The sequence below is a fragment of the Mustela nigripes genome, chromosome 10, assembly GCF_022355385.1.
Source record: "Mustela nigripes isolate SB6536 chromosome 10, MUSNIG.SB6536, whole genome shotgun sequence".
NCBI lineage: Eukaryota > Metazoa > Chordata > Mammalia > Carnivora > Mustelidae > Mustela > Mustela nigripes.
This window is the reverse complement of record NC_081566.1, coordinates 16,299,818-16,588,175: the sequence shown is the minus strand read 5'-3', so window position 1 is coordinate 16,588,175 and position 288,358 is coordinate 16,299,818. Positions and strand designations below refer to the sequence as shown.

The following is a 288,358-nucleotide window of genomic DNA, read 5'->3' as shown; positions in this document are numbered from 1 at the left end:
ACACTGAAGGCCAACGTTAAAGCCTAGTCCAGAAGAAGCCTTAAGAGACTGACTAGAGTTTGGTCAAGGAGACAGTCTACACATGCACATTTCTGACTTTTCCCTGGGGAACCTGACCTGGACACCAACAAAGAATCATCAATCAACTCTATTTTTCTGGGCAAAGACATGAACACACACACACACACACACACACACTCTTCTATTTATTCTCATCACTATCATTTTATTCTTTTTAAAAAGATAATTTAATTCCAACAAAGAAAGAAGCACAACCTCAGAATTAAAAATGTTTTGAATTAAGTTCAGTTTAATTAAGAAACAAAACCCCTAGTCAGACAAAGATTTCTTAGGACACAAAAAGCATGAACCATAAAAGAAAAAAAATCAGAGGATTAGACTTCACCAAAATTTGAAAACTCCACTCTTTACATGCCACTAAAAGACACGAACAGATTAGGAGAAAATATTTGCCAAAAACATATCTGTAAAGGACTTATTTCCAGAAACTCTCTCAAAGCAATAGAGCACAAACAACTCAATTTTTAATATGAGCAAAATCTCCCTTCATTAAAAGAGAGAGAGAGAGAGAGAGAGAGAGAGATGGCAAATAAGCCCATGAAAAGATACTCAGCATCATTATCAGGAAAATGTAAAGTAAAATCACAGTGAAATATCACTATACACCCATTAGAATGGCAGGAGCAAACAAACAAACAAACAAACAAACCCTAATAATACTAGGTACAGACAAGAACGTTGAGTAACTTGAACTCTCATCCCTTGTTGGTAAGAATGCAAAATGGTGTAGCCTTTTTGGAAAACAGTGTGGCAGTTTTTCATCAAGTTAAACATACATTTACCATACGACCCAGCAATCCTATTCCTAGATACCTACCCAAGAAAAATAAAACCACATGTTCCCACAAAGACCTGTATACAGATGTTTATAGCAGCTTATTCCTAATTATCAAAAATGGAAAACAATCTCTGTACCTATCAACTGAGAAATGGGTAAACAAATTATAGTGCCACCATTTAATGGCATACTACTCAGCTATTAAAAGGATGATCTGGGGCGCCTGGGTGGCTCAGTGGGTTAAGCTGCTGCCTTCAGCTCAGGTCATGATCTCAGAGTCCTGGGACCGAGTCCCGCATCGGGCTCTCTGCTCAGCAGAGAGCCTGCTTCCTCCTCTCTCTCTGCCTGCCTCTCTGCCTACTTGTGATCTCTCTCTGTCAAATAAATAAATAAAATCTTTAAAAAAAAAAAAAAAAGGATGATCTGATGAAACACACAATAACACGAATGTGAATCTCAAAATAATTGTACTCAAAATAATTAAACACACAATAACATGAATGAATACTCAAAAATAATTACCCCTCAAAATACAGTATAAATCTCAAAATAATCTACAAAATAATTCACTAAGTGAAAGAAGACAGACACAAAAATCTACATATGTGTGATTCCATTTATATAATATTCTGGAAAAGAAAATCACAGAGATAGAAGTTAGATCAGTGTTTGCCAAGTCCTAGGGGGAAGTTCTGGGGTTGATAAATAAATACTGTGTTTTGACAATCGTGGTAGCTTCACAACTATTTATATTACTCAATATTCGTAGAACAGTGTATGTGAAAAGGGTGAGTTTTGCTGTATTAAGTTTTACCTCAAGAGGCTCATAGGTGGCTCAGTTTGTTAAGTGGTGACTCTTGACTTTGGCTCAGGTCATGATCCCAGAGTCCTGGGATTGAGCCCCAAGTTAGGCTCCCTGCTCGGAGGAGAGTCTGCTTCTCCCTCTGCCTCTGCCCCTTCCCCTGCTTGCATTCTGCGTTCTCTCTCTTGCTCTCTCTAAAATGAATAAATCTTTAAAATCATACCTCCGTAAACCTAACAACACAAACGCTCACTGAATTATTCTTACTGTCACTACTGTTTTTGTTTGCTTTGCCACCAACAAGTGAAAACTCGGGCACCCACCAACACTGACCCGTGGGTATGAAGGGAAGCAGGGACAGCAGGCAATGGCTATAGAATCAAAAAAGAGTTTTTCTAGACATTTGGAGCATGTATATAGGTTGAGGGAAAGAGTTAGCTTTGAGAGGAGAGACCAAAGTTACTGGAGACAGGAGCAAGCTGATGGATGGAGTAAGAAGACTAATCAGAATTCTTAATGGCAAAAAAACAGCAACCCAATTCAAACAACCTTAAGCAAAAGGAAAAGATTTGGCTCACATAACTGAAAAAAAATCCAAAAATTTTTAAAACAATATTGCCAGTACTTATCTTAGCTTAGGCTGCTATAACAAAATACCATAATCTGGGTGGTTTAAACAACAGACACTTAGTTCTCACTGTTCTGGAGGCTGAGAAGTCTGAAATCGGGATACCAGCCTGGTCACGTTCTGGTGAGAACTCTCTTCCTGGCTTGCAGATGGTCCCCTTCTTGCTATAACCTTACACCGCAGGGACAGAGAGCAGGCTCTCTGGTCTCTTCTTACAACACATTAATCCCATCACGAAGACCTTGCCTTCAAGAGCTCATCTCAACTTAATTACCTCCCTCATGTCCCACCTCCAATTACTATCATCACATAGGGGTTAGGCTTTCAACATATGAATTTGGGGGTGGGGGTGGTGACACAAACATTCAGTCCATACAGTAAGCAAGTTCTGTATTTCTTGGCCACTTTTGCCTGTCCTCAGCCTTGTTCTTCAGCATGGCCAGGCTTAAGCCGGTCTTATAATGGGCAATCCCAGGATAAAGAATGCAACTAACTCTCCTCCAGGGCCCCTATCCAACCTTGAAACAGACTCCAAAAGCCTTATTGGGGTCACAAGCCCACCTTGTGCCAGGGAAAGCCAGAGTCCCCTTATTGACAGTCTAAGGCACATGGAAAGAGAAGGGGAGTTAGAGAAGGAAGGAATGCAGGGCAGACAGAAAAACACCACGGAAGATGGTTATCATAGACTCACATACTTGGGAGTGGATAGAATTCATAAGACAAATGAGGCAGTCATTCCGCCAGGGGATTCCTTCCTTTGGGACAGATGGAAATGAAGGTGTGGATGAATGTAGAAAAGCTGTGTGGTTTTTACTGGGGAGAGGGAAATGAGGTCAGGAAAATAAAGACGTATCTGTCAGTCCCTCTTTGGAGCCCACCTGAAAAAAAGGCTAAGCAGAGGCAAACAATGGCAGGAAATACAAAGCTGGACTACTGTCATGGTTTGACTATTTGAACGCCTCCCGCACCAAGCCCTGAACGCCAATGTGATAGTATTTAGAGATGGGGCCTTTGAGAGGTGATTAAGTGGAGACGAGACCCTGAGGGTAGGTCCTTATGATGGTGATAGTGACCACATAGGAAAAGAGGAGAGAGCTTACTCATTCTCTCTTTCTCTCTCTTACTGTATGAACTAAGAAGTGAGGCCCTTTGCTGAGAAGGGATGAGTGAGGGAGAGGAGTAGGGGACTTGAGAAGAGTGGTAAAAGCTTTGGAAGGACTGCTAGGGGTACTGGGGGCCATGTAAGGACAAATATGGGATTGCCAGATGGCACTGAAGTTGAAAAGAAACAGTCCTACCCATCCCACAAGGCTGGGTTAAAATATGTTCTCCATGAAATCGTGCCCCTTGGAAGGTATCTCACACTCGTCCAAGCTTCATGGCATCCAGGGCCATTCCTGGAGTCCTTATCTTGTTTACACAGTGATAAGTCTTCTGCCAGCCACCTCCATCAGGCTTCTGAGTCTGGAGACGGACGGTCTGGATGCTGATTTCAGATACCGATGACCTGAGGCTCTTGAGTTTGGGTAAGTGAGTAGCAAAAGTTTGGATGGGGTGAGTTTATTTAAAAGCGTATCTGAATCTATTAAGTTTCTGAATTTGGGTAGCAAAAGTTCCAAAACAAAAAAGTTTGAATAGTGAGGCTAATCCAGTTTGCGCATGCGTGTGTGCGTGCACGCGTGAGTGCGCGTGTGCATGTGTGCGCGCTTGCGTACGTGTTTGTGCATTCTCGTAACTCGCCTGCCATAGTGCACTCTCCTTGAAGGCAGAACTTCTGTGTGAGTAATCTTCATGTTTCTGCAGGTCCTCAGGTGACGGGTGCTCAATATTAGTTGTTAATAAATAAAAACTCCCAGCTTTCCTCGCGTTCCTTTGTTCCTAGGAAAGTTTACTGCTCCATTAAGATAATTTAAGGTGAATCCAAACGAACAACTTTAAAGAACTGCTCTTGGGATTGGGACCGGTTCCAACTGCAATTAGAAGCACGTGCCTTTCTTTTTCTTTAACCCTGCCCTCATCAGACAAAACCTAAATCAATTTCAGGAGATGGATTTTTCCTGCTTGTGTGAAATGTTCTGGCTTCTAGTCAAATGGACCTTGCAGGAGTATGCAAAAATGGCTTTGTTCTCCGCACTAAATGAATTCATTTAAGTGGCACACAGTTTCGATTTCTTATTACCTTTCGGAAGGGTCAAGCATTAGGGAATTTTAAGGTATCATTATTGTCTGAAACCGCTGAATAAGGAGTACCTGCCTGGTAAACAACTCGCTGAACCGCCTTAATGCTTCCGAGATAAGGGAGCACATTGTTTATTGTGCCTGAAACCTGTTTCCAATACAAGGATCTTACAAGCCTTGGTTAAGGAGGAACAATAATAACGAGTAACCTTGAACATGGAGTGCTGCCCTGCTGCTTGTTCTTCATTTGTAACTGTATCCTTAGATAAGGCTGAATCTCGGAGCCTCCCAACACAGAGATGGAAAGATTCTGATAATAACTGAAACGTCTTTGTTTCTGCATGTTCGTCTAGCATCAACACAGAGTTGGCGTCTAATAAATATTCATCGAAGGAGGGGATGAGTGAAGAAACACAGACTCCATTGCTAGAGATCAAAGCTTTAGAAAGGCATTTCCCCAGGAGAAGACAAAAGAAACAAAGCACCTAGCCTGTGTTTTGTAAGTATCCTAGAATCGTGTGTAGGGACCTGGGAATGCAAGGAGAGAGAAGTACACGTTTCTGATGGTGGGCTCAGGATAGAGCTTAACCAACCCCAGAGTGGGTGCATGTTTTAATTCATAACAGCCACAAATGCTGTTTGTCTGATCAGGAGTGAACAGGGAGGCACAGTGTTGGATTTTATTTCCATCTGCACTTCTAACTAACACGGTGGCCTTTGACATGTCATACAGTTCTCCTAAGCCTCAGTTTCCCTATTTATAAAATGGATACAGCTCGTGAGGGTCTATGGGAATCAAATACTACACATAAACATGTGTAAGATTGAGTCTGGCATATTTATTCACTCAACAAATATTTGTGTGCCAGGCACTAGGAACACACAGGCAAAAAAGATCTCTTCCCTTGAAGAGCTTTTAGTCTTGTGGGCAAGATAAACAAATAAACAAGTGTTGAGATCATGACGGATGGTGCACTGTGGGAGCAAGAAGAAGAATGTCTAAATCAGATCAGGGAATGTAGGAACACCTCCTGGGGCGGCCGTGCTACAGCTGAGTTTTCAAGAAGTAGGAGGTACACAGACAAAAATGAGAAGGTCATTCCACACTGAGTGGGTAGCGTTTGCAAGAGCCGAGTGCCATGAAACTCCTGAAAGTTTAGAGAACTACAGATAGTTCAGTACAACTAGGGCAAAGGGGGTGGGGTGGGGGGAGGCAGCAGATGGCGTGAGAGAGGCGGGCCGAGCCCGGGTCACAAAGAGCCGTGGGTGTCATGCTTAAGGAGAGTGAACTTTGCCACCGAAAATACGGTCAACCGCAGCAAAATTTTATGGAGAAGTGAATCAAAACCTAGGTTTGTTTTTAGAAAGAGCACTCTGGGTATAATGTGAGGGAAGAATCGTAGAGACACAGCCTGAAGGCAGTGGGTTCCATCTGAGATCCCTATAGTAATCCAGACCAGAGAAAAATGAGCGTCTAAGCTAAAGTAATGGAATGAGGAAGGGGAGGAGGGGGATCTTAGAGCCATTTAGGGGGTAGAGCTTGTAGGGTGGGAGTAAAGGGTAGGCAGTAAAGGAAATGAAACATCCTAAGATGATTCCCATCCAACTAGGTAAATGACATTGCCTTTCATTGGGATGGAGAACAGGAGAAGATGCAGACTGTAAATGGAGCTGAGTGGGTAAACATGATGCCTTTCGTGTAGGATATGTCAAGTCTTACATTGTTTGTGATTCATCTCAGTAGAGACATTCAGGAGACACTTGAGTATATGGATCTGGATTTTAAGTATGGATTGGAAAGAATGACCAAGACTACTAGTTGTTCTCCGATATTTATTGCGTCTTATTCTTTGGTCCTAGAATTCCCTCCCCTCCTCCCTTTTGGCTGAGTAGGTGGACACCTAGAATAAAAGCTACATTTCACAGCTTCTTTCGCAACTTGGTATGGTCATAAGACTAAGATCTTGACGAAGAAATGTAAGTGAAATGTCATGTGAGAAGTTCTGAAAACCGTAGAGTCCACCCATATATACCCTGTGCCCCTTCTTTTGCACCTGTCCCTTCTTCATTTTTCCTGCCCAGAAGATGAATGTTGCCACCCTGGACAATAAGGTTGTGACCCCTTAAAAGAGAACAAGAGAGGAGGATTCTGGGTGGACGCATCACCTCGCACTACTCCAGAAGAGATCATTCACACTGTATATGCGAATAACACTTTTCTGGAGTTGCACCGTGCACAGCTGTGCAAATGGAGCCCTGGAGCCTGGGTCCCTGAATCATGGAGCTTCATAACAGCTCTAGACTATTTACTCATACTTTTATGCGAGAAGGAAAAAAAACCAGAACTTCTCTTCCGTTCAAGTGTTGAAACTAGCAGTATTTTCGTTTTCCCTCAGTTGCTGAAAAATCTAATCCTAAATCCCACAAGGGGTCACCAATCCGTGGGAGAGAGTTGAAGCCACAGATACGGACCCAGTCACCAGGGGGAATTGTGTATGGAGTGAGGAACAGGAGACAACCATAAAGCCTGGAAGGCAAGAGCTTGAGGCATCCCTTACACGCTTTCTTTCACTGTTTATTCTTTTCCCTCCCCCTGCCTCCAGGACGAGCACATGCCTTCTTCTCTATTCACCCGGCACCCTTCTGTCACAGGTGTCCTGCTCCAGCCACGTGGCGCGAAAAAAGCAGCGGCCGCGATTGTAACAGCTTTATTGAGATATAATTTACATCCCACACAATTCAGCCATTTAAAGTGTACAGTTGGATGGTTTTGTACTATTTTCACAGGGTTAGTCAGCCATCGCCATCATTTAATTTTAGGATGTTTTTCTGCCACAGAAAGAAATGGACGAGGTATCCATTAGCAGCTGTTCCCCATTCCATGGCCGTGATTGCTAACTGTGTCCGCGGTGGTCCCCTTTAAACCTGACACAAGCCATGTGGTGAAAGCAATGCCTCAGGCAGAGACAGGCAGAGAATGATAACGCCAGGGACACAGAGGGGCTGAGAGATTGTTAACCCGCGCAGGTGACACAGACAGTGGCAGAACGAGGTCTTCTGCTTTCCAGCCAAGGCCTTTTCACTTTTCTGGAAAATGCGGTAAGCCTTCCGTAGCGACTCTGAATCGAGTGATAACGTACCTTGAAAGAATAACGACCTTTCTTTTCTCTAGAAATCATTTCAAACTTAGAAAAAAATGTAAGAATACCACAAAGAGTTCCCACGTGCCCTTCACCCAGATTCTTCCGTTGCTAACATTTCCCACATGTGTCTTTCATTCTCTCTGCCTGTTTATAGGCTCTATTTTTTCTGAACAATATCAGAAGTTGCAGACCTTATGCCCCAACATCCCTTAATACCTTGTTATGCATTTCCTAAAAGCAAGGACATGCTCGGACATAACCACAGTGCAAATACTGATACATTGCTACCATCTAATCCTCAAAAATCTATCAAATTTTGGGGCGCCTGGGTGGCTCAGTGGGTTAAGCCGCTGCCTTCGGCTCAGGTCATGATCTCAGGGTCCCGCATCGGGCTCTCTGCTCGGCAGGGAGCCTGCTTCCCTCTCTCTCTCTCTGCCTGCCTCTCCATCTACTTGTGATTTCTCTCTGTCAAATAAATAAATAAAATCTTTTTAAAAAATCTATCAAATTTTACCATCTGTCCCAATGATACCATTTATGGGTCTCAAATCCAATGGAGGATTATGTGTTGCATTTCTTTGTCAGATCTCTCTGGTCTCCTTTAATTTGGACTAATTCCTGAGCCTTCCCTTGTCCTGCATGTCGTTGACATTTGCAGAGTACAGCCGGTTATTTTTTAGCCTGTTGCCAATTTGATTTTGTCTGATATTTTCTCCTGATTAACGTGAGGTCATGCTCCCTTGGCAGAGCTACCGCACAGTAGTGCTTTGTTCTCTTTGGTGTACGTGGTGTCTGCTTCCCCCCCCCCCCCCGCCCGTTACTGGCGCAGTTAAATCTGGTCAGTTTGTTAAGCTGGGTTTTGCCAAATTTCTCCATGGTAAAGTTAATTAGTAAGTATTTTGCACTAAAACAGACTCTTTTTTTTTTTTTTTAAAGATTTCGTTTATTTATTATGGCAGAAAGACAGAGAGACAGCGAGAGAGGGAACACAAACTGGGGGAGCTGGAGAAGCAGGCCTCCCGCTGACCAGAGAGCCCGATGCAGGACTCGATCCCAGGACTCTGGGATCATGACCTAAGCCATGCTAAGGCAGATGCTTGACGACTGAGCCACCTGGGCACCCCCTAAAACAGACTCTTAAATACAGAGAACAAACCGGTGGTTGCTGGGGGGTGGTGAGAGAGGTGAGGGGGATTAAGAATACACTTACCAAGATGAACAGAGACTAATGCACAGAATTGTTAAATCACTATATTGTACACCCGAAACTAATATAATAGTGCATTAATTATGCTTCAATTTTAAAATGTTTTCTCAAAAAAAAAAAGCATTTTGTACTTACTAGCAAGGGATTAATAAATATTTCATTGGAAGATCCTATGAGATGATGTAAATATTCTCTTTCTCATCAAATTTTCATTCACTAGTTTTATTTTTTTAGCTTTTTTTCATCCACTTCTTTTAGTATCCACTGGTGCCTACATCAATTTTTATTATGATGGTTGCCAAACGATGATTTTCTAATTCCATCATTCTTTCTATATTTATTAATTGGCGTTGCACTGTGAGGTACAGTTTTCTTTCTCTTATTTATGTACATAATTTTAGACTCCCAGACTCCTATGTGGTTTATAATGGATGGATATGTTTGTCTTGATATTTATTTTTATTCTTAATTTTGATTTATTTTGATTCATAGTCATCCTCGATTTGGTCAATACGAGACCCTTCCAACCGGGTCCTGGTTGATAGGTCCTCACCGTTCCTGAGCGTTACCTCACTTTTCAGCACAAAATGGTGTCTCGTTCATCTCCTACATTTACCGTCTTAGCCCCCATATTAGTTCCTGCGGCTGCTGTTATACACATATTTGTTACACAAATTATCTATCACAAATTAGGGCTTAAGGACCCTTGGGTGGCTCAGTCAGTTAAGCCACTGCCTTTGGCTCAGGTCATGATCCCAGCGTCCTAGGATTGAGCCCCTCACCGGGCTCCTTGATGAATGGGGATCCTCCGTCTCCCCTACCTGTCATTCCCCCTTTCTCCCTCTCACTTTCTTTCTCCCTCTCTCTTCTTCTCTCTCCCTCCCCTTCTCTCTCTGTTAAGTAAATAAATAAAAATCCTTAAAAAAAAAATAGGGCTTAAAACAATAGGAATTTGTTCTCTCACAAGTTTGGAAGCTGGAAGTCTGAAATCAGTATCACTGGGTTAAGATCTAAGCAGGCCCATGCTCCCTCAGAGGCTCTCTGAAAGAACCCATCCCTTGTCTCCTCGATACCTTTCAGTGGCTGCCAGCATCCGTTGACTTGTGGCCAGTCACTCCAGTCTCAACCTCTTTGATGACATCGTCTCCTCCTCTCCTGCCTGTAAGTTCTTTCTGCCTCTCTCTCACAAGGACACTTGTATTGGCATTTTGGGCCCGTCCAGGATAATCTCTTCATTTTGAGGAGAAACACAATTGCACCGGCAAAGATCCTTTTTCCAAATAAGATAACATTTACAGGCTCCAGGAATTAGGATATGAATGGGTAGTACTTGGTGGACAATTTTTTTAGGCTACCGTGCCCTGGAATCTGTCATTTCTTGAAGATGTGCTGGTTCCTTTGAACAGATCTGGTATTTTCTAGAGATACTTAGAAGCCAAGACGTGGGTGCTGGGTATGCTCATGTCTACTTGAATTTGTTTTTAAAGATTTTATTTATTTGACAGAGAGGGAGAGAGAGAGAGAGACCACAAGCAGGGAGAGCGGTACAGGGAGAGGGAGAAACAGGCTCCCCACTGAGCAGGGAGCCCGGTGCGGGGCTGGATCCCAGAGCCCTAGGATCAATGATATGAGAAGAAGGCAGATGCTTAACCAACTGAGCCACCCAGGTGCCCAACTACTTGGATGTTTTATTTCCAGACACTGTGCAGAGGGAGCTGGGAAATCACACAGACAAAAAAAAAAAAGAATAGACTCGAATAGAATGATAAGTGGGGATGTATGCCTGTATATGTGTATGCCTAGAAAGGTATTTCTCTGCATGTACACACACATAAATACACATAAATCTAATTATTTATTTAAATGAAAAACCAGGAGTTCACACAGATACCTGCAGTTTCAATCCAGCACTACAGAGTTTACTCTAGCCTTCTTCCTTTCTGTATTTGTCACCAGACCCTCAGCTGTCCAATGGTGAAGAGACCAGGCTCCCGTTATCTTCAATGTGCTGACTTATTGGCCCAGTTCCCCTGTAACCAGTCTCCTGACCATGCCAGCGACACGGCCACAGCCCTGCTGCGGCTGACCTCACGGACTCCGGAGGATGAATCCCATCAGCCCTAGAGAAGGGGATGGGTAGCTAGGACCCTCTAATGAGAAGAGGCAAGAGAAGTGGAATTGTCTGTGTCAAAGATAAATCTCCCACTGGGGTCAAAGCACCTTTATTTGTGACCTTGCATTTGTTACGCTCAGAGAGATGTCCTCAAGTTCCAGAAACGAGAGAATGATTTTTACAATCTAACACCCTCAAGAGCTCCATCCCACAAGCTTCCAGCTGACAGTGAGGGGTTCAGAAGTTCCCCGACACAGCATACATATTCACATTTTGTTCTGCATTTTCTCATCCTTTAAAAGAAAATGCGAATTGCCAGACATGCTGAATCTTAAATTGCTTACAGACATAATTTTTTTTTTCAGTTGGATGAACACCTTCATGTTTCAAAAACCCTAGAAGACCCTGGGGAAAACCATTTTAAAATCCACTCAGAGACACTAACAGATGATTTTGCCCCTCACTAACTCCCTTTCTGATGTTGTTAATGGGAGGAAGGGTGGCGTTCAGCAGGGCCATTTCAATTCCACACAAACATCGGATTTATAGTTCTATTGTGTAATATCATTGTCTAACACCTAGAGAGGCTTTCCTATCAGGAAATAGAAATTGGGTGGTGGTGGGTGGCAATCAGAATGCATTTGGATGATTCTTCCAAATTTCTTCAGGCACAATTTTGCTCTTTGCTCTCTGGATTTAGAGAAAAAGAAAGAAAGAAAGTGCATGCGTACGTGCGCATGTGTGTGCAAGCGTGTGTGACTATTTTAGTTGTCTCAATCCCTGGGCTGCTTATGCATTAATAACATTCCAAAAATGCAACAGATTTTGTTTTTTCTGCTATCCCGTATGCCAGGCATCTGGGGTGAGACAAGGAGAATGGAAACCTGAAAGCCTCCTGAAACTGTGGAATGGCAGTCCTGCTTGGGTCTAATTTTCCTGTGCAGTTACAAAGCTTCAGAAATTAAAGGGAGAACATTTTAAAAGCGGGGGGCGGGGCGGGCTCTGGTTACTACATACCCCAGTTCAAAAAAAAAGGAAGACGTATGTCAGGACATACAGGAAATGACAATGCAGATTTGCAATAATTAAGGCTTTTTTACAGGGTCTAGATATGTGGTGTGACTATAAAGCAAAGAGAATTTCTTTAACACCGTGTAACTTAGTCAGACTTTCAAAAGAGTTGTATCTGCTTCAAAACAACCACCCAGGGGGACTGCGCACAATTCTAAGGAGAATATATGGTCTTGCCAAACATTTTGGAAACATCTCTGGCAGTTGACTTCCGAGCCACTTAATGAGCAACATAAAATTTTAGACTCCTGACTATAATAGCAAAAATGTTTTTCCCACCAAAACTAGAATTTCTAGCCATTTATTGCTCTTTTATTCTTCTAATTTGACTTTAAAGACTAGGAATTTTCCAGAAAATCACCGCGAAGGATCTTTTAATGCAATTCAAAAGAACATGTCATTAGTGATAATTATTATATTAATAACTACTTACTGGGCTACATACATTTTTTGCACTCTTTTTCTCATCCTACCAGGGAGGAGACTGAGACTTAGAGAGAGGTTAAGCAACTAGATCAAGGTCATGGTTCAAAAGTGGCAGAACTTGATTTGCTGCCAAGTCACCTGCCTCCAAAGCTCCTGCTTTCTGCCCCGTGCTACACCCAAATTAGCACCCTACAGTTCTTCGGAACAATGGCATTAGCTCTAGAAACACATTGACCTCCAAAGTGGCTATTTCAAAAGCACAATGTTCATTGGGGTGTATACATTCCCATTTACTTGTTTAAAGCCTGTCTCATTATTTTATCAGTGACATCTCCTATTTTGTGTCACAGAGAAAGTGTACAACAGAACATGGTAATGGGACGTTCCCCTCAAATGAAGACGGCAAATGTTTTATTACCATTTAGAACAATGAGTCTTCGGCACGGTAGGGAGGAGGAGGGAGTTAAGACACCCACGTGCTGCCCACCCGAATCTGGAGGGGGCTTGGTTTGGAAACAAAGCAGTGCTTTGTTCTAGTGCTTTTGTTCCCCTTGAGATTTATGTCGAATTTCAGATAATGAAAGGAGGGCATGTGATGTTTTAAAGTTTATCAAAAGGGGTTTTAAAATGGAAGGGTTTGGGGGCATCTGGGTGGCTCAGTCGCTAAGCATCTGCCTTTGGCTCAGGTCATGATCCCCGGGTATTGGGATCGAGCCCTGCATAGAGCTCACTGCTAGGCGAGAAGCCTGCTTCTCCCTCTCCCTCTGCCTGCTGCTGCTCCCTCTGCTTGTGCTCTCTCTCTCCATCAAATAAACAAATAAAATTTAAAAATAAAATAAAAATAAAATGCAAGGGGGGCGCCTGGGTGGCTCAGTGGGTTAAAGCCTCTGCCTTCGGCTCAGGTCATGATCCCAGGGTCCTGGAATCAAGCCTCACATCGGGCTCTCTGCTCAGCGGGGAGCCTGCTTCCTCCTCTCTCTCTGCCTGCCTCTCTGTTTACTTGTGATCTCTGTCTGTCAAATAAATAAACAAAATCTTCAAAAAACAATGCAAGGATTTTTTAATAAGTATGGAAAATATCATAAAATGAGAACATAGTCGGCTTCCGTGTTGCACATATCTGCACCTCAGCACCAGCCAACGCTGCCTGGTAAAAAAGCCGAGATAAGGAGGTCAAAGAAAACACATCGTTGATGCGATGCCCATTCTTTAATAATTCATTGCCAACCCTCCTTATTATGCCTCTAAAATCATTATTGTTTCTCAGAAGGGAGCTGGGGAGATGAGCAGCAGCCTCTGGGCACAGAGGTAGACGGAGCCCGTCAAGTTCAAGGAGCGCAGCCATTCAGACCTGCTCCCTCCTCTTGACTGAAACGCTGGCGGTGAGAGAGAGAGAGGAAGGCTTTCGAGCATCTGTTGAGGAGACAGTTGTGAATGTCGGGGATTTTTGCTGCACAAATTTGCAGTTGCTGTGTAAACAGTTGGGTCTAAGAAACGGCTCCATTTGTACTTGCCTATTGTTTGATTAAGGAATTTGAGTGTGTGGCCTCGCACCCCCCAAAAGGTCAGGGCCGGCCAGTTTTCCCCTGTGGGAGGGGCCACATTGAAAGAGCACTGTGATTGTGTCACCGTCTTTCTGCTCCACTATTTCCATCCTAGTTTTCCTCCGTGCTCTTCAGACTTTAAGTATTTGTAACTAGACGGTGAGAGTCATAGGCTTTGGGGACCATATTGATTTTATTCACCAGTATACATTTGGCATATAGCGGAGTATTTGGCACACAGCAGGTACTCAATAAATAATCCAGAGCTCCTGCTATATCCTGCTCAGGACTCTGGGCCGGTCACTGCCCAAAGCTCATTTGACTTCATTGGGTCAAATTCCAAAGTGAGCAGGAGAGTCGATTTTCAGTGATGCCCCGGCAGAATGCACTGCCAGGCCCTTCCTGCTCTTGTTTGGAAAGCAAACCACTGCTTACCTGGCCAGCTTGTCAGAAGGAAATTGGCGCTTTGACACCTCATCCTCGCAGGGTCCACCAGTCCCTGTTCTGGAATGCGCAGTCCAGATTTTCTCTATGACTGAAGTCTGAGGGTTTCTACCGCGCCCCACCCCAGGAGGCAGAATCAGGGAGGGGCGGAACCCTGAACTCTCTCAGCTCTGCCTCCTGGCTTCCATCCCCAAACTCCCCGGACCTGCCCCTCCCTCCACTGCTCTCATCAGGGCCTGTAGACCAGCTGCAACCTGGGAACTGATGTGTCGTGAGCAGAGAAGAATGAGACAGTGGGCGCCAAAGCTGAAGAGAGGCAGGAGCAGGCAAGAGGCCTGAACAGACCCAGGAGTCAGCCCGAGACAGTGTCCTGCAGGGACAAGAAACCCTTCTGCTCAATCCCACCTGTGCCACCACTCTGACATGGAACACGGGTTCTAGTCACGTCTTCTGGCCTCCAAAATGACCCATACTGCCAAGACAGCATTCAAAGGAGGGTAATCCAGTTTTGGTTAAAACTGGGGGCCACAGGATTCAGAGTGAGGTCATAGGACAATGATTCTCGTTAGAATATTAAAATCACCTGGGGAGCTTTTGAAGTCCATGGAAGCCGGACCCCACACCTAGAGATGGGGACATGGTCGGAAGTGGGACGCAAACATTAATGGGTTTCTAAAGCTCTCAAGGTGATTCTAATGTACATGAGACTAGATAAAGCAACACTGAACAGAAAGCAGGGAGAACGTGCTTCTTGTCCCCCAGCTGAACACCCCACCTGCTGGCCCAGCTCACCCCAGGGAACTCGACCTGTTCCTGGTCCGGGAAAATGGAAGGAAGCTGATTGCATTAGTTCAGGTCATTGATTAACTGGGATGATACCCTCTACTTTCTTCTTTTGGCAACCAGGGGTTGACTTTGAATGTAAGCAGTACTGTGGAATTAGCATGTAATATAGTGGTTTAACTTTAGACTGGGGTTGCAGTAGCAAATAAAAAAACAGAACACCCAATTTAATTTCAAATAAACAATGAATGGTTTTAGGATAAGTATGCATCATACAACGTTTGGAAGTATATTTATAATTTTTAAAAACCGTGTTTATCAGAAATTTAAATTTAACAGGGCAACTTGTATTTTTACCTGGCAATTCCACTTTATTTATTTTTTTTGAAGATTTTTATTCATTTATTTGAGAAAGAGTGAGAGAAAGGATGGAGGGTCAGAGGGAGAGGCAGACTCCCGCTGAGCAGGGAGCCTGACATGGGGCTTGATTCCGTGACACCAGAATCATGACCTGAGCTGAAGGCAGCCGCTTAATGGGCTGAGCCACCCAGGCGCCTCGAACAACCCCACTTTAAACCCTAATGTTATGTTTGACGTCAAGAACATGACTAGCCTTTAACAGTAAAATTGAAAGGGCTGGGGCTTACATGTGCTGAGTACCTGTAGGCCTCGATAGCCGTAAAACTGCTTTTGTATTTACCTGTAATTGGTGTCTTTATCTGTCTTTAGAAACCACTTGTCTGGAGGAGAAAGAACACGTTCTCAAGTCCACCTGTGGAACTAGGAAATTAGTCTTTAACTGGATGAAAACAGCACTGAACTGACTGCTGTTTGTTCTGTTCTGTGCCTCCGTCTGTGTCCCTCTAAATATAGTGGCCTGACCTGACATCACGCTTCAGGCAGCTCCGCACAACCAGCCCTGGGCCATGGCCCTGACTCAGACACTTGTCAGCCTGCCTCTCTGTGCGCGCACCCCCATCTATTACTGACCAGCACGGGAGCCCGGAACGCCTCGGCTTCACCCCTAGGACCGGCGGTTAACCTCAGCTCTGCCTCCTGGCTTTGATCACCAAACTCCCCTCTTGGATTTATCAGACCTGCCTCTCCCTCCACCTGCCCCCCTGCTTGACTTAGGGCTTTACAGACCCCTGAGTTACAGCACTCTAAACGCTGGAAGATATGGGGGTGTCTGGGTGGCTCAGTCGGTTAAGCATCTGACTCGATTTCAGCTTGAGTCCTGACCTCAGGGTCTTGAGATCGAGCCCTGCATGGAGCCCCGTGAAGAGAGTGGAGCCTGCTTAGGATTCTCTTTCTCCAGGTCCCTCTTCCCCTTCCCTGCTTCTCTCTCTTCTCTCGCTCAAAACAAAGTGGGGAAGGGGGAGATGCATAAGAGACACACATCTTCCATCTTTGGTCTCATGGGACTCCTCGGGAGATTACACCTGAGTCCCTCAATAACCTATTCCCTACCTGTCTGGGTGACAGCATTCACAGCACAGACTCCCACTCTATGTCACAGACCTCACCAGCCTAGGGTGGCCACACACACAGTCATTTCTTCCCACCTGGAATAGCAACCAGCTTTATCTTTCTCCACTTCCTCTACCTCTCCCCAAATACTGCCAAGAACGCCGGGTTGCTTTCCAGCTGCATGCATTAACCTCCTTAGAGAAGAAGCCTCCTGGAAAGAAAGAAGGGTTCTGATGAGTCATTGCAAGCCAACCTCCACACCCACTGAACTGTAGACAGCTCAGACAGCGTTGCGGCGGTGGCTAACGTGGATGGCTGCTCTCCCTGCAGACATCTGGGCAGGCTCAGATGGCCAAAGGGGAGAAAAGAGCCCTGACTTAAAAGATCATTTTAATTGTCATGAGTCTACCTCGTTGCTGATCTTTGACCTGCTGAACCAAAGTGATGTGTTATTACCTCCCCCTGAGCTGTCGGGGCACCTACAGTTTCTCACAGATCAGGACGGACAATGACAGGGAAGGTCCTCCCAGACAGACCCCAGTCCAGGCTGAGTCCCCAGCTCTTTCCTATGGCCCATGCAAGGCACCTGCTCCGGGCTGCCAGACGACCCAGTTGCTGAGAGCGATCCGCCTGTCTCCAATCCGTGGATCTCATGTTCCCCAAATCCCTGCTGTGCACTCCATCCGCCTCCACAACGCAGCCTGTTAGCCCAGCCAGGTTGTCCTGACAGCCAACGCCCGGTCCCCTGTGCCCACCTCATCCTCTGTGGTCATGGAGATTGCCCTGCTTGGCCCTACTTCTTTCCATGCACGAAGCTTGGCCACCAATAAGCACCCGGTCACCACTGTGGTTTAGAGTTGGCCTTTCCAAATAACCGCCAGCCAAATGCCTTTACGCCAAGAGCATATGTGGGGGGCGGGGAGGCTGGTTAAAAAAAAGGCAGATGGGAAAGAGGAGACTGCTCAGCCAAGAGCAACCACTGAAAGGGGCCAGGGGAGGGCAGAGTACATAGATGAGATAACCCAGCTTCCTGATAATCTTTCTGTGCTTTTCCCCCATATCTTTAATTCACTGGGGCTGGAACATGCGACTCAAACCCCATGGTGGAACCGAAGATAGAAAGGCCAATACAGATGTTTCCCCACCCTAAGATGACTTGTAATATGAAGCCTTAAACGAATTGAAGCATCGTGTTCTTTGATATTCCTAAAGAATCAATCAGTTGGATTAAGCCAATATTTAAGACATAATTTAATTTACCCAAAGCTTTAGTTCATACACTTTTTTAAGAAGAGTTTGACTTCTGTGTAAGGCTGCATATTATCTAACTTGTTGGAGGGACAACTTACAACTTTTTTTATTTAAAGATTTATTTATTTATTTATTTGAGACAGAGAAAGAGAGAGAGAGAATGCAGGGAGGGAGGGGGGAAGGAGAGGGAGGGAGAAAGCTAAGCAGATTCCGTATCCAGCGTGGAGCCTGGCTCGGGGCTCCATCTCACGACCCTGAGATGACCTGAGCCAAAACCAAGAGCTGGACACCTAACCGACGGCGCCATCCAGGCCTCCCTCGCAATTCTTGTAAAGTAAGTAAATGCTGAGCACTTAGCCACACGAATGTTCTCTGTGCTAACTTAGCCAGCAAAGGCATAGGTCATTTCTGATGTATACCGACCATATAGAACTGTAAAATAAAACAGCTCAGTAGATGTTGGACCAAGAAGAAACATTTCTATACTTTTTAGGGAACTCTAGGGATCTCTAAGCCCCAAATGCCAGGTTTCTCTAAATGTAACTTTTAGTGTGTCTTTTGTTATTAAGACACCCTAGGAGGAACGTCTTCTCACATGAGCCATACAGTTCCAGTGCACTCTGGACTTTTCTAATACGGACGGGTTCTGTGACCTGTGACTTTAGATCCTACCTTAGCTCCTGTTCTGCACAGTGTTTGCCAGGAACCGCTCCTGTCTTGGTAAGACTCCTATGGCTCTTACCTGTCTAGTCTTGAGAACTCCATTTCCTGAGTCACCTGCTTCATCCCTCTACCCCATCCCATTCTTTTAGTCTGTTTTACGTCTATCTTGGCTGCCCTTATATTACCTTCAGCTCATCTCTTGGAAAGACAAAACAGCATTGGGATTCCAAGTCTTCCACTTACTAATTCTTGGCAACTTGTTCAACCCTAGCCTTGCATTTTTCATCTGTAAAATTATAATGAACTTTCTGATATGGTTACTATGAAGTTCAAAGGAGACAAAGCATGGAAAGTGCTTAGAAAAGTGCCTGTCACATAGTAAGAATTCAATAAATTTTTTTAAAGGATTTTATTTATTTGACAGAAAGAGAGAGGGAACATAGCAGAGAAGGGGGAGAAGCAGGCTTCCTCCTGAGCAGAGATCCTGATGCGGGCTCGACCCCGGGACACTGGGACCATGACCCGAGCTGAAGGCAGATGCTTAATGACTGAGCCACCCAGCCGCCCCAAGAATTCAATAAATGTTAATTATTCTTATTACATTTAACTTTCATGGAATGGCCATGGTCTCAGCCACTCATTACATCTTTTTTGTTTGGCTTGACACATTCATGGATTGCTTTGACAGAATCCTTCCAGGGCAACCCAGCAACTGCCACACCTTTTTATACCCTGTCTTGTCTTTGTAGGTGAGGCCAGACACATGGTTCCTTATAGTTACAGGAGCAACCAGGACATGTTCTTGTGAGTTCTCATCTACATGTGAAAGGAAAAAGTAGAGGGAAGTCTAACAAAATCACCTTTTTATCACAAATGCCAAATTTTATTAAAGCAAGAAGGAATTTTGAGGGGTGCCTGGTTGGCTCAGTCAGAAGAGCATGCAAGTTCTTGCTCTTGGGATTGTGAGTTCGAGTCCCATGTTGGGTGTAGAAATTACTTAAAGAAACAGAACCTTAAAAAAGAAAGAAAGAAAGAAGGAAGGAAGGAAGGAAGGAAGGAAGGAAGGAAGGAAGGAAGGAAAAGAAACACATTTTGAGAACTTTTTATCGTTAAGTGCCAAGCTCCAGATGATCTAACCTTGATCTTACCAACAATATCATCTAAGACATTCTCAAAATGGATGCATTGAAACACTTTCCTTTCTTTCTTTCTTTCTTTGTAAGAGAGGGATGGAGGGAGGGGCAGAGGGAAAGAATCTTAAGCATGCTCTACACCCAACACAGGGCTCGATCTCACAACCCTGAGATCATGACCTGAGTCAAAATCAAGTGTTGGACACTTAATTGAGCCACCCAGGTGCCCCTGAAACAGTTTTATGGGCAGTTATGTTCATTTCACTTATGAAATTTAAATCTGAATAGTAACCCATGGAATTGCAGAGAAGTATGCATTCTATAACCCTTCATGGTAAGTGGGAGAAACCTTATAATGACTTGGGTCTGGGCATCACAATAATTTCTCTTGGAAACTAACATACTTTCAGAGTCCATTTGTTCGTTGTGAAATAGAATGGAAGCCTCTTCATAGGCCACTTCCAGGCAAAATATTGACATTGATCATCTAAGTATCCATGTTAAGCTCAGGGTCTCTGTGGCAGTCTTAAAACATAGTACATTCTGCTACTTTCCCACCTGTCCCTTTTACTTGAATCTGCACAGGCTTCAACGATAGAGCATGGTGATCTGTGAGCAGGGTGGGGACTACAGTGAACCAAGAGAAGTGCCCATGGGTGCAACGTCACGGAGGCCCTCACTCTCAGTGTGGACATTAATGTGTGGTTCAAAAATCCACACACTTTGTGCACATACCTGCATCCATCTATGTGCCTTTATGCCTTTATTGCAGACCCCTTTGTCTCTGATCGTTCAGTTCTTTTCCTTCTAGGCTCTTGACCAGACACCACTGCCTAGGAATCTGAATCTATTTTCACCCTGGGTGCTCCTCCTTCCATATGAACTGGATGGCCAGGTATACTGCTCACTGCACCACTCATTGTGAAGATTTTCCCTTTCCACTGTCTTTCAAATATCCACAGACCAAACTAATCCATTCATAAACCAAGCTAGGACAGGTCTTCCAGCTTGTCATGTGGGATCTCTCATATGGCCATGGGTTCAACCCAGAGCAACTGTCTGGGGGGTGATATGGGATCTAGGCTATTTAGGCACACAGCTGCCTTATGCCTTCAAGTCCTGCATGGGCTTTGTTCTGGATAGTCCATGGTCAATTTACGATAAATTTTGCTGGGTCAGCCTGACTTTATGACTTGGCGAATGTGACAAAATCCAGTTCATTAGCAGCTCCAAAATCATGGTCACTTCATGCCACATGCCTCAGCATCAAGTGTCCCATTCCTACTAGGAATGTGGGCTACACACCGAGAGCTGTTTCACAAAGGACACATAATTCTCTGATGTAGCATAAATCTACTCCTGTGTCTTAGAGATCTGGACCTTGCCATCAACCCCTTACTGCACTGGGGAAAACCCACCAGTGCCACCCATGACATAAGATTTGATGAATCACGTGGCTGATTGCTAAATGGCTTAGATTTGCTGCAGAGCTCTTTCCTGCTCTGGGATCGATTAAGAAACTGGAAGCCTTTGGTGTCACCTAGTATATTAGCTGGAGTAACATTTCTAGGTGTGAAATATATTGCCTCCAGAATTCCAAGGGGCAGAATCAAAAGTCCTGCTTCCTTTTTTTTGGCAGGGGATGCAAGATGCAGCAATTTGTCTTTTACTTTAATTTCATTGACTTTAACTCTTCTTTTCCTGCTTCCTCCATAAGGGAAAAGGCCCAATGTAATGAATCTGCTAACAGATGGGCCCGGTGGCTGGAAGGTCCAGGTGGCTGGTGAGTCCAGGTGGCTGGTGGATACCCTGCATCCCAACCAGGAACTCTGTGTAGGCTTCCACTATTGGCAGGTTAGGCTCTCAACAGTGGCAGTAGCCACATCAACCTCAGTGGGAGGAAGTCTATATTGTTGATCCCATGAGTTGCTTCTATCCCGGTTGCCATGACTACTTTGGATATGAATTCATTAAGCACTGGAGTGTGTCTGGCTGAGATCCACAGACTAGGTCAACTTGTCATCTTGAGTTTTTGATAGCTTTCTATGCAGTGAGCATATACAAGCAAAACACACATCTTTTCTATGTGCCCACTGTAAGACATCCATCTTTATACCACTTCCAGTCCTCCTGTCACCGATTTTCCCTTCTTGTCCTTTCTAATTCCCTGACCATCCATCCACTATCCATTAATCAGTGCCTATTTTCACTCCTGACAGAGTGGATAATCCAATGTATTTCTTTCATTTTGCCCATTGGAAGGATTTCCCTTCACTACTGTCTTAACATGCATCTGACTTAGGTTCTTATGCTGTAGCTCGCCTCTGGTTAATACCACGTGGAACCACTTGTAAACCTGACCCGACTTGTCCCCCCTCAGCCGGCTGATCATAAGGAACTCTTGCTGACATCACAGGTATATACTGAGAAAGAGGCGGGACCGGACTAGGTGCTGTGGGAGTCTAAGGCGCTGCTTATGCAACTTACTTGTGTCTTTAGAATCTTCTTGAATGGGATCTCTCATATGGCCATGGGTTCAACCCACAGCTGAGTCTTTTTTTTTTTTTTAAAGATTTTATTTATTTATTTGACAGAGAGAAATCACAAGTAGATGGAGAGGCAGGCAGAGAGAGAGAGGGAGGGAAGCAGGCTCCCTGCCGAGCAGAGAGCCCGATGCGGGACTCGATCCCAGGACCCTGAGATCATGACCTGAGCCGAAGGCAGCAGCTTAACCCACTGAGCCACCCAGGCGCCCCCCACGGCTGAGTCTTAGGTCTTACGTAGTATTTTTACTTGATGATCATTTGCTGGTGAGTATACTCTCGACTTGTAAGTTGCCAGACCAGATATCACCTGGTTCATCATGAGCACCTCGATTTGTATTGTTACTTGATGTCCCAAATGTCTCTGTCAAGGCCCTATAGCCTTGTTTAAAAAAAAAAAAAAAGTTTATTATCTCAAGGAGAGAGCGTAACTTTGTCCCCAAACCCTAGGGGTCTGCATTGTGATTCTCCTACTAGAACTTGCCAGAAATAAGCATCCCCCTTTGCCACTGATCCTTTGAATACGGGTGGATCTGTTGGGTCATACAGCCCAAAATTGATGTAGAAATTTCTCTTGCTCAGGGTGTTATTCACAACCGGCAGCCTTTGGGTTATTTGGTAGATGGGCTGTAGTTGTGCATCAGAATTGGTGCCTATTGCTTCTAAAACCAAAAAAAGCCCCTGCATTTCCATGTGATTTCTCTCCTGCTCTGTGGCATGCGTGTGTGCAAGTCACGTATCCTTGGTGCTTGCCGCTTTCTGCTCCTCGGGTCCAATTAGCATGCCATCAATTAACGGAGCATCACAATTCACGTGACATGCTAAGATGACCTCGGATCTCTTTAGCCTAGATTATTGCAGAGAGCAGGAAAGTTGATGTAGCCCTGAGGCAAACCCTTGCCAGCTGAAAGTGAACGGCTGCTGGTGGGTCTTATATATTGATACAGAGAGAAAAGCTTTCATGGGATCGATGGCTGTAGATTAAAGTTGGTCTCTGAGCTGATTTGCTCCAATATATATACCAAATTGGAAAAATGACTTCAAAAAGTTCCTGACTGCTTAAGGATAATCTACAATCATTGTCCCAAGTTTACCCACCTTCCTCACTTTCCAAAAAGGTGTGTTAAATGACAGCGTGAAAGGAATCACTGCCTTGGGATCTTTCAAGTCTGTGCTGGTGTCACTAGAGTTGACAATTCCCCTGAGGATGCAATATTGGTTTTCATTTACTTTCTCATTAGGACAGGAAGCCCCAGGATGCTCTACTTACCTATTCCTGCTGTAAGGGCCTTCCCTCCACGAGTCCTGAAGGCGATGGAGTGGTTGTGTCTGTTGCCTAGTATGCCTATTCCAACTGCACACTCGGGCACTTGGCAAATAGCCATGTAATGGGTCCACAGAACTGTTGGGCTCATGATGGGGTGGACTTGGGGCAAAACCGTCATATTTCCTGTCCTCTCTATACCCCTGGTGGACTGGTGGACTACAGTGAGTTTGGGGGTTCTCAGGGATTGGCATCCAGTTAGAAGGCTGTATTGGTTTCCTACAGGTGCCATAATAAATTACAAATGTGGAGGTTTTTGTTTTTTTTTAAGATTTTTATTTATTTATTTGACAGACAGAGATCACAAGTAGGCAGAGAGAGAGGAGGAAGCAGGCTTCCCGCTGAGCACAGAGCCTGATGCGGGGCTCGATCCCAGCACCCTGGGATCACGACCCGAGCAGAAGGCAGACGCATTAACCCACTGAGCCGCCCAGGCACCCCCAAATGTGGAGGTTTTAACCCACAGAAACATATTCTGTCAGAGTTCTGGAGACCAGAAGTCAGGAATTAAGGTGTTGGCAAGGCTACTTTCCCTCTGAAGGCTCTAGGGGAGAATCTTTCTTTGCCTCTTCCAGCTTTCGGTGGCTTCCACTGGCTCTGCAGCTCCTTTGGCTTGTGGCTCATAACTCCTATCTCTGCCTCCATCTTCACATGACCTCCTTTCCCATGTCTCCCTCTCTTGTAAGATCATTTTAATTGGATTTAGAGCCCATTCAAGTCTAGTAGGATCTCTATAACTATATCTGCAAAGACACTATTTCCAAATAAGATCACATTCTGATGTTCCAGGTGAATGTGAATTTCGGGAGTCATTATTCAACCCACTACAGAGCCAGCATCCAGTAATTTCATGAAAGTACAGGTTTTTCCCTTTTCCCTGTACACAGTCAGTATAGCAGATGAATGCTGTACTAGATACACGAACTGGCTGATAGAGCATATCAAATTAATTCTGGGTGTACCAAACACTAAATTACTACTGGCTACATCTAAAGCCCCCTCCCTGAAGGAATTTTTTTAAAAACTAACATTAGGTTGCAGAATTTTCCAGTAGACTTAACAGTGGTCATATAACTGGTTATTTTAGTACTTAAAGGGTATGGTCAAAAAAAAAAATGAGAGCATAATAGTTAAACAGTGACAAAAGGCAATGCAAAACAACGGAAACAGAAAATAAAGCAATAGCTCATAGTCTACCAGGTTTTATCATACTCTCCCACCCTAATTACTTATTCTTTTATTCTGATCAAAATCTGGATTAAGAAGTGTGCCAGCTGAGTAGATGCTCAGGGCACCAATTAATAAGTAAGCAGTAAAAGAAAAAAAAAATCAATAGAATACATTGGCTAAATGGTGCAAATTAATGCAGATCTTCATGGGAGAATTTTTATAGAACTGGTGAAAATGTAATTTGGTCCTACTCTCACCAAACTAGACAGTAATCTCAAATGGAATTTTAAAAATATTTCTATCCGACTAAAGAAATATTGAACAAATACCCATATAGTATTGGCTTGAAGAAGGGCCAGATTACTAGACTTCCTGAGCGAGCCACATGTTATGGTCTATTTGCCTTTATATCTGTCTTTGTCCACAACACAGTCTTCTCCATGTATCAGCGGTGACCCAAACTCCTCTGATTTAATCTCTTTCCATTTGGTGTCTTTTCCAGTTCATAAATACTTTCAGAGAATTTAAAATTGCATCTCTTAAAATGTGGAATGGCTGAATTGAATTTGCTAGTTTCCCCTTGTTTCCAGGGGAAGGTGGCAACCCTTTCAGAAGGTCATCACACACTTGGTTAAATTATTTCCCATTGTCTTATGGGACTCAGACAATATGCCTACAAAGATGAGAAGGTTAGAGCACTTTATAAAAAGATATCAAGTGGAATTGTGGATATGGTGGCTTTCTTCTTTTTTTTTATGATTTTAATCGATTTATTTATTTGACACAGAGAGAGATCACAAGTAGGCAGAGAGGCAGGCAGAGAGATAGAGAGGAGGAAGCAGACTCCCTGCTGAGCTGAGAGTCTGATGTGGGGCTCAATGTGGGGCTTGATGTGGGCTCAAGCTCAGGACCCTGGGATCATGGCCTGAGCAGAAGGCAGAGGCCACTGAGCCACCCACGCATCCCAGGCTATGGTGGCTTTCTTGAAGCTTTCAGTAATGTCTTAAAAGAAGCAAGCTTCTTTATCTATACCATTGAATACTACTTAGCCATAAAACACTGAATACTAATACTAATCCTAGCCAACCATAAGAAATAAGTAAATCCTACAACACAGATGAAAACTGAGGCATTTGTTAAGTGAAAAAATTCAGGCAGAGAACGGTGAATACTGTATGATTTCACTTATGTGTGGAATCTAAAAAACAAACAAACAAACAAACAAAAAAACCCACAAAAAAAAAACTCATAGGATCAGATTTGTGGTTACCAGAGTAGGGGGTAAGGGAATTGGATAAAGGTGGTCAAAAGGTACAAACTTCCAGTTATAAGGTAAGTAAGAACTGGGGATGTAAGGTACACCACGATGAGTATCACTGATATGCTATACAGTATATTTGAAACTTACTGAGTGAGTAGATCTTAAAAGTTCTCATCACAAGGAAAAAAAATTTTTTTAACTATATAAGGTAATGGATGTTAGCTAAAACTTATTGTGCTAATCATTTACAGTACCTGTATGTCAAGTTATTGCATTGTATATCATAAACTTACACAGTGTTATATGCCAACTATATCTTAAAACTAAAAAGAATTTTTTTTTTTTCTATTTTACCTACCCCATCTGAAAAAAAGACAGGGAAGGGAAATAAAGCTTTATTAAAGAGAAGCTCTTTTTCTTTTTTTTTTTTTTTCTTGATTTTATTTATTTACTTGAGAGAGAGAGAGAGAGGAGCAGGAACAGGGGGAGAGGGAGAAGCAGACTCCCATGCTGAGCAGAAAGCTCGATGTAGGGCTCGATCCCAGAACCCTGGGATCATGACCTGAGCTGAAGGCAGACACTTAACCACTTGAGCCACCTGGTGCCCCAAATAGAGGTCTTTTCTGAAAGGCCAAAAAATCACGTACCTTGCAGAATCGTAAAAATGCAATTTTCTGATCCAATCTAGAGTTAATGGGAACTAAGTCAGGGATGCTAGGCACAGAGGAGTGGTAAGTCTAAGGCCTGGGTGGGGCCAGAATAATGAGAAGAGCACGATCCCCAAGCTACTGCTTGATAGACGTGAGTAACTATAGAACATAGTGTCCAGACTGTGATAAAACATATGGAAAGGTGGTGGAAGCAGCTCACCCCAGGGGCAGACAAGAAAGAGGTGCATTGTCTGTAGAGAATTTAAAACATTAATAAAATCTGTACTGGTTGGGCACCAGGAGCTCATTCCTGCTGAAGTTCACATTTTTAACCCTGTGGAACTACATGTCCCTGCCTTTATTTTATTTTTTTTTTTAAGATTTTATTTATTTATTTATTTGACAGGGATGACAAGTAGGCAGAGAAGCAGGCAGAGAGAGAGGAGGAAGCAGGTTCTCCACTGAGCAGAAAGCCCGATGCGGGGCTCGATCCCAGGACCCAGGGATCAGGACCCTGGGATCATGACCCAAGCCGAAAGCAGAGGCTTTAATCCACTGAGTCACCCAGGCGCCCCATGTTCCTGCCTTTAAAAAGTGGATTTGAAATGAACTAAATTAGTGTAGCCATTGTGCAAGTCAAAGAAAAAGAACTCGAGTTACTCCCAATTCAATTATTCTGTGTGAACTTTGGCAGTGTTTATTTATGCTGAAAATTGAAAATAGTGAAAGAGAGTCTGAACCGCAATGTGTAATATTATTGTTGGCAAGTAGATATTTTAGTTCATGCGTGAACCATTTTATTGATTTTTTTCATCTTACTGAATTCAAATAATATTTTTAAAACTGTAATTTATTTTCCTTCCTTGATTGTTAATTATTTTGAAACTGAAGAATGAATTGAGAAAATACAATATTACATTTGTGTTATGGTTTAATAGTTGCCTAAGTGAAGCCTTTTATAAACATTTCCATTTTGTTAATATTTACTTATTAGTTACTGGACAGTTATGTACATAAAATATTATTATATCAGACTGTATCCAAAGGATAGAAGCTCAGACTGCTAGGTAGATGTAAAGACTATGGAGCAAATATTATGCCTTTTCTTAGTACTGTATTATTATTTTATTTTTATTTTATCCTTTCTACTGCCTTGATTATGTATCTGAGGTTCAGTAAAATAAAATTCACTGCCTGCAATTCTATTCTGGTATTATTGTTATTTGTTTCATTTCATAAATATTATCAAAAGCAATTTTGTTGTTCAAAGGAGCTGGGTGCTTAAAATGATCTCTTCTGGACATCAAATGAGTTGATAATATGAAACTTAGTGATGACTACATGGGGTTTTAGTATACCATTCCCCTCTCTGTCTTTGTCTCTTTCTGTCTGTCTCTCTGTCTCTATCTATCTATATTAAATTTTCCATAATAAAAGTTAAAAAAACTATAGTGATCAAGTGCAAATTGTCAAGGGTCCATATGTGGAGGGATTAGAGGGTCAAGGTTATAAAGGTGGCCATTGTGGGCTGAAACAGTAAGTGGAAATTGGACCTGAGTAAGTTCCTGGCATCATTCAATGGGCCTACTTAAGTACAGTGAGTATAAAGGTAGCTACATTCAAAGGTTCAGGAAGGCAACAGAGTCAGGCAAATGCATAATCACTACTAACATGACAAAACTAATCTTTAAAAGGGGGGAGAGGAGCACCTGGGTGGCTCGGTCAGTTAAGTGCCGGCCTCTTGATTTTGGCTCAGGTCATGACCTTGGGATTGTGAGATGGAGACCCACATCCAGCTCTGTGCTCAGCACAGAATCTGCTTGAGATTCTCTCTCTCCTTCTGCCTCTCTCCTCACTCTCTCTCTTTCTCCAAAATAAAAAATAAATCTTTGGGTGCCTGGGTGGCTCAGTGGGTTAAGCTGCTGCCTTCGGCTCAGGTCATGATCCCAGGGTCCTGGGATCGAGTCCCACATTGGGCTCTCTGCTCAGCAGGGAGCCTGCTTCCTCCTCTCTCTCTCTCTCTGCCTGCCTCTCTGCCTACTTGTGATCTCTCTCTGTCAAATAAATAAAATCTTTAAAAAATAAAAAAATAAAAAATAAATCTTCAAAAAATAAAACAACATGACAAAAGTAGCTCTAAGATTTTTGTTACTATTATGCCTATCCCTTGGGATTCTGGGAACCCCAGAAATGAAAGACTCTAGGATAGATAACATATTCTGATTTTCCTTTATGGGCTATTCCCAAGAAGTAGCAAGAATTTGGGTACCCAAATTCAAGTCCTCAAGCATTTAGGACTTTAGGTAAATGCAGTAGCAAGAATTGAGGCCCACCAATAAAATAACATCAGGAACTAAAGAGATCTGGTGGAAAATGATAACACCTCTGGAGCCCACTTCTAGTAACAGATCCTTGATCATCACGGAGGCTACCAGATCCCAGTAAAGTAGTATTCTTGGAGGCCTAAAATGAAGAACAATAGACCCAGGGCTGTCAAGCCCAAAGTGGAGGCCCGCCTAAGCGACAGGGATGATTTCTGCTTCCGTTTCTCCTCCCCTCGCAGCCCTGCCCCGCGTCCTAACCTCCATGAACTTGCATGTGTAGGGCGGTCCGCTCATTCAGGGTTTCCCATTGAGACTTGCGCAAGTGCGTTGTTTCGTTGTGCTGAGAAAATGAGCTCTTTGTAAATGGAGTTCAGTTTGTTGGATTTCTGAACCAAATTTTAGAACCAAATTTTTAATATTACCTTTTTCCGTTGCGTTCATGACGTCATGGTAGTCTCTCCTCCCTATCACACCCCACCCCCCCGCCCTGTTTAGCATCACTTTGACTGAAAGTGAGGGTGATGATGGGAGAGAAGTGAAATCCCATCATAGCCCAGCAAACTCCTTTGGACAGAATGGCAGCTATTTGTGGGTTGGTTTTGTTTTTGTTTTGTTTTTTTTAATAATTTTTTTATAAACATATATTATTAGCCCTAGGGGTACAGGTCTGTGAATTGCCGGGTTTACACACTTCACGGCACTCACCATAGCACATACCCTCCCCAGTGTCCATAATCCACCACCCTCTCCCTCCCCCCTCCCCTGGCAACCCTCAGTTTGTTTTGTGAGATTAAGAGTCTCTTATGGGGGGCGCCTGGGTGGCTCAGTGGGTTAAAGCCTCTGCCTTTGACTCAGGTCATGATCCCAGGGTCCTGGGATCGAGCCCCACATCGGGCTCTCTGCTCTGCAGGGAGCCTGCTTCCTCCTCTCTCTCTCTCTCTCTGCCTGCCTCTCTGCCTACTTGTGATCTCTGTCTGTCAAATAAATAAAAATCTTTAAAAAACAAAAAAAAAAGAGTCTTTTATGGTTTGTCTCCCTCCCAATCCCATCTTGTTTCGCTTATTCTTTTCTTACCCCCTCCCCCAAGCCCCCACGTAGCATCTCCACTTCCTCATATCAGGGAGATCATATGATAGTTGTCTTTCTCCAATTGACTTATTTCGCTAAGCATAATATGTGGGTTGGTTTTTGTTGTGGTTGTTGTTTTAAAGATTTTATGTATTTATTTGTCAGAGAGAGAGCGCACGCACACAAGCTGAGGAAGGGTCAGGCAGAGGCAGAAGCGGCTCCCTGCTGAGCAAGGAGCCCCTTACCGGACTGGGGACCAGGACCCTAGGATCATGACATGAGCCAAAAGCAGACACTTAAGCGACTGAGCCACCAGGTGCCCCCAACTATTTATGTTCTGACAGTGGTTGGTCTGCCCCTCGCGTGAGGCTCTCGCCCTGGCCACCTTTTCTCTATAGGGCACTGGCTTCCACGGTACTGCCTGCACTTTGTCTTTTCCCTCCTTCCTATATCCCCCCCCCCCCCCCAACACTTAACACTTGGGCAGTCAATCACGGAGCTTCAGAGGCCAGCAGGGCTCCACGTTAATTGAATCCAACCATCTCATGGAACAGCCGAGAAACGGGAAGTCCCAGAGGTTGGGCCCCTGGCCTGGGACATCTCAGCCAGACTCGGGCAGAGCTTCGCCTAAAAAGGAGGTTTGCTTTCTCCTCTGGGACTCTTGCACCAAAACTACACCGTTGCCATGGTTGTGAAGCGAGCAAGTCAGGCGATGTGAGGTACTTATGGATGGATGAATGTGCAGCATCAAACAATAGCTCTCTCAATAAAAAGAAAACCTGACTGGTAATTGAAACCTCTGCACCACAAGCCGAGAAAGAATTAAAAGGCTCCCCCAGCCCGCTGCCCTGCCTGAGGGCGGGCGGGTGCTGGAGATGTGGAGAGTGGGTGGGCAGAGACTTGGGTGAGGCCCTGGCTCCGCTGGGCCCCCAGGATGGATCCTGCGAGGAAGCCCTCTGGTTACATGACACTGTTGCAGGCACCCCGCGGGTTTTACATCACCCAAAGCTATAAATGGTTTTGCATTAAAAAAAAAAAAATTACAGGTCTCCCGCAGCCCACAAAAATATGCTCCACCCAACCAGCAGCCCATAATTTGGCTGCATCCAGCTGGGTTAAACAAAATCGGAGCCAAGGTTGCTCTGCATTGTCCTGAGAGGTGGCCTAGCACGAGCAGGAATGAAAGAAATGTAAAATTACTCACAATGGGCTAGATTTTTCTCTATAGGAAAAGCTCTCATAGTTACTCAGTAAAGACCTTGGCGTCTGCCAGGTAAGGTCTACTAGCGGGATGAAAATCACTCCCAAGCTATTATTTATAATTTCATAGCATCTCACATTTGCAAATTGCCTAGCGATGAATTGAGGCAATTTCTTTTAACAATGCTGAGTGGGAGGTTGAGGATTTTAACTCTTCTTTGACTAAGACACAAAGATACTGAGACAAATATGTGCATCGGCATTTTGGCCATAACCTGTGGTCTGTGACTGGGTCCACTTTAGGGTGACCAGAGGTTGCAGTCTGCCTGGGATGGAGAGGTTTCCTGGGATATGGGACTTTCAGTGCTAAAACTGGGACAGCAGTGAGCAAACCAAGACAGTTGGTGACTCTGTCCCATTGAATGGTGCTGCCTGTGCATGGTGCAAATTACTGGCCATTTCAATCTGCATATTGTAAATGAATACGGTTCTATTTCTTTTTCATCCTAATCTGTTGTACTTGCTGTGTTTCAGAAAGCAAAGCCTGAACCCCGAGTTTCTGCTTCCTTCTCACATTAGAGTCCCTTCAAACAGTATTTACTAGCTGATCGCTCTGTGCTGCTCTGCTTAGGGAATTCACATGACTACCGCTGACCTCTGGAATGCTTCTGGTGTTGTGTGCAAAAGATGGCTTAAAGCAAAACGCAGTCAAGAGAATATAATTTTATGTTTAAACTAAACAATCTGGGGGCACCTGGGTGGCTCTGTTTGTTTAAGCCTCTGCCTTCGACTCAGGTCATGATCCCAGGGTCCTAGGATTGAGCTCCGCAGTCAGGATCCCTGCTTGGAGGGGAGTCTACTTCTCCCTCTTCCTTTGCCCTCCCCATGTTCGTGCTCTCTCTCTCTCTCTCTGCCTCTCAAATAAATAAAAATAAAATCTTTAAAAAAAAAAAAACAACTAAGTAATCTGACTTGGACACCATTTTCTGTCCCTCTACACAGAAAGGTCACACTTTCTACCCGGGATATTTTCTTTGACAGGAGAATATCTAAACTTGTACAATTCAGAGGGCCACTGGGATACATATAAAGGAACAGTTCACCTCTAGCTAAGGAATACTTGAGTCGAAATCAGTCCCAGCTAGAATCACACACTATTTCATCACTGGCCAAGAGGGTAAGGGCCATGCATGCCAACATTTTTATTAGTAGGATATCATAAATTAGATAAAGCTTCCATTAGCATTACAAGATTAAAAATCTAGAAAGTTCTAAGTGACACAGTATAACCACCGGGAGGGCCTATTGGAGTGAGGCCTCAGGAGACAGGTCAGAGGGGAAGCAGGCCTCGAACAAATTATAACAAAGAGTCACAACCGCAGAAGAGCTGAGCTGTGTTACTAATATGTCCCGCTGCCCCTCGCTGGGGGCTGGCACGACCTATTTAAAGAAGGTCAGGAAAGGGGCGCCTGGATGGCTCAGTGGGTTAAAGCCTCTGCCTGCCTTTGGCTCAGGTCATGATCCCAGGGTCCTGGGATCGAGCCCCGCGTCAGGTTCTCTGCTAAGTGGGGAGCCTGCTTCCCCCCCTCTCTCTATCTGCCTGCCTCTCTGCCTACTTCTGATCTCTGTCTGTCAAATAAATAAAATATTAAAAAAAAAAAAAAGAAGGTCAGGGAAGCACAGAAGGTGCCGAGAAGGACTCACAAAGATTCAGAACCGGATTGAGGGTCAGGCCAGACAGACGGCTGCCTTAGGTGCCAGTTTCTAAAGAGTACTTTCAAAAATAAAGTAGAGACGCGGTGCCAAGTAAGCTCGACACAAGACTCCACATATAACTGGTAAAATGTCAAAGTGGCCTCACGTCCGCTCAGTAGACCATGTCTTCCAGTGAAAATAAAATGGCACTCTTCCCTCACGTCACTCCCTCCCCATCACTGCATTTAAAAGACGCTTGATTCTTGGGGCGCCTGGGTGGCTCAGTGGGTTGGGCCACTGCTTTCGGCTCAGGTCATGATCTCAGGGTCCTGGGATCGAGCCCCGCATCGGGCTCTCTGCTCTACAGGGAGCCTGCTTCTCTCTCTCTCTCTCTCTCTGCCTGCCTCTCTGCCTACTTGTGATCTCTGTCTGTCAAATAAATAAATAAAATCTTAAAAAAAAAAAAAAAGACGCTTGATTCTTAACTCATCTGGAATTCCTATTTCTTGGTCTGCCCTCGAGAAGAGTATAGAGTATTTTTTGTGCCAGCTACCGCTGGGCCAGGTGGTTCCTGGAGAAACTCTTCTTCTCTGAAGCATGCGGGAGTAAATGGCAGCGATGAACACTGTGGAACTGGAGGTAGGTACTTTAAAAGGTGATGACAGCTTATCCTCTGCTCAGAGGTGAACTCAGGTCACCCTGAAGCATCCTCGGCTTTCTTGCATGGTTCCCGCCTAGGTAGCTAGGTGTAGTTGTGTGCGGGCGTCCATGACATTGGGGGACAGGATTAATTGGTTCTTTTTGTGACCTGCCAAAGCCCATCAAGATGCTACCTTACTTTGAGGATCTTTAGGTCTTGGCACAGAGCCCAGAACATCAGCCCCAAATCTTCCTTTTGTTTCAGTGAGTTTCCCTTTTTGGGACACCGTGTCTCTAGGTGAATTGGTTTATCTTTTACCTCAGCAGCTCCAAAAGTATCGCCTATGTCTTTCACACACTACAGGAGCTTCTATTACCTTGGTGCCTTGACTACGCTTTAGTCAGCTTGTGACCCGGGCAGGAAGGCCCTCCTGTTGTAGCTGCTCTGGCTGGGCACCCAGAGTGTGAGCTGTCCCCACAGCCAGGGATCCACTGTACCATCGATCCAAACTAGAAGGACTTCCATGCAGAGTAGACCAGCTCTGTTGCACTGCTGGCAGCCCTCTTTGACCCACTTGGGTTATTTGCCTACTTCTGAGTTAATGACAATGGTTAGTTAGAATGACGATGTACCTGGACTGGTCGACTTGGGTAGGCATATTCTCCTGTGCAGCTGGAAGAGGGAGGGGGCTCCATGATGGACAGCCTCAGTAGGACTTCACAGGGTAAGGAGGCATAAGTCCCCCCAAAATGAAGAAGTATGTTATAAAGATAAAAGGAGAATGGCCATTTCTGGGTGGAGTTCTATTCCCCACCCCGCTCCAGTCCTCTCTCATGACCTACACAGAACCAGTGTTTTTCCAAAATTCCTACTTTTGGCAGGGAGTGGAAGACTGACGAAGAGGTGATCCACCTCCCCTTGCTCCAGGTAAAAGTTTAACATGATTTTACTGCGACCCACTTGAAACATTCTTAAACTGCTGGTGGGGATACAGCCTAGCTTTCTTTTAAAAATATAGTCCAGTCAGAAAATAATAGAAATAAAATAGAAAGGACACAAAATTCCTCTGCCTTTCCCCCCAGATCAGACAATGAATGGAAAAGATATCTGAACAAAATGGCAACATTCCCTCATGCCAAAGCTGTCTCTGGGGGGCCAGGTGCAGGCCTACGTCTTTAATTCTTATCAAACCTCAGGGTGGGAAGAGGCAAATACTAAGTATGGCATCGTCTCTCCCTCTCCCTGTCTTTCCATTTCAGAAATTCAAGAACTGAGACTTGAAAAGAAAAGGGATCCGGCCCGGGTGGGGTGGAAGGAGTGTTCTGGTGGCTAGGGATACGCTCAGCATCTGACCTCTTTTCTGAACAGAGCCTGGGAGGGAAGGGCCACCACAGATGCTCGCGTCATGAATGGAAACCAGGATCCCCTTGCACGGTCTCCTTTAGCCTCCCTCCAGGTGCTTTTCTGAAAGTGGGCCCAGCCGCACACTCTCCATCCACTTCCGTTTTTCCGGGAGATTTAGGCAAACGGTGCCCAGCAACATGGTAAAGCAGGCAGTTGAAGTTTGTCTTCATTCTGCCAGTGCCCGGGGCTGCTGCGGTCTGCTGGCTCTCACCAGCAAGGGAGGGAAGGATGCGACCTTGGTCCTTTTGCAGGACGGTAAATGAGCTGCAGTCGGATCCAAAGAACGTGAATGCTACAGACTTGACTCCAAATATGAAAGACCTTGCCCCTTTGAAATAGAATTTGAGGAAAAGGGAAACAGAGATAGTCCTTCCCCAGCCTCCCAGAATCATAGCGCGTCTGTTGCTGCAAGATTGTTAAGAGATTTTTGACATTTGGGGGCATGTGGGTGCTGGGGAAAGTGGTAATTTTTTTTTTTTTTCTGGCTCCTCACAAGTTTTCTGCGTCTAGTAGAAAAAATAGCCAGGCACCACTCTCATCTAGCTGTGTTGGAAATAGGTTGGCTTTTTCCAGGGAGGGGCTGGAGACAAACAGGCCTAGAAGCCACTGCACAGAGGTGGTGGCCCAGCAGTCATCCTGGTGGAACTCTTTCTTCTGTCCCCAGTCCTCGCCATGGCACACGTCTCAGCTTGCTGTGCTGCTCTCTCCCAAGGCTCCCAGGGCCCAGAATCAAGCTCACCCAAATCTCTGACCACCCCCGACCCCAGGACTTTCCCTTCTGGTACAGGTTTCAACCATCCCTCATTGTAGCCATTATGATAAGCTGTGTGATCAGTGGCTATTTGCCAAAGTACTTTTTCATTAAATTAGTTATTTTTAATTAATCTCTACACCCAAACATGGGGCTCAAACTCAGGACCCCAAGATCAAGAGTCACATACTCCACTGACTGAGCCAGCCAGGCGCCGCTGTTTGTCAAAGTACTTTAAAGCAAATACCAGACATCGTATCATTTCACCTCTGGATCTCTCAAAATATTGACTTAAAAAAAAAAAAAAAAAAACAACATCATAACCACAATGCCATTATCACACCTACCAAAATTAACAGCACTACTTTGGTATCAAGCATACCCAGTCTATAATTAAGCTTCCCTTATTGTCTCTAAAGTGTCATTTTGCAGCCGGTTTATTTGAATCAGGACCCAAATGAGGTCTCCATATGACATTTACTTATCATTTCAGGATTTAAGATTAATTTTCACGTCCCTGAGTAGTTTTGTTTTGAGCTTCTTTTTTAAAAAGCTGCCAAAATAGCACACGTTGGCCTGTCTAATTATAATGCTTAGAGTTGGGTTTTTTGTTATTATTGTTGTTTGGGTTTTTTTTGTTTTGTTTTCAGGGAGATGAGACCTGGTTGTGCCTGATGTGTGGTGGGGGCTGAGGGGACGGGGGTGTTTAGGTACCGGCGTCAGAAGAGGCAAACGGTGGGGCGCCTGGGTGGCTCAATGGGTTAAAACCTCTGCCTTCCACTTAGGTAGATCCCAGAGTCCTGGGATCGAGCCCCTCATCGGGCTCTCTGCTCAGCAAGGAGCCTGCTTCCTCCTCTCTCTCTCTCTGCCTGCCTTTCTGCCTACTTGTGATCTCTGTCTGTCAAATAAATAAATAAAATCTTAAAAAAAAAAAAAAAAGAAAAAAAAAAGAAGAGGCAAACGGTACTGCATGTATCTGAAGACCAGAGACAAAAATAATTACAGCGAGCACATAGTCAGTGCCTCCTCGGTGCCAGCCACTGTTGAAGCGCTTTGCGTGTAATGATCTCATTTCTAAAAGATAACTGCGTTGGGAGATTTTGAGGTGCTGATGACACAGGGAGAGAGCTCTGCCCTGTGTGGTGGGGGGAGGTTTTCTCGGCGCATCACGGAGCTTGTGAATGTGTCACGTGAGGGAGCAGAGGTGGGAGCAGAATGATCTGAAGATGGGCAGAACATTCTTCTCCATCTCCAAATATAAAATCATGCAAAGGGAACGTGTCTGTGGCCACCGACATCTTAGGGGGTCTCAGGAAGCGAGTAGACTACTAGTGACCCTTTCATCCCTTGTCCTTGGGTGGGTCTATTTCTTCCTCTCTCCCTTCCCCATCCCCTGTCTTAAGTCACGGCTCATGGTCACCAAATGTCACATCCCTGGCGGCAGGCTCGGTGACTCATCACCAGTCATGGTGGCAGAAGGCTGGCTGGAATTACTTAGCCTGGGGAGGCTTTCTCAATGCTCCTGTGAACGAGTGGGATTAGTATTCATTGACTATGACAATTTTGGTTCTTATTCCTGAAATGGGACCACAAGGCATATTGCAAAACCTGGGGGGCCCTGTGTTGTTAAACACTGCTTTCTGCACTTAAGGAGCTCCAGAGTCTGACCTTGAAAAAACGAGGCTACGGTGTAGCCAGAGCTGCTCCTAAGAACTCCAGATAGAAGCACCACGGGAGGGTCTCAATAGAGAGAAACCTCTGTGCTTGAGGTGAGTCAGGGTCAGGGAGTCACAAGGGGCACGACGAAGATGAAGTCAAGGGGAGGCCAAGTTTGGTGCTGGGGAAAGATGTAGCTGCACGCTAGAATCTGGTCCATGAAACCAAAATAGAGACGAGGCCATCCAAGCTCAGGTTCCTGCTTAAATGAGAATCCCAGGGTCTGTTTGAGAATGAAGGGGCAGATATTAAGGCCTAACACCAGGGTGGCACCCATCAGCCTAGGATAATTCTTCTGAGTAGAATTCTCTTCCATCTGGTTCTCAGTGGAAGACCAAAGGACCTAACGCGACAGCAGGCTACGTCTGCCATTCAAGGCACCACTCTCTGAATCTCGTGTTTTCCCCGTAGGACGGACGGCCTCATGGGCAGACAGTTCTGGCCCTCTCCTAGCCTACCACCTCTTGCCGGAAGTGTCCACACAGAGTTGAATATTGCTCTGTAGCAGGTGGGTAAAGTTGCTTCTCTTGGGCATTTCCTGGTCATTTTTATGAACAGAGAAATAAAACAAGGAATCATTTTGGCAAAATATTTGGGTGTAATTCCCACTGTGTATTGTAGCCCTTAGTCACTCTATCCATGTGAACCTTTGAGAAAATATTTATGTTTAAGACCCATGAATGTCAATATCTTATTTTCGGCCTTAGGGACACAAATCTATATAGAGATCCACAACCAAAATAAATAGGAATTTAAATCAAACGGGCTTGCACACCTAATGACCCCCTTCAGTGGTGAAAATGTTTAATGATAGTTTAGTTATGGAAACCCCAGCGACCAGGTTCCAAACAGTCTCAGCTGGGAAACCCAACTCTTTTTCTTCTGGAAATTCTCAATGATATGTTTTCAAAGCAGCTGATAAAACAGTTAATTATAGTGAGATGTTTGGCTCCTTTATAACATACACTTTCTCCTAGTCTATGATTGGAGCTTCTTGTCATGTACCCTGAGCTAATGCTACCATATATTTTTTTTTCCCTTGTGGGGGGAGAACCTCTCTAAATTACCACATAGGTAGGACTTCAGATAAAAAGGCAAAATCTAGCATGAGGATATTCCATTGATTTTCACCAAAAGTCCAGAGAGCTAAGCAACCCACTGCCTCCATTTCTCCAAACCCAGGAACTTCCTGTGGAGGAAGTCTCTGGAACTGAGTCTGGAAAGCTTTTAGCTGGTGGAGAAAAAAAGTGTCTCTTTTGGATATGTGGACTATAAAGAAATAAGTAGTAAAAAGTCTAAGAATGCTGACAACATCACTCTGGATCCGAAAGGAGCAGAATCAGTTCTCGATGGTATTGGTGACATTTGTTCTCAACTCAGCATGACGACTAGTTGATTCAATTCAATACAGGCTCATACAGCCAACTACTCACTCAACATCTCCATGTGGAGGTTGAATGGACAGTGCAGACATGTCCCAAACTGAATGTCCTCTTCCACCCTTCCTCTCATCACACACCTGCTTGACCTGCACCTTCCCCATCTCACTGATGGCAACTCAACTTTCCAGTGGCTCAGGCCAAAAACATCTTCAATATCTTTCCTTGTCTTTCATTCCTACATCTACTCTGTCAGGAGATCCCTTGACTCTGCCTTCAAAATGTGTTCAGACTCCCCTTCTTCTCTCCATCTTTACTACTACCTTCTTAATCCAAGTCACCATTTATTATTTTTTGCCTGCATTCCTGAAAAACAATTTTCTACATTTGCCCATCTACCATCTATTTTTTTAAGGTTTTATTTATTTTTTTGAGGGAGAGAGAGAAAGAGAGAGAGGGATCACAAGCAGGGGGAGTGGTAGAGGGAGAAGCAGGCCTCCCACTGAATGGCGAGCCCAATGCAGGGCTCGATCCCAGGACCCAGGATCATTACCTGAGCTGAAGTAGACATTTAACAGCTGAGCCACCCGGGGGCCCCTACAATCTTTTTTTTTTTTTTTTTTAAAGACTTTATTTACTTATTTGACACAGAGAGAGAGAGCCCAAGTAGAGGAAGCAGCAGCCAGAGGGAAAGGAAGAAGTAGTGGGGAGCGTGACGCAGGACTCAATCCCAGGATCCTGGGATCATGTTCGGAACAGAAGACAACCACTTAACGACCCAGGCACCCTCTATACAATCTATTCTTAACAGCAGCCAGAATGATATTTTCAAAGCACGTCGTGTCAGGGATAGTCACAGTCCTGAAATGTCTTCAGATTTCACTCAGAGTAAAAACCCAAGTCCTTACAATGGCTAACAAGACTTCACAGGCTCTCTCTTGTTCTTTCTCTCTTTCTTTATCTCTCTCTTTCTTTCTTTCTTTCTTTCTTTCTAGATTTCATTTATTTGAGAGAGAGAAAGAGCAGGAGAAGGGGGAGAGGCTGAAGGAGAGGGAGAAGGAGACTCCCCATTGAGCAGGGAGGCTCGATCCCAAAACTCTGAGATCATGACCTGAGCCAAAGGCAGCTGCTTAACCGACTGAGCCACCCAGGCGCCCCAGGATCTCTCCTGCTCTGACTCCCATCTCACCGTGCTGTTCTGTCTCCAGATGTCACCTCCTATTTCTCTCACTCTCTCTTGCACAAGACTGGCAGAAGTTAGCACAAGCCCACAGGACCTTGATGATACAGCTCAATGACTCTCAAATTTTAGGGAACCTCAGGGTCCCTGGAGGGTGGATTGCTTGGCCGCACCACAGTTACTGATGGGGCCTGCGAATGTGTGTTTTTAGTAAGTTTCCAGATATTATTACCATTTGTGACCTGGGTGGGGACCATGCTCTGAGAACCATTAACTGTTCCTTCTGCCCGAAGCTTTCCCTGGGAAGTCCTTGACTTACTCCACCTCCTTCAAGCCTGTGCTCAAGTGTTATCTTCTCTGTGATCCCTAGTCTGATCACTCTATTTTCTACTGCCACCCACAACCTCACCCCTGTCACTCTTGATCCCCCACCCTGCTCTGCTCTGGTTTTGCTGTCATGCTCATCAGTTAACATTCTATATAATATATTCACTTATTTTACTTATTCTGTCTTACCCACTAGAATATCAGCTCCTCAAGGGAGTTACCTTTTAATTTGTTCGCTGCTGTACCCCCCAACGCTTAGAATAGTGCCTGGCACATAATAGGTGCTCAATAAGTATTCGCTCCATTAATGATTTAATACTTAATATTCCTATAAATGACAAGGATCCTAATTTCTTCATAGGCTTCTTATTTTCATGCTATTTCCTTTATGTAAAGTGTCCCTTCTTTTCTCAATCTCTTCACCTTAAATTTATTATCTTTTAAGTCACATCATTCTCTTTTAACGACTTTCACCTGCAGTGGCAACTCAGCTGTTTCTGACTATTCTCATTAGTTCCTGGGGTGTTCTTTTGGTGTCCTTGGTTATAAAGCCACTGGGAACAGAGACCATGTTCTGAATCAATGACCAAATGATTGGATCTGAATAAACGCAGGTTGGGGGATTGAACATTATTATATAGAGTGTCTAATAAATCAATAGCTAGGATATTCCCATTTATATAAATATCAACAATTTGCAAATCTCTTTCACATTGAATTATTTTAATCTTCCTAATTATTTTTTGGATTGGGTAAAAAAAGATAGAATGTCTACTACACCTGGGGAATGTGAATTTAGGCTAAAATTCAGACAACAGGAACCACATCATCAGGATTACAGGATGAAGTCATGGAAGTTTCTGGCACAAAGCTGGAACACAAAATATGTTAGTTTTCCTTCCCTAAGAGATCTTAGAACAGCCATTTACATATACTAATATTTACTGAGTTTCTACCCTATGCCAAGAGCTTAATAAATCTTAAGCTTTATGGGGGCGCCTGGCTGGCTCAGTTGGGGTTGTGAGTTTGAGTTCCACATTGGGTGTAAAGATTACTTTAAAAAAACCTTGAACTTTATGTCCGTATATCTTAAACTACAATCTGGTGATATATTGTTTATTCCCATTTACTAATCAAGTAACAGACTCTGAAAGTTTAGGTAACTTGCACAAAGTTTCACAGCTAGCAAGTGATGGAGCTAGAATTTGAGCTCCCAAATCACGATTTTTTTTCCCCTTGGGTAAACCACAGTATCTCTTTGCTGGCTTGGAACTCAGGTCTTTCCACTCAGAGTTCAGGGCTCTTGTGTGTATACCAACCCCTAACAGTTATGCTGCCCTGAACTAATTGTCAATTAAACTGTTGATTTTAAATAAATTTTATAAACTTCTAGATAAAAATTAAAATAAATTCTACAAAAAGCATTTTTAAGTAAATATTAATACAGATTCTCTTGGTTCAGCTACAGGGCAGAGAATCTTAATGACCCCTGCCTAGTATTTCCTCCCCCTTTGACTTTTACATGGAAATTTAAGCTGGAAAGGACCTTCGAAATCATAGGTCTTCCTCTTTTGGTTTGCAAATATGAAAACCAAGTCTTGCCCCAAATCAAAGCTAGGGACAGGGTGAAAGCAAGGTGTGTTTTGCTCTGTGCAGACCTTTCTTTGGCAGACACCCTTTGTGGAGGCTTTGGTGACAAGCCGTAAGGCCAGTGGGTGCCAGCAATGCTGGTGTTGCCTTAAAGCAAGCAAGGCATTCTGGAGACACTTGTCTTTCCTCCTTTAGCGAAAAATGATGGCTAAAAAACAGGGAAGCATGCACTGGTGCGGCACCCCAAGTTCCTAGCTCAGAGGACCAAGAGGAACGGGGTGAACAGGTTAAACACGGCCTGAAGGCCTGCCCAGCTCCTGGTGTCCTACTGTTGGTGTGTGTGGAGTGTGAGATCACTGGCATAAGCCCTCGGTCTCCGAAAGACATTTTTATATAGAAGGGAGAGCCTAAGACCTTTTAAAATGTGCACGAAGGGTTTCTCCCCCATTCGCTGACGGTGGACAGGGCCAGGGAATCCACAACTACAGTGCTGAGATCGTTTCTGTGAAGCAGGTCACACCAGGCCGACTGTGGTTGAGGCTCTTATTTGTAAAGACATGGAAATGCAGGTGGAGGAGGGCCTCTCCGAGCAAGTGCTGGTTCTGGGAACAGGGCGGATGCCTTATTGGCCTAAAGTCTGAGATGTGAGTGTGCTCCTTCTGCCAGCTCCTTTAAAAAAAGTCCCGGAAAGGGGGGGTGGGAGGTTGGGGTACCAGGTGGTGGGTATTATAGAGGGCACGGATTGCATGGAGCACTGGGTGTGGTGAAAAAATAATGAATACTGTTTTTCTGAAAATAAATAAATAAATAAATAAAGTCCCGTAAAGGCTTCCAGCAAATTCTGCAAAATGTTTTCTAGCTGATTCAAATTTTAACATGGTCACAATCGTGGGGTAATTCTAAAAGCAGTCTTGTTCCTCACTTCTGTATAACATGGACCATGCCAATAAAATGGGCTCTAAAAGCTGGTTCTTTACATAGGAATGTATCAATATTTCAATTTGGAGTCTTGAAGCCTGTCAGATACCCCTACTGCACAGAGTAGGAACTCAATATATTCATTACATAACTTCTTCAAAAGCTATTTCCGCATCTGAACAGAGAGTTTATCAAAGGCATGGACTTTTTTTTTTTTTTAATATCCTTTAAAATTGGTCTTTTTTTTTTTTTAAGTTTGTTGAATCTCAGAATCTTTTTTTTTTTTTTTTTAAGATTTTATTTATTTATTTGACAGAGAGAGACACAGCCGGAGAGGGAACACAAGCAGGGAAAGTGGGAGAGGGAGAAGCAGGCTTCCAGCTGAGCAGGGAGCCCGATGTGGGGCTCAATCCCAGGACTCTAGGATCATGACCTGAACCACCCAGGCGCACCTAAGTTGGGCTCTTATGCTCCTTCTGCAAAACTCTTCACTCAGTGCTGAGCAAGTGGTAGATACTGAGTATACGTGGGATGGCTAAATGAACGGATTACAGCCTGGTCCTTTGGGTTTCTCTCTATTGCCTTGCTCTGTCTTCCCCTCCCCCACCCCCTCTGGACCTCGCACCATCACACACACAGTCAACGCCCACCCTCTGCCATCCACCATGGCCCTGGCACCAGAGAGGGCCACCTGAGCACTTTTCTATGTGGACCCGCCCAGGCTAGAGCCCTGCCAAGCAATTACTTTCCAGGAAACCATACGACTCTGTTCTGTTCCTGTCACGCGGCCAGAGTGGTATGCCAACAAGCTCCGTTCAAGGATGGATCGTTCATGCTACTCTCAGAAAAATCCACCATCGGGCTGTTTGCCCATTAATTAAATTGACTAGTATGCCTGGAAGGGTGGGGAAAGGATCTGGGCAAGCTGTCTATTCCGTGTTTAAATGGATTTATATTCAACTTTGAAAAGGGATTGAGATTTGTTTTTTTCCTTCTTGAGATTGAAATCATCTTACAAGTAAATACTGGAAATGTGATTCTATGATTTTCGTTTTCTATTGTATTATTCTTATTGCTGTTTATTGTTTTGATGTCTTCATGAAAAGATGATCTTCCTTCAAAATAAGGCTGGATCTCAGGTCAGGATTGCAGGAAGGAGCCCTGGCCAAGGAGAACCTGAGGCTTCAGAACCACTCAAGGTTTAACACAGAGTCCAGCTCCGCAAAGCCAACGTGCCTGTTCTAAAGGAACAGATAATATCTGCCCTGATTATCTGAGGAGATTCTTTTGAAGTCTAGTCCTCCTAAATGCTCCTTGAAAAACCACATAATGTGCTATTTTTCAATATATTAAGAATATGGCCCTTTGTTTCTTTTTAAGAAACTAGTGAGGTTGGTGATGACCGTTATGTTAGAAGAGGCCCCAGAAATAGGGTCAACCCTGTGGAGAGAAGGCTGTGGGGGTGGGAGTGGGGGGCGGACAATGGCCATGGGAAGGGAAGGAGGCGTTAGAGCGCCCCCACGTGGTTACTTGGGCGTGAGGGGAGGCGGTTGGAAGGGGCGGACCCTTCCAGTGGGACCGCTGGTGAAAAAGGAAAACAGTCCTAGAAGTCAGCCTCATCTCTCATAGGAGCATATAAATACCATAAATAAGAAGAAGAAGAAGGAGGAGGAGGGGGAGGGGGAGGAGGGGGAGGAGGGGGAGGAGGAGGAGGAGAAGAAGAAGAAGAAAAAAGAATGTATTTCATGCAAACTCCAAGTCATAGTCCTCCTTTTTAGGGTCTGCGGCCACTTTACATTCAATTCGCTGCTCTGGTGAACACAATGAAGTGTTTAGATTCCATTAAGAAACCTCAAAAAAAAAAAAAAAAAAAAAAGAATTCAACCTTGGGCCTTTTGAGTTAGCAGGAAAGCTCTTTAAAAGCTTCTCACAAGCTATTATTTGTGCATTCAGAAAACCATTAGGACTTCCTCCTTTGGAAATATGTGTGTGTGTGTGTGTGTGTGTGTGTGTGTGTGTTTTAGCTTCTGATTTTATACATCTTTATTTTCTTACCTTGACCCTTATCCTCAAGAACAAATTTCCCTGCCTCACCAGATAGTACAGTTTCTGAGCTTCTTGGACGTGGACTGGATTTGTAACAGTAAAGTGACATAAATGATGGGAAGAAGATTGGAACTTGGGGGAGCAGAAAAGTGGGTACATAAGCATTCTGAACACTTAGAAATGGTGTGAGATTCACGGGGGGGCCCTGGGCAAGCCTTCAGCTTGAGAAGGATATTTGCCAGTTGGTGATGGAGATACCAGGGGACCAGACTGAATCACAGTGGAAAACATCTCCTCTTCCCTCCTGATGCTCTCAAGGAATGAGGACTAAGACAGACACCCTGAGAGGCATCCTGCAGTGACTGGCAGAAGTGTGAAATCTCTGGGGCAAGTTCTTGGGCTGAACCTCCAGCTCTGGCACTCGCTGCTGAGCTTGGGCAATAGTCCTGAGAGTGACATCCCAAGTAATTCATATCAGATTCCACAATCTTCTATTTAATAGGACCTATATGCCTTCTCTACCCAGCAAACCCAATTTTACCAAATAATGAATTCCAGGATGGGCCTTCCCAGTTCTTGCAAAGGAGAAAGTAAGAATGTATTTGTAGGTATAAAGAGTATAGGTTTTGAAGCCACCTTGGCAGGATTCAAATGTTGGTTCCTCCACCGACTAGCCAGGTAGCCTCTTATTCTTTCAATCAGTCTCAGTTTCTTCATCTGTAAACTGGAAATAATAATAATTTTTTAAAAGATTTTATTTATTTATTGGACAGAGATCACAAACAAGAAGAGAGGCAGGCAGAGAGAGAGAGAGAGAGAGGGAAGCAGGCTCCCCTCCAAGCAGAGAGCCCGATGCGGGGCTCTATCCCAGGACCCTGAGATCATGACCTGAGCTGAAGGCAGAGGCTTTAACCCACTGAGCCACCCAGGTGCCCCGGAATAATAATAATTTCTATCTCAGAAGGTAGATGTGAGGACTAAATGCAACCATACATTTAAGTTTCTTAACACACTGCCGGACACAGAGTAAGCACTCGGTAAATAGGAACTACAGTAGAAATTTTTTCATCTTTGCTATTTGAGACATGATATTACAATGCCTAGTCAAGGAATTGGAACTGGAATGTCAAAGACATTGCCTGTGTAAAGGTTTAAAACCTTAAATACATCAGTGAACTAATATTTTTATTTTATCTGACCATAAAAGCTTTCTTCTCAGTAAGATTTTCCCATGTTCCTTCCATTGTGGTCTTGGTCAGATGACCTGGGGAGCAGAGGAATTAATTAACTTGTTTAAGAAACTAATTTTGGAAGAGGCAGTCAGTCAGCGTGCTCAGGTTATATTTATAGGAAGCAACCTTTGAACTTTCAATAAGCACCATTAATGAGCTCCTTCCTCCCCTTCGAGCTTTAAGGGAGGCTGGCTTGTCACATGCCGGGACCTCTGACTTTAGCGAGATGCAGGAATGGGTCATAATCTCACTCACATCTCACTGTTAGACAAAATCCCAGTCACATAAGAACTTCCTTCTCTACTTCTTCTTTTTTTTTTTTAAGATTTCATTTATTTATTTGACACAGCGAGAAAGAGAGATCACAAGTAGGCAGAGAGGCAGGCAGAGAGGGGGAAGCAGGCTTCCTGATGAACAGAGAGCCCAGAGATCATGACCAGAGCAGAAGGCAGAGGCTTAACCCACTGAGCCACCCAGGCACCCTCGGAGAATTTCTTTATGCTCTCGACTCCAGGGAACAACTCTCAAGTTGGCCACACAACCCCCAGGGAGCCCATTTGAAAAGCCTCCCCACCCCCACAACCTCGCAGGTAGTACCCTATGGCAGGAGGGTATTCAAGCTGAGAGTACCTCAAGCTGAGAAGTTTCCACTTGACCCAGAGATTGGTTGAACAATCTCCTTTTTAGATGTTAATGTGCAGACAAATCACCTGGGGACCTTGTTAAAATGCAGATTCAGTAGGTCTGGGGTAGGACCTGAGATTCTGCATTTCTGGTAAACCCCCAGCTGATACCCATGTTGCTGGTTTATAGACAGTACTTTGAGTCCGATGCAGGGGCTCGATTCCAGGACCCTAAGATCATGACCTGAGCCAAAGGCAGAGGCTTAACCTGCTGAGCCACTTGGGCACCCCCCCACCCACCCACTTCTTGATAGAAAGAATCCATCTCAGCTATCTCCGTGGTCACTAGTGGTGACGAAGAGCCAGGACTGGGGGCGTGTGGTGCACAGGAGACCCCAGTGGCCAGAGATGCGGGAGGATGATGGGTAGAGAAGGTGGCGCTTGGGTAAAACACTGCCTTCCTGTGTCTCCCTTGCCACATAGCATTTCCTTCACAAAACAGGGTGGGGAGGGAATTCCTGGGATTATAGTACCCAGGCCCATTAGGACAGCAGGGAATGGGTCCCCACCCCTCTGTGAGGAGGCACTGAGGGCTCCCAGAGACGGTTGGGGAGGCCTCCTTGAAACTATGTTTCCTGCAGGCAGTTCAAGGCAACTGTTCAGTGTAGAGGCCTCTTTTAGACAACGATACGCCCATGAGGTGACCCATCCCCAAATACCCATAGGCCCTAACTAACCAATACTTATGACCAGGCCCAGATACCGAAAAAGGGAAATTCCATATATTACCATACTTCCTTACTTCCCCTCTCTATTTTTTTTAAGAGTTTATTTTTTATTTGAAAGAGAGAGAGCAAGAGACAGCAAGAGACGAGTTGGGGGGTAGAGGGAGAGAGAGAAGCAGGCTCCCCATTGAGCAGGGAGCCCGATGCAGGGCTTGATCTCAGGACCAGGACCCAGGGATCGTGACCTGAGCTGAAGGCAAGATGCCCAGCTGACTGACCAGGCACCCCTCACCTTCCTCCTTTAAAAACAGCCTCCACCCCCTGTCTGGCCGTGGACAGCCTCTCTGCTGTCCAGCCTGCTGCTCCCTCTCAGTGTCCTTTGTTCTGCCCGAGGGGAATCCTTCCATGCCCGGGCCACCGGCTTCAAGCCGATCACTGCCCCCCACCCGACTGGACAGACACCACGTTAAGTAATAGTAGAAAATCTCTGAGGAAAGATGCACCGTTAGTAAGGGTGGGACCTTTGCCAGTGTATGAGGATCACGTCCCCTAATCATTTTGCCTCAAATAAAAGGGAGGGAGCAGTTAAGCTCTTTGGGAATAAGATCCAGGTGGGGACAGTGATCAGGCTTCAGGCAGCAAAATCAGGCTTTGGGGAATTGGTGTGTGACTTTGGCTGCACGGGTTCTCTCTTTCCTTAAACAACAGATCACGGAGCTCTTAGCAAAGTGCTCTGCCACATACTTGCTGATCAGCTTTCAGAAAGGAACAGAGCAGTGGGGAAGCCAGGAGGGGCCGGCTGAGGCCCAGACACCTTGACAGGCAGATGGGGACTTGCTCCCTTCACTCAGGAGTCGTCTTGTTTAACGAATTTCAATGCTGGAGATATCCGGATACGTCCCTTCAATATTCTCTTCTCTTCCCTCTTTTACACTTTCCCCTCAACACCTCCCTCCATGTGACTTGCTGGAACACCCTCCATTTCCTTACTTTATTTGAAAAAAGTGTATTATATTGTCAAATAAATCACGGTTCACCTGGTGTACTTGAGAATAGCGGAAAAAGCCTTTTGTCTCTGGACCGAAGACACTTAGAGAAATCGCACTCCATTATCCTCCAGGTAATAGAAGAAAATTACAAATGACAGTGAAAAAAAAAAAAAGAAATGGTTCATTTAGAAGACAGAGTGATAGTATAACAGTATTTTCTTAGGGTATTAATTAATGAATCTGTAATTGCTACATTTAAACCGCCTGAGATGGAAGATACTAAATCATTTTTGAAAAGAAGCTTTGCACATATCTCATTTTCCCCAAATAGCCACCTCTCTGATTCCTTTCAGTGTTGGAGGAAAACCCTGCCATTTACAAAATGCTTTTGCTCATATCTTCTCATTTTGGTCAATACATGTTATGGCACAGTGGGCAGTCTCCCTCATTTTCTGAATGCAGATACCCAGACAGGTTAAGTGACTTGTTCAAGGTCACCCAGCTCCCTGGGGCTCAGGGTGGCTCTCTGCTCCTTCTCTGGGCATTCCCAGCTCTGTGCTGTTGCCTTCTGTTGTTTAAAACAAAATGAAAAACAACGCATTACTCTTGGCACTATCTTGGCTAGGTTATACTTGGCTTAGCTTTGCACCTAGGCACCCTTTGAAATGTGATTCTGAGCTGGGAAAAGGGCTATTTTAATACCCCCGGGTGAGGCTTAGTTGAATTTTTCCTAGTATGTGCCTATGACTAAGAGAACACAATGTCTCAAGTGATTGTTCCTTCGGGCCTCTGGTAATATTTGTTTTGCTCAAATCATGAAGTGACAATTAATTTCCCTTTTAAATACACTGGAAATGGATAGTAACCGTTTCGGAAAGGCAGGTGGGTTACACACTATTTTTGTAAAGGATGATACATAAAGGAGAACTTCCCATAAGTTTCAAGTTAGAAGCAGCTGATATTCTCCAGTAGAAAACACTGGAAAAACAAAAACATCTTCAACAGAAAATACCAGAAAAGCAAAACATCTTCCTGCTTATGTCTTGGTGGGGGACTGGCCCACCATGCTTCATACACACCCGGAAATTCCAACACTCATCCCAAAGAGCATTCTAATCCTCAGGAAATGCACCTTAAAACACCACCACCCCCGCCCCCACAGCCACTACTGATGTAACATCACAAAGACATTCGTGTAGGTAATGTTACCAGGATTAGTTTCATCAGAGACATTTCCTGGCTCCAAATAGCTTTAGAGGGTTTTAAAACAGCAGGAAAGTTGGTGATCAATTCTGACAGCCAGCCTAACTGCTGACACTGTGCTTAGTAAGTCCGACCAGGTTATTTTCAGGATTTCCAAAGAACAGACTCCTGCACCGCAGCCTTAAATAAATGGAGTTTCCAGCAAACAGGGGTGAGAATTTTGTCAGGGTTCTGGTTCCTTTGGGGCTCAGGAATTCTCACCTCCTCAGGGTCGCCCGGCACTGGCATCACGGGCATGTTTTCTATCTTGAGAATTTGGGTCTCACTTTCTTTTTGCAGTTCTTTTCTTAAAGAAAAGAAAACGAAATAATAACCTGTTATGTGCCCACTATTATGTGGCAGCTGTAAAGAAAGCCGAGGGGATGACTCACTGTCCCTTGAACACATCATGCGTATCCCAGCCCCCGCACCTTTGCTCATGTCCTTCTCGCAATGCCCTTGCCCCTCCCGGCCTGCCAAGCGGGGGCTACGTGCCCGCGGGCCTCATCTCCGGCCTCGCCTCCTGTCTGCCATGCCCGGGTAGGTCGTGCTCTCTGCCTCCTCGGGGCTCCTGCAGCCCTCGCTGTCTGCACGACACAGACGCAGCACATCTTCTCTGATGGGGATGATTCTCTTTAAGTTCCTAGCTCTAGAAATAGGCTGTAAATTCCATCAGCGAGGTGTATGCTTCCTTTCTTTTCTTGGAGACACATTTCCCTGCGGGCACGCCTCATACCAAATAGGTCCTCAAAGTCGTCTTTTGTTTGGTTCAAGAATCCCATGAGTGCTTGGGGAAGGACTGTATATGAGTTTGGGCGGCAGAGCTGTTGTTTCTCCCCATTCCCTGGTTTAAGGTCTCTTCTGGACTGTGGGCTCATGTTGTTACAGTCTTGCAGAGCAAGGTCAGGGGCGGGGTGCACAGTGTTTACAGGAGAACTCCCCTGGAGGTGTGCTATGTCTCTCCCTCTCTCTCTTCTCTGTGGCTGTTATCCCAACCTGTGGCAAGGACATCATTGGGAATTATGAAGATTCAGGGGGAGCTGAGGGTCCTGGCTTAATGGAGCGCCAAGCTCAGCTCCAAGAAGGCCCAGGAGATAAGAGGAAGAAAATAGAGCTTCAGGTTAGGGAAAGTGCCTCCTTCTTTCCCACGGCCACCAGGGGAAAAAAGCTGAGAGATTCTGTGTAAGAGTTAAAGATTCTCTTGTTGCCCTTTCCGTGGGGCTGGATTCACATGTTGGAAGAAGGAAGTGGGGCAAATGGATCCTTGTTCCTGGTGTTAAATGAGGCTTTTCTGGAGAAGAGCTGACAAAGCAGAGACATTGGGAGGAGGGGAGCCGAGACAGCAGAAAGTTATCTGGGCGAGCCAGGCAGGAGGAACAGCTCAGTGGCGTGGAGATCAGAGTGGGTATGAAATTCCTCTCAGCGGAGGGAGCGTTGTGTTTGAGAGAGAGCTCTTGGGGGAAAGGATTTCATTGCATGAAACAAATGTTAGGGACATTTTTAACTGACTCTACAGAAAGCTTAACTGAGTTAAGGGGTGAGTAATAACCTGAATTCTGCTGACACAAGGATATGTGAACAGTCAGGCTATGCCAGGAGGCCGCAGGTGCAACAGTGAAGAGTGTGGGCTTGGGGGAGACGGGGCTGTGGTCAGATCTCGGCCAGGTTGTGCCCCTGGCCAAGTTATCGGTTCTGAGTTTCAATTTCTTCATCTGTAAAGTAAGTATGTCTACCACAGCGTTGTTGAGAGGATTAAATGAGATAATATAAGCTGTCAGTGAAGTCCCTGGCATTTAATAAATGGTAGTTCCATCTATATAAAGGATGGAACAGAAGGGTGGGTTATTTCTTGATCTCTTTTTTTAAAAAATATTTATTTATTCAAGAGAGAATGAACGAGACAGAGCGAGAGCACACGCACACAAGCAAGGGAAGGGGAAAAGGGAGAGGGAGAAGCAGACTCCCCGCTGAGCAGGGAGACACCCGGGCAATCCCAGGACCCCGAGATCATGACCTGAGCCGAAGGCAGATGCTCAACCAAATGAGCCACCAGGTGCCCCTCTTGATCTCTTTTTAAGCAACTCCAGCTTTGGGGCACGCTGAGCGTGCCAAGGAGGGACAGGGAGAGAAATCCCTTGTGGAGGGAATGGCTGAGGCGATTCTAGGAACACTGATGTCTAATGTGGACTTTGAAATGATTTCCTGCTCCGGAATCTAATAGCTCTGTCTGTCCTCATTAGCCACAACATCTTCGGGAAACTCTGTTATGTGCAACTGCTTTGTGTTAATGGTGTTTAGCAACAGAAAGGAGACAGATCATGTCTGTGCTGTGGATACCTCCAGCAGGAAGGTGGAGAGCGTCGAGGACGGAGCAAGAAGCCGGGTTTCAGAGCCAGAGGAGGTGGGTGCTGGAAGGAGCGCAATCAGTCCACACCGAGTGTCAAACTCAAGAGTGGCCAGCCTGCTCCGAAGGGAAGTGGGCTTAGTCACATCCAGGTAATGCTAACATGCCCATAACTGTCACTAGAAGGAATCGGGAAATACCTCTGGCTATTGAGGTAACCAAACTAGAGCCAAGAGTTAATAGGAAGGCTTCCTTGGGCCCTCTGCCCAGCAGCTGTTTATCACGTGCTGATTAAGTTGGTCAGTGACTCACCTGGAGTCACTCTCGCACCTTCTAATTGATCTGTACACACCGAGTTTACAAAGCCAGCATCTCTAAGTGTCCTTTGTGACTCCAGGCACTCATTCTTCTGCTCTGTGTGACAGGAAGGTTTCCCCAGGTCACCGGCCTCAGGGAGAGACAGGAGGCATATCAGTCATAGCAGAGAAATGATTTGGCTCCAAATGGGGATGGATTTCTGGGGCCCCTGGCTGCAGTGACGAGCTCCCTGATGGGCTGCTCCCGCACCCACCAGTGAATAATTGTGAAATAATTGTGGGGGGTCCCTTAGACAATGCACCAGCCCTGGGCGGCCACAGCCCTCACCACCACCTGCCTCTGGGGCAGTGAGTGCCCTTACACACACACGCACGCACGCACGCACGCACACGTGTCCTTCGCCTTGGACAGCCAGTGGCGCTCACTCTTCCATTCAGGCAGGAGCCAGGTTCCTGCTATTCTTAGGCTCTTACTCCTTCTCCCACTACTCTGGAACCTCCCCACGTTGCCCATGACGTCATCCTGACGTAAGCAGCCCTGTCGGGGGCAAGAGCCGAACCACCGCCATCCATCATTTCCTATCTCTTTAAATAAACCCTATTCACCCACACAAGTGGTGGACGGCCCTTTGCAAGCCTCTGCAGTAAGTTTCCAGAATTTCTCCAGACCATCCAGCCCCCCTTTTGCTCCCTCTGCTACTCATTTGTTATTCTTAGCTTTCCTATCAGCGGCCACACACTCTTTCTACCAGCTTCCTCGGCCCCAGACTGGGGCCGCGCAGCATTCCTCTACCTCAAAAACCTACAGCGTCACGAAAGCCTTGAAAACTCTAAGCCGTGGAAAAATTTATAAACTATGTTAGAATTATAAACCATAAAATAAGTATAAACTCTGACAAATTAGAGGACTATTAAAAAGGCTTTTTTGAACTGTCATAGGCTTCTCCTGCCGGAATGTTTTGGAGGCCTAATTGGCTGGTTCTGCCTGATGGGGAAGTGCACCTGTCCCCTGGCCTCCCCCCAACTCCCACCCCACAGCTGGTGGGCTCACCCCATACCTTGCTTCTAGCTTCTTCCCTCCCTAAAGTAGCCTCTTCTCTCCCCTCCCCGTCGGTCCCAGTGTGTCTATCTGTTTTGTCTCTTTAATTCATTTTCACTGAAAATGATTGTTACTTTGTTGTTTTTTCAACAAAGATGACTGAAATGCCAGTGATAAGCACCACACTAGACTCTCTGTGACAGTTACTCCCTCCTGCAGCCAAGCCCAGGAGGTGACAACAGGAATAGGGAGAACCATTTACGCAACAGGCTGTGGCAGTTGTGCTGACCCCAAGCAAATGGCCGTGGGTCACCAGAGCGTCCCTCATTTCTCACTGTGAGTGTTTTTTAATGCCAGTAGAGATGATTATTCATAATTTATTATCTAATTGACTTGACCAAAAGGCCATGAGGGAAATAACAAGCATATCCAGAAGGACCCCCCCTTCCCTCCCATCCCGCGTCTTCCTTCCTTCCTCCCTTCCTTTTTTTTTTTTTGTTTTTTATCAAAATGCATTCAAAATGGGTTTGCCCTTTATCTATAACTCCAAGTCCTTACCTCACGATCTCATTCTTTGTGGCGCAACCCTTCCCAAACTGCTTCTCCGATCTTGTCTGAGTCGAGGGGAGCTCCTGGGCCACAGATGGTTCTGCACAGTATTTATTTCAATTGCAAGCAGTTTCGTCAGCAAAGTATCATTAGTGAGGAGGAAGCCTCTTTGCCAGGGAACCTGGAGTGGTGTCTGTGCACCTAGACAGTGACACCTTTCCTGGGGCCTTCACGCTGCTTTCAAACTGTTGTGTGTACAAGCTTTCTGTATTCCTGCCCCTCCCCCACCCCCGCCATTTTCCTCCCAGGTCTCCACGACCGGTATCCTTTCCCCTGAATGTACTCTTTTGTTTCACTCATTGTACTTCTCCTCACCTTGATACTCTCAGAACTATCTCTTTAGAATCTTCTGGACGTTCCTCACCGTCAACTCCACAATAGGCACAGCTGTTCCAGGAGGTGAGAGGAGCCGTCCCATCTCATATTTTGGAGATAATTTCGAGATTTTACCCAAGAAGAGGTATTGAGGAAGGTCTTGAGATGGACCACGTGGTGAAGATGAGATGGAAGAGATAAAACATTTGGGCATGAGGAGCACCTTTGTGTCCTAGGACTGCTGTAACAAAGTGCCACAGACTGGGGGACTGAAAACAACAGAAATTTATGGCCTCAGCCCTGGAGGTTATAAGTCCAGAGTCTACTTAGTAGGGCCCTGCTCTCTTTCTGAAACCTGTAAGGGAGGATCTTCCTTGCCTCTTCCAGCTTGCGCTGGTTTGCAGGCCGTATTCAGCATTCCTGGGGGAGCCCTCCCATCTCTCCCATTCTCTGCCTTCCTTCGTTGTCACACCACATTCTATTTGTGTGTCTCTGTGTCCATGTGACTATCTTACAAGGACACCAGTCATATTGGAGTAAGGGTCGGCCCTACTCCAGTATGACCCCATCTTAACCAATGATATCTGCCATGACCCTAATTCTAAATTGGGTTACATTCTGAGATACTGGGGGCTAGGACCCCAACATATCTTTTGGGGCAGGGGACAAAAATTCAACAAGGAGCAGGACCATTTAGAAAAAAGTCGGTGGTTCAGTTTGGCTGAGAAGTTGACTTGATTAGGGAGTAATGGGAGATGAAGACAACCTAGCCACTAAAATCATTGGAGAGCAAAACTAGGGCTTGTTAGTTTCATTTAATAAGAGAAGTTTTCTCCATCTCTCATTCCAGTCCAGCTCCTTACAGTTTTTGCCATTGGTCAAAAGAATCATAGAGAACTACCGTGTAGGTAAGCCAATAATGTCTTCTCTATCTATTGGTCATTCCCTTGTTTATTAATCCAATAGTATTTTGGGGGCATCATGTGCCAGGAGCCATCCCAGGCAATGGGGATTCAGTGGCCACCAAGACAAACCTAACTTTTGCTCTTCTGGAAAAACAACTCAAAGTGGGATCTTACTAGTCTTCCCCTATGACACTTTTCCATCAACATGTAATCATGTTTCAAGGGAATTCCAAGGAGAGAAATTAAAAATGGACAGGCGGCAAAGTGCAAAACGAAATAGGAAATCAATTAAAAAATAGAAAATAAGTAAATATAGTTGAGATAGGTAACAAGCATGTGCAAAGCTCTTTCTACGCCAAGGCCAATGCCCTTAACATACTATAAGGTATCAGATAACTAATTCTTCCAAGCTGCTAAGGCATGCTTGTCACTGAAAACAGAGAACTTTCCACTGACCCTCCTGGATGGTGATGGCGTAACACATTGACCAGTACTTAGCCAACTATTGAAGTCTGAGAGGCACGGTGGAAAATATACAGCTATTTCTTCTATGCATTAGGGATAATTGGGCCGTGCCTTGACAAACACAATGAGTTGGAAGCAAGCCTTCAGTACTAATCTGGCAACACACTTGTTGATAAGTTGCAAAATGTCTCCCGGTTTCCATGGAAAAAAGGAAGATACTGCAGACATGTGATTCAGTGCAATTATGTTCACTACAGCTAATAGTTTCCATAAACTTACAGATGGTCTCTGAATTGGGCAGTATTTGCAGAAATTGTATTCTAATACTGTAAAATACTACATAGAATGTATTTTCAAAGGTATAATGTGCATGAGGTAGCAAATCTCTTATTCAGTGAGTGACCCTACACTAGCGGGGAGTTTTTCATTAAATAATATGTTGTCACAAAAGGTAGGGAAGAAGAAAGGAAAAAAAAAGAGTAAGGTGGTGAAAGTCATTGGGACATTCATGAATAGTCTAGCATTCATCTCTTTCCAAGAACATAGTAGGATTGTACCTCTGCCCCCTTTGAAGTTAGGTTATGACCACGTAACTTTGGCTGATGAAATGGGTTAGAAGTGATTTGTCACTCCTGAGTGAAACCTTTCAGAACCAGGGCACAATTTTGTAACTTTCTCCTTTATTGCTGCTTTAGAAATTGTGGAAGAAGCTGTCAAAATGGGTCCTGTCAGAATGGGTCTCTGATGACTCTGCTGAGCAGAGAAACAGAGTGTGGGTAGAATCACAGATTTATGGGATAAAGTCATTGAAGTTTAGGGGGTTTTGGTACTGCCATATAACCTATCCTGTTCTAATTGATATCAGCAGTAAGTTCTCCATGTCCAGTCCTACTAACAGACTAGCTAACACCTTTAGTGTTAATGGGGCAGAGTTCTCTGATGGATGAATGGTGCCCCCTAAGGGGAATTCTTTTGGGGGTGCACCTGCCAGGGTAGATCTGTCAGGAAGGCCAAGATTGGGCTCCAGATAGATTGTAAAGGCTTTCGTAGGAAGCTACTAAAATACATTTATTTTAATTACTCAGTTGTAATAGATGCTTTGGATAACTATGAAATACTTCAATATATTTTAGGTTAATATGATTTTATCCTAGTCAATAGTCAGCCGTGAAGTCCCAAGAATATTATGATGAACAAAAGGAAAAGAGAGGAAAAGGAGGGAAAACCATGGTCAGCAGAATGCCACGTCAATAAACGGGTTATAGCCATTGACTTAATTTCAACTTCATCCATTTCTCTCTACTCTCAACTCCCTTCATTAAGCCAATCTAACCACCCATTTTTGATTCAGAATTCCAGTCTTACATTTCTACAGTGATTGTCATATCTACCTAAGATTAGTTCTGGAACAAAGCAGGGTACAAATCGAAGAAGAGACCCTTTACCCTAGGGAACTATGAGGTTTGTTTTACCCCTCACTTTCTTTTTTTTTTTTTTTTTTTAAGATTTTTATTTATTTATTTGACAGACCGAGATCACAAGCAGGCAGAGAGGCAGGCAGAGAGAGAAAGAGGGGAAGCAGGCACCCTCCTGAGCAGAGAGCCCGAAGGTGCAGATGCGGGGCTCGATCCCAGGACCCTGGGATCATGACCTGAGCTGAAGGTAGAGCTTTAACCCATGAGCCACCCAGGCGCCCCACCCCTAACTTTCTTTCTCCCTCCCTGCTTCTCAATCAATTTCCTTTACCCAAACCACTGTCTTCCAAGTGTGCCATATGGCTTTCCTCACATGGTTTCACTCACCAGTAGAGCCCTTCTTGCTGTTTCCTATTCAAATCTGACCATCCCTTAAGGCTCAACTCCCATCTTCAGGAAGCTCTGGCAGCTTCTGATGTCTTTGCTGACCTTTCTCTTTTCTGAATTCCTCAGTATATTATTTAGTGCTCGATTATATAATGGTTCACCTCTCTTTTGTGTGCACCTTTCTTGTCCTCCAGTCCATGTTTGGGGTTGTGTGCAACTCAAGACTTCTCTCTCTCTCATCCCTTCTTTCTCTGTCTTGTGTCTATCCATAAACAACTCACCCTGTACCATGCACAGAAACACAAAATGAAACAGACCTTATTATTAAAAGCAAAAGAGCATGACAACTTAATGTAACCAAAATAATTCAAATATTATCTTTACTTATGACTGATAATATGCCCTTGCAAAAAAATTATGGTCTATGCAAGGTAACTATTACATGAAAGCTATTTTATGGTTTAGAAGTCAGAAAAGAACAAATTACATATTTAGGATAAAATATCACAAATAGACTTTATTTTTACCTTCTTGATATTTTATATGAAATTGAAGTTCTTTGAATCATTTACAAAGCCTGTCAATTAAAAAGAAAATTGCAGGAAACTTCTGCTGATATGTTATGCTTTTGCTTATACTCAGCACAAATATAGGCTCAACGCCTTTGATGCTTCTATATAGCCTTACACTCAGAAAATCAGAAATGGTAATTAGCATGTGATCAGTTGTCAATAAATTCTTGCTGATTGTTCACCTTCACTATAAAGTGCTCTGATTTTTTTTGACCGAACCTTTCGGACCTGAGCTCTGGATTTCATATGCCAATATACGTATAATACATATATATCCGTGTATTTTAGCTTTTTTTAAAAAGATTTTATTTATTTATTTGAGAGAGAGAGAGCATGGGTGGTGGGGGGAGGCAGAGGGAGAGGGAGAAGCAGACTCCCTGCTGAGCAAGGAGCCGGATGTAGGACTCAATCCCAGGACCCTGGCATCATGAGCTGGGCTGAAGGCCAATGTTTGACTGACTGAGACACCCAGGTGCCCCAGGTGTTTTAGTTTTAAGTAATTTGAGCATATGTGTGTTTAAAGCCTTTTTGGAAAAAAATGGGAAATTTTGAATACAAAGGACTACATGATTATTGATATTTCTTCATTTTCTTAACTATGATAGTGGCATTATGGTTTTATACTGGAATTTTCTTATTTTTACAAGATTCATACTATAATACTTAGGTTTTGAAGTACCACAATGTCTGTGACTTATTCTCAAATGGTTCATCAAAAAATCATAGATCATAAATAGATAAAGCAAATTTGGAAAACTTTTAATAATTGTTGAATCCAGGGGATAGAAAGTTCGGTGATTATTTACTATTCTTTCAATTTTCTGTACATTTCAAAATGTTAATAATAACAATTATTATAATTGTCAATAATAAACAATTGATTTAAACAATCAATAAACGATTGATTTAAAAAACTTTTGCCATCATGAAAAAAAAAATCAGAAGCAGGAACATCAATATTCAGACCAATTATAAGCTCCAGTGACATGTCTGTACATACACAAGTGTATGATGGAATCTTGTTAGTAAGGTTTACAGTGCTGCTATTTCTGAGCAACACGGATGCACTTTAATAAATAAAGATTGCGGGGTGCCTGGGTGGCTCAATGGGTTAAAGCCTCTGCCTTGGGCTTAGGTCATGGTCTCAGGGTCCTGGGAAGGAGTCCTGCATCGGGCTCTCTGCTCAGCAGGGAGTCGGCTTCCTCCTCTCTCCCTGCCTGCCTCTCTGCCTAGTTGTGATCTCTGTCAAATAAATACATAAAATCTTAAAAGTAAATAAATAAAGATTGTTATTTGCTTGACTCATTTTGGGGATCAGGAAGAGAGGTTTAATTCTATTGTCAGAATAATGGCCTAAAGGTATACATGGTCATTTGACATTTCAAGAGCTGGAAATTAAAAACTTACAATCTTGGAGCATCTGATGGCTCTGTCAGTTAAGCATGTGACTCAATTTTGGCTCAGACCCATGACCTCAGGGTAGTGGGACCAATGTCAAGGTAGAGAGCAGAGTCTGCTTGAGATTCCCCCTCTTCCTTAGTCCCTTCCCACCAACTTCCCACCACTCACAAATAAATAAATAAATTGTAAAAGAAAAGAAAAAAAGAGAACCTACTTGAATGTTATTCTCTATTTTAAGGTAATATAAACAAAACTGTTTAATGTGATTGTGTCTGCCTGACCAGATTTTCTTGATGATGAAACTCATTCTTGGTTTTTGATTACTAACGTCTTACCAACTCTTTCAAGCATAAATGGCATAGAATTCATCAAAGTCACAGTTTCTTTCAAAGTGATGCTCAGCTGTGAACACTAAGATCAGCAACAGTGGGATCTATTGATAAATGTAAATGTAAAGAAAATGTAGCGTATGAAAATTCTGATTTTGGTACATTTTCACTTCCTGAGTCTTTTAAACTGTAATAAACATATACTAAATATTTATCTTTTATTGTGTATTTTATTGTCAATTTTTTAAAAAAGATTTTATTTATTTATTTGACAGAGAGATCACAAGTAGGCAGAGAGGCAGGCAAAGAGAGAGGGAAGCAGACTCCCTGCGGGGCAGAGAGCCTGATGTGGGGCTCGATCCCAGGATCCTGGTGTCATGACCTGAGCTGAAGGCAGAGGCTTTAACCCACTGAGCCACCCAGTCACCCCAAGATTTTTAGAATGTCAATTTTTAAAGGTTCTATTTATTTATTTGACAGAGATTACAAGCAGACAGAGCTTATTTATTTGACAGAGATCACAAGCAGGCAGAGCAGCAGGCAGAGAGAGGAGGAAGCAGGCTCCCCACTGAGCAGAGAACCTGATGCGGGGCTCAATCCAAGACCCTGAGATCATGACCTGAGCCAAAGGCAGAGGAATTAACCCACTGAGCCACCCAGGCGCCCCATAGAATGTCAATTTTTAAAAGGAGTTTGGCCTCTCTTTTTTATTTTTTAAATTTTGAGAGAGAGAGAGAGAGAGAGGGAGAGAGAGAGCAGAAGGGAGGGGCCAGAGAGAGAGGGAGAGTGAGACTCTTAAGCCCGCTCCAAGGCGAGTCCAACAAGGGGTTCGAGCTCAGGATCCTGAGCTCATGACCTGAGCTGAAATCAAGAGTCTGATGCTGAACTGACTGAGCCACCCACGTGCCCTTAGAATGTCAATTTTAACCTTAAAGTTCCTCCAAATATTTGGAAGAACAGGGTGAGGTGCAAAAAATTTTTTCTTCAAGAAAAGAAAATTCAACAAAAGCAATAACAACAACCAACAACAATCAAGAGGGGGTAGTGACATAGATTCAGAGCTAAATTTATCTTGCTCTACACTCTATAACCTCTATTTCTTATTGTGACATTCAGAATAGCAAGTGTACTTGTTAGAACATTTTTTCTAACCAAGCACATCTTAACAAAGCCTGTTTTCCTCTTCACTCTCAGTTCTTGAGTTCTAAGTTCAAAGAAGAAACAAAATTAGGATTTAGCTTCTGTTTAAAATAAAGATATAATTATATAAACAGTTGTTTCATTCCTTGTGCAAGATGCATGTCTTTCCTAAACAGGAAGACCCAAAAGACAAAGGTAATCAGCAAATTTGTCACGCTGGCTGTAAAGAAACCTGGCTCTGTATTGCCATCATGTGGTCAATGTGTATATTACACCTCCACTCCACCGGTGCCCTGCAAGATGACTGCCACCTGGAATCTTACACCACCTACGGATTGGTCTAAGTAGTTCAAACCCACAGGCCACATCCATCCATCCATCCATTTCCTTCCTTCTTTTCTTCTTTCCTTCCTTGCCCCTCCCTCTCCCTCCCTCCCTTTCTTTCTGATATATTTATTTATTTTAGAGAGAGATCATGATGGGGGCGGGTGAGGAGCAGAGGGAAAGGAGAGAGAAACTTTTTTTTTTTTTTTAAGATTTTATTTATTTTAAAGAGAGAGAGATCACAAGTAGAGAGGCAGGCAGAGAGAGAAGGGGAAGCAGGCTCCCCGCCGAGCAGAGAGCCCAACGCGGGGCTCGATCCCAGGACCCTGAGATCATGACCTGAGCTGAAGGCAGCGACTTAACCCACTGAGCCACCCAGGCGCCCCGAAGAGAGAGAAACTTAAGCAGACTTTGCAGTGAGCTTGGAAACCGTCTTGGGTTCCATCCCATGACCCTGAACCGGAGCTAAGGCCCAAATCAAGAGTCAGAGGTTTTACCCACTGCGCCCCCAGGTCCCCCAGGCCTCAGTTTTCATATAAAGAAGTTACATTCTATGAAGGCACAATGTGTTATGTTTTTACTTTCTGGACCCTTTATTCTTCAACCCAGTAACTGCGCACAGGAAAAGATTATGGAGATGAATAAGAAAATTTCCAGTTTTTTAATTTCAAGTTCAGGGATCCTTTCCAAAAAACGATCTCACTCAAATAGTACAAATTAGTTTCTGCCAATTGACTAATAGCTCCCTTTTCATTTAAAGAATACTGAGCGCTGTGTGTTTTAGTAGATAGAAACGCCCCAGACTACAGCATTGTGTGTCAGTTAAACCTTAATAAAAATAAACAGGTGATACATACATCCGTATTGGGAGACCTGTGTGATGGAGCCACTTGGACACCCACCTGAATATACAAGGTTTCACACAAGTCATTCAGTGTTTAAAAGGCTCCTTCTGGAAAATAATAGAGCTCAACTAAAGACTTTTATGGAAAGGATATCTAGCTAAAAAAATCCCATTGTTATTGCGCACCACAAGATTTAGTACTTAATTTTCCTGTGTTATTTAATTTTCTAATTTTTCTCATGAGTCCTAATCCTATTTCTCCAACTAAAATTTAAATTATTTGATTGTAAGAATGATAGCAGACTCCCTGGCCTGTGGACTTTTTCTTGTATTACATGACCTAAAATGTTAATAAGTCAGCATTTAATAGTTCATTGTTGATTAATTTTCAGCAAGTCAAAATAACAATATGACTTTTAAAACTTCTTCGTATTTACTAATATATAATCTGCAGCACCATTAATGTATTTGCTAATAAGTTAACAAAAACAACAACCAAAATGTTTCACCTGTGGGGCAGAAGTGAGCCATTACTGCCTGCTTACTTGAGTCTGCTGATTTTTTATACTGGTCTTTGGTTCATTTTATCAAGCACAGTGGAATCTCTTCAGGACTAATAACTAAGAGTATACTAGGCTTTAATTATTTAATCCTATTTTGCTTTATGGCATGTGATTTGCCCTTGTATTTGAATCCGTATAATGATAAGCAGCATTACACAAGATTCTACCATTAAATCAATTTCTAAACCCACAAACACTTCCCCAGAAATCTGTTACTTAGATAAAGTTAAGTCCATACAAACAGCCTCTACAAAGGTGGGGGTGGGAGGTGTCTCAAAATTAATCACATCTTTCTTAATTTTTAGTTGGAAATATCTAACTTCTCAAGAACTTGAGGACGTGGGGCTTTTTTTCCATTAAATTTCATTCGTTATATAGATTTCATAAAGACTCCAAATTCAGGGTTCTGATTTCTCTGTCCTTCTTTTGGTGTGTGTGTTCAGTATAATTCTGCTAGTTATTGTATTTGAAGGTGGGCAAATGAACTTCAAGATTATGCAAATTAGATAATATAGTCTAATATCTCTCTCTACATGCTTATCTGCTTATGTGTCAGGATCCCACTAATGGGCTTAAGGAGTTGGATTAAAGACCATAGGTTGCCTAGAAGATTATGTCCTAGGTAAATACTACCAATTTGATTAGTGACATACAAATAAGCCGCTGAGCTATAAGAGCTCTCTTCTTTTAAATATTTGCAAAATAATGCAGTCTTTGTTAAGCAAGGTATTCCATTCAGGAGTGGGTTAACATATGTTCCAACTTTTAGCTTGTGTTGGTGAGAAAAAACAGCTAATTACCCTCTGGTGTTTGTTTATTGAACCTTACTTATTATCAAGTGAAAACAAGCAATATTGCTTGCTATTTTTATACCCCTGTGCCTTTACTCATGCTACTTCTTCTGTCTAGCATGACCTTTCCATATCACTCATCCATAGTAATGTATTATCGCCTTTATTCATTTACTCCCTAAGGCCTTAAAGAACAATGAATGGGTCTTTTATGCATTCACTAACTTATCTATTCAATAAAGATTTCACTACAAGCCAGCTCTGGGGAATACAGCAGTGATAAAAACACACAAAAATCCCTGCTTTCCTGGGACTTATATAGAAATGATATAACAAATGAGTAAAATATATTGCCAGTTAGCAATAAGTGCCAAAGAAGTGGGGTAGAGGGGTGCCTGGGTGGCTCAGTGAGTTAAAGCCTCTGCCTTCGGCTCAGGTCATGGTCCCAGGGTCCCACATCAGGATCTCTGCCTGGTGGGGAGGGATCAAGCCCCACATCAGGCTCTCTGCCTGGTGGGGAGCCTGCTTCTTCTTCTCTCTCTGCCTGCCTCCCTGCCTGCTTGTGATCTCTGTCTGTCAAATAAATAAATAAAATCTTCGGAAAAAAAAAAAATGAAGTGGGGTAGAGAGTGTTGGGAGGATGAAATTGTAATTTTTAATAAGGCTGCCAAGGAAAGTTCAGCTAATGCAGTGATTGAGCAAAGACCTAAAGGAGGTAAGGACAAACCGTATAGAAATCTGGGGATAGAGTGTTCCAGAAAGAAGGACTAGTAAGCACAAAGGTACTGAAGTGGGAGGGTGCTGGGTTGGAAGAAGAGCCGGAAGGGGGTCCACAAGGCTGGAGTAGAGGTAGAGGAATGATATTCTTGTTTATCCATAGGATTTATTCCTGTGTCTGAAACATATCAGGACTTCATATCTTTGATGAATTAATGAATATTTTGATGGTAATGTAAAAAAAGGCCAATATTTCACAAAACTTGATTTGTGCTAAATCCAGTTACTTTTTTAACAAAAATATTTTCTTTGCATGTCCTGACTTTAGCTTTGTCGTCGAAACAGGTATGACTTTCATTAATTCAGATTTTAGGTCTGTTCAGGATGTCGTGTTGCAGTATATTACAATCTTCTCTTTGCATTTTTTTTGTTAAAATCCTTACAAAGAACTGTAACCTGCAGTGAATATAAACACTGGAAAATACCAGCAAATACTGTTGGGTAGTATTTTCATAACCTTCAGATCTCTTAGCAAAGTCAGCAGCATTACTTAGAATCACTTAAAGAAATTGCCAGTTTAAGGACTTACTCTGCCTCCAAAACTTATTTCTCAGAACATCACTTGTAGAATTTGTGTAAAGTGTACTATGCATATAATCTTATTACTATTTATTTTTTAAAAATATTTTATTTATTTGAAAGACAGAGATCAGAAGTAGGCAGAGAGGCAGGCAGAGAGAGAGGAGGAAGCAGGCTCCCTGCGGAGCAGAGAGCCCTATGTGATGCGGTTCATGATCCAAGCTGAAGGCAAAGGCTTTAACCCACTGAGCCACCCAGGCGCCCCTACTATTTATTTATTTGCAAGAATGATTCATGGTTAGCAGCAGGTGGAGCCACGAGCACATGTACACCGAGGCAACCACCACCAGCAAGACTGATTAGTTCTTAACAATTTTCTCCTGACTGCTCCTTCCCTGCCTCACTTTGGAGTCCAGGTGTTAGCATTCCCAGTCTTGCTTTTGACTTGTCAGTGTATCCCTTTGAATCAGTAACCTCTCCATATTCGTTGTTAATCTTTAATACTGATTGTTATACTTTCATTCTAATATTTTCTCCTCTCTTCCTGATATCTTGGCTGATTTTTTTTCTTGAGATTCAGAAAAACATATCCAGTTCCCTACAGTACCCAAGATATGCTTGAATGGAAACACCCCTTGTAAAAGATTTATTCTCTCAAAGTTGCCATATCCTGGTAGTTTTGGAGTTTTGATAGAATCTTGGAGAAATCAAACCTTCTCAAGTATTAACCCCTTTAGCTAGAGACCTCCAAGAAGTCAGCTGTAGTCAACTCAGTTGTATTTAATTCTTGTTGCAGCAAGGAAAAATACCACATGGAACTATGGGCTTCCTCAGTAAGAAGGCGTTCAGAGAGACCTGTTACAGGATTTGGGCTTCGGTTGGTGGTTGGTGCTTGGTGCTTGAGGGAGAGTCTAAGGTAGCAGGGATCTGTTTTCAATTGGTTGCAGTCAGAAAGCCAGAGCAATTCCATGACTGGGCATCTCAATAAATCTTATCTATAGGGAGAGAAGACTAATAGGAGAATAAAGTTGTAATTTGTAAAGAAGTAGTAACCATTCATTTTGGCCAAGAGAAAGGGTGTTTAGTATTTTGTAGGCCAGAGTGATCTTGTTTTTGTCTGTGTTTAGACAAATTCATGAAGTGATTTGCCTTGTCTTGTCTTATCATGGTTTTACAACGACCTTGTCCGAGGTTGGGATTTCCTGAGATTATTTCTAACGGGACAATAATATGGCTTAGCTGTGAGTGCCAGGCCAGCTTCCCAATGTCGGGGGGCTCTTCTTGTTTTTCTTTTTCGTGTGTTTTTAATCCTTTCATCCAAGTATAATGTACATACAGAAAAGTATAATTTTTTAAAAAAATTTATTTGAGAGAGAAAGGGAGATAGTGCGAGAAAGCACAAGCAGGGTCATGGTGGGGAAGGGGGACGCAGGCTCCCTGATGAGCCCGCTAAGCCGAGAGGCCAACTCGGGGCTCCATCCCATGACCCAGGACATCCTAGAATCTCAAGGAAGGTTTCTTGAATCCCGACCCAAACTTTGACCCTTCTCGCCTTTCTTCTCTCCCCTGTCCACCCGGAGACAGGTCTAACCCCACAGGGTCAGGAACCGCTTCTGAGAACACTTTCTTTGCACCCATCTGATGGTGCTCGTTACTCTGCTTTGAGTACTAAATGAACACCGTGTATTTTGTCTACACCACCCGGGACATAATCATCGCTAAGTGCAACTTAATGGTTACAATCGCGCCGCAGTTCTCGGGTAGTTCGGGCAGAACTGTGTCAGACTTTTCGGCCTCACTTGTGTCGTCAACACACAGTGGCAGCGGCCCTGTCAGAGGAGAGTCGCGCTAAAGGCCGGGGCCCGGCGGCGGCCCCGCACAGCCCGGACGTGGGGGCTCCACAGGCGCCCAAAGCCAGACCCGGGCTGAAGCGGCTCGACCAATCACAGGGCTCGGGCGGTGCAGGCCCCACCTCCCAAACGTTCACCCCTTACTCAAGTTAAAGCAGGGATCCGGGGCCAGTCTGGGGGCGCCGCGGACACAGCATCCGCGGAGGGGGCGCAGCGGAACCTTCGTCCTCAGCTCGGTGTTTCCCGCGACTCCGCTCCTATCGCTACACTACCAAACCCACGGCCTCCTTTCCCGCCCCGAAGACCTATTCCGAGAACATGTTCCAGACTTAGGGATTGGTAATTCCAGCGAAACGATTCGTGGACATCCCAACGACTGAGTACAGTTTCTCCGTGCGACATCTCCCTAAAGGGACCCCGCGGGTTCTCCTAGAGGAGGGCGCCCCACGTACGGCCGCCCACGCTCGCCCGCCCACCGCGCAGCTTCCGCCCGGCCTCGCCTCGTGCGCGTGCTCGGACGCGTGCTCAGGCGCGTACGCCGCCCCGCCCCGCCCCGCCCCGCGAGCACGCCGCCTCCGCCCCGCCCCGCGCGCACACCGCCCCCTCCCCGTCCCGCCCCGGCCGCCCGCGCCGCCAGCCGCTCTCCCTTCCGGATCTCTCGGCTGCGCATCCCCGAGGACCGACCGCCGACCCACCGCCTCGCGGGTGGAGGAACCTGGGTCGGGCCCGAGCGCTCTGTTAGCCAGAGGCAGGCGGAGGAGACCGGCTCGGCCGGGGGCGAGCCGCCGCGGGTGCCCTGCGCGCCCGGGAGAGAGGAGGGAGGGAGGCACAGTTACGCGAGGCCGCGCGGAGTAAGTGAGCTTGGGTCCGACTCGAGGTCGGGCTCCCGATCGAGATTGGTGGGCCAGGCCCGGGAGCCGGCGGTACCCTCGCTCCGAGGAGCACTGAGCGGACACAAGAGGGACGGGCCGAGCGAGGACACATGGCCTCGCCATTCCTGCCCGCGGGGGCTACCACGGGCGACAGCGGCGGAGAGCTGAGCTCGGGGGACGACTCCGGTGATGTGGAATCCCTCCAGAGTCCCGAGACCGAGGCGTCCGGGAGTCTGACAGAGCTCTTTGAGAAGGCTGCGGCGCACCTCCAAGGCCTGGTGCAGGTGGCCAGCAGGGAGCAGCTCTTGTACCTGTATGCCAGGTACAAGCAGGTAAAATCCTGGGGAAGGGGTGGATGCGGGAGAGCGGCAGGAGACCTTCTGTGTCCTCCAGAATGGAATAGTTACCGTGCTGGGTTGATGGCTAGATGCAATGAAGTTTGCCTGTGTGTGTGTGTGTGTGTGTGTGTGTGTATAATCATCTGCTAAGAATTAGAATCCTGAATATGCAAAGGGCCTGTCTGCTATCCGGAGGTGATATTTGGCTGGACACCGAATGACAGCTTTCCATGTCTTCTTTGACTTGCACAGTGACCTTGCACTTATGGTTTTACCAGCTTCAGAACCTTTACAAAATGAGGATGATAAAATAGGGTTTTTCATTCAGTCTTGCTGAAGGGTCATATGGAGGTAATTATGGAAGTAATATGGTCATATGGAAGTAATGTTAAAGAAAATTGTGAGATCTGGGAGAATTATATGATCGTAATATAAAGGTGATGCAATGCAAAATAAGGTATTATAATTTTGTCATTGTATTTTTAAAATCCTAAATATGTTAGACTTATGTTTTGATTGGATGGGCTTCTGACTGTTAGATGCTATTATAAAGATGCTGCTTAGAGCTAGTAAACACCAGGTGAAATAATCCCCTTCTTTGGCTGGAAAGAAAAGGGAAACCCAAAGAGAGTAGATAACTTCCTAGGGTCATACAGACAAATCAGTCAGAACTGGAATTAGATTGTAACTCCTGACTCTAAAGCTCTGAATTTCATAATCGTAATGTCATTTAAGACATGTTTAATTTATCATTCAAAGAGTCGAAGGTACCAGAAGGAGAAATAATTGCTTTATTTTAATATACCAGTATTGTATAACATCTTTTCTGTGCAAAACACTTGGGTGTTATGCCTGCTGCGAGTGGAAAGAAGAAAAAGCATCATGGTATTTGCCTTCGAGAGTCTTGGAAAGTTTCTTGAGGAGTCTAGATTTAAACACGTGAAAAATTGCTAACAAGGGTTAAATAACATTTTAGGAAAACTCCAGCTCTTTGGAACACTGGAAACAAAGATGTTCTGGGGAATAGCCCATTTTATTTTACAAAAAAATTTTAACCTTTCTTTTGCTTCTTGGTATCTGTTAACTCCTGTATTCTTTTTTTTTTTTTTTTTTTTTTAAGATTTTATTTATTTGACAGAGAGAGATCACAGGTAGGCAGAGAGGCAGGCGGGGGTGTGGGGGGGAGAAGGAGGCTCCCCGCCGAGCAGAGAGCCTGATGTGGGGCTCGATCCCAGGATCCTGGGATCACGACCTGAGCTGAAGGCAGAGGCTTGACCCACTGAGCCACCCAGGCGCCCCTCCTCCTGAATTCTTTAAAAAAAAAAAAAAAGTTGTAGGGTCCCTCTGTATTCTTCAACTGAATATACTGAATAGAGATGAACCTTCTTTTGAAGACTGATGAATTTCAGTTATGAATACTGGTTAAAGTGACTTGAGAGACATAGCTATAGATATATAGGGTACAAATTACAGTGTTGAATGAAAACTGCCCCTAAATTGGCCTTGGAATTTACTTTCTTGCAGAAGTTCTGGATATCTTTTTTTCTCTTTGGTTATTTATCCTGTTCCCATAACATTAAAATGAAACTTTCAGTTATTTAACAAGAGTTTATTGAACATTGTGCTAGGACCTTTAACATGTCTGAGTAATAATTCTCTGGACAGCGCTAGACCGTTTGTCTCCCAAATTCCCTCGAGAACATTCTTTTTCTTTCGAGGACATAATTTTACTTACTGATAATAGTGTCATCATTATTAATATCTGATTTCTGAGTTATCAGTGAACTCTAGTCACTGTCAACTGGTAACCATTCTGTCTCATGAGGCCTCACTTCATCCAGATATTCTGGAAGAGGTATGTCCCTCATCCTTTCAAGAACTCGTTAAGGTATTTAGAAATAGTCTGTATCTGGAAATAAAATTCTTTGTTGTTACAGAATAAGATTATGCTTACTTAGATAAGATATTGGGACACAATTTTTATCAATCTCTTCTAATTTTTTCTTTTTCTTTTTCTTTTTTTTGAGAGTGAGAGAGAATCCTAATCAGGCTCTATGCCCGGTGTGGAGCCTAAGGCGGGGGCTCCATCTCATGGCCTCGCTGACCCTCATCATGACCTGAGCTGAAACTGAGTTGGATACTTAACTGATTGAGCCATCCAGGCCCTCCTCAATATTTTATTTATTTATTTTTTTAAAAAAGATTTTATTTATTCGTTTGACAGAGATCACAAGCAGTCAGAGAGGCAGGCAGAGAGAGGGGGAAACAGGCTCCCTGCCGAGCACAGGGCCCGATATGGGGCTCGATCCCAGGACCCTGAGATCATGACCGGAGCCGAAGGCAGAGGCTTAACCCTTTGAGCCACCCATGCACCCCTCGATATTTTATTTTTAGAAGAATTCTGAGGGACGCCTGGGTGGCTCAGTTGGTTAAGCAGCTGCCTTCGTCTCAGGTCATGATCCCAGCGTCCTGGGTTCGAGTCCCATATCGGGCTCCTTGCTCGGCAGGGAGCCTGCTTCTCCCTCTGTCTCTGCCTGCCATTCTGTCTGCCTGTGCTCGCTCTCGCTTCCTCTCTCTCTCTGACAAATAAATAAAATCTTAAAAAAAAAAAAAAGAAGAAGAAGAAGAAGAATTCTGAGATAGTGTTAAAAATAGCGTCTTTGGGGCACCTGGGTGGCTTAGTCCATTAAACATCTGCCTTCAGCTTGAGTCATGATCCCAGGGTCCTGGGATCGAGCCCTGCATTAGGCTTCCTGCATAGTGGGGATCCTGCTTCTCCTTCTCCTTCTGCCGCTCCCCCTGCTTGTACTTGCGCTCTCTCTCTGTCAAATACATAAATAAAATTTTAAAAAATAGCATCTTTGAGAGGATGATAAGGTTGAAATTCCAATATAATTGATGCATGGTAGACCAGAATTTCTCATGAAACAATCACATTTTGTATTCAGAGTAGCACTGTATTTTGGAGGCTGAATGAAATAAAGTTGTCCCCAGGAAGATAATAAAAATAAGGTGAGCTGTGGACTTTCTTTTCTTAGGCAGAGCCCTAAATTTACCTAACATCATAGCTCTTTCAGTCTCTGATAAGCCTATGGCTCCAAAATCATCTTTTAGTGAGGTTTCAAAAACATCACACCCGTGAACAGTTTTTTGGTCCTCTGCATTAACCTACACTTTCCCAGCAAAAGATAACTATTTGACACCTGTGAAAACTCTAGGACAATAAACATTTCAAGCCCGTTAGCTTCATTTTACAGGAGCCTTCAGCACCAGCACAGCAAGGATACCCAATATGTTCTCCTACTTTAACCTGGCCACACATGATTCACTGGCATTTGCCATTAGCCCTCTTTGCTAAAACATTCTGTTTGAAGGGCGTTGGCTATATCATATATATATGAGAACAGGGTTTAAGTGTTTTGTTAAAGTGGCACATTTTAGAACTCTGCTTTATAGCTTATGATTTGGAAACTATTACTCATCATGTCCTAAAGTCCTGTAGTTGTATTTATCCAGTCTTTGCTGATCCAGAACTATTGTTTGAATTTGGGAATGCAGAAGCTTCTGTGTCAGTTGGAATACAGGGTCAGCTGCTGAGCTTTTATTTTCATCACATATAATGGTCTGGAGGTAGGTGACCTAAGGCCGGTCCAGTGATTCTGCTTCATGAGATCATCCCGGGGCTCAGTCTTTTTCTGTCCTGTAGTTCGGCCATTCCCCAAAGGCAGCAGTTCTCAAACTGTGGTCTAGAGATCCCTGAGAATCCCTGAGACTTCCTTAGGAGATCTATAAGATCAAATAATAATACTAGACATAATAATACTGGGACAGTATTTGCCTTTTTTCTCTTTGATAAAACTGCTGATGCATCAGCATGAATCCAGACAGCGGCAAGCAAACTACTAGTCGTCATATATTTCACCACCATATACTCAGAGTAAAAAAAAAAAAAAAAACAATTTAACTTAAAAATGTCTTTGATAAAGTGGTAAAAATTACTGATTTCTACTAAATATTAACTCTTGAGTACAAGTCTTTTTAATATTGTGTGTGATGAAATGGGGAGTGCATACCAGGCCATTATCCACACTGAGTTATATTGGCTCTACTGAGGACAAGCACTTGTGTAATTTTTGAGTTGCAAACTGAGCTATTCACATTTTTCATGAAACATCATTTTTCCTTAATAAAACAACTCACAGATTAACTATGCTTATTCAAATTTGAGTATTTGGCAGATGGTCTCCTCAAAGTGAATGAAGTGAGCCTATATAAGAGATCTTTCCTTTAAGGAAACAGCTGACAGTACTTGTTTCCAGTGGTCACATTTGAGCCTTCAAGTGAAAATGAGAGGTTTGGAAAATCTGTGTCTGTCACATGAACCTGACAGCTGCCTAATATTTAAGAACTTTTTTGATGAGATTGGTGGTGGTTTTAATGATTGTAAACTTCAGCTCTTGTGTCAACATTTGGGAGGAATGCATAACTCAGTGAACCCTATTTTCCAAGTGTTGTGTGGAATGTTACAGATTATGTCTGAGTAAAAGAGCCATTCACATTGCAAGTCAGACCAATGGATTTTAGTGTAGCAGTAGGAAAAACTCATATGACATCAGAGTCCATATTGCATCCAGTGTTAAACTGCTACTTGTGGTATCAGAGAAGACTATCCACAGTTATCTGAAAAGGCTACTAAAATACCTCTTTCTTTTGTAATAGCACGTCTGTGTGAGCATTTTCTTCATATACTTCAACCAAAGCAACATATTGCAATAGATTGAATACAGAAGTAGATATGAGAATATAACTGCCTTCTGTTAAGGCAGACATTAAAGAGATCTGGAGAGTGTACAACAATGTCACTTTTCTCACTAAGTTTGTGCTTTAGAATATACATTTATTTTTATAAAATTGTTACTTATATTAACTTGATGAGTTATTGTTTTTATTTTACTTTTTATTGAGCGGTAGTGAACTTTATTGAGCGATAGTACAAAGCTCCGGAAGAGGGAGGGGACTGAGAGGGTTGCCCGAGTTTATTATTTTTAAATGAGTTAATACATATTTTAAAATGTCTTTTAATTTTTAATATGGTACATATTGATAGATATAATCCACATAAACAAAGCTCCTTGGGGGTCCTCATTTTTTAAGAATGTAAAGGGATCATGAGACCAGAAAGTTTGAGAACTGTTCCCTTCGGATCCTCTTTGTGTGCCCAGAGATGGCTGATCGTCACTGCATGCATGTGCTAGTCAGGGCTCAGGGAAAGGGAAATACAAGTCCCCCAATCCTCCCCCCCTTTTAAAAAAAGATTTTATTTATTAATATGAGAGCAAGAGAGAGCACAAGCAGGGTGAATGGCAGAGGGAGAAGTAGACTCCCCACTGAGCAGGGAGCCCCACGTGGGGTTTGATCCTGGGACTCTGGGATCATGACCTGAGTTGAAGGCAGACACATAACTTAGCCACCCACGTACCCCCCTTTTCTTTTTTTTTCTTTTTTAAAGATTTTATTTATTTGCCAGAGATAGAGAGAGAGAGTACACACAAGCAGGCAGAGAGGCAGGCAGAGGCAGCGAGAGAAGCAGGCTCCCCGCCGAGCAAGGAGCCCGATGTGGGACTCGATCCCAGGACCTTGGAATCGAGCCAAAGGCAGTGGCTTAACCAACCGAGCCACCCAGGCGTCCCCCCCCCCTTTTCTTTTTAAGGAAGATGTTTATACCACCTTCACACATATCCAGTCCCCTGAACCTGGGCGGAAGTTGCATAGTCACATATAAAGTTTAGCTGGAGGACCGTGTGTCTCGCTGAGACTTCCATTACTGTAGGAGAAATGGAGAATAGGTATTGGTATTTGTTTCTGCCACTGGCTGGTGTCTGGATAAAAAACAAAAATAGTAATGACTGCTGTTTTTATGATGTATCATGGTTTCATCTTTCTTTTTATTATTTTTTAATTTTTTTTAATTTTATTTTTTTTTAAAGATTTTATTTATTTGACAGAGAGAGAAAGATCACAAGTAGGCAGAGAGGCAGGCAGAGAGTGAGAAAGGAGGAAGCAGGCTCCCCGCAGAGCAGAGAGCCCGACTCAGGGCTCAATCCCAGAACCCTGGGATCATGACCTGAGCCGAGGGCAGAGGCTTTAACCCACTGAGCCACCCAGGCGCCCTTTTCCTTCTTTTTAAAGATTTTATTTATTTGAGAGAGAAAGAGCGAGAGCACAAGGGGGCAGGGAGAGGCAGAGGGAGAAACAGACTCCCTGATGAGCTGGGAACCCAACATGGTGCTCAGTCCCAGGACCCTGAGATCATGACCTGAGCCAAAAGCAGATGCTTAACTGACAACCACCCAGGCACCCTTTCTTTCATGTTTCTAGCAGTCTAGTAATTGAAGTGACTTTGGAGATGCCAGAACTGAAGCCTAGATTCAATGTGGCATGTAAAACAGTGCTATGGAAAAGGAATATTGGGCTTTGGAGTCAGATAGTCCTAAATTCACATCCTGACTATTAATTCGGGATATGCTAATGTGTGAGCTCAGGCAACCCTCCTCAGGTTCTCTGTACTCATTTGTAAAATAAGTTTGGAATGGCAGACCTGACAGGATTGTTGTGTGGCTCATTTGCCATAGCATATATGAAGCTTTTGGTTTATGTTGATCAAGAAATGCAATTTCTGCTCTTTCACTGTTTCTTCCCTTGGTCCCCTTATAATAGGGCTGCTCCTGTATAAGTGAACATTTTAATATTCATCAGAGGGCCATGTGATTAATAGCTAAGCAGTTGATGGAGATGATACTTGTAATGAATTCAGAGATGGATGAGATCATTGTAGATTGAAAGGATTTTTACAGTCTGAACCTTGAGTGAGACTGAAAGGTGTGAAAAGCTGAAGGAAGAGGAAAGGGCATTTCAGGCGAGGAGGGTAACAGAAGTGAAACTCAGGGTGAAAATCCTTAAAGCAGTGTGTAGATCAGTCTAGTTAGCAAGTAGATCATCAGTTTGATTTTAGCAAAATTCAAGTGTATGAAATGAGTAGATGGCGAGAGGGTCTCTGAGAAGTAGATGGGGCTTGGATTGTGGTATTAGGAAAAGTAAGTATTTGGTTGAACATATGCCTAACATATTCATTCCACATTCAAAAAACATTTCTACTGTAGGATAGGCACTATATAAGGTGCAGTGAGTGAGTTAAGAATGATTTCCTAGAGGCTGTGTTCTGATAGAAAGAAGAGACTTTACAAAAAACTTTGTAACACCCGGTAAAAGTGGAAAGTGCTGTCAGAGGTATAGGAGTAAATGCTGTGAGAGTTTATCAGAAAGAGATTATTTTTGGCATTGGGAATCGGGGGCTGTATAGTGAATTCTGCACTTATGTGAATTTCATTTATGTTTACTCACAATGAAAATATATAGCTTCACTACAAATGTTATTTGAGGGTTACAAATAAGTATTGACAAACAAGAAAAGATTATTGTGGAGTAGATAGAATTTATATTGTTGAAAAACCCTTGAAAGTTTTTTGCAAGGCTGTCAGCATCAATATTTATGTCAATTAGTTTCATAATAGGATACTTTACTAAGAGTATGCATTTTCCTGGAATTTGGGAGAGGTAAAATGCTGATAGTGTAATTAGAATGAGGCTAAATAAACAATATTATGAATTCTGATAAACTACATTAAAGCTTGTTTGTTGCATGTTTGAAAATTCTTTTATATGATAATTGGTAATAAGGATTACATAATTTATATTTATAATTTGCCTTTTATATATAATTTGCCTACTAGTTTAGGAGTGCAAGTGTTTTCACTCATATTTTTTTATGTATCACAGAATTAGAAACAGTGATTTTATACAGTAAGTTAAAGCAGCTTGTATTTAAAATTTGTTCTTTTGTTTGCTTTTGCAAAGAATGTTAAATTTTGTTATTCTATATAGATGCAAATATTTTCTAACCTGTAGTTACTGAGTATACATAATAAATTTGAAAAAAAAAAAAAGTTTCTCTGGCAATTCTTTGAAAAATAAGTTCTTGATGTATTTTTTCCCCTCCCTTCAATTAGGTCAAAGTTGGAAATTGCAATACTCCTAAACCAAGCTTCTTTGATTTTGAAGGAAAGCAAAAATGGTAAGAAATTCTTGGAATCTAATAAGGTTGTTGGAAATGGTTTAGGTGTTTAGGAATTAGAAAGTAGTGAGCAGATTAAAGAATTATTTTTATATTAATCTCTCTGCTGAAGACTGTGCTAACAATGTGCAGTTGGGAGAGAGATTAAAAGAATCCGCTTTCAGCTAAGTCTACTAAAGGATTCTCATGCCATGATGTTGGTATACACATAGTTCATGACAGACATACACTCCTTCCATATGACTAGCTTCTTAGAGAGTGATGGTAGGAGCTATTGCTTGAGATCTTCCTGTCCTGTCATTCAGCCCCTAATGGATCACCACTTCTGCCCTGCGGAGGAATCTTGAAAGGATAGGAGGATGGGAAGGGAGAAGAACAGGATCAATCCCGTTTCTATTCTGTGTGTCTCTGTGTGTATACATATGTGTACGTATGTGTGTGGATGTATATATATTTTATATATATTTTAAGATTTTATTTATTTACTTGACAGAGAGAGATCACAAGTAGGCAGAGAGGCAGGCAGAGAGAGAGAGGGAAGCAGGCTCCCCGCTGAGCTGAGTGAGATCCTGATGCAGGGCTTGATCCCAGGACCCTGAGATCATGACCTGAGCCAAAGGCAGAGGCTTAACCCACTGAGCCACCCAGTATTATTCTTCTCCCCTGCCCCAATTTTATCTTCTTATCTCTTGTGCTCTTCGGTACCTTGCCCCACCCACACCACAGTGAAGTGCTTATAATAACTGCTTGGGAAGAAAGGTGGGAGGGGGGAGATTCTGAGTCCTGCTTCTTTTCTGAATCCATAAAAAGATTATCCCCTTCCCAGTTTTTTTACTCTGAATTCAGAGGTTCGTCATCATGACAATTGGTAATTGGTCTTATTTACTCTTACCCTAAGTGAAAAAAAGAAAATGCATATAATAGAGACCCTTAGTTATAGGAGGAAGAACTTTGCAAGCATCAACCCTGAATTAAAAGTATAAAGGGTGGGGTTTAAAAAAAAATGAAATATGGTTGAAGAGAAGAGCACCAAAAATGGATTCTAACTTTACATTCTAAAGCAGTGCTACTCAAGGTGTAGTCCCCTGACAAGTTGCCTGTCTACAAACTGTTTGCTACCCAGCTGCAAAGAGATGCACATTTTAAACTTGAGTGTAAATCAGTTACGTCATTAAGCCCATGTTTAGTTCAGCCGCCTTTTTTTGTGTGTAGGACCTTCTCGGTGAAGGAAGCAGTGCTTTGAGTTCCGTTCTGGCAGAGCTCTCTGCTGATGATAACCAATAGGTCTCTGACACTTTATTACTGTTGTGGAGAACACCTGATGCAACTTTTATTGTGTTTTGTTTTGTTTTGTTTTAATTTCTGAAATTTCATAACTTCAGCATTACTTTTTCCACTGTGCTTGCCTGTTTTAACATTGTTTCTTAGCAATTTTGAAGTTTTGATTTTACAACCACTATAATAATTCAGGAATATATAATATATATATAATATATAATAATTCAGGAATGATTCAGGAATCATCAGGGGATGCTAAAACCATTAGATGAAAAACTACTGAGGAGCATATACACAATCTGATCCTCAGTTGACTTTTTAATTACAGGGAAGATGACAGGAGAAACTGCTTCTACCAAGTCCTTAATCTTATCTTTGGTGATGGGTGGGACAAAGTGATGTCCTGTGCTGCCAATGGGATACATTGTGAAGGACTTCTCACTTGTATATTGCTTTTTTTTTTTTCTCACTTGTATATTGCTTTTGCCAAAACCTTTAACCTGACTCTAATCATGATTATTCATTTTTGGGGAGGAACACCGTGTAGGTGAGGAAACAGTCAGACAAATCCAAATTGAGAGATATCTTATAAAACTGGTGTGGACTCTTAAAAAATATCAGTATCATGGAAGACAAAAAAGGCTAAAGATACACAAAACTCAACGCTATGTGTGAATCTTGATTGGCTCCTGGTCTGGGAGAAGAAATCTACAAAGGACATTAGTGGGAAATCAGGGAAACGTGAAGGTCATCTATGTTTATATAATAATATTAATGTTAAATTTCCCATTTGATATATGCTGATATATTTAGGTGTAGATGTTAGGATGTACACAGGTAACTCTCAAGAGGATCAGTAAAAATAAACTTGGAAAATTTCAAAAAGATGTTATATTCATTGTGGGAGCAGGATGGTAGTGAAAAACCTTGGCACTGAATTATATTTTACAGTGAATCAGTGGATCTACTTCCTGGGTGAAAGTAGAAAGAATTGGCAGGGCAAGACCAAGAAGGAGCCTATCTAGGCAGCTTGCAGAAAGAAGGAAAGGATGACTCCAAAGGGGCACAGGACTAGAATATTACTCTTGATATTTATCCTGCAGAGTAGTCCCTACCTTCTTACTAATTAGAATTCTTACCTCTGTCCTTAACACCCCTCACTTTTTGAAGTCCCTGTGTGGGACTTGAGAGAACAACAAGAGGGGAAGGCATATTTCTCCCAGCTTAAATTCGAAGTTCAAAGTATTTTCCCAAGGGATATTGATTTGTGTGATTCGTTCCCATGTTACCAAAATACTGTAGAAGGTGGAAACTACTTTTATTGGTCTGTAGATCAGTAGGGATGAAAGGTGGGTTTGGGGGAGTTATAAAATCTTGGATATTACAGTTGTTTGTGGTCTTCTAAAATTCATTCAATATGCAACATATCTGTGTTATAAAATTTCATGGGGGAGGGTGATTAGGGAAAAAAATGTCTAAAAAGTCTCCTTAGGTCGTGGAGTGTAATCTGTGTTGGTATAGGCCATTGTGAATGCAAAAAAAGAGCTACTCATCTATGGCTTCTTCTGTCTATATCTCACATCCTTAAAATGTGCATGCCAGTTTTTGCTTTTTGGATTTTTCAATTTTTTTAATAACATATAATGTACTATTAGTTCCAGGGGTACAGGTCTGTGAATCGCCAGGTTTACACACTTCACAGCATTCACCATAGCACATACCTTCCCCAGTGTCCATAACACCACCACCCTCCCTCTACCCTCTCACCCCTGGCAACCCTCAGTTTGTTTTGTGAGATTAAGAGTCTCTTATGGTTTATCTCCCTCCCGATCCCATCTTGTTTCATTTATTCCTTTCCTACCTCCCCAAACCCCCCACGTTGCCTCTCAACTTCCTTGTATCAGGGAGATCATATGGTAATTGTCTTTCTCTGATTGATTTATTTTGCTCAGCATAATACCTTCTAGTTCCATCCACGTTGTCACAAATGGCAAGATTTTATTTCTTTTGATGGCTGCATACTATTCTGTTGTGTGTGTATGTATGTATGTATATATATATACATACATATATCTCACATCTTCTTTATCCATTCATCTGTTGATGGACATCTAGGTTCTTTCCATAGTTTGGCTATTGTGGACATTTGCATGCCAGTTTTTGTTGTTGTTGTTGTTGTTGTTGTTGTTTTGCATGCTAGTTTTTAATACTAAAAAGGAATATGCCATTTATGTTACTTCCATAGATAATGATACATCATTTTGGATATTCTTTACTGTAGGGAAGCATGGAAAGCACTTGGTGATTCAAGCCCCAGTCAAGCAATGCGGGAGTATATTGCAGTAGTTAAGAAATTAGATCCAGGTTGGAATCCTCAGGTAAGATTTGATGATTGGTAAATAATATTTTCCAAAATCATAGCATCTTCCTCTCAAATAAAGGCTTAAAACTAAGCCTAAGCTTAAGTATCTTTTTTTTTTTTTTTTTTAAGATTTTATTTATTTGAGGAGAAAGCATGGCGGGGTGGAGAGTGGGGAGGGGCTGAGGGAGAGGGAGAGTTATTGTAATATTTATCTACCTCAAAATTTGCTTAAATATTGCTTAAATATTAGCCAGCTACAGATAGTGAGAACTTCTCTGAATTTTGTAAAAAAAAAAAGTTCATTTCAGATTTTGAAAGAGCTTAACTTGAGATCATCATTTTCTTGAGAAATGGTAGGTTTCTCTTGGATTTTTTTTTTTTAATGAGCACTTCTGTACAAGTACTAAATGCTTTTTGATGCGGATAAAATATAAAGATAGGCTTTCTGCCATTACATAATTTAAAGCATATTAGAGAAGATAAAATATACAAAATATGATTATAATATAAAATGGTGATGCAAGTGCTAGGGAATCCAGTGGAAAAGAGAGATTACTTTGGACCTTGCAGATACTGGGTATTGTTCACTTAAATGTACCTTCTTTTCCTAGTATACTTACTGGAGAACATCTAAAAGACTTTATTAAAGGTGGGATTGGTATTTTATTTCAAAAAACTTTTTTAAAACATTGGTGACAGGTATTTAAATGGGATAAAGTGTCAGTACCATGTCCAAAATGCAAATTAAGTATTAATTTTCATTAAAAATATTTAGGCCAAACATTTCAGGGATGAATGAATATAGCAATTTTCAGATGTTTTGGTAGTAATTAAATTATTTCATAGGTATGCATGTTTCACCAGCTGGAAGGAATTTTGTTTAATAATCGTGGTATCATAAAATGTCAGTTGTAAGGTACCTTAAAGATTATGTATTATGACGTATGAAAGTGTATCTGAATTGTGAGCACAAAGAGGGAGAGGTAACCCATTTAGGATATCTTTAAAGATAAAACTGCCTTTCTGAAGTCATTGAAACATTTCGTGATGTTTTTGAAGTGCATGAATATTTTCAGAAATAATCCATTTTGTTAGTATCTTTTATGAGACATCAAGTTTGCATTGTATCATAAAGGTCCTAAGGACTTTGTATCTGAAATTAAGTGGTGAAAACAGCCTGAACACATATGCCACAGTGTTTAAAAAACCAAACAAAACTTGAGTTTGAATGCGTTTTGGTGAGTACTTTGCTCTTCAGTCTCTGTGGGTCTTAGTTCTTCCTTACTGATTTTACGTGATTGTTTCTGATGCCTGGCCTATGTAGGCATTTGAGTTTATAAGTTCTGATAAATGACATAATTTATTATTCTCCTTCAGTATCTTAATTACTAAATAAAATTCCGTTAACCACCATTCTTTTTTTTTTTTAAAGATTTATTTATTTTTCCTAGAGAGAGAGAGAGAGAGAGAGAGAGAATGTGTGTGTGTGTGTGTGTGTGTACTTGTGTGTGCGTATGTAGGAGGAGGGGAGGGGCAGAGGGAGAGAATCTTCAAACAGACTCCTCGTCAAGCCTGGAGCCCAATTTTGGGCTCGATCTCACAACCGACACATGAGATCATGACCTGAGCTGAAACCAAGAGTGGATGCTCAACTGACTGAGACACCCAAGTGCCCCTGTTAACTGGAACTCTTACAAATGGTTGCAGAGTCCATGTGGTCAAGTAGTTCTCCCTTTTAGAAATTTAAACAGGTGGTAAGGATGCTTTTAAAAGAAATAGTTTTAAAAAAAAAAAAACCCTGTAAATCTCACCTATTGAATATAAATTTGAGTAAACTAAGCAGAATCAAAGGAACTTTCAAATAAAGATAATTTTCTCAGGGTTGTGAGATCAGCCCCCTGTGGGACTCCGTACTGGATGTGGAGTCTGCTTAAGATTCTCTCTCCTTCTGCTTTCCCCCCAACACCTGTGTCCTGCACATGCTCTCTTTCTTTCTCTTAAAAAAAAACGAAGATCATTCTTAATACATTGTTCTCAAAATGTTTTGACATCTGTAATCTAGTTGTAAAGAGGAATTTTATGTTTTGTTTAAATTTTTAATTTTTTATTATGTTTAATTTTTTATTTTTGTTTAAATTTTAATTTAAACACTCTGGTCTGGTCCCCTTTGACTCGGCTTTTTTTCCCCTTTCTTTCAGACTGGTATGAAGTAGTTTGTAACTGCAATCTCAAGCCATTTGGTATTTCATTAATTATCTTTTAGGTAGAGAATCATTTTCTTTTGGTACTAGTTTTGGAAACCAGTGAAATAATAATAACTCTCATTGCTGAATGTGCTAAGGTCTTTACATGTGTTGTCCTTTGAAATCTTCACACGAATTTTAAGATTTTTTTTTATTTTTAAGTAGTCTCTAAACCCAGTGTGGGGCTCAAACTCATGACCCCAAAATCAAGAGTTGCATGCCCTACTGACTGTGCCACCCAAGGGCCCCCATAAGAATCTTAGATTAGAAACATTATTGTCTACATTTTAAAGGGAATCTTTTAAAAAAAATTTTTTTTAGAATTATTTATTGAAAAGAAAGAGAGCACGAGGAGGGGGAAGGAAGGGAGGAAGGGCAGAGGGAGAAGCAGACTCTTAGCTGATCAGGAAGCCTGATGTGGGCTCCCTCCCAGGACCCCGAGATCATGACCTGAGCCGAGGGCAGATGCTTAACGAGCTGAGCCACTCAGGTGCCCCTATTGTCTGCATTTTAAAAATGAGGAGATTCAGGCACAGAGCGGTTTATTGTCTTGCCCAAGATTAGCCAGGTTATCAGTGATGGTACTGGGATTTAGACTTGCCTGTATAGGAGTTCAGAGCCCCACTCTTAATCTCTCTGTTTTTCTTTTCTATATCTGACATTTTATATTTACATGTATTTACACACATATACATCTATATATGTATAAAACATATGTATAGCATCCATCTAAACTTATGGGTGTGTATGTGTATGAAAAATTCAAGTAAATGTAGTTTACTGTTTTAATCAAAGCTCCATGGAGTATGAAGTAAAGTATAAAATGAACAATAACTTAAAATGTAAACCCTTGTCTGTGTTTTCTCTTATGTTTCATCTTATTTTAAGAATGTGCTGTCCAGTATCTAATCAAGGCAATTCTTTTGCCTTATTTGTTTTTTTTTGCCAGGGAGAGGTGTTAAGTTTTTATTTTGGTATAACTTATTTTCATGATTTTTGACAAATAAAAATTGTATCCATGTAAGATGTACAGCATGATGTTTTACTCTTTGATACATGTATACATTGTGAAATGATTCTCACAGTCAAACTTATGAACATTTTCATTACCTTTCATGGTTACCATTTTTTTTTTAAAGATTTTATTTATTTATTTGACAGACAGAGATCACAAGTAGGCAGAGAGAGAGGCAGAGAGAGGAGGAAGCAGGCTCCCCGCTGAGCAGAGAGCCCGATGTGGGGCTCGATCCCAGGACTCTGAGATCATGACCTGAGCTGAAGGCAGAGGCTTAACCCACTGAGCCACCCAGGCGCCCCTCATGGTTACCATTTTTTACTGGAGCTGAGAACCCTTGGTATCTACTCTCTTAGCAGATTTTAAATAATAAATAATATTTAATAAGTAATTATGAATTAAATAAGAATATTAAGTAATGTATTAATATAATACATTATATAATATATATTATATAATGTATAATTAATGTAATGTATTATTTTAATATATATATTATATATTATATAATGTATTAATAATAATAATAATGGTACATTATTAACTAATTATACATGATATAATTTTTTTCAAGTTTCAGAAATAGTGCAAGGAACTTCTGGATAGTCTTTATTTAAGATATACCAATCGTTTATTTTTATTTTTATTTTTTCAAAGGTTTTATTTATTTGAGAGAAGAGTAAGAGAGAGTACCAGTGGGGGGCAGGAGGCAGGTGGGTGGGGAAAGGGAGCAGCAGGCTCCTCACTGAGCAGGGAGCCCCATGTGGGGGCTCGATCCCAGGACCCAGAGATCATGACCTGAACTGAAGGCAGCCGCTCAACCGACTGAGCCACCCAATTGCCCCTAGATATACCAGTTGTCTATATTTGCTTTAGCATTCTCCCTATTTATATGCACACTCAAATTTTTTCTGAACCATTTTACATAAGTTGCAGACTATTTTAGATAAGTCACAGATATTGTGTCCCCTACTCACTAAATACTTCATTATTTCTTAGAACAAAGACTTTGTTATTCTACCATCATTATAAAAATTTGGACTTTTTTTGGTGTCATGAGTTCTTTTGAAATTTCTTTTCTCTTTTTTTTTAAGACCCTCTGGGCTCAGAGTTCCTGCAGGGCATTCTGTATACACACACACATCAGTTGTGTACATATAGATAGATGTACATATAGTGAAATGGTAACTATAGTCTAACTAATATATCTTCTTCTCGTATAGTTATCTTTTTTTTGTGATGAGATTACCTGATTTACTCTCTCAGCATATTTTCAGTATTCAGTACAGCATTATTTATTATAGTCATCATGCCTGTATATTATTTTTTTTAAATTTTATTTATTTATTTGACAGACAGAGATGAGAGGCAGGCAGAGAGAGAGAGGAGGAAGCAGGCTCCCCGCTGAGCAGAGAGCCTGATGTGGGACTCGATCCCAGGACCCTGGGATCATGAACCAAACCGAAGGCAGAGGCTTCAACCCACCTAGCCATCCAGGCACCCCTATTATTATTTTTTTTTAATTTTTAAGAATTTTTTTTTAAAGTAAACTCCATGCCCAGTGTGGAGCTTGAACTCATGACCTGGAGATCAAGAGCGGTTGCTCTACCAACTGAGCAAGTCAGACGCCCCTATCATGCCTGTATATTAGATCTCTAGATTTATTTATCCTGCATAACTGCAATTTTGTACCCTTTGACCAACATCTCCCTATCTCCCATTCCCCACCAGCCCCTAGTAATCACCTACTCTATTTGCTGCTGCTGTGAGTTTGACTTTTTAATTTCATTAAATTCTACATCAAAGTGAGATCATTTAATATTTGTCTGGTTTATTTCACTTAGCATAATGTCCTCCAGGTTCATCTGTGTTGTCAGGATTTGCTTCTTTCTCATGGCTGAATAATATTCCATTGTGTGTGTATGTATATATGTGTATATATACACATACCACATCTTCTTTATCCATTCATCCTTAGGTAAACACTTAGATTATTTCCATATCTTAGTTATTGTGAATAATGCTGCTGTGAACATGGGAGTGCAGATATCTCTTTAAGATCCTGATTTCATTTCCTTTAGATATATACCCAAAACTGGCATTACTGGATCACATGAGAGTTCTAATTTTTAATTTTTTTGGAAGATTTTATTTATTTATTTGAGAGAAAGAGAGTGCACACACGGGTGTGTGCCCATGTCTGGAGGATGGGGCAGAAAGAGAGGGAGAAGCTGACTTCCTGCTGAGTGTAGAGCCTGATGCAGGGCTGGATCCCAGGAGCCTGAGATCATGACCTGAGCCAAAGTCAGACACTTAACTGACTAAGCCTCCCAAGAACCCCCCCATTTTTAATTTTTTTGAAGAACCTCCATGCTGTTTCCTATAATGGCTGTACCAATTTATATTCTAACCAACAGTGTACAATAGTTCTTTTTTCTTAAAATCAGAAATTTTAATATTGATTCAATATTCTTGAATCTATGATCCATATTCAAATTGATCATTTATTTAAAAAATCTTCATAGTCTTTGAAACATTCTGATCTATCATCCAGTCCAGGATCATGCACTGTATTTAGTTGTTTCTTTAGCCTCCTTTAGTCTGGAACAGTTGCTTAGCCTTTGTTTTTCTTTCTATACTATGTATGATAGGTTTGAAGAATATAGGCCAGCTCTTTTGTAGAATGTCCCAGTTTGGGCTGTTCTGATGTTTCCTCATAATTAGATTCAGATTATACATTTTTAGGAGAAATACCACAGGATTATGCCCTTCTCAGTGCATTATACCAGGAGATACATGATGTCTATTTGTCCCAGTGTTGATTATGTTAACTTTGATCACTTTCTTAATGTGGTGTCTGCCAGATTTCTCTACTGTAAAATTTCTGTTTTTCCCTTTGTAATTAGTAATTTGTGAGGAGATACTTTGAGACTATGTAAATATCCTTTTCCTCATCAAATTTTATTGACTAGTTTTGTTTTTAAGATTTTATTTATTTATTTGACAGAGGGATAGAGAGCACAAGTAGGCGGAGCGGCAGGCAGAGGGAGGAGAGGCAGGCTGTCCGCTGACCAGGGAGCCTGATGTAGGGTTAATCCCAGGACCTCAGGATCATGACCCCAAGCTGAATTTCACCACTTAACTGAATGAGCCACCCAGGTGCCCCTACCCACTAGTTTTAATATCTATTAATGATTTTCCAACTCCCATCAATTCTTCTACATTTATTATTTGGCATTCTTCTATAAACATGGGCTTTCCCTTCTCCCCTGTTTATTTATTTATTTATTCATTGTCAAGAACTATGAAAGATCTAGGATTGTACCCTACTTGTAAGCTAATAAGTTAGTCTGTTACTGTTTCTTAGATACTGGCAGAGGTTTGACTCCTGGATCCGGGCCAAAGGCCTTTATTATTCATGGTATGCCAAACTGCATGAGATTTATTTGATTTGCATTGGTTTCTCGAATCCCCCAAGTCCCAGAGGGATGATGCAGGTGGGCCTGGATGGATTCCTGCATATGCAGTGGGTTGTGTTACAGCGAAGGAGCTTTGGAGATTCACCACTTTCATAGCACATGGAAGCAAGCTTGCTCTTTGTCAGGGTTTGGGAAAATATCCCTCATCCCTGAGGTGCTTGCTATACACACAACCCTGAGAAATGGCCCAGGTAGAGAGTAGTCAGAGCCGGACATACCCAAGGAGAATGCGTAGAGATGCTCAGGGTCCATGGCTGATTGCTTCTCCCAGCATCCATGTCTGTGTATCTGTACTGTATATACTCACAGATTTCTGTTTTTTTCAATGGGCTACAGTCCATTACTATCATTATTTGGTCACTGGGAGCTCCTTCAAAATGGCTCTTGTCTTCTTTTGATATGTCCCCATCAATCTTTGAGCCATTTCTTACTTTTTGTCACAAAATGTTATAGGCTATATCAGTTTCCTAGAATTGCCATAGCAAAATATCACAAACTGGTACTTTGTAGTATAAAACACAGAAATTTATTCTTTCACAGTTCTGGAGGCTCAAGGTCCAAAATCAAGTGTTAGCAAAGCCTTGTTCTCATTGAAGGCTGTAGGGTAGAATCCTCTCTTGCTGCTACCAGCTTCTGGTGGCCCCGGGTATTCTTTGACTTGTGTCAGCGTAACTCCAGTTTCTGCCTCTGTCTACATGGCCTTCTTCCCGGCATGTCTGTATCCAAATCTTCCTTTCCTTTTTCTCACATAGACACTAGTTATTGGATTTGGGACCCACCTCAAACTCCATTTTATCTCTTCCCCACTCTGATTTTTTTAGGTCAGTTGATATAGAACAACATGTAAATTTAAGATATAAAAAGTGTTGACAAATGTTGGGGAGATGGTGGCAGAGTACAAGGACCCTAGGCACACTTCCTGCCACTAATACAACTAGACAACTATATCCTAAATACCCCAGAACTGACCTGAGGACTGTCACAACAAACTCAACAACTAAAGGCAGGAAAGAGGCCACATCCAAGAAGATAGGAAGTACAGAGACTCATTTTGGGAGAGAAACAGAATGTGGCTGCTGAAGATAGGAAGTACAGAGACTCATTTTGGGAGAGAAACAGAATGTGGCTGCTGTAATGGGGGAGGAAGCCATGATTGTAGAGAGAGGTGAGATACAGATTAGCACACAGGAGAGCGCATGGGGAAAACGAATCTGCATAGCTGTTGGCTTAGAAAGGGCTTCAACAGGGGCTGAATTTCATGAACTCTCGAAACCAGCAGGGTTTAACATCTGGCCTTAAAGGTCAGTCGGCTTGGCTTAGGAGAGCCCATAGGCATTGAGACTGCCCTTGGAGAGAAGGCAGGACAAACATCCTGCAAACATATAGTGTAGACACAATGATCTAAAGAGCATCTGTGGCACATAGTGGGAAGGTTTTTTGCTTATCTCTGAGTGTGTCCCAGAAAATCAGAGTTCACAGAGCGATCGCTTCCGGAACAGGGAGCTGGCAGGTGCCGTTTCCCTCCCACGCACCACAGCATAAGCAGTACTGTGGGAAACAGTACAGGGCCAACACTTGCTAACTAACTTGCTTATAGCAAACCCTGCCCTGTGCTTTGATGGAGTTGCTCTTCCCAGTAAGACTTGCCTTGGTCCCAGCATGGCAGGGCCCCTCCCCTAGGAGACCAGCCCAAACCCATCTGTACCATGTCTCCTGACTGGGAGTTTTGCAGAACCTTGGTTCTGGTGGTAGTGGTGACAGGTGTCATTTCACAAGCAGACCAGAGCACGCCTATTTAATACCACATTTGGGCCAAGGACCAAACATTGCTCACAATAGGCAAGGAGAGCCTCTGCAGACAACTGGCCTGAAAGATAAAGTGGCCAAACACAACAGCAGAGCACATGCAGCACATTTTGGAGTCACTCCCTGGGTCCTGGGAAACACACTGGGGAACTATAGTATAGCACACTATAGGACCTCTTCATAAAGCCATTCCATGGAATAGGAGACATAGTTGACTTTTTTTTTAAAGATTTTATTTATTTATTTGACAGAGAGATCACAAGTAAGCAGAGAGGCAGGCAGAGAGAGAGGGGGAACGCAGGCTCCCCGCTGAGCAGAGAGCCCAGTGTGGGGCTCGATCCCAGGACCCTGTGATCATGACCTGAGTCAAAGGCAGTGGCTTAACCCACCATTCCACCCAGGCGCCCCTATAGTTGACTTTCTTAACACACAGAAACAGGTATAAAAACTTAGACAAAATGAGATGGCAGAGGAATTTGTCCCATATGAAAGAACAGGACAAGGCCATGGCCAGAGATCTAAGTGAAATTGGTATAAGTAACATGCTTGATAGACAATTTAAAATGATGGTCATAAAGATACTCATTGGACTTGAGAAAAGAGTGGAAGACATGAGTGATAGGATTACGAGATAAGGAATATCAGAAATATTTGAATAAATGGAATGAGCAACATGCTTGATGGAATGAAAAGGAGGGTGTAAGAACTAGAGGAATGGATTAATGACCTCAGAAGACGGAGTAATGGAAAGTAATCAGGTCAAATGAGAGAAAAGAGAGTTATGTGGAAGGAGAATAGATTTAGGGAACTCAGTGACTCCGTCAGATATAATAACATTCCTATTACAGGGGTCCTAGAAGCAGAAGAGAGAGAAAAGAGGGTAGAAAAATTATTTAGAGAAATAGTAGCTGAAAACTTCCCTAATCTGGGGAAAGAAACAGATACCCAGATCCAGGACTCACACAGAACCTCCAACAAAATCAACAAAAGCAGATCAATACCAAGACATATTGTAATTAAGATGGCAAAATGTGATAAAAAAAAATTAAAGCATTGAGACAAAAGAAGGAATTTACATACAAGGGAAACCAAATTAAGCTAACAGGGGACTTTTTAATTTAATTTTTATTTATTTATTTGACAGCGGGAGCGTATAAGCGGGGGAGCGGCAGGAAGAGGGAGAAGCAGACTCCCTGTAGAGCAGGGAGACTGATGTGGGACTCGATCCCAGGACTCTGGGATCATGACCTGAGCTAAAGGCAGACGCTTAACCAGCTGAGCCACCTAAGTTCCCCTGACAGTGGACTTTTAAAACAGAAACCTTGCAGGCCAGAAGAAAGAGGCATGATATGTTCAAAGTGCCAGATGGGAAAAATCTGGAGCTAAGAATACTCTCTCTGGGAAGGCTGTTATTCATAATGGAGAGATAAAGGATTTTCCAGAAAAAAACTAAAGGAGTTCATGACCACTAAACCAGCTCTACAAGAAATACTAAAGGGGACTCAGAGGAAAGGAGAGACCAGAAGTGACGGTATGAAAGTATGAAGCACAAAAGCAATAAAAATAAATGTTTCTCTATAAAAGTCAAGGAAATCACAAAAGGATATAAAATTAGACATCATATACCTAAAATATGGGAAGGAGAGAAGAATGGGTTCAAGCTTAAATGACCATCAACTTAATATAGAGACTGCTATATGCAGAAGATGTTATATACAAGCTTAATGGTAACCACAAATCAAAACCACTAGTAGGTATGCAAAGAACAAAGAGAAAGTCAAACGTATCAATAAAGAAAACCAGCAAACCATGAAAGAGAAAAAGAAAGGATCAGAGAAAAACTTGAGAAACAACCACAAGACAAGTAACAAAATGGCAATAAATACATATTTATTGATAACTACTTTGAATGTCAAAGGACAAAAATACCACAATCAAAAGAGAGGTGATGTGGATAAAAAACAGGACCTATCTGTAGGCTGCCTACAAGAGACTCATTTCAGATACTGGATTGAAAGTGAGGGGATGGAGAAACATTTTCCATGCAAATGGATTTTAAAGCTGGAGTAAAAATACTTAATAATGCACAAAATAAACTTTAAAACAAAGTCTGTAAAAAGAGACAAGGACACTATATAATAATAAAGGAGACAGTCCAACAAGAAAGTATAACAATTATACATGTACCCAACATGGGAGCACCCAAATGCATAAAACTGTTAATAACAAACATCAAGGAAATAGTTGATAGTAATACAATGATAGTAGGGGACTTTAATACCACACTTACATCAAAAGACGGACGATCCAAAGAAGAAATCAATAAGAAAACAGTGGCTTTGGGGCATCTGGGTGGCTCAGTGGGTTAAAGCCTCTGCCTTCGGCTCGGGTCATGATCTTAGGGTCCTGGGATTGAGCCCCGAGTCAGGTTCTCTGCTAAGCGGGGGGCCTGCTTCCCCTTCTCTCTCTTTGCCTGCCTCTCTGACTACTTGTGATCTCTGAATGTCAAATTAAAAAAAGAAAGAAAGAAAACAGTGACTTTGATTGATGCCCTGAACCAGATGGATTTAATAGATACATTCAGAACATTCCATGCCAAATCAGAATACACATTCTTTTCAAGTGCATATAGAATATTCTCCAGATTAGATGACCTATTAGATCACCAAACAAGTCTCAAAAATTTCAGAAAGATTGAAGTCATATCATGCATCTTTTCTGACCACAATGCTATGAAATTGGAAATCAACCATAAGAAAAAAAAGCTAGAAAGACCACAGATACATGGAAATTAAATAACATTTTCCTAAACAATGGATCAACTAATTAGGAGAAATCAAAAAGTACTAGGAAACGAAAATGAAAACACAACAATCCAAAACCTTTGGGATGCTCCAAAGTAGATCCAAGGGGGAAGTTTACGGCAATACAGGCCTACTTCAAAAAGCAAGATAAAATTCAAATAGCCTGATCTTAAACCAAAAGGAGTTAGAAAAGACAGGAAACAAAGCCCTTCTGCTGAAGGAAGGAAATAATAAAGATTGAGCAGAAATAAATGATACAGGAACTAAACGAATAGATAAATGAAACCAGGAGCTGGTTCTTTGAAAAGATAAAATTCATAAACCTCTAGCCAGACTCATCAAAAAATAAAGAGGAGAAATAACAATCAACACCACAGAAATACAGTTGTAAGAGAATGTTATGAAAAACTATGCCAAATCGCTTCTCGGCCTTTTGGCTAAGATCAAGTGAAAAACTATGCCAACAAATTGGACAACCTAGACGGAGTGGATCAATTCCTAGAAACATAACCTACCAAAGCTGAAGCAGGAAGAAATGGAAAACATGAGTAAATTGATTACTAGCAAGGAGGTGAATCAGTATGCAAAACAAACAAACAAAAAAACCCCACTCCTAGTGAACACAGAAGTTAGGACAGGATGGCTTCATTCTATCAAATATTTATTCATTGATTGATTTTACTTTTTTGAGAGAGAGCACACAGGCGCATGATCAGAGGGAGAATCAGGCTCCCCTGTGAGCAAGAAGCCCAACCAGGGCTCCGTTCCAAAATCCCAAGATTATGAGCCAAAGACAGGCACGTAATTGACTGAGCCACCCAGATGCCCCTCTGTCAAACATTTAAAGAAGAATTACTACCTATTCTCAAATACTACCTATTCTCAATACTATTTCAAAAAATAGAAGAAGGAAGCTTCCAAATTCATTCTGTGAGGCCAGCATTTCCTTAATACTAAAACTGATAAAGACACCACAAATGAAGAGAATTACAAGCCAGTATTTTTGATGAATACAGATGCAACAAAATGCTAGCAAAAAGAATCCAACAGTACATTTAAATCATTCACTGTGATCAAATGGGATTTATTCTCAGTGTGCAAGAGTGGTTCCATATTTGCACATCAGTCAGCATCAGTAAGATAAAGGATAAAAACCCTATGATCATTTCAGGAGACACAGATAAAGCATTTGACAAAGTACATGATAAAAGCCCTTGACAAAGTAGGTTTAGAGGGAATATACCTCAACATTATTAAGGCTGTATTTGAAAAGCCCACAGTGAACATCATACGTAATTAGAGAAAAGCTTTTCTCCTAAGAGCAGGAACAAGACAAGGATGGCCACTCTCACCACTTTTATTTAACAGTACTGAAAGTCCTAGCCATAAAAATTAGGCAACAAAAGAAATAAAAGGCATCCAGATTGGTAAGGAAGAGGCAAAACTTACATTATTTGTAGATCACGTGATACTCTATATCAAAAACCTGAAAGACTCCCCCAAAAAACTTGAATTCAGAAGTAAAAAATGAATTCAGTAAAGTCACAGGATATAGAAATCATTGTGCAAAAACCTGTTGCATGTCTATACACTAATAACGAAGCTTCAGAAAGAGAAATTGGGAAAACAGTCTTATTTCAATTGCCCTCAAAATAGAATACCTGGGAATAAACCTAACCAAAAAAGTGAAAGACCTGTGCTCTGAAAACTATAAAACTCTGGTGAAACAAATTGGAAGAGACAAGGAAATGGAAAGACACTCCATGCTAATGGATTGGAAGAACAAATATTGTTAAAATGTTTATTCTACCCAAAGCAGACTATACTTAAATTGCAGTCCCCATCAAAATGCCAACAGCATCTTTTGCAGAACTAGAACAACAACAACAAAAAAATCCTACAAATTATGTGGAGGCACAAAAGACCCCAAATTGCCAAAGCAGTTTTGAGAATGGAAGACAAAGCTGGAGGTGTTACAATTCCAGAGTTCAGGTTAAATTGTAAAACCATAGTCATCAAAGCAGTGTGGTACCAGCATAAAAATAGACACATCAATGGGAATGGAATAAAAACCCTAGAAATCCACAATTATATGATCCATTAATCTTTGACAAAGCAGGAAAGAATACCCAACGGGAAAAAGACAGTCACTTCAATAAATGGTGTTGGGAAAACTAGACAGCTACTTGCAAAAGAATGAAACTAAATCATTTTCTTACACCATACCCAAAAATAAATTCAGAATGGATTAAAGACCTAAATGTGAGACGTGAAACCATAAAAATACTAGAAGAGAACACAGGCAGTAATTTTTCTGACATTGACAGCAGCAACATTTTTCTAGCTATGTCTCCTGAGGAAAAGGAAATAAAACCAAAAATAAACTCTTGGGATTATATTAAAATAAAAATCTTCTACAGAGGAAAGGAGATAATCAACAAAACTAAAGAACGATCTACAGAATGAGAGAAGATATTTGTAAGTGATATCCTGTAAAGTGTTAGTGTCCAAAATATATTTGGACAATATATTTGGGGTCAAACCCCCCAAAATAAATAATCTATTTAAAAAATGGGCAGAAGTAATGAACAGACATTTTCTCCAAAGAAGACATCCAGATGTCCAACAGATACATGAAAAGATGCTGAACATTACTCATCATCAGGGAATTGCAAATCAAAACTAGAGTATCTCATGTGTCAGAATGGCTAAAATAAAAAACACAAGAAACAGCAAGTATTAGCAAGAATGTGTAGAAAAAGGAACCCTCGTGTACTCTTGGTGGGAATTAAAACTTTGTAGCCACTGTGAAAAACAGTATGGAGGTTCTTCAAAAAAATTAATAATAGAACTACCCTATAATCCAGTAATAACAGTACTGGATATTTGCCTTCCAAATACAAAAACAGTGATTTAGAACAGTGATTTAGATACATGCACTCCTGTGTTTATAGCAACATTATTTATAATAGCCAAGATAGGGAAGCAACCCAAGTGTCCACCAATAAATGAATAGATAAAGAAGATACGGAATGTATACACAAAGGAGTATTTTCAACCATAAAGAGAATGAAATCTTGCCATATACAATGACATGAATGGAGCTATAGAGTATAATGCTAGTGAAATAAGTCAGAGAAAGACAAATACCTATGATTTCACTCATGAGGAATTTGAGATACAAAATAAATGAGCAAAGGAATAAAAAAGTGAGAGACAAACCAAGACAAACTATAAACTGAGGGTTGTCCGGGGGAAGCAGGATGGAGGGATGGGGGAGATCGGTGATGGGGATTAAGGAGCGCCCTTGTCATCATGAGCACTGGGTGACGTCTGGAATTGTTGAATCACTGTATTGTACACCTGAAACTAATTCTGTGTGTTTATTGGAATTTTTTAAAAATGTAAAATGTATTAATTTGGTTTGATACACTTATATTTTGAAAATGATTACCACCATAGCTAACACCTTCATCACATCACATAATTACTATTTCTTTTTGTGGTGAGAACAGTAAGATCGACTCTCTCAGCAACTTTCAAGTATATAATGTGATATTATTATCTTTTCTTACTAGAGAGGGAGGGGTAGAGGGAGAGAGAGGGAGAGAGAATCCACGCCCAGTGCAGAGCTTGATTCCACAACCCTGAGATCATGACCTGAGCCAAAATCAAGAGCTGGACACTAACTGACTGAGCCGGCATCCCAGTATGATATTAACTATAATCACCATGCTGTACATTAGATCCCTAACACTTACTTGTCTTTTAACTAAAGGTTTGTGCCCTTTGACCAACATTTTCCCCCAACCCCCAAGTTCCTGGTAACCGCATTCTACTCTGTTTCTGTGAGTTTGGTTTTCTTTGATTTCACAAATAAGTGATATTTGTCTTCCTTTTTTTTTTCCCTAAGATTTTATTTATTTATTTGATAGAGAGGTGGGGAGCACAAGTAGGCAGAGTGGCAGGCAGAGGGAGAGAAGAAACAGGTTCTCCACCAAGCAGGGAGCCCGATTCGGGGCTCGATCCCAGGACCCTGGGATCTTGACCTGAGCCGAAGGCAGCTGCTTCACCAACTGAGCTACCCAGAAACCCCGATATTTGTCTTCTTTCTCCGGTTTTTTGTTTTGTTTTGTTTTGTTTTTGTTTTTACTTAGCATTAAGCTCTCAAGGTCCATTCATGTTATTGCAAGTGGTGGGTTTCCTTTCTCATGGTTGAATAATATTCCATTGTGTATGTATATCACATCTGTATTCCTCTGTTGACAGACACTCAGGTTGTTTCCGTATCTTGGCTATTGTGAATAACTCTTCAGTGAACATGGGAGTGCAGATACTTCTTCAGGATACTGTTTCCATTTTCTTTGGATGTAAAACTAGATGTGGGATTGCTGGATTATATGGGAGTTCTATTTTTAGTTTTTGAGGAACCTTTAAACCATTTTCCATAGTGGCTGTACCAGTTTACATCCACCAACGGTACATAAGGGTCCCCTTTTTCCACATTCTTGCCAAAGCTTGCCATCTGTCTTTTAGATAACTATTCTAACAGGAGTGAGATGATACCTCATGGTGGTTGTGATTTGCATTCTGCTGGTGATTAGTGATGTCAAGAACCTTTTTGTGTACTTGTTGACTATTTGTATGTCTTCTCTGGGAAAATGGCTATTCAGTTTTGCTGCCCATTTTTAAATTGGATTGTTTGGGAGTTTTGCTGTTAAATTGTGTGAATTCTCTATATATTTTAGATATCAGCCCCTTGTCAGAAATATGATCTCCAGGTATTTTCTCCTGTCCTGTAGGTTAACCTTTTCATTTTGAACTTTGTTTTGCTGTATGTAAACTTGTTAGTTTGCTGAGTTCCACTTACTAATTTTTGCTTTTGTTGCTTGTGCTTTTGGTGTCAAATACAAAAAAAGTCATTGCCAGGACCAGTGTCAAGGAGTTTTTTCCCTATGGTTTCTTCTAGGAGTTCTACCGTTTCCTTTTTTTTTTTGTTTTTTAATAACGATTTTATCTATTTATTTGCCCTAGAAAGTACATACATGCACTTGCTGGGGGAGCACGAGGCAGGGGTAGAAGCAGGCAGAAGGAGAAGCAGGCTCCTCTCTGAGCAAGGAGCCTGATTCAGGACTTTATCCCAGCACTCTAGGATCATGACTTGAGCTGAAAGCAGACATTTAACTGACTGAGCCTCCCTGGCATCCCGAGAGTTTTACAGTTTAAAGTCTTATGCTTAAATCCTTACTCTATTCCAAGTTAATTTTTGTTACGAGTGTAACTTAAGATAGGGGTCCACATTCATTCTTTTGCATGTGGTTTTCCTGTTTCCTCAGCACCATTTACTGAAGAGACTGTTTTTTTCCCACCAAGGGCTCTCTTGTCAGATGTCAGTTGACCATCTAGCTCATCTTAACTTGATTATATCTGCAAAAACCATATTTCCAAATAAGGTCTCATTTGCAGGTATCTGGGGTTAAGACTTGGACATATTTTGGGGGGGGACAAAATTTAACCCACTAAGCAGACTTATCCTTTTTTTTTTTTTTTTTTTAAAGTAATTTCTGTGTCCAATGTGGGTCTCGAACTCATGACCCTGAGATCAAGAGTCACATGCTCAGGGCACCTGGGTGGCTTAGTCCATTAGGCATCTCTTTGGCTCACGGTCCTGGGACCTAGCCCCTCATTGGGCTTCCTGCTCACTGGGGAGTCTGCTTCTCCCTCTTCCTCTGCTCCTCCCCGGCTCTCTCTCTCCCTGATAAATAAATAAAATCTTAAAGAAAAAGAACCTGGAAGGAGGACCGAATGGGTATATGGCAATGGCAGTTGTGGGGGGGGGCATGTGCAGAGAAATAGGAAGAAGTAGAGTGGGGCACATGGAATAGTCTATTATAAGAATTATAGCTTTTACTCTAAATAAGGGGAATAGACTCGTTGATTAAAACTTGTAAAAAAAATTAGGTATTTTTCTTGTTTTGTCCAGAAAACAATATATATGTTTTTTGTTTAAATTCAGTTAGCCAACATATAGTACATTGTAACTCTCAGATGTAGTGTTCAACAATTTATCAGTTCCATATAACACCCAGTGCTCATCCCCTAATTACCCCATCCCCCAGCCCATCTCCCCAAATAATATATATATATATATATATTTTTTTTTTTTTAAAGACTTTTTTAAAATATATTTTTTAAAGATTTTATTTATTTATTTGACAGAGATCACAAGTAGGCAGAGAGGCAGGCAGAGAGAGAGAGGAGGAAGGAGGAAGCAGGCTCTCCGCTGATCAGAGAGCCCGATGCTGGGCTCGATCCCACCACCCTGGGATCATGACCTGAGCCGAAGGCAGAGGCTTTAACCCACTGAGCCACCCAGATGCCCCCAAATAATATATTTTTAAAGATTTATTTATTTTAGAGAGAGAATGAGCACAACAGGGGTGGAGGGAAGCGGGGAGAGAATCTCAAGCAGATGCCCCACTGAACATGGTGCCCCACTGTTACTGAATTCGAGGACCCTGAGGTCATGGCTTGAGCGTAAGTCAGGAGCTGGGCACTTAACCAACTGAGCCACCCAGGCTCAATATTAAAATAATATTTGAATTAAAGTAATATAGGCACATGGATTGGGGCGCCTGGGTGGCTCAGTGGGTTAAAGCCTCTGCCTTCGGCTCAGTTCATGATCCCAGAGTCCTGGGATCGAGCCCCACATCGGGCTCTCTGATCAGCCGGGAGCTTGCTTCCTCCTCTTTCTGCCTGCCTCTCTTGCCTACTTGTGATCTGTCTGTCAAATAAACGATAAAAAAAAATAAATAAAATATCTTAAAATAAATAAATACATAAAGTAATATAGGCATATGGAAATAAAAATTCAAACTGGAAGACCCTAAAATGAAATTCTATAAAGTTCTTTGCCCACATGTCATATACTCATTCAGTTATATTTCCCAGAATTATCTATCCACTTGTGACTGTGATTATGCATGACTGCCTTTATGACACTCAACTCTAAATTCTTTCTTTGAAGAAAGTGGCCTTCGTAAGTTCAACATTTATTTGTCTGACATGTAGATGAAGGTTAATCTGGGTAGTTTCTGCAGTTGTATTTCTTTTTGCCATCTACCTTGTCTCCTCTAGCAAAGCCTCTAGTGGCCACCAGAGGGAGCAAAGTTCATTATAAATAAGATGGTGATTCCACTCTTAGAAATTTCTAAGGCTTTCAGTCTGTTTCATGGTATTGTTAATACCTTGCTTCTCACTAACCATCTAGTCTCTTGCCATTTTTTTTTTTGAATCCTTAAACTTCTTAAACTTTTATGTTTACTTGGAATCTTATTAATTACCGTACTTCTCTTTGCTTTCCTAGTCTGATGACTTTTGGACTAGCATCTGTTGTGTTATATTTGTGTATTGTCCAAGAGGATGAATCTCATAGGTGGGAGAACTGACATGCTCTTTTGTTTGGATAGGTAAATAAGTGGTTATCTAACTGTCCAGTAACCATATAGCCTTTTGTAAAACTTGCTATTATTCATCTGTGGTTTTTATAGCATTATCGTACTTCTCAGTTAATTGAACATCAGAGTACCTAAACTCATATGTGTTAAGTACACTTACCTGTAAAGGTAATCATAACTTTTGAAATTTAAATTTGAAAAATTACTGGGCAGTTATGTTCATTTTTGCCAAAAATTTATCTTCTTTCATCTTGTCATTCAGATTTAGTTTTCGTTGACTACCAGTTATTGGTATTGAATTGGATTTCCTTTCTTTAGTTGCCTTATGCTAGATAATTGTGCTTTAAGCCACAGTTTCTCTTATATTAAAACTCTCATCTTAGAACCTCATCTAACCTTTTTTTTTTTTTTTAAAGATTTTATTTATTTGATAGAGACACGGGGGGAGAGGAAACACAAGCAGGGGGAGTGGGAAGGGGAGAAGCAAGCTTTCTGCTGAGTAGGGAGCCTTATGCAGGGCTTGATCCCAGGACTCTGGGATCATGACTTGAGCCGAAGGCAGACGCCCAGTGACTGAGCCATAGTACTACATCAAAGCCTGGGATCCTGTTGGGTTCATCTTTGTATCCTGGTCATACTGCCTACAAGGTGCTGCCATAGCAAGGAACCTAGTAAATAGTTTTTAGATCATTTTAATTTTCTTCTCAAATAACACTAATCTCTGTACATGCTTAACCCACTGAGCCACCAGCCGCCCTGGAGGATTACTTTATTTAAGTAAAGCGTTTATAGAGCATGAGATATGCATGTTGTTATTTTAACTCCTGAGGAAAAAAATCTACCTGGAAATAAATAGAAAACTGAACGTTTATGTTTAAGATTAAGTGTTGCTGAAGAAATTAAAATATGCACACACAGGTAAGTGAATTTTTTTTAAAAACTCTATTCATTTATTTGAGAGAGAGCATGAGCATGGGGAGGAGCAGAGGGAGAGGGAGAAGCAGACTCCCCACTGAGCAGGGAGCCCCAGTCTTGGGGCTCAGTCCCAGAACCCTGCGATCATGACCTGAGCTGAAGGCAGACGTCTAACCTGCTGAGCCACCCAGGTGCCCCAGGGAAAGTGAATTTTGAATTAAGGTGGTAAAGGCCATTTTTGAGTTGATAGGACTATCATAAAGCACGAAGTCTGTATGATTAAATATCATTTTGCCCAAGGATTCGGCTTTATGTTGATGTTTCTCCCTACTGTTCTTGTAGTTTTTAATTATGACCTGTGTTGAATATAAATTTGTTTTTTAGCCCTAATCTTTTCTGTGTTCCTGATTAGAGCTTTTTAGCCACAGGTCATAAAAAGGAAAAGGAAAAGGGAAAAAAAGAAAAATGCCTAAAGAGACAATGCCATTAGCATAAGAGAATAAAAGAAGGAAGTGGAATTGAAATTTATATGTAGTTGTGGGATTATGGTTTACAGAGGTGTGCAGGCTTTATTTAAACAGGGAAATTGGACCTGAGCTTCATCCAGTTTTTGCTGTGAGTGCCAGATGGGGTATGAAATCTAGGTTTTTATGTGTCCTCTTTTGATTTTTAAAATAAATCTTAAGAAAAAGTAAGCACAATGTGAACCAAATCAACACGTCTACAGGCCACATTCCACTTGAGGGGCTCTACCTTTTTACTTAATTTTAGTTTCACATGTTGAAAATCTTGCTGAGCATTTCTAGAAATCTCCAGTGTTGCAGTAGGGCTTCAAACTCAGTGAATCCAAGGTAGAACTCATTAACTAGCCACTCACCTGCCTTCAGCTGTTTTCTTCTCTTTTATTCCCTTTCTTACTTAATGGTGTTGCCATATACCTAGTTAATTCACATGAAAAACCTAGGAGTAACCCTGTATCTTTCTTACTACTTCTTAGTGGCCCATTACCAAGTCTCACTAATTTAATCTTCTAAATAGTTCTAAATATTTCACACCTAGCATTTTCCTTCCTAGTTTATGCTCATCCTTTGAGACTAAGTTCGGCGTGTTTTCACCTCTAGGAATCTTTTCCTCATTCCTTGAACCTTAGTTAGATAGACAGAGTCCCTGTTCTCTGTGGCCCATACTTTCATTGTACTTGGCTCTTTGCATTTAAATTTTCTTTCTCTTCTATGGTACTGTAAATTCACCCCAAATTAAGATTATATTTTACTTATACCAGGACTGTGTCTGAAATAGAAGAGGATCAGTTCAACAGAACAAATGTTATGAACTGAAATGATCTGGCAGTTGTGTCATGTGTAGTGATGGGGAAGGGTTGTTTTTCCTTTATAAAGCTTTCCCGGTCGTGATTGTGCCAAGTTAGTAGAAAGTCAACTTAAGGCCCTGTATGCCTTGAGTTTTGAATGCAGTGTTCTTTATTCCTTTTTTGTATGGCTTATGTCCTTGTTTTCTCAGATATGTTATATATGGATTAATTGAGTTAGATGTTAATTGGGTTAAGTACTGTATTCTTTATGCAGGAACATGAAAGTTAATATCTAATTAACTGCACATTGGAGTTTTGGGTGTGTCAGAGAGGAGGAGAAACTCTAGTAAGAGGTTGAAATATATTTGAAATAGGCATTTACGTAGGATAAGCCTGCTTTTAAAAAGAGCATTAGGTAGTGCGGAAGACTCTTGCTTTAAAACAAGTCAGGAGGGGTGTCTGGGTGGCTCAGGTCATGATCTCAGGGTCCTGGGTTCCTTGCTCAGCTGGGGGCCTGCTTCTCTTCTCCTTCTGCCTGTCACTCCCTCAGCTTATGCGTTCTTTCTCTCTCTGGCAAGTAAATTAATAAAATCTTCCACCTCTTCCCCCCCACCCCAAAAGGGGCAGGAAAATCCAAAATTCCTTGGCTGAACTATGTTGTGGTTTAGAGAAAGTGAATTGTCTTTTAATTCAGTGGACTGTAGAGGGCAGTGTTTGACAGTTTAAAATTAACGGTGACTGTCTGAAAGTAAATACACTGACATTGTGCTTATTTTGTGTTTTTGTTTCTCTTATAGAAACACATTACAGTAACTGTAGGGTTAGAAATTTTTAAAAAATTTTAGCTGTATTTAATATATCAAAATGTAATGTTTCATGAAAAGTAAAGATAGAGTTTCAATAAAGAACATTCTAGCCTTGGAATAATAGATGAGAACTAAAAATGAGAAAAGATTTTGTTGTCCTATTTAATTCATATGAGAAAAATAAGCAATATAAATTTCATTTGGTAATCTAAATTTGTTGGAAAATTAGTATCTTGTGTAACTAAAACTTTTTTTTATAAAAGAATTCTTAAGACTTTCCTTTGTGCAATAGATTAGGATGTATTTCTTTGTGAGTAAAGCAATTATGCATTTGAGTAGACTAATTCAATTATGATATTACTTACATGAAATAGTCTAGAATAGCTCCTTTTGGAATGAGTTATTTCAGATTTATTTTAATTAAAAAACAACTTATATGTATTAATTAGGAATTAGTAATTGAAACTGCACTTTATCTAGTTTTCAGATTATGAAAAGATTATTTTTTCTACTGAAAAACCATTTGTTCTAAAAGCAGAACTCTATTGTAACACGTTTTGTTATTAGGAACAAATATTGAATATATTTTTTTGTTTCTATATACAGGTAATTTCTGATACAGAAAAGCATGATGTATTAGTAAAAATGTAAAATGCTCTACCCTACTAATTTGTAAAGGGTTGCGCAGTATGGAACTGTAGAATTCTACATGCTTGTGTGAGTGTGTGTGCTTGCATTTGCCAATTTAATCTAGTGGTCCATAGATTTGTGGTTAAAAAATGTATAATGTTTTGGTTAGTTTTGGGGGAATTGACAAATAGAATAATCATCTGAGGTATTCATTGGGTATTTTCACATTGCTTCATGCATTTACTTGTCCTCTCCTATTATATTTGCCAATTGAAGAAAGGAGGCAGTATGTGTCTATATGCCTGTATGTGTGTGTATGCAAAAACTTTGAGTGACGTGTTCATTCTTCATTAAAAAAATAATTTAGTGGTATAACTTACACATTAACTTACACATTAAGTTATTTCATAACTTAAATGAAACATGTGAGTGCTTTTAGGACTCACATTCTGTCTTTAAATAGCACTGTAGTTTTGCATCATAGGTCTCTTATAAAATTACCTTGGGATAAAATTCTAATGTTTTCATTGATATTAGTGGGATTGGATTGCATTGGAACCAGATTCTGAAATATAAAGGGTATTAGTTTTGGTATTTCTTCTTGCAGTACCTGGACATAATAAATAAATGTTGTCATCCTCCACAGTTTTCCAATTTCTCCTTATGTTCAGTATTTCATATATTTGAAGAAAACTTTAGTGGAATGCCTAGTCATTTATAATTTTAAATTAGATAAAATGGAAATATACTTAAGGAAGAGAAGTTTTGGGGATATTTTTGTTTTTGTTTTTTTAATGAGATATATCCCACTTATTCTTTCTTTCTTTTTTTTTTTTTTAATATTTTATTTATTTATTTGACAGAGAGAGAGATCATAGTAGGAGAGAGGAAAGGAAGAGATCACAGAGAGAGGAAGGGAAGCAGGCCCCCTGCTGAGCAGAGAGCCCAATGTGGGACTCGATCCCAGGACCCTGAGATCATGACCTGAGCCGAAGGCAGCGGCTTACCCCACTGAGCCACCCAGGCGCCCCCACTTATTCTTTCTAACATATAATTAAGTTTTACCATATAGCATTTTCCCGTCAAATACATGGGCTATTTTACATTTAAGGCTTGAAAAATGTATTAATTTGGATTTGGAACCCAGTGAAGGAAGATAATTTTTTCTTCCCCTTTTGTTTTAAAAATAAAGTGACAAAAAATTCAGTGAAATTATATTCTGCAAACTTAATCAATGTTTTATTACTATCCTAATATATTCTATGCCAAAACAGTATTTATCTTTCATAAAAATTTATTTGCATATGCATATATATATATGTATTTATATATGTAAGATTAAAAGATTTGGGGCGCCTGGATGGCTCAGTGGGTTGGGCCTCTGCCTTTGGCTCAGGTCATGATCTAAGGGTCCTGGGATTGAGCCCTCGCATTGGGCTCTGCACTCAGTAGGGAGCCTGCTTCCTTCTTTCTCTCTGCCTGCCTCTCTCCCTACTTGTGATCTCTCTCTGTGCCAAATAAAGAAATAAATAAAATCTTTTAAAAAAAAGATTAAAATATTTTATTAGTCTCAGTCTTTTTATTTTTAGTTCCGTAGGCTAGTTATTATTCTCCTCTCACAGACAAGGAATCTAGGGCTCACAGAGATTAAGTCATGTAACCAAGACATTGACCTGCTGAGAGCTAGAAAGTGCAAAAGCAAGTGTTGCAGACCTAGGTTTCCTTAACTTAGATAGATGGCATGCACTATTTTGTCCATAGACCGTGTTGCTCTTTTTTGAAGATTTTAGCTTTTTGTGGGTATATTTCATTCTATGTTGTCTTTTCCTTAAATATTCATCGGATATTTGACCCTGTTATCTTAGAGCCTGATGCTCTTTTCTAGGACTGTCTACCCTTTTAAAAGCAAGTTTAGATTTCAGCCATATTTTAAGCCAGTTTAATAACTCCATTTTTTTTTTTTACTTTTAAAAGAGAAATACACACACTAGATTTGTTTCAAGAGGCCTTTATAGCTTTGTACTCTTTTTTGACAACATAGTGTTACTTCTTGTATTTCACACTGAATATAAGTGAATCTGAACAGAATCATTAGTAAATTGGAAATTGTAAAATAATTGAAAAGTGATCTTTCTCTTTGTTCTGAAGCTGAAGTCTTTGTAATGTTTTTGGTAACAACTTACAGCATTTGAAAGTATTTAGAAGTATTCTATGTTAGATTTACAGTGAGGAGAAATCTTAACATGGACAGAATATTACAGTTTCAGAGTTTTAACCTTATGTGTTAGAACTGTATATGTGCTTATAAACTGATATCAACATAGACATAATTAATCTCATAATACAGTTATAAAATTATGAGTATTTTGATCAAGTGAATCTAGAACTTCTATTTTGGTGGTGATGGTTTGTTTGTTAGTTTTTTCCGTGTAGATATACAGGTCTTATATGTGTTGTTTAAATTTCCTTCATACCACATGCTGTCATTTAGCATTCAATATCAGTAATGATAGCAAAGGAGTTTGGTGGTATTACTAAGAAATGAGATACATTACAGGCTCAAAAATAGCAACATTGTGTTTACATATGGTATTAACATTGCATCCCAAATAACTATTTATATTAGGAACTTAAAAAAAAAAGCTTAGAACTGTCCCCTATCTAAAGTTTTTTTTTTTAATTCTGAACATTGTGTTGGTTATTAAAATTTTTTTAAACTAGAAGGATAATTTTTTAAATTTAATTTTAATTCCAGTGGGGTTAACATGCAGTGTTTTATTAGTTTCAGGTGTACAGTGTAGTGATGCAGCAGGTCTGTCTATTACTCAGTGCTCATCAAGATACGGGTATTTCCCATCCCTTCCACCTACCTCATGCATCCCCTCTGGTAACCCAGATGGATAAACTCTAAGGTTGGATTCCCTTCTCATTCCCCCCAAATTTGGATCATGTGCAGAAGGTTTATATATTAAGAGATTGAATTTTTAAAATGTCTAGTATTTGTACAATAGCTGACAATCATTTTTATCACTATTTTAATCTTTGTGTTCCTTCTACATATTAATTTTTATAGTTCACAGAGGGTTTCTCTTGTGTCTTTTATTCTGTGGAATTATTATTCTGGAATAATTACTCTGGTACTGTACTAGATTTCTGTATTTGTAAGCTCTATAGTCTTTGTTTTCTTTTCAGATCTATTTGTGTTGTAAAACTAGGGGTGACTGTGTTAATTTGTCCTTTGAGATTCAGTTTAGCAACGATTTATTGAGCCTTTTCAGGCTGCATTACTTAGCATAAACTAATGCTGTAATCCTGCTGAAATCTTATAATAATAATGATTAATTATATGTCATCTTCTGAAATTTTTGAAGAATTGACGCACTTTGGAATGTGATTTTCTCAGTAAACTCAAGATCATTTATTCTACCTCCTTCCTCTAGGATTTCTGTAATCTGTGTAAATTCATGAAATCATCAAATTCAGTTACTGTGGCATTGGGTATGACTTAAAAAAAAAAAGAAAATAGAAGATTTTATGATTACACACACCCATACATATATACACACACCTTTGTGTCCATATTATCTCCCAGGGAAATTTAAATGGGGGATGCTTCCTGTTGGACCACCAGCTAATCTCTTTTGGCTTTATCCTGAGTTTCCAGGGATGCCCGATGGGGTGCTTCAGCTGAGTCTGCACTAAGTCATTTGCTGTCACCTTCTGATACAGTAATTCCTGTCTATCTGTAAGGTGTGAGCATTCTTCCAAGTATAGCTTTTTGCCAGCTGTCACCTTACCATATGAATCAACCCTGAGTAATTAAGTAATGGAAGACTTAACATATTTTGTACACAAACAATCCTAGTGGTGGATATGTTAACTTAAAGGTTTGACTCTAGTTGGAACCCCTCGGATCAGGCCTTGTCCTATTTTTATATAATTTCCTAAAATTTCAGCACATCAGATACAATTAAGTGCATAATTTTAGTACTTGGAGATATAAACATTTTTCTTTGTTTACAGATGTGTGTATATGTGTGTGTGTGCGTGCGCGCGCCCGTGTGCACATGTGAAGGAAAATTGATATGAATCTCTGCTGAGGCTGAAAACCATATATCTTGAATAATTTGAATAATTTGCTATACCAACCTCAACTGCTTTTTTCTTTGATCATTTTTATGCTTAGGAAAAATCTGCAGTCTTTTAATTACCTTATGCTAGTTGGAAAAGAATGAAGTGTCAATTATCTCTTTCCTTCCAGGGTGACAGATTAATTTTTAATTATTTGTATCATTTAAGAACAAGAAAATATCTATTGTAAAATAAGCAGGACAGTAGCTCTTAAGTTGCAAATTTCTGTTTAAGTTATTTTCACAGGTTAATGTAAAAAGCTCTGAAATTTGGGAAAACTTAGAATATACTTCATTCAGTTAACACTTGTAAGAAATGGGTTTAATAAAAAACTGAATAGTTAAGTAATTTTATCCATCTCCACACAATGGTAGTTGGTTTTAATGCTGCTTCAGTCATGTACTTAAAAATCAGTTCAACTTCAGGGTACCTGGGTGGCTCAGTCATTGGGCGTCTGCCTTTGGCTCAGGTCATGGTCCCAGGGTCCTGGGACCTGCTCTACAGGGAGCCTGCTTCTCCCTCTCCCACTCCCTCTACTATGTTCCCTCTCTTGCTTTGTCTCTCTCTGCCAAATAAATAAGTAAAATCTTTTAAAAAAATCAATTCAACTTAACTTTATATATTCTTACATATTTTATATTGAGCACAAGCAACATGGCCTCCTAATGCCTGGATATGGTAAGATGTTATAGATGTAGCATTTGTTTGTATGAAAATAGTAAAAGGTGTGTTCTTGCCTTTTCTAGGCCTTTTTTGGTTTGTTTTAATTTCTGTATACTGGTGTTCTTCATCAGCTGTATAAATATAGAATCATAAGAGGCTCGAGATCTTCTAGGTTTTTAAAATATTGTAATATATACTGTAGTTTAAGTGTGTGCTGTTTTACAGATAGCCCTCATTTCAGGGAGAGTCCTGTATTTAAATAATTCATATCATTGCTATTCTAAGAAGTGCTTTTGCAGTCCAACATCTGAAAGGTGATTGACTTTTTTCCCATAGCTCCATAATTTATAAGAAAACATAAAAGACTAGACCAAGATGATTTGGTGCATGGTTATAATTTTAATATTAGTACAAAGAATAAAAACTAAGTCTGTTTGGAATAGACTAGATAACTAACTGATCAACTTGAATTTTATATAACTCCTTTTCATTGTGTTTTTGCATTTAATTTGTAGGTGGTGGGTGTCTTTGATTTTATGTCTTTTGAGAAATTTATGATCGGGTGCTTTATTTATGACATTGTAGTCTCAGCTTAGGCAATTGATTGAAATACAATATAGGGAAATTTAGTATTTTTTAAAAGCTTAAATTGGGAAAATGAACCAACAGTGCTAATGTGGAGTTGTTTTGGAGTAAGGTAAGAAGGGAATGGTAGGTTATTTTCTTTATATATCTATTTGTCTTTTATTGTTAAAATCTTATTTATAATATTTGATATGATTTACTTTTGGAGCTTTGTAGTATATTGTCATGTTTTAAAGTATAGGAAAATGATAATTCATTCAGATTATATATGTAGAAAAGTGTTTGTAAACCCTAGAGTGTAAGGCAAATATAAATTATTATTTATACCAGCTATAATATTTAACAGAGGCAAGAATTATATTAATATGCTACCAAAAAATAAATGTGTTGCAGTGTCCGTGTTGCTGGGGAAATTAGTGAAAATGTAGCGCATGGTAGGCTATGTTGAATAGATGGCTGGGTTGAAATTATGGAGGAATTATTCAGAGGGAAAAGTTAATTCATTTCCTCTTTGTGACTGCAAACCTTGAATCATATAGGACTGGTTTAGTTAAGTCTAAGTCATATTCCTTTTATGTGGAATTGGAACATACACTTTTTCTCCATATATATCCAATCTGTCAGCTGTGTGAATTAAATTTTATTAATCAAGTTGAAAATAAATACCTTCATTTTAAAGAAAATATTACAAAGACAAAAGATGTATGTGATCTGAAGAGAAGCAATAGATAAATGGATAAGGAAGATAAGGTGTGTATGTAGACACACACACACACACACGCATGTGCAATGGAATACTACCCAGCCTTGAAAAAGAATAAGATCTTCACATTTGCAACAATGTGAATGGATCTAGAGGGTATTATACTAAGTAAAATAAGTTAGAGAAAGATAAGTATCATATGATTTTACTTATATGGGGAATCTAAAAAACAAGATGGACAAAACAGAAACAAACTCATACAAAGAACAAATTTGTGGTTGCTAGAAAGGAGGGTATTGGGGGTTGTGAAAGAGGTGAAGGGGATTAAGAGGTACAGACTTCCAGTTATGCAATAAATAAGTCATGGGGATGAAAAGTACAGCATAAGGACTACAGTAATATTGTAATAATGTATGGTGACCGTTGGTGACTACACGTAACAGTGAGTGTTGAGTAACATATAGGATTATTGAAAGACTATGTTGTATACCTTAAACTAATATAACATTATACATCAACTATAGTGTAAAAAAAAAAAGGAAAATATTACAAAGGCTTGGATTTGAAACACTGCCTGAAAACTGCATTATTTTCAGCCTCACTATAGAGTCATCCTCTTCTGGAGACAGTGCTGTTTATTCATACTGCAGTGTATGAGAAGTCAGACTTCTAGCTATTTGACACAATTTCTAACTTGAAAGCAAAAATACTACTAACTTTTGGGTTTATAGTCAAAGCTACCATATGTTTGTTGGTTTTTCAGTTTTTAGAATATGGCAGAGGTGAAAAGGGATAAAGTGAGGTCATGGATTGACCCTTAGATACAATGCAGAAGTAAATTAAAAAAACAAACAAACAAAAAAACCCCAAAACCCAAACCAGGATAATTCTTGAAAGGGAAAATGATCATAAGAGGAAACAGATGTTATCACAAATTGGGATCTGAATTTCTTGGTAGCTGTGCTTGTATGGGAAAAGTTTCTGTATTGCAGATGATTATCTTCTGGTCAGAACCCTATGGTGATAAAAGGACATTTAAACTGGAGACTGGCAAGAAGTTTGATTGGTTGTGAAACAGCAATGATGGCAGCTGAGGTTGTTGTCCTGACTGACAACTAGAGCATTTCTGGCCTCAGGACAAACTCAAGGCTATATGGAAACTGAATGGAAATGCAAACTTTTCTTAAATGCCAAGGTTTCCCTAAATGGTGCAAAATGTAATTATGGAAAGGGGGGATAAGGGAGTGGTGTTCTTGCCTTGTCCTCTTCTGTTAAGGCTATGGACAGAATAACCTACAAAGATTTTTTATGGTACTGATAGTCTAGCTGCAGTCTATCTGATAGTCTAGCTGCAGTCTTAAGTGTCTGATTTATAGGTAATCTGAACTAATTTTAGGGAATAGGGTAGCACTGAGAAACAGAATCTTACAGTCTAATTATAGTCTCATAATGGAAGGGTGAGAAATGGCACCTGAAATTTATAAGAATAAGCCATCCCCATACAAATATCAATAAATAGTGAAATATGAAAGATGCTCAACCTCACTAATAATCAGGAAATGTAGGATAAAACAGTGCATGCTACTTTTCTGTTGATAGATTTAATTAGAAGACTCTGGCAGGGCACGAAGCAGTCAGCACAGGCTTGCACTTGTAGTGAGTGTAAATTGGCAGCAGTTTTCTAGGAGATAGTTTCTTTGCCTCCTAAAACCACCCGCCTGCCTACTTAACCTTCTTTGGGATGAGGACCACCTGATGTAGCAGGACCTCCTACCCAACCAGACTCAAAGAGACTCTGCTTCCTTCTGCTTCTTCTGGATGCAGGTGATGGGGTGGGGTGTGTGTGGCAGAAACTCTATCCCAGCAGCTGTTTGGAGGGCTATGTAGCAAGTCCAGAAGTTCAGGAGACAAAATCTGACCAAGTAGAAACAGGAAATGGGAGGGAATGGACAGTTAAATTGCTTTTCTTTTCTCACTTTCTTTTTTGCCTGTTGCAAGACAGGATGTGCATTTAGCCTAACAAGAAGACATCTTCTCTTACCTAGGTCAGCGAACCCAGCTCAGTAACAGTATCGTGTTTTATTTGCTTTTCTTCCTTACCTGTCTCCCCTCCTTTTCCTTCTCATTCTTCATATCCTGGGATTTTACCTCCTAAGAATTCCTTAGTTTGGATGCCTCAGGTTGTGTTCTTGAGGGAATATAGGCCAAGAAGCTAACAAACCACTTCCGAGACTCAATTTCATAAAAATTCTGCAGTTTCTAGAAGATACAAGTTTGTGGATGTACATTGCAGTGTTGTTTGCCTTACTGAAAAGTTGGAAACAATATTAATGGTCATCAGTACAGAAATGGTTAAATAACGATATATAAAGGGATACTATCCAGCAATAAAAAATGATACGGAAATATGTCCATGATATATGAGATAAAGTACCGGTCAGTTTGATCAGTATGTTCAGTTTGATCCCATTTGGGAAAGCTCAGCCCCCAAATGAATCTGGCACAGGCATATTGAAAGAAATGATGTCAGATTAGGGAAGAAAGTAAGGAAAGGAAAGTATTTTAACTTTTCCTTGATATACTTACGCAAAACTGAATTTTTTCCACATGAAACATGTAATAAAACACTGGAAGAAGAATTTGCCTCTTAAATTATTTAGACACTGGGGTAATTATTAGGAGATAGAAAACGTATCAGTGCTTAGTTCATCAAACTTAATGTTTGGGGACATGTAGAAACTAACTTCTAAACTTTATTGTATAGGGGTGTGTGTGTATGTGTGTGTGTGTTTGCTTAATATAAACTGGAGCATTTTTCTAAATGCTTTGTAGATACTGTCTTACTGGTCACAACAACTGTATGAGCTAGGTGCTAATATTACTTCCGTTTTACAGATGAGGAATCCAAGATGTAGAAAACTAAAAAAAAGAAAAAACCCACTTAAAACAGAACCTTGCTTGATGTTATGTAGATTTAACCGTGGTGGTTAGGAAATTAATCTTGTTTTGCCTGACTCTAGAGTCTGATGTTTTGACTATATTGTTTCTGTCGAATTCAGTCTGATAGCACCAAATAAATTATCACAGCCCTTATATGATCTGATTGTAAAGTTGCCTGCAAACTGCTTGACATAGATAGCCAGGTTTTATTGTCTTTGCTGGATAAGAACAGATTTTTTTTTTTTAAGTCAAAGTGGAAATAGCTTTATTTTTTCTAGTTGTAAAAAATTTTATAGAAACTTGGAGGCAGCACAGAAGTTTTTGGATGAAAATAAGAATTGTTTTGAAGAGAATCATTGTTAATATATGGCATTTGTTTTTTGAAAAAAAATTTTTAAAGATTTTACTTATTTATTTGACAGAGATCACAAGTAGGCAGAGAAGCAGGTGTGGGGTGGGGTGGGGGGAAGCAGGCTCACCACTGAGCAGAGAGTCCAATGTGGGGCTCGATCCCAGGACTCTGAGATTATGACCTGAGCCAAAGGCAGAGACTCAACCCACTGAGTCACCCAGGCACCCTTTTTGAAATTTTTATGTGTACATTTACATACACATATAGTTAGAATTTTAAAATTTTTATTTTTTCCCAAATGGGATCATACTATTCAAATGAGTTTTAAAAATCGACTTTACTTGCCAATTATAGTGATCTTTCCTTGTGTGTGTGTGTGTGTGTGTGTGTGTGTAAATTTCTAATGACTCCATTGTATTGTATGGATAAATCTAATTAACTTAGGCAGTAATCTATGATTCTGTGTTTGACTCTTCAGCTGTTTCCTTTCCTTTTTTTTTTTTTACTTTTATTATAGATAATGCTGCAATAAACATTTTTCTACTTTTACACACTTATCTAATTATTTCTTTAGAATGAATTCCTAGAAGTCAGTAGCCAAGTTTTATAGTTTCAGTTTCTGATTAATGTCTTAGAATCATTGAACAACACATTATTTGTCTAGGAAGAAATACAGTCTCATGTTTTAGTCACTTGTGACTTTTCATTAATGGTTCATAATCACTGAGTACTCACCATGCATATTGAGTACCCGCTGTGAACATGGCTCCACATTACTGGGTGTTATTCTTCTCTGGGGAAATCTGTGACTACAAACTGTGAGGCAGAGTTGCTTAAGAGTGAAGAGTGGAAGCAATTTATGAGAATATTATTCCATAGGATTTGGAGGAAAAAGAACGAGATATAACTTTAAAATCTTAATGTAGATTATGCTTTTCCTTTACCTAGCATATGTCTACTTATATTGTCATTGACTGTTAATACTTGTCTCTTCTGTTCTCTCAACTTTAAGCTCCAAGAGGTAAAGAAAACATTTATCTATTTAGGTCACCATTGTACTCCCAGTTAGGGGTAACTGTAAGTTGAATTAATGAATAAATGTGAAATAATGTATTTATACAGTGAAATATGACATCTATTTCCTAGGTTATTTGTAGAATTGTGGCTACTAAGCTTTTAGAATATATATTATGACTGCTAAATATAATGTTTTAAAGCTCTATAGGTAAAACCAGCATTCTCAATTCATTTAATTAAATCATTCCATTTTATATGTCCATACCCTTTCATAAAGTGAGATGGTGAACCACCATTCTGTATCCACATTATGCAGCCTAATTATAAACTCAGGGTCAGACCAATACTGGGAGGCAGCAGACTAATAAATCACTATTACAAATGATATGCCCCAAAGGAGTGTTTACTGGTTACTTTAGCCAACTTATAAATGAATAGCTTCAGACCACAAGTAATTAGATAGGGTCTAGAGTGAAGAATCCTATAAAATGAATGGCAAGTTTCTTGGTATTTGAGAGTGTTACCTCCTTTATGCTGATTTTTATTCTCAGTTATCACTGGTGTTCTCTATATAGGTTTTTCAACTTTCTCTTATAAATAGTGAAAGCTAGATAATCTTTAACAACTAGAAGATACGAGTAAATCACTTAGAAGCAGCAAATTTTCTAGACCAATTAGTATTTCTTAAGAGCTCTTGGCATTCAGTCTGTTGTTTTTGTGAATCGGCAAACTACTAATTAAAGGTAAATTTTAATGAAGATTCATCATTATCATTTTAATAGTTAAAACAGTATTTTGTTTACCTTTAAATATGTCCAATAATATATCTTTTAAAGATTTTATTTATTTATTTGACAGAGAGAGCACAAGGGGGGGAGTGGCAGAGGGAGAAGGAGAAGCAGCCTCCTCACTGAGCAGGAAGCCCGATGCCAGGCTTGATCCCAGAACCCTGGGATCATGGCCCAAGCTAAAGGCAGATGCTTAACCAACTGAGCCACCCAGGTGCCTCTTAATTTCTTTCTTTCTTTTTTTTTTAACAAGTGGAGAAACCCAGCAAGTGTTGGGGAAGTGTCAGGCTCTTATTGAATGAGCATTATAATCAAACCGCTAACCTACAGATCACTTTATAGATTGCCAGTAACTGCCAAAAGCCTATGAACCTTAAAAATTTTGATTTAGAAATCAAATACTGTCTTTATTATAATACTGTCTATAAAATACTGTCTAAATTAACCCAAATTAGGTAGTAAAACTATCATCTGCGATAGACTTAGATAAAAGAGTATTTAGGAAAATTAGGTTGGTATTTTTGTTACTGTATAAAATAAAATGATGCCTCAACTTTGAAAAGTTTGAAAATGGCTCAGTTGGTTAAGCATCCAGCTTGGGTTTCAGCTCAGGTCATGATCTCGTGGTCCTGAGATCGAGCCCTGCATGGAGTCCCCCTGAGATTCTTTCCCTCTTCCTCTTCCTTCCCTTCTGCCCCTCCCCATGTGTGTGCTCTTCCCCCGCCCAAAATAAGTGAGTAAATAAAATCCTTTTAAAAAATGAAATGTTTGAAAATGGTTAAATGTAGAGACATGGTATAAACTGTGTATTAATCATTGTTTCACTTTTATTATTTACTCTTTATTCATTATGTTAATAGTTTTTTTCTAAATATTCTTCTAAATCATGAGATTATTTAATTCAGTGGATTTCCTGATTTAGATTGCATAGGAAAATTACAGAGCAGTAAATGGGTCTAAGACCCTTAAACTTAAAATATTTTAAAATTCTGAATGTGATATGTGAATGTCACGTTCTAATAAAATTCTGATATATACTCTGATAGTAACAGTGTAAGTAAAAAATGCATCCTTAAATAATCATAAAATATTTAAAATGTTTATTTTTTATCCCACTGATTTAGTACCCTTATCAAGATATAAAAATAGAAACAGTTCTGTCAAGGATGTTTTCTTTTAAACTTATAATTTCAACTGTGTTATTTTTATTTTACCAGTTTCTTAAGGATTCTCATTCCTCAACTTTTGGCATCCAATACAGTCTATTGCCTCAGCTCTGTTTTGAGATAGACCTTATTTACTAGATTCTTCTAGAGCTTCTATTAGCCAGGATAGAATGTCAGAAGGAACAAGTATCACTGTAGTGATAGGAATAATTGTTGGCAAATTCAGGAAAAGGGAAAACCCACTTAGGTGAAGATATTCTGAAGTACTTGGTACTTTAGTTTACCAGTTTTACCTTAAGTGTTGAATGTTGACTATACTAGCTAGACAAAATTCTTCCATAGTAATGTTGTGTTTTTTTTTTAATTAGTGTTTTTAAAAAAATTTATTTATTTGACAGAGATCACAAGCAGACAGAGAGGCAAGTAGAGAGAGAGGAGGAAGCAGGCTCCCTGCTGAGCAGAGAGCCCAATGCGGGGCTCCATCCCAGGACACTTAGATCATGACCTCAGCCAAAGGCAGAGGCTTAACCCACTGAGACACTCAGGCGCCCCATTAATTACTGTTTTTTGTTTGTTTGTTTGTTTGTTTGTTTTTTAGGATTGTAGAACTCTTGGACATTATTTGCTATAGCTTTTAAGTATCCTTCCTTCTGACAGTTTGGAAGTGATAAAATAGACCCAGATTAGGCTTGCTATTAATAATAACTTAAGAAATAACCTAATAAGTTGCCTTTTGCAATTACGATGTTTTGGCCAATGCAGTTTAAAAATCACTATTTTATAATACCATGCTTCTTATTTATATTTAACTACATTCTCTCTGAAAGTTTTTAAAAAAAATCACCAAGTAATATAAGTACTTTGAAAATAAATGACTCCAAATTTATTAATTGCTATGGTGGTTACAACTCCTGTTGTGAGAGACTGCTTCCAAGTCACACGTGTAGTAAATATTTTTATAGAAATACGGTCATAAATAGTCCCAGGAAATCCCTCTTGAATATGCTGTATTTACATTTCAATTTTATGTTGTTGGTTCATTACTTTAAAATTGAATATAATTAGAATAAATAACATGCTAATGGCTTCATTTTACATTTTGAGTCAAAGCTTACTATATTAAACCTTTAGCCCCCCAAATAACATCTTGAGTAAAGACATGCAGTTTACCACATTTAAATGTTTTGAGATCATGTGTGTTTGATTTTTTCCTTTTAAAATTTAAGAGTGTTGTATAAATACAACTAGATGTGTAGCAGTCTTTTCCTTGAACAAGCATCCCTCATTTAAAAGAATTCTGAAGAAGAGCAATTCACGAATTAAATAACAAGTTGGCTTAAATTTTTCCTTTTCCCCATGGAACTTGAGGACCTTAGCATTGCATGTATATTTTCAGATGGAGTGTCAAAGTCCTCTTACTGTGTATGTTATCGTTAAACTAAAATGAATGAATGAGAACACTTTTTAAAAAAATGTAGTAACAGCTATTAGCGAGATCCTAGTCCCTGGTAAAGAGACCTTTATATTGGGAATGGAATAGTCACAAGGACCAGTCTTCTTATTTACTTATCATCGTCAGGATATTTGGTGCTAAACTGTTCATCGGCTGTGAGTCCTAGCTCATTCAAGCTGAGTCTCCTTAGCTAAACTGGGATTGAACAGTTTAATCTCTGGCTTTATGAGCTGCCATTTCCTCACAGCCAGGAATATCCTTAACAAACTGTAGGGATATAATTGAGGCAAAATATTAGGAAATGGAACAGTAAGTTGTACTTATAATGGAGAAAGTACAAGTAAGTTACGTTATTGATCATGGTTTCAAAATCAGAAATGTTTAAAGCAGGGGTGCCTGGGTAGCTCAGTTGATTGAGCATGGACTCTTGGTTTCAGCTCAGGTAATGATCTCAGGGCCTTGCTCTGATCTCAGTAGGGAGTCTGCTTCTCTTTCTCTTCCTCTCCCTCCATGTGCCACACCCCCCCACCCTTGCTTGCTCTCTAATAAATAAATAATTATTTAAAAAAGAAAATTTATTTACTTATTTGACAGAGAGAGGGAACATAATGAGGAGGAGTGGGAGAGGGAGAAGGAGGCTACTTAATGTAGGGCTCAATCCCAGGACCCTGGGATCATGACCTGAGCCAGAGGCAGACCCTTAACAACTGAGCCACCCAGGTACCCTGAAATAAATAATTATTTAAAAAAAAAAGAAGAAGAAGAAGAAGAAGAAGAAGAAGAAGTTGTTTAAGGCAAACTTGAGCCAGAAGAAGAAGAAGAAGAAGAAGTTGTTTAAGGCAAACTTGAGCCAGATTGCTGAAATACTAGAGATTTCTCTTGAAAAATTGGAATATTTTAAGCTCTCTCTTATATTACCAAATTGTCTGATAAGGTTGTCACTTTCAGTATATTAATACTATAAATGATTTTAAGGGTTATAATATAATTATTTATAGTGGTTTATACTACTGAGGTCCTGAAAAAATCATTACCTTTATTAGGACATTTAAAACTGTATGTTTTTTAAAAATAAAAAATTATAAAATGAAAAAAAAAACTGTATGTTTTAAAATTTCATTATGTTCTTTTTTTTTTTTTAAAGATTTTATTTATTTATTTGACAGAGAGAAATCACAAGTAGGCAGAGAGGCAGGCAGAGAGAGAAAGGAGGAAGCAGGGGCTCCCCGCTGAGCAGAGAGCCCGATGCGGGACTTGATCCCAGGACCCTGAGATCATGACCCGAGCCGAAGGTAGCGGCTTAACCACTGAGCCACCCAGGCGCCCAAAATTTCATTATGTTCTAAGTGTGATTGTATTGAGTGTGGAGAGGAACAGTTTTATACTGGAACATGTGTTCGTCTTTATAATGCAGGTTAACAGGAAAATGACAAAAATTTGTTTTAAACTAAAGTTCTGAGGGACCATTAACTCAAATATAAGTTATTCTTAATTTTCAAGTCCTCTGTAACCTATCCGTGGCATTGTGAATCCAGACTTAGCTTTAACTTTATGTACTGTAAATTTGCTTCCATCTGTCGTGCCTTCTCATCGTCCCTCAAATAACAGTTCATTTAGTATGCCTTTCTTTACTCATACTGTTTTCTGAAATGCCTTATGTACTGTTTCTACTACGTGTGTGTGGTTTTTTTTACCCCCTGATCAGTAAGTACTTTTTAGCCCTCCACAAGCTTCTAGTTCAAACTAATTTTCCCCTCTCTGTGAGTGTTACATTTATTGTTATAGTGTACATTTTAATATTTGATCTTATTTGTCTTATTTTGTTTCTTACCTGTGGCAACATATCTGCTTCTTACGGGGCAGTGTATCCTAAATCCCTGGTAGTACTAAATGTCTTGATAGCAGGTACCTTGACTAACATGCCTTTCAATGATAAGCTTAGTTTTTAAGAGAGGGACTGCTTCAAAGTTCTTACTGTGCTGTAGAAGAGATATTTAAACTAGAATGTATATTACCAACATTGAAAAAAGTGTTTACAGTAGACTTTTATGGAATGATACATTTAGTGTCCATGTGTGTCTGTATGTAACATTTTATTGCATCCAAGTTTTCTTTATTCCTTTAATTTTGCCTCCCTCAAAAGAAGCTACTCATTCTGATTCAACTTAGCCTCTTTCTCAAACGATTGTAATTTTTGTCTGACTACAGATCATAGTTTTCCATAGCACCTGTGTGTGTGATTATTCAGGTCTTGTGAGCAGTAATGGACTGACAGGCAAAGGCAGCTGTAATCTTTTTTCAAGTCTGGTGGGCCAGTGAGCTAGCAACCTCTGATCTCTCACTGAGATGAAGTGAAATGCGGTCATTGAGACCTTTTTTTCTGATAGGACTCTGCAGGTGAATGCTGAAAATAGGTAGGTCCTTCTTAGCAAAGGAATTGAGGGTTCAGCCAACCAGGATATTTAGGACTTCCCAGAGTAAGCATATGTAGGACCATATATACCATGTGGTGGGTATGACCCCTTCTGCTTGCTAAGAGAATCTATTTTTTTGGGGCCCTGAACATTCAGGTTTTACCACCAGATTTTATTCTACCATCTTCCTATTATTTTTCAGATAAGTTTGCTGTTCCTGCTGTCCAGAGTCTCCAGAATTCCAAGGCTCTCTATTTAATGTAATTTCTAAATACCGAGTAGGCTTTTGTTACAGTGTGGTATTATGCATTTATCTGGACTGTGCTAAAGATCAACATTTAGTCATACTCACTGTGTGTGAGTTTTTCTGGTATTCTTCATAGTTAATTGTAAGATAAAGGTAGAAGTATCTTTTAGAATTGCATGTTGTTCCTGTTTCATGCTTTATCAGTTTCTTATCAATGGAACGTTCTGCATTCTTGCTCTGCCTATAACCAGTGTATTCATACTCTTCATGTGCGTTCTTAGGGCGGAATTCCTGGACCAAATGTATCCAAGGTGAAGTTTGCCATGAATTTTCTGAGCTGACCCTCAATAGTAACAGAAAATACCAGAGCAATTACTGCACACACATTAATGGTCCTCTAATCTCCAACCTTGCATGTAATTGCTGCTGTCAAATACAATTACTGTCTGCCCAAGTTTCTTCCCCTGGGGGCAGTCGTGCTGTACCTTGTTATAGAGTTAGAAAATGAGAATAGAGTTTCTGAAACTTTTTGAAGGTTTTGCTTATAAACTGATCTACTTTGAAATATGAAAACTATAAAATTACCTTTAAAATTTTTTTATTTTGACTTGAATAAATCTGACAGTAATAAGAGAATAACAAAAGAAGATTTGAAGGTTCATCGAGTGTAATTATATTTCTGAAGAATTAATTATGAATACATTTCCTTTATGGATTAGGACCATGTTGGCCACAGTTCAGGAAATGTAATTCTAAGCTGGTGTTACTTTTTTTTTTAACAATATATATACTAGCTAAAACCCTACATAATCTAGAGTTCCTCAATTTTGTGATTGCAGCAGTAGGACAAGCTGATAATGTAGTAGTTCTAGATTGGAGATTGCCTCCTTGATTGTAGGTTTGGGGAATGAACTATGCAAGTGAGCTTTTCAGCTAACTAAATGTATTCTTTTAGTTAAGCTTTTTTACTTTTAGGTGAAAATTCTTTTCATGTGGTCATAAGTTTCCTAGCTTCTTTAATCATAATTTACTAAACACATTTTATCACTTTCCTTACCTCCCAGGTTATCATTGTTTGAGTAATCATTGTGACAATGTAATGAGCTTGTAGGTTAGTTAGGTTATAGATGGTTTATTCCTTCCCCTACTGTCTCAAAAATTTATGCTCTTTTAGGTGCTTTTTTTTTTTTTAATTGTGGCACCATAATTCACACACTCTACAGTTCACCCATTTGAATTGTTCAATTTAGTGGTTTTTAGTATGTTCACAGAGTTGTATAGCCATTACCACAGTCAGGTATGAACCTGCTAAAAACCCTAATGTCCAATAATAGATGAACAGATACACAAAATGTGGTATATCCATACAACAGAATATTATTTGGCTGTAAAAAAAGAATGCAGTACTGATTCATGATGCAATTTGGAAGAATCCTTGTTGTTCCTTGCTAAACTATGCTAAATGAAAGAAGCCATCCACAAAAGACCACATATATTATGACTCCATCTATTTGAGGTGTCCAGAATAGACAAATCTATAGAGACACAGATTAGTGGTTGCTTGGAGCTGGGGGAAATGAAGAGATTGAAACTGATGGCTAAAGAGTATGGAGTTTCTTTCTGAGGTTTTGAAATAACCCTTTAGCTGTCAATTTCAGTCTCCCCATTTTTATTGCCAAGTAATAATCTGTTGTATGGATACACCACATTTTGTGTATCCATTCATTCACTGGTGGACAATCATGCATTGATGACATCATTGATGGATATTTGTGTATCATTCATCCATTGATTGACATTAATGGACATTTTTTCCACCTTTTGGCTATTACAAATAACGCCGCTATGAACAGTGGTGTGCAGGATTTTGTGTGGACATATATCTTCATTCCTCAAGGTATATGCCTAAGAGTAGAATTGCTGGGTCAAATACTAACTCTGTTTTTAACTTTCTGAGGCACTGCCAGGCTATTTTCCAAAGTGGGTACAAATTCTGCATTCCCATCAACAGTGTATGAGGTTCTGATTTCTCTTCATCTTTGCCAACACTGGTTATTTTCTGATTTTCTGATTATAGTCATCCTAGCAGGTATGAAGTAGTATCTTATTGTGGTTTTCATTGGCATTTCCCTGATGTGTAATGATGTTAAGCATTTTTTCGTGTGCTTTTTGGCCATTTATATATCTCTTTTAAAAATCATACTTCTATTCCTGTAGGACTGCAATCTTGTATTTAGAACTTTAGTGGTTGTCTGTACTAATTTTCTGTCTCCAAGTTGTTCCAACACAGACTTTTAGCTTCTATTAGAAGATTCCTAATGATGCAAATATACAATTTGTGAAGTCAGCCCAACTTTTTTACTCTGGTTATTAGAAGCTTCTTTCTATATGAGGTCAAAATCTATTTCAATATTTTATTTTTATTATTGTTGTTTTCTCCTTTGTTCTGTTTTGTAGCCTTCTAGGCCTAAATCTCAATTCTTTACCTACACAAGAGTCCTTTATTAATAGTTTTAAAACAGCTTTTAGGTTTCCTCTTCTTCAGGCTAGGTATCTGAAATTTCTAAAATTGTTTTCCATTCCCATTGCCATCAAGCCTTACCACTATTCCAGTCATTCTGGTGTGAACAAGTTTCGGTTTCTTAGCATCTCTTACAGAATGTCTCTTGGAATTAAACAGACTATTTGAGATATAGCGTTACCACTATAGAATAGAACTTTTCTCTCATTTGAGTTCTGTATTTCTGTGATGTAGCTTAAAATTACTTTAACTTTTTGGCAGCCACATTAAAATGTTAATTTTTTTTTTTTTTTTACACTTTCAGAGAACTACAATCTCGTCTTTTTTTTTTAACAGATTCTGTTATGCAGTGTCTATTGTGTTATGTTCAGTATTTTATGTGTCTTCATATTAAATTACATTTATTTGTTTCATTATATTCAACATTAGGTTTTTTTCAGATCATGAGTGTGTCATTTATTTATGATGTCTTTTTCATTGATCCTGTCGTCAGGAAATTTGATTAGCATTCTTTTTTGTATCTTGAGTCAACTATTGATGAAGGTGGTATATAGGATAGGGTCAAAGACTGACTTTGCCTGGAGAAACTTAACTGGAGATTGATATTGATCCATTTATACATGCCTCTTGGTTAAGACACTCATTAGTGATAAAAATAATAATTAGCTATATTTACTCTGACTGTGCTGTGAATTATGTTAAGTGCTTTAGATATTTTATTTATTTTTTAAAAAGATACTATTTATTTATTTATTTGACCGAGAGAGAGAGAGAAGGAGCAGGAACACAAGCAGTGGGAGTGGGAGAAGGAAAGCAGGCTCGCCGCAGAGCAGGAAGCCCGATGTGGGGCTCGATCCCAGGACCCTGGGATTGTGACCTGAGCCGAAGGCAGAGGTCTAATGACTGAACCATCCAGGAGCCCCAGATTTTATTTAGAGAGAGGGAGAGAGAGCATGTGAGCAGGAGGAGGGGCTGAGGAAGACCTGAGCTAAAGGCAGATAGATGCTTAACAGCTGAGCCACCCAGGTGCCCCGAGAGTGAATTTTAGTTATATATTAATTTTAGAGTGAGACATATTGTATTGAAATACTACTATGCCACTTATTAGTTATGTAACTTAAGGAAAAATTATTAACTTCCTACCTTTCAGGGGTTTTTCTTCCAGAAAATGGAAATAATAATCTTTGCTTTATAGGGTTATGGTGAGAACTAAATAAAATATCTGAAGGAGGGTGCCCTGCCTGTGTGGCTCAGTTGGTTGGGGAATCCAACTTTTGATTTTGGTTCAGATCATGGTCCCAGTGTCATAGCATCAAGTCCTGTGTCAGGCTCCAGGCTTAGTGTGGAGTCTACTTCTCCCTCTCCCAGTACTCCGTTTGTATTCCCTCTCTCACTGTCTCTCTTTATGCTAATTAAATAAATTTAAAAATCACTCTCATGTAAAAATCCACCTTCTTTGAAGCTGTGGCTTGTTTTTCTTATCCATTTATTCATGTACCCAGCAAATATTTATTAAGTGTCTTCTGAGTACCAGACACTGTTCTAAGTTCCTCGGATACATCAGTAAGTAAAAGTAGACAAAAACTTTTACCCTTGTGGGGCTTAAATTCTACACAGGAAGACAAGGGATTGAAGTATAATATAGAGCATTGGGTTATAGCTCTAAGTAGGATGGTCAGGGTACGATGAATTGAGAAGGACAATACTTGAATAAGGACGTTAAATTGGTAAGGGAGTGAAGTACGTGGGTAATTGGTAAAAAAGATTCCTACTCATTCCTCCTTGAAGCTGTTCTGCAATATAGTAGGACCAAAGACAGTTACTTAAGATGCTTTTTGATTATTCTAGAGGATCTAAAATACAGAGTCTGGGGAGATGCTTGTGGAAGTGCTTCTTTATTAATCTTTCTATACCGCAGGTACTACAGCTTTACCTAGATGTCTGTCTTTAGCTTATATCTGAGTAAGAGGAAGGGCCTTTTAGAGGCCAAGGAAATTTTTATTTTTAGCCTTTTCTTACCATTCATCAGTTTTTCTACTTTTTTTTTTTCAAATGGGAAGCCAGAGAATCCACTAAAAGTTAAGAATATTTCTAGATATTTATCCTCAATAAGTTTCTTTGAATGAATTGTAATTCCCAAGAGGACATAATGCTTTAAGTTTGCATTTCAAGAAGCTACGGAAAGAACAAAAAATCAAATTTTTTTTTTAAAGATTTTATTTATTTATTTGACAGAGAGAAATCACAAGTAGATGGAGAGGCAGGCAGAGAGAGAGAGAGGGAAGCAGGCTCTCTGCTGAGCAGAGAGCCCGATGCGGGACTCGATCCCAGGACTCTGAGATCATGACCTGAGCCGAAGGCAGCGGCTTAACCCACTGAGCCACCCAGGCGCCCAAAAAATCAAATTTTAAAAAGTAGATAAGTGGAGAAGCCAATAAAGTAGAAAACAGATGTGTGCAGGAAAAAGATCCTTAAAGCCAAGAGTTGGTTCTTTGAAAAGATTGATAAAACCCTAGTAAGAATGATCAAGAAAGAAGAGAAAAAAGACAGATGGTCAGTGTTAGGAATGCAGAATGGACACCACATATGTCGAGGAATCAAAAAATAAGTAGATCTTATGAACAGCTTTAGGCAAATGAATTGATGATTTAGAAAAAATGGACACATTTTTTAAAACATCTCAAGTAAACCACTAACTTACCAAAGCTGACTAACTATGAAATGGAACATCTGAATAGTTCTGTATCTGTTAAGACATGGAAACATTCCGGGCTCATGGACTGGGAGAACAAATACTGTTAAAGAAGGTGAGTTTTAAAGAACTTACTGCAATGAAAACCTCTGGCCCGGATAGCTTAGCTGGTACATTCTTTCAGTTGTTTAAGAAAGAAATAACTGCCAGTCTTATATAAATTCATCTAGGAAATAGAAAAAGGGGAAACACTTCTCATTTCATTCTTTAAGACCAGAATAAACTTGACACCTGGCAAGAACGATACAAAAAAGGAACAATACAGATCAGTTATTCACATTAACATGGGTGAAAAAAAAATTAAAAATATATTAGCAAATCAGATCTAGCAGCGAATAAAAAGAATAACACAGCGTCATAGTAGAGTTAATTCTAGGGATATAAGAGTGGTTTATCTTTTGAAAAGCAGTGTATTTTGTCATACTGGCAGAAGAAAAGAAATCATACGATCATCTCGACAGAAAAAAGAAGAGTCAACAAAATTTAATACACTTTTAGGATAAAAACCATTAATAGCTGTTAATAGAAGGGAACTTTCTTAATCTCATAAAGGATATTTATAAAAGCCTATAGCAAACATCAAACTCCAATACTTCTAATGTTTGGATGTTTGTTAAAGGTTTTCAGTCTGTAAGTTTGCGCATCTGATGAGTTCATAAATATGTGTTTTAAAAGTAACAATCACAAAACAATAGATGCCATATTTCTTGAGAGATATCCATCCATAAGGTAACATTAATTCAGGGCTCCTGGGTGGCTCAGTGGGTTAAAGCCTCTGCCTTCGGCTCAGGTCATGGTCCCAGGGTCATGGGATCAAGCCCCACATCGGGCTCATCAGGCTCTCTGCTCAGCAGAGGGCCTGCTTCCCTTTCTTTCTTTCTGCCTGCCTCTCTGCCTACCTGTGATCTCTGTCTGTCAAATAAATAAAATCTTAAAAAAAAAAAAAAGTAACATTGATTTCTACTTGTGAATTTCCTGATAACATTAATTAATATTTTCCTATGTACTTAAAATTAAAATATGAATTAATATAAGTTGATTTAATTACTTGAATTCTGCTTGTATCAAACATACTACTTTGGTTGATGGGATCATATCAACTAGATTTTGAGCTGTAAATCAAGAAGTATAATTTGTAGCAGTCAGTGACATGTAACTCCATTTTATATCCAACTGGCTTGTTTGTGCATTTGAGTAATGGAATCTAGGTCATAGGCCTGCATATGGTTGCTACAAGGTAGTCTTGAGAAATGAGGTTTTTCAGGTTTCTGCTTTGGAAAGTTGAGATCCACAACATGGAAAGTTACTAAAATGTTGAGATAGTGTTCAAAAGACTTTGGTAAGCCACAAATAGCAGATGTTCGCTAAACTTGTCTTGCTTTGGGATGCCTCACTGGCTCAGTTAATAGAACATCTGACTCTTGACCTTGGGGTCATGAGTTCAAGTTCCACATTGGGGCTAGAAATTAGTAAAATAAACTGGTCTTGCCTTATCAATCTCTGTACTTCTCTTTCAGATATCATCCATTCATCCTATTAAGATAGTTGGTTGAATAGAGGTAGAAGTAATGGAAAAGAGAATGGAATAGAAATACACCCAGTTTAAACTTTAAAAAAGGGGAAATAACCTAGTTTAGTACTAGTAACCTATCTGTTTGTATATTCCCATTCAGGTATTCCATAAAAAATCACTTGCGGCTTTTGGAATCCTGGGAAGAATGGCAGTGGCTGTAGCATAGTTTTTGAATATTCCCGAATGCTGCCTTAACAGAATAACCAGAATAGCATAACCAAAAGCTCTTAGGCAATATCTCTCTCTAAGAACTAGTGGATTAGATAAAATTAGAACAAACCATCAAGATTAGTGTAGCATTGGGATCTCCATAGGAGGAAGCAGTAGGGAGTCTGACCTGAGAATGGCGTGATCCTAAAATTGCCAGCAGGTAGTTTATTTTACTTTTTTGCTAACAGGTAGTTTAGAGGATTTTGCACACTTCATTTCTGAGTTTAAAAGGTTCATGGTAAGGTTCTTTAGAGCTGTCTGGGCACTGTTCCAAAATTGCCAGCCAAATTTCCCTTCCAGTATAAAACCCTACACTGAGAGTAATCTACTGGGAATTTAATCACAACCAAGCAGGACAATGATAATAAAAACAAAAGGGAAAAAAAACAAAAAAACAGATAAAAGGGGGAAAGGGGACCGGAGCCAAGTACTCTTGAAAGTATTTCAATGGCCAGATTTTTAAGTACTTTTTGAAAATAACAGAAAGGAGTGGTATAGCCTCCCCAAATCTTATCCCAATCCACACTTCAGTGTTAAAAATTCAAGAACATTAATTTCAAGTAAAGATGAGTAACAGGATTGTGCTTGAATTCTACAAATCCTACAAAGGTACTGTAATTCAGGATTGTCCTTTTTGTTTTATTAGAAGTTGTATTAGTGGTGGAATAAATGAAAGTACGCTAATATTTTTATGGGCCCTAGGAAGATTGCAGTATTGCATTCCAAAGAGTAATACCGTATTACAAGGTCGAGTGCTATTAGTAGTATGAGTACCTGTTTCACTATAGCTTTACCAAATTGGATGATTGGTTATCCTAATGCAATTAGTTTAAAATTCATTGCTCATTGTTTTAATTTGCAATTTTAATTATTTAAAATATTTATTTTAATTCAAGTATAATTAAGATGCAGTATTCTATTGATTTCAGGTATACAGTGATTCAACAATTCTATGTATTACTCAGTGCTCATCATAACAAGTGTACTTTTTACTCCCTTTACCTATTTCACCTACCTGCCCTCTGGCAACTACCAGTTTGTTCTCTATATTTAATAGTCTGGGGATTTTTTGGTCTCTTTTTTCTTGTTTTGTTTCTTAAGTTCTACATATGAGTGAAGTTATATGGTATTTGTCTTTTTCTGACCTACTTACTTCACTGAAAACACTATTTAAGAAAGGTAGATGCACCCATGTTTATTGCAGCATTATTTACAATAGCCAAGAAATGGAAGCAACCCAAGTATGCATCCACACAATGGAATATTAGTCAGCCATAAACAAGAATGAAATATTGCCATTTACAACAAATGGATGGATCTAGAGGGCTTAGTTTGTATTTTTTTTTTTTAAATGGTAAGACGTGTTGAACATTTCCCCAAGTGTTGGTATAACATGGTCTGTTTAACCTTTGGGTCCTAATGTTTTTCTTACATTTGTGATCATTTGGTTATATTGCTTATCATATTATAGAAATAGTAACCATTTGCTTAAAATACAGTTTCTTCTAACTTATTTTTACTACATTATTACAGAAATGTTAGTTTAAATATTTTAATGTTGATCTTTTATTATTTTCTTTGATGCTTAAATTCTAAAAAAGCTCTAATTTCTGAACAGATATGATATGATATGATATGATATTCAGAATAATTTTCCAAAGAACATTTAAATATTGATCATTGTTACATTTCTATAAACTCATAATACCCTGAGGTTAGTTTTCTATGAGAGACCTTTTAAAGTAGCATTATTTTGAGTAAAAATACTTCATAAAGGTAAGTGTTTCACATATAGTGCTTTATATACACTGGAAAGTGGGCATGTGTACAAGGAAAAATCTTTTGTACCCTTATTATTGTTTGTTTTAGAGAGGGAGAAGGGGTAGAGGGAAGAAGCAGAGAGAAAATCTTGAACAGGATCTCATGACTGTGAGATCATGACCTGAGTGGAAATCAAGAGTTGGACACTTAACTGACTGAGCCCACCCAGGTGTCCCTGTCCTTTGTTTTAAAGTTCCCTAGAACCGAACAGTTGACAATAGCCAGGAAATTAAGAAGACAAAATTAATATATTTATTCTTAAATTCCATTATAGAGTGGTAAAAGAACAACTTATTTTTTGTTTTGCTATACAGTGATGAAATTTGTTTGGTGAATCATAAGGATTCTCTAAGAGTCCTATTGACCATATTAATTATCTGGAAAAATTATCTCCTATATTTTGGTGGTAAAAAATACTTGGTTAAAAAAGTTTATTTTTAATATTTTAAAAATCTGCATCACTTTTTAAGCTATTATATGTAGTCTATAAGCAAAAAATTGTAGGGAATGCTGAAATTTGGAGGCTTGGCTAGAATATCTACTTACACATATTATTTCTGCTTTCTTTGGTCTAAAAATTATTTTCTAATTATAGTTTAAGCATTTATGTAACAGTTCTAGATTATTAAATTGACATCCTTATTAAGTGTCCATTGTAGTTAAGGGTTTAGGAGTTGATTTTTTTTTTTTTTACTATACTGTTTGTAGTTTTAAGAGGGACTAAGGTTAATAGATTCGGGCATCTGGTAACTCAGTTGGTTAAATGACTGCCTTCAGCTCAGTTGATGATCTTGGAATCCCTGGATCAAGTCCCATATCAGGCTCTCTGCTCCTTGGGGAGTCTACTCCCTCTGACTTTCGCCCTTCTCATGCTCTGTCTCTCAAATAAATAAATAAAAATCTTTAGAAAAAATATATGTATTTATGAAGTTTATCTTTCTTGTGAAAATTTTTAAAGTAATTATTTATTTTTAAAAGAGATTCACTTGTTTATTTTAAAGAGAGACAGAGCATGAGCCCTACTGGGAGGGGCAGAGGGAGGAGAAAGAATCTCTGGCAGACTCTGTGCTGAGCATAGAGCCCAGCACAGTTCTGGATCTCTTGATCATGACCTGAGCCAAAACCAAGAGTCAGACGCTTAACCAACTGTGCCACCTTGGCACCCCTCTTGTGAAATGTTGTCTATCTATTTTTAAAGATTTTATTTATTTATTTGACACAGAGAGAGAGATCACAAGCAGGCAGGGAGAGAGGGGGAAGCAGGCTCCCTGCCAAGCGGAGAGCCCGATGCGGGGCTCAATCCCAGGACCCTGAGATCATGACCTGTGCTGAAGGCAGAGGCTTAACCCACTGAGCCACCCAGGCACCCCCCACCCCCAATCTTGTGAAATTTTAGAATTAGTACTGTTACAAATAACATTTTCATGGTAGGTTTTTTGGTTTTTTTTTTTTTAAGATTTTATTTATTTGTGGGAGAGAGAGAGAGTACAAGCAGGGAGAGGGAGAAGCAGACTCAGCGCTGAATGTGGAGCCTGATGCAGGGCTCTATCTTACCCCTTGGAGATCATGACCTGAGTTGAAATTGAGAGTTGGATGTTCAACTGACTGAACCACCCAGGAGCTCCTCGGTTTTTGTTGTTATTGTTGTTTTTAACACTCATGACAGATACTAACTGAGATGAGATTAATATTCTTATTCTGGTATGTGGAAATGAATATTCATGTTTCAGGAAAAAATTACAGTGAGTATTTGTGAAGAATTATTAGAATAGTATTCTTTTTTAAGGACTATAGTATTAGTCTGTATAATTGATTAAATTTTCATAATTTATCATAAATCAGCCTCAAAAAATCTGTTACATGTTTACTCTTGAAGTTTGCTTCTGAACCAAGTACTTAAATTTTTTTTTACATTACACTTAAGAAACTGAACAAAATTTTAATTCAGAGTATTGTCAGTGTATAATAATGGTTTCTGAAGTTGCTTGAAGAAGTAGCATAGTTTAACAAAGAACACAGGCTTTGGACATCAGAAGAGCTTGATTTGAATCTTGATTTTGCCACTTACTATGTGGCAGTGGGTACTTCATATTTCTTATCTTCAGCTTTCTAATCTATAAAATGGAGATATATTTCATCAAATATAAGACAGTTATTAAGTTCTTGAGATTTTTGAAAAATTCTGGATGTGTCTTAAAATTGATAGTGTATTGATAGTGTATATGTTTTTTGTTTCTTAGCATTACAGAAAATAATGGTACTTTTTATAGTTGATGTTAAGTGAAATGTAGTAAAAATGCCAACTTTCCAGAATTGTTTTGAAGTTGGAATTGGATAGTATATATAAAGTGCAGAGCACTTAAGTTTTATTTTTATTTTCTTTTTTCTTAATGACAAGAGTTCTGGTAAGTTTCTTGTTTGGTTTTGGGATTGGTTGCTTTAGCAAGAGATTCTGAAATTTAAGTGTCTTAGATAAAGACTTATTGTTCATTATTATAAGTCCCCACATCAAAGCATCTTGCTATCTTTATTACTGAAGCACTTTTGCTTTGGAGAAATGGCTGTGTTTTTGGCTCATAATTATTATTACATTAATTAACCCTTATATAGTGTCCTCTTTGGGCTGGGCACTATTCTGTTTTACGTACATATTTTATATCTTCAAACACCCACATAGGATGGGTAATAATATTCTATTTTTACAAAGGAGGAAAGAGGGGCAGAGAGTTTAATTTACCCAAATGTCTACAGCTAGACCTATAAGCAAATTAAGCAAACAAACTAATAAAAGAGAAGCCAAAAAAGGTAGCACATGGAAGCAAGAAACCCCCTCCATGCATATATTAGCCTGATAATCTTTGGAATAGTTATTTTTCAGCTGGAAAAGAATGCTTCACAAGGTTTTAAATCTTGACTCTGCAACTGGCTAAGGTAGAATCTGAATCAAGTGATAAAGACTCAGCCAACAACTTATCCTTTCCCCTTTGAGTGAAGGAGCATTTCACTGCCTCAAATAATACAGTCTGAGGCAATGTAAAAATTGGCAAATTTTATCCTGTTGGCTGCCAAATTGGAGGCTCTTTCTTTAACTGCTGATGTAACATAAAAATAACCTAATGGATTTTGAGTAGAGAGAAATGGAATAAACTTTTTAAGCCTCTAGGAGAAACCTCTCATTGGAGTGGAAATGGGAGGGTAAGGTAGCCAAAGTTTACCGTTCTTGTAGATGAAGTACATGGAGAGCAAAACTAATGCATCTTTGGCAGCTTTATTCTGAATTCAATCTGATAATGGCAGATTATTTTTTAAATATTATTTCTGCTTAAGACATAATCTCTCCCCTCCTCCTCCAAAAAAGTTGTTACCAGCATTCTACCATGCACAAAGCTTTAGAAAGAGAAATTAATCCCAGGAAGAAGAGATATTGTTAAAATACACTATCAATCAGATTATGGAGCCATTTTTTGCTAAAGATTTTAATTAAAGCTATAGTATGCTTTATATACAAAGATATTCATCATCTTTGTTTATGAGTGAAAAATTGAAAATAACCTAGACAACTATTAGATAATAGTTAAGTAAATTATGCATGGAATATTATACTAGTTTTTAAATTAATGTTTATGGGACTTCTCCTGGGTGCTGTGGAGTAATGGGGGTGAGATTTACTCTTTTGCCTGAAACTATAAGAATTCCAGACACAATAGATGAAAAATAGTGATTTTTCAGACATAATAAAAGTAGTATACAACTTGTAAAGAAGGGAAACAAAATGAGCCCTATATATTGCCTCAGCTTATGGCCTGGAAATAATTTCCAGGCTACAGTGCAGGGAAGAGGCACCCAAAAGAGTCTGGCTTTCTCAGTAATTTGAGCTGGAAAATGGAAGCAGACTACTAGAGAGCAACTTCTTGCACAAAAAGAGAGAGCGTTCCATAGATGTGCAGAGGGGTCCCTTTGCCTGAATGCTAATACTGTGTGAGAGAGGGAACTAACAAGCCGAGGAAAGAAATGCAGGGAAGCAGTAAGCCAAACAATTCCTGGAATTGAGGTAGGACTGAGAATATCTCATTTGCTACTAGTCAGAGTGGGGAGAACATGTGGTACATAGAACATAATACTGTAGAGGCCTCAGAAGGATTTCACTTTAGTAGTGAGGTTAAGTGAAGCTCTGGACCAAAGGCTGTTCTGTCCCCACCTTAACAGAACTCTGAAAGTGAGTCTTGAAAGGATCAAATTGATTCCGTGTAACTGAATTCATGCCAAAACAAAGTCTAACATAATTTAAAGAATACAAAATAGCAAGTGAGCCTAATAAAAATGAAGGACAGAGCATAAAAAGACTATAAAAAAAGAACAGAGCCCCTGTCAACTGTGGGAAAATATCAAGCAATATGGTGTGTATATAACTGGAGCCCCAATAAGAAGAGGAAAAGTAGGAAACAAAGGAAAAGATAGAAAAAAATTAATATATTGTTGGCTGAAATTTTAAACATTTGATGAAAACTATAAACCAAAGTTTTTCAGCCTTTGCACCATTGATATTTAGGGCTGGGCAATTCTTTGTTATAGAGGGCTGTCCTGTGCTTTGTAAGATGTCTAGCAGCATCTCTGGACACTACTCACTAGACCACCGACTTGTGACAAGTAAAAATTGCCCCAGATGGTTGCCAGATATCTTTGAGCAAGGATGGGAGGCAAAAAACATCTCCCCTAATTGAGAATCACTGCCATAAATTCATAGATGCAAGAAGTTCAATGAGTCCTAAGCAGGAGATACAGAAAACCTTAGTAAGATGTAAGATAATCAAATTGTTGAAAACTGGGGGAACAAAGAAAATCTTAAAGCATCCAGGCAAAAAACAAACAAACATGATACAGAAGAGCAAAGGTAAGAACTACCCCAGACTTTTTCAGAAGTCTGAAGCCAGTAGGGACAATATCAGAAGGAAAAAAAAATCTATCAACTTTTAATTCTATACCACTTAAAATAGGTTTCAAAAATGAAGGTGAAATTTACTGACCATGTTAATGGGCATTAGAAAAAACCCACTGGTAACATTACACTCAATGGTAAAAGACAAAAAGCTTTCTTCTTCAGATGAGGAATAAGATAAAGATGTTTGTTGTTACCACTGCTACTCAACATTGTACTGTAAATTCTAGCCAGAGCAATTAGACAAGAAAAAGATGAGTAGCATCCAAATTGAAAGTGAAAAAGGAAAACTCTTTCTGTTGATGAATAGCATGATTCAATGTATAGAAAATTTACAAGAGTTCACAAAAAACCTGCTAGAGTTAATAGACAAATTCAGCAAAGTTACAAGATACAAGAGTGACATATACCATCAATGAACCCCCCAAAATGGAAACTAAGGAAACAGTTCCATTTATAATAGCATCCAAAAGAATAGATACCTGGGAATAATTTTAACCAAGAATGGGAAAGATCTTACACTGAAAACCAAAAAACATTGCTGAAACAAATTAGCAAAGAGCTAAATAAATGGGGAGATATCCCATGTTCACAGCTTGTGAGATTTTATTGTGTTAAGATGGCAGTACTACCCAAAATACCTGCAGAATCATTGTGACCTTTATCAAAATTCTAACTTCCATTTTTGCAGAAATGAAAGAACCAATTCTCAGATTCGTATGGAATTGCAGAGGGCTCCAAATGAACAAAACAGTATTGAAAAAGAACAGAATTGGAGGATTCACACTTGAATTTCAAAACTTGATAAAAAGCTACAGTAATTAAAACAGTTTGGTATTGGCACAAGAATTGAGTGTGTAAATAAACCCTCATATTTATGATCAATTGATTTTCAGTAAGGATTCCAAGACCATTCAATGAAGAAGGAATAATCTCTTAAACAAAAATTGCTTGAGACACTGGATATCCACACGCAAGAACATGACGGTGCGTTTCTTTCTCACACTATGTACGAGAATTGCCTGAAATGGGATCAGTGATCTGAGTAACAAGTTAATAAAACTCTTTAAAGTAAACATAGGGATATATCTTCATGATTTTGGATTTGCCTATGGGTTCTTAGACACAACAACAAAAACACAACCAGAGAAAAAATAGGAAAGTAGAACTTGATCAATATTTAAAACTTTACTGCTTCAGAAGTACTCAAGAACCTGAAAAGACATCCTACAGAATGGGAGAAAATATTTGCAAATCATATATCTGATCAAGAGCTAGCATCCAGAATACATAAATAACTTCTACAATTCAGCAGCAGAAGATAATAACTAATAAATGGGCAAAGGACTTTTATAGACATTTCTCTGAAAAGAAGAGTCCACAATCACATGAAATTAGTTATTAGGGAAATGCACATCAAAACACCAGGATAACTACTTCACATAGACTAAGATAACCATAATGAAAAGATAGTGACAAGTGTTGGCAAGTATGTGGAGATATTAGAAGCATCCTACGCTGCTAGCGGGAATGTAAAGTAGTGCAGCTGCTGTTGAAATAGTTTTGATCGCTTCTCAAAAACCAAAAAAACAAGTTGGGGTTGCCTTTTGGGGAGAAGGAACAACGGAGTGACTGCGTGGGGTTTATGACTTTCTTTTGGGATCATAAAAGTGTTTGCAGACTAAATAGAGGTAGTAGTTGTACAGCATTGTCAATGTACTAAATCCCACTCACTTGTACACTTTAAAATGGTTAATTTTGTTCTGTGCATCTATCTGATAATACAAAAAAAAAAGGGTAAAATAAACACTTTCACACAAATAAAAGATAATTCATTGCTGACTATAATAAATACTATAATAAATAAATACTATAATAAATAAATACTGTGTTCTTGCCTCTAGTCTTCCCCCCTGAAATATTTTAATGAGCCTTCAGCAGAGACCACTTAAATTTTCTAACATTCTAAGCATACATTTCTAATATTCTAACCATACCCTCACCACAGGGCCTTTGTATATTTTATATTATTTATATTATATTATACACTCACTTCTTTATTTCCCTTATGTCTTTATCCGAATGACCTTCTCTGTGAGGCCCTAAAATTGTAATTCTCTTCCCCACATTTTTTCCATAATACTGATCACTTTTTAATATTAGAAAACTTACTTATTTCTCTTTCTCTCAGGCATTACATGATTTCAGTGTGTATCCTACAAATTTGCTCTACTTGTTCATTAGTTGTGTCAGTTTCTTGTATGTCTGTATGTGTGTATGTAGAGTGGATCTTTAGGTATAAGATCATGTCATATGTGAATGGAGATCTTTTTACTTCTTCCTTTCCAATTTGGATACCTTTTTTTTTTTTTTTTCTTGCCTGATTGGTCTGGCTAGGACTTTTTTTTTTCAGTGTTCCAAGATTCATTGTTTATGTACCACACCCAGTGCTCCCTGCACTAGGCTAGGACTTTCAATACTGTGTTGAATAGAAGTGTTAGGAGTAGGCATCCTTGCATTGTTCCTGATCTTTAAGGAAAAGCTTTCAGGTTTTTTTTTACTATTGAGTATGAGGTTACTATGGGCTTTTCACACTTGGCCTTAGTTATGTTGAAATAGCTTCCTTCTATTTCTAGATTATTTAATGGGTTGTTTGTTTGTCTGTTTTTTCCTTAATCATGAAAGGGTGTTGAGTTTTGTCAAATACTTTTTTTCTGTACTAATTGAGATGATCACACAATTTTTCTCCATTTTGTTAATGTGGTATATTCCACTGATCAGTTTTCATGTGTTGAACCATACTGTCCGTAAGTTCACAGGAATAAATCCCACTTGGTCATGGTATGGTATATAATCCTTTTAATGTACTGCTGTATTCAATTTGCTAGTATTTAGTTGAGGATTTTTTCATCAGTATTCCTCAGATATTGCTCTATAGTTTTCTTCTAGTTTCTGTGTCTGCCTTCGGTATTGAGGTAATGCTGGCCTCATAAAATGAGGTTAGGCATGTTGCCTCCTCTTAGTTTTTTGGAAGAGTTTAAGAAGGGAGGGAAAAATGAAACAAGATGAAAGCAGAGAGGGAGACAGACCAAAAGAGACTCTTAATCTCAGGAAAAGACCGAGGGTTGCTGGGTGGGGGGGCGGCGGAAGGAGAGGGTGGCTGGGTGAGGGACATTGGGGAGGGTATGTGCTATGGTGAGAAAAAAATATATATTTGATTTTATTCTAATTTACTAAAAAATACACATAGGAAATTTTTAAAAAAGAAGGATTGGTGTTAATTCTGTAAATGTTTGGTAAAATTCTTTAGTGAAGTCTTCTGGTCCTGGGCTTTTCTTTTTTGGGAGATTTTAAGTTTCTGATTCTGTTATGCCCAAGTTTTTGTGTCCGAGAGACCACCAAGGAGCCATCACTGATGCAGTCACACGAGGGTTTATTCGACAAGCTAAAGCTCGGGCCCAAGTATACCTGACACAGCGGAATATGGATTTGGACCCTGAGCTTAGTTAAGGCAGAGGTATTTATGGGTCATTACAAGAGGTTTGGGGTGGGGGGAGGTAAAATTTCAAACTTTCCTGTAGCAAGCTGATTAGCTTTTGCCAGGCTGTTCACAAATTTCAGATTTTCCTGCAGCAAGCTGATTAGCTGCTTCGGGGCTGTTTACAGGGTTGGGTACTTTCCTGGAACTAAAGCAGGGTGGGGTTCTAGAACTAAGGTAAAGTAGGGGAAAGTTCAGCCTTTGGTCGCAGGGGCCTAAGATGGCTGCCAAAGCTAAAACGGCTGTACTTGTGCTAATGCTAAACTCGAGGTGGGATGCCTTAATTTTCTTGGCCTCCACAATTCAATCTCTTTAATGGTTATAGGTTTCTTCAGATTTTTTTATTCATAATTTAATCATGGTAGGTTATATATGTGTAGGAATTTATGCATTTCTTCTAGGTTATCCAACTTGTTGGTGTATAATTATTCATAGTATCTTAAAAATACTTTTTTAATCCTATGTTACCAGTTGTAAAATCTCCTTTTTAATTAATGATTTTAGTTGCTTACTGTCATTTTTCTTCGTTAATGTAGAAGAGTTTATTTCATTTTTTCAGAGAATAATATTCTGTTGTACAGATGTTCTGCATTTTATTTGTTCACCTATTGAAAGACATCTTGTTTGCCTCTAGGCTTTGCCAGTTATAAAAAGAACAACAACTGCTTTAAACATTGATGTTTTGTGGATATGAATTTTCAGTTTTGGTGGGGTAAATACATAGAAGCAAGATTGCTCAATCGTGTATGCATAAGACCGTGTTTAGTTTTAGAAGAACTGCCAAACCACCTTCCAAAGTAGCTGTTCCATTTTGCATTTCCTCCAGCAATGAATCAGAGTCCCTGGTGGTTTCATGTTTTTACCAGCATTAGGTGTTTGTATTTTAGCCGTTCTGAGAGTTTTTTAGTGGTATCTCATCATTGTTTTAATTTGCACTTCCCTAACAATGTATGATGTTGGACATCTTTTCATTTGCTTATTTGCCATCTGTATCTTCTTTGGTAAGTTGTCTGTTCAGATCTTTTGCTAATCTTAATTTTCTGCTTTTTGGGAATATTGAGAGTCAGGGCCTATTGAATATTTGATTTTGGAAAGTCTTCCAATAACAATTTGTTTCTTTTTTCATTTATTTTAGATCATAACCTCCTTTCTTCTCTCTCTTCCACCTTCTCTCCTTCCTTCTTGCCACCTAAAAATATTTATTTTTATTTTTTTTCTATTATTTACTTATTTAACTTACTTTTCTTTATAGTCGAGTTTGAAGTTTTAACTATAGTTTAATTTTTTTCTTGGAAGTTTTAGTTTGCTAACTAGATTTTCATGATTACATTTTTATCTGGTATGTATAAGTCATATTTCTTTTTAATTTTTCTACACTGATCATCATTATTTTCCACAGTGAACAAAGCTGACATCTTATAAGCAGCTAAGGGAATGGTGGACTTGAGGTGGCTCCAGAGCGCAGTAGTGAAATGACTTCGGTTTGCTAGTGGGGACTCATTCCATTAGTCTGATGACCTGAGGGTCATCTTGCCTTTTGGATACCATCTTGAAATTGTTACTAGGGCCTTAGAAAAATGGTGGACCTCAAATCTTTAGTATTCATTAGAAAAGTAGTATTTTGTAACTATTTAAAATACACAGTGCCTTACCCCATGTGTCTTTTTTTTCAACTTCTGTCCTCCTGCAGTCGCCAGAGAAGAAAGGAAAAGAAGCAAATACTGGTTTTGGTGGGCCTGTTGTTAGTTCTCTGTATCATGAAGAAATCATCAGGTAATTTCTCTTCTAGTTTTTGATAATAGAGATACATACATCTAAATGTGTGTATGTGTGTGTGTGTGTGTGTGTGTGTGTGTGTGTGTGTGTGTAATTCTGAAAACTTCCATCTGTGAAGAACTTTTTTTTAATATGAAACTAATTTGTTTGTATCTCTAGTTATATAATAAGTAGCAGGAAAAAATTTTAGATTTGAAGTCAATAAGCGTCTAAATCAGTGCCAGATAGTAACTTTCCCCACCACATAAGTAGTTGGTTGGTAAGGCAAGGTTTTGTGTCTCACACAATCTGAAACCATGGGGTTTTGTTGGTGGTGTTAGTTTTCCTCAGAATACCTTATTTCTTTGTGTGTGTGAGTGTGTGTATGTATATGTCTAGGTTTATTCACAGTACTGATAAAAATACCATTTTTTTTTTAAAGTATGGCTTCAGTCTGAGCTGAAGTATGTAAGGGGAAGTATTGATTCAGTCCCATGAAGCTTATACCATTTCTAGAAAATATTTATGTTCTTTTTTAGAAAAAAAGTTTTAAATTTGTTGTTGTCATTGTGAAATTAGCATTATTTCTTTTAAAGATTAAAAATCATGTTGAGTATAAAATGGTACAGTAAAGAGAATATTGCAGAGGATTCTCAAAAAAATTAAACAAAGTATTACTGTATGATCCAGCAGTTAAGCTTTTGGTTTTATATACACAAGAATTGAAAACAGGATCTCAGAGACCTATTTGCACACCCATGTTCATAGCAGCACTATATTCATAATAGCCAAGAGGTGGAAGCTACCAAAATGTCCATCGACAGAAGAATGGATAAACAAAATGTGATATATATACACCTAATAGAATCTTATTCAGCCTTAGAAAGGAAGGACATTCTGACATAGACTGTAGAACATGGAGGAACCTTAAAGATATTATGCTAAGTGAAATAAGCCATTCATAAAAAGATAAATACAGTATGATTCTTCTTAAATGGGGGTATCAAGAGTATCAGATTCACAGAAACAAAAAAATAGTGTGGGAGTTGTCAGGGGCTGGAGGAAGTGGAAAAGGAGGAGTTGTTATTTAATGGGTGAAGAGTTTTAGTTTTGCAAGATAAAAATTTCTGGGGATTGGTTGTTGGACAATTGGTTGTTGGACAATACCATTACTGAACTGTACACTTAGAACTGGTTAAGATGGTAAATTTTATGTTATGTGGGTTTTTTTTTAACCACAATTTAAAAAATTCTTAATGGTCATCTTGTATTATTTAACAAGGATCTTACATTTTATATGTTATATATAAAATTTCTTGGATAATTTTTTTTCTTGCAGCACTCTGTGGAAATCAGGAAAAGGATTTTGTTCTTCTCTAAAGTCATGTGACACATTCTTCTAAGATTTTTAGTCTTGGCCTTTTTTTTTTTAAGTCATCTAAATTTTAGTCTTCTTATATATTCTGGAACATATTTTAAGATATGAAACAGTAGGAAACATGAATGTGAACCACTGAAAGCCTTTTAACTATTACAGACATTAATTTTGTCATTGCTAATAGCAGAGCAGAAATAACAGCACTTAGTTATTTTCTTATATTTGAGAAATTATTTTGTAATTAAACTGAATTCCACTATAATAAACTAGGTCATGATAAAAATTACTGTAAACTGAAATGTTGGATTGTTTCAATAAAGGATCATATGTGGCCCCGTTGTTTCTAAAGTATAAGAATGCAGTTGCAACAAAGAATATAGGCTATTTGTTTAAGTTTATATAATCAAATTTTGTTTTTACTTAGGTGATTTTGTTTTTACTTAGGTGAAATATACCTGGTGTTTTATTTTTCCAAAAGGAAGTTGTGCTTTAACTGAAATTAATTGCAGTTTCTTGGCAGAATTATGTTCAACTGAGGTGAAAGTGACAAGTTTTAGAAATGTTAAATGGTAAACTTAGGTGAACGGAAAAGTTCTTTTCTGTAGAACCAATTACCAAAAAAGGAACTAGAAAGTATTTTGTATTTGTTTATTTATTTACTTACTTTAGAGAGTGGGGAGGGAGAGAGAGAGAGAGAGCATGAGCAGGAGGGGCAGAAGGAAGGGGAGAGAATCCCAAGCTGACTGCATGCGCTCAGCATGGAACCCAACTGGGGCTTGACCTCATGATCCTGAGATCATGACCTAAGCTAAAATCAAGAGTCAGATGCTTAACCAACTATGCCACCCAGGAGCCCCCTAAAAAAGTATTTTGAAGGTTTGTTTTGGATATTTTAATATATATAGTCTTCTAAAATTTTTTTAAAGATCAGGAAAAATCAGTATCTAATAAAGTCATTTAATAAGGCTTGGGCTCCATTATTCTGGCAACTTTCCTGATTAATGTGCATTGTAAGTGATAAGTTAAGGCCCATTTTTGTTTTATTGTAAATGTTCTTTTTTTTTTTTTTTAATTTTATTTACTTATTTGAGGGAGAGAGAGCACAAGCACAGGGGTGCAGGGAGAGGGAAAGCAGGCTCTCTCCTGAGCAGGGAGCCTGATGCGGGACTCGATCCCAGGACCCTAGAATCATAACCTGAGCCGAAGGCAGACACTTAAGTGACTGAGCCACGCAGGTGTCCCTATTGTACATGTTCTAGAGCCAAGGGCTGCTAGGGCCAGTTCTGAGCCTGTTTTGGTGCTGATCCTTATTTCTACTCTGTCACAGAAAGTGACAATATAATGTCATAGGCACAGATCTGTGTGTTAATATTCTAGAGCGCTGACATCAATTTTTAAAAGATTTTATTTTATTTATTTTGCGGGGGGAGGTGCAGAAGAGGGACAAACAGACTCCATGATAAGCGCAGATTTGATGTGGGCCTGGATCTTATGACCCTGAGATCATGACCTGAGCTGAAATCAAGAGTTGTCTGCTTAACTGACTGAGCCACCCAGATGCCCCCCGACACCAGTTTTCCATCATGAAGCTGGTTAATTGTTCTGTAGGGAGATATAGTGTGACACTAATTAAGTATAAAATACTATGAAGCCAAAGTGCCAGCACTGAAATGTTGGTTCCACCACTTATTAGCTCTGTGACCTTAGACAAGTTACTTTATTTGCAAAATGGGGATAATTATACTACTTTTCTCATATGACACTTACATGGATAGTATCAGTATGTATGCCCAGGCATCTTAAGAGTAGTATCTGGCACAAAATAAGTTACTATGTAACTGTTAACTTTTCTTGTTATTCAGCACAGAACCCCCACAATAGGGACCCAGGGCACAGGGCTTATGTTAGCTAAAACCACATGTTGGATTGATTATAGAATTAAGTACAGGTTGTTTGGTTTTGTAAGAGAAAATGGAAAATAAGAAAGGAAGAGCCAGGGGCGCCTGGGTGGCTCAGTGGGTTAAGCCGCTGCCTTCGGCTCAGGTCATGATCTCAGGGTCCTGGGATCGAGTCCCGCATCGGGCTCTCTGCTCAGCAGGGAGCCTGCTTCCTCCTCTCTCTCTCTCTGCCTGCCTCTCCGACTACTTGTGATTTCTCTCTGTCAAATAAATAAATAAATAAATATCTAAAAAAAAAAAAAAAGAAAGAAAGGAAGAGCCAGTACTATTAGAATCTATGTTTGGAACTATAGAAACAAGAGAGTGACAAATCTTTTAACTCACAAGACAGTTGCTCTAGTCTTAAGATCAGATGTGTTTCATTTATACTACAGATAGGTAGAAGAAGCTCTGATTAATAAGCATAGGGTTTTGCGAAGAGTCAAATGCTTCTGCACTACGTACACTGACTCACTTAACAAGAAATCACTTTTAGTGACTTGTATGCTTAGAAGGTTTTATCTAGAAGTTGGCACGTAAACTGAGAAATTAGGGCAAGAATTAAAAAAAAATACAATAAATGAATCATGTACAGTGTCCATTCTACCCTGCAATAAGATTTGGTCTTCCCTGTTGTATTTGTAGTTTGATGCTATGTAATCTATCAGAATTTTATTAATCCCACTTAGACAGGCAGCCATCTGGACCTTCTCTAAGCAAGACCAGACCAGTATACAACTAAGATGATTGATGGGCTCTGGAATTGATTAGTTGTTCTGTGAGACAAATGAACTGTTTTGGCAGAAAATACCAGAGGTCACTGCTGTGGTCAAACACAAAAGCCTGTAGAATTTTAAAGAGATGCTTTCATCATTGACTTATAAAGTTAAAAATTTTTAAACAACATTGGATTTTGAAAATATTTTAGAAATATCTTTTGATTGGCTGCTCTTTAGTTCTGATTACAAAGTGGCATAATAGTATAATAAACTACAATGAACGTGATTATACTTTAATTTTGTATTTTTGGTAAAAAATACGAACTGGAGTAAAAGTGTAAAAGCTTATCCCTTACACGTAAATTGTACTCTAAAATGTTCCTGAGAGAGGTGTATTTGCAGAAAAAGCTACAACATATATTGTTTTATTTTTAAGTGATTTATAAAATCAGGTGGTATGAAATTCCATTCAGTTATTTATTCAAAGCTTCACATTGTTAGATAGCAATCTGTTTGGACAAATCCACGTAAGACTTCAAAGTTTCAAGAGTATACATATACAAAATAGACGTATTTTATGTTTTAAAATTTGAATATTTGGATTTTTTTTGCTTTCAGTTGGCTAAGTCATTCTGGGATGCTACTATACCGTTGATACCACTGTCCTCAGCTCCAAAAAGATTATCCTGCTTCCCTACATCTGTTTGGCTGTAGTAGTGAAATCCTTCTGTATTTCACTGTGTTGCCCATGATCAACATTGTGTTAACACTTTGGTGATAGGTGATAAATTGGATGACATATGTCTTGTTACATTCTGGTTATTCTTTGAGGACTACACAAGTGTGTATAGGCAAGTGGGCAACTCCCCCTTGAGAATCTGACTGCTCAGAATGAACTTGAGTTATGGATTTATTCAGCCTGTAAAACCTCAGCTGGCATAAATAATTGAGAAAGCAAAGGTTTTTCTGTGGCGCATACCTCAGGGACTCCTGGCTCCCTTCCTCCTCTCTGCCTCCCTTTCTTATGAAAATGATCCCAGTTGCACTCCTAGATAATAACACACCAAGCAATTAAAAGCCATGGGTGGCTGGAGAGAGGAGAAAAGGTTTAGTTAATGAGCTTTTCCTCTTCCAGTGCCCAGGAGAGCCTTAGGAATGACAAGGCGATTAAAGCGAAGAGATAATTATAGATTATGTGAAAATGGGTCCCTTGGGACAAGCAGGTCTTGCCATAAACAGTAACTGTTGTAAGAGTCTCCTGGCTCTCGTATTCACCCTTTTCCTACGTGCTTTATTTAGCTCCTGTCTGCTCAGCGTCATGATGCCAACCAGGCATATAGGTGGATCCACCTGTTTGTAGATCAACAGCCCTTTCTGAACAGGGGGTCATTCCTCAGCAAAAACCATCATCATTGCCTGCTCTCACCTTTTCTTCTTTCATTTTCTTCCCTCTCTTCCTTTTCTTCCCTTTGTCTCTTTTCCATCTTAGAGTTACATTGTATCTGTGAAATGCTAGACACTTAGACTCCTTTACCAAGTTTTTAGTGTATACCTGTGTGTGCACATGTAAGATACACAAAGTTATGGGTATACTCTATCCATTATAATAAAAGGTATGTATATTATACATATACATAATATACATAATATAAAAAAAATTTGTTGAAATGGTTTACAGACATATTTAAAGGAAGATATTTTAAAAGTGTAGCAAAGATGCTAGAATTGTAAGGCATCTTAATTCTCATTTGTTATCAGCTATTTGCTTAATACTGAGAGCAAGAAATTTCAGCTCATTTCTTTGTCTTTCAATTTATGAAAACTTTGCTAATTGCACTGTGTATGGTAATAAATGCTTGGTGTTAGTCGAAGTTGGAATTCTATGTGAAAAAGGCATCACAACATTAATTACATGTTTTTATTTACAAATTTTACCCATAATAAGATATTATATATGTATTAGGTAAGTATTTTACCAGTATTTTATGTAAAGTATGTCATTCTTGGGTCTCCTATGTCACATAGTCTACTCTCTCTCTCTCTCCCTCATTCCTTAATATATCAGAAATTCTGTTTCTTCATGTTCCACAATAATCCAGATTTATCTAGTTTTCATCATCATCACTATCATGCCTTTGGCAAAACTGTCAATATTCTTGGGCAATCATCATCTCTTGGTCAGGACACTGCAGAATGGATTCCTTCTTCCTTTACAGTCTCCTCCTGGATTTATAACTCATATCATCGTATTACTTTCCTGCTTAAAGCCCTTTAATGGTTTCTCATAGCACTTAGGGTAAAATCTAAAATTCCTTAACCTGTCTTACAGGGTCCCTCATCATCTTACCTAAGGCCATTTCCCCCTCCCTCCTTATTGATGCTGTTTCATCCACATTGGCTTATTTTCATTTCCTTAAAGGTCTAATTAGTAGTTGTTAGTTGAATTGATTGATAGTGTTATATAAGGGTATATGAGAAATGACCTGACATACAACATATGTTGAAATCTTAAGGTAATAATACCAACTAACATTTACTGACCTTTAATTATAAGCTAGTTACCATACTACATGTGTTATATGTATTATTTCACTTGATCTTCAGAATAATCCTGTGAGTTGGAAGTGTTAATATCCCTATTTTATAGGTAAGGACACTGAGACTCAGAGAGGTGAGGTTACTTGCCCAAGGTCACATGACTAGTACTCTGCTGTTGCTCTACCATACGGCTCCTGATATGGTTGAGGAATCCTTGTATTCTGCAATTAGTGAAAATAATTTTGATAGTTGTTGTTATATGAACATAGTAAATATCTTCCATTTAAATGTTTAAATCCCTTTCCATTTAGTGTTTTTTAAAATGTGCTTTACTGGTAAAATTACAAACTATAGTCTTTCATTTATCAGTGTACTGATGATGATGCTTCTTTTGGATTAATTGAATTTATTGATTTTAGACTTACCTTAATGCTTGAGAATGTAACTCAGCTCTATAGAGCCTGTTAGCCAAGGGATTCTATAGATTTTTCTGATGTGGCCACTGGTTTTCCAGAGGTTGATCAGAATTGAAATACATTTTTTTCGTACAGGCATTTAAAAGTATCAGAAATTTTCAGTCAACTATTTTAGAGCTAAGCAGGTTTTAAGAAGTGAAAATGCATTTTTAGTAACTAGTGTCTATAAATAATGGCTAGCTAACTTTTCCAGAATATCAAGTTATGTACAAGAAATATTTGGGGCACTGATCATTCCTTTGTCATTGCTTCCTTGCAAAAATATGAGAAAAATACATCAACAGCATATTAACAACATAAATAAGATAATAAATAGAACTTTTTATTTGAGGCTTTTAAGAATTTTCTAGGGGCACCTGGGTGGCTCAGTCGGTTGAGCATCTGTCTGCTTTTGGTTCAGGTCATGATCTCAGGGTCCCGGGATCGAGCCCTGCTTTGAGCTCTCTGCTCAGCAGGGAGTATCCTTCATTTGCTCTTCCTCTCCCTACTCATTTCTCTCTCTCTCAAATAAGTAAAATCTTAAGAAAAAAATAAAAAAAATTTCTAGACCTAGAGTTAAGTATGATATATATGTAACCCAGTCGAAAATAGTTACGATTTGATGGAGAAGACATTGCTATTATTGCATAACAGGAAGAGGGAAAACTCACTGGTTATGTGCTATAACTGTCTGAAACCCATTGTAGATATAGTACACTCTGAGTGGGAAGATTATGATTCAATATATATAAATTCTTTCAGTCATTCACCAGTCCATTTGGGACTGTGTGTGTTTTTTTAAGATTTTATTTATTTGACAGAGAGAGATAACAAGTAGGCAGAGAGAGAGAAGGGGAAGCAGGCTCCCTGCTGAACAGAGAACCTAATGCGGGGCTCAATCCCAGGACTCTGAGACCGTGACCTGAGCTGAAGGCAGAGGCTTAACCCACCGAGCCACCCAGGTGCCCCGGGACTGTGTATTTTGAACCTACTTTATTACTTCATTGACTCTAAAACATCCCTGGTTTTAGAATGCTACTATTTAAATACCATTAAGAAAAAATGCGCTGATTAATTGTAAAATGTTACAGATTATAGGATTCATCAGAAATATTAAAATATGAAAAAATTTGTGTTTTAGAATCAAGGAAATAGGGTAACTTAACAATTTCTAAATGTCTTTTTGCCATTTAGGATTACAGGAATTATGTTAAGAACAACGCTACAAAAAGCAACAACAAAAGCCTTTTCTTAAGTGCCTGTGTCTGAATGACAGGCTTCTTGGGCATAGTTATTGGTTCAGCGTTGTTTGCCTCCTCAGGGTATACGACCGAGGTATCTCAGAAAAGAGGTACTATTTATAAGATTTTACCTTGCAGTCATAGTATAGATTCTCATTTATGGTCTTTGTAAGATTGAGACTCGAAAACAGTGTTTTACAAGGTGAAATTTAACATCCAAAATTTTAATTAGATACTCATCGCAAGTGGGGATTTTTGATGTGCTGAGTATGACAACTCTATTTAATTCTTGAGTTAGGAGCTGACTTTACCTGTTTGCTTCTCCCTGATAAGCCTTACACCAGGTTTGCTAAAAATCTTTGGGTAAGAACAGATTTGTCCTGTTCAGGAGAGAAGCAAGTATAAGCAAAAATAAAATATGCTTGTATAATTTTTTTTATATTTGTAATTTTAAAAATACAGAGTGTATCTTAATTTCTGTGTAGACTTTTTATCTTAGCTCCTAAAGTATTGATAGTTTAGTCTTAAAGGTTATATATAGATATATATATATAAAGATAATTTACATACAAAATATACATAAAGTCAGTATAAAAAAGAATCAGCATTAGACTTTGGGCTTTGTATTTGTTATACCATGATAGAATGTTTGTAATCTAGTCAAAACAAGATCAGTGAGATGACATCATTATTTTTCGACATTATATTTGGACAGAATAGCAAGTCTTTACCTTTCAGATTGACAACTTTTTTTTTTTTTTTAAGATTTATTTATTATTTTAGAGAGGGAGGGAGCAAGCTTGGGGGAGAGAGGAAGAGGGAAAGAATCTTAAGCAGACTCCACACTGAGTGTAGAGCCTGACATGGGGCTCGATCTCACAATCTGAGCCGAAACCAAGAGTTGAATGTATAACTGACAGCGCCACCCAGGTGCCCCCCCAGATTAACAGCTTCTGACCATACATTTGTCAGATAAATTAGGAACTTAAATTCCTGCAAAGAAGTAGTATTCAGCAGTAGTACTCCTGAATTTTGTAAGACAGCGAACAGGCTTTCATTTCAGAAAGACTAGCTCCCAAGGAGCTTCATAGTGTCTTTCTCTAGATCTCTTCAATCTCAGAGATCTAGAGAGAGATACATACTCCAGGGACAGAGTAGCAATAATAAAGCTCATTTGAAGCTGAGATGTAAACTAAAATACCAAAGGCTGTATCTTAATAGTGAGACAAGTACTTAGGTTCCCTGCATACTCTCTGAGTATTGAGGAACCCAGACAGACAGATTAATAGATGATTATTTGTGAATATGTGAATAGAGAGAAGGTGAGCCATTTCCTGAGAGTCGCTTTATCTAAGGTCCTATTTGAGGCCTTTTGGACAAACTCTCCCAGTAGAGAGATAACCTCAGAATGCTTTTTTTCTTTTTCTTTTTTGTGCCTCAAATTAACTGTTTCTTTTGGTCAGAGTTCATAATTGGGCCTCACAACTTTTCCCCCTACTATGGTTCATTGCTAATTATACCTCCTACTTGTGAATAGTGGCCTTTCCAGGGGTTTTGTTTGTTTTAGATATGCTGAGGTCACTGTCTGGATTAAGTAGCTCTTTGGATCTGTGTCTCTCTAGTTTATCTCCCAACACCCTACCGTAGCCAGATCCCTTGAGCACTTCTTTTTGTTGATGCTTTTTCCTTTTCTTTCTATTCTTGGGAATATGCTTCTTTCTATTCCTTCATAACCCACCTGGGTAGTCAGTTCATTCTTCAAAGTTAGCCCATAGTGTCAGCTCTTCTATTGTGCTTTTATTTAATCATCCTTAGTTGATAAGCACACTCCTTATTTTGGGCCTCTACTTTATAGAATTTGGGGCTAGTTTGACACTGAAAGCAACATTTTGCTATTGTGGTCCCTAAGAGAATTTTCGAAGACTATGTTCTCCATTATAATCTTACAATAACATCTGAAATTCTTGTTTAAAAGCTTAAGTATATTGCAAAGACCATAATTTCTGGTATTTTACAAAATGATATTTTAAAATCTTTTAGATGAATCTAAGCTTTTTTTTAAAAAGATTTTCTATTTATTTGACAGAGATCACAAGTAGGCAGAGAGGCAGGCAGAGAGAGAATGGGAAGCAGGCTCCCTGCCAAGCAGAGAGCCCAATGTGGGGCTCGATCCCAGAGCCCTGAGATCATGACCTGGACTGAAGGCAGAGGCTTTAACCCACTGAGCCACCCAGGTGCCCCTAGATGAATCTAAGTATTTTAAATGACAGTCCATTTTTTAGGGTGCCTGGGTGATCTCTCTCTCTCAAATAAATAAATTAATTAAATCTTAAAAAAAAAAAAAAAAGCATGAATATACTACCACTGAAAGAAACTGGGAAAATGGTACCCAAGGTCTCTCTCTGTAATATTTCTTATAGTTGCATGTGAATCTTCAGTTGTCTCAAAAGGTTTAACTAAAATAAAATTCTGATCTTGATTTAAAAATACATGAGCAAGGGGTGTCTGGCTGGTGTGGTCAGTTAAACATCTGACTCTTGGTTTCTGCTCAGGTTGTGATCTCAGGGTCCTGAGATTGAGTCCTTGTTGGGCTCCATGCCCAGCACGAAGTCCGCTTGAATTTCTCTGTCCCCCTGACCCTCCCCCACTCAGACTCACTCTCTAAGTAAATAAATCCTTTAAAAAAATACATGAACAAGGTCTTTAACAGAAATTTTTCATTATTTCTTTTTCTCTTTTTCTTCTAACTCTCCTTCACAATTTTAAAGTAATACATTTTTGTGTAATCTTATCATAACGATCATAATTCTCTGTAACAAAAATATGTATGTTAAGTTGGACTTTTTTATTTTTTTATTTTTTTTTTTTTTAAAGATTTTATTTATTTATTTGACAGAGAGAGATCACAAGTAGACAGAGAGGCAGGCAGAGAGAGAGAGAGGAGGAAGCAGGCTCCCCGCTGAGCAGAGAGCCCGATGCGGGACTCGATCCCAGGACCCTGAGATCATGACCTGAGCCGAAGGCAGCGGCTTAACCCACTGAGCCACCCAGGCGCCCAAGTTGGACTTTTTTAAATTCAATTTTCTATAACCCCAAACTTTATGCATTATGTCTTTTCCCATGAGTTATCATTGTAATTGTTTCTAATCAGCTAATCGATATACATCATAAGTATTGTCAAATAATTATTAAACATAAGTAAAATTTAATTGAAAATGTATCTTAATGAGATGAATGAGGCTTTTAAAAATAGTTTATTTAACAGATGAATATTATTTTTCATTAAAATGAGACAGTACAGCATCAAGTCTGTTTTTTGTTTCATTTCAACTCTCCCATCCTCTAACATTAGCTCTAGAATGTTTCCTAACACCAGTTTTTCACAAGAATTGTCCCTTTATTTGGTACCAAGGAAGGTTTTATATCTTGGGGTAGTCAATGTAGGATTGATTCCCCCCCCACAAACCGTTCCCAGTATATTAGTAAATGGAGTGTTTCTAAGCAAAAGAGTAACAGGTTTAATTAATAGTCATTTGCTAAGTCTTAGCAAAGTCCTTTATTTTTTTCTATATATTTCCTAGAAATATAGCATAATAAGGAGAGAGGCATATGCCTTTCTGATACAACCTATGAGTGGAGTGATCAGAACCGAGGGAAATTTGAAAAGGACAATGGTGGTGAGATACTTACCACAGGAGTCTCTTCAAGTAGATCAGTTAAGAGAAAAATGCATTTATTTGCAAGTTGAGCTGAAAATTGATTCACTTAAAATTGTAATTTTTTTCTAGCTTAAATTTTTCATACCTGCATAGTCCTTTAAAGGTGTTTGTGTACCCCCATGAGGAATTAATGACATGTGCTTGTATTTGTGTAGGTATTGGCTTATTCTACTTTGTGTTTTCCTTCATTCAATAAAGAATTTTTCATTGTCTATTTACTGGCATACTATTTTTTTCTGAGAGTTTAATAAATATATATATATATATATAGAAATATTTATTGAATGTATCTCTTGAATAGTTACATATCTGAGCTAGTACCATAAATGCATTTTTTTTAATTCTAGAAGGGAGGTGAAATAGTAACTAATGGACTCTGGGTGGCTTACTAGGAAACCTGTTGGAAATACTCTTTTGATAGGAAAATGCAATCTTTGTTGAAAGTGGTACAGATAACATTTTTAGGAGTATGCAGGGATCTGTTCTTCCTGTGATTGGTGCATGATACCATACTTAAACTCCTCCCTTCTCTTCCGCTCTTCTTTTCCATAGGGCTGTGTCTTCATATTTCAAAGGAATTTCAAAGAAGACCATTCATTCCCTGCCCCCCTTTGGATATACAATTGTATTTTCTGTAAATTTTAGAAAATTTGGGAGAGAGAGAGACTTTCTGTCTTTCGCTAGGGATAAAGTGGGATATCTTTAAAGGTAGTATCTTGGCCATAACTCTTGCTTATCCATAGAGACTTGATATGGTAATTTTAGCACTCAAATTCAGCAAAGAGAGGGAAAAAGATAATTGGCTGAGACTTGTAAGAGAAAGGAAAATAAAGTGAGAAGATATGAAAGAGCACTTAATTTGTTTAAGCTCTAGTCAGTTTGGTAATGGTTGAATTCATTTGCACATGTTTTATTTAAGGCAAGTATGATTATAGAGGGAAAGATTGCCTGCAGAATGCTGTATTAACAGGGAAATGTAGACGGGAAAAGAATTGTATCTGTGAACTGTACATAGTCTTGTTGGAAGCAAGAAAAGAGATGTAGAAAGATGTTGCTCCAGATGTTTCTCCATTTTGGACACTAGGTGGTGGCATTGTATAAAGACAGCTTGGTTGCTGGCCAGTAATACTGTCCATCTTCCAGTGGGGATAATTCTTAGCAACTGACTAAGCCCAACTAACTAAGCCCCATTTTCTTTTTTGTCTTTTCACTTATCTTTGTGGCACATTTGTGGTGATTTTACTCAATTTCTTTGTGATATTTAATTTACATTGTATATTGTACCTATAAGCATTTTGTAAGTCCTCTATGTGCCTGACAGATTTTATGGGGATAAACAGCAGATGTCGAACTGGTGTTCAGATGAAAAAAACACCTCTGCCCTCCAAAACATGCCCCAACAAAAGTAATTTATGTAAGTGATGCATAATAAACATTGAAAGTATAAAATATAGTAAATAAAAGTTTAAATAATTTTGTACTGTATTTCCTCTTTTACTGGTGAAGGCCCAAGTATACATACACATTGGGGTTCAGGAAGAAAGACCTCAGAGATTGAGAACGGTCCTCTCCATCTGTGAATAACCCTTATGCATTACGGGGTATGGGTAACCTGCATCCTAGGGGTCCTCTTTACCATCCTTCCTGTGCCCCACCACCAGTTCTCCATTGTTTTCAAGTTCGAAACAGCCGGGGAGTAGTGCATTTTTGGTTATGATTCAAAATGATACAGTCCTTTCTCTCGTAGTTAGAGTTGCTGCCTCTTGAATTAGAGGGGCTTTTCTTACTGGATTCAATGAAAATAGTGGGTCCCTATTATTCCCAAGTCAGAATTTTTAATACGCTTGCATAGAAACAGTGTTTTCTGCGAGAGCTAAGTATAGCTAAAGTAGTATTACATACAGCCTTTATTTTAAAAGTCATAGTTCTCCATTCCGGGATCTTGGCCTCAGACTTCTCTGTTTTCTTTCAGAGTAATGATCTGGAAGAGCATTTTTCTCCTCTGCAAAGTGGACCTTTTTATATTCCTTTTCATACTCCTTTTAAACCTGTTTCTTCCTGGAAGTCTACCTCATTTTCTCCAGCTGAACTCTGTACTCTTACAGGCCTTTTAAAAAATCATCCTTACCTTATGTTAGTCGTATATAGATTTTCTCATCCCAGCTATGTATTGAACTTAAAGTTTCTTGTTTATCCTTATGTCATCAACAGTCTTGCGTAGTGTCTTGCATGTAGTAGGTGCTCAATTAAATACATCACATGCATACGGAAGGCTTAGATGGTTAATGCCAGAGTAGGGTGTTTTAAGTTAATTACCTCTGAGTTAAAATAGCTTTTTATAGGGTATAAAGTATTTAAATTGGTTTTTAAGATAGAAGGACTCCTAAGGCCAGTTGCTTTCATTTTTGGTGGATGGAACCTATGGCCCCACAGGTTATAAAACATACTAGTATAGTTTTTGGAACTCAGATTTCATTCTTATATGCCTGTCCAGAAAATGTAGTCCACATATAGAACAGTTTCATTGATAATATTCCAAATTACTTATCATTTTGCGAATTAGTGATTTTTTTGAGATTCTTTATTGAAGCTCCCATACCCCCACATACACACAACACACTGAGAAAAATGCATACACATTTATACAGTTCTGTGTACTATGTTTGAGAACTCATAGACCTCATGTTAAGAACCTAATAATAATTTTAATAACTTAATAATAGATTTTAGAATAGGCCCGCTGACTAGTCGAGATGTAGCTTGATATCAAAAAAAAAAGTACTATATACAGAATTAGTTGATCTGAGTGAATTCTAGTTCTTGTTCTGCCTGTAATAAATGTGATGCCATTTGGCAGGTCATGTGATCTCTTTTTACCTTTTTCTTTGTGAAGTTGTTGGATAAGAGTGAATGAATTTAGTCCACCAATTTACTTAGAATAGTGCTGGGTATAATATGCATCCCAGTTTTTGTTCTTAGTCTTTGTTTCTAATACTTCATGAAAGATTTCTGAATTTTGTGATGCTCTGTCTTTCCCTTAAGAAAATTGCTTTCTGTCTTTAAGAAAATTACATTAGTGTATATGTGTATGTGTGTATACACACACATGCACACGCACACACTTTAAACCTGGGTAGCAACAAACTTGTTATGTTATCCTGTAAGACAGGTAGTAAGCTGTGTCCTGATCTTTTGAGACCTCTATAAAGACAATAGCAAATAACCTCATTACTGCAGTGCTACTATTGAAAACTCTGAGTCAGGAAATGTGTGCTTGTCAGCATATAGAAGGACCTGCAGAGAGAAAGAGGGCCGAGAAAATCTACTTAAGGTGTTATATCATTATACTGGTGTAACTTGTTAAAGTAGATGAAGCTTTTCCCTATTATAGTTGCTAAGAACTTTAGTCTTTAGAGAATGGATATATCATGTCTTAGGGAAAATCCATTATTATTCATATAAAATTCTTTATGAGAGCAGATTCCATTGATGTTTGTCAGCAGTAAACAGGTTGTGTTAAAAATATGTGACTTTTATGTATTACCTAGTGAGACACTTTTTATTTTTACTCTAATTAGGGAAGAAGACAAAAACATATTTGATTACTGCAGGGAAAACAACATTGACCATGTAACCAAAGTCATCAAATCGAAAAATGTGGATGTGAATATGAAAGATGAAGAGGTATGGAAAACATGCCTTAATTATTTTCTTATGCTTTGTTGTTCTACCCCGGTGCTTCTTTTCCAAATGGCCTATGAACTACAACTTAAAGTATAGTATGGTTAAGATTGTATCAGAATATTTATATGAAATGGTGTTTCCCAGTTAAGATACTTTCTGTGTCTGTATCCATCTATCTGTTGATATTGTCTAAGTTATTAACTGAAACTTGCTGCAGTCCAGTAACTTCTGTTTCTTCACGATACAGGGAGAGACTGTTAACCTATTAAGTGAAATCAATAGGTAATTTAAAAATATTTATAAGTAGTTTTGGTGTCTTCTGTCATTACACTTCAAATAGATATATTGTCCTTTCTCAGTAAATATATTTCTAGAAAACAGTGTGTCAGAATTTTGATAAATCCAGTCTCTTTCTTCTTTCTTTCTTTCTTTCTTTCTTTCTTTCTTTCTTTTTTGAAGAGAGGAAGACAGACAGATGGGATGGGGAAGGGAGGGGCAGAGGGAGACACTCTGAAGCAGGCTCCACACCCAGCTCAGATCCTGATGTGGGGCTTGATCTCACAACCCTGAATCATGACCTGAGCTGAAATCGAGAGTCGGCCCAACTAAGCTACCCAAGCACCCTGGTAAATCCATTCATTTAAATGTGGGCCTGCTATGCAAAGGGATTCTATACTAAATTATTTTGTAAAATTATTGTTTTTTAATTTATTTGTTTGGTGAATAAAACTGTTCATATATTGAGTTTAAACTTTCCTGGATTATAGTTGTTAAATGGGGAGCAAAATTTACTAACTGAGTTTTACTCATTTTACTCATTCTTTAATAATGCAATGAAGGATGATCAAAATGACTGAAAGATAATAATTATGAGGAAGAAGACATGCAGTGATCATAGATAATGTGTAGAGTAGATAAATCAGTGTACATATTGACAGCTCTTTATACAGGTTAGCCTTTAATATTATCTAATTGTTAGGCAGTGTCTTTCCTGTAATACGTTGTCAATGATATCAGGAAAGACTATAATTCTGTAGTACAGAGGGACCAGTAATATGTTTGTTCTCCCCTAAGTAATGAAACAAACAGCTAAGAAAGATGTAGCTAGAGAAAAGTAAAAGCCAGGTTGGGAAATAATAAAACCAGGTCTTTTGATCCAACTAGGGTGTTTTTTTGCCTTTCAGGATTAGAATACCCCCCCCGCCCCCCAGTAAATCAGATGTAACTGCTCCCCTTGATTTTGTTATTTTTTGGTTTTGTACTTGGGAGTTAAGATTTTTATAAAATTAATACATGTAGGTAGTTCAACAAAAATCAGTACTATAAATCCTCTAACAAAAAAGTATTCCCTTACCTGAATCCTTCTCACATTGATTCTAGCTCCCTTGAGGCAAAAACTTTGTTTTTTTCATTGTTTCTTTTGCAATTTACCTGCATATTTCTAAATAGCATGCATGTATCTCTTGATTTTCCAACTTTAACCATTATTGATTTTCTTTTCTGCTATATTAGGATTTAGCTCTTTTGCTTGTATTCCTCTCTCCTCTTCCCACCCCCCCCCAAGAGTTATATCACAACATTTAGTTTCATTTTCTGATTGAATCTCTACAGAATCAATGTTAAAATATTATTATTTTATAAGTAATTATAATGTAGGTATAAAGTAGTTATATTATTGTTTCTGTGTAAATTATGCACATTGCTGAGCTTAGGTGTACTGTGTGTACTAGTCAGCTTTTGTGGTTAGCCGCATTTCAGTGGCTGATAACTACATCTATTTCTCGCTCACATTTCAGGAGGGTTTTGTATCAGGCTCTGTCTGCTATGTTAGCTAGCGTTGTTTGGGCTCAGTTCATTTCAATTTCATGTATGTTCTCATTCTCATTCTGAGATGTGGATAGACACTGGGGCAGAAGTAAGGACAGACAGAATCAGACCCCACAGATACATTTAAAGCTTTTGTATAGATGTGGCATGTGTCATATCTACTCACATTCCTTTGGCCAAAACAAGCCACAAAGCCAAACTGGGTGGTAGGACACCTTTTCTGATGACAGGGAAGCAATGCACAGGTGGGAAGGAAATAAATAATTATATACTTAGGAGTAGCATAATCTACATGCCATAGTACAACATTCTGTTTTTCTAAAGGCTAATCATTGCTTTTTTTGTTTTGTTTTTATATCTCCTATGTTTCTATCATTAAATCTTTCCTCAAATTGCCCAACGGAGGTCTTCTCTGTGCAGTGACGCACATCAGGTAATCAACCCCGTACCGTTTTAGCGATCCCCCTTCTGGAGCTCTCCTTCCTTTTTCTCTGTTCTCAGCTGGGTGCTCTCTAGGCCGGCTGTATAGATGCCGTCCTGGGATTACGCTTTACCACTGTCTTAGGAACACCCTTCCCTTCTCTCCTGGAGTCTTCTGTTTCCTGGATCCCAAGTCTTTTATTGTTTACTTCCTTGTTTAGATGAGTGTCTCTTCCAGTAGCTTTCTTTTTTATTTGTTTCCTGGTTTTGATGGAGCATTTCCTCTAGTAGCTTCCTGAGAAAGGTAAATATTTTGAGATCCTCCATGTTAAAAATGTTTCAGTTAGAGTTTTGGGCATATTCCATATGCTCAATAAATATTTGACAAACTAATGAATGATTAAATGAATGAATAAGTAGGAGCAGTGTATTTTAGGGGCATCTGGGTGGCACAGTTGGTTGAGTGTCTGACTCTTGGTTTCAGCTCAGGTTGAGATCTCGGAGTCATGAGATCGAGCCCCACGTCGGGCTCCGTGCTCGGTGAAGAGTCTGCTTGAGATTCTCTCTCTCCCTCTCTCTGCCCCTCCCGCTTGTGTGCTTGCTCACGCACGTGCTCTCTCTCTCTCTCTTGCTCTCTCTTGCTCTTGCTCTCCATTATAAATAATCTTTAAAAAGAAAAAGAGAAGCAGTGTAATTGTGATGAGCTAGACTACATAGGTTCAAATCTTTGCACTGTCACTTTCTAGCTATATGACGTTTGTCAGGTTTATTTTGTGTCTCAGTTTCCGTGTGTATAAAATGAAGATTACCGTAGTCCCTGTGTCAGCATTGTTTTGAGGATTAAAGCAGTTAATATATATAAAGCACTTAAACAATACCTGACACACACATAACAAGCACTCAATAAATTTTAGCTATCTTGATTATTTTTAATGAATAATATGAATGTGATAATATGAAGAAATGAATGAAGATCACTTAACTCTTTAAGATTTCACTCATCTGTTTATTTTAGAGAAAGCGGGAGTATATGCATGTGTGCAGGGGGAGGGGCAGTGGGGGAGGGAGAGGGATAAGCAGACTCCCCACTGGGAGCCCAGTGCAGGGCTCAAGCCCATGACCCTAAGATCATGACCCCAGCTGAAACCAAGCGTCAGACACCCAACCAACTAAGCCACCCAGGCGCCCTGACTTTTTTCTTCAAAGGCTTAATTTTTTTAGAGAAGTTTCAGGTTTACAATAAAATGAGAGGAAGGTGCAGAGACTTCCTTTCCATGTACCCCCGGACCTCCTACATGTGTGTAGCCAACCCCATTGTTAACATCACTCACCAGAATGGTACATTTTTTTACCAAGGATGAACCTACACTGATACTTGTAATCACCCGAAGTCCATAGTTTATCTTAGGGTTGACTCTTGGTGTGGGTTTGGACAAATGTAGAATATCTATCCATCATTTTAATATCATACAGAATATTTTCACTGCCCTTAAAATCCTATGTGCTCTGCCTAGTTATACTCCCTGCTCTGCTCCAACCATTGATCTTTTTCTTATCTTTTCATTAACGTGGTATATTTTTCTCCAAACATTTACTTTTACTCTATATGTGTCATTATATTTAAAGGGGGTTTCTTATATTTAAGGGGGGTTTCCCACATTAAATATAATGTGCCATTATATTTAAAATGGGATCATGTTTTTAATCCACTGAGACAATCTGTCTTTTAACTGTTGTATTTAGACCACTAACTTTCAAAGTGATTATTGATACAGTTGGATTAGTATCTATCATTTCTGTTACTGTTTTCTATTTGTTACACTTGTTCTTTGTTCCTATTTTTGTCTTTTCTTTTTCCACTTTTTGTGGTTTTAATTGAGGATTTAATAGGATTCCATTTTCTCTCCTTTCTTAGCTTATCAGTTAGGCCTCTTTTATTTTATTTTATTTTATTTTATTTTTTAGATTTTATTTATTTATTTCACAGAGAGAGATCACAAGTAGACAGAGAGGCAGGCAGAGAGAGAGAGAGAGGGAAGCAGGCTCCCTGCCGAGCAGAGAACCCAATGTGGGACTCGATCCCAGGACCCTGAGATCATGACCTGAGCCGAAGGCAGCGGCTTAACCCACTGAGCCACCCAGGCACCCTCTTTTATTTATTTTTTTTTTAGCCGTTTTTTTTTTTAGTGGTTGCTCTGGAGTTTGCAATATACATTTATAACTAACCCAAGTCTATTTCTATTACCATGATAACATGATACCATTTCATGAATTATCTTATAAGATAATAATAAACTATTAATTTATCCCTCTAGTTCCTTGTATCTTTGCTGTCACTTGTTGCACTTACATATAAGCATACAAAATTGAACACAGTGCTGCTGTTTTTTGAACAAACTGTTATCTGTTAGATCCGTGAAAAATAAGGAAAATGGAAAGTTTTTATTTTGCCCTCCCCTATTCCTTCTTCTCTGTTCTTCTTTTCTTACGTAGATCGAAGTTTCTGACCTGTATTATTTTCCTTCTCTCTAAAGAACTTCTTTTAACATTTTTGCAAGTTCTACTGGCAACGGATTTCTTCAGTCTTTGTTTGAGAACATCTATTTCTCCTTTGTTTTTGAAGGAGAATTTCTCAGGATACATAATTCTAGTTTGGTGGAGTTTTTTCAAAACACTCTCTTGCTTGCCTGGTTTCTTTCTTTCTTTCTTTCTTTCTTTTTTTTTAAGATTTTTATTTATTGAGAGTGCAGGGGTGGGGGCAGGGGTAGAGGGAAGAGAGAGAATGTCAAGCAGGCTCCACGCTGAGCACATGGAGCCTGATGGAGGGCTCGATCTCACCCCAAAGATCATGACCTGAGCTGAAATCAAGAGTCAGAGCTTAACTGACTGAGCCACCCAGGCACTCCTCTTGGCACGGTTTCTGAGGAGAAATTAGATATAATTCTTATCTTTGTTCTTTATAAGTAAGGCGTTTCTTCAGCTTCTTTCAAGATTTTTCTTTGTCTTTCATTTTCTATAGCTTGAAAACAATATGCCTAGGTGCAGGGGTTTTTTTGTTTGTTCGTTTTGTTTTGTTTTTGGCATTTAACTTGCTTGGTGTTTTCTAAGCTTCCTGGATCTGTGGCTTGGTGTCTAGCATTAATTGGGGGAAGTCCAGTCGTTGTTTCATATACTTCTTCTGTATCTTCTTCTGTTTCTTCTGCTTCTGGTGTCCCCATTACACATATGTCACACCTTTTGTTTTCCCACAGTTCTTGGGTGTTCTATTCTGGGTTTTTTCAGTCTTTATTCTCTTTGATGTTCAGTTTTCATGGATTCTGTTAGGTATATCCTCTAGCTCAAAGATTATTTCCTTAATCATATCCAGGCCACAAATAAACCCATCAAAGGCATTTTTTATTTCCATTACAGTTTTTTTTTGTTTTTTTTAATCTCTAGCATTTCTTTTTGGTTCTTCCTTAGAATTTCTATGTCTTTGCTTATGTGGTCCATCTGTTCTTACACACTGTTGATTTTATCTCTTGGAGCCTTTGGCATATTAATCATAGTTCTTATAAATTCTTAGCCTTATAATTTTAATGTCTTTGCATATTTGGGTCTGATAATTGCTCTGTCTCTTCAGATTATATTTTTTTACCCTTGGTATGATTTGTAATTTTTACTAATAGCTGCACATCACATACTGGGTAAGAGGAACTGCTATAAATAGTTCTTTAGTAATATGGTGGTGAGGTGTGGTAGAGGCAAAGTGCTCTATCGTGCTACGATCAGGTCTCAGTTTTCAGTGAATCTGCGTCTGGTTTGTGAATCCCACTAGTGGTTCTGTCTTTTTTCCTCCCTGCTTAGATGGAACAGAACGGCTAGAGTGGGCTGGAGTTGGAATTTCCCTCGCCTCAGGTCAGGGGGCTCAGATAATCCCCTAGCAGGTTAGGCACTGGTTAACTGGTTTTCCCCAAAGGCAGGCCTTACTAAGAACAGTGCTCTCATATATTTCAAAAGGATTCGTTTCCGACTTCAGAATCAGGAGGGGTTTTCTCTGATAGTTACTTTGGGAACCTGGCCAAACTCCTGGAGGTAAATCTTGCAATGTTGTGCAGCCTCCCCACCAGGAGTAGATTCCCTTAGTTTTTAACTCTCAGAGTTGTCCACACTGAGCCTTCATCAGTTTGTCACTTTTGTCCATTGTAGTCAGGTTTTTCTGCCTCGCAGTTCCTGGGGCGGTTTTCACTTATAAAGTTCTGCTATAGAAAGTTGAGTTCACCTGTCTGTCTCTCTAGTCTTGAGGGCACAAGGTTTGCCTTGTGTCTTCCCCTCTCTCTCTCTCTCTTTTTTTTCCAAAAATTTTATTTATTTGAGAGAGAGAGAGTGCACGAGTGAGAGAGCGAGAGAGAAAGTCCGAGTTGGTGGAGGGGCCGAAGGAGAAGCAGGCTTCTTCCCTTCCCCACGCAGCAGGGAGCCTGGTACAGGACTGGAACCCAGGACCCTGGGATCACAACCTGAGGCGAAGGCAGACGCTTAATTAACTGAGCCACCCAGGCACCCCATGTCTTCCCCTCTCTTATGGATCTAGCAAGAATAGTGAATTTTTCAACCTGTTCAGCATTTTGCTTGTTGTTAGGAAGGAGCAGCAAAATCCAAGCTCCTTATATATGGAATTGGAAATTGGAAGTCCACTTACCTTTCAAAGGTCACTTTTACCCTGGAATGTATTGTGCATATACTAGACATTCCCTATTAGAATTTTCTGTCTTTCAAATAATAATACTTTATATGGTGTGTGTTTAGGTTACAGAGTACTTGCACTTACTATCTTCCCAACAACCCTGCAAGGTAAATGCTATCCTCATTTTACAGACAGGAACTAATTCAGAGACGTGCTTTCACTTACTGAAATACACATAACTGCTAAGTGGAAATGCAAGTCGGAGGGACTGTTCTTTTTGCCTTTGGATTTAAGAAGGATATACAACTTCCAGTTGGCCCTGCTAGTGTTATTCTCTGGTTTGCAGCATTTCATGAAAGAAATTGGAAATTTACCAAATCTTCCACATGACCTTTGCAAAGATCATTGGACAGCAGTGATAGGAATAAAACATCTAGAACACAGATAGCTTACACTGACGCAGTTTTGTTTGTTTGGTTTTTTGCAAAGATAAAAGAAACTTGTAATATGTAGTGCTTCTGTCATTCCGTGACTTTGATGTAGTGCAGCTTCCCAGGTCTTCCAGTTTGTTACCCATGCAGCTACCTTTACCCCCGGCCTGCCAGAACATTGTGTTTCCAGGAACAGATGAAGTGCTTACACATTCATAGACTGAGACGCCAAGAATTCAGTTGGGTTCTCTCATTGCTCCAAGCAGATTTCTGCCCTCTCAGCCATGACATCTCAGGCTGGGCCTTGAATACTGATGGCAAGCCTTTTATTATTAATCAGGGATTTGTATGAATTAATTTAAGAACATGAGGGAAATGAGAGCTTAAAATTAGAATCAAACTTAACATCCTAAATAAAATAAATGGTATTGCTTCATGACTTTTAAACCTCTCGCAGATAAAACAACAACTTGGTAAGCCTTGGTGATGGACTAAAATTATGAAATGTCAGAATTAAATTGCTAGCTAAATATTTTTAACGCCTTTATGAGAAAAAGACATTTCTCTATGATAATAAGTTGGGTGACAATTACAGTTTTGAAAGGACATCCAGTTCTTTGTGTCTGTCTAGCTGATATTTGAGCTTGAGAGATTTCATTACTGATTGCCTAGGATTCTTTGGGATTGTATATGACTTTATTTAAAATGTTCATCCAACAAGTTCAACCCAATTTCAGTTTTGCCCTTAGATGACTAAAAATTACATTTATTGCACTTAAAATTTGCTGTAAGCACATAAAGAAATTTAATTATAGCCATAAAAATAAGTCATAGTAGAAATTTAATTTATAGTCATAAATGATACGCTTGCATTTCTACATATTGAAATAAACACAATCGTATATTGCTGGAAATGTATATATTAGGACCTATAACTACATGAACATATATATATAAAATGCTTTTAAATAATTCATATTTCATTATGAAGTTATTTTATCATGAATAACTATAGTTCCTGGTATATATCTTATATTTATTCAAGTAATTACTACTAATATAGTAAGACATGTATTTCTTCTTTTTTTTTAAGACACATAATTCTAATTGGAGAAAATTACATGGTGTTTCCAGATGATATTGTAATTAGGACACTGTATTTCACGTAACAGAAAAAAGTTTTATTAAAAAAAACACAAGTTTTGTAGTTATATGCTTACCATACCATTCTCCATGTTTGTTGATTCTTTCAAATGCTTTGAGGAAGTTACCTTTCTTTTCATCCCTTCCCCTTCTTCGCTTTAAATTTGTAGCTCATGTCAGAATATAATTTGCATGTTTTTGCCTTGAGAAACTGCTGCAGAATCTGGTGAAACTGATGGTGTTAACCTAACAAAAGGTTTAAGACTCAGAGTCACTATATTGAGGCTTGATTTATGCTTTTATTTAAGATTTGAGAAAGAAAAAAAAAAAGGATTTGCTTAAATAAATTTCCGCAGTTGTATGTGTTATTTTGATTGTGTATTTGATTAAAATAGTAATTTGAAGGAACTCATTGAATCACACTAATAATTGGGAAATGCATTCTAAACTGTCACGTTATTCTCATTTGCATTAATGTAGCCAGCACTATTTCAAAATCACGCCTAACTTTATATAAGAAGCTCATGTTTAATACAAAATCAGAAAATAGTAAAAGTAGGTTAAATCTTATGAGCTTGGGCACCTTACCATTATAGCCATTTTGAACTGTATAGTTTTGTGGCACTAAATGTATTCACTTTGCTTTGCAACTGTCACCACCATCCATCGATAGAATCTTTTCCTCTTCCCCAAACAAAAGTCTGTACTCATTAAAGTCTGGCTCCTCATATCCTCCCTCATTTCCACCCCTCCTCCCTCCACCCCCGACAACCACCATTCTACTGTCTGTCTCCATGAAGGTGACTACTTTAGGTATCTCATGTAAGTGGAATCGCAAGTATTTGTCCTTTGTGCCTTACTCCACGTAGCGTAACATTTTCAGATTCATCGATGTTACTACATCTGTCAGAATTACCTTCCGTTTTAAAATAATATTACATTGTATGCATATACCACATTTTGTTTATCTGTCTTTGGACACTTGAATTACTTTCATATTTTGGCTATTATGAATAATGTTGCTATGACTGTGGGAACAAATTTTTGTTTGATTTTTTTTTTCCAACACTTTACTATGAAAAATTTTAAGCATACAGCAAAGTTGAAAGAATTTTACAGTGGACATCTATATCCCTATATATACCTAGATTCTACCACTAATTTTTTACTGTGCTTGCTTTATCAATATCTGTCTGTCTATCTGTCCATCAGTCAGTCCTGTTTTAGATGCGTTTCAGATTATTTTGCGGACAGCACATTTCTAGCATCATATCGTTTACCAGAATTCACTACTAGTTTGTTTTTTCTTTTGAGATAGCAGTTTACATACAGTGAAATGCCCAAATCTTAACTACACATCCAGTTAATATACCTATGTAAGTGAAACTCCTGGCAGGATAGAAAACATTACTGTCACCCCAAAAAGTTCCATCCTGCCCCTTCCCAGCTGGTTCGTTCTTCTGACTCCACAAAGGTAACCATTGTTCTTATAAATTTTCTACTATAGATTGGTTTTGTATGTTCTAGAACTTTATGTAAATGGAATCATAATATGTACTTTCTGTGTTAGTTTTCTTACATTTAGCATTATGTTTTTGAGATTCATTCAGTTTGTTCTGTAAGTCAGTTCTTCCTTTTTTTATATTACTGAGTAATATTCCATCATATAAATATATCATTATTTACCCATTGCCTTGTGATGGACACCTGGGCTGTTTTCATGGCAACCTATTTTTACTTACTTTGTACAGGATAAGGTAGTAACTCCCCTGCTTATTTCTTCATCCTGAAGTCACTAACATTATGGCTTAGTAACCCTTGTGAAGAAATTTTTTTTTAAGTAGTAAATTTAAAATGCTTCTCAGTTCCCTGATAACTCAGCAACATCATTTCTTTTTATCTTAGATCTTAGACAGTGAAAGAAATCAAGTAGTTGCTGATTTAAATGTGTATCACACATATGGGTATGTGGTACTCTCTTTAATGCTAGTAAATAAATATGCTAGGAAACAAACTGTCCTACAGGGAGCCACTGCCTTCCATGATAGGTGCATCTAGACTCCTTAAACGGCTTCCCAGTCCTACTCCTGTCTTTAAATTTTTGAAACAACATTGTCGGTTCGCTTTTGAGAGGGAGGTGTGAGTAGGAGGCATTCTGTAGTTCCTGGTGCTGAAGGTGATGTAGTTGTCACTGCAGTCAGCCGCTCCAGCAGCAGCAGCAGCGAAGGGTAGAAGATAAGGATGGATAGAGGAGACGGAGACATGCGTGGAAGGTTATCAGTAGCTGAAGTCGGTCTCCATCACAATGGTCAGTTTAAACCCAGTTTTTTTACAGAGAGAAATTCAAGTCAGTCTGTTTTCAGTGTATTTCTTTTGCACAGAGTAGCAAGGTGACAACTCTCATAGATTTAAATATCCTAATTTTGCTATGTTTTTGTCTACTGCATTGATGGCGTATGCTTGTATGTGTTCGCAAAATACCATAAGAACATTAAGACTCATTTTGTAATGCATTCTCTTTTCATTTAATTTGTGTTATCAGGAGAAAATCTAGTTTTTAAAAAATTCTACAGGTATAAGGACAAGTAAGTAAGTAAGGATATCAGAAGAGCATTTAAGATATTAAGACCCGCTCTGTATTTTCAGAAGGTATGAAAGTAATACCACTTAATAGGTTAGCAGCCACCCTGCACTTTCAAAGCACTTAAGAGTCATTCATCTGTCTGAGGTAGGACAGTATACGCACTCTCAGTTAACAGATGAGAACTCTTTTTTACCCCCTGTGGTTTCGCTGTATTTGAATTCCAGAATTTATCCAGATCCCTCCAAATAGTGCTTCTTAGTTTTCTTGTGGCCAAGGATTCCTTTTAATAATGGTTTTCTTCCCTAGACTCCTAAATACTCGTAGGATATTTTTTCAGGAGAGTTGTTAAAACTAGAAACAAAGAATTGTCAGCTTTTGTGGTATAGTAAAAATACATTTAACTTGAAAATTTGTAGGAGATTATATCATTCATAGAAAATAAAGCAATTATATAAAAAATAGATGAACTACTTTATGAATTTGAATAGCCCTTAAGAAACTATAGTGTGTACCTAATTAATGGTTTTTCTTTTAGAGGAGAGATTATGAAATCCTGTATCCAAAATAATGTAGTAATTGCATTGTATTGGTTGAGATGTTTCTGGTTAACAAAGAGAAGAGAAAGAAAACACAGGTGTTTACTTCCTAGTTTTATCCTGAACGGTTATGAGGATAGCATCTCTGCAAGTAACATAATTATGTTACCACTTGAATTAATAATCTTGAATTAGAGCATGTTCACAGGAACTTTATAATTTGAAATAAATAGTTATCACATTCAGAATCACATTCAGACACCTGGTTGTGCTGGTCTTTCTTCATTTAAGTATAGAACATTTTGAAAGCAAAATTCCGAAGCCTGATTTATTTTATCTTTGTTTATTTACAGGTATGTTTAATCTTGCTCTTGTTTTGAGCTTCTTAATACTGTGTAAAAATATTAATCATTAGGTGGTCTTAATGTAGATATCTTCAACACTTCTACAGAAAGTCATTGTCAGAGAATTCATTCTAATTCAAGGTTAATTAGTGTACCATTAAAATAATGTGTTACAAAAATTAATTACATCACAGGTCAAAAAACGTATTAAAAAGCGTAGTGTTCGTGTCTGAGAACACATCATCCTCCTTAAAACATTGCTAGACTAGTGCTACCGCTCTGGAAAATATATCTCCAGTAGAAATCAGTACTGAGGTCCAGTCATAGGTGTTTCCCCTAAAGTAAATTTTTGGCACCACATATGGGAAATTTAAAATATAACTCCCATTAACAGTAAAATGTGTTGCTAGTCTGCTTTCCCATCGCAACAGCTAAGGATTTATATTTTAGCATTAATCGATATAACCCTACTGGGTTAAACCTAAGGAGAAATCAGGAACCTGGTTGAGAAGTAGAAATTATCTGTATATTTTGAAGTAAAAGTATTAGATATATTAATAGTATGTTTTCTTATTTAACTGTTAGGTACTTTGGTAGGTGCCCTCGTGTAAGTATATCACACATTATTTTAACTATGTAGTAATTCTTGTTAATAGTTTAACTTAATAGCCGTAAAATATACACTTAAAATTAGAATGAGAAAAGATAGGGACTTTGAAATCCTGATTCTTTTAATGTGAAATCTGTGAAACAGTTAAATAGAACTACAGAATATTTTATACATTGGTATTTTCCCCAAGAGTCCTATTACAATATCTGATTGTCCATATGAAAGGTTTTGGAATTTGTGCCTTAGTAACAGCAGGTCAATACACATTAGAGCTACAGAAATTTTAACATGGGAAACTCTTTTCTCCACTCAACAACACATTTTTTACTTGGGTTTTAGAACTGTCTCCATTAAAAGATATTCTTAGTGGGCTCTGAACAAAATAGTTTTGCTGCTATAACAAATTGTAAAGAATCTACCCACATTTTAAAATTTTCTGCTTTTCTTCCTCTTTGGATTTTATGTAAGCCTGTAAGAAAACCTATTCATAAGGAAATAAATTGAGCAAATGGAAGAAAAAGAGAAGAAGAATTTGTAGGGAAGAGATTGTCTTTGTTTCTTTCTTGTTGTTTTCTTCAGGAATAAATCCTGGTTTAATTAACTGAACTTCTAGGTGCATGAAGAGATTCTGAAAGATAAAGAGTATAAAGTGGGTTTAGAAAAGCTTTCTTGAAAAGTGCTTTTTACTTTAAAACCATCTTTGTGTCCCTGCTTATAGCTTCTGAAATCTTTTCTAAAATGACATAAAGTAGGGATTTCAACTTAATGTAGAAAAGCATTCCATTCTTCAAAAATGACAACATCACTTCTACCCTCAAAAAATAGGCTTAAACTATATACCACTCATTTCTTCAGAAAAGTCCTTGGCTTCTGGGGTATTTTTTAATTGTTTGGACCAAGTGAGCGTCTTTAATTAACTAAATCAAGATTTTCTGGAAGTGGAAAATAGAATTAACATGTTGATAGTAACTGTGAGTCTTTGGTAGACAGTTGTTAAATGTTTCATATTTAGTACTTTGACTCCTAACAATCATCTATTCTGTTTTGCAAGTGTAACATTTGAAGATAGATATCAGCAGACTTTATTAGTGTTTTTTTAGATATTTCAGAGTATAAATTTGGGATATTAACAGGCAATGCTTAGTTTCAAACTGACTTAATTCTCTTACATTGTGAGGCATATGTGAGTTAATTTAGATACACTGATTGTGATTTCTACCTAAGTTTAAATACTCATATTTTATCGGTAAGATTTCTTTCACCAGGGCACCTGGGTGGCTCAGTAATTAAGCATCTGCCTTCAGCTCAGATTATGATCACAGGGTCTGCTCTGCGGGAAGCCTGCTTCACCTTCGCTCACTCCCTCTGCTCATGTTCCCTCTCTCTGTCAAATAAATAAATAAAATCTTAAAAAAAACAAAAAAAGATTTCTTTCACCAGAAGAAGTGAACATGATAATTTAAGAAAACTATATTTTAAATTTATAAAGTACTTTAAAATTAAAAACACATTATCTTATAGTTCATTTATTCAACAAATACTGTTGGTATTACGGCTGTTAGTATTTTCCTTTTCTTCACTTTGTAGGTGAGGAAATGGATCAGTCTGAAGTAAGTCATTGGGCTAGTACATAATGGATTCCAGAAGTAGAACTCAGGATTTCCAGTTGATTTAGAAAAGTCTGTTCCCTTTCCTATAGAGCATTTTTTAAAATTTAAAAAAAAAATTTTTTTTAAGATATTATTTATTTGACAGAGAGATCACAAGTAGGCAGAGAGGCAGGCAGAGAGAAAGGGGGAAGCAGGCTCCCTGCTGAGCAGAGAGCCCGATGTGGGGCTCGATCCCAGGACCCTGAGACCATGACCTGAGCCGAAGGCAGAGGCTTTAACCCACTGAGCCACCCAGGTGCCCTATCGATAGAGCATTTTAAATCAACTAGTTTTAGAATAATTAACCTGCAGTTTTACATATTACTTTGTTTTTCTTAAAGCATTATATCTTTTAGTCCATACCTACTAAAAATTACTTGAATGGCCTAAATGCTCCAATCAAAAGATACTGGCTGGCAGAATGGATAAAAAAGACCCATTTACATGCTGCCTTCAAGAGACTCACTTCAGGTCTAAAGACACATACAGACTGAAAGTGAAGAGATGGAAAAACATGTACCATAAAAATGGAAGCAAGAAACAAGCTGGGGTAGCAATACTTATATCAGACAAAATATACTTTTTTTTTTAAGATTTTATTTATTTATTTGACAGAGAGAGATCACAAGTAGATGGAGAGGCAGACAGAGAGAGAGAGAGGGAAGCAGGCTCCCCGCTGAGCAGAGAGCCCAATGCGGGACTTGATCCCAGGACCCTGAGAACATGACCCGAGCTGAAGGCAGCAGCTTAACCCACTGAGCCACCCAGGTGCCCCAAAATAGACTTTAAAACAAACACTGTAGGGGCGCCCGCGTGGCTCAGATTGTTGAGCATCTGCCTTTGGCTGAGGTCATGATCTTCAGGTCCTGTAATAGAGCCGCTTGTTGGGCTTCCAGCTCAGTTGGGAATCTGCTCCTCCCTCTCCCCATGCCTCTTCCCCTGCTTGTGTTCTCTCAGTCTCTCTCTTTCAAATGAATAAATAAAATCTTAAAAAAAATAAATAAACACTGTAGCAAGAGACAAAGAAGGGCATTACATAATGATAAAGAGATCAATCCAACAAGAAGATACATTGGAGCACCTAAATATATACATAAAAAGAGAAATTTATAGTAATTCAGTAATAGTAGGGAATTTAATATCCCACTTACATCAGTGGATAAATTTAGGCAGAAAATGAATAAAGAATTGCTATTGTTGAGTGACATATTATACCAGATGAATATAACAGATACATATAGAATGTTCCATCCAGAAACAACAGAATTACCTAGGAATAAACTTAATCAAGGAGGTGAAAGACCTATACTCTAAAAACTATAAAACACTGATGAGAGAAATTAAAGACAACACAAACAAATGGAAAGATAATTCCCTGCTTGTGGATTGAAAGAACCAATACTGTTAAATAGTTCATACTGTTCAAAGCAATCTACAAATTCAGTGTAATCCCTATCAAGACACCAACAGCGTTTTTCACAGAACAAGAACAAATAATCCTAAAGTTTGTATGGAACCAGAAAAGAGCCTGAATAGCCAAAGCAATCTTGAGAAAGAAAAGGCTGTAAGTATCATAATTCCAGATTTCAAGGTAACCCTATAAAGCTGTAGTCATCAAAGGAGTATTATATTTGCATACAATAGGCACATAGATGAATGGAACCTGAATTGGCTCCTTAAAAAATTAGAAATAGAAATACTTGGGGCACCTGGGTGGCCCAGTCAGTTCAGAGTCTGCCTTTGGCTCAGGTCATGATCCCAAGGTCCAGGATTAAGCTCCACATCAGGCTCCCTGCTCAGCAAGGGAGTCTGCTTCTCTGCTTCTCTCTCTCTCTCTGCCCCTCCCCCTGTTCATGCTCTCTCTCTCTCTCTCTCTCTCAAAAAATAAATAAAATCTTTAATAAAATAGAAATACTATATGATTCTTCCTCCCCTCCCCCAAATACTATAGGATCCGTTAATTTCACTACTTGGTATTTACTCAAAACAAAAACACTAATTTGAAAAGATAAGTACACCCCTCTGTCTATTGCAAAATTACTTACAGTAGCCAAGATACGAAAGCAGCCTAAGTGTCTATTGATAGATAAATGAATAAAGAAGTTGTGATATAGCCGTATGTATACACAACCCCCCCCACACACAAATGTGTGAACAATTATTACGCTCTTGTAAAAAATGATGAGATTTTGCCATTTGGCAAGACAATATGGATGGACCTAGAGGATATTATACTAAGTGAAATAAATTGGACTAATAAAGACGAACACCATATGATTTCACTCATATGTGGAATCTAAAAAAAATGAATAAACAAAAGCAGAATCAGATCTGTAAATACACAGATGAAACTGATGGTTGTCAGAGGGAAGTGTGTTTTACTTGGCCTCATAACAATAACAAATTCATTTCTTTTTTTGTGTTTTTAGGGCAGAGCTCTACTGCATTGGGCATGTGATCGAGGACATAAAGAACTAGTTACAGTCCTGCTACAGTATAGAGCTGATATTAACTGTCAGGTAAGACTGATGAAGAGGGGACCTTTTTTTAAAAATGGAGGTAAAAGTCACGCAACAGAAAATTCACCGTATTAACCACTTTAAAGTGTATAGTTCATTGACATTCATACAGTGAACAGTATTGTGTGACCGTCGCATTTTCATTACCCCAGAAGGAAACCTTGTCTTTGCTAAGCAGTCACCTCCTATTTCTCCCTCATCACAGACCTTGGCAACAACTAATCTGCTTTCTGTTTCAATGGATTTGCATATTCTGGATATTTCATATAAATGGAATCTAATCAATGGTTTCTTTTTTTTTTTAATGTTATTTATTTATTTGACAGACAGAGATCACAAGTAGGCAGAGAGGCAGGCAGAGAGAGGGGGAAGCGGGCTCCCTGCTAAGCAGAGAGCCTGATGCACGATGCACAGCTCGATCCCAGGACCCTGAGATCATGACCTGAGCCAAAGGCAGAGGCTTAACACTCTGAGCCACCCAGGTGCCCCTAATCGGTGGCATCTTTTACTTGGCATAATGTTTTCAAGGTTCATCCATGTAGCATGTAACAGTACTTCATTCTTTTTTTATGGCTAAATACTATACCATTGTACAGATACACCTCATGTTGTTTATCATTTCATCAGTTGATGGACAGTTGAATAATTTTAGTTTTTGGCAGTTGTGAATAGTTGCTGTGAGCAATTCATGTATGTGTTTTTGTTTGAACACTTGTTTTCTGTTTTCTTGGTTCTGTACCTAAGAGTAGAATTTTGGAGTTGTATGATAATTTGATGTTTTTGAAAAGGAACCTCCAAACTATTTCCACAGGAATCACACCATTTTACATTCCTACCAGCAATGCATGAGGGTTCTAATTTCTCCACTGCTTTGCCAACATTTATTTTCTTTTTTAATAGGCATTGTACTGGGGGCAAAGTGTTAACCATATCTTGCTTGATTTTGATTTGCATTTCCTTAACAGCTGGTGATGTTGGTATCTTTTCATGTACTTATTAACAAAGTCTGTATCTCCTTTGGAGAAATGTGTATTCAAGTCTTTCACCACTTTTGAGTTGTCTTTTTGCTGTTAAGATGTAAGAGTTCTTTATGTACTCTGGATGGTAGTCCATTGTCAGACACATGATTTGCAGGTATCTTCTCCCTTTCTGAGAGTTTTCACTTTTTGATAGTATCTTTTGGTGCACAGGTTTTTAATTTTGATTTAAGTTCAGTTTATCTATTTTTTTCTTTTGTTGGTTGTGCTCTTGGTGTCAAACCATTGTCAAATATAAGGTCATTAAGATTTACCCTTGTGTTTTCTTTCCTTTTTGTTTTTATTGTAGCGAAATATACATAACATAAAATTTTTACCATTTTAACCATTTTTAAGTGTACAGTTCTGTGGCATTAAGTATGTTTAAGTTGTTCAGTCACCACCACCATTCATCTCCAGAACTTTTTCTTTTTCCCCCACTGAAATTCTGAATTCCTAACTAACTCGCCGTTCCCCCCAGCTCCTGGCAACCGCAGTTCTACTTTACGCCTTCATAATATTTTCAGGGATCATCCGTGTTGGTAGCATGTATCAGGATCTCCTTCCTTTTTAGGGGCACCTGCTTGGGTGGCTCAGTTCATTAAGTGTCTGCCTTTGGTGTGGGTCCTGATCCCAGGGACCCAGAAAGTCAAACCCCACGTCAGGCTCCCTTTGGGAGAAGTGTGCTTCTACCTCTCCCTTCGCTCCTCCCCTGCTCCTCCTCCTCCCCCACTCGTGCTCCCTCTTGCTCACTCTCAAATAAATAAAAAATTTAAAATTTAAAAAATAAAATAATTTCCTTTCTTTGAAAAACTAGATAATATATCATTATATGTGTATACCACATTTTGTTTATCCAAATAGCCATCTCTAGATACTTGGGTTGCTTTCTCCTTTTCACTATTATGATGAATCCTCCTATGAGTGTAGGTAACAACTGTTTATTTGAGTCCTTGCTTTCACTTCTTTTTAGTGCATAACCAGAAGAATTGCTTGATCACATGGTTATTCTTTGTTGAATATTTTGAGGAATCACTATAGCATTTTCCACAGTGGCTACACCATTATACATTCCCATCAGCCATGCACAAGTGTACGAATTTCTTCACATCTTTGCCAACACTTGTTATTTTCTGTATTTGTGATAATAGGCATCTTACTGGTGTGAAGTGGTATCTCACTGTGGTTTTAATATGCATTTCTGTGATGACTGGTGATATTGAACATCTTTTCATTTGTTTATTGGCCGTTTGTATATCTTGTTTGTATCCTTTGCCCATTTTTAAATTGAGTTGTTGGTATTTTTAAGTTAAGTTATAGAAATTCCTTATATATTCTGAATGTCAGTCCCTTGTCTGATAAATGATTTGCAGATATTTTCTTCCATTCTGTGAATTGTCTTTGATTGTATTGATAGTGTCCTTTGATGCACAATAGTTTTAAATTTTGATGAAGTTCGCCTTACCTATTTTTTCTTTAGTTGCCTGTGCTTTTGGTATCATATGCAAGAAATCATTGCCAAATTCAGTATTTTAAAGCTTTTTCCCCTATGTTTAAGAGTTTTATAATTTTAGATCATATGTTAGTCTTTGACCCATCTTGAGTTAGTGTCTGTATATGGCCTAAGGTAGGGGTTCAACTTCATTTTTTTGCACATGGTAGTCTGTTTTCTCAGCATCATTTGTTGAAATGTCTTTTCCCCATTGAATGGTCTTGGAACCCTTGTCAAAAATCCTTTGATCATATATGTGAGGGTTTAGGCTTCATATCTATTCCATTGATCTTTATTTCTGTCTTTGTGCCATTACCACATTGGTTTGATTACTGTAGAGTTATAGTAAAATTTGAAATCGGGGGGGCACCGGGGTGGCTCAGTGGGTTAAAACCTCTGCCTTCAGCTCAGGTCATGATCTCAGGATCCTGGAGGCGAGCCCCGCATCGCATAGGGCTCTCTGCCCAGCAGGGAGACTGCTTCCCTGCCCCCCCCCCACCTGCCTCTCTGCCTACTTGTGATTTCTGTCTGTCAAATAAATTAAAAAAAAAAAATTGAAATCTGGAACTGTGAGACCTCCAACTTTCTAACCCCAAGATTAAGAGTCACATGCTCCTCCGACTGAGCCAGAAAAGATTGTTTTGGCTATTCTAGGTTGCTTAATAAGATGGAATTTATTTATTTATTTATTTATTTATTTATTGCAAAAAATGTCATTGAGATTTTTTGATAGGGATTGCTTTGAATCTGTAGATTACTTAAGGAAGTATTGGCATCTTAACAATGTTAAGTCTTCCAGTCAATGGGTTTTTCCATTTATTGGTTTCTCTCATTTCTTTAGGCAGCATTTTGTGATTTTCAGTATAGAGTTCTTTCACCTCCTTGGTTAAGTTTATTTCTAGGTATTTTACTCTTTTTGATGCTATTTCCAGTGAAATTGTTTTCTAAATTTCTTTTTTGGACTGCTCATTGTTAGTGGTTAGAAACACAACTGATTCTTGGATGTTGATTTTGTATCCTACAACTTTGCTGAATTCATTTATTGGTTCTTAAAGCTTTTATGAAATCTTCTGGGTTTTTTATACATAAGATCACTTTTGTTGTGTGTAAACAGATAATTTTACATCTTCCTTGGCAATTTGGATTCCTTTTCTTTTTCCTTTTTTTTAAAAAGTAATCTGTGCATTCATCTGTTGATGGACATCTAGGTTCTTTCCATAGTTTGGCTATTGTGGACATTGCTGCTATAAACATTCGGGTGCACGTGCCCCTATGGATCACTACGTTTGTATCTTTAGGGTAAATACCCAATAGTGCAATTGCTGGTTCATAGGGCAGTTCTATTTTCAACATTTTGAGGAATCTCCATGCTGTTTTCCAGAGTGGCTGCACCAGCTTGCATTCCCACCAACAGTGTAGGAGGGTTCCCCTTTCTCCGCATCCTCGCCAGCATCTGTCATTTCCTGACTTGTTTATTTTAGCCATTCTGACTGGTGTGAGGTGATATCTCATTGTGGTTTTGATTTGTATTTCCCTGATGCCGAGTGATATGGAGGATCAAGAAGATGTGGTATATATACACAATGGAATACTATGCAGCCATCAAAAGAAATGAAATCTTGCCATTTGCGACAACATGGATGGAACTAGAGCATATCATGCTTAGCGAAATAAGTCAAGCAGAGAAAGACAACTATCATATGATCTCCCTGATATGAGGAAATGGTGATGCAACATGGGGGCTTAAGTGGGTAGGAGAAGAATCAATGAAACAAGATGGGATTGGGAGGGAGACAAACTATAAGTGACTCTTAATCTCACAAAACAAACTGAGGGTTGCTGGGGGGAGGGGGTTTGGGAGAAGGGGGTGGGATTATGGACATTGGGGAGGGTATGTGCTTTGGTGAGTGCTGTGAAGTGTGTAAACCTGGTGATTCACAGACCTGTACCCCTGGGGATAAAAATATATGCTTATAAAAAATAAAAAATTTTAAAAAAAGTAATCTGTGCATCCAGCATGGGGCTCAAACTCACCACCCCAAATTAAGAGTCACATGCTATACAAACTGAGCCAGTCAGGTGCCATGGGATTCTTTTTTTTTTTTTTAAAGATTTTATTTATTTATTTGACAGACAGAGATCACAAGTAGGCAGAGAGGCGGGCAGAGAGAGAGAGGAGGAAGCAGGCTCCCTGCTGAGCAGAGAGCCCGATGCGGGACTCAATCCCAGGACCCTGAGATCATGACCTGAGCCGAAGGCAGCGGCTTAACCCACTGAGCCACCCAGGCGCCCGTGCCATGGGATTCTTGCTTGCTTGCTCCGACTAGGCATTCTAGTACAGTGTCAAACAGAAGTAATATAAATGGGTATCCTTGTCCTGTTCCAGGTGTTTACTTTTTAATTTAGGATATTAGATATAAAATGCTTTTCTTTATGTAACATTGATTGCCATATATATCTATTCCAGTCCAGCCCTTTAGGCCTTATGAGATCATCCTGGCTCTTTTCATTAAGCCTGAAATTTTTTAGTTCTAACTATACTCTCCATTTCACTCTAAATTTCTTTTTGACCTAAAAGAAATCTCTGGTTACTTTACTGATCTACCTTCTCCCATTTCAGCTCATTTTATCCATTCTCATACTGTTATATTCATCCTCATCTCCATTCTTTCTGTTTTTCAACTATTACAGCCACATGGGAAAAGCCTAATTCTGATTAATCCAGTTACCTGCCATTTACACATGTACACCTAGTCTCTGGGCAAAGCTAGAAAAAAAATACAACTCATATCTGGTACGATATTATCATAAATTATGGTATCCATCTTTAATTTTGCCTGAAAAGTCTTAGGGTGCTTTTCATTCTCAGATTATCTCTCTTTTCACAGAGAATAGGAGAAAGCTTTATCCCGAACCCAGATTTCAGCCAGTAGGTCCAAAAGCATAGATCTCTTCTTGGCTATCCCTCAGACACTTCAGAGTCACGGTAGCTTCCACTGAACCTACCGTGTCTTAACAGCTGCCACTGTTGGATGGTGCCTCACTGCAATTGGCACTATCACCCAACCAGTTTTCCAGGGGCCGACCTTGATTCTCCTCTCATTTTCATACCCATTCCAGTCCTGTAGGTTCTGCCTTCTAAGTATACCTCCAAGTCTACCCACTTCTCTATTTCAGCATTTCTTGTACACGAGTGCAGCAGCTCTGAACTCTATTTCTGCTTCTAATCTTGATATCCTTCAATATATTTTCCATTTTTCATCTGGAGAATATTTCTAAGATGCTAATTTGCAAATGTTTTCTTGTTTACTTTTGTTTTTCTAAGGCATAATCTTAATTTCTGTGCCCTGTAAAGCTCTTCAAGATCTTACACCGCCACTTATTTCTCAGTGAGCTCCTTGCTCGTACCCCATCCCTGTTGTGCTAAGCTTCATTTTGTTGAAGGACTTGACATGCTACTCACCTCTTGGCCTTTTTATTTGCTGTTTTCTCTCTTCCTCATTCTCCTTCCTGTGCCTCAGCTTTTACATCACTTCCTCCAGGAAGCCTTCCTTCGCTTGACCACTTAGACACACCCAGTAGTTTATAGCTCCCTGTTCTCAAGTTCCTCGGAGATTTATTACAGTGCAATCACTTTGTATTATTATTGGCTGATTTCATGTCTGTATTTTCAACACTACCATATACAGGTACTAGAGTTTGGTTATATCACCAGTGCCTCATATAATATCTGACATATAGTAGATGCTCAGTAATTATTGAATAAAGTAATACTGGCTTGTAAAGAAGTTGACAAATTTTAGAAAAAATAGAAGTTGAGTACCAGAAAGGACCTAAGCATTTACCAGAACTTTTTGGGTGTCCTTGTTGCTTTATCAGAAGAAATACTTCTTTTCCCATTAGATATGTATGCATTCTTCTTGGGCCAGTTCCCTAGCTTGAGTCATTGGTCATATCATAGCCTGCCACCATAATTTGCCTTGAAATATATATTTTTTTCTTTCTTTCTTTTTTTGTAGGTACTGTGTGTTTAAAAAAACCCCTCGGGGTACCTGGGTGGCTCAGTCGGTTAACATCTGCCTTTGGATCAGGTCATGATCCCAGGCTCCTGAGATGAGCCTTGAATTGGGCTCCCTGCTGAGCAGAGAGCCTGCTTCTCCCTTTGCCTGCCACTCCACTGCTTGTGCTCTCTCTCTTGCTCTCTCTCTGTCAAATAAATAAATAAAATCTTAAAAAAAAAAACCTCAAAAAATGCAAAAGCCTTGTTTTTTTATTTATAATTTATTTGACAGAGATCATAAGTAGGCAGAGAGGCAGGCAGGGGGTGGGGGGCAGGGAGGGGATCAGGCTCCCTGCCGAGCAGAGAGCCCGATGTGAGTCCCAATCCAAGGACCCAGGATTATGACTCAAGCCCAAGGCAGAGGCTTTTAACCCACTGAGCCACCCAGGTGCCCCAAAAGACTAATTTTTAAAAACTCTTCCTCGTCGTTGTTTCCCAGCCACCCAGTTCCCTCTTCTGGAGACAGATCTCTTACTAACTAGTATATATCCATGCAGGATATGTTATATATATATATATATATATGTGTGTGTGTGTATATATATATATATATATGTTATATATGTTATATATGTTATGTTATATATATATACACACACACACACACACACACACACACACATACATATATATATATGCATGTACTGTAGCAATATGATGCAAACTACATACACCATTCTATATAACTTGCTTTCTTTATCTCAGAGATTATTCGATATCAGTACTGATAGTGCTGCCTTACTCTTCTTAATGTCTGCATAATATTCCTTTTTAGAGATGTATCATAATTTATTTAACTTGAGCAATGTGTTGGGCTTTCTTTCCTGTAACCAAGAACCATCTGTATTTCATTTCTGTGAAGCATCTGCTCATATGTTTTGCTCAGTTTCCCATTGATGTTTTCTTCTTAATTTAGAGGAACTTTTTTTTAAAGATTTTATTTATTTATTTGACAGAGAGAGACACAGCAAGAGAGGGAACACAGGCAGGGGGAGTGGGAGAGGAAGAAGCAGGAAGCCTAGTAGGCGCTCAATCCCAGGACCCTGAGATGACGACCTTAGCAGAAGGCAGATGCCTAATGACTGAGCCACCCAGGCGTCCCTAGAGGAACTTTTTTTTTTTTTTGGAACTTTTTATATATTAAGGAAAATTAGCACTTTGTGATAAAAATATTCAAGTTCCCCCCATGTTTCCTTCTCATTACTATGATCATTTCATGGTTTCCTTGATCCATGTAGAATTAATTTGTGTCCCATGTATGTAATAGAGATTTTATGTTTTATCCAGATGGTGCCAGCTTTATTTTTGTATGGATGACTAATCACTTGTTCAGTAGTGTTTATTGAATAATCTTTACTGATTGGAAGTATCTTTCTTTTTTCCATATTCTCACTTCCTCTGTATATTTCAGTGTATTTCTGGTGCTATTTCCTATTCCATTGCTCTGTTTTTCCATTCATGTACTTGTGCTATGATGTTTTAAGGATGATAGCTTCAAAATATTTTTTTTTTAAAGATTTTATTTATTTATTTGACAGAGAGAGATCACAAGTAGGCAGAGAGGCAGGCAGAGAGAGAGAGAGGAGGAAGCAGGCTCCCTGCCAAGCAGAGAGCCCGATGCGGGACTCAATCCCGGGACGCGAGATCATGACCTGAGCCGAAGGCAGCGGCTTAACCCACTGAGCCACCCAGGCGCCCCAAAATATTTTTTAATATCTGGTAGGATATGTTCCTTCACTACTTACTGAGAAATTTTCTTGTGATTTTTACTTATTTTTCTTTATGAATTTTAAATCATGTTTCCATCCCTTGCTTCTCCTATCCACTACCATAAAGTTAAGTCAGTTAAAAAACAAAACGAAGTAGTGGTGCACTCATGGCTTTTATTTGGCTTGTGTTGTTAGGGGGTATTTTGGAGGGAAATGTTCCCAAGTTAGCAATAGTGTGAGGTTTTTGTTGAGGTTTTTCTTGTATTATGTTTGGTTAATATAAAAAGACAAACAATCCAAAAACCGCCTTATGTGGCCTTATGGAATACTCCTTACAGAACGCCAGCTTTAATGCAAAGTAGAAGTTCCGTCTAGGCTTTTAGATGGATATTTAGGACTATGTACAGGCAGTTTTTTCCTTGATGTCTTTGTATTCACAGGACTATATCTTTATATTGCGTCTAACCTCGATTTTCCTTTGTTATTGACAGTCCTAATCCATACGACCTAGCAGTTAAGGGAATGCTCGTGGCTTTGTCAGTCTGGATTGCTAACATGCTTCCAAGTCACAGAGCTTTTGGAGATGAGCTCTCGGAATAGCTTTCCCCTTGTAATATCTTCTTTGGTTTCGTTATTGAAAACTCTTTTCAAATATAGACAATACAAACATAATAAATGGAAAGAAGGGTTCATCTCCCTCATGATTCAATCTTTCTTAAACAACATTATTATTGACTGGCCTATTGGTTGCCAAAAAAGAAAATCAATTTTATTAGAAGTATTTGCTTGGCCACAGATCTTGGTACTAACCCAGCAGAGACAGGCTGATGTTATCAACTATCTGAAGACTAATTTTTACCATTAGCCTGAAACAGAGTCGTTATTAGAGATATGTCAAAGTCTGCTCCGTGTTTTTCTCTCATTTTTTACCCGTCAGTATATCTCCTATGTACTTTTATTGCATTGCAATTTCTATGTTCTGTGACTGATGGAATTGGAACTTTTTATTTTATTTCTAAGGAAGATTCTTTATAGATTTCATTTGTTATCTGGCAGTATTATGGACACAGTTTTGTCTCTTCCACTGCTTGGTATTGATTTTTAGTTCAACTCTGGAAGTTAGGTTCTTAACCATATTTGAAATTAGGATATGGGTTAAATACCCCCACACACACCCCACAGACCTCTTGAGCAATTTTGGTCTTCGAAGCCCTGGAGAATGATTAAAACTACTCCCAAAGCGCACTGAAAGTATTTGAGTGCTGAAGACTTATTACTAGATTTTTTCAGATTTACTGTGAAGTAATGTTAAGGAACTCAGCAGGGTTGGGGGGAGAAGTGGGAGCATCTGTGGTGTTAGGTGTTTACACGGTGTACAAGGTGTTAATGCAGTTCCAAGTGGAAAATATTTTGAGTTGTACTGAAATGTTTGAGACTTGGTGATTTATAAATTACATAAACTTACGGTTTGCGTAATGGCAGAGAGCACCATGCCCTCTCTGTGAATGCCTCGGTGACTATGTGTTGTAAAAGATTTCAAAAACATGAGATTTCGGGGGTACCTGCGTTGCTCAGATGGTTGAGTGACTGCCTTTGGCTCAGCTCGTGATCTCAGGGTCCTGGGATCAAGCCCCCGCATTGGGCTTCCTGTTCGGTGGGGAGTCTGTTTCTCCCTCCCTCTCTGCCACTCCCCCTGCTTGTGCTCTTGCTCTCTGTCAAATAAATTTTTGTTTTAATTAAAAAGGAAAAAAAAGATGTTAACTAAAGTTATTTTGGTGATCATTTCACAGTATGTACAAATATTGAACCATTATATTGTATACCTGAAACTAAGATAATGCTATATGTCAGTTACATCCCAGTTTAAAAAAAAAAAAGGTACTGTGAAATGAACAAATAAATGAATGAATCTGAAAAAAAGAAAGAAATTCTATCTTCGTAGTATGAAATTCTATCTCCTCTTATGTAGCTTTGTGAAATAAATAGAAAATGTATTTTTTAAAGAAGTATAGCAGTAATGACAAGTGTAGATTTCATAGGGTGTTGTGGGTCTTAAATTAAGGACAGTAGCCTCTCCACCTCAAGCTGTCTCGCTGCTCCTGACCACCAAGAATATTACTGCCAAAGAGACTTCTCAAGACTGCTGTTCATTATGTCACTGACCCTCAAATTCTCTATGACTGCATTGAACATAAGACAAATTCTAAACTTTCTAGATCTGAATTCAGAGTTCTTCATTATCTGAAAAAAAGACAGAAAACAAAGAAACAAAGTCATGAGAAAAGTATAAAGCAATAAGTTAAACTATCAATAATTCTGTTATGTGTGTGGGTTGGGGGAGGGGTAAACTATAAAACAGTTTTTGGTTTTTGTTTGTACTAAGCATTTTATGTGTTTTGTCTCTTTTAGTCATTGCGTCAGTCCTATAATGTAGGTGTATTGTTACCTGCATTTTACTGGTGAAGAAACCGGAGGTTGGGAAGTCCTAGAACTAATAAATGACATAGTTTAGATTTGAACATGTCATTCTGACTCTAAAGAAAGCCCAAACTCTTAACCACTCCACTGTAAAGTTTGAGTACATTTTATTCTCATCTTTATTTTCTCTGCTTACTCATATATAACATATTTTAAAGCTATTCGGTTTGGGGCACCTGGCTGGCTCAGTGGTAGAACATGCAACTCTTGATCTTGGAGTCATGAGTTTGAGCCCCATGTTGGGTGTAGAGATTACTTTAAAAAAATAAAATAAATAAAAATAGAAATTATAAAAAGATACACTTGGCAAGTATTATACTAGCTTTTCTTTTTTATTTAAAAGAATTGACATATAAAATACATTTAGTGAGATACATACAGTACAAAATTCTTAAGGACACAACTTAATATACACACACACCACTAGTAGGTTTCTTTCCTTAAGCAACTTCCTATCAATAACAATCCTTCCACTCCCACTCTGAGGGAACTATTATTCTGACTTTTATTGCCATCAACTAATTATGCCTCTTCTTGTAATTCAAATATTTGTAAGATACATATTATTTTGGATCAGGTTTACTATGCTCAATATAACACATGCTCCACATAACATACATACATCTTGTTACATACATCATTTGCTCTTTATTGCAGTATAATTTTTTTTATCATGTTCATGCATATACCACAATTTATTCTCCTGCTGATGGACATAGAGTTTTTTTAGTTTTTGCTCTTCAGTTTAATGAATATTGGCTATTATGCATAAAGTGGCTATAAACATTTTACATGGGCGTGCAGACATATGTTTTCATTTCTCTTGGGTATATACTTGGTAGAATTGCTGGATCGTACGGTAACTCTGTGTTTAACTTTCTGAGAAATTATTTATGGTTTTAAGAGAGACTGCCCCATATTACAGTCCCACCAGCAATGCTTGAGAGTTCCAGTTTTTCCACATTCTTGACAGCATAGCCATTTTAGCATATTTCACTGTGGTTTTGATTGTCATTGTCCTAATTGTTAAAGACGTTGAGGATCTTTTCCTCAGCTTATTCGCCACTTTTGTATGGTCTTTGAAAGGTAAATGTCTTTTCAGATCCTATGCCCACTTTTTTTTTTTTTTAATTGGGTGAAAAAAAGGCCACAGAAAGCACAATAAAGGTTTTTTAGAAACAAAATCTATTGAGGGATATCATGGACTCAGGGCCAGCCCTTTTGAGGTGAATCATCATTTGTGTCTCTTGTTTCCATCCTCTCTTCTGAGATATTAATCTGGGTGAAATTGCTTTGAAAGAACCAGTATTGGTAACCTCAAAGGGAAAATATGTCATAACAGAAGCCTGAAGGGTGTGAGTACAAGGGAGTAGGTTGGGGACCTTGCTTAGGTGATGGTATTAGTAGTAGGATAAATGAGGTAACTGACTGAATCAGACCTTTTATTTTGTTTTTGGCAGTTTTCTTTTAATCTCCCTAAATTCTGCAGGGACCCCCCCCCAAAGAAAAGGGACTAGGTTAGTTTCTATAGGTAGTCTCTATACCTCAAACAGCTAGAGCAGATTAATATTAACTATGTCTAGAGGAAAGGAGGGAAAACTGAATGAGAAAAAAAATCAGAGAGGGGGATAAACCATGAAAGTCTATTGACTCTGGGAAACAAACTGAGCATTGTGGAAGGGGAGGTTGTGTGGGGAGATGGGGTAACTGGGTGATGGGCATTAAGGAGGGCACAAGATGTGATGAGCCTCTGCCTTCAGCTCAGGTCATGATCCCAGGGTCCTGGGAGCAAGCCCTGAACCGGGCTCTCTGCTCAGCAGGGAGCCTGCTTCCTCCTCTCTCTCTCTGCCTGCCTCTCTGCCTACTTGTGATCTGTTTGTCAAATAATAAATAAAATCTTTAAAAAAAAAAGAAAGAAAGAAACATGTTTAATCGGAGATCATAGGGTGTGGGTGTTATATGCAATTGATGAATCGTTGAATACTATATCTGAAAATGATGTAGTATATGTTGGCTAATTGAATTTAAATTTAAAAATCCATATGGAAAAAAGTAAAAAAAAAAAAAAGTCCCTATTTTAAGAATTTGGTTGTCTCTTTATTATTGAGTTGTGAGATTTATTATATATTATGAAAGAAGGCCCTTATCAGGTACATGATTTGCAAATATGTTCTTACTGTTAAGGTTTTTTCCGGCGAGATGAACACAACACCAGGCAAAGTGGGTGCAAGGCAAGATTTATTAAAAACGCTCTCCGGCGAAGTTTCAGGGCTCAGGAGAAGGGGAGCCAGGAAAGTTGCGCCGGGAGGAGGTGGGCACCCTCAGGCGAGGTTCCGGACTCGGGAAAGCCGGGTGGCGGAAGTCGCGCCCAAGGCAGGGAGGAGGGGGCTTTTAAGGGGTCTTGGGGAAAGCTCAGGGGTCTTTTGGCAAGTTTCCCTTATTTGGATATCCCACCGCTCATCGGGATCCCATTGGTCCACAGGAGCCCAGGGCGGGGGTCTCAGATTCCTGCTTGGGCCTTTGTTCTCCTGTCCGGAGCTCAGGTCTTGTGGCGGGAACTTTCGCCATCTTTGGTAGCCCTTCCTGCCAGCCCAACACTTACATTCACTGGATTGTCTTTTTACTGGCATAATAGTATCCTTTGAAACACAAAAAGTTTCAATTTTGATGAAGCGCAGTATATCTAGTTTTTCTTTTGTTTGTGTTTTTGATGTCATTTTAAGAAACTTGTTTAATCGGGGTGCCTGGGTGGCTCAGTGGGTTAAAGCCTCTGCCTTCAGCTCAGGTCATGATCCCAGGGTCCTGGGAGCAAGCCCTGAACCGGGCTCTCTGCTCAGCAGGGAGCCTGCTTCCTCCTCTCTCTCTCTGCCTGCCTCTCTGCCTACTTGTGATCTGTTTGTCAAATAATAAATAAAATCTTTAAAAAAAAAAGAAAGAAAGAAACATGTTTAATCGGAGATCATAGTGATTAAGCCTTTTTCTTCTAAGAGTTTTACATAATGTTATCTCTTACATTTACGTTTTTGATTAATTTTGAGTTGCGTATGATGTGAGATACTATTATAATGCACCTTTACTCTTTTATATGTGGATCTCCATTTGTTTCATTGTCATTGGTTGAAAAGACCATTCCTTTCCCCCCATTGAATTGTTGTAGCACCCTTTCCAAAAGTTATCAGACCATAAATATGAAGATGAATTTCTAGATTTTCAGTTCTCTTCCCTTGGTTGATATGTCTATCCTTATGCCAGTACACTTCTCTTGTTAGATTTATTCCTTTGCTGAGATTCCTTTTCTCATGTATTTCAAGAATGCTCATTGAAATATTTTATGACTACTACTTTAAAATCCTTGTCAGATAATTCTAACATCTGAGTCACCTTGTGTTTGGTGTATATTCATTGCCTTTGCTCATTCAAGTTCTGATTTTCTTGGTTCTTGATTACTATGGTTTTGTAGTAGGTTTTGAAACTGAGAAGTGTAAGCTCTCTGACTTTATTCTTTTCTTTCAAGGTGGTTTTCGCTATTCTAGGCCCTTGGATTTGCAATGAATTTTAGAATCAGCTTACTTATTTCCTCAAAACAAAAAGCAGCTGAGATTTGTATAGGGATTGCATTGAATCTGTAGATCAATTTGGGGAGTAGTGCCATTTTAAAATATTAAGTCATCTCATCCATGGAATGCCTTTTCATTTACTTAGGGCTTGTTTAATTTCTTTCAGTGATGTCTTGTAGTTTCTAGTGTATAAGTCTTACACGTCTTTTGTTAAATTTATTCCTAAGCAAAGGAATAGAAGATATAAAAAAAGAACTAAATGAAAATTGTAGAACTGAAGAGAAAATAACTGAAATAAAAATTCACTGAATGGGCTCAATACCATAATGGAGATGACAGAGAAAAGAATCCATGAACTTGAAGTTCTATCAGTGGAAATTATCTAATTTAAAAAACTAAGAGAAGATAGATGGAACAGAAATCAACAGAGTTTCCAGACAGTTACAGAAGATTTAGGATTTTTTTTGTCATCTGAGTCCCAGAAAGAGAATAAAAACACTGTGAAGCTGAAAAATATTCAAAGAATAATGCAGAAAACTTCCCAATTTGAGGAGTGACATTACAGATTAAAGAAGCTAAGCAAAACCAAACAGATAAATCTGAAAAATTCTGTGCTGAACATGTCAAAATCAAACTTTCAAAAATTAAAGAGAAGAAAACATTGAAAGCAGCTAGTAGGAAAGAATATGTTATTTCTGTAGGGAAACAGTGATTCAGATGGTTTTTCGTGGAGGCCAGAAGAAATAGGCAATACATTTTTCAGGTGCTGAAAGAAAAGCTGTCAACTCAGAATTCTATACCCAATGAAAATATCTTTTAGGAATAAAGGTGAAAAAAAGACATTCTCAGATGAAGAAAAATGCAGAGCAAATATTTGTCACCCACAGATCTACTCTAAAAGAATGGCTAAGTGGAAGTTCTTTAAAGAGAAAGGGAATGATAACAGAAGGGAACTTGGAACATAAAGAAGAGAAACAACAAGGGCACCTGGGTGGCTTAGTTGGTTAAATGACTGCCTTTGGCTTGGGTAATGATTCCAGGGTCCTGGGATTGAGCCTTGCATTGGGCTCCCTGCTCAGCAGAGAGCCTGCTTCTCCCTCTTCCTCTGCCTGCTGCTCTGCTTACATGTGCTCTGTATCTCTCTGCCAAATAAAGAAAATCTTTTAATAAGGGAGAGAGAAACAACAATAGAATGTATGAAAATAGGGGTAAAAATAATCTATCATTTATTCTTGATTTTTTTATCTCATTGGATAAAACATCATGTGATGTTAAAAATCCTACTGATCCATAGGAAATATTAAAGACCATTAAATTGGAGAGGGGAGCATGTCTAGTTGCAGCTCCAAAATTAAAGTACATGGAAATATCAGTCCTTACAACAACAAAAATAATAGTAAAACATATTGACAAGACCGATGTCAAGGAGTTTACCCCCCCATGTTTTCTTTTGAGGTTTTCTGGTTTCAGGTCATTAATCCATTTTGAGTTGATTTTTGTGTGTGGTGTAAGATAGGGGTGTCAGTTACTGAGAGATTGTCTTAAAATTTCCAATTATGATTTATTTATTTTCTTTCTTTTGGTTATGTTCCTTTTCATAAACCTTCAAACTATGTTATTAGATAAAAATTTAAGAACTTGTTGAATTGACCCTTTTATCAGTAAGAAGTTTGTTCAGTGTTATGTAGTTATATCAATTTTTCTTTGGATAGTGTTTGCCTTACATATTTTTTCTGTCCTTTAAATTTTTTTTTAAGATTTTATTTATTTATTTGACAGAGAGATAGAGATATCTGGAAGTATAGTTTCTCTGGAGGCTTGTAGAGGTCTGACACGGTTGGTTTCTAGTGTGACCTCTAGTAGTGGCTTGCAGAAAGTTGTGTCCTCACATTTGTCCTCACATGGCCTTTCTTCTGTGTGCTCACAGAGAGGTCTCTGGTGTCTCCTCTGCTTCTAATAGGACAGCAGCCCTGTTGGATCAAGGCCATGCTCCTGTAACCACATTTAACCTTAATTACCACCATAAAGGCCCTGCCTCCATACAGTTACACTGGGGATAAGGGCTTCAACTTAACAAATTTGAGGGGAACATAATTCAGTTCATTAACACTATGTCTGTATATTTAAAGTGTGTTTCTTGTAAATAGCATGTAGGTCTTGGTTTTTATTCAGATCTTTATCTTTTAATGGCAAAGTTTATTTACATTTAATGTAGTTAGTGTTATTACTCCATTTAATTTGCCATCTTTGTTTTCTGTTTCACCTGCTTTATGTTTCTCTGCTTTTCCATTCCCAAATTTTTCCGCATTTTTATGTATGTATGTTTTTATGATTTCATTTTGCCTTGTTTAATGGGCATTTGCTATTCCTTTTATGATCATTCTTTTAGTGGTTGTGCTAGGAATGACAAAATAGTATCTTATTACAGTCTGCCTTAAATTAATGCTTTTGCCTCCTTGTGAACTATGTAAAAATCTTAAAACAGTACAATTCTGTTTATTTTTTTCTGCTTATGTTGCTATAATTGTGATATATTTTTACTTCTGTATTTGCTACATATGTCACAGGATACAGTTTTGGCATTGAACAGTCAAGTCTTTTATCTTTGTGCACATAAATGATGCTTTTTCATTACTTCTTTTTGATTTTTTTTCATTCCTTCTTGCACTTTCCTGATTTCATCTGGTATCATTTTTCTTTTGCCTGCAGAACTTACTTTAGTATTTCTTCTAATATTGACTTCTAATGATAGGTAACCTCAGCTTTAGTTCTCTGAATATGTCTATTTCACTTATTGTTTAAAAAGATAATTTTGCTTGATAGAGAATTCTATGTTGGCCACTTTCTTCTTTCTGCCCTTCAGAGCTGTCATTCCATTTTCTGCTAGCTCTCATATTTTCTTCTTAGAAGTTAGCTGTAACTCTTACTGTTCTTACCCTGTTGATGATGTCTTTTGGTCTGACAGCAATTAAGATTTTCCCAATATATATCATTTTCTAGCAGTGACTGAGTAGGTGCCGTTATTTAACTCTGCTTGAGGTCCACTGAACCTTTTGACATATCTTTTCTTGATTTTGCAAAATTTTTCACTGTGATGTCTTCAGATATTCTGCTCCATTCTTTTCTCTTATCTGGAAGTATAGTTTCTCATATTTTGGACCATTTGGCATATATTCTAAAAATCATATATTCTCTTTTATTTTTATTGTTTTATTTTGCTTCTTGGTTCTCTAAGTGCTCCAGTTTGGATAATTTTTGTTGACCCATCTTTGCCTTTAACAATCTTATCTTCTGCTGTTAAGTTCTTAATTATATTGAGTTCTTAATTAAAAACATTGTAATTTTCAGTTTTAGAATGACCATTTGATTAACTTTACCTAATCGCTTTTTATGTTGAAATTTTACATCTTTTTTTCTTTTTTTTTATGTATTTGCAATAATTATTTTAAAGTTATTTTTCTTAACTTAAATAGCTGAATCTGGGGCACCTGTGTGGCTCCATTGTTAAGCGTCTGCCTACAGCTCAGGTCGTGATCCCAAAGTCTTGGGATTGAACCCCACATCAGGCTCCCTGCTCAGTGAGAAGCCCCTTCTTTCTCTCCCATTCCCCCTGCTTGTGTTAGCTCTCTTGCTGTCCCTCTCTCCCTCTTGCTGTCAAATAAAAAAATAAATAATCTTTTAAAAATAAAGAATAAATACTAGAATCATCTCTGAGACTGCTGCTTTTGGCTCTTCTTTATTGTTTATGGATCACAATTTCCCACTTGTCTCCATATTTCAATAATTTTTTATTTTGAAACAATCTAAATGTATACAAACAAGAGTGTGTTTGAACCTTAAACCTTGAACTAGAAGAGTATTTTGCCAACATTATGCCCTATCACCCCTATACAAACAAGGACATTCTGCTATATAACCACAATACAACTGTCATGATTGGAATGTTATTACCGTCATCTAACCTTGATATATTATTTAAATTTTGCCAGTTGGCCCTTGAGGGTCTTTTTTTTTTTTTAAGATTTATTCATTCTATTTTTGATAGTTTCATGTGCTTTAATAGCAAACTTATAGGAATAGCACAGAAGACAAACACATTAAACACTACATGTACTTGCATGTGGGACAACTCAGAAATGTATAACAAATGATCTGTATGATAAAAATGCTACAAACACCATTTAGTTGCTGTCAAAAAGAAATCTACTTGTTTTTAAAAAATCCAAATGCTGGCATTATCCAGAAAAATTTAACAAATTTATTTATAATTGTTATAAAGTTGAACTGAAACTTTATAAAACAGAATGTTTTACTGAAACATTTTGACTTGCATTAATGCTTTATGTCCCTGCATTTATATTAAAAATTGACACACAATTGAAAATGGAAAAACCACCGATACCTCATTTCTGTCCCCTATTTTTCCGTTTGCAATCATATTCGTAGTTACCTTTTGACCCTATGCAAAAAAATACCTAACGTTCAGAACTACCAATAACAAGAAGAAGATAATTTTTTTTTTTTAAAGAATGACATGTTTTCCATCATAGTGGATTCTTAAGCATATTCTGCATGTGTGTGGTGTGCTAGCTGGAGGTCTTCCAGTGTGACCATGACACATTTGGCATGGATAGCACACAGGATGGTGTCTTCAAAGAGGCCCACCAGATAGGCCCCACTTGCCCCCTACAAAGCACCACTAGCTGCATTCTGGAAGCACAGATGTGTTTTGAAATCATGAACAATTACATACACCAGACGGTGGAAAGGCAATTTGCCGATCAGGTCAGTGGACTTCTGATAACGTCTAATTTCATGGATTGCCACAGTACCAGGTCTGTACTGATGAGGTTTCTTCACCCCTCCAGTAGAGGGCGCACTCTTGGGAGCGGCTTTTATAGCCAGTTGGTTCCTCCATGCTTTACCATTGGTCAATTTGCAGGCAGTCTGATTTGTAAAAGCCATGGTACAGAAACCTCCTTACTTACCCCCTTTTCCTTGGGCTGGAGCTCAGCGAGCTAGAGGCAGCGCTTATTCATTCTGTTTTAGAGAACAGTAGAGTGGGGAGGGGCAGAGAGCGAGGGAGACAAGCAGACTCCCAGTGAGCACAGAGACCAACTCAGGACTCCATCCCAGGATCCTGAGATCATGACCTGAGCTGAAACCAAGAGTCAGAGGCTCAACTGATTAAGCCACCCATGTGTTGCCCTAGAGGGTCTTTTATAACAAAAGCATTCAGTTTAGAATCACACAGACCAATTTTCTTTAGACTGTTTCTCGTTGGGATTTTGTCTGATGTTTTCTCCTGATTATGTTTACGTTATGCATCTGTAAGAGGGGTATTGTAGAAGTGATACTGTATCCTTATTGGAACCTATCTGATAGCACATACTTTCCATTTGCCCCATTACTGATGTTTATTTTGATCACTTGGTTAGGGTGTTATGTGCCACGATTCTCCATAGTAAAGTTACTTTTGTCCCTTTGTAATACATTACTGTTTTGTTGGAAAGATACTTAAGGATACATAAATATCCTGTTGTCATCAAAACTTTAACTCATGCTTTTATTTACATCAGTTTGGATTCATAGTTCCCTATTCTATTTAATATTATAATATACTGTTATCATTTTTTAAGTTTATACTCAAATTATTCCAGGTTTGTCCAGTGAGAGCCCTTTAGTCTGGCTCCTCTTTTTTATATATGCTCTTATAATTCATTGGGAATTTTCACACTTTTTGGCATAATAAGAATTCCAGTTCACCTTGAACTTCTCCCTTCCCTAGCCATGGAAACAGCAGTTTCTCCAAAGATATGTGGTTCATTTTAGTAGAGAATGGTATTTAGAAACCAAGATCTGAGTAATAGGTGTGCTCATTGCTGTTGGGCTATCACTCGTCCCAGATCCTCTTACACACACACACACACACACACACACACACACACACAATCTATGTTCATTTTTCTTTGTGTGCTGTGTTTGTGTTTGCCATAAGTTCATGCCAATACCTCTATTTCCAGTTGAATACCACAAGATTCATTCAATTTTTCTATATTTGTAACTCTCTTTCTCTGACAGTGAGATGTTTAGCTCTTGTTATCTTCTCATAATTACTTACTTAATCAATCTCCCAGTGTGTAACCAGTCTCTCATTGCTCTTGCCACCCCCTGTCCTGCATGGGTGCCCTCATCATACTGAAGTTCTGAGAATTTGCTCACACCACTTTCCTGGAGGATGATCGCTGACACTCTGAGATGGTTTACTTTCCCATGTGAATGCCTTCCTCAGTCAGCTTAGGCTTCAACATCCAATACCTTGCCAACCTTTTTTTTTTTTTTTTTTAAGATTTTATTTATTTATTTATTTATTTGACAGCACAAGAGAGCACAAGTGGGGAGAGCAGCAGAGTGAGAGGGAGAAGCAGCTCCCCTCTGAGCAGGGATTCCTGAGTGGAAGGCAAGTCCTTAACCGACGGAACCAGCCAGGCCCCCCTCTTTCCAATCCTTTTAAGGATATCTTCTTCATTCCACTTGGACTCTGATACTTTGTCCCAGACCATCTTTTGTCTGTACATCTTCCTCAACCCGCATGAGCCCTGACACCTCACATTAGGCTGCTGCCATTCCCAGTGGTCACCCTCATCATCCTGGTTAGTCTCTAATACCTTGCTCTATACCATGACTTCTCTCCTCTTCTTTACCTTTCCACTCCTATAGACACCTGCTTCATTCAGCCTTACCTATGGTCTTAAAACTGAACTATTCACTAAAAGAAAAGGAAAAGCTATATCTCATAATTTTTTTATGGTATGTTGCACATTGTGTATGAAGAAGAATGAAGACTGAAGTCAGTGTTATTTTCCCCCAAGAGAGGGCACTCCTGATCCTCCCTGAGATACTGATTGAGGAGCTGATCACCTCAGGCCAATGACGAAGTAAGCTGGGTTGGTGCCGTGTTGTAGCTCTAGTTATACCTCTGCTTTCCTACATATCTGGGGAAAGCTTCTTAGGCTGTTGCTTGTGAGCCTATGGGTCTCTGCCTGCCTGCCTTGAAAGACTGATGAAGACTTAATCTGATTGTGTCTGCTTTGAGCTTTTTCTCTAGCATCCTGTCTCACACTGCTTCCAAATTTTGGCAAATGTGTTTATGCTGAGATTTATTGTTTGAGGTAGGCCCCCTTCCTCAAGCAGGGCTGTCTCTCTCAAATATTGCAAGATAACAGATTCCTATGTGTTCTTTTAAAAACTATGATTTCCCACACGGCCTTTGAATTCAGAAGTTAAACCATGTGGGAAAATAGCACTTTGTATTTGGGACTTTTGAAATTTTTCATTTGTTGAGCCAATCCCAAACAACCTCCAAAAGTTTTGCTGATTTTATTTTTCCCAGTGTCATCATTTTATTTGAGCCACTCTTAATCTTTAGCGTTTACACAGAATCAACAAATACCCCTAGGTAAGAAAGCATCAGGAGAGAGCTTGTTCTCTCTCTCTCTCTTTTTAAACTTTTTTTGAGAACCTGTTCTCTGAGTAGCTCTCTGATTTAGTTCATTCAGTCCTTTTTACTTCTATGACTCTTTATAAGTACAGCTTTTCAGTTTACCTAACCTTTTAAAATTGTTACGTTAGAAAAATTACATCTTCTTACATCTTATTTGGAACCAAAAAACAGCCATACATGTGGTTTCTGTACTTCTTTTTCAGTTAATGTTCTATAATGAAAATTTTACCATATCATTGAATTGTTTTAAAGTTTTTTTATTGTTTTTTTAATGGCTTATCAAACTGAGGGCCTTATATCCCTGGCAACAGTGGCATACATGATACATGCAAGAAAACCTGAGAAGCCAGAGTGCCTGGGTGGCTCAACTGGTTATGCATCTGACTCCGGCTTGTATCATGAATTCGGGGTTCTGGTCAGCTCCATGCTCAGTGGGGAGTCTGCTTCTCCCTCCACCTCTTTCTACCTTTCCCTCTGCCCGTCTCCCTGCTCATTCTCTCTCTCTCTCTCTCTTCCCCCCACAAATATATAAATCCTTAAGAAAGTAAAAAAGAATATATGAAAAACCATAAGATGAATATGGTGCATCTAGAAGTAGCTCTAAAAATCATTTTATAGGTAAACAAACATAGATATATAATTGTGAAATAGGATATAAAATGTACACACATTATTTAGATAAAACAAGATCTCAAGGAAATTTCTCATTTTCAGTAAGTCTGTATAGTCACTTAAGATATTCTTTCATTTTTTTGGACAAGAAGGCAGCTGGAGTTGGCAAGGTCATCAAATCCACCCAGAAAACTCGGAAGGCTAAATGAATATTATCCCCAATACCTGCCACCCCAGTGTTAATTAGTGATGAAAGAACAGTCTCAGAACTGTTTGTGTCAATTGGCCATTTAAGTTTAATAGTAAACAATTGGTTAATGGTTACAGTGTATCATAATATTTCCAGAAGGAAAGAAGAATTTTTTGTGGACCATTTGCTTTTTAACATTTTAACATTTTTAAATTGAGATATGTGTTAAAATCACTGTTAATCATTAAATAATGTAGTTGTTATTGCCTATGTTTAAATAAAGTTAGACTTTAGTTATTAACATTGTCTCTTCAGTTGGGATACATTCAGTGTATGATATGATTGTGTTGCAGATTTTCTCCCAGTTTTTTCAGTCTTCCTTTAATTTTCTTTATAGTATCTTTTGCCATATAAATTTTTTTTTAATTTTTATGTAGTCAAATTTATCAGTCTTTTTATTGCCTGTGGATTTTTAGTCATGGTAAGCTTTTTCTTACATCAAGGTTAAAAGAGGAATTCACCTATGTTGTTTCCTGGCATGTGTGTGGTTTTGTGTTTTATAATCAGATCCCTAAATGTATGGTGTGAAATATGAGCCCAATTTCATTTTTTCCTAAATGGCTTCCCAGTTGTGTTAGCATCATTTATTTACAAGACCATCCCCCAGTGACCCAAGGTGCCACCTTTGTCCTGTACTAAATTTCCATATGTGTTTGAATTTGCTTCTAGGTTTTATAGTCTATTCTTCTAGTCTCTGTGTTCACTTATCGATACTATGCAATTTGATATAGAGGCCTCATAGTAGGTATTGGTGTCTGAAACAGCAATTCCTCCCTTATAGCTTTTCCTTTTAAATGTTTTCCTAGCTATTTTATACATTTATTTGTTTGTTTTATATGAACTTTTTTTTTATTGTATTATGTTAGTCACCATAAAATACATCATTAGGGTCTTTTTCCATTTATTTTATTTTCTTTCTTTTCAGTGTTCCAGCATTCATTGTTTATGCAGCAGACCCAGTGCTCCATGCAATATGTGCCCTCCATAATACCCACCACCAGACTCACCCAACCCCCACTCCCTTCCCCTCCGAAACCCTGTTTGTTTCTCAGAGTCCAGAGTATCTCATAGTTCGTCTCCTGCTCCGATTTCCCCCAATTCACTTTTCCTTTCCTTCTCTTAATATCCTCCATGTTATTCCTTATGTACCACATGTAAGTGAAACCATATGATAATTGACTTTCTCTGCTTGACTTATTTCACTCAGCATAATCTCCACCAGTCCCATCCATGTTGATGCAAAAGTTGGGTATTCATCCTTTCTGATGGCTGAGTAGTATTCCATTGTATATATGGACCACATCTTTTTTATCCATTTATCTGTTGAAGGACATCTCAGCTCTTTCCGCAGTTTGGCTATTATAGACATGGCAGCTATGAACATTGGAGTACATATGGCCCTTTTTTTCACTACATCTGTATCTTTGGGGTAAATACCCAGTAGTGCAATTGCTGGGTCATAGGGTAGTCTGTTTTTAATTTTTTGAGGAATCTCCACACTGTGTTCCAAAGTAGTTGCACCAGCTTGCATTCCCACCAACAATGTAAGAGGGTTCCTGTTTCTCCACATCCTCTCCAACATTTGTTGTTTTCTGCCTTGTTAATCTTTGCCATTCTAACTGCTGTAAACTGGTATCTCAATGTGGTTTTGATTTTATTTTCCCTGATGGCTAATGATGATGAACTTTTTTTATGTGTCTGCTAACTATTTGTATGTCTTCATTGGAGAAGTGACCGTGTCTTCTGACCATTTTTTGACATGATTTTCTATTTTGGGGGGTGTTGAGTTCAAGAAGTTCTTTATAGATCTTGGATATCAGCTCTTTGTAGTGTCATTTGCGAATATTCTCTCCCATTCTAAGGGTTACCTCTTTATTTTGTTGACTCTTTCCTTTGCTGTGCGGAAGCTTCTTATCTTGATGAAGTCCCGAAAGTTATTTTCACTTTTGTTTCCTTTGCCTTTGGAGACATGTCTTGAACGACGTTGCTGTGGCCGGTTTCTGCCTATGTTCTCCTCCAGGATTTTGATGGATTCCTGTGTCACATTGAGGTCTTTCAGCCATTTTGAGTTTATCTTTGTGTTTGGTGTAAGAGAATGGTTGAGTTTCATTCTTCTACACATAGCTGTCCAATTTTCCCAGCACCCTATATTGAAGAGACTGTCTTTTTTCCACTGGATATTTTTTCCTGTTTTGTCGAAGATAATTTGACTATAAAGTTGAGGACCCATATCTGGGCTCTCTACTCTGTTCCATTCGTCTATGTATCTGTTTTTGTGCCAGTACCATGCCATCTTGCTGATCAGAACTTTGTAATAAAGCTTGAAATCAGGCAATGTGATGCCCCCCAACTCTTTTTCTTTTTCAGCATTTCCTTAGCTTTTCGGAGTTTTTTTTGGTTCCATACAGATTTTAGGATTGTTTGTTGTAGCACTTTGAAAAATGCCGCTGGTCAATCAATGTAATAGAACAAATCAATAAGAGAAAAGAGAAGAACCACATGGTCCTCTAAATTGATGCAGAAAAAGCATTTGACAAAATATAGCATCCTTTCCTGATTAAAACTCTTCAAAGTATAGGGATAGAGGGAACATTTCTCAACTTCATAAAATCCATCTATGTAAAACCCACAGCAAATACCTTTTTTTTAATTATTCAGATTTTTTTATGATTTATTTTTTTATTTTTTATAAACATATAATATATTTTTATCCCCAGGGGTACAGGTCTGTGAATCGCCAGGTTTACACACTTCACAGCACTCACCATAGCACATACCCTCCCCAGTGTCCATAACCCCACCCTCCTTTGTCCAACCCCCCTCCCCCCGGCAACCCTCAGTTTGTTTTGTGAGATTAAGAGTCATTTATGGTTTGTCTTCCTCCCAATCCCATCTTGTTTCCTTCATTCTTCTCCTACCCCCTTAACCCCCCATGTTGCATCTCCACTTCCTCATATCAGAAAGATCATATGATATTTGTCTTTCTCCAGTTGACTTATTTCGCTAAGCATGATACCCTCTAGTTCCATCCATGTCGTCGCTAATGGCAAGATTTCATTTCTTTTGATGGCTGCATAGTATTCCATTTTGTATATATACCACATCTTCTTTATCCTTTCATCTATTGATGGACATCTAGGTTCTTTCCATAGTTTGGCTATTGTAGACATTGCTGCTATAAACGTGCGGTGCATGTGCCCCTTCGGATCACTACGTTTGTATCTTTAGGGTAAATACCCAGTAGTGCAATTGCTGGGTCATAGGGTAGTTCTATTTTCAACATTTTGAGGAATCTCCATGCTGTTTTCCAGAGTGGTTGCACCAGCTTGCATTCCCACCAACAGTGTAGGAGGGTTCCCCTTTCTCCACATCCTCGCCAGCATCTGTCATTTCCTGACTTGTTAATTTTAGCCACTCTGACTGGTGTGAGGTGATATCTCATTGTGGTTTTGATTTGTATTTCCCTGATGCCGAGTGATATGGAGCACTTTTTCTTGTGTCTGTTGGCCATCTGGATGTCTTCTTTGCAGAAATGTCTGTTCATGTCCTCTGCCCATTTCTTGATTGGATTATTTGTTCTTTAGGTGTTGAGCTTGCTAAGTTCTTTATAGATTTTGGACACTAGCCCTTTTCTGATATATCGTTTGCACATATCTTCTCCCATTTTGTCAGTTGTCTTTTGGTTTTGTTAACTGTTTCCTTTGCTGTGCAAAAGCTTTTGATCTTGATGAAATCCCAATAGTTCATTTTTGCCCTTGCATCCCTTGCCTTTTGTGTTGTTCCTAGGAAGAAGTTGCTGCAGCTGAGGTTGAAGAGGTTGCTGCCTGTGTTCTCCTCAATGATTTTGATGGATTCCTTTCGCACATTGAGGTCCTTCATCCATTTTGAGTCTATTTTCGTGTGTGGTGTAAGGAAATGGTCCAATTTCATTTTTCTGCATGTGGCTGTCCAATTTTCCCAACACCATTTATTGAAGAGCCTGTCTTTTTTCCATTGGACATTCTTTCCTGCTTTGTTGAAGACTAGTTGACCATAGAGTTGAGGGTCTATTTCTGGGTTCTCTATTCTGTTCCATTGATCTATGTGTCTGTTTTTGTGCCAGCACCATGCTGTCTTGATGATGACAGCTTTGTAATAGAGCTTGAAGTCCGGAATTGAGATGCCACCAACTTTGGCTTTCTTTTTCAATATTCGTTTGGCTATTCGAAGTCTTTTCTGGTTCCATATAAATTTTAGGATTATTTGTTCCATTTCTTTGGACAAAAATGGATGGTATTTTGATAGGAATTGCATTAAATGTGTAGATTGCTTTACGTAGCATAGACATTTTCACAATATTTATTCTTCCAATCCAGGAGCATGGAACATTTTTCCATTTCTTTGTGTCTTCCTCAATTTCTTTCATGAGTACTTTATAGTTTTCTGAGTATAGTTTCTTGGCCTCTTTGGTTAGGTTTATTCCTAGGTATCTTATAGTTTTGGGTGCAGTTGTAAATGGGATTGACTCCTTAATTCTCTTTCTTCTGTCTTGTTGTTGGTGTAGAGAAATGCAACTGATTTCTGTGCGTTGATTTTATATCCTGACACTTTACTGAATTCCTGTACAAGTTCTAGCAGTTTTGGAGTGGAGTCTTTTGGGTTTTCCACATACAGTATCATGTCATCTGCCAAGAGTGATAATTTGACTTCTTCTTTGCCGATTTGGATGCCTTTAATTTCCTTTTGTTGTTTGATTGCTGAGGCTAGGACTTCTAGTACTATGTTGAATAGCAGTGGTGATAATGGACATCCCTGCCGTGTTCCTGACATTAGCGGAAAAGCTTTCAGTTTTTCTCCATTGAGAATGATATTTGTGGTGGATTTTTCATAGATGGCTTTGATAATATTGAGGTATGTGCCCTCTATCCCTATACTTTGAAGAGTTTTGATCAGGAAGGGATGGCTGTACTTTGTCAAATGCTTTTTCAGCATCTATTGAGGGTATCATATGGTTCTTGTTCTTTCCTTTAGGTTGTATCACATTATATAATGTGTTGATTGATTTGCAGATGTTGAACCAACCTTGCATCCCTGGAATAAATCCCACTGGGTCGTGGTGAATAGTCCTTTTAATGTACAGTTGAATCCTATTGGCTAGTATTTTGGTGAGAATTTTCGCATCTGTGTTCATCAAGGATATTGGTCTGTAGTTCTGTTTTTTGATGGGATCCTTGTCTGGTTTGGGGATCAAGGTGATGCTGGCCTCATAAAATGAGTTTGGAAGTTTTCCTTCCGTTTCTATTTTTTGGAACAGTTTCAGGAGAATAGGAATTATTTCTTCTTTAAATGTTTGGTAGAATTCCCCCGGGAAGCCATCTGGCCCTGGGCTTTTGTTTGTTTGGAGATTTTTGATGACTGTCTCAATCTCCTTACTGGTTATGGGTCTGTTCAGGTTTTCTATTTCTTGTGGTTCAGTTGTGGTCATTTATATGTCTCTAGGAATGCATCCATTTCTTCCAGGTTGTCAAATTTGTTGGCATAGAGTTGCTCATAGTATGTTCTTATAATTGTCTGTATTTCTTTGGTATTAGTTGTGATCTCTCCTCTTTCATTCATGATTTTATTTATTTGGGTCCTTTCTCTTTTCTTTTTGATAAGTCTGGCCAGGGGTTTATCAATCTTATTAATTCTTTCAAAGAACCAGCTCCTAGTTTCATTGATTTGTTCTATTGGTTTTTTTGTTTGTTTCTATTTCACTGATTTCTCCTTTGATCTTTATGATTTCTCTTTTCCTGCTGGGTTTAGGGTTTCTTTCTTGTTCTTTATCTAGCTTCTTTAGGTGTAGGGTTAAGTTGTGTACCTGAAACCTTTCTTGTTTCTTGAGAAAGGCTTGTACCGCTATATATTTTCCTCTCAGGACTGCCTTTGTTGTGTCCCACAGATTTTGAACCGTTGTGTTTTCATAATCATTTGTTTCCTTGAATTTTTTCAATTCTTCTTTAATTTCCTGGTTGACCCATTCATTCTGTAGTAGGATGCTGTTTAGTCTCCATGTATTTGGGTTCTTTCCAAATTTCTTCTTGTGGTTGAGTTCTAGCTTCAGAGCATTGTGGTCTGAAAATATGCAGGGAATGATCCCAATCTTTTGATACTGGTTGAGACCTGATTTAGGACCGAGGATGTGATCTATTTTTGAGAATGTTCCATGTGCACTAGAGAAGAATGTGTATTCTGTTGCTTTGGGATGAAACGTTCTGAATATATCTGTGATGTCCATCTGGTCCAGTGTATCATTTAAGGCCTTTATTTCCTTGTTGATCTTTTGCTTGGATGATCTGTCCATTTCAGTGAGGGGAGTGTTAAAGTCCCCTACTATTATTGTATTATTGTTGATGTGTTTCTTTGATTTTGTTTTTAGTTGGTTTATATAGTTGGCTGCTCCCACGTTAGGAGCATAGACATTTTAAATTATTAGATCTTCTTGTTGGACAGATCGTTTGAATATGATATAGTGTCCTTCTTCATCTCTTATTATAGTCTTTGGCTTAAAATCTAATTGATTTGATATAAGGATTGCTACTCCTGCTTTCTTCTGATGTCCATTAGCATGGTAAATTCTTTTCCACCCCCTCACTTTAAATCTGGAGGTGTCTTCAGATTTAAAATGAGTTTCTTGTAGGCAACATATAGTGGGTTTTGGTTTTTTATCCATTCTGATACCCTGTGTCTTTTGACAGGGGCCTTTAGCCCATTAACATTCAGGGTAACTATTGAAAGATATGAATTTAGTGCCATTGTATTGCCTGTAAGGTGATTGCTACTGTATATTATCTCTTTTCCTTTCTGACCTACTACTTTTAGGCTCTCTCCTTGCTTAGAGGACCCCTTTCAATATTTCCTGTAGAGCTGGTTTGGTGTTTGCAAATTCTTTCAGTGTTTGTTTGTCCTGGAAGCTTTTAATCTCTCCTTCTATTTTCAATGATAGCCTAGCTGGATATAGTATTCTTGGCTGCATGTTTTTCTCGTTTAGTGCTCTGAATATATCATGCCAGCTCTATCTGGCCTGCCAGGTCTCTGTGGATAAGTCTGCTGCCAATCTAATATTTTTACCATTGTATGTTACAGACTTCTTTTCCCGGGCTGCTTTCAGGATTTTCTCTTTGTCACTAAGACTTGTAAATTTTACTATTAGGTGACGGGGTGTGGACCTATTCTTGTTGATTTTGAAGGGGGTTCTCTGCACCTCCTGGATTTTGATGCTTGTTCCCTTTGCCATATTAGGGAAATTCTCTCCAATAATTCTCTCCAATATACCTTCTGCTCCCCTCTCTCTTCTTCTAGAATCCCAATTATTCTAATGTTGTTTTGTCTTATGGTGTCACTTATCTCTCGAATTCTCCCCTCATGGTCCAGTAGCTGTTTGTCCCTCTTTTGCTCAGCTTCTTTATTCTCTGTCATTTGGTCTTCTATATCACTAATTCTTTCTTCTGCCTCATTTATCCTAGCAGTGAGAGCCTCCATTTTTTATTGCACCTCATTAATAGCTTTTTTAATTTCAACTTGGTTAGATTTTAGTTCTTTTATTTCTCCAGAAAGGGCTTTTATATCTCCCGAGAGGGTTTCTCTAATATTTACATGTCTTTTTCGAGCCTGGCTAGGCCTTGAGAATCGTCATTCTGAACTCTAGATCTGGCATATTACCAATGTCTGTATTGATTAGGTCCCTAGCCTTCGGTATTGCCTCTTGTTTTGTTTTTTTTTTTTTTTTTTGTGGTGAATTTTTCCGCCTTGTCATTTTGTCCAGATAAGAGTATATGAAGGAGCAAGTAAAATACTAAAAGGGTGGCAAAGACCCCAGGAAAATATTCTTTCAGAAAGTGGTTGATTTTCTGTTTCTAGAATTGCTGTTCTTCTTCTCTTCAATCTCCCATTGGATTTGTAGGTGTTTGCAATCTTTAGATAAGCTATCTAGCTGATCTCCTGCTACCTGAAGTAGTCTCAGCCTGCTACTTCTCCACCATCTTGACTCCACCGCAAATATTCTTAATGGGGAAAAGTTGACAGCCTTCCCTTTGAGATCAGGAACAGGACAAGGATGTCCACTCTCACCACTGTTGTTCAACATAGTACTAGAAGTCCTAGCAACAGCAGTCAGACAACAAAAAGAAATAAAAGGTATCCAATTGGTAAAGAAGTCGTCAAACTCTCTCTCTTCGCAGATGGCATGATACTTTTTGTGGAAAACACAAAAGACTGCACCCCCAAACTACTAGAACTCATTCAGCAATTCAGTACTGTGGCAGGATACAAAAATGAATGCACAGAAATCAGTTGCTTTATTTTCTTTTCTTTTTTGTTTTTAATTTATTTAATAGAGATCACAAGTAGGCAGAGAGATAGGAGGAAGCAGTCTCCCTGCTGAGCAGAGAGCCTGATGTGGGGCTCAATCCCAAAACCCTGGGATCATGACCTGAGCTGAAGGCAGAGGCTTTACCCCACTGAGCCACCCAGGCGCCCCATCAGTTGCTTTCTTATACACTAACAATGAAACTGTTGAAAAGGCAATTAGAGAATCAATTCCATTTACAGTAGCACCAAAAACCATAAGAATAAACATAACCAATAAACAATAACAAATAAACAATAAACATAACAAATAAACATAACCAATGAGGTAAATGATCTATACTCGAGGAACTACAGAACATTCATGAAAGAAGTTGAAGAAGACACAAAAAGATGGAAAAATGTTCCATGCTCATGAATCGGAAAAATAAACGTTATTAAAATGTCTATGGTGCCCAGAGCAATCTATACTTTCAGTGCCATCCCAGTCAAAATACCAGTGGCGTTTTTCAAAGTGCTGTTTTATATGAACTTTAATACCGGTTTGTGTAACTTAATAAAATAGTTTCTTGGTGTTTTTAATGAGAGTATATTGAACTTACAAATTAGGGAGAACTGATACATTCATAATGTTGAGTCATCCTATTCAGGTATAGGAGATGTCTTCCCATTAAGTCTACTTTTGCATCTTTACAGGAGTATGTAAAGTTTTTCTTCACATAGTATTTGAGCATTTCTTGTTAAATTTATCCTTAAATTCTTACTCTTTCTGCTGCTATAACCTGTCTAGTAAATACTAGACATAATAATAATGTTTGAAATGTTTAGGTTTCTGATTACTTTAATGTAGTTCCTATACTGTTTTTATGATGTTAAGCCATTGTCTACATTTCAGATATTTCAACTAGAAGGGAAGGTGTAAATATGTTAAATTTTCCTGGTTTCCCTCACATATTGTCCTGTGACCCTAATTAAGGGTCATTTGGAAAGTCTGGGCTAATGTGTTAAATCACCTGTATGATTTGCTAGAGAATTGCTCTAATCCCAGTTAAGAATATGCAACTTAATGAAAGTCAGGTGTGAAAACAGAACTTCTTTGCCGTAGCACAATGCATTTTGTTATTTAATCTTTTCCTGCGGAGTGGCTCATTATGAAAATAGCCTTAGCTCTCAAATTATTTCTTTAATCCCTTATTCTCTTACACATTGTAAAGAGTCCAGTCCTCATACCAGTTTTGTTTTCTTACTAGATTACTGATATGTTTTGGGTGCTAAAAAAGAAATGTTTAGTAGTGCTTGAGCTTAAAACCTTTCCACATGGGAAAATAGAAAACTCTAAAATGAATGAAGTTCAACATAATCTACAGAACCTAAGTGAGTGTGTATGGTAGTGAGAGAGGAGAGGGCGAATGGAGATTAAATCCATTTGGTGTACTTTTAAAAAATATAATTGTTTTATTTTTCATTGCAGCAATCACTTTCATGTGTACCTATCTTTCCTGCGAGATTATTTGATAAGAACACTTCCATTACTAAAGGCTTGATAAATCACTGATTTATAATGTTAAGTATGGCATATCCTTTTGTCTTCAGAATGTACCTTCCAAATACACATGGAATTCTCAGCATTTTGAGGGCAGACTTTGTGCTATAATTTTGCATTGGTTTTAATATTGATATTACTATTAGACTTAGCCTTTCTAATTAAATCTTTCTTTTATGTTCCCTCGACCTAATCAAAACTCAAAATTTCAGTAATCGAAGTAAAAGGGTTTTTGCTATGTCAGAAACATCAATTGAAAATGTATAGAGTTTTTAGGATTCCTTTTATATGTTCTAAAAATCTTACAATTTCTGTATCAAATATTAAATACTCATCCCAGAATGTGAATTTTCTTATATAATATTATTTACATTTTAAAATAATTTTTTATATTTAGGTGGTAAATCATGAAGTTATAACAGCATATTTCACAAATCGTGATTTTGCTGATTATTGTTGATACCAACATCATTTAAACTTCTCATTGGCCAATATGTACTCTCTCCCAGTGGATTATTGATTAAAAACAGATGTATTTGTACATTCTTATTCTTTGCAACATTTGGATATTGCCTTCTTGGTGACATTCTGATTTGTCTGCTTTTAATGCTTTAACCAGCTATAGGAAAAGTGCATTTAGCTTAAGACTAGTACCATTCTTAGATGATGGAATGGTTTTTTTTTCCTTGATGCTCTGAGATTATTTAATGTTTTTAAGTTACGTTCTTGCAAGTGATTGCTTTGATGAGTTACTCTCTAATAAAACCCTAAAATAGCACCAAAGTGTTAAAATGGCAAGTACTTTCGTTTTTAAATGCAAAGAACATGTTTAGAAAGCTGAAATAGAAGGGAAAACTCTAATGAATGAAAAGAAATAAAAAGTAAATGAGGTAATCAAAGTCAGAGAAATTGATATTGGCAGGTTCTGAATGATGTTCCTAGATGAGCAATCTTTCAAAATACATCTTGTACATTGCTGCTATTCTTTTATTTATTATTAAAATAACATGATCCATGAGGAGCTTGGGGTGACTCTCGGCCTAGCTAATTCTAATTAATCCAGTCGGGGAGAGCAGTAGGGTAAGTGGAGCAGTCTATCGGATTGAAATTCATAACTTAATTGAGGTCAAAGTCCCGGTCTGGGAGAACAAAAGTCTTTTGCTAGGACCAGGCAGATCAATAGCAATAAATATCTGGCTTGGATACAAGTAGCTTATAGTGACAGATTATCTGACAGTGGCCAGAGGTCTTGGTTCTGTTCAGGGCAAAGTCTTGAGCATACCATGGTTCTTGCTGATGTTCAGTCCACAACCATGACTCTGGTAAGGAAGTGATGCTCTCAAGAACTCTTAAAAGTCTTCTGGAAGCACTATGTGTGAATCTCCAAGTGACTTCTCTTTCTTATTATCAAATGAACATTCCTTAATGATACTTTTTTTTTAAACAAGAAGAGTTTCTATCACATTGCCAGTTAAGATCCAGAGGATTTGCAAAGTCTGTTTATCTAACTTTTCCATCAGTAATGCAAAAAGAATATATAGATTGCTTTGGGGGAGGAATGTAACACAAGCCCACGTTGTCTTGATTTGTATATAACTGTAGAAGTTAAGAGGACCATGTTACATTAACATTTATGAGTTAGTATTGACCATGTTAAGTGTGATAATTTTATTTTTGATTGTGTAGGGTTTTTCCTTATTGTTTTTAGGTGTACACTGATACATTTAGGGACAAGATGTCATGTTGTCCATAATATCTTTAACCTACTTCAAAAAAATGGCAAAATGTTAATAGTGTTTAAATATGAATAATAGGCCTCTGCTTTTCTCTATATATGTTATTTTCATAATAAAAAGTAGCCACCAAAAAGAACCATGTGTAATAAAACCATTAGGCTAATGTGTTACTAGAAAAGGTTTCTTTCTGTCCCATTCTGCTTATACTTTTAATTAATTTCTACTTAGTTGTCAAAGCTTGGCTTCTTTTATGCATTATATTATTGTTTATCCATAGTAATAATATTTGCTTAATTAGTATAAACCTTTGGCATTCCACTCATCGTTTAATAACATTATTGCTACTCAGGCTTAACTACCATCTGACTATGGGAAAGTGAACTCTTGAGATCCACAGTTGTTGGCTGTGTAAGGTATGGAGAGCTACATAGTATAAATGGTTGGAATTATCATTCCTTCGTAAGGGTAATATTGTAGCAACTTATTAAAGGGACTTTTTGATCCTCTATAACATTGATACATTAGTCTTCCTTAAATATCGATATCTAAATGCTACTTCAGTATCTAAATGATTCTATGATCAAGAACCTCTGGTGGTTTCTTATCTATGAATCAGTCCTCAACTTTTCTGATTGACTCTCAGAGCCCCACTTCTGTGTTATCCAGGGTTCCTTGCTTTATGAAGTTGCTGAGCTCACTTTGTGTATCCCAGAAGTTTCCAAATCTGGATCACCAGAATCAGCTATAGATCTAATTTTTTAAAAATAAAATAAATAAACCTCAATTCCAGAAATTATGACTTAGGTGAGTTGGGGATGGCAGGTATTGGGAAGATGAGAATCTCAGATTTATAAAATGTCTGCAACGTAATTCTGTCATGCCAGGCTTCTCTGTATTCACCTGCCAGTTCTGTGCCATCTATCTTAAGTAGGATAGAATCCTTAGGATTCTTAGGATAGAATCATCAGATTAAACTGATTCATTGCTGTGATGAATCACTAACAACTGTTTAGAATTCCTAGATTTTTAAAGGATGGATGCAAATTAAGATATAATCCTATGGGCTGAGCACTTGTGATATTTTTTAGATTATTGTGTAAGCTATGTCTACATATTTGTTCTTTTTCTTTTCTTCTTATAATCCTTAAAGGGAATTTTTTCCACATAATAATCCAGTCAGCTGCAAACTCAAGAGTCAGATTCAAGTTTTCCACTAACAAATGCTGCTGGCAGGTAAATTTTCAGTTAGTTTATCAAAACAACGTGAAGACATCAAAGCTTTTTAGAAAAAAAAAGTGTGTGTGTGTATAAAATATGTATACATATATATTTAATGTCATATATAATATATTAAATATGTAGTTTATATGTATATAGTGTGTGTGTGTTATTTATTTACTTACTTACTTACTTACTTATTTATTTTAGAGGGCAAAGGGGGAGAAAGGGTCTTCAGCAGACTTCCTGCTGAGCATGGAGCCCAATGCAGGGCTCAGTCTCACGAGCCTGAGATCATGACCTGAACCGAAACCAAGAATTGGATGCTTAAACAACTGAGCCACCCAGGCACACATAGAGAATATATTTTTAAACAGAATAAACAAGGCTGTCCAGCATGAGGTCATTTTTCAGTGTGTTTCTATAGTTTCAGCCCTTTGTTCATTTTAGAACTCACATATTTTCCGTAAGTGCATGTACACACCAGAATAATACAGCAACAATATGGGGAACAAGGTTGTGTTTTGTTTTTTTAAGGTTGTGTTTTTTTTAATGGGTCGTTTGGGAGGCAAATATAGTCAGAGACTATCTACCCTGACTGAAGTCAAGACAGCATTATAGAAAAATTCCTTAACCAAGGAAGATAAAATTAAGGAAAATCCTACTATATATGTGAGATATTTTTCAGCTGTTTTATTTAACTGTTGTGATTGCCTTAATTGTATTTACTTTATTGTTCACCTTTGTTGTCTTTCCAGGATTGTAAGTTCTTTGAATGCAAGGATCACGTTTTCTGTTTCTTTAATATTCCTAGTGGTCTCTTGCATAGGGTTGAACATACAGCACACATTCAGTAAATATTATAAAATATTAAAAAATTATTGTTCATTTGTAGATAAATACTCCACCAGCTGGAACACACACATATATGAGTGTATGCACTCGTACATGCTCACAAAATCCTTTTGCCTGTGATTTCTTCATTTCCATGTCACTTTTCCTCCAGCTGCAACTTCCTGTTACATCCCCTCTTTTGCACTCCTGTAATACATTTTGTTTACATCTGTGATGGAATTTGTCATTCTTTATAATAATTATCTCCATTCCTTAGACTCTAGGCTCCTTGAGAGTAGAAACTTTGATATTTTTCTACTCCTGACTCCTAACACATTACCTGACATACCACTTAATACGTGTTTGAAATATACAATGAGCAAAGATTTAGACTAAAAATAAGAATGCCCAAAGAAACAGTATCTTTTAGAAACTTATGGAAAGGTTTGGTCAATATGCAAATTCTGTAGAGTTCTGTAGAGTGCTCTGAGGACAAATTAGATGTATTTGTAAATGAAGGGTATGCATTATGAGACCCATGTTGAAGTGGCTTAATGCTCTTGACAGGTATCTTGGCAGTGAACTGTTTTTGTTTCATGTTGCTATTATTTATCTTTTTCAAACAGTTCTGTATTTTTTAGAACCTCTGTGTTTAATTTTAGCATTTACTTTTTTAAAAAATATGAATGAATTGAAAGAAATGTAGAGAATCTCTTAAAACTGTGATAAAATGTATTAGTTTATGACTAGAGTAGGAAGAAGAAACAGGTGTGGTATAAGATAATCGTACCTCTTATTTTTCCCTTCCCAAATGTAAAATTTACATTCACTCTATACCTTCACATCACATCTTCCACCAGAAATGCAGTTGGCTTTTATGGAGACCAATTGAACCCAATCCAAGGGCAGTTCATTCCCAGAACCCAATCCAAGGGCAGATCTTGCTGCCGGCACATGCCCCTAGGCCTGAAGGATGGGCACAGGGTAAGGGAATGGAAATGGAAGGATGAACTGAGCTTCAATATGGTCTCTGAGGTGTCTCTACTCATGCATGTGAAGCCCTTTGTGATGTTGGATGGAGCCAAGAGTTGGCAAGGAAGGGGTTCTAGAGATCTCCATTTGTATTCTTGCCCTAGGCACACTCAAAATGTTGGAGGGAGGCTTACCTACCAGCTTCATGGTTTTCAGAATGTTCTATAAATCTGCAGAGGTACCTAGAAGTTTCCCTCCCTACCTCAGTTTTTATGTATTTTAAGATTATCTGCTGAATATGATTTTATTTTAAAAAAGAGGTCCCCTGTAAGGATTATAAGATCAAGTCAGGTCCTCACTGTGTACCAAGCGTTAGTATTATTTAAGTCCTGGGAGTTTTGGAGGCTTTTTGTAAATATTTTTTAATAAAACAAATGTATCATCCTTTTGTGCAAAGAAACCTGTACATCTCCAAAAAATGAAGGCAGTTTTCTGGGTCAACAGAGAAGGATGTATTACTGCAAAATAAGTCTGAAAATTGTGAACAAAGATGATGAAACTAATACTGAATGATCAGATCTTTGTATCATTTTTTCCATTCTAATATATATATAAAAGCTCATTTTATATATATAATATATATATAAGCTCACATATATATAAATTATATATATATAATTATATATGTGAGCTTATATATATAATATATATATCACTTATATATAAGCTTATATATATATAATATATATATCACTTATATATATATATATATCACTTATATATATATATAAGCTTATATTTTATCCCTACATTTTATCCCTACAAGAGTCCTGTGTTGCATTGTCCTCATTCCACAGTTGAGAAAACTAAAGTTCAAAGACATTATGTGGGGGCACCTGGGTGGCTCAGTGGGTTAAAGCCTCCGCCTTCGGCTCGGGTCATGATCCCGGGGTCCTGGGATTGAGCCCCGCATCAGGCTCTCTGCTTAGCAGAGAGCCTGCTTCCTCCTCTCTCTCTGCCTGCCTCTCCACATGCTTGTGATCTCTGCCTGTCAAATAAATGAATAAAATCTTTAAAAAAAAAAAAAAAGACATTATGTGAATTGCTTGAGGACGCAAAACTAGTGAGTAGGATAGCCGGAGTTCACACTTCTGTACTTTAACTGCAGGTCCCGTGCTGTTTTCCTGCATTGTGCTGTCATCATTCTCTTTCACACTGACTCAGTGCTTTTAGAATTCACAGCCATCTGATGCATTTTGTGAGGATTGTAGTAATAAGTTCTTCGTGTCCTTAATATTTCCTTATTTATAATGAAATTCTTACACGTAGACATCATTTCATTCAGCGGGTGTTCCCCTTCAGTGTGACTTTTAATCCATGTTCCTGTTTTCACAGCTCACAATTTTCTTTAATAAGTTTTTTTCTGTCATTTTTATACTGAATAATCACTTCTTTTGCCAAGTTTGTGCCTGAGAATGAACAACCGGCTCATAGCTCAGTGTGAATCAAGTTCAAATTACTTTGAGTTCAGAGAACACCCAGTGTCATCTTATTTTTCCATCTAACTGAATTATAGGACACTGTCAAAGTGTTATGACCTGGTATAGTAAATTGCTCCTTCTTAATGGTCCCCTGGCTACATTCTTTCTTGCTATTGCTATGAACCAGAAATTGTTGACATCTTACAGTCGTAAGCTTGAAAACAAAAGAACTGGTTTTTAGCCACAGGCAGTCAGCCTTCTTCACCATAAAGATTTCTGAACTTCTTAACTACTTATAGTTGAATCACAACATTCTGACACTTTAAAGTTGATTGTGCCCTCAGAACTGGGCTAATTCTGTAATTCTGTAACTTTTTTAAAAAGTCAAACTGTTGTTCCTCATTGACCTCAAGAAATGGATGAGTCATCTGCCTTAAAAGAACTAACTTGTTTGAATGTTGAATCGTGGCTCATTGATGATTTTGAGGTTTATTACTTAGATGTATACATGTTATAAAATTTATTTGGTTGTTTGTGATGTTACTGAGTCTGAAATGTTCTTCTAAATGTCCCTCTAAGAGGGAAGACTAAAGATGAAGTAACAAAATGCTCCCAAATGAGGCAACAATAAGGTCTAGAAATGGTCAAGCTTGCTTTTTTGAGGATCAAACTGATACATCCATAGAGTGGTTAATAATGCCTGAAAGATGGGCATAAGGTAATTCAAGAAAAAAGTGACTCTTCGAAGAAATGGTAATTTGTCTATAAGTGTTTTTAGAATATATAGGGACACATATCCATAGACACATGTAGAGATTGATTATGCACAAATATCATGTGTAGAAAATTTGACAGTTACTGTGGACCATACGTGAACCTTGAGATTGCATTGTAGTGTTGATCTTGCAAAGCCAACAGGAATATAATCTATAAAATCCAGAGCAAATTACTTATATACTTAGCAGACTATAATCTATATAAAGCACAAATTTTAGATTTTTTGTATTTCAAAAAGACTGTTGATAAATTTGAAGAATCCAGAGAGGGATTTTTAAAAAATCAGTAATTGTATTTGGGGTTTTTGAGGAAGGTCTCTTGGTCAGAAACCAGCATGGGTCATACACAGCCCAAAGATCAATTTTTGTTTAGCACTAGTAGTGTATCACAGCTTATTTACAATTCACTGCCAATAACTGCCAATTAATTTCACATAAAAGTATAAGATTTAGGATTCTCTTGAAAAATCTACATATATGGCAGTCCTGGGCACATTCCCACAGAGCAGCAATAGCTAGACCTTGAGTAGCTACTGCCCTCTGGTTGATAGGCCTCTCCAGTTCCTCATCACCCCCACTGTTGCTCCCCTGACCCAGTTAACCTCACTCTTCTGTTTACTGTCTGAAGTACTGACTTTTTTTTTTTTTTTTTTAAAGATTTTATTTATTTATTTGACAGAGAGAGATCACAAGTAGACAGAGAGGCAGGCAGAGAGAGGGAGAGAGAGAGAGGCAAGCAGGCTCCCTGCTGAGCAGAGAGCCCGATGCGGGACTCGATCCCAGGACGCCGAGATCATGACCTGAGCTGAAGGCAGCGGCCCAACCCACTGAGCCACCCAGGCGCCCCTGAAGTACTGACTTTTGAAGGGTTTGTAACCTCGTGTTTAGAAAGACCTTAAGTTTGGAGTCAAGTTACCTAGATTCTAGTTTCTGTTCTGCCATTGACTTGTGGCCCTGAATAAAGTCTAATTGTGAAATCTTAAAGCTAGAAAGGAATTTTTAAATTATCTGGTTCCGTCTTCCTACCCAATGCAAGAATTCTCTCTGCTAAATTTCCAAAAGGTTAAGCCATGTGGTCTCTGTTAGAACATTTCTGTTTACTTCACATAGTAGACTATTCCAATTTCAAAAGCTCTAATTAGAAATTTCTCTTTGGTTTGAATCTATGTCTGCCTACATGTAATATTAAAACTATATTATATAAGATACTTCTCAGTAGTACAGAACAGAATGGAACTATAATCACTTAATAGGTGAACTATAATCACTTAAAGACGAAGTATCTATCTTCTTACTTCCTTGTATTCAAAAGTGTAGTTTGTGATAAAATGTGCTAGGCCATCAAATGAGTGGATGATTTTTATAGCAAAGCAGTATACAGATGTAAATATTAATAAAATATTAGTCAGATTTTAGCCAGATCAGTTATATAGTTTAATTGTAGACTTAGTAACCAGTCTTTACGATATCATTGTTTATGTAAGTATTTGCCATCTCTTTAAAAGAAAAAAAAAAGGAAAGGAGTAAAGATTTAAAGGTATCTTGTATTCTTGTTGGTATAATGGCATTTATCAATGTGTTCATACTTTTTAATTTTCCAGGACTTGCAGACTTAATCCCATGAGCTCACTTCTAATATCAGTAAAGGGTATGAGCTGTCTGTGTGGTTCAAGCTGCCACTTGAGGGTTTCTCCTTCCTGTGGAGCTTTCTAATGGAATTCAAGGTTCTCTCTAAGGGTAAGCATTATGAAGCCTTCCCAGGCTGCTTGAGAGGAGGAAGTGCACCAGAGGTTCAAGGACACACGCAAAGTTTAATGTGCACAAACATGCTCCTGCTCCTGCGCCTGCTCCTGCTTACTCTGATTGGCAAGGTTAACTCTGAGAGCCGCAGCTTTTTACAGTGATTTGATTAGCCCCACCACTTTATTCCTTTCACTTTCCCCCTCCCCTTCAAGCATCAGACCACCACCTTCTTTGTCTTTGTGGTCTTTGCCTCGCCAGTTGCCTTTTCTCTCTTCTATTTTCCTGATTTTGTGTCAAATTTGGCATATTAGAGAAAGAGAATAGGAATTGTAAAAGTAAGGTAACTTGCATCATTGAAAGTTTTGGTGTGAAAGATTTCCATACTTATGTTCTCTACACTTACATTTTCTGAAATTCTAAATCCCTTACCTTCTCTTCGACTTATCTTATGACATAAGGAAATATAGAACTATCACTCACTTTGGCAATTCACTTAGATTGTTAGATAGAATTCCACAGTCCTCTCTCAAGAATTGGTCTGTATACATTTCCTTTCATAACAGTTAAAAAAAAATAACCTTTTAATTATAAAAACTTCAACCACATGCAGAACTAGAGGGACTAGTATAACAAACTTCATGTACCCATCACCTGGTTTCAGCAGTTACCAATTCATGGCCAATCTGGTTTAATCTGTACTGCTACTCCACAACAGTGCTCTTTAACATTTTTAAGAAGACTATTAGGGAAGCTGTGAACACCAGAGAAAGGACATGCATGTAGAATTTTTACAAACAATTTTAGTAGGTTCATACACTTGTTGAAACCCTCTCACAGGTAGCTATGAACTAGAGAATCCAGAGTAAGAATTCCTGCATTGCAGGCAAGAGAACACTAAATTTTCTCAACATTTCTGTTCACCTGAATGTCTAGTTTCGGGACTAGCATAGGTTCTCCTATGAAAACAATAGTAAAGTTAAGTGAGTAGTAGGGTCTTTTGATGTTTAAAAATTCATTATAAACTCTCTGAATATATTCCCTTACTTCCATGGTAAGCTTCCTTTCTCTTTGATTGCTTATTGGTTTGTCTTTTTATAATCATTAGTTCTTTTATCAATGTTGACAGATTTGGAAGACTTTCAACAACTCACCTTCCAGGTTCTGACAACTTAGAATTTCATCTAGAGCTTCTAAGTTGTTATTGCTAATAGCTAAAGAAGGAAAACCTACCTTCGACTACATGTAAAGAATGGAGTGACTAATGCCAAAATGTGTTAACTTGTTAGGAACTTAAGTAATAAAGCGGAGTTCCCATAGAAAGAAGATACTAACTTTTAAGTACTAAGCTTAATTAATAATTAAAACCAATTAATTGAAAATGTACGGATAGCTGACTGTACATGACACAAATGTAATCTTTTTCCCAGCCTGCTGGCCATTCTTTTTCAGCTAGCACTTCACTGAGCCTCCCTTTGGAACAGCTGTGGTCACAGGGTAGACTCAAAGCACCAGAAGTTCAAGTGGTACTAGCACTGCCCTGCCGAACTGTCTCAGTGTTGAACCCCACATCCTCTGGCGCTGACCTGACCTGAAAGTATATTTTAGAGGCAGGGAATAAAAAGGGGAATAGTCGACATAATTTCATTATTAATCATTACATTTTGAAGTACTCTAGATGTTTTGTCTTTGGCATAGTTTCCTACCTTCTCCCCCACACCCCACTCTTGGGAATCGAGTAAGACGTTCTGTTTAAGCATTTGAGTATGGTTAAAAATAGTTCTACCAAGGTGATGATTCAGGAAGGGAACTACACTCATTTACAGGTAGTCATTTTTATTTTTTTTAAACTCCTCTGTTCTGGTATTCCTTTTGTAACGTTTTTGTTTGTAAGTACTTTTAATACTTTGTTGAAGAGGGGGGGAAAATCAACTAGAAAACATAATATTTAATAATATTTAATGGTTAGATCTATTCAAAAAATACACCGAAATATATGATCATAGAAGCTAAATATAGACCACTTTATTATTCTTTCTAAAGATATATGCAGTCCATATAACATGCGCATCAACTACTTTTTTTTATTAGTTGGTGTGTCTGTACTATTTTGAAAGTTATAAAAGGTGGGGTTTTACCCCATAACAGGTTGGGAATAGTGTTGCTCTTTGCTGTGCAGTCCCTCTTTCTGTTGGAAAACTTGAAGGCCTAATCTCTGTGCTGTCCTTTGGGGTTTGGCTTTGTTCAAGGCCACATCCTTTAAAAAATTTTTCAAGAAGCTCAACACAAAAATATCACTTATAGGGGCACCTGGGTGGCTCAGTGGGTTGGGCCGCTGCCTTCGGCTCGGGTCATGATCTCAGGGTCCTGGGATTGAGTCCCGCATCAGGCTCTCTGCTCAGCAGGGAGCCTGCTTCCCTCTCTCTCTCTCTCTCTCTGCCTACTTGTGATCTCTCTCTGTCAAATAAATAAATAAAATTTTTTTAAAAATCACTTATAAAAAAATTTACCATCATTTTCAATACATTTTAAAATACTTTCTTTTTAAAAAATGTCCTTACAATTTATTTCAGATATCTTACAGATTCCATTATTATTCATTTGTTTGCTATCTGGACTGAAGTTGAGTTCTCTGCTGTATGAGGTGGTGCCCCGACCTCTCTCTGTAGAGAAACCTAAGCATGTCTAAGCACTTGTTTAAAAAAAAAAGTTGCCTGTAACAAAAACTATCCCCACCTACAATTTATTAAACCTTGACATACTGCATTACTTAAGAGTTCTCAGAGAAAATTAAAACCCTTTTGACTAGGTTTTGCAATGCAGGGAAATTTTTAGTGACATTTAAAAGGTTTCTCTTGTGTTCCTCTAATGGGATAAATAAAAAAGGCTTGTTTTAGCCCAGCAAATGGGGGGACAATCCAATTTCCTTGATTCCATCAAGACACTCTTAAAGCATTAGCCTGTGCTGTAAAAAAAATTCAACTGACCCCCTTTGCCTGATGGCTTTGAAAAGTGTCCTGATGTGGAGGTATTTGCCCACCACAGCATACTTGGTTATTGCTCTTCCAACACATCCGTTGATGGAAAAATCTTATGAGAAGCTCCAATAAATGTCAGTTTATGTTATAGAACTATAAAAAAAAAGTGTACCAGACTATAATGGTGTCTTTGATGGACAGCCTTTCACTAGAAAATGAAAAGAAATCCTGTCAAGTATGTTTAAAGTTTAAAAATTAAGGAAAAGACAAATCGTCTAAAATAACATTTTAATAAACTTTTTATTGCATTTAATTTTTTCACTTTGGTTTGTAGTTACTTCTGTTTGTCCAAAAGATGGTGCTCCTTTATAGTGAATATATGTACTAGTAGTGTAGGACTGTGGTCCTCAAATGTTGGCTAACATTAGAATCACCTGGGACTTGTTAAAACAAATTGTTAGGTCAGGCTGCAGAGTTTCTGGTTTAGTAGGTCTGCAGTAGGAGCCTAATAATTTGCATTTTTAATGACTTTTCCAATGAAACTGATACCACTGACCTGGAGCCCACACTTGGAGAACCATTGGGCTAGCGGATCAGTGAAAAGAGGTGCTCACTTCTGAATCAGTGGTTCAGAGTTTCAATCCAATCATTTAGTCTGAAAGTCATTACCATCTGAGAGCACTCTGAATTTGAAAAATGTATCAGTGGATATCAATATAGTCTTGACTGGGCAGGTGTGTATTTGACGTTTGGCCTCCTCTTTGGCACTCTTTAAAACCATTCTTAAGAAGGAAGGAAACCAGAAAGAGCTTTCATTTCAAAGACATACAGATGAGAAAAGTGTGGTACCTGTGTGTTATTTAAAAGAATAGAAACTGTGATCCTAAGTTTTTATGACCCGTTGCATAAAATGAGGCTGTCTTCTGTTGTGTCTTGATGTTTGAGATTTTCTTTTTAACAAGAACTCTCCCTTTTAACCATGTAAAAACCCAAAGTACTTTCTTACCCATTAAAAAAAAAAAAAGTAAAGTTATATTTGATATTCTGGTTCTGTGAAAATTGGTCATATTTGTGTAAGAAGTGCAGTAATTATGTTATCCAGAATCTTTCATCTTAGAATATCAACAGAATTGTCTTTGAAATACTTAGAATTGAGGCAATAGCCTACTTTTACTCTAGAGTCAGAGACTTAGATGCTATCTCTTTACTCATCCTTCAGATGCACCTGTGAGGTAAATAGGATGCTAAACAAAATAAAATAAAAATAAATCACCTTTTTGACAAGAAGAGATTATAGCAGATATTTGCTGGTATCCCAAAACCAGAGAAGAAAAATTAGAATGAAAGAGGCTTAGGAACATCGGATAGACCATATTTAAAGAAGGTGGTCCAGCACCAGGTCTCAGTGTATCCTGGTGGAAGAATAGATCTGATAATAAGTACATGTGTATCTGGTCTTACAATGTTTGGACGCTTCCATTGATTCATAATGTTCTTCTGTTTCACAGTTCTGTTTTCTTCTAGAGTCCAACTAAATTCCATCTGAAATCCTTTTCATAAAGTATTTATATAGTGTTGGCATAACACCTTATATTTTTAAAAGGACTTCTAGGGACATTGATTTCACATCATCTTCAAAGCTATTGTTTTTCTGATTTTTAATGGTTTCCTTTTTAAGTCATGGAAATACCATATAATAGAGATACAGAGGGGACCCCCCAAAATCTATTTGACTGAAAGAATTCTGTTTATGATAAATATTCTCCTTTTATTCATTGGCACTGTCACCCTTTAAAAATATCTTTTGAATCTGTGGCTACTTTGAAACAAATATTAGTGTTTTTAAAGAGTTATCAGTTGCCTTATTCTTCCTTTGGGAGTAAGGGTCCTATCTGCATTACTTAAAACTCAGTTTGAAAATAATTAAAGGTGACTTTGAAATTGCCACAGGTTACATGAATGGAATCAGGTAATCAGCACTTTCCCAGAACCCTCCTGCATTTCCCTAGAGTCCTCTGAGCCCTGCGTTTTTTTATTCCCTTCCAGCACCAACTTTCTTATTTTGGTTTGTTTTGCTCCCTCGGCTCAGGATAGGTATCCAGGCAAAGGAGAATGCCCCACATTGTAGCAGGTGCTGTTCTGCGAACCTTTTCCCGATGGCGCAGTGAGTACTGCAGCTGGAGTCCAGAGAAGAGTGCGTGGCGGGTCAGGGCAGAAGTGGTAGCAGTTAATCTCTGCTGCCCTGATATCCGACAGCTGGTCTCACGTGGGCCTGCTGCCAGCAGTGTCTTTACAGGCTTTGTGGCTGAGATTATTTAAAGGAGATTAATCTCCCTAAACCCCTTATATTTTAATTATTTCTGTATGTATTTATAAGACCTGCAGTCTGCTTGTTTCGGGGCACAACTGTCCAAGCCCTTGTTTTTAACCTGGTTTCCACAGTCAGACAGGTCTGTCTCTGTTACCATGGAGGATACACCATGGATTTGATTTTCCTTGTTATTAAAATGGGGGGGTTGTTTGGTTTTTGTTTGTTTCTTAGTTTTTAGTTGGTTTTTGCTTCTGAAACTGAAAATATGGCTTATTTTAGAATATCTGCCAAAACGCTGTTTTATATTACATTATAGGAATCTGAAGTTGTAGACATGAAAATATGAAAATCTGTGGGCTTTTCAGGATATTATTAAAACAGTAGGCCTTTCAGAATATTATTTTTTAAAGTTGGGTTAGTAGACATGCCTACCATGGTAAACCAGCCTTGTCAGCTAACTTTGTGCTTGATCATGGAACCCAGAGCAAAGACTTCTACCTCCCCAATTTCTTTTTTCTTTCTTTCTTTTTTTTTTTTAAAGATTTTATTTATTTACTTGAGAGAGAGACAGTGAGAGAGAGCATGAATGAGGAGAAGGTCAGAGAGAGAAGCCGACTCCCCATGGAGCTGGGAGTCCCATGCGGGACTCGATCCCGGGACTCCAGGATCATGACCTGAGCCGAAGGCAGTCGTCCAACCAACTGAGCCACCCAGGCGTCCCATACCTCCCCAATTTCTGTTAGTGAGGGCTATAAAAATTTCCTCTGAATTTAAGAACTCACACAGTATGAAGGAACGAAAATCACAAGTTTATGAGCTGTTAGTCTCCGTGGCATTAAGTACTATGTCCAGCCACCGCGGAAGTGCTCACAAGCATTTAACTTTCAGGGCAGCAGTTCTGCTTCCTCATGCACTCTGTTGCCCCTTCTTCCAGAAAACTGGGGAAAGAAATTTTTTGTAGGTCATCCTCCTGGGTGTCTTCCAGCTTCTAGGGAACCTCTAACAGGACCTGTCTTGATTCAGAATGTGTTCCTGATATTTGTACCTTCTAAACACTTGTTTTAGATTGTTTTATTTTACGGGTGCCTGAGTGGCTCAGTCAGTTAAGCATCTGCCTTCCACTCATATCATGAACCCAGGGTCCTGGGATCGAGTCCCTCATCAGGCTCCGTGTCCCTCTTCTCCTCCCCTCCACTCATGTGCATGAGTGTGCTCTCTCTCACTCTCTCTTGCAAGAATAAATAAATAAAATCTTTTAAAAATAGACTTTTATTTTAGTATAAAGTTATTTTTAGTTACTGAGACTGTCCTTTTTCTCCTCTTTGTTGGATTTCTTCATGCTTAACCGAATGAACGACAACATATTTGGAGATGGGAGGAGGGATCTTGGTTGGCCAAAATATTAGTAGGTGATGTTTTATTATTCAGAGTCAGTGATTACTGTTACTTTGGGTCTAAAAGTGGGAATTAGACCTTGAACTTCCAAAACTTGCCATTTTTTTTACTTGTTCCATTTGTGTAGAAGATGCAAGAAGATAAAAGGTTCAGTCCTAATTCTGTTGTTTGACTTACTGTATCACTTTGAGCAAGTCATTTAACCCTGCTGAACCTTAATTTCCTTATTTATAAAATGAAACCGCTACTGCCTGTCCTGCTCACTTCAGGACGTTACTTTCAAATAAGTTGGTCTATATGAAAATGTTCTGTAAAATAATATGCTACTGTAAATTTTTGTTTTCTTGAAAGAAAAGCATGTCTGAATTAAGAAAGCTTTGTGGGAGGCTGGGTAGTAGGAAGATCTTTTACACCATCATATTTTGGAATGTTTTTTTATTGGCATTAGTTGAGCTTTTTCCTTGTCTCCTTCCAAAAATATATTCTGTTCCCTGTACTTTTTATTTTTCAAAAATGTCCTTTAACCTAATGGCTATTATGGAAACATGTATTACCATGAAGAATTAGGTTATAATCTAATGTAATATTATGATACTAATAGTATGAACAATCGATATTCATTATGTAATATGTTCTCATATTTGTACTGATCTAAACTTCCTACATATACAAGGTTAATTTTTAAAACCATGACAATATGCCAAATTCTGTTCAGAGCTAGGGAAAATCCTTAGTTAGAAATTCTTACCTGACTTGAAGACAATTAGAATATGTTTCAAGGTTTTAAGTAGAAGAATAACGTGCTTAGGACAATGCTTGCAAAAGGAATAGAAGACCAGATAAATTATTAGGGAGACTCTTGTAGGAATTAGTGGATTAGGAGGTTAGGTTAGGACCTGGATAGGATCCATTACTGTGGAAAAAGAATCAGAGATACAGTGCAGAGGAAAATTCAATCAACCTCACTTGATGAAAGACACTATAAGACATAAATAAAAAAAGAAGTTAAATATGACTCCAAAACGATGACATAAAAGATTTCTGTTTTGACATGGCAGATTTTACGTGGCTATCATGAAATCCTTGAAAAAAATGTCCTAAAGAAAAAGAAAAGCCAGTAGAGGACATTTGTACAAATAGAGATGTTTTCCCAAAAGAATAATAACAGATTCTAAGAGATGGCTGAATTGTAATTTTAACACCTCAGACTCCATATAAATATGAAGACATATAGAGAAACCCATAAAAATCCCAGTAGTGTTTAAGAGCATAAGCTTTGGAGCCAGAGACTTAATTTGGCTCTACCACTGACAAATCATGTGACCTCAAAGTTACTTAACCTAACTCAGCTTCAGTTTCTTCATTTGTGAAATGAGATAATTTAATACCTACTTCGTAAGCTTGGGTAGATTAAGTAAGAGAACACATGTAAATTGCTTAGTACAGAAACAGATTACCTACTACCGTCATTGTTTTTATTCTCAACTGACTGTTCCACAGTTCTAATAGGTGACTTGATTGAAGTCTTGTTTTTCTTATTTTTAAAAAAATCAGAATAATATCAGAAATAAGATCTTTTTTATTTGATTCTTTGTTGTACAGCCGTACACAAAAATTATTAAATTACAGTAAGGGCTGGGAGGTAGAGATTGAGTAGGAGAATAAACTAAAGCTAACATCTAAGAGCTCTATTCCCCTTAATGCAGTCATTCATTCCTCTTAATAAAATCAGTCAGTTATTCCAGAAAAATTGAGTTCAAAATGGTTTTATCTTTCAGTATGTGGATTTTGTTACTTTTCTTCTCATATGCTTTGTCCTATTTTATGAAGTCCCCAAAGAAAGCAGTTTATTTATTATTTCCTTAGGAAACCCAAGAAAGAATTGAGGCAGCAGGACTAAGGTGGGCAGTGAAACTGAAGGAAAAATCTTACCATGTTTTTAAACATTTTCTAAAACTATCCTAATAGAGGATGAAAGTTATGTGGTTAATGATTAAAACCACCATTTGATGATGTTCACAGGCAAATAGTTCTGAAGAAATATTAGTACTAAAAACTGAGATTGTCTCTTCAGGGCAAATAGAGGGTTAAATCTCTGAGCTGTAGAAGCAGATTGTGTTTTCCTTTTGTGATCTGGGCTGACAAGACATCAGTATTCTATTCATCTGTTGGGAATTAGGCTGTTAATCCAATCAATGACTCTTGAGTAAGCTGTGGCCTGCCTCCCCCACTGGGGAACAATCGGATCAAACTGCAGATTGTTTAAGAGCACAGTGCTGTCCTCGTGTCAGGTGGAATTCTCAAATGTTCCCTGGTGAATTGGGGATAGGGAAAGCTGTCTTGGCCCATTTATCCTGCTCCTTAAATAACCAGGTATCTGCTGCATCCATAGAAAAGCATTTGGCAATAGTGACAACAGGAATGCAATAGAAATCCATTAACTTGAACTCACAAAAGTGTGGGTGAAAGGAAGAAATGTTTTCAAACACCCCACAAAACAACTTATATAAAAGTTTTTTTCACTTTATTCATATTTTTTGCTACTCCTTAAACCCTAAATCACTTTTTCTTCTGGGCCCTTTTTTTTTGTTTTATGTCATTGAATTTTGTTAACCGCCATGAGCTCTTTCTGTATATTAATCCTGCCCTGCCTATGTTTTTATAAGTCAGCAAGGTACAAATAAATTTTAATATAGATTATGGGAACACTAATTAAATAAAATTCTAATTTTAAAATATCTGTCTCTGAGGAATGCTAATTAAATAAAATTTTAATTTTAAAATATCTTAGTCTGAGCACACATAATTTTGACATCTTTTGCAGCGTAGCAAAATTTGATTTCTAATTACTGATTTAATAGTCCATTAAGTACATTTGGAAATTATTATTGAACTGATTAGATAGACGTTGTGAGTTGCAGTTACCTTCTATGAAATGCTGTCCCAAATTTTTCCATTTAAACAGCAAGGTGACTGAGCTATCATAAAGCAAAATACCCAAAATGTCAAAGAGAGGTTCTCAAAGAAGACACTTACTATAGCAGTCTCAATGACAACAAGCTTTAAAGGATAATTTTATTGTTTCCTATCTACATTACATAAGCATGTCCCCCTCCCCCCAGAATTCCTAAATCTCCCAGATTTATCCACCCATTCTGTGAACATTTAGTGTGCGTCTTTTGTAGGCCCAGACCTCTCCTAAGCATTGGAATTAGCACAGTGAACAAGAGAGACAAGGTCCACACTTTGGGAACATAAATTATAGTGAGGGAAACATAACAGAACAAAGAAGTAAAACAGTACCAGCCATGTGTTAAGAAATAAAGCCGATTGGTGACTTTGAATGGAGGAATCAAGTAGGACTTCGAGTAGTTAAAGTGAAATGTCAGGGGAGAAAAGTGGCTGTAAGTCAGGACCCAAACCCCTGAAACAGGAATGAGCTTGAGCAAGACCAGACTACTTATATGTGTGCTCTTCTCCAGGCCTGGATTTCAGGCCTGGCAGAACATCTGAATTTCCTCAGGAACTTTGGGGAAATAAAGGTATCTGAGCTTGTATCTCCAGAAATGCTGATTTAGCAGGGCCGAGGGGGCTGGGACCCGTGTATACTGTGCCATGACCATATTGAAAACCTACCTCTAGCAGGTGTCAGTAGTTTCTTCCTTTGAACACATCACTTACCGATTTCTATCTATGCCTTTGCTCTTGTTTTCATACCATAATATCTGTCCTTACCCTGTCACACATGCATCCATTCCCATCCCCTCAAATACCATCTGCTCTTCAAGACCCCTTTTCAGTAGGAAGCATGGAGTACTACTTATGAAGTATTCTTACCAAAAGATGTTGAACCCAAGTCTAATAAAACCTAATTTAAAAAATACTTGTGATAATGACATGACTGACATCAAGAGAAAGGAAATTGGCAAATCTAAACTGTGGAACATTCTGCTGAACGATTAACTCTGTTACAAGTCAGTGGCACTTAAAAAAAATGAGGCCAGCTCTAGGTGGAAAATTAAGAAATCTAACAGTCAGATGTAACATGTAACTTTGTTTGGATCCTCATTCCTATAAATCAGCCATGAAAACACAATTTGAAAACAATCAGGAAACTTTGCAGTTGTGATTATAGGAGTACCTTCCCATGGTTTTTAGAATTTCATATTGAGATATCTAGGGGGAAATGACATATCTGGAATTTTTTAAAATTATTTCAGTAAGATAAAAGGAATTAGTGAAACAAACAGTAAAATCATTGTGGTTGTTGAATCTGGAAGATGGGTACATGGAAGTTCATATTTTCTGTTTTTGTATATGTGTACAGTTTTTTAAATAAAAACGTTTAAAGGACATACAGTCTTTATCTGAAGGGGGTGTGAATATTTAAATGTTGAGAAATATAGTGCTGTGCCATTTTGCCTTTCCAAACTGATAAAGGATACTTGGTCATACCATAAAAAGATACTATTGTCACTTCTCAGCCTTTTGGCTAAGATTAAGTGTAAAAAGATACTGCTCACAAAGATTTATCAATGAGTGCCGTAATTCCCCATTGCATTTAGAGTGTGATTTGACGTGCTCCTGACTTTTCAGGAATAAATCTTTTGCATAAAATGAGGCAAACCTCTAATTCTCAGGACACTATTCCACAGTTTTAAATGCTGTGCTCCATGGAAGGAAGTCTTTGCTTAATCATTAGAATTTGTCTAGCACATAGAATAGTCACATTTTTAGAAAAATACTGATTATCTGGCCTCCAAATACAGTGAAGTTTAAAGCAAATTTTATCTTAAAGTTTAGTGAAACAGAAAAAGATGTGTGTGTGGCGGGTGAGAATCGATCAAAGTTCTCTAAGGAAGAAACTTGGGCCTGCGAGAAGCTCTAGAAATGCGGTAGCTACTGCATAGTTAAATAATTTAAAATGGAAATTAACATAGTGTATTCATAATAAGATCATTAGGGTTCAATGAATCTGGGTCCTATTATCTGTGTGTTATCTATAAGTGTATTTGCATCCGTGGGGCGAAGGACAGTTGCATTCTGGTAGAATTTGTAAGGCCAATGAATGTAATGATGTGACAGTTACCAGTAATACTGTTATTTTTACAGTGACTTGTTTCTTGCTAAAGAATCTTCTCCCTTGCTCAACCAGTCAGCATCCAATATTGCTTCGCAATATATAGCTCTCCAATCTAGCATTTAAAGCTACAGGTGAAATAGGTCAGTCGTGGCCGTGAGAGTCAGAACCAGGAATCCAGCTAAGCAGAAGAGGTTCTGCCGGGTAAATGACACGCAGGAAGGCTAAGAAGTTAGCTAAAGCAGAGCCTCACAGCCGGGTATTTGGACTGTCAGCTGGAGTCTTATCTTACCCTAAAGCAGGGACTCCATTTTCTGTCCTGTGTAGTACTACCTCCTAGGTTTAAGTAGGCTTGGGCTCATTGATTCTGGTAGCATTTCAGCAATGGCTCTAGCTAGACTCTGATCTACACCCTGGGGGTAGTTATATGATTAAACCCTTCCTGGACTGTAACTGCACCTCACTCTTGAATGACAGACACCCATCATGATGCAGGGGGACTGACTGCCCTCAGAGAAGTGCACATGAAGGCATGTGGCTGCCTGAGTGGAGAAGACCATTTGTCCCTGCCTCTTGCTTCTCAGGAGATCATACTTGGGCATACCTGCTGGACCTTTTTGTAGTACCGGCCACGCTTGCCTTGACACGCTCTTGCCTTGGCTTCAGGTTTGATTCTTCACCCACTTTCTTGGATCATTCCTTATCAGGCTCATTTTCATCCTCGTGCTCTTTTTTAAGCAACAGGTTCAACTTTCACCCCACCTCTCACTATGTACTTTCTCTGGACTATCCCATTAATGCCTGCAATTTCAGTTACTCCCTCTGGTCTGATGTTTTTCAAATCTTTATCTGGCTGGGATCTGTATTTCCTATTAGCCTATTGGATGTTTCCATATGGGTTTGGGGATAGAGAGATGTAGGTTCAAATTAAGATTGTACTGCTTAGCGTATTGTGTGACTTAGGCAAATTATAGAACCTCTCTGAGTCTCATTTCCACTTTTGTAAAATTTGGATAATAACCTAATGGTTTCTGTGCAGATTAAATTATATATGTGAAAATACCTAGCATAGTTTCTGCCACACACAAAAAAGGTATAAAAATACAAGTTTTTCTTTCTAAATTTTTTATCCATCCCTGTGTTGTGAATATAAGTAAACAATAACAATTACACCTATAAAGATATGATGGTTTATTGAATAGAATTTTTAAAAAGCCGTTTTACTGAGGCTTTGCTGCTAGTACTGTTGGACTAAAGGCACAGATCACTTTTTAAAGCCAGAAAGTCGCAAAAGTGCTTCTAGTTAATGTAGGGAATTGTACAGTAGCTTCACAATACAGGTGTACTTCCTTTTATTGCCCCTTTTTTTATTGCACTTTGCAGATACTGTGTTTCTTACAAATTGAAGGTTTATGGCATTGAACAAGTCTGTCCACACCATTTTTCCAACAGCATTTACTTCCCTTGTGTCTCTGTGTCATATTTTGGTAATTCTTGCAGTATTTCAAACTTTCGTTATATTCATTGTAATGCTCTGTGACCAGTGATCTTTGATGTTGCCACGCCCATATACAACAGCAAACTTAAAAATGTTGTATGTGTTCTGTCTGCCCCACTGACTGGCTGTTCCCTCATCTCTCTCCTTCTCCTTGGCCTTCCCCATTCCCTCCTTACTCCCTGAGACCCAACAGTATTGAAATGAAGCCAGTTAGTAACCCTTTAATGGCCTCTAAATGTTCACATGAAAGGAATAGGCACGTATCTCACACACAGTCATATCACCTTAAATCAAAAGCTAGAAATGATGAAGCTTAGTGAGGAAGTCATATGTTGAAACCTGAGATAGACTAAAAGTTAGGCCTCTTGTACTGGTTAGCCAGAGTGTGAATGTGAAGGAGAAGTTCTTGAAGGAAATGAAAAGTGCTGCTCTGCAGTACCCACAAGTGATAAGAAATCAGAACAACTCTATTGCTGATGTAGAGAAACCTTGAGTGGTCTGGAGAGATCAAACCAGACAAACCTTCCTTTAAGCCCAAACCAGGACAAGGTCCTAATTCTCTTCAATTCCATGCAGACTCAGGTGAGGAAGCTGCAGAAGGAGCAGAGGTTGGTTCATGAGGCTTAAGGAGAGAAGCCGTCTCCCTAACATACAAGTGCAAGGTGAAGCAGCAGGTGCTGGTGTAGACGCAGCAGCAAGTCATCCAGAAGGTCTAGCAAAGAGAGTGCAGGTAGCTACACTAATCAGATTCTCGAGCAGATAAAACAGCTCTGAATTGGAAGAAGATGCCTCCTAGGACTTGGAGAGCTAGAGACGAGAAGACTGTCTGGCTTCAAAGCTTCAAAATACAGGCTGACTTTTTTGTTAGGCTCTAATGCATCTGGTGACTTCAAGTTGAAGCCATTGCTCATTGACCATTCCAAACTCCTAAGGCCCTTAAAAATTATACTAAACCGGGGCGCCTGGGTGGCTCAGTGGTTTAAGCCGCTGCCTTCGGCTCAGGTCATGATCTCAGGGTCCTGGGATCGGGTCCCGCATCGGGCTCTCTGCTCAGCAGGGAGCCTGCTTCCCTCTCTCTCTCTCTGCCTGCCCCACATCTACTTGTGATTTCTCTCTGTCAAATAAATAAATAAAATCTTTAAAAAAAAAAAATTATACTAAACCTACTTTGCCCGTGCTCTGTAAATGGAACAACAAAGGCTAGATGACAGCATATCTATTTGTAACCTGGTTTACTGAATATTTTAACCCCACTATTGAGACCTGCTGCTCAGGAAAAGATTCCTCTCAAAATATTACTGCTCACTGACAGTGCACCTGGTCACTCAAGAACTCTTGATGGAGATGTATAAGATTAATGTTGTTGTCATGTCTGATAACACAACATCCATTCTGCAGCCCGTGGATGAAGGAGTAATTTGAACTTCCAGGTCTTATTATTCAGGAAGTACATTTCATAGGGCTGTACCTGCCATACTTCGTGATTCCTCTGATGGATCTGGGCAAAGTAAGTTGAGTAGCTTCTGGAAAAGATTTGCCATTCTACATTCCATTGAGAACATTCATGGGAAGAGGTCCAAATATGAATATTAACAGGAGTGTAGAAGAAGTAATTCCCACCATCATAGATGACTTTGAGGGGTCCAAGACTTCGGTGAGAGAAGTGACTGAAGACATGGTGGAAATAGCAAGAGAACTAAAATTAGAAGTGGAGCCTGAAGATGTGACAGAATTGCTACCATCTCATGGTCAAACTCAGATGAGGAGTTGTTTCTTTCTTTCTTCCTTTCTTTCTTTCTTTGACAGACAGAGATCACAAGTAGGCAGAGATGCAGGCGGGGGTGGGGGGTAGGGAGGGGAAAGCAGGCTCCCTGCTGAGTAGAGAGCCCAATGCAGGGATCGATCCCAGGATCCTGGGATCATGACCTGAGCCGAAGGCAGAGGCTTTAACCCTCTGAGCCACCCAGGTGCCCCGAGGAGTTGTTTCTTATGGTTGAACAAAGAGCATGGTTTCTTGAGATGGAATCTACTGCTGATGAAGTTGTTGTGAAGATTATTGAAATGACAACCAAGTATTTAGAATATTAGGTAAACTTAGTTGATAAAGCAGTGGCAGGCCTGGGGAGAGTTGACTCCGAATTTTGAAAGAAGTTCTGTGGGTAGAATGCTATCAAAGAACATCGCATGCTACAGAGAAATCATTCATAAAAGGAAGTCAGTCAATGTGGCCACCTTCATTGTTGTCTTATTTTAAGCAATTGCCAGAGTCGCCACAACCTGCAGCAGCCACTACCCTGATCAGTCAGCAGACATCAACACTGAGGCAAGACCCTCCACCAGCAAAAAAGATTGCAACTCACTGAGAGCTCGCTAATGATTAGCATTTTTTAGCAGTCAAGTGTTTTTTAATTAAGGTATGTGCATTCTTTTTTAGATATAATGCAGTTGCACACTTAATAGACTACAGTGTAAACTTAAGTTTTATGTACACTGAAAAGCTAAAAATTCATTTTACTCGCCTTATTGTAATATTCACTCTATTGCTGTGGTCTGGAATTGAACCCTCTATGTCACCAAGGGTATGTGTGGTTGAAAAAAACAAACCTAAAGTCAATTACTAAGAGTTAGAGTACAGCTTATTCTCAAACATCTTTGTAGCAAAAGACAGGAAGGCCACTGGAGTTTCATTCCACTTGTATTTGTATTAATATAGACATTTCAGAACTAAGTCAAATTTGAGAGGAAGTTTAAAGTCATAAAAATGGCTCTTCAAAATAAAAAGTGAAAAGGAATAAAGTAAACAAAGAAAAGAATAAAAAGAAAAAAATAAAAAGAATAAAATTTGTGCCCTACAAATAGATTTTGGGGGGCTTTGTAGGTTTTTAAAATATCTATTACCAGGAAAAAAATTTTTTTAGCAAAATTCACATAGCACAAAATTAACCATTTTAGCCATTTTTAAGTAAACAGTTCAGTAGCATTAAGTATATTCATCTTGTGCCTTCGTCACTACCATCCATCTCCAGAACTTCCTCTTCCCTGCCTGAAAGCTATACCCATTAAACATTACATTACCTCCCCATACTCTACCCCCCACCCCGGTCTCTGGCAAACCATCACTCTATGTCTTACGTGAATCTGACTCCTATTGATACCTCGAGTAAATGGAGTCATACCATATTTGTCTTTTTGTGCTGGTTCATTTCATTTAGTATAGTGTCTTCAAAGTTAATCCATGATATCCTGTGTGTGAAAATTTCATTTTGTTTTAAGGCTGAATAGTATTCCATTGACGAGAGAGATCACATTTTGTTTTTCCAGTCATCTGTTGGTGGTCATTTAGGTTGTTTCTGCCTTTGGGCTATAGTGAGCAGTGCTGCTGTGACCACTGGTGTACAAATAACCATCCTGAGCACTCACTTTCATTTCTTTTGGGCACAAACCCGGAAGTGGACTAGCTGGGTCAAATGGAAATTCTCTTGAATTTTATGAGCAGTTGCCCTACTGGTTTCTGCAGCAGCTGCACCACTTTATATTCCCACCATCAGTGTACCGGGTTCCCAGTTTCTGTGCATCCTTGTCAACATTTGTTATTTTCTGTTTTTGACACTAGCCTTCTTAATGGGTGTGAAGTGGTATCTCATTGCATTATCAGGAAATTTTCATACTTAGATTACTGACAGAATACCCAGATTAAAGGAAGGCCTGACAAATAACGTAAGCCATAGAAAGATGCAGAGATGTCTACACTAAGAATAAACCCATTTATTATTTTCAGTCTTATATGGGAATAAATATCTACAAGTCATTTATATTAAATTTCACGGAATTGTATATCATGGTTAAGAGTAATTACTAGAAATTTAGCACACAGACTACCCAAGAAATAAAATACAAACATAAGAAAACAGTGCTTATTAAGTTTAACTTAGATATTTTTATTAAATACTTACCCCATGGCCCGGATGCCAAAGTTGTATAAGCTGTGGTCCCAGCTAACTGTGCTAACTGGTGAGACAGTAAAAATTCATTAAGTAACAAGAACAGTTATAAGCCAGAATGTAATCAAATGCCATAATGAGAGATACTCTGAAAGTACTTTTTGGAGAGGTAATAGAGGAGAAAGGGGAGAGATTGGTAAGAGCCACAGTAGTCAGAGACCTCTTCAGGAGGTGATGACAGACTCCCTCCTGAAGTCATCCCTCCTGGATGCTAGATGACATTTGATGGCCACAGAGGTGAAAACACATGCAGGTAGCAGAAACCTAGATCTGTGTTTATAATGAAGAATAATCAGTTAAAGTGGAGCCAGACCATCAAATAAGGAATTTCTGTGTGTATTTAAAAGGAGTAACAAGGCAGGGGAGGGGGTTGGGGGTGGGTCTGGGAGGCTCAGTAGGTTAAAGCCTCTGCCTTCAGCTCAGGTCATGATTCCAGGGTCTGTATCGAGCCCTGCATCGGGCTCTCTGCTCAGCAGGGAGCCTGCTTCCCTTCCCCTCTCTCTGCCTGCCTCTCTGCCTACTCATGATCTCTGTCTGTCAAATAAATAAATAAAATCTTTAAAAATAAATAAATAAAAGGAGTGACAAGGGGTACCTGGGTAGCTCAGTAGTTAAGCGTCTGCCTTTGGCTCAGGTCATGAACCCGAGGTCTTGGAATCGAGCCCCGCATTGGGCTCACTGCTCAGTGGGAAGCCTGCTTCTCCCTCTCCCACTCCCCTTCCTTGTGTTCCTTAGTCTATTTCTCTCTCTCTGTCAAGTTAATAAATAAAATCTTTAAAAAATAAAAAATAAAATGAGTGACAATACATATTTTTTAGAATGATTAATCTAGTGAGAGTGTATTGTTACTAGGGAGAAAGGCATTTGGGAGAACCACCAGTAAAGATAACAGTGTATTAATTCAGATATGAATTGATTTGTGTTTGGGTAATAACAGCAGAAAATATTAATAAATTTCCCATATATCAAAAGGAAATCTTGAACTAGGGTCCCTTAACAGATTGGGTTAAGGAGTGCTGGGAGGAAACATTAAAACTGGGTGTCACCTAAGAGGGTTAAAACATCTTGAGTTGCACTGTTACTATCATATAGCCTGATCATATCAAAATTATTCAGTTGCTGGGGAGAGGGAATGGGAATATGGAGAATGCAAATAGAACAATATTTTATATAATTTTATGATAGCTTAAGGAGCTGACTGAAAAAGTAAAAACCAGCTTACCAGTGACATTCAGAGGCAGAGCTGAAGACTGAAGGGTTTTTTTTTTAAGATTTATATATTTATTAGAGAGGAGGGGGAGGAGCAGAGGGATAGGGAGAGAGAGAGAGTCTTTTTTTTTTTTAATATTTTATTTATTTATTTGACAGAGAGAAATCACAAGTAGACGGAGAGGCAGGCAGAGAGAAAGAGGGAAGCAGGCTCCCTGCTGAGCAGAGAGCTCGATGCGGGACTCGATCCCAGGACCCTGAGATCATGACCTGAGCCGAAGGCAGCGGCTTAACCCACTGAGCCACCCAGGCGCCCGAGAGAGAGAGTCTTAAGCAGACTCCACACTGAGCGTGGTGCTGGAGGCAGGGCTGGATCTCACGACCCTGAGATCAAGACCTGAGCCAAAAGCAAGAGTTGGGTGCTTAACCAACTGAGCCATCCAGGCGCCCCGACAGTTTGAAGTATTAATAAAACTTTGCAAGGGATAAAAAGAGGAGCTAAAAAGAATACAACATGGTTTTATTTCAGGGGAAAAGGAAATGAGAGACCCACTAATAAATGAGAGGGTATGAACCCCAAAAAGCCTCATCATTAACTGAAGAATTAAACACATTTTTAAAGCTGACTTCACATGAGGAATGAACTAGCTAAAATAAGATTAAAAGTATAAAATAATTTGTTAAGTGGGAGTGACATTGCTCTAGCAATGTCTAAAGTAAATAACTCAAGAAACATTGTGCCTCTTAACCTATAAATGATACTAAGTGAACAGCCACCTTAGTGAATAAAGGTAATTTTCAAGTATATTTTTGATCCCCAGTATAATTTGTTCCATTAACTTGAGTATTAAAAAAGGGAAAAGAAAAATTATGAGAGCAAAAAGCATATTTGGATTTTATTTGTTGATATATTGTCCAGTCAGTCTGTCATAAGTTTTTAGTAAAAGCAGTGGGATAAATGTAGAAAAGTAAATGTTTCCAAGGCTATGGACTACAGAGCCGACAAGAAATCAGCAGTATTTGCATATCCAATATATATATGCTGTCTAGAAATTAATAGCTTTTGGAATGAAGTTTTTCATTAACAAAAGGGTAAGAACTTGTCACAGTTCCTGTCTTCGTTCTGCTGCACGTGGGTTATCCACGGGCTTCGGTGACACGTGCTGAAACTTGCCAGTCTTGGTCTCAGCTCATGGAACCTCTCGGCCCGGCACCCCCCGTTTGTGCTCCGTAGTGACTTACTGGCACACAACCTTCTTGGATCATGCTTCCTTTAAGACTTCAGATTCTGGGGGCGCCTGGGTGGCTCAGTGGGTTAAAGCCACTGCCTTCGGCTCAGGTCATAATCTCAGGGTCCTGGGATCGAGCCCCGCGTTGGGCGCTCTGCTCAGTGGGGATCATGCTTCCCTTCCTCTCTCTCTGCCTGCCTCTCTGCCTACTTGTGATCTCTGTCAAATAAATAAATAAAATCTTTAAAAAAAAAAAAAAAGACTTCAGATTCTGAAATTTCTCTAGATCACTCATGCTTAACAGCTCCCACTCCTCAGTCCTGACCCTACACTTCCTGCCTTAGCCTGCCTCCCAGCTCAACGTGAAGCCCGGCAGGAAATGCTTCAGTTAGCCTCATGGACCAGGCACAGGAGGGCGCCGCCAGGACCCAAACTGGATCGTCAGCTCACAGAGCTCTATCAGTTTCTCTTTGTGGGGGGCCTTTTTGCTAGAGAAAGACACCATTATTTCTCCCAGAGATAATTGCGCCCTCACTCTCATCAAGGGCTTATTTTTAATATACCTCACCCCCCACACTCAAATTGAGAGGTAACTTAAGTCTTACCATATTCATATCTCCATCCCTTTCCTTTGTTAGTTTTCTTTTTTTTTTTAAGATTTTATTTGTCAGAGAGAGAGGGAGAGAGAGAGCACAAGCATAGGCAGACAGAGTGGCAGGCAGAGGCAGAGGGAGAAGCAGGCTCCCCACTGAGCAAGGAGACCGATGTGGGACTCGATCCCAGGACGCTGGATCATGACCTGAGCGGAAGGCAGCTGCCCAACCAACTGAGCCACCCAGGCCATCCCAGTTTTTTGTTTTTATGCATTTATTCATTCAACAAATGTTTACCTTCTACCTGTAATACACCAGGCAGCAAAGTTTTCATGCTCTATCAGAAAGTACTTCTTTATTCACATACAATATTCAAGATGCAAACGTCTAAGAAAGAGGCAGTCTTTAGGTTACTAATCAGACCATCTAGAAATACCTAGGTTCTCTCTGTGAGGTCTCCCTGTCAGCTTTCTAAGCTTGAAACTTCCTGGGATGAGGAACTCAAGGACTGAAAAAGCTTTTGTTCTGGGACACCTGAGTGGCTCAGTCAGTTGAGCCACTGACCTACGTTTGGCTCAGGTCATGATCTCAGGGTCCTGGGATCAAGCCCCACATTAACTCGCTGTTCAGCAAGGAGTCTGCTTCTCCCTCTGTCCTTCCCCACCCCCCCCCCCCGCCCCCCGCTTGTACTCATGCTGTCTCTCTTTCTCTGAAATAAATACATTTTTAAAATCTTTTTTAAAAAGCAGTGTTTTATGTTTGGAAGCATTTTTCTATCAGAAAATTAAGTATCTGATTCCCTGGAATTTTCTCATATTCTTCCAAGTTCTGCAGTATAGCCATGTAGAAGCAAACATAATTCCTCTGTTTCCAGATATTTTCTCTTTCATGCCTAACATAACATAATTTAAAATTACTGTACTATCTCCCTGAAACCTTTCTCAAACTTTTTATATATGCCTTTATAACGTTTTTCACCCAAAATCAATACTACTAACACTGCAGGAATCATCCAATCAAACAGAATAGCACTGTATTTTATTTTTTTATTATATTTTACTTTTATTTATTAATTTTTTGCTGCATAACATATTGCCACAAATTCAGCAGCCTAAACCACTACCTGTTTATTATTTCTCGGTCTCCACAGGTCAGGAGCTGGGGCATGGCTCATTTGGGTCTTCTCTTCCGGTTCCCAGAAGGCCACACTCTCATTCAGCGTGCTAGCCATGATGTGTTTTCATCTAGAACTTGGTGTTGTCTTCCAGATTCATTCATGTTATGGCCAGAATTCAGTTACTTGTGGTTGTAGGACTGAGGCCCCCTCCCTTAGCTAGAGGCCGTCCCTCTCCATGGGCAGTTTACAGCCTGGTCAGCTTGGCTGTTTGCTTTAAGGCCAGCTCTTTCCAGGTCATCTCTGCCCTCCCTAATGGAAGTTCCTGATCCGCAGTTCCTGCTCATGCCCAAGGGGAAAGGATGATACAAGGGCATGTGTCATCGGGGGTCATCCTAAAATTCCACCTGCCACAGGCACTGTCGCTTTCCTCATTTTAACATTGTCCAGCCAATAAATTTTAAATAGTATTTGTTTTTGAGTAGCTACATCAAACTGACTGACCTGTTCCTGCCGAAGACCCAGGTCTTCAGTATATGCTTCTCCTGAGATACTTCCTCCAAACTGTGGTTCATGACTATTTGGCCCTTAGTACAGAATCTTGTATTTATCTCTGTCAGATTTCTTCTTGTCAGATTCAACTCATCTGGCCTGTCAACATTTGAAACCTGTTTCTCTCACCCAGTATACTTAGAATATCTTAACCTCGAATGGGTTTCTAAAACTTTAGCTTCAGAATTCTAAATTTCCAGCAAGTACTGCTAGTTTTCAGGGAGCTGCTACAGGCCAGACTAGTGTATTGTGAAATAATGTAACTTGGAAAAATTCAAGGTGTTTTATTTTTCCATTGTAATGGTAGTACCTGCTCGTAGAATATATAGAAAAATAAAACAAAATAACTGCATAGATGTATATTTACTGTTTATAATGTAGATTTTTAAAAATATGTTTTCAAAAATACCGTATTTTCTTGTTTCACATAGTGGAGAGCTTCTGTAAAAAACATTCTTGATTCTTCCATTTTATACTAATATCGTGATTTTCTAAGTTATATACTTTATGACCATTTTTAATTGCTGCATAATTTGCTCAACCCTGTATTATTAACTTTTTCTATATTGGGGAGCATTAAATTACTAAGTTGTTCACAGTTTCTTGCTATTCTAGGTAATACTAGAATAAACTTTTTTTTTTCACAAAGCTTTTAAAATATTTGAAGTATTTTTTAAGATAAATTCTAGAAATACTAAACCAGAGGCCATGAACATTTTCTGAGTGTTGTACTTGTTTATTTTCTCACCAGCAACAAATAAAGTGCTATTTCATAGCACCTTCTGTGGATGGGGAACTGTTTTGTGGATGTAACTGACTATGAAAATTTTCATTGTGAAAGTACTGAGTAACCAGAAATAGTCATTTCTGGGATTTCTCTGTTATTGTCTGATTATTTACCATACAAGGGATTTAGAATAGAGTGGATTGAGGTATATTGAGCTTTTAACTGTATAGTATTAAAGAAACAATAACACAGTAACCAAAACACCTTTCAGAAAAATCAGCTTGGGGGGCGCCTGGGTGGCTCAGTGGGTTGAGCCTCTGCCTTCGGCTCAGATCATGGTCTCAGGGTCCTGGGACGAGCCTCACATCGGGCTCTCTGCTCAGCAGGGAGCCTGCTCCGCCTCACCTCCCAGCCTCCCCCTGCACCCCCCGCTGCCCCGGTCTGCCTCTGTACCGACTTCTGATCTCTCTCTCTCTCTGTCAAATAAATGGATAAAATCTTTAAAAAAAAAAAAAAAAAAAGAAAGAAAGAAAGAAAGAAAAAGAAAAGAAAAATCAGCTTGGGTCTGATATCTTATGTACCTTATGTATGCTAGATCAGCTTAGAAAGCTAATTTTTTAAAATAAGCTAAAATAAGCTACAGCTTCCCAAAATATGAATACTTCAACAAGAACAACAACCAGCTGAGGAGAAGTCAAGTTGAGTGTATAGTCCTGAGTGTAAGACTTTTCACTCTCTGAATGTGATAAACGGTCTGGCTGAGAAGAATTACACAAGCGTGCCCAAGCGTGCCGTGTGTGAGGCTATAACCTCGGTTACCTATTGTCTTTAACCTGCAAAAGGAAAAAAATGTAACCACTAGTCTTCTTACTTGTATTTATTTTTGTTGATTCCTCTTTCTCCTTAACAGTATATTTGAGAAAACATGGATTTTTATGTCAGACGAGCCTGGGGACCTTGGGCAAGTTCTGTATAATCTCTCTGAGCCTTATTTTACTGAGCGTGGAAATGGGAATAATAATGTTTATGTGATAGGGCTGTTGTGAGGGACTGAAAGAAATGTTTGTCAAGCTTTCAGCGTCCGATAGGTATTCAGCCAGTGTTCGTTCCTTTTTCTTTCTTTACTCTAATAAACCCATAACTGTCTAGTACCCTTTAGAAAGTTAAACACTTTAGATTAGTATTGGTTTCAAAAAGCCGAAAAGTTACCTTCTGCTTTTTATTTTTTTAGCTGGTTTTCTAGAAAATCTTTTTTCGGACATATTCTATACCTTACAGCGTCCTCTTAAATTGTTGTGCTATACCATGGGTATTTATAGATAGTGTGAAGCATAGGGCTAAAAAGCTTCTTTTTCTCTCTTGAGATTGCTAAAATCTACTGGTTGGCACACAGCCCAGCCCACTTTATGGCTGGCGGTTCTCTGTGGTCTAAAATGTCTGCAACTTGCCACCCCGTCACAGCTTCTCGTTTCTGCTGGCTGCCACTGCTGCTGCCCCCATTCTTTCTCCTAATTACTGGCAGGCTCTGCTGGCTCTTATCATTTCTCTTCTCCTTGTTCTCCTTCCCTTTACACTGTCCAGGTCTCTTACTTTTTGTGTTGCATCTCATAATTGTAGGCAAATTAGGCTTTCATTGCTTTCTCAAACTAGGTAGAAGAATCCTTCTATCCAGGGAGCCAGCTGGTCACAATGTGTTTAATGTGGTCCTTCTCAGCATTTTTCCTCTGTCCTGTGGGCCCTATTTCAGGGACTTGCGAGTGCTAGAGAGCAAGCCCTTGGATCAGTGACCTAGAACTATATTTGGTTTTCTTACAAGTCGTTATTTTTCTTTAGTCTTATTTAACTTTAACTTTATGCAGAGTTTTCTGCTAGATATGAAGGATGCTGGTAATGGGGGTCTCAGAAGTTAAAGTAGGCCAGGGTCCTTACCTTCAAAAGAGCAGGGGCACACGTATTCACAAAAAATACAAGATAAAGGGGGGATGAGAGAGACAGTTTTAGTTAAGGGTTGGGAAGCCTCGGGGTTCTAGCGAAAGTTCTAAAGGAGAGTGGCTGCCTTGGAGTCCAGTCTCAAGGGGGTGGGTGATAGTTTCAAGTCCCTTCAAGAGTCAGAACAGAAACAGACCAGATGGAGGGGAGCTTTGATGATTCTCTCCCACTTTAAAGGTAATGGTAGAGAATCAGTAAATGGGAATGTGGACATATTTTTCCTTTTCTTATTTGAGAGTCTGGGTCTTTAGATTTCTTGTATTATTTTGTCATTCATTTTTATTCCTTATGAATTTTTATTATTGATTTGGAAACAGAAAGGACATGGGGGTATAGTGGAGGAGTTGCACATTTCTGTGCTTTCGTAGCCTGGATTTTACCAAAAAAGCATGGCTGAATTTTCCTATACTCCAACTTTACTATGTGATCTTGTTTATTTTAATTCAGCTGAGTATTTTTATTTTACTCTAATGTATAATCTATTACAAAGATTTCAAATGTATAACCAATTTTAATTTATTGGAATTGTTTTTGCTACTGTTTATAACAGCTCCATATTTATTAAATTTGAACATTTCTTTTAAGCTAAAACAGAAAGGAAAGGCATAAATAACCATGACAAACAACCCTTTTCTGGTGTGGCCATTTGAAATGAAACAACCAAAAAATTTAATCAACTTAAATTTTAAAAAATTAGCTGATATAAGTTGTAAACCAGATGAGTAAAAGCTTTCACTTACTCATTCTTGACATTCAATTCCATTTATTCTTTGTAATATATATATATATATTTTTTTTTTAAAGATTTTATTTATTTATTTGACAGAGAGAAATCACAAGTAGTCGGAGAGGCAGGCAGAGAGAGAGGGAAGCAGGCTCCCTGCTGAGCAGAGAGCCTGATGCGGGACTTGATCCCAGGACCCTGAGATCATGACCTGAGCAGAAGGCAGCGGCTTAACCCACTGAGCCACCCAGGCGCCCTCTTTGTAATATATTTTAAAACAGAATGTTTATAAAGACTAAGGTTTGGTTTCCTATATCCTATTTTGAAGTTACCAAGAAAAAAATGTTTGGAATCATATTCTTGCTTCAATACAAATACCACTTAAACACACAAAGAGGAATAGTAGAGGTAAAGATTTTGTAAATATAAGGTAATATGTTTTATTAAAGCATCATAATCATAATAGTAAGAGTATTATAATATAGTAGTTGATTTAAAGTGATTATTAACTATGATTAAAAACTGAATAGGCTTTATATTAGTCATTCATTACCATCAAGTTCATTGATTGAACCTTTCCTAAGTGCTTTTAATGTACTAGGCATACAAAAGGTGAATAAAAGAAGAATTTGCATTTGGGTCCCTAAAGACTGATTTGATTAGCATGTGATTTAAAATAATCGTCTTTGTTTCAGCCAGAAACCTATTCTTTAGACATATCGAGGTACTTAGACATACAAACAACCCAGAATTGAGGAAAATTCTTGATGTCTTTTTAAAGCCTATTCCTTTTTCTAGTACTCTTGGAAGACAGGAAAGATAATAGAATTAGAAGACAAGCTGGTGGTCCTCCTGTCTTTCTGTTCCCAACTTGCCAGTCAGTTCTGTATTGGAGTCATGGTTCTTATGTTCATGTCCCTGTTCTAATTGATTTCTGGGTGGACATGCTCTAAGTCGAAAGATCAAAAATTCTCAACATTTTACATTAAACACGGAACACTTCAGCCCACACCATGTGAACTCGAAAGCCCTGAATTAGACATGGTGATCTGAGGAACACAGCAAACCAGAAATAGATGGATAGATAACCCTATCATGCTCTTAACTGTGAAGAGCCATTTTATAAGTAGCCATGGGTTTAATTTGTTTGATAAAGACTTTATTTATTTGAGAGAGACAGAGAGCAAGAGACAGAGAATATGAGCAGGGTAAGGGGCAGAGGGGGAAACAGGTTCCAGCGAGCAGAGAGCCCGACACAGGGCTCAGTCCCAGGACCCTGAGATCATGACCCCAGCCAAAAGCAGACGCTTAACTGATTCAGCCACCGAGGCGCCCCGGAAAGAGCTTTGGAAAGGGTTTTTATTGGAAAGAACTAAGTAGTTATCGCTGAAAAATGTTTGTAAGCATATAGATGGCATTCAGGTTCAGAGAAAATACAAATGAATAGTAACATTTTCTTGTTTTAAAATTAATAACAATAGATGTAAGACATTTCATAAAGATGCAAGTAAGTATAAAGAAAAAGATTTTCATCATCTTTAGTTTCAACCTTGAGATAATCCTTTATCATTTATGATGCTTTCCTTGTCTTTTTTTTCTATAGGTACATAACACATTTCAAAAATAAAAGTGGGGTCATCCTGACCATAGTTTTTAACCTACTTTATTTATCATGAATATCTTTTCTTATCCATAGATGGGTGCCTAGTATCCCGTCATGCAGGTGTATCAGACTGTATCCAGGCCACTGGTAGGATGCTCGGGTCGTTCTCTCTTGCAGTGTATTAGCAAGAATGCAAACTCCATGAGCTCAGACTAGAACTGGCTTATGTATCATTGTGGCCCTCACATAGAGGCTTTCCAAAAGTAGGTGTTTAATTCTCATTCTTCCTTGTCTGTACCTGTGCAGCTAAACATGTCAGGAGAAAAATACACAGCTGCACTCTCCTCAGTTAGGACCATCAATGTCAAGTGCTGCCCAGCATTCACAGTACGTTTCCTTACTTCATTAACTCTTCTACTCCACTAGATAACTCCCGGTAACTCTTCTCTCCTGAAAATCCAAACACCTCCTTCCTCATCCTCATTTCTGCTGATGACGTTTCTTCCCATTTAACTGAGGAAACACGAGTCACTTTAAAAAAACTTCCACAAGTTCTCACTGTCCTGTCTACCCACCTCCCTGCCTCTGTGCTTATGTAGATCTCCTATTCCTTCCTGTGAGCATGTATGAACTGAATAGGCCTCCATCCCTTCTCTGAGTGTGTATGAACTATCTGTGCTCCAAAAGCCAGCCCCTCTCTCTTTTTTTTTTTTTAATATTTTATTTATTTGACACAGAGAGAGACAGCACGAGAGGGAACACAAGCAGGGGGAGTGGGAGAGGGAGAGGGAGAAGCCGACGCCCCGCTGAGCAGGGAGCCGGTGCGGGGCTCGATCCCAGGACTCTGAGATCATGACCTGAGCTGCAGGCAGAAGCTTAACGACTGAGCCCCGCAGGCGCCCCAGCCAGCCCCTCTCTCACGTCCAGTCCCATCCACTCCTCCTCAAGCATCTAACTCCACATAATCCTTGTTTGCGTTATCGGTCTTCCCTCTTCCCTAAGTTCCGTAAGTTCCATGAGCATACAGGTGTGCTTCTGTCTGTGTCCATTTAACTGTCCAACTGCCACCCCATTTCATTCTTTAAGGCAAAATTCCATGAAAGAGTTGTTTATGCTCCAACTTCTCCTTTCTCATTATCTCTTGGACCCAGCTGACGTAGGTGTTCACTTCCACCCTTCTTCCAGTTCCTAACAGTAAAACCACTAACTAACATTGGTTAAATCCAATGATCACTTTTAAGTTCTTACCATACATGACTATCAGCAGTGTTTGGCACAATTGATTACTCCTTCTCGAAATACTTTATATTCTCTTAGGTTTCAGGACATTACACTCATCTGATTTTCTAACTACCTTACTGGCCTCCTCAGTTCCTTTGGCTTATTCCTCTCAGTAGTTCCTTTTCAGTTCCTTTAGTTTCCCTTTTTCCTGTCCTCTTGTTTTGGGAGTCTCTAGAGCTCAAACTTCGGTTCTCTTTTTTTCTCTATACCCAGTTCTTTGGTGATCTCATCTAGTCTCTGGGCTCCAAGTATATCCTCACGAGTCTCAAATTTGTATTTCCAGCCCATACCTCTATCCTTCAGACCACCTCTCTAACTGCCTACATGACATCTGTCTTAGATGTCTGATAGACCTCCCACACTTAATCTGTCCCAAACCAGACTCCTGATCTTACCCATGAAACCTCCTTTACCCCAAGTCTTTCCTGTCTTTCTTAATGGCAGTTACATTGGCAATTATATCCTTGTTGCTCAGGCCAAATTCTTGATGGAATCCTTAACTTCTCTCTTCTCTTGGTTAACACACAATCTGTCAGCAAATTCTATCCCTTCTAGCGTCATAATATGACCCGAATCTGACTACTTCTCACCTTGCCTTCTGCTTGCACGTGGGTCCAAGTCCCCATCATTTCTTACCCAGATGGCTAAAATACGCTTGCTGTCTGGTCTGCCCATTTCCCTTCAGTCTCGTCTTCACCCAGCATCCGGGGTGATTCTCGTAGCCACTAAGTGAAGTCAAGGTACTCCTCTGCTTAATACCCTCCAGTGACCTCTCATGGAATTCAAAAATAAAGCCAGAATCCTTGTAATGGCCTACAAGGCCCTATGCCATCTGGCCCTCTGTTACTTCTCACACCTCATTTCCTATGACTGATCCGTACTGGCCCATTTTAGTTCCTGAAACATGCCAGCATATGACCTTTTCGGAGACCTGTATTTGCTCGTCTTGCTCCCTCCGTTGCTCTCCCCGATACTCATACAGCTTGTTTCCTCACCATTTTCAGGTTTTTCACCACCCCCACCCCCATAATTTTTCCAGTAAGATTGTGTAGACTACTTTATTTTAAGCTGAAACCTATTCTACCGTACCTTCAGCATCCTCTATCCCTTCCTGCTGTATTTTTCTCTGTATTGTGTATTATAATCCAACATATTACGTGTTTTACTTCCTTAGTTTATCTTCTGTATCCCCCTCCTCCAAAACTAAGGTGGAGATTTTTGTCTGTTTCTATTCCTCGTACTTAGAACAATGCCTGGCACATAATAGGTACTCAGTAAATATTTGTTAATAAGTGAATGTAAGCAGCAACATCCTTGGCAGATAAATATTTGTACAAATCCATGATTCATTTATTCTTTCACTCGGTAAAATGTTTGCATGCTTACTGTGTCCCAGATACTGTCCTGGGGATATAACAGTCAAAAGGTCAGACAAGAGTGCTATCCTTATGGAGCCCATAATCAAATAAAGATGACAGATAAATGTGTTTTTAAACTATAAATTGTAATAAGTGCTATGAAAGAAACAAGCAGAGAATTGAACTGAAGAATAACAGTAGGAGGTGACCTCTTTGAAGCAAGTAGTGAAGGAAAACTTCCTCTACCTGATGAAAGCGAGGCTAGGACTTGAAGGATGCGGAAGGATCCAGCCACATGGAGAGCAGGAGGAACAGCGTGTATGAGATCAGGTTAGAAAGTTAGGCAGGGGTAAATTATGCAGGGTTTCCTAGGCCCCATGGTTCCCAAAGTAGGAAATGGGAACCCCTAGGAGTCCTGATCTTTTTAAAACTATTTTCGTAACAACAGTAAGACACTAATTGCCCCTTTTTACACTCATTCACTCCTGTGTATGCAGTGACATTTTCCAGAGGCCTCGGGACACAGCATCACAACAGATTGAATGCTAAATGAGACACAAGTATCTGGTTATTTTCTGCTTAGCCAGGCATTAAGGAGATTTGCAAAAATGTAAAACAATGTCAGTCTTCTCACTGTGTTTTCTTCTCCTTTGGAAAATATATTTGCATTTAAAAAATTAAGTTACTTCTGGGGCACCCGAGTGGCTCAGTCAGTTAAGCATCTAACTCTTGATTTCCGCTCAGGTCGTGATCTCAGGGTCTTGAGATTCTCTCTCTCCCTCTATTCCTCCCCCTAACTGCTTGTATTCTCTCTGTCTAAAAATTAAAAACAAATAAAATTTTAAAATTAAGTTACTTCTAGGTAACAGGTAATGATTTTTAAATTTCTCAACTTTAATTTCTAATATGGCAAATATTGACAGATTTAAACCATATAAACAAAAACCCTTGGAGTCCTCAGTAATTTTGAAGACCAGAAAGTTTAAGAACGGTTATCCTAGGACATGGTAAGAGTTTTGCACTTTATTCTAAAAGAGCAATGGAAAGCCACCGAAGGATATTAAACCAAGGTGGCAATGTGCTAATTTAACTTTTGAAAAGGCCACACTGTCTGCTGTGTGAGGAATAGACCGCGGTAGGTCAGCAGTGGGAGGGGCCGGGGCACAAGTATGAAGGCAGCGCATTAGCCCAGGTGAGAAGGACGGAGGATTGGACTGAGGTGGAGCTAGAATTGCTAGAATTGCCGTAGGGAAGTGCTGCAAACTGGGTGGTGTAGAAAAATAGGAACTAATTGTTAGTAGGGCGGTCATTCCTCTGAGATCTAGGGAGAGTCCTCCCTGCAATCCCTGGCTTTCCTTGGTGTACAGATGCATAACTGCAGCCTTTTTCTGAATAAGGTCCCAGTCCGGGGGACTGAGAGTTGGGATTTTAACGTGTGAGGGGAGGTGGGTAGGCCATGAGGATGGAGAGAAATGAAGACGGGTGTTTTGGAAGTGGAAGAAGGAGTTGCTGATTGAATAGGTGTATAAAGATGAGGAAAAGAGAAGGCAAGGATGGACCTCACATTTCTGGCTTGAGAAGCTAGATAAACAGTAGACGTGAACAACATGCCATTTATTACCGTGAACACTTGCTAATAGGACCGTGTTTCTCGGGGGTAAATTTCCAGAGATGGCATTGCTAGGCTCTCGTTTTCTTAAGTATGCTCATGCGTTTATTCTTCTAGATATGCTTTAGGATTACTAGTATTGTTTTGGCTTTATTTAGTATTATCCTATCAGATTCTCCTGATTAAACGACCAGCTATAGTAAAAATTGTAGCCCAATTCACCTAGGTATTCAGAGAATTTAGGCAAAAAGAAAATAAATAGGAAGGGAGAACACGTGCCCTGAAAGAAGTTTTCATGGTCAAAGTGACATAGTTTGAGTTGGCCAAGTCCTTTGAGATCCAAAAAGTATTTCATATTAAACTTCTTGATGGGCATTCTGACTACGTGTGTAGTACCATATGGTGATAGGTGATACTTACTACAGTTTCCCCTGCTAGATGAAAAGCTGGCGTCAGGTAAAAATGTTTAAGTTCCCTTAGTAACCTGATGACATTAAAGATGTCAGTTATATTACTAGGCAACACACATATAAAAATGACCCTCTGGGGGTGCCTGGGTGGTTCAGTCCATTAAGTGGCTGCCTTCAGCTCAGGTCATGATCCCAGGGTCCTGGGATCAAGCCCCTCATCGGGCTCCCCGCTCAGCAGAGAGGGAACTGATCTGTCTGCTTCTCTGCTGCTCTGCCTGGGTGGCTCAGTGGGTTAAGCCTCTGCCTTCAGCTCAGGTCATGATCTTGGGGTCCTGGGATTGAGCCCCACATCGGGCTCTCTGCTCAGCAGGGAACCTGCTTCCCCCCCATCCCGTCTCTGTCTCTCTGCCTACTTGTGATCTCTGTCAGATAAATAAAATCTTTTTGAAAAAAAACAAAACAAAAACAAACAAACAAAAAATGACCATCTGATTATAAATTGCATCTGGGCTGGGAGGACCTGCAAAGGAGAGATGAGTATTTGGTGGAGGCACTGTACTTTGGACTGTCCTGAGTTTCTTAGAATCGGCATAGCCGCTGTGCAACCCTGGATGCTATTGTTTCCAAGACCGTGGCTCCTATAAGACAGCCCGGCTTCTAAGTCCGGGTAGATTCCGCACCCACTTTTATGGATTTCTTCTCCTCCCACGTGAGCTGTATCTCCTTAGAAAAGAGGTAACTCCTAGATGGCTAGGCGAGCTGTCACGTGAATTATGCGAAGCCGCCATCAGACGCTGCCCTGCTAGCAAGTTCTGAATGGTCTCTGTCAGAAATCCTGAATACACTGATGCCAGGTGTGCTCCGGTGTAGGCGTCTGAGCATTAGGTGAACCTAGGAGGACCACCTTGTGGTGCGGCAGATACGTCGTCCTTCCCCTCCCCTCAGCCGCTCCTCGCGCTCTGCCTCTGCCTCCCGTCCGTCTCTCTAGCAGCTTCCCTAGCAGAGGAAGTCAGAGCACTCCTCTCCGCTTCAGTTCCAAAAACACTCCTGTTCTCAAGAACATTTGTGTAGTTGTGAATCCGTGCATTTGCCTCACAGGGGATGAGTAATCAGTACGCTCTGCCTTTGCTTGTCCTTTCCGTCATGTTCTCGTCACATTCCGCCATTGTGTGCAGGATTAGATGAGTGTCCAGAGGCAGGAAGAGAGCAAGTCAGACAGTGACACCTGCCTTCTCCCGAGGCTCCTGAACCCAGCATCCTCAGGTCTCTAGAAGTGGCTTTCAGGGTCCGCCTGTGAGGTCCCTTCTGGTGACGGCGCTGGCAGCTGGTGCCAAGTGTTCAGGGGCTCCAGGTCGGTCCCCTTCTCAGCCAGAGCTTTTCCGTTGGCCTCAGTTACTTCCACTGCAAATTCCCCGCACACAGACCCCCTCAGAGTATGAAAAATACACATACAGTGAAAATCACTGACCAAGAGAATGTAGCTGGACACTCAAGATAAAATGGAATATAGAGATGTGTGACAGAGTCTACAGCAGGTCATGTAATACCATCACCGGTCCCGCGCTCAGAGACCGCTTCCGAATGTTAGACACCACTTGAACTCACTGATCTGATCACCAGCCCTCGGCGGAAGCAGAAAATGGTAGGAGTTGAGGCACATTGTCAGTAATAAAGGATATTTGATAATCCTGTGACAAGGAAAAGCTGTTAAAAAAAAAAAAAAACACTAAGGTAAAAATAGGTGAAAAGCAAAAGTAGTCTGGGGTCATTTAATGAAAGTCCAAATAGATTTCTGTAGCTTCATGTCCTAAGAAGGCACCATTTATATAATATCATGTATAATAAATGATGTTTTTTCACTAACTTGGAAAGATATATGCACCCCTATGTTTACTGCAGCATTATTTACAATAGCCGTGATAGGGAAACAACCCAGGTGTCCATTGATACACGAATAGACAAAGAAGATGTGGTATATATGTGCAGTGGAATATTATTCAGCCACAAGAAAGGAGGAAATCCTGCCAGATGAGCAACAGGGATGGACCTAGAGGACGTGACACTACATGAAATAAGTCAGAGAAAGATGAATGTCACGTGCTATCACTCATGTGTGGAATCTAAAAAAACAAGTGAAGAAACAAAACAGAAACCGATGCATAGATACAGAGAACAAGCTGACAGTTGCCAGCTGCGGGGAATGAGTGAAATAGATGGAGGGAATTCAGAGGGACACACTTCTGGTTTGAAATAAATCAGTCACTGGGAAGAAGAGAGCAGCATAGAGTAGTCAGTAATCCTGCGATAGCATCATGTGGTGACGGGACTTCATTTGTGATAAACATCTCATAATGTATGTAAATACAGAAACACTGTTCTATACACCTGAAACTGATTATGTATCAACTAAAGTTTCTTTAAAAATGGGGGGAAAGGATGTTTTTGTTTACTCGTATTCCCAGATGTTTACTTGCTGCCAGACATCATTGAGGGCCATCATGCATTTATGACGATAACTCTAACTCAAGAGTAGGTTCAGTTATCTTCCGTGTTCTTCACGCAGAGTGATAAGAAGTAAGGTACTCTAAAAGATTTATAGGGGTGGTGTTTTTATTTTACTTATTTATTTTTAATTCAGTTCATTAACATATAATGTGTTACTGGTTTCAGTGGTAGAGGTCAGTGATTCATCAGTCTCGTATAACACGCACAGCTCATTACATCACGTGCCCTCCTTAATGCCCGTCACCCAGTTACCCCATGCCCTCACCTACCAGCCCGCTAGCTATCCTCGTTCTGTTTCCTATGATTAAGAGTCTCTTGTGATTTGTCTCCCTCTCTGGTTTCATCTTGTTTTATCTTTTTCTCTCTTCTACAGGTTGTATGTTCAAAGGGTAATATTCCAATTGTTTGAAAAACCTCCTGACAGGTTTTTCACTCTGTAAAGATTCCGGTTAAATGAAGTATTACTGTACCTACTTTTTTTCTCCCAGGAAAGACAGGACGATACCCATCATCTTCAAATGAAGCCTTAATTCATGTATCCAGAAAAATTCTTAGAAAAATAATCATCAAATACATTTTCAATATTCTAAATTGTCAAATTACTTTTAATCATATTCTTTTATAGAGTCACAGATCTCATAAAAAGAGGTAGTACAGGGGCGCCTGGGTGGCTCAGTAGGTTAAAGCCTCTGCCTTTGGCTCAGGTCATGATCCCAGGGTCCTGGGATCGAGCCCCGCATCGGGCTCTCTGCTCAGCAGGGAGCCTGCTTCCTCCTCTCTCTCTGCCTACCTCTCTGCCTACTTGTGATCTCTGTCTGTCAAATAAATAAATTTTTTAAATCTTAAAAAAAAAGAGAGAGGTAGTACATTCCAGCTTAGAAATATTAAAAATTACCCAAAATTAAATTACTAACTCGTAATTTTTATCACTACTTCTGATTTTTCACTACTGATTTTCTTGTGTGCATCCCTTACTATGTATTCACTTGAAATACTATTTTTAAAATAAAATTTATATTTTAAATATCAAGTTAATGGATAAGAACCGCATGTCTCATTAGACACATGGGAAAATCCATCCCTTCTATGTAGCTCTGATGATTCCAATGGTTTGTGCTGCCTTACTGCTGTATCTTTAGAACTATTATTGGTAGAGATGATAGATCAAGCCTGAATTGAATTAGAATATCAATATCACTATGGTCACAAAAATAGAAAAATAGAAATCTGCCTATAAATTTACATCTTATTTTTTTATTTTTTTAAAGATTTTATTTACTTATTTGACAGACAGATCACAAGTAGGCAGAGAGGCAGACAGAGAGAGAAGAGGAAATAGGCCCCTGCTGAGCAGAGAGCCCAATGTGGGGCTCGATCCCAGGACCCTGAGACCATGACCTGAGCCAAAGTCAGAGGCTTTAACCCACTGAGCCACCCAGGCACCCCACATCTTTTATTTTTTTATTATATTCCCTATGCTGTACTTTTCATCTCCCTGACGTTTTGTTTGTTTTTTTTTTTTTTTTTAAACTGGAAGTTTATACCCCTTAAGCTTTCTTATCTATTTGACATGTTCCCCACCTAACTCCCTTCTGGCAACCACCAGTTCTCTGTATTTAAGAAGAGTTTGGTTTTTTGTTTGTTTGTTTTGTTTTGTTTTTTAGATTCCACATATAAGTGAAATCATACTGCATTTGCCTTTCTGTGATTTTTTTCACTTAACATAATACCCTCTGGGTCCATCCATGTTGTCCCAAATGGCAAGATCTCATTCTTTTTATGGCTGAATAATACTCCCTAGTATGTATGTATGCATGTATATACATATGTATATGTCATATCTTCTTTATCCATTCATCTGTCAGTGGACACATGAGTTGCTTCCCTATGCTTCTGTAAATAATGTTGCAAAAATACAGGGGTGCACATATCTTTTCAAATTAGTGTTTTTATTTTCTTTTTTTTTTTTTTTTTTTTTTTAGTGTTTTTATTTTCTTTGGGTAAATACCTAGCAGTGCTATTACTGGATCATATGATATTTCTATTTTCAATTTTTTAAGGAACCTCCATACTGTTTTCCACAGTGGCCACACCAATTTACATTCTCACCAGCAGTGCATAAGGGTTCCTTTTTCTCCAGAACTTTGTCAACACTTGTTATTTCTTGTCTTTTTTATTCTAGCCATTCTGACAGATATAAGATGATATCTTATTATGGGGTTTTAAAATTTTTTAATTTATTCTTATTATTTTATTTTATATTTTTGAGAGCAGGGCAGAGGGAGGGGGAGAGAACCTTAAGCAAACTCTGTGCTGAGTGTGGAACCTGGTGTGGGCCTCGATCTCACAACCCTGGGATCATGACCTAAGCTGAAATCAAGAGTTGGATGCTTAACCGACTGAGCCACCCAGACACCCCTTATTGTGATTTTTGATTAGCATTTTCCTGATGATCAGTGATCTTGAGCATCTTTTTCATGTGTCTGTTGGCCATACAGGTCCTTTGTCCATTTTAATTGGATTGTTTCAGGGGATTGAGTTGTATAAATTCTTTAAAAAAAAAAAAAAAACTACTCTTGTTTTCCAGCAAAATGTCAGGGGATTTTGTTTGTTTGTTTTTGAGTATAGTTGACACACATGTTACGTTCGTTTCAGGTATACAACACAGTGATTTGACTTCTCTACCCTCGCCACAAGTGTAGCTACCATTTCTGTCTGCCCCCTGCAATGATATAGCAAGGTCATTGACTCTGTTCCCTATACTGTATCTTTTATTCCTGTCTTATTCATTCCGTGACTTTATTTTTTGGGGTATTAATCCCTTATTGGATATATCATTTGCAGATATCTTCTCCTGTTCAGTGGGTGCCACTTCACTTTATTGGTGGTTTCCTTTGTTGTGTAGAAACTTTTTATTTTGATGTAGTCCCAATAGTTTATTTTTGCTTTTGTCTCCCATGCCTGTAGAGAAATATTGCTAAGGCTGATGTCAGAGAAATTACTGCTTGTGTTTTCCTCTAGGAGTTGTATGGTTTCAGATCTCCCATTTAGTTGTTTAGCCCATTTTGTTTGAGTGTGGTATAAAAAAGTTCTTCAGTTTCACTCGTTTGCATGTAGCTGTCCAGTTTTCCCAGTACCATTTATCAAAGACTATTTGCCTCCTTTGTCATAGATCAATTGGCCATATAAGCGTGAGTTTATGTCTGGGCTTTCTGTTCTGTTCTGCTGCTCTATGTGTCTGTTTTTGTGCCAGTACGATACTCTTTTGGTTTCTACAGCTTTGTAGTTTATCTTGAAATCTGGGATTATGATACCTTCAGTCTTGTTCTTTCTCAAGATTGCTTTGGCTGTTCATGCTCTTTTGTAATTCCATATTAATTTTGGGATTATTTGTTCTCACTTTGTAAGAAAAAATGCTGTTATTACTTAAGGATAAGGATTATATTGAATCTGTAGATTGCTTTGGGTCATATGGACATTTTAACAATATTGGTTCTTCCAGTCCATGAACATGGAATATCTTCTCATTTGTTTGTGTCATCTTCAATTTCTTTCATCAGTGTTTTATGGTTTTCAGAGTACAGATCTTTCACCTCCTTGATTAAGTTTATTCCTATGTATTTTATCCTTTTGGTACAATTATTATTCTTTTTTAAAGACTTTATTTAGTTATTTGACAGAGACGCAGCAAGAGAGGTAACACAAGCGGGGGGGGGGGGGGGGGGGGGGGGGGGGGAGGGGGTTCCCCCCGGGGGGGGGGGGGGGGGGGGGGGGAGGGAGAAGCAGGCTTCCCGCCTGGCAGGGAGCCCGATGTGGGGCTCCATCTCAGGATGCTGGGATGATGACCTGAACCAAAGGCAGACGCTAAACGACTGAGCCACCCAGGCGCCCCCTTTTGGTATAATTATTAATGGGATTGCCTTCTTAATTTCTCTGTGCTGCTTCATTATTAGTGTATAGAAATGCAACAGATTTACATATATTAAATTTATATCCTGCAACTTTACTGAATTCACTTATCATTTTTAGTAGGTTTTGGTAGAGTCTTTAGGTTTTTCTGTAGGTAGTGTTGTCTGCAAATAGTGACAGTTTTACATCTTCCTTACCAATTTGGATGCCTTTTATTTCTTTCTCTTGTCGGATTGCCGCAGCTAGGACTTCTAGTACTATGTTGAATAAAATGGTGAGAGTGGACATCTTTGTCCTGTTTCAGATCTTAGAGGAAAAACTCTGTTTTTCACCATTGAATATGAAGTTAGCTATAAATATGTTAGCTGTAAAATATGTGTATCTTGACTTAGAAATATCACTCTTAATTCAGTTTAATAAACTCCTTTTAGCAGTAAGAAAAAAAGCAGACTCGGCCACAGAGTTTTATTTATAGGAAACAGTAGTGTTATTAGTGGCTTAATGTTAAAGGGATAAAATAAAGATTCCAGCATATCAAAATATTTAATATTTTCATTAGTACCTCTTTTGGTGAAATTAAATATATTTCTTATATTTGATAGGGTACACAGTCTGGAGATAGAAGAAAACTAAGTCCTTAAAGAAATAATCATTAATAAAATGGAGATGTGATCAAAATAAAGTAAGAAAAGATTAGTGCAGAATACATGTAGGGAGAGAAATAATCTAATAAAATTCAAGAGAGGCCAGTTTGCTGTGTACACATATGGACAAAAAAGAATCTAGAAATCAAACTGGATATAGTTGTCATTTAGCACTTAGTTAACTGTCAGCTGAGTCTCCTGTTCATCATTGGTTAGTCCCTGATTGTATTACTTTATCTGGTATTATACATCACACTATAGGAATTATGTGGGGACTCACTTTTTAATTCAGGTAAAAGAAAAAAGGTAGGTCAAAAAATTAAAGAATAAATGAATGAGGAAATATTAAAGTAGTATATTCATTCTCTCATTTCATGAACATTTATACACCCCCTATATGCAAGATACTGTGATAGAAACTGGTAAAAGACATAGTACTTGCCTGCAAGAAGTTTACTGTCTTAGTGGAAGAGACAGATAAGTACATATAGTGTGCTCTGCCCAGTAGTAGAAAAGTGCCCCCTAACCCCACCTGAGGAGTTGGGGAGGTTTCCTGAAGAAGCTGAACTATGTCTTAAAGGTTAAGGGATTTCCTTTTCCTGTAAGATTCTAGACTAAATAATCTGAAAATTCTCCCACCACAAAACACCCAGCAATGCAGAATAAAATATAACAAGCATCCCTTAAAATTCATAGCAGAGCTTATTTTAAAAAAAAAAAAAAAAAGGCAAGATAATTCTCCAGGAGCCCAAACAAACACAGCTAAGAAACAAAATTGTAAGTCTTAAAATAAAACTTTAAAAAACCCAAAGTTTTAAAAGGAAAGTGGTAAGTTGCCCTGAAGGGATTTGCTGGTCTCAAAACCCATGACACAGAGATCTCAAAGAAAATATGATAGGCCATAATATCACCCTTTCCCAGGTAGTCACAATAATTAAGCATTTATTCTTAATTACCAGGGGCACAATAGTGGCTATGCATATTACTAAGTGAATATCAAATTGACTGCTAAATTCTACTTCTTGTACTTAATCCTGATTTATTTGTTGCTAATTAATATGATCACCTGCTCTCAAGAGGCAGCATTGCTAAAAGGTACTTAATGTTGTGCTATAATTAGTATATATAGTTAGAATATCTTGGTTTTAAAAGAATAAAAAAGTGAACTGAACTATTGGAATTATCTGTGGGAACTTTTGACTTTCTTAACTTTTAGGACTTTGTGTGCTTTGAAATCACATTTCTTTATGATAGTTGATCTGGTGATATTTGATAACATTACAAGCCTGGAGTTTGTGACTATTTAAAAGGGGATTAAAAACCTACTAAGTTTTTTTAAGATTGTATTTATTTATGAGAGAGAGAGAGTAAGAGAGCATGAGTGGTGGGAGGGGCAGAGGCCGAGGGAAAAGCAGACTCCCCGCCAAGCGGAGAGCCCGATGCAAGACTCAGTCCCAGGACCCTGAGATCATGACCCGAGCTGAAGGCAGCTGCTTGACTGACTATGCCACCCAGCTCCCCAGAACCACTAACTTTTTATGAGAAATTCACAGACTTCTTAGATTTGGCGGTAAATTTAGAAAAAACATTATAATACTAACCAAGATAAAGGATATACAGTGTCAGGTTTTTGTTTTTGTTTGTTTTGTTTTTTTACCACTAATTGAGTAACCAGGCTGCCAAGAGGTTCCCTCTGGTTTCATATCTGCAGCCTGGTTGTCCTGGGACTGCTGTAGCCACTGTGATGCTCGGGTTGCCATTCAGCAACCTTCTCTTCTCCACGGTAGAAAGCTTGTCAGACGTCACCGGAAGGCTTACAGAACTGTGTCTGATAAACCAGAGCTTCAGCATGTCGGATATATTTGCTGTAGCTTATGTACTTTCATACTTCTGTAATAATGTAGACTTCTAAACTGTGTTATTTGTTTCTTTTACAGGATAATGAAGGTCAAACAGCTTTACATTACGGTAAGATATTTCCAAATTATTAATAATCATAGTAGAAAGTTTTCTCTATTTGTTTATTTCAACTTCGTCCAACCCTGTGTAGTGCTTAGAAAAATGCCTGGTCAGTTGGTACAACCACTGTGGAAAACAGTATGGAGGTTCCTCAACAGAGGAATAGAATTAGAATTTTAGAAATTTATAATTTTAGAAAATTAAAAATAGAGTAGAAATAGAATTAGCATTTGATCCAGTAATTCTAGTACTGTATATTTACCCAAAGAAAATGAAGACAATAATTCAAAAAGATATGCATCCCTATATGTACTGCAGCATTATTTATAATAGCCAAGATACAGAAGCAACCCAAGTGTCCATTGTTAGGTGAATGAATGAAGATGTGGTATATATGTGTATTATGCATACACGCACATACACACTAGGAAATACTACTCAGCCACAAAAGAAGAATGAAATCTTGCTATCTGCAACGACATGGGAAAACCTACAGGTATAATGCTAAGTGAAATAAGTCAGAGGAAGACAAATGCTGTATGATTTTGCTCATTTAAGAAACTAAGAACTTAAAGAAACAAATGAACAAAGGAAAAAAGAGACAAACAGACTCCCGTACAGAGAACAGGGGCACCTGGGTCCCCAGTCCGTCCAGTGTCGGACTCTTGATCTCAGCTCAGGTCTTGATCACAGGGTCGTGAGTTCAAGCCCCGTATTGGACTCCATGCTAGGCTTGGAGCCTGCTTCAGAAAGTAACAGCAGGGAACAAACTGGTGGTTGCCAGAGGGGAGGTGGGGGTTGGTGGGGGGTTGGTGAAATGGGTAAAGGAGATTCAGGCTATACTTACCTTGATGAACACTGAGAAATGTATAGTCTTGTTGAACTGTCATATTGTATATCTGAGACTAGTATAGCACTGTTATTAATTATACTTGAATTTTAAGAAATAATATAAAAACAAATTTAAAAAGGAAAATGGTCACTAGCAGAAATACACTAATTTTTTGTTTAAAAATATATTAATAACTTCTAAAGTTGGAGATTCATAAAAATTCTTAAGGGAACATTCATAGTAAATTGAGCCTTTCTCCCTTTGAAAATTCATTATTTCATTCTTGGTATTGTCGGTGACAGCAGAGGTGCTAGTTGTCATCACTGTAGGAGCTCCAGGCTCTCCTACAAGAAATACTTTCTTGATGTAATTGAAGTGAAGAAAAATAGATTTGATTTTTTAACTCATTTCACTTACTGATTAGCTTAGTTGAGTAATCTTCACTTAACTTACCTGTAAAATAGAAAATAATCTGTAAGATGGACATAATATGGCTCTTATAGAATACTGGGTAGATTCAGTGAGATACAAGATATTGAGGTATTTTGTAAATAAAGCACATAGTAAAATATCCTTACTTTTATTCTATTTGGGCATGAATATGGTTGAGTAAAAGACAACCATCAATATTTAAATCAGATTAAGGATCAACCACCTTCAGACTTCGGGAAACGGAATACAGTAGGCTCTTTTGCCAGTTTTGCCCATCCTAGACCACTATTCAGTAGTAAATGACCCAGATGCCCCTGGACATTTTTGTTCACTGCTTGTTAGCATTTGCTTGGGTGTCAGAAACCTCACTAGATTGTCTAGGAGTCTAAACTATTGTGCTAGCTGTTAATGCTAACTATATTTGTCAGCCTAATAATGAAGATGGAATATCACCAAATGCATGGCCCAACTTATCTCTGAGTTTAGCTAGTATAACCTGGATATCAAAACCAGCACAGTCAGTCTCACATTTGAACATATATATAAAAAATCCTGAATAAAATATTAGAAAATGAAATCCGTCGTATTTTTTTAAAGATGTGATCGAGTTGAATTTATCCTGGGAATTCAAAAATGATTTAACAGTTTAAACATTTATTAATGCAGCTTGCCACAACGAATTTTTTGAAAACCATTTGGTCAAATCAGATGCAAAGGGGTGCCTGGGGGGCTCAGTGGGTTAAGCCTCTGCTCAGGTCATGATTTCAGGGTCTTGGGATGGAGCCCCATGTAGGGCTCTCTGATCAGCAGGGAGCCTGCTTCCTCCTCTCTTTCCTCCTGCTTCTCTGCCTACTTGTGATCTCTTTCTCTATCAAATAAATAAATAAAATCATATGCAGAAAAAGCAATTGAGGAACTTCAGTACAGAATGCAATATAAAGAAGCAATACACAAAAGTGATTAAGACCCCAGGTTCTTATGCCAGACTTGTGGGTTCAAACTCTAGTTCTACTACTGAACTTGGACAGACTATTTAATAACTTCAATGCATCTGTTTACTTATGGTGAGATAGGAATAATAATAATAACCTCAGAGATATATTATAAACATATAATGGGCTAATCTATGTAAAGTGCTTAGGACAATGTCCACCACCTTGTAGGTACTCAGTAAATGTTAGCTAATATGATTGTTTATGATAAAAACTCATAATAAACTAGAAATGCAAGGAAACGTCTGTGGCCTGATTATGTATCAGAAAGCAGAACAAAAATATAAAGAGCTAAGTCCTGGGCAAGTGCAGTCAGGAGATGGAGGCTCCCTTATTCTGTCCATCATCCCCTCATAAAATGGAGGCTTGGGTGTGGTACGCTGACGGTACTGAGCCCCTGATCACCCTTGCCTTGGCTCACAAGCTGTAATGGCTCCATGCTGCAAGAGGCACACCAGGCTGCCCCGACAAAGCCACCAAGCACCAACTCCTAGAGCAGGGGGAGGAAGGGTGTCACTCAAAGAGAAGCTTGCTGCTGTCCCCACTCCCAGCTCTAGAATCTGGCTCAGAGATTTTGCCTAGGGGGAGAAGCACACTATGAAACAGCTCCTAATCTCTTCCCAAAGGAACTGACCTCATTTGCGGTGGAGCCTGGAGAAGTTCAAGGCGAAGGGTAGTTTCAAGAGTAGTGGAGAGGATGGGAGAACACTAGATCGGGGAGGAGCCTTCGTCAGTACGAACAAGTACCAAACATGGAGCTTTAAAGAAGCCACAGTTTGGGTTGGTTTGTAGGATAATTTATGCCCCAGTTGAGTGGTTTCTTTTGAGCACTTTCAATATGTTATCCCACCGTGTTCTGACCTTGAATATCTATTTATAGAAACAGAAGGAATCTATATCTAGCAAAGCTGTCTTTCAAAAATGAAGAGGTCTTTCCCACATAACAAAAACTGAGAGCGTTTGTTGCTGGCGGACCTGTCTGACATGAAGTCTAAAGGAGAATATTCCACTAAAAGCAAATGACCCAAAACATAATTCAAATCCATATGAAAAAATAAAGAGCACTCATAAGTACAATTGTATAGTTAGAAAAAAAAAGTGTACATGCACACTTTTTTCCTCCTTTCTTTCTTAAAGAGTAATGTCTAAAGTAATATCTAAAATAATTAGTAAAAAGTAATGTCTAAAATAATATGTATATAATGTATTATTGGGCCCATAACATATACAAGTATAATGTATTTGCCAATAACTGCCCAAAGGAGATGGATGAGAACAAAGTAACAGTGGGTTAAGGAAGGGGCTACAGATGTTAAAGTAATTGTAATAATGTCTTGTTGGATTTGTAACATTAATAGATGTAACAGGTATAACAACACTACCACCAAAAGAAGGAAAATGGAATAGAGATATATGGGAGTAATGTTTCTACATATCACTGTAGAAATCTGAAGCTGGACTTAAACCACTTATGTGATAAACCCTAGAGCAACCACTAAAGAAAAAACTCAAAACAGACATTTCAAAAATAATAGTTGGAGATTCCCCACCCCACTTTCAGTAATGGATAGAACAGCTAAACAGAAGGTGAACAAGGAAATGGAAGACCTGAACAACGCTATAAACCAACCAGATCTAACAGACTTGTAAGAAACACTCCATCCAACAACAGAATATATATATCCTTTTCAAGTGCACATAGAGCATTCTTCAGGATATGCAATATGAAGGCCATGAAACAACTCCATAAATTTAAAAGAATAGAAATGGTGCAGTGTATGGTCACCAGCCACAGTGGAATGACATTAGATGTCAAGACATGGAAACTCACAAATCTGAGGAAACTCATCAACACACTCTTAAATAACAAGTGGGTCAAGGAGGAGGAAATTAAGAGAAATCAGAGAATACTTTAAGATGAATGAAAATGAAGATAATACATGCCAAAACTTACGGAGTGCAGCTAGAGCCGTGCTTGCAGAGAAATTTATAGTTGTAAATGCCTATGTTAAGAAAGAAGAAAAATCTTGAATTAGTAACTAACTTAATCTTCCACTTTAAGACACTAGAGAAGAAAAGCAAAGCCTAAAGAAAGCAGAAAGAATAATAGAGATTAGAGTAGAAATAAGTGAAATAGAAGATCAAAAAACAATAGAGAAAATCAACAAACTAAAAATTAGTTCCTTAAAGCAAAAGAACTAGCTGTTCAACCCACAGAATTATGGAAAATAATACATTGTTGTATTTAACCCACTAGATTTTGAGTAGTGTGTTACACAACAGTAGATAACCAAAAAATGCACCCCATAGACATCAATCAGTTTTAGGTGAATTGAATGCATATAGAAAGAAAAGCAAAATTAGAAACTTTTAGATGAATGGGATAAATAATGGCTTATTGGGGCACTGGGGTGGCTGTTCGTTAAGCCTCTGCCTTCGGCTCAGGTCATGATCGAAGTGTCCTGGGATTGAGCACCACATCAGGGCTCCCTGCCCAGCGGGAAGCCTGCTTCTCCCTCTCCCACTCCCCCGCTTGTGTTTAGTCTCTTGCTATGTCTCTCTGTCAAATAAGTAAGTAAAAAAATCTTAAAAAAAGAAAAAAGAAAGAAAGAAAACATTCAGGAATACAAATCATAATTTAAATTTAAATAAATACATTAAAATTTTAAACTTCTATTAGACAAAAGATAGTATGAGCAAAGTAAGAACACAAGGCACAGACTGGGAGGAGCTATGTGAAATGCAAATAACCTGCATAAGATCGTTATTCTGATTATATCAAGAACATATACCCAGCCAATAAGAAAGACGATCAGGGTGCCTGGGTGGCTCAGTGGGTTAAAGCCTCTGCCTTCGGCTCAGGTCATGATCTCAGGGTCCTGGGATCGAGCCCTGCATCGGGCTGTCTGCTCAGCGGGGAGCCTGCGTCTTCCTCTCTCTCTCTGCCTGCCTCTCAGCCTACTTGTAATCTCTGCCTGTCAAATAAATAAATAAAATCTTTTTAAAAAAAAAAAAAAAAAAGGAAGAAAGACGATCAAATAGAAAAATAGACCCCCAAAATGGATAGTTCAAAGATGAGAAGAGCCAAAATCAAATAAACAGCAAGAAAAGATCCTCGGCCCACTCATCACTCTCAAGAACTATGACTGATCTGGGATTATACCCTGCTTACAAACTCACAAGTTAGCCCAGCACGGTTTCCTGGGTTCTGGTAAAAAAACACAAGACTTACTCACAGTACAGCAAGCAGTATGAGCTTGATGTTTGTGTCACTTCCTTTTGAGTTCCGTGGGAGCTAAGCAGAACAGCTCAGGTAGATACTACATACACAGTATATCATGTCTTAGGAATCCTGAGCTTAGGGGCGCCTGGGTGGCTCAGCTGGTTAAGTGTCTACCTTTGGCTCAGGTTGGGATCCCAGGGTCATGGGATTAAGCCCTGCGTCGTCCACCTCCCTGCTCAGAGGGGAGCCTGCTTCTCCCTCTCCCTGCCATTCCCCCTCGAGCTCTCTCTCTCTCTCAAATTAATAAGTAAAAATCTTAAAAAAAATAAAAGGGAATCTACCCTGGAAGAAACACTACCTCTGTTGTCCAAGGCTGTTCACTACACACGCATCCTTGAAAAAGAGTCTGGAACAGAAGCTGTGTTTACCTTTGTTCTCAAGAGGTACAGAATCACCAAGAGTCCCGTGGAGAACCGTCTCCCAGCCATAATCATGGGATGCAGATTATGACATTTAGATGTAACTTGACACTGGTCAGACTGGCAACAAGTAAACAACTATAAATACTAGTGTGAGGACGTGGAGCAACAGGAACACTCACACTTTGCTGATGAGGAGTATCAACTGTCACCACCACCTGGGAGATCACTTTGGCGAAATCTAGTGAAATTGAAGGTACGCATACCCAACCCAACACTTCCACTTCTCTTTATATAACCTAGAAATATTCCTGGACACGGATGTGATGAGACATGATTAAGAATATTTATTGCAACATTACTTGTCATAGCCAAAAATTTGTTTTATTAGCCTTTATATTCCTCTCTATGCCATACTTAAAATATTTGTTAGTTAAAATTACACACACACACACCTTGATACATATATATGTATTTTATGTTATCAAATGCCTTTGAAAGGTGAACCATTAAAAATGTACATATTAATGCAGTATATAGGAAAGTAAGCTCTAGGCCCCCTCTGTAAGCAGCCTTCTAAAACAGGGTGTGGTGGGGCACCTGGATGACTCAGTTGGTTAAGCTTCTAACTCTTGGTATCAGGTCACATCATGATCTCAGGGGCCTGGGAGTGAGCCCCGAGTGGGGCTCCACACTCATCAGGGAGTCTGCTTGAGATTCTTTCTCTCCCTCTTCCTCTGCACCTCCCCCTGCTTCTGTGTGTGCACATGTACACTCTCACTCTCAAATAAATAAATAAATAGATAAATCTTTTAAAAAATAGTGCTTTGGCTTCCCCATTTTGTAAATGAGGAAAAAGTTAATAAACCTACTTAATGGAGCTGGAAATTCAAATCCACATCTCTAGATTTACTAGGAATTGAGACAAAAGCAAGTCCCTTCCCTTGCGTCTTTCCACAGCACTTACCGCTCACTCCTCAAACACATTTATGTGATTATTCTGGCATTTAGCGCCTCAAGTATCACCAAGCGCTGGCTCTTCTAAACCCTAATTTTTGACCCAGGAAAAAACTTTTCTTAGGCACATCCACAGTTGTGATGGCAGTTTGGGACAAGCAGGCCTAAGTCAGACAAGCCCAGATAATTAGGGGAAGGAAGAAACTTCACAGTGATTGGTATTTCAGTGCGAAGTTCAGGGCTCCCCCTTTTTCCTGATGTCTGATTTCAAGAAGCAAACTTCTTTTACTCCAAAATATTTGCCATTAGGTCAGAGTTCATTGCTTTGCTTTGAGAGATATTCCCTGCCAGCGTAGCCACATCCTCTGCTAATAACCCAGTTCTGATTTCCATCCCCTTCTTTCCTGTTTCACCCACCATTCAGGTATTTTTAGTGCCTTCTCTATGGCATGGGTTGTGCTTTCCTTCTGTTCTCCATCCAGAAACTGTAGACACAGCTAAGGCCGACTGAATGCGCCTCTGAAAATGTAGACGAGTCACCCATCATCCATAGCTAACCACGCAGGGTGAGCACCTCTGTGGAGGTGGGAATGTGTCCATTTAAGCTTGACATACGCAAAATGCATTTCTAGATAGCAACAGGTTTGGAATTTTCCCAAGGTCTTCCTGATAGGCTTCAGAATAAGCTGTATTTTATTTACATACTAATATGGGAAATTTTCTAAGATACATTGTTAAGGGATTAAGGTGCAGAACAGTGTATATAGTGTGCTACTGTAAATATATCTATGTGTATTTGCTAGTAACTGCAGAAGATTCCTCAAAAGAATACACAAAAAGGCATTGTTGCTTGCCTGAGGGAAGAGGAATTGCAGGGCTAGGATACGATACAAGCATAGGATAAAAAGGTTTCCTATAAGCCCTTTAATAATTTCTCTATTTGGAGATTTTATACACACACACACACACACACACACACACACACACATATGGAAGAGACATTGAGTGTTATATATAATTTATCTGAAAATTAATTTTAAATTGCTTGAAATCATATCATAGGCTCTATTAGTATTGTGACTATGACTTACTTATTTAATTATATGTCATTCATTCAACAAATATTTTTGAGCACCTACTGTTGGCTAGATAAAATACACCAAAAATCTTCTTTAAAGGTGAAAGAATGTCCCCAGACTTTGGGTGTCTTGAACTCCCACCCACAATGCGAGGATGAGACAGTCATAATGGTAATTGTTTGAGCTGACACCACATCTAAGTGGGAAAACGATGGGCTTGGGTTTCAGTGGTGCCGCTGGAATGGATGCTCCTGAATGAGAAATAATGAGGCATTGGAATGGAGACCCTGCACATAGGCCAGGACACGCAAAGAGCTATACCCTCCATTTAAAAAAAAAAAAAAAAAAAAAAAAAATTGGGGCTCCTAGGTGGCTTGGTTGGTTGAGCATCTGCCTTCAGCTCAGGTCATGATCCAGGGTCCTGGGATTGAGCCCCTTGTCAGGCTTCCCGCTGAGCTGGGAACCTGCTTCTCCCTCTGCTCCCAGCTACTGCTCATTCCTGCTCTATCACCCTCTTTGTCTATCACCCTCTCTCAAGTAAAGAAATAAAATCTTTTTTAAAAATTAATTACATTAGAAAAAGTTGGCCCAACAGTGTAAGGAAGGAAGACAAAGAAGCTTACCTGCCATTCATCAGAATTTTGAGTTGGGGGTAGAAAGGCCCCATCTCATGTGAGTTTGGGGTTTAAATTTATACTCTATCTCATAAATCCATCAAGTGAATAAATTCACATAACCTATGCCATAGGATATAGGCTGGTACCCATGAGGGACCTGGGAAAGCAGATGCTAAACTTCTCTTGAGGGACACCCTCTCAACCAGGGCAGCACAGAAGTCCTACAGAAAGAAGCCCTGCTGAAAATGAGCTTATACTCTAAAACTACAAAATCTACTTAAGTGGTTGTCAGCAGACATAGTAAACCTCAGGGTTAGACTTTTAAGAACTTCAGTGGAACCACTGGACAGAAGTTACCAGAAGTTGTGTAAAATCAGTGGATGAAAAACATACAAACAAGACTTTCCCAGAAAGAACAGATAAATTTGCAAGAGAACTATATGAACTTTGATAAATTAAAAAAAAAAATTTTACAATGTATAGGTTAAAGTGCAGAATTGGCAGAAGTTTAAAAAAGAAATGGTGAACAAAAAGGTGGTTCTAAAGGCAGTACAGAAGATAAAGGGAAATGTGGAAGAGACCAGGAGTGTAAAATAATCAAGTCCAGCATTTTTAAGTAGGAGATCTAGGAGAAATTAGGTAAGAATCAATATTTGAAGATCTATCTATTGATAGTTTGTGTAATTGATGAAACACTCAAATCTTCAGATTCAGGAATTACAAGAATCTGATCAGGTAAAATATTCATCCAATGGAAATCTATACAGCAATAAAAAAGACTAACTACACGCAACACCTCGGATGAATCCCACACTCTTGAGTTCAAGATGCCAGACACTAGAGTTCTAAGCATCCACTTATATAGGTCAAAAACAGGAGGAAAAACTCATCTCCAGCATTAGTAAATGGGATCCTGGTTTCCTTGGGATAATAGATAGGTGATATTTGGAAGGGCTTAACAGGGCAGCAGTGCTTCTGAGATTCTAATAATGATCTCATTCTTCATCTGTGTGCTAGTTATAAGGATAAATTTATCTTAAGAAAATTTGTATGTATGAGTTTGGTCCTCTTCTGTATTTGATTTATAAATATTCTAATAAAATGCTTAGACACAGAAGAGGCCCAAACCCGGATAGATATAAGGTGGTGGTAGTGATACTGTTTTCATATACATAATCTCTTAACTTTTCCAACAGAATCTGACCTTGGCCTTGTTTTCTGCATTCGCAAGTGAAAAGCTGAAGTCTGGAGGGGCCAAGTGACCTTGACAGGGTAATACAGGTTGTAGTGGCAGAGCCAAGGCACTTGTCCAGGTCTTCAGATTCCACTTGCAGTTCTGTTTTCATAATTTCATAAGTACAGTCCTGGTAAACTTTTAAAGTAGTCATTATTTTCTGGGTGATAATCCTTTGTAGAAATAAAACAAATTAAAATTCTTTATCATTGGTTGCCTTAGTGAGTCAAGGCTATATTTCTAAACTATACTTTATCCATATCTGGTCCATCCATGTGCTTTTATATTCTTGCTTCTGTTCACTGAGAGTTGTGACGTTAATAAAAATTATCTCTGATTCAAGAATCCTGCCCAAAATTGATCTAGTAAAACAACCTCTATTTCTGTCTCTCAGATTATATTATTCGTTGCAGAAAGAACAAAACAAATACCATGTATATTATAATCAAGATAATTAAACACTAAAGTAATATCATTAGTTAAGAGGTTTTGACATTACAAATATATAAAACTAAAATATTCTGACAACTCAAGAATATTTCATGAAATTAAGATTTTAAGTTTCATTAATAATCACTTATAGGAGTGATTCATTTTTAATTAAGATTTTTTTTACTAGGTCACTAGACTTTTGCCAGTTTTTAAGGTCATCAAAGAGGAGTTGGGCATGTAATAACAACAACCATTTATTAAACTCTACGTGCTAGAGAGCTGCTGGGCATATTTTATTCATTTAATCAGTTAGTATTGTTTAACCTTTTTAATTTAATAGGTACTCCATAGCTATTTTTTTTTATTTGATCTTATTTGATTTTAGGACCCTTAGCCTATTTTTGTAACTTTCATAAAACTGTAAGTATAGTTAAATCCAGTAAGTACAGACAATGTTGGGGATATCTTAGGGGCTCAGCTATTATTTTTTATGAATTACAGTTTGGCTTGACAGCTGTCCTTGTGTTGACAGCTCTTCTGATTATAGCAGTTGTCAAACTCCATCCTTAAGCAGGTTGTAAATCCTGGCTTCTTCCGATTAAAACTGGGTCAGAGCCAATGGCAGGTTAACTAGAGGCCAGTATTCGACTACTGTATGTCTTCTCTAGTTCATTCTAACTAGGCTCTGCATGACAGCATACTAAAACCCTTACTTGCCTCTATTTCACTTTGGTGTTTTTTAATCTTCACATATCAGTCCTCCTGTTGTTATGTGATTAAACACGGTTCTTGCTGAAGAGTATATTAGGGTAAGTGTGGTCTTCCTTGTAAATGGCCTGTTAGCCTTCCCCCCCTTTCCCTCCGCTGGGAATACTAACATCATTGCATCTGTGTCTCCCAGGGGAAATCAAAGCTTTTCCTTGCACGTGCAGTCATGTGATTTCAGAGTGGGCAGGCTTTGTATCCTCATGAGCCCTCGGGCTTCCACGTAAAGCACCATCTGTTCTGTTCCTTCCACACTGTTACAGGGCAGTGGGAGGAGGCATTAGAGTGAAAATAAATAAAATAAAAAAAAGAAAGAAATTCATCATCAAAACCCTGAGGATTAATGGAGTCAGAAGGCTCGCTGCTCTGAATGAAAATTCATCTTCACCTGTGCCAGTGTCAGGGCTGCCTCTGTGGCACTTGACAAATAGAGGTTCCCAGGGTGCTATAAATTCTGCAACTGTTCTAATCCCTGTAGACTTGCTCAAGCTTTTCCGAGACAGGCTTGTGACTGGTTTTGTATTTCCCAGCACATTGTGGGCACCAATATATCCCCTCATTAATTTGGCAAAATGTTAGCACCTTCTCATCCCTCTCTCCTCTCCTTTGCCTTTGTCCGTTTTGAGGGCTTGGGCAGCTCACACGTTCCTGAAAAGATGACTCTGCCTTGTGAATTGTGCTTTACTGAAGATGCCAAAGGCGGAGAAATCAATTAACTAATGAATTTTGAGCAAATACTAAGTTCCCAGCACCGTGCTGGATGGAGAGGAGAATCTAACAAAGCATGTGACCAAGTAGCTCACCAGCGAGGCGGGGGGACAAAGCATATTTTTTTTCAAAAACGATTTGTTGGGCGCCTATCTTTGCCAGTTGGCAAAGCCTTGGAACACGCAACACCTTGTCTGTCACAGACATAACTGATGCCGTCTTCTTACCAGAATGTGGTTCACCTGTGTGGTGGTCTCTTGTCCTTGAAATGAGTGTTCCTCTTCCCTTTTTTTCTGTCTGTTACAACTTCCTGATTGCCTGTGCTCATGTCGGCCTGTCTCCGCATAAATCCCAGGCCTTTGTTAATAAAACTCCTTTTCTTAATGGACACCCTGTCCTTCACTCTGAAGTACTGTTCTACAACCCTGAATTTCCGAATTTATTATTTCTTCTTCTTTTTTTTTTTTTTTTTTTAAGTAGGCTCCACACCAAGTGTGGGGCTTGAACTCATGACCCCGAGATCAAGAGTGGCATGCTGTACCGACTGAGCCAGCCAGGTGCCCCCTGAACTTCCTAATTTACTTTATAGTTAAAATTCCCTTCACATTGTTTGGGGTAGGGGATTGTCAGATGGCCACCTTAGCCTTTTATCAGCTGGTTGGCTGTGGTCCTCCACATGTGGAACTTAAAAATGTAAGCTCTACTCCTGAGTTAGTACTCATACCGTTATATCAAATCTCACAGCTGGAAAAGTCACTTCACAATATGGCATATGTGAAATTAATGCTTCTTTGTCTGAGACAGCCGGCTTAGTGTCTTCAGCTGTAGTATACATCGAGTTAGCCTTGATCTTCATGCTTAGGAGTCTCAAGTGTTGGGTTAGACTTGAGAAGTGTGATCGGACAGTGGTCATTATTATCCTGTATTACAGATTTATACACTTGGAAATTTATTCCCCTGATACTGCTTTAAAAGTTCCAATTTTAAAACCCAACTAAGTGTTTCTTACAATAAGTTGAAACTGATAGCTGCGGCAAAAAGGTTAAATGATTATTTCTCAAAACATAAATGTCATGTAGCTAGTTCTATGCAGGATAAATACCCTCTTCTCTCAACTACTTGACACTAGGCAATGTGTCTTTAACTTTGTTATATTTGGTAAGAGACTGCCTTCCATTGGAATCTAATTTGGTGTACAGTGATTCATGGTAAAACCTTTCAGAAATGTAAAATTAAAGTGTCCATTATATTATTTGGGAGAGATTATTTTAAATTCTTCAAGGGCTGTTATAATCCTATATAATTTCTGTTGAATCCTGGGCCTTGGTAAAGATATTCTGTCTGTGACTTACGTGCAGAATGTAATCTTAGCTCATTAACGCCTGTCCCAGGACTGGAATAGGCAATTCTTGCCTTTTTATACCTTTTCTCCCACTCTCTATTTATTTATTCATTCATTCATCAAATGTTGATTTAGCATTGATAATCCTGGTAGCCCTCTAAGAAATCCCACACCCCTGGAGGCAGAGATAGCGTTCAGCTCAGAGTAAAATTCTGCCCTCCACCTCTAGCACACAGAACTCCCTCTGAGCCTGTGCTATTACGTAGTAGGGTTTGGTGCCTGAGTTTGTCAAGGCAGGTGATCTAAAGGCTGGCCAAAGCTGTCCCAGGTTTATAACTCATCACAACGTGATTTTGGCTGCTGGCTTTATGCCATTTAACAGCTTACAGCAGGGAGCCCGGAGGAAGCAGCCACCAGCAAAGAAGGGAGCCAGAGAAACTGTCTTTATCTGAGTAACAACAAAGAGCAAAAGAAGAAATATCATTACTAAATCATTTAAAACCAAACTCCCAGGGCGCCCAGGTGGCTCGGTCAGTTAAGCATCCAACTCTTGGTTTCAGCTCAGGTCATGGTCTCACTGTCATGGAATCGAGCCCCGTGGCAGACGCCATGATCACTGCAGATTCTTTCTCCCTACCACTCGGCCCCTTCCCACTTGTGCTCTCTCTGTCTGTCTCTCAAATAAGTAAAATCTTAAAAAAAAAAAAAAAAATCAAACCTAACTCCCATAGTGTTCTACTTCCACTTGAAAATATTTTATTCATCTAACAGAGAGAGAGAGCACAAGCAGGGGGAGCAGCAGAGGAAGAGGGAGAAGCAGACTCCCCACTGAACAGGCAGCCCAGTGTGGGCTCGATCCCAGGACTCCAGGAACATGACCCAAGCCAAAGGCAGACACTTAACCAACTGAGCCACCCAGAATTCCTACTTCCCCTTGAAATGGAGAGAAATGCAAGAGAGTGATGCTCCCGTACTAACAAGAAGAAGAGGATAAATAATCTACAAGATTATTAAGTAAGTTCTCGAACCCTTCAGATAGCAGAGGTTGCATGGCAGCAAGGTAAACTGGATTCCAAAGAATGACAAGCCCCAGTGAGACACACAAACTGTTTCACCTTTGATGGAGCATCCCAGGAGGAGGCAGCCACCATAAAAGCAGTACAGAGATGGCTAAAATTAACAGATTCTTAAAGTAAGCTAGTGTGACATTCTATAGTAACCGGGAGTCTCAGACCCCAGAGGAGTGAGTCCTCATTCACATGCCCCTTTTTTTTTTTAAATATTTTATTTATTTATTTGACAGAGAGAAATCACAAGTACATTGAGAGGCAGGCAGAGAGAGAGAGAGGGAAGCAGGCTCCCCGCTGAGCAGAGAGCCCGATGCGGGACTCGATCCCAAGACCCTGAGATCATGACCCGAGCCGAAGGCAGTGGCTTAACCCACTGAGCCACCCAGGCGCCCTCACATGCCCCTTTTCACCGACTAGGAAAACCATGGAGGAATTGAGAAGAGAGAGAGCCCTTCTCAGTGTCAGCCAGGCCTGAAATCCTGCCACTTCTCTGATTTCTTATTTCATGTGAAGCAAAATGCCTTAAAAGCCTCTCAGGGAGAGCAGAAAACTTTTCTGTCCTCTTCTCCTGTCCCTAGGTCCGGGCAGATATCCTCTGCTTTGGGAGGGGGAGTAAAAGCAAGCTTTCTGCCACTTGGGAAAGACGGGGAGCCCTGCGCTGACCCAAAAACAGATCTCTTGCCACCGAGAGCAGGGCACAGAACTCTGTCCCTCCTCAGACGTTGTTCCCTCACACAGGGTGGTGTTTTGTACGTTTGGGGGTGGGAGGCAGGAATGCAGGAACACTGAGAAATCCCCACCTCTGCCTAAGACTGAGACCAGCCCAGAAGGACAAAAAAACTCTATTCCACTCCCCCCGGGAGACTGAGCAGTAAGCAGCAGCACTGCTGCCGATGGGGAAGGAGCTCAAGTGCAGAGAGATACCCTTTGTAGCAGATGCGGAGTCTCCTAAAGCTGAGGGTGGAGCAAGAATACTGGAAAAACAAACAAACAAAGCCCCCATCTGTGGCCACACACGAAACTTAAGGTAGCAGCAGCCCACAGCCGGAGGAATCTGAAGTGTGTGACGCCCTGAAGTCACCTCTAGCAATGGCAAAACCCAGACCTGGTTCAGCTGTGGACCAGACTGATTCAGCACCCATACCAACCGCATGACAGCAAAAGAGGCATAGGTTTTTCTGGGTGTGAATACTGTTATTTAGTGTAGTCTCCACTGCCCTGCGACCTTACAGGGTTCTGCTTTCAGTCAAAATTACAAGACACAGAGTAGCAAGGAAAAAAAACCTCACTGTCAGGCTATAAATCAGTAATGGATAGAGCAAGTGGATAAAAATTCAGCAAGGATATGGAAGAATTGAACAATACAGTCTACCAACTTGACTTAATTATCATCTTCAGATCCGTAGGCCATCTACAGAACACTCCCTCTAAGAAACAGAATACTTTTAAGTACACATGGAACACTTGCCAAGATAGACCATATTCTAGGCCATAAAACAGACTTCAACAAATATTTTTTAAATCATACAAAGTTTGCTCTGTGATCACCACAGAATTAAATTAGAAATCAGTAACAGACACATCTGGAAACGGCCCTGCCCCCACAATTGTCAGAACCCTAAACACACTTCTGAGGAACTCATAGGTCAAAAATGAAATTCCAAGGGAAATTACAAAATATTTTAAAACTGAATGGAAAGCAAAACACGCTATCAGAATTTTGGGATGCAGCTAGAGCAGTGTTTAGAGGGAAATTAAATGCTTTTATTAGAAAAGAAGAAAGCCCTCAAGTCAATGAGCTAAGATTCTACTTTTCAAAGGTTAGAGAAAACAAATTAAGCCCAAGATAAGCATAAACATAAAATAAGATTAGAACAGAGACCATTGAAATAGAAAACCAGAAATCAATGAGAAAATCCATGAAATCATTGAAAACCTTTGAAATAATAAAACTGATAGACCCCTAGCCAGAGCAATAAAAAAATAATAATAATTTTAAAAAAGAAACAAATTATCAATTTCAGGAATGAAAAGGAGACATAATAGATCATACAGATATTATGAAGCAAATAATAGGACATTGTAAATAACTTCATAGCAATAAATTAGATAACTTAGAGGAAATGAACACATTTCTTAAAGGCACAAACTCAAAAGAAATTGATAACCTAGGTAGCCATATATCATGTATTAAAGACATTGAATTTGGAGCTAAAATCTTTCCACAGTAAAATCACCAGGCCCTGATTGCTTCACTGATGCATTCTACTAGATGTTTAAGGAAGAAATAAAACTAATTCTACACATTAACTCTATCAGAAAATAAAAGACGGAATGCTGTCCAGTTCATTCTATGAGGCTGACATTACCCTAATACCAAAACCAGAAAGACTCTAGAGGAAAAGAAAACTGCAGGCCAGTATCTCCCATGAATATAGATGCAAACATCTTTTTTTTTTTTTTTAATTAATTCTGAGAGAGATCATGAGCCAGAGGGAGGGGCCAAGGGAGGGAGAGAATCTCAAGCAGCTCTCCTGCTGAGTATGGAGCCCAACTGCGGGCTCTATCTCATGACCCTGGACCTGAAACCAAGAGCTGGTTTGCTCAACTGACTGAGCCCACAGGCACCCCAATGCAAACATCTTTAATAAAATATTAGTGAAGTGAACCCAGCAATATACAAAAAAATAATAAATCATACTCCAGTATCTTTATCCCAGGAATGCAAGGTTGGTTCAGCACTTGAAAATCACTGTATTTCACCATATCAACACATCAAAACCAAAACAAAACATATGACCATCTCCATGTATATAGGAAAAACAATTGATAAAATTCAACTTCCCTTCATGATTTAAAAAAAAAAAAAATGCAGGAATAGAAGGAGGAATAGAAGGGAACTTTCTCAACCTGAAGTAATTGATAGCTAACATCATTCTTAATGGCGAAAGGCTGAATGCTCTCCTTCTGACTGGGAACAAGGCAGAGAGGTCACTTCCCCTTTGATTCAGTATCATACTGGAAGTCTAGCCAGTGCATTAAGGCAAAAGAAAGGAGTAAAAGGCAGATGGATTTAGAAGGAAGAAATAAAACTTTATTCACGGATGGTGTGACACCTATGTAGAAGACCCCAAAGAATCTGTTTTTTAAAAACCTATTAGAATTAATGAGTTGAGTTCAGCAAGTTTGCAGGGAAGAAAATCAATATACAAAAATCAAGAAGCTTCTATACACGGGTAATGAACAATTGGAAATTAAAAGTCAAAAACCAGGTCAGTATACAGATATCAGTTGTTTTCCTTCATACTTTCAGTGAACCAATTAGAAATTGAAATTTTTTTTAAAATACCATTTATAAGAGCCTCAAAAAAATTAAAAGCCAAGGGTAAATCAAATGCACAGTTTATATGCTTGAAAACTCCCAAACACTGCTCAGAGAAACTAAGGGAAATCTAAGTGAGTGGCCAGACATACTGCTGTTCATGGGCCAGAAGACTTAATGCTGTTAAGCTCTCCGCTCTCCCCAAATCGATCCATATGCACTCCCAATCAGAATTCCAGCAGGACTTTCTGAAAAAAATTTACAAGCTTATTCTAAAACTTGTATGGAAAAAGAAGGGAACCAGATGGAGGACATACCCTTACTTCAGAACTTACACAAACATCAAGACACTGTGGTGTTAATATAAGGATAGGTGTGTAAATCAGTGAAACATGATAGATAACCTAGAAACAGACCCAATTACAAGTGCTTGGTGGGTTAGGACTTTTAGAGCAGTTGTAGGTTCACAGCAAAATTGAGGGAAAGGTACAGAGATTTTCCATCTACCCCTCACCCCATGGATAACCTCCCTCTAAAGAACAGAGACACTCCCTGTGTGTCTTTCCTGTACCCTCACACCACCACACTTCACTTCTGGTCACCATGTATGAGAGTTTTTCCTCACAACAAGCAGTTCTCATGCTCTTTCATTATCAACATCCCTCATCAGACTGTATGTTTGTTACAGTTGATGAACCTACATACCATAAAATTATTATCATATCGTAATATAATCACCCAAAGTTTACATTATGATTCACTCTTGGCATTGTGTATTCTGTGGGTAAGTATAAAGTGACATGTATCTGTCATTATGATATCATCCAGAGTATTTTCACTGCCCTAAAAATCTACTGTGTCCTGCCTGTTTGTCCCTCCCTTGCCTCCAGCCTCTGGCAACCACTGATCTTTTAACTATTTCCATAGTTTTGCCTTTTCCAGAATGTTCATATTGTTGGAATCATACAGTAGGTAACCTTTTCAAATTGGATTCTCTCACTAAATATACACATTTGAGGTTTCTTCATGTCCTTTGATAGCTTGATAGCTCATTTCCTTTTAGTGTTAAGTAATACTATACTGTCTAGATAGGTGTACCATAGTTTTTATACCTATTCCCCTACTGAAGGACATCTTGGTTGCTTCGAGTTTTGGCAAAGATGATTTAAGCTGCTATGAACATTCATGTGCAGGTTTTTGAGTGGACATAGGTTTTTAGCTCCCTTGGGTAGACACTAAGGAGCATGGTTACTGGATCATATGGTAAGGGTGTATGTATTTCATTTTGTAAGAAACTACCACACTGTCTTCCAAATGGCTGTACCCTTCTGCATTCCCACCAGCACTGAGCGAGTTCCTGTTGTTCCACATTGTTACCAGCATTTGGTGTTGACATGTCCCACATGTTGGCCATTCCGATAGGTGTGTAGTGGTATCTCATTGTTCTTTTAATTTACATTTCCCTGATGTGTTGTGGGATACCTTTTCATAAGCTTATTTGCCATCTGTGTATCTTCTGTGGTGAGGTGTCAGTTAAGGTCTCTGGCCCGATTTTTAATCCAGTTACTTATTTGCTTATTGTTGAGCTATAAGAGTTACTTGTATATTTATTTTTTAGATTGTATTTATTTATTTGAGGGGCGCCTGGGTGACTCAGTCAGTTAACCACCTGCCTTCAGCTCAGGTCATGATCTCAGGGTCCTGGGATCGAGCCCTGCATCAGACTCCCCACTCAAGGGAACCTGCTTCTCCCTCTCCCTTTGCTCCTCCCCTCTGGCTCTTTCTCTCAAATAAATAAATCTTTTTTTTTTTTTTTTTTTTTTTTTTTTTTTAATTTGAGAGAGAGAGAGACAGAGCACAAGTCTCCTCGACTAAAAACATGGGTGTCATCTTTGGTTCCTGTAATTCTTTTGCCCATTGTTCTTTTTTCTTTTTTCTTTTCTTTTTTTTTTTTTTTAAGAGAGTTGGGGTAGGTGCAGAAGGAGAGGGAGAGAAAGAATCTTAAGGCGGCTCCACGCCCAGCATAGAGCCTGACATAAGGCTTGATCTCACAACCCCGAGATTATGACCTGACCCAAAATCAAAACTCAGGTACTTAACCTACTGAGACACTCAGACAACCCTGCCTGTTCTTTTGATTTGTTAATGCTTTTTAAATATTAAGGTTATTAGCTCTTGTATGTGTTATATATGTGAATGTTTCCTAGTTTATGACTTACCATTACATATCATATTTTGTGTGTGTATGGTATAGCTGTTTTAAATTTTTATGTGTTCAAATTTATCAATTTTAGGTTTCTATGAATTCAGATGTATCAGTAAATTTCTTTATGGTATCTGAGTTTCATATCAAGTATAGAAAAACTTGGGCCATTTTATTCAGTAAGCATTATGATCACAAGTGGTGGGCCTCTGGGCTTTTCAAAAACCTCTAAAAATGTTTGAAACCTAAAATAAATATTTCTTGTTTCCCCCCCCCCCCAAAAAAGAAAGAAAATTGCAAAATAACAAATGTTTAACTGTAAATATAACATTATATCAGCTTCATTAATTATTAAATTTCATGTTCATGGACATTTTTTCAAAGTCTGCCCAGTACTTGCTGTGTCCCCTCCACAAGAATTTCAGTGGCTCTTGTTCAGTCCCTTTATATTCATGCTGACGCTGGCAAATTTCAAGCCTCCTAAAATAGTCATAGTCTCCTAGGTCATCTGCCTGCCACCAATTTCTAGGCTGCCCAAGTCACTCTTTTTAGAATTATCACCCGTGCACAGAGGCCAGATCACGCTATTTCCTTCCTTATAAATGCAGACAAAATCACACTTCTCAGCATGGCTTCCTAAGGCTCTCACAGCCCTGCACGGTTGGACTCAGGTCCGCCCCCTCTGATTTTCCCAGGCCCTCCCTCTGTCCCTCTGTCGGCGATGCTTTCTCTCTACGATGCCTTTCTGTCTCCGGTTACCAGGAATTTTACTCTGTCCTTTAGAGCTCAGCTTATGTACCACCTACTTGTGTTTTTCCTGATCCCTCAACTTCTCCACCCACTGGAACCCCCACGTCTTTGCAGGAGGGCGTGTGTGTGTGTGTGTGTGTGTGTGTGTGAATGTGTGTGTGCACATGCACACACGCGTTACTCTTTTGTGTTGAGTGCCCGATTTACATATTAGCCTCACAGCTTTTTCATAAGTTCTGCAAAACAGGAATTTTAATGCATCCTTGATAGGACAGCTGTCGCATGTGCTCAGTAAAGTGACCTTTGAATCAAATTCCTTACCCTTCGTTCCCTGTTTTTCTTTTCTTTTTTGACTTTTTGCTGTTGCCATTCTATCACCCTATGAAAGAGTATATAAAATGTATATGAAAAATTTTAAAAGTAACTTGAAAAAAAATGTATCCACCACCTAGCTTAAGAAATGCAACATTGCCAGTATCTTTGGAACCCCTGGGTGTGCCTCTCCAGTCACATGACCTTCTCTCCATCCCCTCTCCCCAAGATTAACACTATCCCAAAGTTTATATTAATGATTTCCTTCGTAGTTTCACTGCATATTTGTCTTTCTGAACAATGGTGTTTAGTTTGGTCTGTTTTTTAATTTTTGTTTAAGTGGAACCACACTGCATGTATTTTTCTGACTCGCCTCTTTCCTTCAACGTTATGTTCTGGAGGCACTCTCATCAGTAAAACTATTGTTCATTAGTTTTCAGTGTTGTATAGTATTTTATTGAAGAAGGAAACAGTGTTTTATTTTCACATATTATTCTTTTTTTTTGTTAAGATTTTATTTATTTATTGGACAGAGACACAGCGAGAAAGGGAACAGAAGCAGCAGGAGTGGGTGAGGGAGAAGCAGGCTTCCCTATGAGCAGGGAGTCAGATATGGGGCTCGATCCCCAGACCCCAGGATCACCACCTGAGCCGAAGGCAGAGGCTTTAACCCACTGAGCCACCCAGGTGCCCCTTCCCATGTTATTCTTTTTTTTTTTTTTTTTTTAAGATTTTATCCATTTATTTGACAGGCAGAGATCACAAGTAGGCACAGAGACAGGCAGAGAGAGGGAGAAGCAGGCTTCCCGCCGAGCAGAGAGCCCAATGTGGGGCTCGATCCCAGGACCCCTGGATCACGACTTGAGCCTTTAAAGGCAAAGGCTTTAACCCACTGAGCCACCCAGGCGCCCCTCCCATGTTATTCTTAATGGGCATTTGGGTTGTTGACCTTTGGGGTCTATTACGAATAGCGCTGCTACACACATTCTTGCAAACATCACCTAGAGAGCACACGTACAAGTTTCTCTAGAGTATGTAAGTAGGAGAGGGATGGCTGAGTGCAGGGCCCACGTGTGTTAGGTTCAGCACACAAACTGTTGTCCCTAGTGACCACAGCAGCGTGCACTCGGGCCATGTGGAGGGGAGCTTCCCTGCCGCAGCCCTCTTCTGTAGCTCCTTGTTGTCTGTTCTTAATTTCCACCTCTCTGCTGGGTATGAAGTGGTATCTCCGAGTTTTAATTTTAATTTCCTTGACTACTAATGTGGTTATTCATCTTTTCATATGTTTATTGCCATTTCTGTTTCATCCTGGATAAAATGCCTGTTTTTGCCTTTAGCCCAGTTGTGTCAGTGCATAATGAATGCATCTTTGTCTCCTGCTGATCCGCGATGCCAGCATTGTCATAAATCAGGTTTCTGTGTATGTGCGAAAGCATAGGTGGCTGTCCGTTCTAGCCCTTTGCTCTGTGTGTCCTTCCTGGACACATGCCATCTTCATAGTGAATCTCCACATCTGTAGGTCTGTGTCCCCTTCCTGTGCCTTGTGTGATTGGAGTCATTTGTTTTTTTTTTTTTTTTTAAATAAATGAAAGTTCTGTAGAGGGATGGTCTGATGACTAGGCCAGATATTTTTTTTCATTTGCAAATTTTAAAGGTTAGTTAATTACCCATTTAAGCCCCTCTTCAAAGATAAAACGAAATCTTTCCTTTTACATTTACAACATTTTTAGCCTTTTGACCTAGCCTATAAACCTAACATTATTCTGATCAAAGTCCTACATTAGCGCTGTTTTTGTTCTTTCCCTCTTCTCATTCTTAAGATACTCTAAAAACCTCACAGTTCTGAAAATGTGTTTGTTTGCTTCTGGGCAATGAAAAAAGATAGACTCGATTTTCCTAACACTTGAAAACGCACTTTCATGGCCCAGTTCTTTTTTTTTTTTTTTAAGATTGTATTTATTTATCTGACAGAGATCACAAGTAGGCAGAGAGAGAGGAGGAAGCAGGCTCCCCGCCGAGCAGAGATCCCGATGCAGGGCTCGATCCCAGGACCCAGGGACCATGACCCGAGCCGAAGGCAGAGGCCTTAACCCACTGAGCCACCCAGGTGCCCCCATGGCCCGGTCACCCTCCAGCCCCTGTTAACATTTCTCATTGTTCAGGATCTCTCCCTGCTCTGCACTTGCCTTTCCTGCTGGAGTACAGTCGTTTCTCTTTGTCTCACGGTAACCTTGTTTTCCTGTTTGTCGATTTTCCTGTCAGCTGCTGCCTGTGAGTTTTTGGACATTGTGGAGCTGCTGCTCCAGTCCGGCGCCGACCCCACCCTCCGAGACCAGGACGGCTGCCTGCCAGAAGAGGTGACAGGTTGCAAAGCTGTATCTCTGGTGTTGCAGCAGCACACGACTGGCAAGGCTTAATCAAAGACTGGAAAACCACAGTCTGTAACATCAGAGAGCTTCAGTGATGAAAGAAAACGGCAAAAAATAATACTTCTTTTACCACCATCTTTGGTATACATTGGCTAATAAAACCAGTTCTGAGGAACTAGGGTTTTGAAGTCTCAGCAGTTCCGTCTCCTTGTATCCATCCCAGCGAGTACAGTTTGGGTGATGAACATGTGTGCTGTGCATAACACAATCCAATTCTGCCGAGCGTGCGCTGAGATTCATCACTGCTCTGCGGGGGGGCGAGGAGGAGACACGTCGTATTTCACAATATTAAACATGGCTGCTCTTTTTAAAAAACCTGCAGAAGCAAAATATGACCGACAGTGCTACACTGACAATTAGGGAAAGTTGCATGAAATCCCAGTGTGGTAGAGAGCAAATGCTTCTGTGGCATTTTCACGGCTGCTCTGAAGAGGTAACTGTCTCCTCTTTTTGGCAGATGGAATTGAGAAGATAGAGAAGAAAGGGGTGTTAAGAAAAAGCAAGCAAAAAAGGGTAGAATTTTTACCTAAAAGGGGTCTAGAAATCAGAAGGTTAACCAGATTTACTGAAAACCTCAAAATCTTGGGCATTTGAGAATAAGATTGAACACCCTCACTTCAGGATCAAAGCACAGATTCCAGAGACTTCACTGTTTAGGTCAAGGTTCCTTAAACTCACCTTCATCAAATGGGGAGGGGTTTCCCTAGCACCCTTTTAATTGGCTCTAATGTCCCCCCTCCGCCCCCCATGGCCTTCAGCAGTAGCCTCCGGAAATGGGCTCAGACCCAAACTGTGAGGCCTGTTTGAAATGTTAAACAGCCCATAATGCCCTAATGCTTAGCTGTGATTGTAGTTATTTCTGGATACCAGGAGAGCTTTTATTTATTTATTTATTTATTTATTTATTTATTTTAATTAAAAATACAGACAAGTACACCACAGTGTTTCTTTAAAGAATAAACAAAATATGCCACTGTTGAAACTGGCTCCCTCTCTGGGTTTTCCCCTTTAACCCTCAAGAACTCCATCTGGGAAATTCCTTGACATCTCTCGTTGTATAAGGAAAGTAGATAGTTGTCGCAGGAAGAGAAATGAAGTAAGATGATTCAGATGCAAAGAGGACTGTTTAAAGATAATTTTTCCAATGTGTCAATATTAAGAGAAGTCATAAACCTGCTTAGTGGAGCCCTGGACGGTGGACACAGTCCTCATAGCTCCACCTAAACTGTCCTGGAACAAGCCCCTTCAGAGCAGAAATGAGGCACATGAATGCTGCTTATTTTGTGATTTTTCTAAGGTGAGTTCTTATTTTCCGAGATGTAAACCAAAACCATTCACCAAGACTATTCATTCTTTAAATGGTTTCTTAATTATCTGTGGAAGTGATGTGCACGTTAGTACATACTGAAACATTACTGTGATTCTGGTAGAACTTTCTATTCATTATCTATCTGTTCTTTTCCCATAATCTCAGCCACATTGCAACCTGCTATGAAGCAAAACTCTCATGTTCCCCATTAGTTGTGTTTTAACAAACACTATTCATTAGTTACAGTAAAAGTGACCAAGATGTTGCATACAGCTTTCATGAATAGTGCTTTGTGCATTTTTAGGATATTAACAAATCAAAAAGTCATTTCAGATTTACAGAGTAGTTATCTAAGCAGGAAGCTATCAAGGAGCTTCTTTTCTCATTTCTCTTTTGTAACTTGATCTTAATTTTTTTTTTTAAGATTTTATTTATTTATTTGACAGAGAGATCACAAGTAGGCAGAGAGGCAGAGAGAGAGAGAGGGAAGCAGGCTCTCCACTGAGCAGAGAGCCCGATGCGGGGCTCGATCCCAGAACCCCGGGATCATGACCCTAGCCAAAGGCAGAGGCTTTAACCCACTGAGCCACCCAGGCGCCCGACCTTAATTTTTTTTTAAAGATTATTTTAGGGGCGCCTGGGTGGCTCATTCGTTAAGTGTCTGTGCCTTTGGCTCAGGTCATGACTCCAGGGTCCTGGGATGAAGCCCCAAATCAAGCTCCCTGCCCGGCTGGAAGCCTGCTTCTCCCTCTCCCATTCTCCCTGCTTGTGTTCCCTCTCTTGCTGTGTCTCTGTCTGTCAAATAATAAATAAAATCTTTAAAAAAAAAAAATCTTATTTATTGTAGAAAGAGAACGAAAGAGTGCAGAAGGGCAGGGGCAGAGGGAGGGACAGAGGGAGAAAGAATCTCAAGCAGACCCCCCGCTGAGTGCAGAGCCCAACTCAGGGCTTGATCCCGTGACCCTGAGATCATGACCTGAATCAAAATCAAGAGTCAGACACTCACCTAACTGAGCCACCCAGGCGCCCCGACCCTAAAATTTCTGAGACAAGTTTTTTGTAACCTGTTTCCGCACATCAGAAACGATGCAGAATGTTTTTACGCAAAGAATATAGCTTGTTTTTTATTAATTTTATTTTGAGGATTTCAAATTTACATTCAAAGCTGTCACTAAAATCAGTCATCAGCTTTACATTTTCAGGTGCATTCTAGAATCGTATGCCCAATTCTCTATTCTTGTCGTGACAATGTGTGGTTCATCTCCCTGTGGCTTGAGGGGAAGATTTCATGCAGAAATGTCAGAAACCTGGATCTTGGTTTGTTTTCATTCCCCTTAAATTATTGGGTTACTATGTAGTGCATCACACATCAGCCAGATCATGTGTTCCATTGGCAAAAGCTGCAATAATTCCCACCAAGCAAAGAACACAAATTTACCGGAGCAGAAAGCAGCCATCCTCCCAGATAACATGGCAACCCATCTCTTCATACCGTTCAGCAGGATAAAGGCAGGACATAATTTAATTTAGCATAACTTTGGTTCTGCTACGCATAACTTTTTTTTTTCCTAGACAGATTAGTAATGTTCAAGCCCATTAGTAATTTAAAATAGCATAGAAAACCTTTTCCTGGAGGTTCGTTTCTAGTCATGACACAGCAGGTATTTCAAAATAATTGTTGCTTATTTTTCCCTAAAATTTACAGGGATTGGAACTCGATTTACTTGACCCATTGTTGAAACTCTTTGATTTGTTATTTTTATCATCCATGGTATTTTAAGAATAGAGTCTCCACTGTGTTCTCAAGCTGGAAACTAGTTCAGCTGGAGGAGAGGTCGTAAAGCAGTGGGATAACTAAAGACATTTGTCTGAGTTAGGAGTGGTTTCATTTTGCTACTTTGCACTGGAATTTTCTAGACTGTTTATAGATTGCCTTTCTACTCTTACCTCACTCTCAGTCCTCAAGAAGATAATTCTTCCTATCTTCAGGCCACCTCTGTAGATGTACGTCTACTCATAAAAACTTAACCTAGTCCCATTTTCCTATGTCCCTAAAAACTGCAAAAGGAAATTTGTTGCTTTTTTTCTTCTTTTCCAAAGATACTGTGATCAGAACAACACTAGCGACTCTTTCTTTATTTTTTATTCATGACCGTCATTCACTTTGGTCTCCACCAACTAATGTAAGAGGCCTGATTGCTTTCACAGTAGTTTGTTTGTTTGTTTGTTTTTAAGATTTTATTTATTTATTTGTCAGAGAGAGAGCACAAGCAGGGTGAGCCGCAGGCAGAGCAGGCAGAGGGAGAAGCAGGCTCCCTGCTGAGCAAGGAGCCCCAAGCAGGACTCCGTCCCAGGACCCTGGGATCATGACCCAAGCCAAAAGCAGACGCTTAAAGACTGAGCCACCCAGGCCCCCGTTTCACAGTAGGTACATGCTAGTGAAAAATGAGGAATAAAAAGAGAATCATGTAAATAATCCTTAAAGAGGAGACAAAAACACTTGAATCATTGGTATCTTTCAGAACGCTTGCTTGAGTCTACAAAATCAGTGTTTTTCACTCTTGGGGAATTCCAGAACACTTTGAAAAACTATGAACCTGTTCCCTACAATATAGTGTTGTGTGTGGAATTTTGAAACGTTGACAGATCTGAAGCCCGTCTGTGGACTCCCCGTGGGTCTGTGGATCCCCCTGAGAGCCTTTTTCCTGACTACTTGCTACAGTATCTCAAGAATGAGAAATCTTTTGTTGATTGACCCTGTTTTCATAGTTCTAAGTGCTCCTACCAACCATGCCTATCTGAAAGAATGAGAAGAAAAGCTTTTTTTTTTATTGTTGTTTTTTGTTTTTGTTTTTTGGGTTTTTTTGTTTGTTGTTGTTGTTTTTTTTTTGTTTGTTTGTTTGTTTTGAGCCACTGACCAAGTCTTTGGTATCCAGCAGTTTTATCACTGATCACCACGTGGCAAAATTTTTAAAGAGACAGTGGCCAAAAAGCTGGACTCTGACCTCTTTGATTTTGCTGCAGGACAGAAATGAGCCCACACGTGTTCAAGTCTGTGTGACTAGTGATGTCTTTTCACATGCAATCAGTGTTTTTGAGTTTCAGAGGCTTCACGAATGTTATTTAATCTGTCATCCCTCCCTAGTAATCCTGTCAGGTAGGTAGCACAGGTGTTTATTTAGGCTGTTTAAATAAGGGTGAATTGAAGATACAAGCAGGTTACTTAAATTGCCCAAGATCACAGAAGAGCAGTAGAGCCACACTTAGGACCAAGTCTACTGTCTGTTAGACCACAAAACTCGTGTAAAGTTTGAAAGCTCTTCCTCCATTCAATCCATAGATTTTTTTTTTTTTTTTTGAGAGACCGCTGAACGACAGACACTGTTCTAGGCCACTGTCATTCCCTTTTCCAGTTATCATGGATATTTAGAATTACCTGAAGTTATCTCAAGATACTGCGTGAGGTATCTTGAAAAGTCTCATAGAAACTCATAAATTACTTAGGAAAAACTAAGCTTTTTTAAAAGATTTTTATTTATTTATTTGATAGAGACACAGTGAGAAAGGGAATACAAGCAGAAGAACCGGGGGAGGGAGAAGCAGGCTCCTTGTTCAGCAGGCAGCCCAGTGCGGGGCTGAATCCCGGGCCTGGGCGTCTGAGCCCAAGGCAGACGCTTAATGACTGAGCCACCCAGGCACCCCAGGAAAACTAAATCTTTTAAACCTCCTCAAATAAAGATATAAGGAGTCAGCCAATTGGCCATATCTTGTTTTCTCTTAGGCTTATGAGGTAGAAGGATAACAACCAAAATATAATACCTAGAATTGTACCTATTATATATATTTTTTTAATGTTTCAGCATTTTCCAGCTATAAGGTTGCTATAATCAAATGAACCTTTCTATGAAGTAGGTACTTCTTAGCTTCCTGCTTAGCTAACTGCTTGGCTGCGGATTATTACTCTATGTACAGTGCAGCGTCTCTGGGGATTAATGAGCAAGGAACATGGTGACAGGAGAGCTGAGCTCGGGTGGCAGAAGGGGTTAGTGCCCAGGCTAATAGCTGCTTCAGCTGAACATGAAGACTTTCCAATGTTTATTTAACATTTAACATTGAAACATGAAAGTTTTCATCAAGCTTCAAGTATCCCCAAAACCCCCTTCATAAATAAATATTTATCACAGAATAGGTATGTAATCCACCAGCCACAATTTAGCAATAAACATACTGAGTTTAAATATTTGTGAGTGAATCTCAAATCCCAAATCCTAAGGTATTTTTGGATGAAATGCTTTAATAGTTGTTAGCACACTGTATTTGATCCTTTCTAAGGCACACTTTTTTTTGGTTAGGGATACGTAAACTGTGTCTTACAATCAATACTTCTTAACTTCTAGGACAGAACAGTAATTACAACTTTTGTACAAGATTCTGCACAAGCATCTTAACCTCAGGATAATTGTAAAAGTAGAAATAATTGGCATTTTCTCTGTTTTGCAAATGAGGGAACTGAAACTCAGAACTGTTAGGGAAATCATCTGAGGTTCTGTAAGTAGAAATAGTAAGAATGTTCATCTTTTTATAGGTAAAGCACTTCAATCTACGTGATTTTTTTTTCCCCCAGAATCAGGGTAATTGTCCAAACTCTGTGATACCAGGCCAAAAAGTTTTCCCTGTACCACGTTATCAGGATAAACCACTGTGGAAACAAACAGCCATACTCACAGGTACATTAACAATGCAGCCTCTTCGTGAATCTTGTAGCTACACATCGGAGTTTGTCCTTATGACATAAAAAGCATTCAGTGCAGTCTGTTGTAATCACGTGACTTGAAAATTACGATCCTTATTGGAGCTTAACCATAAGCATTTTCAGTTATTTTAGTATCCTTTCGCAGCTCCTTCATCGGGGAGATTTTGGATCAAAGCACAGTGGTTATCGGGCTGATAATAGTAATCAGCTTCCTTGTTCTCATCACCTGATGTTGCTTATGCACCAAGTGTGACCAGTTTTTCCAATACGCATTAGTAGGCTGTACACTAGAGGACTGAACGGGAAAAGCTAGCTAAGCTCATTTCATTCCCTTACCCTTGAAATATTGTCGTGCTCCTCCCTGGAAGCAGAACATAACGGTCTGTTCACCGGTAGTAATTGGGAATTTGTGGCTCTTTATTTCTTACTATTTTTACTTTTATATATAAATTCTTCGAAACTTTCTTTCCTGTGTTTTGTTATATCACTTTTCTTGGCACAATTATAAATGTCATTATCTTAACATTTTTTACTGTCTGTTCCTTGGGGATTCACGTACTGAAGTCACTTCCAAAGGTGTGTCCCTTCCTCCAGCAATAGGGCCCTCCAGGCCCCCAAAACTAGATCGGGCTATTTATAAGGTACGTGCCAGTTTATACTCAAGACAGAAACTTCCTTTCTGATATTCTTCCTACATGGCCTTAGAAGGAAAGAACATGAGTTTGCGATAGAGCTGTGAGGTTGAAAACCAGATGGGAAACATCCCAAGAGCTGCCCCTCACCCGTTCATTTGCCTCGTGGTGGAACTCAGTGCCCTCTGTGTGGGTGGGCATATGCCCTGTGGAGCCTGGAACTCTCCTGCAGTGGCTTCCTCCGGGGCTCTGTGAGAGCACTGGGACTGGAGCACTGCGTCCCACGGGGCTGCCCGAGGCAGCGACAACAATGTCATCCTCCGCCCCGCAGCCAGGATTTATTTTTCCCCTCACTTGTGTAGCAATCCCGGCTTCCATTTTCATATTTAGAAAGTGAGTTCGGTTGATGGACACTTTGTGTAATAAAAAGCTCTCTTAAAGTACGCGCATAGGCGCACACACAGGACAGAGAGTAGCAGCACCCCTGCCCGTGGCTTTCACGGAGCTCATTTGTAGAGCGCGGAGCTCAGTCCTGGATATGTTTATGGCACTTTAGCTCCGCTTGTGAGTTTGGAACCCTTCCAAAAAAAGAAGAGAAAGACATATATTATTGTTTATAATCTGCTTTATTCCGCCAAACCTTAACTGAGCAGACTTGTGGATTGCTGTTTAAATCCCTCAGTGCCTTTAACTACCGATGCAGAAAGTGGTTAATGCGCGTTCTAAACGGAGCTTGGCATCCACTCCAGGAAATCACTTTAATTGAGAAGCATTAAATGTTAAAATGAGTCTAAAAAAATACTAAAGCCAGCACACATACTGAGTATAAAAGTCCTGGCGCATCAGTAATATAGGTTCCTGGTTATCACAGCCCTCTAGCCTGGGTGAGTCTAAGCCACGCCGTCGACAGGTGTCGAAAAAGTGACTTTCAATTCCCTAGGTCGCTATCTGCAGCAGCCGCCCCTGAGCTGGCAGGCCAGCAGCCAGCCTTCAAGGGGTCCACTTTAGCTGTCAACTTTATAGATGTTTGGTTTTCTAGAATAATAAGCTGGTCCCAGGTGACTAAAATATGAGATTTAACCCTGAAGTCCTTGCCTGGGTTTTCCATTGCTATGTGGAAGCCATCTGTTGAAACCTATTTACCATTTTAATGACCTTAAAAAAAAAAAAAAAACCTGCATATTTCCAGTTCTAAGTGTGTGCCAAGACCACTTTTTTGGGTCTGTATTTTATCTTTCAGGAAGTAATTCCCAGCCTTTCCAAAATCCCCAAACCCCTCCCAACAAACCGTAGATCCTGGTCTAGGGTTGGCAGGGAAGTGAGAGAAAGACAAACCCTAAAAACAAAAACAGAACTTTCCCGGCTCTGGAGACAGCCCAGCCTGTGTATCAGTCTTGAAAATCCCGGCCAGTTCAGTGGGTGCTGAGCAGCCTGAAGAACCAACAAGGCTTGTGGGCACCTTTTTCTCCGGGGAGCCCCCCCACCACAGCCCTTCAGGAAAGGAGGAACGTGTATCCTTCAGGGGTGTCCTGTGCCTTATTCATTTACTCTCCGAACAACATACCAGTTAACAGCATACCAGAGTCCACTGTTGCACTCACTGAGGGAGATGGCCAAAGGAAAGATCGCCAAAGGAAAGGGTTCTAAAGGAAGATCCTGAAATCCCATTGGACAAAAGTGAGAGAAGAAAATGAATGCAGAAGTCATCCAGGCACGTGTGTTCCATGCAAAAGCCCCACCCACCGTCTCTAAAAAGATGTTAACCCCCTGTCCTAGGGCAGGAGTGGATCGTCTAGATTTTTATTCAACATTTTGGGCGGCTTATTTTTATTACTCCTTTCAGAAATATAATTTTTAAAAGAGTTCCTTTTCCTACTGACTTGGCCCCTTTTAGAAACACTGGGGTTTTTTTCTGCAGCAGCAGTGGCCACTGCCTACTTCCCCAAGGCAGCAACCGTGCACACAGCCGAGCAAGCAGCCCGCGCAAGCCCTTCGCTCACAGCCCCCTGCGCAGCGGGCAGAGGCCGTTAGGAAGAAAGCACCAGGAGGTGCCAAATGATAAAACTGAAGTGTCATTCTTCTAGGGAATGCAACAATTTTCCTTTTAGACTGTAAAGGACGATTTTGAAACGATGCCTCAAATATCAAATCTAAGGAAATACATCCAGACACGTGAAGGACCACCTCTCGTGGTTTTCTTCTAGTTTGGCAATCAGTTAAGTTTACAACACAGTGATTAGCCTTTGGTCTCTTATTAGCCTGTTCTGTTTTGGCTGAGTTGAATCCTACGCCCAAGGAGAAAGAGAGAAAAGCTGTGAAAATACTGAGTGTTGAGCCTTCATTCATCCTGGGTTTGTGTCTTATTTTATTCTGGCCAGTGATTTCTTTCCTATATTCTTCTTTAACCAGCCGTCTTTTTGAAAAGCCACTGTCAGAAAATCACGCTGCTCAGGGGCTGGTTTCTAGTGACCACCAAAAAAAAAAAAAAGTCAGATCCCCTCTGCTTCCTTTGTGAGCTGAGAACACATTTCATAATTCCAAAAGTTACTAGACTGGCATTGTCCCGGCAGCTGTGTGTGTAGAGTACAAAGTGGAAACGGTCTAGTGACTGTCAGCCTGATATACTCAAAAGGATTGCCACCGTCCCGAAGGCAAAGTTCAGTAGTGCCCCAGGGATACTCAGATGAGTAATTAAATTGAGGAGCAGCAGAGCCCTTCGTAGCCGCTTCGTGACTCTCCCTCGCAACCACGCAAGGGACTGGGCTAGTGAAGGAAACCGTCCTCGCGTCCAGCACCTCCCGGTCCCCCGCCAGCACCCCCACTGCCACGTGACGCTCTCATCGTCACCCACCCTGGCCGCCTTTCTCGGCCTTACGAAGTATTTACCCTAATTCCCTCTCCTGATAGCAGAGATTTGGGTCTTCACTAAAAGACTTTCAAGCCCCCCAAGAATCTCGCTGGATGTCGCTGCGGTGTCATTCCTGTGTGACGGCACAGACTACAGACCGTAGGGCACAGCACGCACCCAGGAGCTGCGTAGAGTCGGGACGAGCTGGCAGCAGAATGGGACTGAGGACTCGGGAGTCCAGAGCCCTGCCCCCTTCCCTTGTACCCAGGCAAGTTGTTCTTGTGGGCAGTGCTGCTCACACAATAGGATGACAGAGAAGCCGGCACTACCACTGTCTAAGGAGTCTCCAAATAGGTCACCATGCGCTCCAGGAGAGCCAGGGGCTAACATGACGAATGCGTTTGGTCTGCCCAGCCTCAGCACACCCCAGCAGCACCGTCCGTACAACCCTCTGCGGGGACTGACGTGTTCTGTGTCTGTGTGTCCGAGTAACGGTAGCGACTCGCCACACGTAGCTGCGGAGCACTCGAAACAGAGCAGGCGTGAGGAACGGAACTTGCGGTTTTACTGAGTAGTAACCAGTTGAAGTGTAAACAGCCACGTGTGTCTAGTAGCCGCCATGTGGGCAGTGCACCTGTTTGGGATCTTCTCTTCAAATAAAACTCATCACTAATGGGAAAAGCACTAGTTCTTCCTAGATGGAAACCCAGCTCTAAAGAAATAGGAGGACTTCAATTTTTTTTCTTTCTTTTTCTTTTTTATGAAAGAAGCTGTGTTGCTTTTTCCATTCCAGCCAACCTTCAGGTCCTGCACACTAATAAAGCCTCTGGCAGAGGAGAAACCGGAAGATTCTTCTAGAAGAGCTCATCGAGGAGCCCGGATGACTCTGATGAGTGTTTCTATCCTTCTGTCCACCTCTCGCCCAACCACAGATGTTTGCACATTCTTTCCCTGGGGAGAAAATGTTGAAGTGGGAACGACTTTTTAAAAAATGCACCAGGACAAACATTAACTAACATTATGTGGCCAATGGGTTTTCTCTGCCCATTCCCTAAGTTTAGAAGCAGAGAATTGGAATCCAGAAAATTGCTGTCAGCAAAGCCAGAGCACTTCCTCTAATCGAACCCTTACTGGGCACTTCTGGTATTCATGGCTGTTAGTCGTTCTGGCATTCAGAGTTGTATTTTGGGTCTCTTTCCAGTGGTGAAAGGACCCCATGTCAGCTTGGCTTTTTGTCCTAATTATATCAAGAGAAAAAACATCCAGAGAACCAAAATGAAAAGCAAGACACATCCGCTTCTAAAGAATGTCCATATTTATTTGACATAGTTTTACCATACACATCTCATGCCAACACACAGGAGGCGTATACAAACAAACGCACCAGCTTCTGTGTTCCAGAGTCACACGGCAATAAATAAGGATGGGTGGGTCCTTTTTTTGTTCTTTTTTGTTTTGTTTTGTTTTTTTTTCCCCAGGAAATGAGACTTCATTTCTTTTTAACTGTACAAAATTTACACTGCCAAGGGTGAGGGCCACAATCCAGAGCTTAGGGGATCTGGGGCTTTGAGGTCTGAATGCAAGTTCAGAGCAGCTTCTGGGTCCCTGCAGCCCTGAACCCACACGTTTGGCTGCACACAGTCCTCGAGTGGGGACATACACATGATTCTGGTCTCTAGGTGGGCCGCAGACGAGAGCGGGGGTGTCCTCCCCTGTCCACCTGTGCTCTGCCTCCCTAAGGAAAGGAATGCTTGGCACACCTCCCAGACCTGCAGCTGCCTCCTCACCAGAGCTAGCAGCATGAAACTGTGCTTTCCGTGGGGTCCTACCAAGCAGTGTGTGGATGGGATGGCTTTGCCACGCTCTCTTTTTTTGGCTCCAGTCATCGTGTTAGAGCAGTTAGAGCAACTACTGCAAAAAGGGCCAACTGACCAATCCAAGAAAGAGAGAGCCAGTGATGTGCTTTTTTATTTAGCTTTCAGCATGCCCAGAGCCCGTCAGCAGCAGCCAATAAAACAAAACTCATTTCCGCTTAATTGAATTTTTCTTCATGTCACGGTTTCCAATTTTTAAAGTGCAGTGTTTAAAAATGAGCCTCCTCAGGCCTTCCAGCTGCTGCTGGCTGAGGAGGTGTGGTCATTATTTCCGCAGATATAACAGAGATGTCAGTCGGGGTGCGTGGGAGGGGTCACGCAGGAGCCTGGGGGGCCAGACGTGCACCGTCAGTGGGCACTTCTGCTCGGCTGAGGCCTTACCGCCCGTCCTGCAGGGAGGCAGTTATCTCAAAATAACCAGCTTGAGCTTCAGAGACGTTAATGTCCTTTGTTCTAGCTACACTTTCTGCAACGTGAGCTTCAGGATGAAGATCTAATGGCCCCAGTGATCTTACTAGTTTTCATGTTTCACGCCCCAAAAAAAAAAACAAAAAAAAAAAAAAAAAAAAGACAAAACCAGAAACAAAAGACCAACTTTTAAAGACACTCCAAAATGCTTGTGTTGGGTCTTGTTCTCTTTCCCTGGTGTTTACTGGTTCGCAGGAGTAACGTGATCAGTACGGTCGCTGATTTTCATTCGCCATTACAGTCCTGACTACCAGCTGGGGCAGGAAAGAGGAAGGACAAAGGTGGAGCGGAGCCGGCCTTCAGTTTGCCCAGCAAGTCCCTGCAAGGAGCCAGGCTCCCCGGCAGCGTGATTTACCCAGAGGGCCGGCTTAGCGCTTGGATTTGGGGTTTCCTCTACGCTTTTCTTAAACATCTCCGCAAATGTAGATTCTTCCATAGCTACTTGGGCCCCGTTTTTGCTCATACCAGTTATCCCTGGAAACTGGAGAGGTGGGGAGTTTGTTTTTCTTTCTGACTTTAATTGGCTCCGGGATTCCGAAGCCACCTACCCTAAGGTCTACCAGCCAGATGACGGTCGCTAGCTCATTGCCCTCTTGGAGCCAAAAACAGATCCAAATATTGTAAATGCCTGTAGAAGTTCTCGTTTCATTTGAAAAATTCATCCATATCGTTTTAGCAAGGAGGAAACTGCTCCCATGTAGCACTTACCCTCGGTAATAGAGGGTTACTAGGGTATTAGCCTATGAGCACAGTGAGCGCTAGGTGAGTTCCTTTAAGAGAATGTCAAGGCGATAAGCCATGGAGGAGCCAAGGAATCGTCTTGGCTTGCGGTGGCTCCGTGGGGCCCTGGCCCAGGCACGTGCCAGCCTCCTGTGTGAGGAGACACACCTCAAATCGGAGGCCTCTGGGGGCTGTACTTCTAAGTGAGGCACCAATGCTGCCGCTTTCCAGGGAGGGGGCTGTAGGGAACTTCATGCAGTCTCCCCGGCTTTCTGGCTGGTGCTCTCAAAAGGGCTCTTCAAGCCAGCCGACCCCCACCCCCAAACCCAAGAGGCCGCTACTGCCTTCGACGGTGCTGCCGTCTGAGTGCAGGAGACGTTATGTTCCTGGGGGGAACCAGGAACCCTTCTCCCGCCACCGAATCGGGAATGAGCATGAGGAAGTCACTTACAAAACCCAAAACAGATCAACTTCAGTTGATCTTAAAAAACCAGCGACACACACAGAGGGCGCCTGTCTCTCCAGAGAGCGCGCCCTCCCTGCGCTGTACGCGCCCAACACGGGAAGTGGCTCTGAAGTCCTGGGAGTCCCTGGGCCAGTCAGGCCGAGACGCTGGCGAGGGTGGGACAG

At 39.4% G+C, this 288,358-nt stretch overlaps 1 protein-coding gene and 1 pseudogene across 2 annotated transcripts; one reads left to right on the top strand and one right to left on the bottom strand.

Annotated features, from left to right (window-relative positions):
* The first annotated feature begins 67,212 nt into the window (after positions 1 to 67,212).
* ACBD6 (acyl-CoA binding domain containing 6) lies at positions 67,213 to 275,261 on the top strand. Of its 2 annotated transcripts, XM_059414019.1 has the most exons (8): positions 67,213 to 67,822; positions 75,895 to 75,959; positions 79,519 to 79,615; positions 137,564 to 137,646; positions 153,194 to 153,299; positions 169,936 to 170,025; positions 251,985 to 252,015; positions 274,958 to 275,261. In XM_059414019.1, exons 1-8 carry the CDS (start codon positions 67,601 to 67,603, stop codon positions 275,110 to 275,112), a joined length of 849 nt encoding a protein of 282 aa, XP_059270002.1. In that variant the 5' UTR covers positions 67,213 to 67,600; the 3' UTR covers positions 275,113 to 275,261. The 2 variants fall into 2 exon arrangements, with proteins under 2 accessions (XP_059270002.1, XP_059270003.1); XM_059414020.1 differs by lacking the exon at positions 169,936 to 170,025.
* Positions 188,895 to 189,302, bottom strand: LOC132026297 (histone H3.3A-like; annotated as a pseudogene).
* Positions 275,262 to 288,358: the final 13,097 nt, after the last annotated feature.

Bases quoted from the DNA above. Each gene is read 5' to 3' on its own strand.
- ACBD6 (XM_059414019.1), top strand. From the start codon at position 67,601: ATGGCCTCGCCATTCCTGCCCGCGGGGGCTACCACGGGCGACAGCGGC. The intron at 153,300-169,935 runs GTATGGAAAACA...TTGTGTTTTTAG, and splicing joins TGAATATGAAAGATGAAGAG to GGCAGAGCTCTACTGCATTG. The intron at 170,026-251,984 runs GTAAGACTGATG...TTTCTTTTACAG, and splicing joins GAGCTGATATTAACTGTCAG to GATAATGAAGGTCAAACAGC.